The sequence below is a fragment of the Phaseolus vulgaris genome, chromosome 6 (assembly GCF_051622355.1).
Source record: "Phaseolus vulgaris cultivar YP4 chromosome 6, ASM5162235v1, whole genome shotgun sequence".
Lineage (NCBI taxonomy): Eukaryota > Viridiplantae > Streptophyta > Magnoliopsida > Fabales > Fabaceae > Phaseolus > Phaseolus vulgaris.
The window spans coordinates 37,529,313-37,805,319 of record NC_143503.1 but is presented as its reverse complement, the minus strand read 5'-3'; the positions used below and the strand labels follow the sequence as shown (position 1 = coordinate 37,805,319).

Here is a 276,007-nt window from a genome sequence, read left to right as displayed (position 1 = left end):
TTATCGTGGGTGACTTTATCGTGGGTGAGGTTATCGTGGCTGATTTTATCGTGGGTGCGGTTATCGTGGGTGACGTTAACGTGGGTGACTTTATCGTGGGTGATTCTATCGTGGGTGAGGTAATCGTGGGTGACTTTATCGTGGGTGACTGTATCGTGGGTGAGGTTATCGTGGGTGAGGTTATCGTGGGTGTATTGTGGGTGATCTTATCGTGGGTGAGGTTATCGTGGGTGACATTATCGTGGCTGAGGTTATCGTGGCTGAGGTTATCGTGGGTGATTTTATCGTGGGTGAGGTTATCGTGGGTGATTTTATCGTGGGTGATTTTATCGTGGGTGAGGTAATCGTGGGTGACTTTATCGTTGGTGACTGTATCGTGGGTGAGGTTATCGTGGGTGAGGTTATCGTGGTTGAGGTTATCGTGGGTGATTTTATCGTGGGTGAGGTTATCGTGGGTGATTTTATCGTGGGTGATTTTATCGTGGGTGAGGTTATCGTGGGTGAGGTTATCGTTGGTGATTTTTGTATGGGTGACTTTATAGTGCGTGAGGTTATCGTGGGTGACTTTATCGTGGGTGAGCTTATCGTGGGTGATTTTATCGTGGGTGAGGTTATCGTGGGTGAGGTTATCGTGGGTGATTTTATCGTGGGTGAGGTTATCGTGGGTGACTTTATCGTGGGTGAGGTTATCGTAGGTGATTTTATCGTGGGTGAGGTAATCGCGGGTGACTTTATCGTGGGTGACTTTATCGTGGGTGAGGTTATCGTGGGTGAGGTTATCGTGGGTGATTTTTGTGTGGGTAACTTTATCGTGGGTGAGGTTATCGTGGGTGACTTTATCGTGGGTGAGGTTATCGTGGGTGATTTTATCGTGGGTGAGTTTATCGTGGGTGACGTTATCGTGGGTGAGGTTATCGTGGGTGATTTTATCGTGGGTGAGGTTATCGTGGGTGACTTTATCGTGGGTGACTTTATCGTGGGTGAGGTTATCGTGGGTGATTTTAGTGTGGGTGATTTTATTGTGGGTGAGGTTATCGTGGGTTACTTTATCGTGGGTGAGGTTATCGTGGGTGATTTTATCGTGGCTGCGGTTATCGTGGGTGACTTTATCGTGGGTGAGCTTATCGTGGGTGATTTTATCGTGGGTGAGGTAATCGTGGGTGACTTTATCGTGGGTTACTTTATCGTGGGTGAGCTTATCGTGGGTGATTTTATCGTGGGTGAGGTAATCGTGGGTGACTTTATCGTGGGTGACTGTATCGTGGGTGAGGTTATCGTGGGTGAGGTTATCGTGGGTGTATTGTGGGTGATCGTATCGTGGGTGAGGTTATCGTGGGTGACTTTATCGTGGCTGAGGTTATCGTGGGTGATTTTATCGTGGGTGAGGTAATCGTCGGTGACTTTATCGTGGGTGACTGTATCGTGGGTGAGGTTATCGTGGGTGAGGTTTTCGTGGGTGAGGTTATCGTGGTTGATTTTATCGTGGGTGAGGTTATCGTGGGTGATTTTATCGTGGGTTATTTTATCGTGGGTGAGGTAATCGTGGATGACTTTATCGTGGGTGAGGTTATCGTGGGTGAAGTTATCGTGGCTGAGGTTATCGTGGGTGATTTTATTGTGGGTGAGGTTATAGTGGGTGAGGTTATAGTGGGTGATTTTATCGTGGGTGAGGTTATCGTGGGTGATTTTATCGTGGGTGAGTTGATCGTTGGTGAGGTTATCGTGGGTGATTTTAACGTGGGTGAGGTAATCGTGGGTGATTTTATCGTGGGTGAGGTTATCGTGGGTGATTTTATCGTGGGTGAGGTAATCGTGGGTGACTTTCTCGTGGGTGAGGTTATCGTGGGTGAGGTTATCGTGGGTGAGGTTATCGTGGGTGATGTTATCGTGGGTGAGTTTATCGTTGGTGAGGTTATCGTGGGTGAGGTTATCGTGGGTGTGGTTATCGTTGCTGAGTTTATCGTGGGTGTATTGTGGGTGATTTTATCGTGGGTGAGGTTATCGTGGGTGACTTTATCGTGGGTGACTTTATCGTGGGTGAGGTTATCGTGGGTGATTTTAGTGTGGGTGATTTTATCGTGGGTGAGGTTATCCTGGGTGACCTTCTCGTGGGTGACTTTATCGTGGGTGAGGTTATCGTGGGTGAGGTTATCGTGGGTGAGGTTATCGTGGGTGAGTTTATCGTGGGTGAGGTTTTCTTGGATGATTTTATCGTGGGTGAGGTAATCGTGGGTGAGGTTATCGTAGGTGATTTTATCGTGGGTGAGGTAATCGTGGGTTACTTTATCGTGGGTGAGGTTATCGTGGGTGAGGTTATTATGGGTGAGGTTAACGTGGGTGATTTTATCGTGTGTGAGGTTATCGTGGTTGATTTTATCGGGGGTGATTTTATCCAGGCTGAGGTAATCGTGGATGACTTTATCGTGGGTGAGGTTATCGTTGGTGAGGTTGTCGTGGATGAGGTTATCGTTGTTGATTTTATCGTGGGTGAGGTTATCGTGGGTGACTTTATCGTGGGTGAGGTTATCGTGGGTGACTTTATCGTGGGTGAGGTTATCGTGGGTGAGGTTATCGTGGGTGAGGTTATCGTGGTTGATTTTGTTGTGGGTGACGTTATCGTGGGTGGTTTTATCGTGGGTGTGTTTATCGTTGGTGAGGTTATCCTGGGTGAGGTTATCGTCGGTGAGGTTATCGTCGGTGAGGTTATCGTGGGTGAGGTTATCGTCGGTGAGGTTATCGTCGGTGAGGTTATCGTGGGTGAGGTAATCGCGGGTGAGGTTCTCGTTGGTGAGGTTATCGTCGGTGATTTTATCGTGGGTGATTTTATCGTGGGTGAGGTAATCGTGGGTGATTTTATCGTGGGTGAGGTTATCGTGGGTGAGGTTATCGTCGGTGAGGTTATCGTGGGTGAGGTTATCGTGGGTGACTTTATCGTGGGTGAGGTTATCGTGGGTGAGGTTATCGTGGGTGACTTTATCGTGGGTGAGGTTATCGTGTGTGGTTTTATCGTGGGTGAGATTATCGTAGGTGAGGTTATCGTGGGTGATTTTATCGTGGGTGATTTTATCGTGGGTGAGGTAATCGTGGGTGAGGTTATCGTGGGTGAGGTTATCGTCGGTGAGGTTATCGTCGGTGAGGTTATCGTGGGTGAGGTTATCGTCGGTGAGGTTATCGTCGGTGAGGTTATCGTGGGTGAGGTAATCGCGGGTGAGGTTCTCGTTGGTGAGGTTATCGTGGGTGATTTTATCGTGGGTGATTTTATTGTGGGTGAGGTAATCGTGGGTGACTTTATCGTGGGTGACTTTATCATGGGTGAGGTTATCGTGGGTGATTTTATCGTGGGTGAGGTTATCGTGGCTGACTTTATCGTGGGTGAGGTTATCGTGGGTGAGGTTATCGTGGGTGACTTTATCGTGGGTGAGGTTATCGTGTGTGGTTTTATCGTGGGTGAGATTATCGTAGGTGAGGTTATCGTGGGTGATTTTATCGTGGGTGATTTTATCGTGGGTGAGGTAATCGTGGGTGACTTTATCGTGGGTGAGTTTATCGTGGGTGAGGTTATCGTCGGTGAGGTTATCGTCGGTGATTTTATCGTGGGTGATTTTATCGTGGGTGAGGTTATCGTCGGTGAGGTTATCGTCGGTGATTTTATCGTGGGTGATTTTATCGTGGATAAGGATATCGTGGGTGATTTTATCGTGGGTGAGGTAATCGTGGGTGACTTTATCGTGGGTGAGGTTATCGTGGGTGAGGTTATCGTGGGTGATTTTATCGTGGGTGAGGTTATCTTGGGTGATTTTATCGTGGGTGGGGTAATCGTGGGTGACTTTATCGTGGGTGACTTTATCATTGGTGAGGTTATCGTGGGTGAGGTTATCGTGGTGGATTTTATCGTGGGTATTTTACCAAAATACCCAAGGACTAAGGCATAGTAAGTCCCAGACCGAGAGTGAACAAAACCGGTTTTCCGAAAGGAAAACGTCCTGGCTTTTCTTCCCCGTATCTTCTTTTTGTGATTCGTTTGTGGACGTGCCTCCTTGCCTGGGTGCAAACAACATACGAAAGTGCTTATTCGAATTTTTTTCAGCGCAATACGGACCCAGAATAAAATTTTAGAAATTAGGCCGAAATTTCAAAAGTTTCGGTAGAGGAAAGCCTTGGTTTGCACAAAATTTCTGATAAATTCTCCCGGAATAGTTTTTTCCTGAAATTCCACCCAAGAATCTCCACTGAATTTGGGACAAAACGCAATAAATTTCAGGTCAGACGGATTAGTATTCACCCACGAAAAAAATCAAACAGTTTCACACACAAACGAACCTTCCTTTCAGCCCTGGTTGTGACGAATAAAAAATTTATTGTCAATCTTGTTGGACGAATCTGGGGCTGAAACCTCAGCCAAAACTCAATAGACACAGTGGCGAATGTCTGGTAAAAATTTCATACCAAAATACCCAAGGAGTAAGGCATAGTAAGTCCCAGACCGAGAGTGAACAAAATCGGTTTTCCGAAAAGAAAACGTCCTGGCTTTTTTTCCCCGTATCTTCTTTTTGTGATTCGTTTGTGGACGTGCCTCCTTGCCTGGGTGCAAACAACATACGAAAGTGCTTGTGTAAATTTTTTTCAGCGCAATACGGACCCAAAATAAAATTCTAGAAATTAGGCCGAAATTTCAAAAGTTTCGGTAGAGGATAGCCTTGGTTTGCACAAAATTTCTGAAAAATTCTCCCGCAATAGTTTTTTCCTGAAATTCCACCCAAGAATCTCCACTGAATTTCGGGCAAAACGCGATAAATTTCAGGTCAGACGGATTAGTATTCACCCACGAAAAAAAATCAAATAGTTTCACACACAAACGAACCTTCCTTTCAGCCCTGGCAGTGACGAATAAAAAATTTATTCTCAATCATGTGGGACGTATCTGTGGCTCAAACCTCAACCAATACTCAATAGACACAGTGACGAATGTCTGGTAAAAATATCAGTCCAAAATACCGAAGGAGTAAGGCGTAATAAGTCCCAGACCGAGAGTGAACAAAACCGGTTTTCCGAAAGGAAAACGTCCTGGCTTTTTTTCCCCGTATCTTCTTTTTGTAATTCGTTTATGGACGTGCCTCCTTGCCTGGGTGCAAACAACATACGAAAGTGCTTCTGTGAATATTTTTCACTGCAATACGGACCCATAATAAAATTGCAGAAATTAGGCCGAAATTTCACAAGTTCCGGTAGATGATAGGCTTGGTTTGCACAAAATTTCTGAAAAATTCTCCTGGAATAGTTTTTTCCTGAAATTCCACCCAAGAATCGCCACTGAATTTTGGACAAAACGCGACAAATTTCAGGTCAAACGGATGAGTATTCACCCACGAAAAAAATCAAACAGTTTCACACATAAACGAACCTTCCTTTCAATCCCTGGCAGTGACGAATAAAAAATTTATTCCCAATCATGTGGGATGAATCTGGAGCTCAAACCTCAGCCAAAACTCAATAGACACAGTGACTAATGTCTGGTTAAAATTTCATACCAAAATACCCAAGGAGTAAGGCATAGTAAGTCCCAGACCGAGAGTGAACAAAATCGGTTTTCCGAAAAGAAAACGTCCTGGCTTTTCTTCCCTGTATCTTCTTTTTGTGATTCGTTTATCGACCTGCCTCCTTGCCTGGGTGCAAACAACATACGAAAGTGCTTCTGTGAATTTTTTTCAGCGCAATACGGACCCAGAATGAAATTGCAGAAATTAGGCCGGAATTTCACTAGTTTCAGTAGAGGATAGCCTTGGTTTGCACAAAATTTCTGAAAAATTCTCCCAGAATAGTTTTTTCCTGAAATTCCACCCAAGAATCTCCACTGAATTTGGGACAGAACGCGACAAATTTCAGGTCAAACGGATGAGTATTCACCCACGAAAAAAATTAAACAGTTTCACACACAAACGAACCTTCCTTTCAGCCCTGCCAGTGACGAATAAAAAATTTATTGCCAATCTTGTGGGACGAATCTGGGGCTAAACCTCAGCCAAAACTCAATAGACACAGTGACGAATGTCTGGTAAAAATTTCAGACCAAAATACCCCAGGAGTAAAGCATAGTAAGTCCCAGACCGAGAGTGAACAAAACCGGTTCTCCGAAAAGAAAACGTCCTGGCTTTTCTTTCCCGTATCTTCTTTTTGTGATTCGTTTGTGGACGTGCCTCCTTGCCTGGGTGCAAACAACATACGAAAGTACTTGTGTGAATATTTTTCAGCGCAATACGGACTTTGAATTAAATTGCATAAATTATGCCGAAATTTCACAAGTTTCGGTAGAGGATAGCCTTGGTTTGCCCAAAATTTCTGAAAAATTCTCCCGGAATAGTTTTTTCCTGAAATTCCACCCAAGACTCTCCACTTAATTAGGGACAGAACGCGACAAATTTCAGGTCAAACGGATGAGTATTCACCCACGAAAAAAATCAAACAGTTTGACACACAAACGAACCTTCCTTTCAACCCTGGCAGTGACGAATAAAAAATTTATTGCCAATCATGTGGGACGTATCTAGGGTTTAAACCTCAGCCAAAACTCAATAGACACAGTGATGAATGTCTGGTAAAAATTTCATACCAAAATACCCCAGGAGTAAGGCATAGTAAGTCCCAGACCGAGTGTGAACAAAATCGGTTTTCCAAAACGAAAACGTCCTTGGTTTCCTTCCCAGTATCTTCTTTTTGAGATTCGTTTCTGGACGTGCCTCCTTGCCTGGGTGCAAACAACATACGAAAGTGCTTCTGTGAATTTTTTTCAGCGCAATACGGACCCATAATAAAATTGCAGAAATTAGGCCGAAATTTCACAAGTTTCGGTAGAGGATAGCCTTGGTTTGCTAAAAATTTCTGAAAAATTCTCCCGGAATAGTTTTTTCCTGAGATTCCACCCAAGAATCTCCACTGAATTTGGGAAAAAACGCAACAAAATTTCAGGTCAAACGGATGAGTATTCACCCACGAAAAAAATCAAACAGTTTCACACATAAACGAACCTTCCTTTCAATCCCTGGCAGTGACGAATAAAAAATTTATTCCCAATCTTGTGGGATGAATCTGGAGCTCAAACCTCAGCCAAAACTCAATAGACACAGTGACTAATGTCTGGTTAAAATTTCATACCAAAATACCCACGGAGTAAGGCATAGTAAGTCCCAGACCGAGAGTGAACAAAATCGGTTTTCCGAAAAGAAAACGTCCTGGCTTTTCTTCCCTGTATCTTCTTTTTGTGATTCGTTTATCGACCTGCCTCCTTGCCTGGGTGCAAACAACATACGAAAGTGCTTCTGTGAATTTTTTTCAGCGCAATACGGACCCAGAATGAAATTGCAGAAATTAGGCCGGAATTTCACTAGTTTCAGTAAAGGATAGCCTTGGTTTGCACTAAATTTCTGAAAAATTCTCCCGAAATAGTTTTTTCCTGAAATTTCACCCAAGAATCTCCACTGAATTTGGGACAGAACGCGACAAATTTCAGGTCAAACGGATGAGTATTCACCCACGAAAAAAATTAAACAGTTTCACACACAAACGAACCTTCCTTTCAGCCCTGCCAGTGACGAATAAAAAATTTATTGCCAATCTTGTGGGACGAATCTGGGGCTAAACCTCAGCCAAAACTCAATAGACACAGTGACGAATGTCTGGTAAAAATTTCATACCAAAATACCCCAGGATTAAAGCATAGTAAGTCCCAGACCGAGAGTGAACAAAACCGGTTCTCCGAAAAGAAAACGTCCTGGCTTTTCTTTCCCGTATCTTCTTTTTGTGATTCGTTTGTGGACGTGCCTCCTTGCCTGGGTGCAAACAACATACGAAAGTACTTGTGTGAATATTTTTCAGCGCAATACGGACTTTGAATTAAATTGCATAAATTATGCCGAAATTTCACAAGTTTCGGTAGAGGATAGCCTTGGTTTGCCCAAAATTTCTGAAAAATTCTCCCGGAATAGTTTTTTCCTGAAATTCCACCCAAGAATCTCCACTTAATTAGGGACAGAACGCGACAAATTTCAGGTCAAACGGATGAGTATTCACCCACGAAAAAAATCAAACAGTTTGACACACAAACGAACCTTCCTTTCAACCCTGGCAGTGACGAATAAAAAATTTATTGCCAATCATGTGGGACGAATCTGGGGCTAAACCTCAGCCAAAACTCAATAGACACAGTGACGAATGTCTGGTAAAAATTTCAGACCAAAATACCCAAGGAGTAAGGCATAGTAAGTCCCAGACCGAGAGTGAACAAAACCGGTTTTCCGAAAACAAAACGTCCTGGCTCTTCTTCCCCGTATCTTCCTTTTGTGATTCGTTTGTGGACGTGCCTCCTTGCGTGGGTGCAAACAACATACGAAAGTGCTTGTGTGAATTTTTTCAGCGCAATACGGACCCAGAATAAAATTGTAGAAATTAGGCCGAAATTTCACAAGTTTCGGTAGATGATAGCCTTGGTTTGCACAAAATTTCTGAAAAAATCTCCCAGAATAGTTTTTTCCTAAAATTCCACCCAAGAATCTCCACAGAATTTGGGACAGAACGCGACAAATTTCAGGTCAAACGGATGAGTATTCACCCACGAAAAAAATCAAACAGTTTCACACACAAACGAACCTTCCTTTCAGCCCTGGCAGTGACGAATAAAAAATTTATTGCCAATCTTGTGGGACGAATCTGGGGCTCAAACCTCAGCCAAAACTCAATAGACACAGTGACGAATGTCTTGTAAAAATATCAGACAAAAATACCCAAGGAGTAAGGCATAGTACGTCCCAGACCGAGAGTGAACAAAACCGGTTTTCCGAAAAGAAAACGTCCTAGCTTTTCTTCCCCGTATCTTCTTTTTGTGATTCGTTTGTGGACGTGCCTCCTTGCCTGGGTGCAAACAACATACGAAAGTGCTTGTGAGAATTTTTTTCAACTCAATACAGACCCAGAATAAAATTCTAGAAATTAGGCAGAAATTTCAAAAGTTCGGTAGATGATAGGCTTGGTTTGCACAAAATTTCTGAAAAATTCTCCTGGAATAGTTTTTTCCTGAAATTCCACCCAAGAATCGCCACTGAATTTGGGACAAAACGCGACAAATTTCAGGTCAAACGGATGAGTATTCACCCACGAAAAAAATCAAACAGTTTCACACACAAACGAACCTTCCTTTCAATCCCTGGCAGTGACGAATAAAAAATTTATTCCCAATCTTGTGGGATGAATCTGGAGCTCAAACCTCAGCCAAAACTCAATAGACACAGTGACTAATGTCTGGTTAAAATTTCATACCAAAATACCCAAGGAGTAAGGCATAGTAAGTCCCAGACCGAGAGTGAACAAAATCGGTTTTCCGAAAAGAAAACGTCCTGGCTTTTCTTCCCTGTATCTTCTTTTTGTGATTCGTTTATCGACCTGCCTCCTTGCCTGGGTGCAAACAACATACGAAAGTGCTTCTGTGAATTTTTTTCAGCGCAATACGGACCCAGAATGAAATTGCAGAAATTAGGCCGGAATTTCACTAGTTTCAGTAGAGGATAGCCTTGGTTTGCACAAAATTTCTGAAAAATTCTCCCAGAATAGTTTTTTCCTGAAATTCCACCCAAGAATCTCCACTGAATTTGGGACAGAACGCGACAAATTTCAGGTCAAACGGATGAGTATTCACCCACGAAAAAAATTAAACAGTTTCACACACAAACGAACCTTCCTTTCAGCCCTGCCAGTGACGAATAAAAAATTTATTGCCAATCTTGTGGGACGAATCTGGGGCTAAACCTCAGCCAAAACTCAATAGACACAGTGACGAATGTCTGGTAAAAATTTCAGACCAAAATACCCCAGGAGTAAAGCATAGTAAGTCCCAGACCGAGAGTGAACAAAACCGGTTCTCCGAAAAGAAAACGTCCTGGCTTTTCTTTCCCGTATCTTCTTTTTGTGATTCGTTTGTGGACGTGCCTCCTTGCCTGGGTGCAAACAACATACGAAAGTACTTGTGTGAATATTTTTCAGCGCAATACGGACTTTGAATTAAATTGCATAAATTATGCCGAAATTTCACAAGTTTCGGTATGGTTTGCCCAAAATTTCTGAAAAATTCTCCCGGAATAGTTTTTTCCTGAAATTCCACCCAAGACTCTCCACTTAATTAGGGACAGAACGCGACAAATTTCAGGTCAAACGGATGAGTATTCACCCACGAAAAAAATCAAACAGTTTGACACACAAACGAACCTTCCTTTCAACCCTGGCAGTGACGAATAAAAAATTTATTGCCAATCATGTGGGACGTATCTAGGGTTTAAACCTCAGCCAAAACTCAATAGACACAGTGATGAATGTCTGGTAAAAATTTCATACCAAAATACCCCAGGAGTAAGGCATAGTAAGTCCCAGACCGAGTGTGAACAAAATCGGTTTTCCAAAACGAAAACGTCCTTGCTTTCCTTCCCAGTATCTTCTTTTTGAGATTCGTTTCTGGACGTGCCTCCTTGCCTGGGTGCAAACAACATACGAAAGTGCTTCTGTGAATTTTTTTCAGCGCAATACGGACCCATAATAAAATTGCAGAAATTAGGCCGAAATTTCACAAGTTTCGGTAGAGGATAGCCTTGGTTTGCTAAAAATTTCTGAAAAATTCTCCCGGAATAGTTTTTTCCTGAGATTCCACCCAAGAATCTCCACTGAATTTGGGAAAAAACGCAACAAAATTTCAGGTCAAACGGATGAGTATTCACCCACGAAAAAAATCAAACAGTTTCACACATAAACGAACCTTCCTTTCAATCCCTGGCAGTGACGAATAAAAAATTTATTCCCAATCTTGTGGGATGAATCTGGAGCTCAAACCTCAGCCAAAACTCAATAGACACAGTGACTAATGTCTGGTTAAAATTTCATACCAAAATACCCACGGAGTAAGGCATAGTAAGTCCCAGACCGAGAGTGAACAAAATCGGTTTTCCGAAAAGAAAACGTCCTGGCTTTTCTTCCCTGTATCTTCTTTTTGTGATTCGTTTATCGACCTGCCTCCTTGCCTGGGTGCAAACAACATACGAAAGTGCTTCTGTGAATTTTTTTCAGCGCAATACGGACCCAGAATGAAATTGCAGAAATTAGGCCGGAATTTCACTAGTTTCAGTAAAGGATAGCCTTGGTTTGCACTAAATTTCTGAAAAATTCTCCCGAAATAGTTTTTTCCTGAAATTTCACCCAAGAATCTCCACTGAATTTGGGACAGAACGCGACAAATTTCAGGTCAAACGGATGAGTATTCACCCACGAAAAAAATTAAACAGTTTCACACACAAACGAACCTTCCTTTCAGCCCTGCCAGTGACGAATAAAAAATTTATTGCCAATCTTGTGGGACGAATCTGGGGCTAAACCTCAGCCAAAACTCAATAGACACAGTGACGAATGTCTGGTAAAAATTTCATACCAAAATACCCCAGGATTAAAGCATAGTAAGTCCCAGACCGAGAGTGAACAAAACCGGTTCTCCGAAAAGAAAACGTCCTGGCTTTTCTTTCCCGTATCTTCTTTTTGTGATTCGTTTGTGGACGTGCCTCCTTGCCTGGGTGCAAACAACATACGAAAGTACTTGTGTGAATATTTTTCAGCGCAATACGGACTTTGAATTAAATTGCATAAATTATGCCGAAATTTCACAAGTTTCGGTAGAGGATAGCCTTGGTTTGCCCAAAATTTCTGAAAAATTCTCCCGGAATAGTTTTTTCCTGAAATTCCACCCAAGAATCTCCACTTAATTAGGGACAGAACGCGACAAATTTCAGGTCAAACGGATGAGTATTCACCCACGAAAAAAATCAAACAGTTTGACACACAAACGAACCTTCCTTTCAACCCTGGCAGTGACGAATAAAAAATTTATTGCCAATCATGTGGGACGAATCTGGGGCTAAACCTCAGCCAAAACTCAATAGACACAGTGACGAATGTCTGGTAAAAATTTCAGACCAAAATACCCAAGGAGTAAGGCATAGTAAGTCCCAGACCGAGAGTGAACAAAACCGGTTTTCCGAAAACAAAACGTCCTGGCTCTTCTTCCCCGTATCTTCCTTTTGTGATTCGTTTGTGGACGTGCCTCCTTGCGTGGGTGCAAACAACATACGAAAGTGCTTGTGTGAATTTTTTCAGCGCAATACGGACCCAGAATAAAATTGTAGAAATTAGGCCGAAATTTCACAAGTTTCGGTAGATGATAGCCTTGGTTTGCACAAAATTTCTGAAAAAATCTCCCAGAATAGTTTTTTCCTAAAATTCCACCCAAGAATCTCCACAGAATTTGGGACAGAACGCGACAAATTTCAGGTCAAACGGATGAGTATTCACCCACGAAAAAAATCAAACAGTTTCACACACAAACGAACCTTCCTTTCAGCCCTGGCAGTGACGAATAAAAAATTTATTGCCAATCTTGTGGGACGAATCTGGGGCTCAAACCTCAGCCAAAACTCAATAGACACAGTGACGAATGTCTTGTAAAAATATCAGACAAAAATACCCAAGGAGTAAGGCATAGTACGTCCCAGACCGAGAGTGAACAAAACCGGTTTTCCGAAAAGAAAACGTCCTTGCTTTCCTTCCCAGTATCTTCTTTTTGAGATTCGTTTCTGGACGTGCCTCCTTGCCTGGGTGCAAACAACATACGAAAGTGCTTCTGTGAATTTTTTTCAGCGCAATACGGACCTATAATAAAATTGCAGAAATTAGGCCGAAATTTCACAAGTTTCGGTAGAGGATAGCCTTGGTTTGCTAAAAATTTCTGAAAAATTCTCCCGGAATAGTTTTTTCCTGAGATTCCACCCAAGAATCTCCACTGAATTTGGGAAAAAACGCAACAAAATTTCAGGTCAAACGGATGAGTATTCACCCACGAAAAAAATCAAACAGTTTCACACATAAACGAACCTTCCTTTCAATCCCTGGCAGTGACGAATAAAAAATTTATTCCCAATCTTGTGGGATGAATCTGGAGCTCAAACCTCAGCCAAAACTCAATAGACACAGTGACTAATGTCTGGTTAAAATTTCATACCAAAATACCCACGGAGTAAGGCATAGTAAGTCCCAGACCGAGAGTGAACAAAACCGGTTTTCCGAAAAGAAAACGTCCTAGCTTTTCTTCCCCGTATCTTCTTTTTGTGATTCGTTTGTGGACGTGCCTCCTTGCCTGGGTGCAAACAACATACGAAAGTGCTTGTGAGAATTTTTTTCAACTCAATACAGACCCAGAATAAAATTCTAGAAATTAGGCCGAAATTTCAAAAGTTTCGGTAGAGGATAGCCTTGGTTTGCACAAAATTTCTGAAAAATTCTCCCGAAATAGTTTTTTCCTGAAATTCCACCCAAGAATCTCCACTGAATTTGGGACAAAACGCGACAAATTTCAGGTCAAACGGATGAGTATTCACCCACGAAAAAAATCAAACAGTTTCACACACAAACGAACCTTCCTTTCAGCCCTGGCAGTGACGAATAAAAAATTTATTGCCAATCATGTGGGACGTATCTGGGACTCAAACCTCAGCCAAAACTCAATAGACACAGTGAAGAATGTCTGGTAAAAATATCAGTCCAAAATACCCAAGGAGTAAGGCGTAATAAGTCTCAGACCGAGAGTGAACAAAACAGGTTTTCCGAAAAGAAAACGTCCTAGCTTTTCTTCCCCGTATCTTCTTTTTGTGATTCGTTTGTGGACGTGCCTCTTTGCCTGGGTGTAAACAACATACGAAAGTGCTTCTGTGAATTTTTTCAGCGCAATACGGACCTAGAATAAAATTGTAGAAATTAGGCCGAAATTTCACAAGTTTCGGTAGATGATAGCCTTGGTTTGCACAAAATTTCTGAAAAAATCAACCAGAATAGTTTTTTCCTGAAATTCCACCCAAGAATCTCCACAGAATTTGGGACAGAACGCGACAAATTTCAGGTCAAACGGATGAGTATTTACCCACGAAAAAAATCAAACAGTTTCACACACAAACGAATCTTCCTTTCAGCCCTGGCAGTGACGAATAAAAAATTTATTGTCAATCTTGTGGGACGAATCTGGGGCTAAACCTCAGCCAAAACTCAATAGACACAGTGACGAATGTCTGGTAAAAATTTCAGACCAAAATACCCAAGGAGTAAGGCATAGTAAGTCCCAGACCGAGAGTGAACAAAACCGGTTTTCCGATATGAAAACGTCCTGGCTTTTCATCCCCGTATCTTCTTTTTGTGATTCGTTTGTGGACGTGCCTCCTTGCCTGGGTGCAAACAACATACGAAGGTGCTTGTGAGAATTTTTTTTCAGCTCAATACAGACCCAGAATAAAATTCTAGAAATTAGGCCGAAATTTCACAAGTTTCGGTAGAGGATAGCCTTGGTTTGCTAAAAATTTCTGAAAAATTCTCCCGGAATAGTTTTTTCCTGAAATTCCTCCCAAGAATCTCCACTGAATTTGGGATAAAACGCGACAAATTTCAGGTCATACGGATGAGTATTCACCCACGAAAAAAATCAAACAGTTTCACACACAAACGAACCTTCCTTTCAGCCCTGGCAGTGACGAATAAAAAATTTATTGCCAATCTTGTGGGACGAATCTGGGGCTGAAACCTCAGCCAAAACTCAATAGACACAGTGGCGAATGTCTGGTAAAAATTTCATACCAAAATACCCAAGGACTAAGGCATAGTAAGTCCCAGACCGAGAGTGAACAAAACCAGTTTTCCGAAAAGAAAACGTACTGGCTTTTCTTCCCCGTATCTTCTTTTTGTGATTCGTTTGTGGATGTGCCTCCTTGCCTGGGTGCAAACAACATACGAAAGTGCTTGTGAGAATTTTTTTCAGCTCAATACAGACCCAGAATAAAATTCTAGAAATTAGGCCGAAATTTCACAAGTTTCTGTAGAGGATAGCCTTGGTTTGCTAAAAATTTCTGAAAAATTCTCCCTGAATAGTTTTTTCCTGAAATTCCACCCAAGAATCTCCACAGAATTTGGGACAGAACGCGACAAATTTAGGGTCAAACGGATGAGTATTCACCCACGAAAAAAATCAAACAGTTTCACACACAAACGAACCTTCCTTTCAGCCCTGGCAGTGACGAATAAAAAACTTATTGCCAATCTTGTGGGACGAATCTGGGGCTAAACTTCAGCCAAAACTCAATAGACACAGCGACGAATGTCTGGTAAAAATTTCAGACCAAAATACCCCAGGAGTAAGGCATAGTAAGTCCCAGACCGAGAGTGAACAAAACCGGTTTTCCAAAAACAAAACGTCCTGGCTCTTCTTCCCCGTATCTTCCTTTTGTGATTCGTTTGTGGACGTGCCTCCTTGCCTGGGTGCAAACAACATACGAAAGTGCTTGTGTGAATTTTTTTCAGCGCAATACGGACCCAGAATAAAATTCTAGAAATTAGGCCGAAATTTCACAAGATTCGGTAGATGATAGCCTTGGTTTGCACAAAATTTCTGAAAAAATCAACCAGAATAGTTTTTTCCTGAAATTCCACCCAAGAATCTCCACAGAATTTGGGACAGAACGCGACAAATTTCAGGTCAAACGGATGAGTATTTACCCACGAAAAAAATCAAACAGTTTCACACACAAACGAATCTTCCTTTCAGCCCTGGCAGTGACGAATAAAAAATTTATTGCCAATCTTGTGGGACGAATCTGGGGCTGAAACCTCAGCCAAAACTCAATAGACACAACGACGAATGTCTGGTAAAAATGTCATACCAAAATACCCAAGGACTAGGGCATAGTAAGTCCCAGACCGAGAGTGAACAAAACCAGTTTTCCGAAAAGAAAACGTCCTGGCTTTTCTTCCCCGTATCTTCTTTTTGTGATTCGTTTGTGGACGTGCCTCCTTGCCTGGGTGCAAACAACATACGAAAGTGCTTGTGAGAATTTTTTTTCAGCTCAATACAGACCCATAATAAAATTCTAGAAATTAGGCCGAAATTTCACAAGTTTCGGTAGAGGATAGCTTTGGTTTGCTAAAAATTTCTGAAAAATTCTCCCGGAATAGTTTTTTCCTGAAATTCCTCCAAAGAATCTCCACTGAATTTGGGACAAAACGCGACAAATTTCAGGTCAAACGGATGAGTATTCACCCACGAAAAAAATCAAACAGTTTCACACACAAACGAACATTCCTTTCAGCCCTGGCAGTGACGAATAAAAAATTTATTGCCAATCTTGTGGGACGAATCTGGGGCTCAAACCTCAGCCAAAACTTAATAGACACAGTGACGAATGTCTGGTAAAAATTTCCGACCAAAATACCCAAGGAGTAAGGCATAGTAAGTCCCAGACCGAGAGTGAACAAAACCGGTTTTCCAAAAAGAAAACGTCCTAGCTTTTCTTCCCCGTATCTTCTTTTTGTGATTCGTTTATGGTCGTGCCTCCTTGCCTGGGTGCAAACAACATACGAAAGTGCTTGTGTGAATTTTTTTCAGCGCAATACGGACCCAGAATAAAATTCTAGAAATTAGCCCGAAATTTCACAAGTTTCGGTAGAGAATAGCCTTGGTTTGCACAAAATTTCTGAAAAATTCTCCCGGAATTGTTTTTTCTTTAAATTCCACCCAAGAATCTCCACTGAATTTCGGACATAACGCGATAAATTTCAGGTCAAACGGATTAGTATTCACCCACGAAAAAAATCAAACAGTTTCACACACAAACGAACCTTCCTTTCAGCCCTGGCAGTGACGAATAAAAAATTTATTGCTAATCTTTTGGGACGAATCTGGGGCTCAAACCTTAGCCAAAACTCAATAGACACAGTAACGAATGTTTGGTAAAAATTTCGTACCAAAATACCCAAGGAGTAAGGCATAGTAATTCCCAGACCGAGAGTGAACAAAACCGGTTTTCCGAAAAGAAAACGTCCTGGCTTTTCTTCCCCGTATCTTCTTTTTGTGATTCGTTTGTGGATGTGCCTCCTTGCCTGGGTGCAAACAACATACGAAAGTGCTTGTGTGAATTTTTTTCAGCGCAATACAGACCCAGAATAAAATTCTAGAAATTAGGCCAAAATTTCAAAAGTTTCGGTAGAGGATAGCTTTGGTTTGCACAAAATTTCTGAAAAGTTCTCCCGGAATAGTTTTTTCCTGAAATTCCACCCAAGAATCTCCACTGAGTTTGGGACAAAACGCGATAAATTTCAGGTCAAACGGGTGAGTATTCACCCACGAAAAAAATCAAACAGTTTGACAAACAAACGAACCTTCCTTTCAGCCCTGGCAGTGACGAATAAAAAATTTATTGCCAATCATGTGGGACGAATCTGGGGCTCAAACCTCAGCCAAAACTCAATAGACACAGTGACGAATGTCTGGTAAAAATTTCATACCAAAATACCCCAGGAGTAAGGCATAGTATGTCCCAGACCGAGAGTGAACAAAACCGGTTTTCCGAAAAGAAAACGTCCTGGCTTTTCTTCCCCGTATCTTCTATTTGTGATTCGTTTGTGGACGTGCCTCCTTGCCTGGGTGCAAACAACATACGAAAGTGCTTGTGTGAATTTTTTTCAGCGCAATACGGACTTTGAATTAAATTGCATAAATTATGCCGAAATTTCACAAGTTTCGGTAGAGGATAGCCTTGGTTTGCCCAAAATTTCTGAAAAATTCTCCCGGAATAGTTTTTTCCTGAAATTCCACCCAAGACTCTCCACTGAATTTGGGACAAAACGCGACAAATTTCAGGTCAAACGGATGAGTATTCACCCACGAAAAAAATCAAACAGTTTCACACACAAACGAACCTTCCTTTCAATCCCTGGCAGTGACGAATAAAAAATTTGCCAATCTTGTGGGACGAATCTGGGGCTCAAACCTCAGCCAAAACTCAATAGACACAGTGACGAATGTCTGGCAAAAATTTCAGTCCAAAATACCCAAGGAGTAAGGCGTAGTAAGTCCCAGACCGAGAGTGAACAAAACCGGTTTTCCGAAAAGAAAACGTCATGGCTTTTCTTCTCCTTATCTTCCTTTTGTGATTCGTTTGTGGACGTGCCTCCTTGCCTGGGTGCAAACAACATACGAAAGTGTTTCTGTGAATTTTTTTAAGCGCAATACGGACCCAGAAATTTCACAAGGTTTGGTAGAGGATAGTTTTGGTGTCACAAAATTTTAAAAAAATTATCCTGAAATAGTTTTTTCTGAAATTTCACGTAAGGATCTCCACTAAATTGAGGACAAAACGCGACAAATTATAGGTCAAGCGGATGAGTATTCACCCACGAAAAAAATCAAACAGTTTCACACACAAACAAACCTTCCTTTCAATCCCTGGCAGTGACGAATAAAAAATTTATTGCCAATCTTGTGGGACGAATCTGGGGCTCAAACCTCAGCCAAAACTCAATAGACACAGTGACGAATGTCTGGCAAAAATTTCAGTCCAACATACGAAAGTGCTTGTGAGAATTTTTTTCAGCTCAATACAGACCCAGAATAAAATTCTAGAAATTAGGCCGAAATTTTCGGTAGAGGATAGCCTTGGTTTGCACAAAATTTCTGAAAAATTCTCCCAAAATAGTTTTTTCCTGAAATTCCACCCAAGAATCTCCACTGAATTTGGGACAAAACGCGACAAATTTCAGGTCAAACGGATGAGTATTCACCCACAAAAAAAATCAAACAGTTTCACACACCAAAGAACCTTCCTTTCAGCCTTGCAGTGAAGAATAAAAAATTTATTACCAATCTTGTGAGACAAATTTGGGTGTCAAATCTCAGTCAAAAATCGGTAGACACAGTGATGAATGTCTGGAAAAAAATTTAGATAGAAATACCCAAGGAGTAAGACGTAGTAAGTCCCAGACCGAGAGTGAGAAAAACTTGTTTTTCGAAAACAAAACATTATGGTTTTTCTTTCCCATATCTTCTTTTTGTGATTTTGTTATGGACGTGCCTCCTTACCTGGGTGCAAACAACCTAAGAAAGTAGTTATGTGAATTTTTTTAGCGCAATACAGACCCATAATAGAATTTCAGAAAGTATGGCGAAATTTCACAAGTTTTTGTAGAGGATAACCTTGGTTTGAACAAAATTTATGAAATTTTTTCTTGAAATTCCACTTTAGAATCTCCACTGAATTTGGGACAAATCGCGACAAATTTCAGGTCAAGCGCATGAGTATTCACCCTCTAAAAATATCAAACAGTTTACAAACAAACGAACATTCCTTTCAGCTCTAACACTGATGAATAAAAAATTTATTGTCAATCTTGTGGGACGAATCTAGGGCTGAAATCTAGGGCTGAAATCTAATCCAAAACACTGTAGACACAGTGACAAACATGTAGTAAAATTTTCTGACCAAAATACCCAAGGAGTAAGGCTTAGTAAGTAGAAGATAACCTTAGTTTGCACAAAATTTATGAAAAATTCTCCCGAAATAGTTTTTTCTTGAAATTCCACGTAAGAATCTCCATTGAATTTTGGACTAAATGCGACAAATTTCAAACGGATGAATATTTTCCCACGAAAAAAATCAAACAATTTTACATACAAACGAACCTTCAATAATGGGTACATTATACCTTCTTCAAATCTGGATGAAACTAAATCAGTTCCAATGATTCTTGAAACACCTGAAAACCCTAAAAACCCTAAAACACGAACCCCAAAAATATCAATCTTAAAAATTGAAAATAAAATTAACAGAATAAAACAACATGAAAAAAATATTTTTTCATTAAAATATAATCCAAACATGTAATTATTTCCAAAAGAATTGTGGAATCTATGTAATTATCACAAACCCCATACTTCAAAAAAGTTATACATTTCCGTTTAAATTTTCTACTAACTAACTACTTAAAAAAAACGAGAACTAAATTGTATTTAAATTCAAAAGTTATACTATACACTTCATCCGAGAAATAATGGATCTTCCAAAACACTAAAATTGTGAGAGCAAAATCAGTCGAGATTTAAATGTGCTATAGAAAAAAAATGAAATTTTCATATCTCTATACTAAATCACATATAAATATGCATGTTACTACAATCAAATCAACTCATTTTGAATAAGTCATTACTAGAATAGTCTCTTTATCCTAATCACATTAATGGTTATGCCAAATGACATATTCAAGAGAACAACTAAACTTTCGATGATGCATATTGAAACCTACAATTAAAATTGTGTCAATATTTCACATGTAACTAACTGATTTGCAACCTATTTGAAAATGAATAAAGGTGACCGAAAGGATACTGCAACTAATACAATCATCAATCACCTGGAAGTTGTAGATGCATAAATAAATTCAAACAATATAAAATAAAGCATAGTCACCTTAAATTTTGGTTTATTTATCAAATAAAAGAAACCGAATACCAAAAGGAAGGACATCATAAGGACTTGTTATCATATGGAAACATCCTGTTTTGTCCCTTGTAACTAATAAGTAATAATCCATGTAATAAAGTGTCAGGGTGTCAATCCCATTAAAATTAAGTAATAATCCATGTAAAACAATTCATAGTCATGTCAAATTGGCCATGGGATGCTATATACAAACTATGAAAAATTCTCTACTTATTTATAAATTGACAATCAAGATGTCTAGGTACAAGTAAAACATGGTATGACATTCAAGCTGTCATAATATCAATATATTTTCCAGTGGCACCAACCGAAATTTCTAGGCACATAAACAATCAGTAATCTATCACAACAATAGTTAGGAACCTATCATTATTTTGATGATAGACCTTCAACCATTGGTTCTTACTGAAATCAATGCATAGTACAAAAAAAAAACTTCCATAGACATAAACTTCTGAGCTAAAAAACAGGGATTAAATTTCATTTGATTTCAATATAAAAAAGACTGCAACTTCCATCTCCACGGAAAAAGTCAGAATCCAATGTTTGAATTGAAAAGTTGAAGAAGGGTATTAATTGGTTGGACGAATTACATTCCAGCAGTCAATACCAGATGAATCAATTTCATTCAACGGAGACAATTCTGTAAATGAATTAATTTGAAAGTCATCTGAATTTCCCAGCCAATTTGTGTCCCTTGTCCATTACAACAATCTTATCACCAGAACATATTGCCTGCACATAAATTGAGATGCATCAATAAGTTAATCCTTATATAAGTATACCTTTTATAGAAATACAAAATATACAATACGTATCTTCTGAAAAATATCACAGAAAATATCATGTTCATCTGAATTTAATCGGAATACTTGAAAAAAATACCAATGTAATTATGATAATAAATAATAGTTTGTAGAGAGTCACAATAACCTCAATGATATGGTTACAGAGCAATCGAATTTTTCTCTGCATAAGGGGACCTAGAATGGCGTTGAGCAACTTGTAAATCTACTGCACTCAGGACATCATCAAGCATAACAACAGCTGAGTCATCATACAATGCCCTGCTAATTGAACAGTATTAGAATTTAGAACAGCCCTTTTATAAAAAGAATGAAGACATAAAACTCCCAAATATACTTATAATAAAAAGAGAATTGGAAGATAGCACCTTGCCAAAGCAAGACCTGCTCTCTGTCCACCCGATAAGTTGACTCCTTTCTCTACAATATAAGCAATGTCAACTCAAATTATACAATGAGACATCAACATCTACAAGAACTAACCTGTTGTATAGGTTTATCATGAGCCTTTGGATTCACAAACTCGTTAACCCCACACTTCTTAACTGACAACAAAAATAAAATCACAAGCCACTATCAATAAACCAAAAGGAATGTAATTATCTTGTGCCGAATCTTTAAACATCTGTTCGATGATGGGGACATTATACCTTCTTCAAATCTGGATGAAACTAAATCAGTTCCAATAATTCTTGAAGCACCTGAAATCCTTACCCCTTCTGCAGCCTAAAATAGTGATTGAAAATCAAGACTGGGAATTAATGTTACTATATCACATTATCAACGGCTGAAAGAAGCACTATTAAACGCAAAACAAAAAACATACCGCAAGGCCAAACAGCTCCAAGATTTGTCAAGTGGAGCACCTGGGTTGATCTTTGCAACAAAAGAATGTGGAGGTTCCCAAGAAATGGTATATGGGTTTTCCATTCTTAGAGAACCTTGGTTGCCCATCATTGATCATCACACCCCTATCGGTGTTCATCCTAAGGAGCTCACACATGTTGCTCTCTTCTGACTTACAATGTGCGCATTCCCCACACCCTCCTGTGAAATAAATTTGAAATTTTTGAACGCTCTGCACGTAGACACTTCAAAACATAAACAATATCTATATTTGTTTTACCTAGCATAGCATATTCACTGAAGGGGTATAATGGTTAAATTAATTGTAGTATGGGTTGGCTAAAAAGTGAAGGAAGTGCAAGAAGAATCAGTCCACTTTGTGTAATAAAAGAGACATTGTGAGGCTTCTGCTTCATACACCCCATAATTCATACATGCATCTTGTACTAAAATACCAAAATACTATTAACTTATATAAGTGCGTGTTTTTTAATGTTCTGCCATTGTCATTTCAAAAATTTCAAAAACACCTTAACAAAATGTCAATTTGAGAACATATTGTCGGAGAAAGATAATTAATTCCACCAAATCTGTTTATTAAATCCCAAATTATTTCAATAATATGCTAACAAATTTCAAAGATAAACTTCCTAACAAATCTGTTAATCAAATTTTAATATTAAATGTTCTAATAAATCTTCTAATCAAATTCCAAAATTTTAGGATATAGAATGTGTTTTTTAAAATAAGAAATAACCTTCTACTAGAAGGCTCTAGAATTAGTGATCAGAAAAGACGTTGTTATAGCTATCAAAAGAAAACCTAACTCTAATTATACTCATACAAACCACAAACTCTAAATTCTAAATTTAATTTTAATGTTTCAAATTTAATTTTATTGTTTCCAGTCCCTTAAATCAACAAAGAAATTTTTAACCATTACACTCAAATTTAATTTTAATGTTTCAAATTTAATTTTATTATTTCAAGTCCCTTAAATCAACAAAGAAGTTTTTAACCATTACACTAGTTAACTTCTTTTTTTGTTGTCATATTATAATTATTATTATATTTATTAATATAATTATTAATATTAATATAATTAATAATATCAAAATTATTAATATTATTCACATATTTAATATCATTCATATTATTAATTTTATTATTATTATTGAAATTAATAATATTATTCATAATTATTATAATATTATTCATAATAATAATAATAATAATAATAATAATAATATTAGTATTAATAAATATTACTAACATTATTAATAATATTTATATTATATTAAATGATAAATAAAAAAATTATCATACATATATTTATAATATTTAAATAACATTTTTTGTAATTTATATTATTTATGTATTTTGAATTTTTATTATTATATATTAAATAATAAATACATATAAATTTATAATAAAAAATAAAAGATAAATAAACATGCGTTACAAATTATAGATATTTAAAATAATTATATATGTGTGTATGTGTATATATGTGTGTTTTGAGGTTTGTAGGTTGAAAGAAGCACGTGGGGTGGTTTCTGTTTTGTTTTTCCGTTTCATCTTGCTTTTTTTTTCATTTTTGTCTATTTTGGGTGCAGGATGCAGTGAAGAAAAAACAGAAAATTAGGTCCAGTGGTTTCCTGTGTGTGTGGCGGGTACTTTTTTGGAATGTTGTGGTGTGAGAGAAACAGCGGTGTGAACAGAAAACCTAGTGAAGGTGGACTAAAGGGGTGCAAAAAATTATAGTAGGGGGTGTTAGCAGAAAAATAGTGAAGATAACGGGTGTGATGTGGGCTTAGGGTTGCATAAAAAACAGTAGGTTTAAGCAGAAAAAACAGTGAAGGTGGGCTGAGAGATAAAAAAGAAATAAGAAAAAGGGGTGAAAACAAAGGAAATCTGGTAGTGTGGAAAGCAAAACATTTTTTAATTAAAAAAACAAGAATAAAAAAAAACTTTTTTGTACTTTTTTCATATCTTTTTAGGAATAGGCAAAATTTTATTATTTTATGTTTCCTTCTCTTAGTCCATGTATAGTACCTTGAACATTAATTATTAATTTGACATGTACAAAAAGCAAAACCAAAGCCTTTATTTTATAAACATCTTACATATTCAATTTATAATGAGAAAATAAGAAATATGATGTTGTAATTCAAAAAGAGGAAATTATTGTATTAGTGTAATTCAAAATTAAGTAGAAAGACTGAATATTAGTAATGAATGGACCTTTTGCTTTAATCAAGTGTGAAACAAGAATAAAAGAAAAGTTGGAGATCAAGCCAGCAGTGAACTGCAAAGATTGTGAAACCCTGCAAGCACTAAACAAGGTCACCATTAATCTAGCCTAAATCTAGACCAACCAAACCAAATGTGGGGTTGGGCATGAAACACGACAATTAGAATTAAGTGCTTAAATAGAAAGAGTTTCAACATCAAAAGTCAATAGGGATGATACCCAACTGTGCACACTTTGGTCAGACCCATCCACTGGTTACCTACCAGAGAGGATTTCAAGCAAGAACATATCAAAGGCAAATACATCTGTCTTCTCATCTAATAACTCCATGCATATAGTACTTGGTGCCAAATGCCTACAAAACATAATAACAAATTCCCATTTAAAAACCAACTATATACATAGATATAATTGAATAAATGGTTCATTTGTGTCCACTGAGATGGAACCCACTTTTGTAAACTTATTTTTTTAATAAAAAAATATTTATATTATTAGAGGGCAAGCCTTGGTGCAGCGGTAAAGTTGTGCCATGACTGGTTGGTCATGGGTTTCAATTCAGAAACATCCTCTTTGCATATGCAAGGCTAAGGCTGCATACTAACCGTCTTTCATACCCTCAAAAGCACTTATAATTTTGAAATCAAACATACCTGCCTAGCTCATATTCCAATATCCTAGTCAATGTTTTATTTACCATTTACCATCACAGGCTAGGTTGACTTCAATTAACTAGGTAACAAGCAAATGTCGGCCTAACTGAAGATAAGAAACCTACTTAAACACTATAAAAGATTCAATTGATAACGTAATAGTCTATTGTCAATCCAACACCCCAGAAGAGGCTCTGCATATTCTCCTAGTTCATCCAAAGTTATTGTAGTTTCTGAAAATCATTTAAAATATATCTAGAAAGACAAAAAGAAGAACAGAACTAGCATCCAAAACTTATTTTAAGAGTAGTTAGGCTCTCTTAGGGAAATAGTAATGTTGCTTAAAATTCCTCGAGCCTACTCTACCATATATCACAAAGTATACCATAAACGATTTTGTGTTTTTTTTCATAATGTTCGAAAGGGGTTGGATGGTAAAACTGAAATGGAGAAATAAAAAGTCAAAAATTTTGATTCCAATCAAACAAGTTTACCTCTGACGGTGGGGTTTGACTCGCCAGTGGATGCGGAAGCTATTCTCTGCCACTTCAATATGCATAGTAAGCTTCCCAATCTTAGCACATCAGGTTTGAAAGGGTCCAAATAAAACGATGAGAACTGTACAAGAAAGGAGATATAACAAATGAATAAGAGGGCAAAATTAAGAATATAACCTAGTTTTCTCGAGTTTTCGTGAGTGAAGATAAAACTTTCTGGGCAGGTTTCATGAGGTTGAAGGTAGGGGAAGGATGATCAGCGGCGGTATGAACCTAAAATCTAACCCCACGGCTGGAGGCAGAGTCGACGGTTGAAGCATCAAACTCGTCGCACTCAAGGATGGTGGAAGTGGCAACATGTTGGTGGCGCGAGGGACTGGACGGGGAGGAAGGAGGGTTGGGAGAGGGAATCGAAGTTCGGTGACAGGGGAGCTATTGGATATCTTGAGAGGGGGAAGGTTGGCGGGATTGATGAATGGGATGAGAAAGGAAGAGAGGTGTGAGCGTGGTTGCATAGGTTGACGATTACACAGTGAGGGTTTGTGTGAGGGTTTCGAAAGAGAAGAGATGAGAGGGTTTCACAAGCTTCAAAAACTTGTCAAATACAATATTTAGGGGGGAAATTCACGTTATGGAGGGAGGGTTTATGTGAGGGTTTAGAAAGAGAAGAAATGAGAGGGTTTTACAAGCTTAAAAGATTTGTCAAATACAATATTTAGGGGGAAATTCTTTTTGCAGGAAAAAGACTAACATTATGGAGGGAATGAGGAAAATTATTTTTGGGAAAAAGATAAATGTTATGAACGGAACGAAAATGTGGAAGAGTGGTCTACTTTCATAAAATGACATATTTTAAAAGGAAGATGTGGTGCTTGTTAACCGAGATAATGGTGACTGAAAAAATCCACATAAGTATTTTTATATGTTTTTTTCACCCAGTTAAGGAGGAACTCCAAAAAAAACACAAAAAAGATATAGCGAAGAAAAGACAGGATGTTTTGTTTTTTGGAAAAACAAGTTTTTCAGTTAAGTTTGCTCTCGGTGTGGAATATATTACGCCTTATTCCTTAGGTGTTTTGATTTGAAATTTTTACCAGACATTCCTTATTGTTTTTATTGATTTGAGACTGAGATTTGAGCCTCAAATTTGTTCTCAATTTCCTTATGGTTTTTAGGATTATTAAGGTTTGTAGGGTTTTTTAGGGTTTATAGGGTTTTTACTATTTTTAGTGTTTTTAGGGTTCTTAAGGTTTTAGGGTTCTTTAGGGTTTTTAGGTTTACTGGACTTCATAGGGTTTATTACGGTTCCAGGGGTTTTAGGGTTTAAATGGTTTTTTGGATTTTTATGGTTTATAGGATTATCAAGGTTTTTAAGGTGAGTTTACCGTGGGTGAGTTTATCGTGAGTGATTTTAAGGTGAGTGAGTTTATCGTGAGTGAGTTTATTATTGGTGGCTTTATCGTGGGTAACTTTATCGTGAGTGAGTTTATTGTGGGTGACTTTATCGTGAGTGAGTTTATCGTAAGTGATTTTATTGTGCCCTTAACCCCAAACCCAAAAACCCCAAATTGTAAACCTAAAACCTAAAATCTTAAAACCCTAAACCCCAAATCCTAAAACTTTAACACCCTAAACCCTGAAACCCAAATATCCTAAAACCCTAAAGGATTGCTTCTTAACTTACCAATGCTATACATTCTAAATCTCTGATATATAACAAGAGTGGGTAAATTTAGATGATGCTTAAGTGTTAGCAAGACTATTCTAGTAATGTTAGAATCGAAGTGCAAAAATAAGTCCACCTCATATATATCTTCAATGCTTTTCAAGGGAGCAACCCATTCTCCAATAAGCTTCTTGTCCCACGCACGTGGTCACATGAACTGCAAGAAAAAAATGATGAATTATAGCACTAGCAAATTACAAGACATACCAATTTCTAAAAGCTTCAATGTAGTTTTCACACTTCTGTTTCTGCCTTGTTTTCTTTTCCATGTGTTTTAGGCTTTGCATGACAAAGTAATTAGGCTTTGTATATGACCTTTCTATTCATTTTTTCAAAATAAATAGTTTATACAGCGTCATAATCACACACAAAATATGATACCAAAACCTTGTTTTCCAATGTAGGGCACCCAATCTAACTCACATGAAATCCAAGGTTTCAAATTGCAATTTACACTACAACCATAATTGTAGCCACAATATTGTGGTTTTGGAGGTTTCCACAACGGCATCAGAATCATAATTGTGATTGCATCAACTACATTTGTCAACAATTTTCCACAATTCAATATCAATATCAATACAATTGTGACCACAGTTTAGAAGATCGATCTTAATCTATTCATAATAGAGAAGTATGCAGAGAGTCAAGTTTCTTAAAGAACTATTCTTATTAGATTCATCACTGACTGCAATATGTTTTACATTACATTTGGATTGATAGTTTGCACTTTTAGTTTCTCCACAAAGTACTAATAAGATTTAATTTTAGATAAATGGTCTACTATTAAAAAATTGATCTTGATCTACCGATAGTGCAGAGACTTTTTTATCCTCTGGGAAAGAAAATAAAAGTGTTAAATAACATACACAAATTTAAATCACTAAGTAACCGTGTGCACCTGATAATCAGTTAATGCACTATATGACGTAATCACCCCACAAGATATGTAGCTTTTTGGACAATTTGCCCTTTGATCGTTGTATAAAGAAAGTAAGAAATCCTTCATACAGATTCACTCATTATGGAAGACGACATGACAGTTGCAAAGGTAATTAACCAAAAGATTGGACGGACGTCTTCTTTAACACCGAAAACATTTGTGGGACGTCTCCATGGTAAGGATCTAGAAATTTTGGACTCTTCAATTAAGCCAAGGTTCTGACAAAAGCAACATTAATATCAACTTTCAAATAGGTCAAGTCTTCCAAAAATAACAATTAAAGTATACACATCACATGCATAGGAGCCAACCATTAGTATTGCTAAAGCTGATTTCTCCATATTTAGTGTATAAAGATGCAATGTCTTAATTCCATGAGATAAAATCTTTTTGCACATTTCAGTTCCCAAGTGAACTCCATAAGACTTGACAGCTTCTTCATTGTCCTTGATAGGCTCTAAAGCAGACATAATGTCAGCTGGTATCTAGATTATGTCATTGAAAATAAAACAATGTATTAGAGTCCATGGGACTTGAGTAATATAACAAATTGGTAAAATGTGACAGACAAGTATTACATAACAACGACATATTATGTGGAAACATTTTATCTTAACATTGATCCCTAATACTAGTTAATTATGTTCACTCGTCCAACACAACATTCTAGAATTTAACTATCTATCGCAAGTAATACTTTACCTCGCAATGTATGTTGAGGTTTAATTTTTATTAATATTCTGAAGCACAACTGATATTTTCTTCCAGTATGCATATATAAAGAGGGATCAATATGTATCGTTCAAGTGCCTTTTTTATACTTTCTTTAGACCCCCATCCTGCAAGGTCCTTGAGATTATTGAAGGTCTATACAAAAGGTCTATACAAAAAATAAATTCTTACCTTTGTTTTACAAAACCCAGTCATGCGGAGAAAACCCTTGTAATTATTAATGGGCATAATTCCAGGTACAATAGGACAAGTTATTCCAATTTGGCAACAGTCATTCACAAATTTCAGGGATGTATCCGTATCATAAAATAACTGGGTGACAATTACATCTGCTCCAGCATCAACCTATAAAAAACATGAACTCAGAATAGGAGGCCCGAGAAAGAGGCAGAAAAATTAACAAAAAAATTCCTTGCAAAAGAATCCTTCACGACTGCCAACCCTTCACTTGCTACTTTTCATTTTCATTTAGAAGAAAGCTAAGTTTATCCAAAAATGCAGCATTTCTCTTTAGTATCTTTTTTTTTTTGCCCTTCTTGTTTAATAAAAGTCACAGATTAAAAGAATTCCCTATACTATGTTCCAGAACAGATAAAAAAACTTTTAACACATAAACGGATGAATTCTAATTCAATGACGAGACCTTGCTCTTCAGGTATTCAAGATCCTTTTGATAACATTCAGCTGTAGCCAACCCATCACTTCCTATAACATCCGGATGTGCCTCTGAAGAGAAAGACTGTAGATTGTAAGAGAAAATGATGGTGGAAAAAAGGAGCAGAAAAGCACTTAACAGAATGAGATAATGAAGTTGAAAATCATGAGATGTGCGAAACCTGGATAACCAGCTATTGTAATGCCAAAGCAGTCACCATATTTAGCTGATATGTTTCACCTACAAAAAATTGGCATCCACAAAACCAGCACTCAAACAAACTGAACTAACAGGATCAACAGCTAGTATCAAATTTTATGAAACTAAGCCCAAAGTTTTATCATCACTAAAAATGCAGTATAATGTTCCAAAACTCATTAACGTTTGATTTTAAAAAAAAAGTTTCATTCCTTATATTTTCAGGCAGTGCAGAGTATCCAGGTGCTTTGCCAATAACAAATTTCCATCAAGGAACACGACTGCCCCACCTTTAGTGGGGTCTGCTCTCCCAAACACGTTTTTTCCATCCACAAGACTTAAATGCAAATCTAGCTCAAAAGGAGCAAGCCACCAACAACTCGTTGGTCCAGCATATCTCAGATCTCAGATAGTACAAAAAATGAGACACTGACAAGTTATGAGAGAGGAGTCGGTCTGTGCACAATTGAAATCTTTTCTTAAAAAAGGGTTTCTACGAAAATAGCTATAAACCATCAAAGTCCTTCCAAATGGAGTCTAGAATTGGTAAAATAGAGCCTGAGTGAGGGTGATATGGTTCTGTAACCATCCTAGCTGAGATTAGCAAAAATAGAATGAATTATATAAATATGAGGAAAATTGGAGGTGAAAGGAATTGGTACCAGGTCGCGTGCGCAGGCAAAGCCGCCTTCAACCTGCACAAATTTGTCCTGGCCATGTGGGGGGTCACCTTGAAGAGCAAGCACATTCTGGAGGCCGTAGGACTTGATGTGGAGAGCATGGTCTATCTTCTCAACAGGCATGTTGGTGCAGGTTAGGTGCATCATGGTATCCACACAGACAATGTTCTGCATCTTGTTGGCAATTTCCAAAGTTAGATCAGTGGTGGTTCCACCAGCACCCCAGGTGATATCACAAAACGAGGGATTGTGCACCACCATGCGGTCCATCCTCTCAAACAAATTGTCCACCCATCCTCAGTCTTGGGCGGGAAGAACTCAAACGAGAACACCACCCTGTTTGGATCAGCTGCGGGTTCATGTATTTTATCTATGATCTTCATTTTCTACAGTTTTTATCCCTAAGACCAGGCCAACCAAAACACTATTAGGTAGATACAACAATGTTGTAGCGTAAAACAAACAATCGGAGATTGGTATTCATACAATAACATTATACATCATTTCACATTTTATAATTATAGCATTAAGAAAGAAAAGTTGAAAGGAACGAGAGCAATAGTAGTTCGTACCTTGTGGTGTGAGGTGAGGTAGGGAGAGATAGAGCAAGTGCACAATGTAAGCAATGTGAGGAGTGGAAGTACGGTTATATATAGACTATTTGAATAAACTACTTTAGAAGCACTTAGAACTATACGAAAAGAAAATAGCAGAAAATAATAAAAAATAAATAAATAAACTTTCTCTAAAGTTGAAATTAACTTACTTACAAGTTAAAATTCGTGTTTAAGAAAAGTTAAAATCAGTTTCTACACAAATTAAAATCAGCTTGTAAGTTAATTGAAGAAACTTTACGAGTAAAAGATGATTTTTAAGTTATGCACAAACTTAATTCATTTTATCTTCTTGTTGGTCTAGTGTTTCAAGAAAAAATTATTCAAACATGCAAAAGAGCAACAATAACTACCAAGCCATATTATAACAAATTATCATAAAAATTGACAGTAATAATTCTAAATACATTTCTTGAAATGCTCCAATCATAGTCTCAGCCAAGAAACCAAATTAAAGGAAACCCAGCTCCAGAGGAAAGCCAGACCAGTTAAAATCCAATCATGCTTTTCTAATGTAGGCTCCATAATTAAGCACATCTATTCATTTGGAAAATTATCTCCTTCATATGCACATGAGAGTGCCAGCATCCATCCTTGCAAACCATGATGAGCATCCCTTTTCACCATTACTTCTAGCCTGCCAACAGCCCCCTTTGAAACTCCACAATTCAGCAAAATGTTAGCAAGAGCTCTAAATGTGAAATCGTCTGGTTGAATGCCAGATTTTATCATTTCGTTGAAAGTCTCTGTAGCGTCCCTTAGCCTCCTATCCATAGAATACAAACCAAGCACATTATTATAACTCAATACATCAGTCAAAAGAGCTAGTCTTCTCATCTGTGTTGCAATTTGAATGGCTTCATCCAATCTTCCAATTTTCTTATACATACATAGCATCATTGCATATGAAAACTCATTTGCAACTTCATTCTTCTTCAAGCTCTCAAATATCTCTTTTGCTTGTTCAACCATAAGTCGTTCAGTATAAAGATCAATCATACAATTAGAGGAAAATATAGAAGGACCCTCACCTGACGATTGAAGCAATTTATATGTTTCTTCTGCTTCTTTCAGGTAGCCTACTTTAGTATACAACTTAATTAAAGAGTTATATATAGTTAAATTCCCTTGCAATCCTGCCTTTTGCATTTCATTAACATAATTGATGGCTTCTTTAACACTTCCTGTATCAGCAAAAGCATTGATAAAAACACCATAAATAATGACATCAGGCTGAACGGCATATCCAAGCATCTCCTCGTATAATTCTTCAGCCATTTTCAATTGACCTAACTTCACAAAGCTTTTTATCACAACACAATATGGAACACAGTCACTCACAAGTCCTGCATCTTGCATTCTTTCAAGATAAGATTTTGCATCGTGCGGCTTGTCAGCACTGGCCAAAATATGTATGAGAGAACTGTAGCTGCATTTGTCAGCAACAACACCAAATTTCTTCATACAATCAAACAATTGACATGCTTTATCATAGCATTTTCCTATCCCATAAGCTTTAATCATCACATTAAACTCGAGGACAGTGAGCTTTTTCTTTTCTTTGCAGCACAAAAATACTTTCTCTGCTTCTAAAGTGTACCCTCTCTCTCCATAAGCATCAATATTGGCAGAATAACAGCCAGAACTAATATACCCAGCTATGTGAAACCTCGTGAACCACAACCATGACTGCTCAAGCATACCTGATTCTACATACATTCTAGTCAAAGCAGATTGGGTAAATTCATCAATTGCAAGATTCCTTGCATCCATCTCCCGTACAAGTTCTTCCGCTTCTTGGACCATTTTCCTTGTCGAGTATGCATACAAGAGGATACGGTAACTCAAAATATCTGGCTCAAGGCAGGCCTGTTTCATCCTTGCAAGATATTTAGCTGCAATGTTGACATTATTATTCTTAATATGAGCCGAAATGAGGATGTTATACGTCCAAGTGTCAGGTAGGCAACGAAACTCTCCCATTTTCTGGAACAACAAACAAGCTTGTTGTAGCCTTCCACAGTTTCCATACAAGTGAATCATTAAATTGAGTGTCACTGTATTTAAGGCTATGCCTTGTCTGATCATCCTAGCAAAAGTTTCACATACTGCGCGAAATTGACCACCCTTCCCATATGTGTTAATCAAGGTATTATACGTATTGGAGCTTAAACAAACATTGGCATGTGATCCTTTATCATCCACACTAAAATTATGATTAACCCCTAATCTAAAAGATGCACCTCTAATCCATCTTCTGAAAAACTCTTCAGCTTTTCGGAACTCTCCCGCCCTCTTGTACAACAGAACAATAATGCCCATGGTGACCTCATCAGGCTCCATTCCTTGACTCTGCATCCTCTGAAGCCAAGCAAGAGCTTCTTCTTTGAGTCCACCTTTGCTATAGACATCAATCAAGGTCCCATAAGTGGAATTCACAGGTGCAACTCCTTTTGCATTCATTTCGCCCCACAAACTCTCCACAAGCCCCCACTTGCACGCTCTGCCAAGGGTCCAGAGCATTATGTTGTAGTGAATGACGTTCAAGTCATAGCAACCTTTTTTCTTTAACCACTCAAAAATTTGCAGAGACCTCTGCCAAGAGACCTGGGCCTTCAGAATTGCACTGATTTGCCTGCTGGAGAGAGTCTCCTCCCACTGTTTGAGAGCGTTATCCAAATCCTGAATGGTGTTGAGAGCGTGGAGAAGGGAAGGAATGCGTCCACCGTGAGAGACCCGTCTGGTCGAACACGTGGAGTGCAGCTTCTTATTGAACCTCTTCTTTGAGGGGCTGGAATCAGCATTTTTACCCAAACTCAGTTTCTTGCAAAGATATTTATGGGGAGAGTGAATAGTTTTAGTGAGAATGAAAGCAGAGGTATCGGGTGGAGAAGGAAGTGTGTTGCTGAAACCCAAAACATTGGTATCTAAGAATCCAAACTTGGCCAGCATTGGTGTCAAACCGACCTGAGGAGTTGGCTCTGCAACTTCGAATTCGATTATGGTTTTGTTTTCAAGCAGTCCTCCAGATTGGGATTCTGCGAGATTGAAGTCTACTTACCCGAAAAACACGCAGCGGCAGCGGAGCGGAACAACACGCAGCGTTCCTGAACCAATGCGATTCTTGCTCGGCTTTCTTTCGGATTAACTTAAGAAGGCTGCGGTGAGAATGAGGATCACTTCGGAACTGGGCGAAGCGGTAGCGAAGCTCAGGTGGTGATGCAAGTGCGCGGTGAGCGTTGATGGATGGAGAGGAAACCAGAAAGCACGCAGAGTAAAACAAACCAAATTGAAATTAAATACATAATATATTAATAAATAATTCTTTTTTAATAGATAATTCTTTTAATTAATTACGTTAATAATTTTAATTTATATATATTAACACATACTTTATACATTATTTTATATTTTAAAATATTAATTATGCTTTCATAATTAAAATAAATATATGTAATAATAATAAAATCCAAAAACTTAAAAGAAAAACAAAATTTGGCATTACTACAGTGAAGGAAAAATTTTGTGTTTTTTTCCATATCTTAATTTAGAACAATTTAAAACGCTTCAATTCTAGAAAATCCTATTTGAAAGAAATAATGTTTCTAAAAAATATCCTGAGCTTTGCAGAAAAAATCATTTTATTCTTATATTTTTTTTTTTTATTTGGTCTACACATTTTATCTTATATACAAAATTTCTTGCAATGTCTTCTTCGGAAAGCATTACAAATCATCATCTTCTTATGGGTAGGAGATGTGGCAAAGTGGATCTTCTTATGGGTAGGAGATGTGGCAAAGTGGGATGAGTCGGCCCGCGGCTCGTGGGTGGGTTGCTTATTTCAATCCGCTGATTCGCTTAGACCTGTCACACATAATTCGTAGCCCGCGTGGGATAAGTGTGGGAAGGGACGGGTTGACCCGCATAACTTTAAAATGTATATTTTTTTTACACCCCATATTTTCTTCATGTAGTCTCTTTTTTTTTTTTACACCCCATATTTTCTTCATGCAGCAAATAACAATTTTGAACATTTTCCTAAATTATAACTCCACGTTGTAAAGTAAATAGGAACAGTGCACCATTGCCTGACATAAGTAGGAAAAAAATTGACTTTCTTTTAAGGCAATTCCAAATTTAATGCTTGTAAAGAAAGGTGTTGGAAGAACTTTACCCCTAATCCTAAATGACATATAAGTTGTGATCTAATGACTAATAAATACTAAGCATATAAAACAACTAAATCTAAAAATTTTATAATTTAAAAAATTAATCAATCGCAAAGCAACTTCATTGTTATACATTGTAATTTCTAAGGCTGCTGTATATATAAGCATGATGACTACACTTGAGTGTTTTGCGAATTTCTCATTTTATCTTTTTCTTTAAAAAGGATGTAGCATGCGGAAAAATTCTGTCAACTTCCTCCAGCTTAGGTAAGTCTTGGTGTTTTTCCATGTATTTTGAGTTCAGGGACATTTGTCGTATATGCTCCTCAAAATCATTCGTTTCACTATCGCTTTGTTCTGGAAACTTATCAAACTCGTCCAAATAAAGAGGTTTTTCCACTCTGGTGAAATTCTCTACATCCGAATCTGTCTCAAATATATCTGAATCCTGATAACTTAACAGAATCAGAATCCAATTTAGAGTCCATAATTTGTCTCATCTTCTGTGCACCCAATGTTAACATTCATCAACTCATCTTGTTTATCTCAATTCTCTGACTGAAAATTTAAAATTTTTCTCTGTCAATCTTCTGGACTGCGTCAGAAGCATCTATATTACTCTCGGCTGCACTTTTAAACTGCGCTTGAAGAATTTCGAGCTCTTTTTCAACATATATATCCCGCCCTCCTCAATTTAACCTTGAGATTTGTTAGAGATTATAGATATCTGACTACTCATTCGGTCTGTTTTCAACAATGAACTTACGAGCTATGCTCCACCCAGCTCGTGGCTGTTGTTTTCTTCACTCCCTGTTTTCTCATTTTATCCCTAACTTCGTCAACATCTTTCCACCTACCAGACAAAGCATATATGTTGGAAAGCAACACGTAATTTCCAGAATTATGTGGTTCAACCTTGAACAATTTCTCTGCAGCAAGTTCCCCGAGTTCAACTCGTTTATGAATGCTGGTAGCATTTAAAAGAGAACCATAAATGCCAGCATGGGGCTCCATTGGCATGCTTTGAATCAACTTTATAGCATCTTCTAATTTACCTACTCGACCTAGCATATCAATCATACATGCGTAGTGGTCTACATCAGGAACTTTTATTGATTCAAAAATTTCCCAACCCTCCTCCAATAATCCTGCATGACTGCATGCAGTCAATACCCCAATATATGTTATGCGGTCTGGTTCAATACCACCTTCTCTCATTTTTGACATTAGCCTGAAGCTTTCCGTTCCATGCCCATGGGCTGCTAGCCCGGAAATCAACGTGTTATAGGAAACTAAATCTCTGGTTGCCATTTTTTGAAATATTATTCTAGCATCTTCCAGACTTCCACATCTTAAGTACATGAAAATCAAAGCATTGTATCCAGAGATACTGAGCTTGATATGATTTTCACTGAGGATGCTGACAGCCCAATTGCCTAAGCCCAGTCTTCCAAGGTGTCCACAGGCAGAAAAAACAGTCACCATAGTCACCTCATCTGGTTTTGAATCTTTACTCGACATCATTTCCTTGAACAGCTTGATTGCCTTTAGTGACTCGCCATTTTGAGCATAACCAGCAATCATTGAATTCCAGGAGACAGTATCCCTTTCTGGCATCGTATTAAAAAGGTCTCTTGCCAAAGATAAATTACCTACTCTTGCATAAGCAGAAATCATGGCATTCCATGTGACAGAAGTCTTATACAGACCCAATTGGTCAAAAATCTTCTGAGCTAGCTCAAGGTTACCGCACTTTGCATGCATATCAAGAAGAGCTGTCTTGACAAAGTAATTTGAACGAAAGCTCATTTTGTCTAGCTTTTTGACAATTGACTCAGCAAGTGAAGGATCACCAAGAGATGAGCAAGACGATAGGACAGTTACCCAAGTTGTTTCATCTGGTTCATTGCCAGAGCTAAGCATGTCATTGAACAAACTTAAAGTCTCTTGTGCTGCTCCACTTTGAGCATATCCTGATAACATTGCATTCCAAGATACCACACTTCTTTCGGGCATCTCATCAAAATATATCCTTGCAGCCTTTAAATTTCTCATCTTTGCATGTCCAGTGACCATGGTGGTCCAAGTAATAACATTCCTTTTTGACTCGCCCATCGTGCAAAAAAGTCTACTGGCTTCATATTCATTACCACACTTCCAGTATCCAGAGATTATGACGTTCCAATCTGCAGTAGTTCTATAGAGCATTTCATCGAACAGTTTCCTGGCAACCTCAATATGCCCATACTTAGCATAAGTAACCATAATTGCATTTCGAACAAGATGATCGCGACAGTGTCCAAGTTTCAGCAAATGAGCATGAAGTAGCGCGCTGGCCTTTCCAGCAGATTTTATCAAGATAGGATAAAACGATGCATCAGGCTTAATGTCACAGTACTGTATATGTTTAAAGAAAGAAACTAATTCTGTGGAAGCACAGATTTGGGAGTAATATTTGAGCATGCAGGTGAAGACATGTGCATTGGGATATGTTGCGACATGAAAAATGTGCCAGGTGTAGTTTGAGGGTGCAAGGAGGCGCGTGCATTGGGTAAGGAGAAGCGCCACCCAGTGATTGCGGTGGTGCTGTGAGTGGAGGACGAGTTGTGCATGGAGCTGTCTAAGTTGATGAAGATTGGCTATTTTGCCTGCTATGCTTTTCTTCTTCAATGTTGACATGCCAGGGGTTAAACACTACCCACTATGCAATTGCAGAGTTAAACAAGAGTGTGACGTTATGTTTGAGAGAGGTCACGGTTCTTTTTCCAAAGTAATATATGTTAAAATAAAATAAATAAAATACATGTGTAAAATATAGGAAGTATCTGTGAATTAGTTTTAATAGTTTTCGAGAAAACAAAATATAAAAATAGAATCAAAATTAATTTTAATAACAAATGGAGTTAGAATATGAATGCGATCTTAAAGAAAAGAATATATATTATATTAACGTATTGTTGTAATTAAGTATAATTTTTAACAAAAGTATATAACACGTGCTGATTATTAATAGAAAAGAAAAGGTCGTAGCAATGGACGGTGAGTGTCAGTGTCAGAAACTCTCTCGCCACGTCTCGCTCTAACTAACTAATTTCATAAGCCATTACTCTCTCTCTGTTGACTTATCATTGGATTGGTTTGTTTGTTCATTCTCTCTGAGAAACTCTCTGAGAAGAAAGAAGGAATTGGGAAAATGAGTTGGAAGACGGTTGATGAGTTCCTGGAGCAGTGCAAGAAGTCCAGCGACGCTGCCTACGCCTCACTGCGGTCGCTGCTGGAGCGCCTAGAGAATCCCGAAACCCGTTCTCAGACTCGGATCTTTCTTTCCCACCTTCAGAACCGTTTTCCCACCAAGGACTCCTGCGATCAATGCTTTCAAACCTACCATTTTCGCATCGAAGATGTTTCCCTGGGTCAATACGAAGGTATTTACTTTTATTATTGGTGTTGTTGTTGTTGTTATAGATTACTGAACTAATATTTTCCATTGCATTGCAGGCCACCAGGGCAGAAACAAATTGACTATGATGGTCATTCCTAGCATTTTTCTCCCCGAAGACTGGTCCTTCACTTTTTTTGAAGGGATTAATAGACATCCAGACTCCATTTTTAAGGAGAGAACTGTTGCCGAGTTAGGTTGCGGAAATGGGTGGATTTCCATTGCCATTGCCGAGAAATGGTTGCCTTCCAAGGTTTCCTTCATCTCTCTGACATTTCCCCCCCTCTTTCTGCCTCTATCCCACAACACTTACCACTATTTCTGCAGGTCTATGGCCTTGATATCAATCCTAGAGCTGTCAAGGTTTCCTGGATAAACTTATACTTGAATGCTTTAGATGAAAATGGTCAGCCCGTCTACGACGCGGAGAAGAAAACTTTGCTTGACAGGGTAGAGTTCCACGAATCTGATCTTTTATCCTACTGCAGGGAAAAAGACATTCAACTTGAAAGAATTGTTGGATGCATACCTCAGGTTATTCCCCAACCATTACCTGCACACGCACACTGTATGCATTATCCAACTTTCATTCACTTGCAACCACCCATCTCTGAATCTTAAGCCGTTGGATGAAAGCTCATGGATGTTTTCATAAAACCAAATGGTCTCAAACTCTAGAGGCGTTTAATTTACTTTGTTGGATTTTCATAAACTTTTGGCAAAGGGTGTTAAAGATAAGCTTACAAGACTAATATTTTTAATATAGATTATGGATTGCACTTCGGCTGCTTATTTTTTTTCGTATTATTGTCGGTGTTCTTAATTCTTAGCCAGGTAAGGCTGCTGCTTTTTACCTTTACTTTCTATGTAGCAAAGTAATAATCATGGTGTTTGATTTGTAACCTTTATTTCACGGCTTATCTATTTTACTGATTTTCTAGAAGCAGATAAAGATGGTTGATAGTTGTATCGAAAGATAAGGTTGTTGATGCTACTGGTAGCTTTTTCCAGAACTTTTTAAGCTAAATTATTTGCAATGTTTCGCTCATAACAATTGTGACGGTTGGATTCGTGCTCCTTGTTTCGTGGAATATCATATGAACCTTGATTATGGACCTGCTGTGAATGATACAGACCTTGGCAACTAGTTCTTTTAGCAGTCATGAAGTCTTAATGAATTTAGTTTATCTGGGGGGTGTCTGGGCATCATCATTTGATTAATACAATTTTTTGTATTGGTTGACTCCCTGCAGATTCTTAATCCAAATCCAGATGCAATGTCAAAGGTGATAACAGAAAATGCAAGCGAGGAATTCCTTCATTCATTGAGTAATTATTGTGCACTTCAGGTAAATAAGATCCTTTTTTTATTGGTCACGTGCTATTTACTTGGAATGTCATTCATGTCCTGCATATATCATCATGAGAAAAGCCAAATCTATATAGAGGGTAAACGGAACAGAATTCTTTTTTGTTGACATTGTTTTCTTTAACTATATGCCCACATCAATGTGATAGTTACCTCAGCAACTTTTACGCATATGTTCTAGTGATAGCTGACGTATTACACTATTACCTCATTCTCATTTAACGATTCCTGTATGCCAAGCTACAAAAATCTCATTTTTCTTTAGACATCTTTTACTCACAAAAGTTGTCCCTCCCGACGATAGTGATCTTTTGGCAATTTAGAAATGTTTCGATTTGATGTATTATCTGCCTATTTATAACAAGAATGCATCATTCTCACCTTTATTTCGCTTGCGTCTAGGGATTTGTGGAGGACCAATTTGGCTTAGGATTAATTGCTAGGGCAGTTGAGGAGGGGATATCAGTAATCAAACCAAATGGAATTATGATCTTTAATATGGGGGGGCGCCCAGGTCAAGGTGTTTGCAAGCGATTGTTTGAGCGTCGGGGTTATCGCATTACAAAGCTTTGGCAAACTAAAATCATTCAGGTTAGTAACTACTCCCTCTACCCCATAATAATTGCACTTTCAAGGTTTTTCATACGAACAATAATAAATATTTGAGAAATTAGTGGACACAAATTAGAAATAAAAATATTAATGTTTCATTGAAAACCAAAAACATCAATAAATTAGAAAAAATTTCAGTAAGCTAAAATTACTGAGCCAAACTTTTTAGAAAGCTAAAACTAGTCATTTTGAGCGGGATGGAGAATATACTTTACTAGATGTCATTTGTCCAATGGAAGTATAATCTTATTGAGATGTATTGGTAAAGGCTGGTGACACAGATATTGCAGCCTTAGTTGAGATTGAGAAGAACAGCCCACACCGTTTTGAGTTTTTCATGGGACTTTCTGGGGATCAGCCGATTTGCGCACGGACCGCGTGGGCTTATGGAAAGTCTGGCGGCAGCATTTCCCATGCTTTGTCAGTGTACAGTTGTCAACTTCGTCACCCTAACCAGGTGCGGTACTTCAGGAAAGCTTGTTAATTCACTACTAGAATATTTATTGCCCTGGAGGAAATTTGAAACACAATGCCATTTGTATACTGACAGGTTAAGGTTATTTTTGATTTTCTAAAACATGGATTTCAAGAGATCAGCAGCTCCCTAGATTTGTCTTTTGAGGACGATTCTGTTGCTGATGAGAAGATTCCTTTCCTCGCTTATCTTGCAAGAACACTAAAAAGTAATTCTTATTTTCCGTATGAGCCACCTGCCGGAAGCAAACATTTCCGCAATCTCATTGCTGGATTTTTGAAGACTTATCACCATATTCCACTCACTGCCGATGTAAGAATAGAGTGCTATATTAATCATATAGGCTTTCTGCTGCATGCATATGCATAGATACATTTAGTGTAAGATGATGTCTCATTAGATTATAACTTTATACTAACCTCTATTGTAATTTGTGAATACCTCTTGTCTGTAATGAAAAGTAAAAAAAAAAATGCAGTGCTCTACCTAAGCTGTTCAGTTGTGTTGATCACATGTTACATGTGAACCACTATACTTGAGTTTGTAATTGGGAACTGCATGTCCTATAGTATATTTGGTCCGTATAAAGTATTACAGTATTTGTTTATTAAAAATAAGTGTATTACAATATTGACTTCATCTTTTGCAATCTTGTGCAAGAATGTTGTCATTTTTCCTTCAAGGGCTGCAGCAATCGAGAATGCCCTTCGCTTGTTCTCACCTCGCCTTGCAGTTGTCGATGAACATCTGACTCGTCATTTACCTAGGCTATGGTTAACGTCTTCTGCACTTGAGGTATGGAATAGACATGCCTTCGTATTTTTTGAAGTTGATTAACATTTTGTTGTGTCTGTATTATTATCCCAATGTGTTGAAGAAATACAATATGTGAACAGTTGTCGTCCTTGCTGTGAAAAAATTTCTAAAGCAAGAATCATTTCTAGAAAAAAGTTCCTTTGTCGAGGAACACGTGTTTGAAAGAAATGCAACCCCGTGCATATTTGACTTTTACGTAAAACTTTGTCCTGATTAGAATAACTTCTTAAAAGGTGCCCCTAGCGGACGGGGGCATTTTTAGCTTGTTTGAGTGGGAAAATCTTTGCATTGGCAATATATGTATCCACGTACGGACCCAAATTGCGCCATTGTCCCATTTAGACCCAATTAACAGAAGGATAGCTTAGACAGATGTATTGTAAGCTATAATTCTGACGTCTGTAGCCGCCTATACATATTTTTCTTCTATCAGAATAAATGAACCTGCTGCCATTTAAGCAATTTTAGGTGATGACCTAATATTTTCTTAATTATTGAGGGCTCATTGCATCTCATTATTCACCTTTTTTTAAAGTAGAAGGATTTGTTGTTTTCAGCTTTATTACTTGATGTTACTTGCCTGTCTTCCAGACTCATGCCCTTCCTTTTCTTTGTTGTAACTTTAAGACTGCAATGTGATCTCTTGAAAGACATGAAATCTAGTTGTAAACCCTTTTACTATTAGTAGTGTGAGGTTCTAAAACCTTAGGATTCCTTACAATGAAAATATGTCAAATGATTTTTATTATTAAATTTTGTTTAATTATTGCTTTTTTTCATAACAAAATTTTTATCTTTCTAGTAGAGCACAGGAACTATGGACTCTTCAGACGATACCATTACGGTAATTGAAGCCCCCCGGCAATCGGACTTAATGATAGAACTAATAAAGAAGTTGAAGCCTAAAGTGGTGGTGACTGGGATTGCTCATTTTGAGGCTGTTACTAGTTCAGCTTTTGTGCACCTTTTAGATACAACACGAGACATTGGATCTCGTCTTTTCTTGGACATATCAGATCACTTTGAGCTATCCAGCCTTCCTGGATCAAATGGTGTCCTGAAGTATCTTTCAGGAACTCCTCTGCCCTCTCATGCAGCAATTATATGTGGACTGGTAAAGAATAAGGTAATATTCCCTACTCCCTGTTACCTTGGCTCACTTAGTCATTGTGGTAGACTTGTGTTTTGGCTTGATATCAACAATTTCTTATTGATAGCACCGACATACATGCATGTTTAACAGGTTTATCCTGATTTAGAAGTAGCTTTCGTCATTTCGGAAGAAGAATCCCTCTTTAACGCCCTGTCCAAAACCGTTGAATTACTGGAGGGCAATACTGCATTAATTAGTCAGTACTATTATGGCTGTATTTTTCACGAGCTTCTTGCTTTTCAGCTTGCTGGCCGGCATGCACCTGCCAAGGTATGTCTCTTCTTTTTACTTGCCTCTAAGCTTAAAAGTTGAGGTTGCTTTGTCTCTTCCCACATTCATACTGAAAATTGTGTTTGAGTCTATCATGAACATCACGGTCTGAATTTAACTAATAGAGGACCAAACTGAGTGTTATTATGCTAATGTCTGCTTCAATAGGAAAAAAGGACAGCCCAGATTCCGTACCAAACTGATTTCATTCTCCAATAAATTAGAGATTTCTGGGTTACTTAAGCCCGAAAGTTATCTGCAGCATACATGATCTGTGTTGATGCTTTGCTAATGACTTTCTTAAAATTAATTATTGGGTCAGAGCAATGTGTAAGATTGACTTCTGAAGGCAGAATATGCCTCTTTAAACTTTCTAGTTCTCTGTGTTTTTTATAACTATTATTTGCAAGTTCGTTGTTGCTTACAAGGAGAGTATACGTTGAAAATCAATGCTAATATATCTCTTCTACATATTTATCACGTGGTCAGTTCATAAATTAGTCAATTCCCATATTAAGTTTTCTTATCACTTCAACACTAACTCCTGTCCTTTTCAGAGAAACTTTGAGAATGCCAAATCAATTGATGTGATAGGATATGCTAGATCAGCCTCATTGGTCCTAAACAATGCTGAGTTATCTATTGATGGGGTAGAGAATGGGTCCCTGATCCACATGGACGTCGATCAAATCTTCTTGCCTGTTCCATCTCCTGTCAAGGCAGCTATTTTTGAAAGTTTTGCTAGACAAAACATGTCTGAGTCTGAAATTGATGTCACTTCAAGCATAAAAAGATTTGTCAAGAGAAACTATGGTTTTCCAACAGATAACAGCACCGAGTTTATATACGCTGACAGTTCAAAAGCTCTTTTCAACAAGCTGGTCCTCTGCTGCATCAAAGAAGGTGGCACCCTCTGTTTTCCGGCTGGATCAAATGGGAACTATGTTTCTTCTGCGAGATTTTTGAAAGCTGAAATAGTGACTGTACCTACAGATGTCAAAGTAGGTTTTAAGTTCACGGAAAAGACACTCACCGGAGTCCTTGGGACTGTGAAAAACCCATGGGTGTATATTTCCGGTCCTACAGTCAATCCAACTGGCTTAATTTATAGCAACAATGAGATGGTAGAAATTCTAAGCACCTGTGCTAGATTTGGTGCAAGAGTTATAATTGATACTGCATCCTCTGGTTTGGAATTTGACTGTGAAGGCTGGGGTGGCTGGGATATAGAGGGGTGTTTGTCTAAGCTGGATTCTTCAATAAAGCCATCGTTTTGTGTGTCTCTTCTTGGTGGACTGTCTCTAAAGATGCTCAATGGTGTTCTCAGATTTGGCTTTCTTATTCTAAATCAGCCTGTTTTGGTTGACACATTTTACAGTTATCCAGGATTAAGCAAACCTCATACTACTGTTAGATATGCTACAAAGAAATTGCTGGAGCTTAGAGAGCAAAAACCATCAAACCTATCAGATGCTATTGTTGAACACACCCATATATTGAGAACTAGATCCAAGAGCTTGAAACAGGTAATATATGACTGCTAACATTTTTTTGCTGGAATTTTATTTTAGTTGATCTGTTTATTTATAGGTTGTAACCTTTTTCTTTTTTTAAAGAATGAATATTTTTTGGCGATTATTACACTAGGTTCTTGAGAAAAATGGGTGGGATGTGCTTGAATCGTGTGCGGGTGTGTCTGTTGTGGCCAAGCCCTCTGCCTATCTGAACAAGACTATTAAGCTGAAAACTTCAGCAAAAGGCGAAGGAAGCCACGGAAGTGCCACTGAGGAAGTAAAGCTCGACGACTGTAATATTAGGACTGCCATTCTCAAAGCCACTGGATTATGCATCAATAGCGGGTCATGGACTGGAATTGCTGGATACTGTCGGTTCAATATTGCGCTTGAAGAAAATGATTTCAAAAAAGCTTTGGATTGCATTCTAAAATTTAGAGAAGTCGTACTGGGTTAGAACTTCAGTCATTGTTACACCTTCTGAATGCTCGCCCTCGGTGCATGTCATTCTTTTCATCTTTCAGTTTCACATTTTTTTGGGTAAGTTTTTATTCCTCATATTTTGCACGGTTAAACAAACACAATTGATCTTTCCAAATCCGTGCGCAGTGATGTTTTGCGATGTAAACTTTCTCAGTTCAATTTATGATGATGGGATTATTTTCTCCACACCACCCCGTTTTTAACAACCATCCATGTTACAATTACCAGTTGAACAACCAAAATTCCAATTAAATTAAACTCACCAAGAAATCATCTTTGAATTTAACTGAAGTATAAAATGCAGATGAAAATAAAATGCAGTATGACCTATAATCATATCAGCCAAATAAATACTGTTGAAGACACATCCGATATTTGTATTATAGTGACCACATCAAGGTACACTACCCATCATTCATTTATAATGTATACATGTAAGTGAATGTTATGCATTTTTTTCACTAAAACAAATTTTAAATAATATCCAATAACTTTTTGAACAATGTAAGCCTTGATTCTTCAGAGGAAACATGATATTCATTCAAAAAGGATCCATGTTAGTTAAATTCTATTGTTAAAGTTAAGATCAATTTGGGAATCTTTGATTAAAGTGAAGTCTACTCGTACGTACGTATACTTGTAGTTACATTTAACCATGGTGTGACTGTGATCAAATGGAGTATGTCATGCACTTTCTCACCAGTTTTAATGAAGTCAAAATTTTTTTAAGAAGTCAAATTCTTTCAATCGATCATTCTTTCTCTATTACCGAGGCATTTTATCTAATTATTCAAAAAGAGAACCAGAAGAAGATTCGTACTTTAGGTAAAATCAAATTCTTCTCATGCATTTGTATTTGAGAATAATGTTGATTTCAAAAACAAGATAAAATCGTGTAATCGGTATGGAATCATCTGTCATACCAAACATCACTGCTACAAGTTGATCCGTTATTCACCTAACCACAAAAAGAATAATTTTTCTTAGCTTCTCACTTCAAATTGCCAAATTTGTCCTCTTGTTAAGTTTAGAAGAATTTCATTCATTTTACTCAACAAGATGTCTAAATCATTTGATATTTGAAATCTTATAGTAAGCTTATTTAAGATCGTAAACATTTTTTCCGTGCAAAAGAGTTTGTTATTATTAATTTTCTAGCAACACAAGACACTTTACATCATTTTTTTTTGTGAAGAGACCTCAACAAAACTCAATGGTTAAGAGAAAACACTAACATCTATTGAATGTGTCTTAAGTTTTATTTTTTCAATTCATTTTGCCAATATAATTATGGGAGAATGTGTTTCCATTGCTACCTTTTTAATCAGTAGGATCCCTCGTTGATACTACAAGTGAAATCACTTACCAAGTTCTATATGGATCCAAACCTAGTTATCAATTATTAAAATTGATTGGATGTTTGGCTTATGCAACAATTCTCTCTTCTAAAATAAATTTATTCTTCATGTCATTCCAAACATTGTTATTAGTTATCTAAAATGTTATACATGATACAAATTGCACATAGGGATGAATTGATGAATTTGAAGCCTTTATTACAAAATCGTCCACAATATTTTAAAAACTCTTATTTTCCTTATTATTTGTGCTCGCGTTACGCCCCTATCATATTTAGAATTTTGATTCTTTTGGACAAACTTAACCCATAATACAAAACTTTTATCAATAAATCTCCATTACTTATGAGCCTCAATTCTATCATTGGGATTCTAAATAGAAAGATGTCATGGCTGGAGAGATCAAAATTTTGAAAGAGAATGACACTTAGTCTTTTTTGTACTGGAAGGCAAATTCATATGGGCGCAAATGAATTTTTAGATTGAAAGTTAATAGTTACAAAGCTTAGTTGGTAGTTAAATGTTACACACAATATATTGAGATTGATTTCTTATACATTTTCTTACTAGTGGTTAAACTTACTTTTGTAAGAGTTCTCTTATTCGTTGTTGCTACAAATGATTGAACCTACAACAATTAAAGAAAGTATATATAAATATCTCCAATATTACAAAATAAAAATTAATTTTCAAGTTAAATACATAATATATGGACATAAACAAACTTCCAAACAATGGTTCGCCTCAACATTGCTACAAAATAGTTTTACATTGTCTTAAAATGATTACTCATTGTTTATTTAAGTTTATGATTCTTCATTGACCATTTTATTGGTATACAAGGATTAAAGTTTTAATGTTTCGATTGACATAATTGTGTTCTTCATGATAACAAATTTGTTATATCTCTTATCTTTCTCATCATGTGCGAATAAAAATAATGTGTTGTTTTATTTATAAAATTGTTAAAAAATAATTATCTACTATGGACAAAACTACTTTCAAACATTTTTATTAATAAATTAGAATTATCAACATTTATTCTTCAAGATATTTAAATAAAATAAAATATAATTAATTATTCTATATTTTTAATGTGATATCGTTCTTCACAAAGAAAAAAAAGTTAGCAACAAATATCTTATCAGAAGAGAAATTAATTATCAACTAAATGAACGAGTTAGAAAATAAATTATTAAATAACAAAAATTACAGTATCATTTATCTAACTTTAGAAGAAGAAAACTTCTGCAGTAATAAAATAACACGTGAATTCCTTATTTTATTTATAGTTACACTTAATTAAATTATATAATAAATTTAATTATATATTTTATACTCATTTCTTTTATTTTTATATTAAAATATTTTTTTTCAAAAATATAAGTATTTAGATCTCATAAGATAATTTACAATTTAGTAACGATATTATTATTTTTATATATTTTTATATATGTTCTTGTGTTATCCAGAACACTTTTTCTTTAAATTTATCCGAAAGAGGTGACCGCGACAAGGGCACAGTCTCGGGTTTTAATTTGACCGACCCGACCCGACCCATATAGGCATGTAGCGAAGCGGCGTGTGGAGTGTTTAGCCGTGATAAAGCCTAACAGAAAGCATCTGTCTACTCCACTGTATCAGTTTTCGTGGTCGGGATGGAGCAAAACGAACCCGTAACCCTAACCCTGACCGCTGAAGCAGAGCTCAAGAAAGACCATGCTATATCGGATCCCGACGAGAAGATGGAGGAAAACCAATCCCTAACCGCAGAAGATGAGCGCGACAACGACAAAGCCGTGTCTGATTCCGATGACTCTGATTCAGAGGACGAAGCTCAGCAGAATCTCCTACTTCAATCTCTCCACACCGAGCTTGCTGCTAACCCCTCTAATTACGATGCTCATTTGCAAGTAATTTCTTTCTTTCTTCTTCAATTCAACTCAACCCAACTCTATTATATTATTTTTCCCTTTTCTCGAAGTTTATCCCAAACGATCGTTTTTCTTGTTCAGTATATAACGCTTCTGAGGAGAACCGGTGATGTTGATAAACTGACAAGAGCCAGGGAAGCTATGAGTGAACTCTTTCCATTGAGCCCTGCACTGTGGCAACAATGGATCAAAGATGAGCTTTCTCTCATCCCTGCTTCTCGGTCCTTTTCTCTTCCCTCGACTCCATTTATATTGTTTTTCTTTCCTCCCTCCTATTAGGATTTATTGACCCACTTTTTGTTACACTCTCCCTTTACCATGCAGGCCCGAGGCTTTCTCTAGAATTCTGAAGCTTTACGAACGAGGAGTGTTTGATTATCTGGTTGGTTATTATATTTCAGTATGCTGGCCGCTTTAGACAATTAATCTTTGCTAGAGCAATTCATTTGTTTGCCTTTTCCTAGTTAAGAGGAGTTATGTTTAAAACTGTCGCTCCTTTTAGGATACTTAAGGATATAGATATTGTCGGAGAACTGAAAAACATTTTTTTAAACATTTATAATTAAATTGTATTACTTTAAAGGTTTTGCTTAACTGTTGCGTTATCCTCTATTTCAGTCTATCTCTCTTTGGTGTGACTACATTAATTTTGTCCAAGAGTTTGATCCAATGGTACGCCAATGTACGCCTACTGGTATTTCCAAGGCGAGGGATCTGTTTGAGACTGCCCTTACTGCAGCTGGTTTGCATGTTGCTGAAGGCAGTAAAATATGGGAAGCATACAGGCAATATGAGCAGTCTATACTTTTATCCACCAATGATACTGATGCACAGGTCCAAACATTTTGAACTTTACCATATATCTATGTTGATGGTGCTAGACAACATGCCAGTATTAGTTCAGCTCTATGTATTTTTTTATGTTTATGCAATGTTTTACTTTGAGCCCCAAGCATTGCATTTGATAAGTATTTTCATACGCAATTATCTGTCAGAAGAAAGTTTTTTTTTTTTTTTCATTGTTTAGAAACCAGAGGTTTTACTTTGATGATAATATCGAGGATATAGCAACATAGGTGCAGCTAAAATTAATTTTGTGACACAGTTAGAGCCTTGACTGCACAAAGATGGCCTGAGCTAAATGTGAAAATTCAGTAGTTGATAGCATATTTTAATTTTGGGTTGTTTAAGGGATTTAAAGGACAAAGGAAATTCTTCTGTCAAAGAAAAAATTGATTTGAGATTAGCTTGTCATTTACAAAATATTTTGGTTCAGTCTTGGCAGATACATATTTGAGTACAGAACAATAAAGAGTGTAGTTGTGGGGAAAAAGTGGTATTGCTGAGGTAGTGCCTTAAATGCAAATAATGCCCTAAACTAAATGTGAAGATTCAATTGAGAGTGTAATTTAATTTTGGTCTGTTAAAGACTTGAAGAGAGTTATAGAACAAAGAAAATTCGGCAGCCAAAGAGAAACCTGATTTGGAGATTAAGTTTTAACATTTAAAAAAAGAATTTGGTTATATTGAAGCTTTTAGTGGCCTCATAGGTTGTTGTTTCAGTAATGCATTAAGTTTTCTTCTACCTTTACAGGCCAAAGAAAAACAAGTTCAACGCATTCGTAGTTTATTTCACCGCCAGTTGTCTGTTCCCCTTGCTGACATGAGTTCAACACTTACTGCCTATAAGGCTTGGGAGGCGGAACAGAGAAATCTTCAAGATGTTGAATCTGTTGACTTGGTTGATATTTATCCTCATGTTCCATCTTCATACCAGAAGGCCTTGGAGATGTACAATGCTCGTATTCATCTTGAAGAGTACATTTTGAGCCCGAATATTTCTGATTCAGAAAGAATACAACACTACATGGTATGTTTCCAAGTCAAAATATGACTAATTACTTGTAAAGTTGTAAGATATAGAATCCTAGAATTGTATTTATTGTTCTTTAGTATGTGTAACCCCTTTTAATAAGAGATTTGTATTGCAGAACTATTTGAAATTTGAGCAATCTTTTGGAATGCCAGCCAGAATTCAAGTTCTATTTGAACGAGCTATTACTGACTTTCCTATATCACCTGATTTCTGGATTGATTATACTCGCTATTTGGACAACACTTTGAAGGTTTTAAAATTTCCCTTGTTCCTACTATTTTTGTCACATTTTATGGTAAATAATATCCCTAATGTCTTCAACCAAAGCGAATTGTGTCATGTGATATATGAGACATCCCCACCTAGTGGGATATGAATTCTGTTGTTCTATTATCTTTTTCACTTGACACCATGTCCAATTTCTAATTTGGAGTTTTATCCGGTTTGATTATTTTCTAGGTTGGTAATATTGTCACCAATGTTTATTCTAGGGCAACTAAGAACTGCCCTTGGGTTGGAGAACTTTGGATTCGGTATATGCTTTCCTTGGAGCGTGGTCATACTTCTGAGAAAGACTTGTCTGAAGTATGTTCTGGATACAAGTCACTATTATAGCACAATTTCCCCATTCTTTATGCAAATTAAATATTTGAAATGGAATTCATGTTTCTTTGATCATCAATAGAATGGTTAATTAATGAGTAAATAATGTTGTTTCTGGTTTATTAATGACTAAGGCAAGTTCTTGGTAAAAATGTGCTCTTGTTTTTCTAATACTTCCTCATTGATTTGAATGTTATTCTATCCCAAGAGTAAAAAGTGTTGACACACATGATAATGATCACCAAACTGACATATATGACCTTCGTTTTTTGTACTGATATATATATACACACACACACACACATATATATATATATATACATTCCTGATATTATTTATTTCTTCAGAATTTCTTATCCTATTGAATTTGTACTCTTCTCAATAAGTTCTTTGATTATAGAAAAAGTATGGTTGAGTTTTTTATATTTGCTTGAGTCATTTAGGAAATTTTGCCAATGATTTCAGATCTTTGAGAAGTCCCTGCATTGTACCTTATCAACTGTTGATGAGGTATTTCCAATATTCAATCTAGATTTATCCTTTTCTAATTCCATCTCTCACTTCCCTTAAATTTAAAGTATTGCATATTTACAAACTTTTCTTTTTTATATTTTTATTTCAGTATCTTGATTTGTTTCTTACCCGGGTAGATGGCTTAAGGCGAAGAATGGCATCCAGCAGTCAAGAGGATTTGGAATATAAAATAATTAGAGAGACCTTTCAGGTTGGTTATATTTATTTCCTGTAAAGCTATGCTGGAGTTGTGTTTGGTAGACCGGGAAATTATGTTTGCCTTGTTTGTTTTACTTTCTAAAATAAAACATTTACAGGAAACAAATGGTTTTTGGCCAAGTTTCTCATGAAAATATTCCCGTGAGGCCAAGTTTCTAAAATATAATTTTCCTAACTTGAAACTAAATTTTTTAATGACAAAATGCAATTTTGCTCTTTATAACAATAAATGAAAGATTTTCATAAAAGTAATGTATTTCCTTTCTTTCCTTTCTAGGAAACTTATATTAATATTTCCAGGATTATTTTTTACTAACCAAACAAGATTTAGTCATAGTTCCAGGATTCATGATTCTCGGATATGAATTTTTTTATACCAAAAGCCCCTTAGTCTTTTCTCCTGCATAAAATTAAGTGTATAGTGTGTTGCTAGACTGGTTTGCACCAACTAGTCAAATCATCACTGTTGTATTCTATGCTAACTCTACTATTTTAGCGTGCATCGGAATATCTGTCACCACACTTGAAGAACACAGAGGGTTTACTACACTTATATGTGTATTGGGCTCGTTTAGAAACAAAACTTGGGAAAGATGTAATTGCAGCTCGGGGAGTTTGGGAGAATTGCCTCAAGATATGGTTTGATAGTTTTTATTTAGTTCATTTTAAATCAAATACTTTGTTTTGTTCTCTTTCATTAAATTAATTCTAAACTACTTTTGTCTTTCTTTTAATATTATCTTCTGATAAGTGGTTCAATATTGGAGACATGGACTGGTTATATAGCAATGGAAGTGGAATTGGGTAACATAAATGAAGCAAGGTCCATATACAAGAGATGCTACAGTAAAAGACTTTCTGGGACTGGTTCAGAGGTATTGATGAAATTATCATTTCATTGTGCTCAAGTTTCCAAGTTAGTCATAGTATTTCCATTCGATTTTCTAGATAGTTAGAGAGTATTTGGTCTCTCCCTAAATAAGACCCAATCCATCCCCATATAGTCCTTCACCTTCACTCACTACCACTCTTGGGTATATAACATTCTGGGGAATATGATTCTTGGGAATGCAAATTTATAATGTAAAACTATGCTCTTTAGCATGTATTTTCTTTTTCTTATTATTTTATTGACAGCATGATGCTATTTTCTTTATTACCTAAGTTATTAATAGTGGAGGCACAATTGAATGTCTATTGCCACTCTTAGCCTAGATTGAATCTATTTTGACAATCTTTCAAGGGAATATGTACACGATATTTTCCCCTTGAAGAAGGTTGATTTGCAATTAAACCCATGGTCACAAGCCGCAGCCATATTGTACCTAGGCTCGTGCTCAAATAACGGTAGATAGTTTGAGGGAAAATGCAGTAGTATATTCAATTAAAATAGGAAGAAAACTATTGATGAAATGATCATTTCCTTGTGCTCAAGTTTCCAAGTCAGTCATAGTATTTCCAATCGATTTTCTAGATAGTTACAGAGCCATGGTCACAAGCCGCAGCCATATTGTACCAAGGCTCATGCTCAAATAACGGTAGATAGTTTGAGGGAAAATGCAGTAGTATATTCAATTAAAATAGGAAGAAAACTATTGATGAAACGATCATTTCATTGTGCTCAAGTTTCCAAGTTAGTCATAGTATTTCCATTCGATTTTCTAGATAGTTAGAGAGCCCATGGTCACAAGCAGCAGCCATATTGAACCAAGGCTCATGCTCAAATAACAGTAGATAGTTTGAGGGAAAATGCAGTAGTTTATTCAATTAAAATAGGAAGAAAACTATTGAAGAAATGATCATTTCATTGTGCTCAAGTTTCCAAGTTAGTCATAGTATTTCCATTCGATTTTCTAGATAGTTAGAGAGCTCATGGTCACTAGCAGCAGCCATATTGTACCAAGGCTCGTGCTCAAATAACGGTAGATAGTTTGAGGGAAAATGCAGTAGTATATTCAATTAAAATAGGAAGAAAACTATTGATGAAACGATCATTTCATTGTGCTCAAGTTTCCAAGTTAGTCATAGTATTTCCGTTCGATTTTCTAGATAGTTAGAGAGCCCATGGTCACAAGCCACAGCCATATTCTTCCAAGGCTCATGCTCAAATAACAGTAGATAGTTTGAGGGAAAATGCAGTAGTTTATTCAATTAAAATAGGAAGAAAACTATTGATGAAATGATCATTTCATTGTGCTCAAGTTTCCAAGTTAGACATAGTATTTCCATTCGATTTTCTAGATAGTTAGAGAGCCCATGGTCACAAGCCGCAGCCATATTATACCAAGGCTTGTGCTGAAATTACGGTAGATAGTTTGAGGGAAAATGCAGTAGTATATTCATCTAGAATACGAAGAAAACTATTGATGAAATGATCATTTCATTGTGCTCAAGTTTCCAAGTTAGTCATAGTACTTCCATTCGATTTTCTATTGTTTCCTTGAGATAATGATAAATGTAAGGGTGCTTAATGTGTAATGCAGCATGTATGGGTTATTTTACTTGTCATGCAATACTTTTTGAATTAGATGATACTTTCTGTTCCTAAATAACAGAATAATTCAGGATATATGCCATTCATGGTTACGCTTTGAGAGGGAATTTGGCAAGTTGGAAGATTTTGATCATGCATTACACAAGGTATGCTTCTCTTTAAATTCATTTTCATTATTTCTTACAACTCTCCGTTATATTTATTCTTGTAAAATATCTATTGGATATAAAAGTAAATGTAAACTCGACCTAACAGCTTAAGCTTTTAGAAAAAAATTGTGTGCAACCATTGTATTGCACGTGAGTATGTGTAGGGCCTGACGAGACCAGTCTTGTTTACTAAAGTCAGGCTAAAGCTTTTTGAAAAACCTATTTTAATAAAAAGGCCAAGCTTAGGCCATTAAAAAAGTCTATTAAGCCTGTCAATTTATGTTGTGGACTTCTGTCTCTTATGGATGTGTTTTCTAGTTATTCTATAGATGAGCATTGACTTGTTAAAAATAGTTTGGTTACCTCATTTGATGGAAAATGGCTGTTTATATTTCTATTTCTAATTAATAGTTTGGTTATGAGTTAGAATAGGTATTAAATATATGTAGTAAGTAGTTATATTGAAAAACTATTATATGAGCTATTAACTTATTACCATTAATTTCTTCTACCTTTTGGTGTTCCTAGTGTAATTTTCTTCTATAAATAACAAAGATCAGCTGAGAGATAATCAATTTCTTGTGCTCTTTTTGTCATATTTAAGTCTTAAGTCATTTAACACTCAACCTTAGTGTCTAGCTTTTGGGTATGCTTGTCTGAAGGTTTGATTCAGTTATCTGAAGTATGAGGAATGCCCTATATGAAGCATTCGGCTGACTTAATCCTGGTCAATTGGATTTCCTTGTTGCGCACCTTTAAAAGGGACTAATGGGTACCTACCCTCTCAGCTAAAGGAGTGTGGGTAGGGTAGATGGAGATAGCTTTGCACCTTTTAGGTAAGAGAGTACTGTAGGATTTGAACTTGTAATCTCCAGGTCACAAGGCAACAAATTTACCATTGTGCCCTCTTCTTGGGCACCTTAGTTTTATTAAAATTGAAATGTTCACATGGGGAGGGTAGATGGAGATAGCTTTGCTCCCTTTAGGTAAGAGAGTACCGTAGGATTTGAACTTGTAATCTCCAAGTCAAAGGCAACAAATTTACCATTGTGCCCTTTTCTTGGGCACCTTAGTTTTATTAAAATTGAAATGTTCATATTACAGATTCTAGTATCATTATGTGTCATTTAACTGTTAATGACATGATCAATCTTACTCCATAAACTGCCTTTCATTAGGTTACCCCTCGGCTGGAAGAGCTTAAGTTATTTAGGATACAGCAGGAATCCAAGTCTGGAGAGGAAAGTGAAAAGCATCTTAAGAGAAATGCTCGTGAAAAGAGAAAGCTGGGGTCAGATATAACTGAAGAACAGTCTCCATCAAAGCGACTTAGAGAAATTGGAAATCCGAAGAAAGCACCCGAGGAGAACAATTATCAACAGCATAACACTTCTCAGGTGACAAAAGTGGAAGGGGTCAATTGGAAGAATAATAAAACTGACGATAACCCAAGCGAGCAACAGTCTAACCACGAAAAGAACAGGGCATACTCTGACCAGTGCACCGCGTTTATATCAAATCTTCATCCTACGGTAGATAGTACTCTTAGTCTCTTTATCGCTGTGCATATTACTGTGACTGATATGTTGTGTTATTGCAGGCAAATTATGAGCATATTCGTAATTTCTTCAGTGATGTTGGTGGAATTATTGCCATTCGCATCCTACATGACAAATTCACAGGAAAATCAAGGGTATCAAATAACTTTTTCTTTATCTTTTTAATTTATTTTATCTACTCTTATTAGAATTGAATTGGCTGTATTAGCACCCAACATGCATGTGTTGTATTATATATTTTCCTTTCTATTTGTGTAATTGAGTTACAGTGGGATCTTAACGTGTCTGTCTGGGAGCTTAGTTAGCATGACTCTATAAATAGATGAGTCAGCACTTAGAGCTAGGATTGTTAAATAGCATCAATTGTCCCATGAAAGGAAGTCAAGTAGGTTAAGTCATTGTGATGCTTGAAATGCTACACTCATAAGTATAAAGAGTTGTGTCTTGATTATTAACTATAACTTTTGACCTAGAAATAAGCCTTTGATCCAACAAGGATTCAATCCTTTTTCTTGTGCATTGGGTACTCTCTCTTCTGAGGTTTGATTCTCTTAGTTTTTTTTTATGGTTAGCTTGGTTGTGTAGAAAGAGGGAGGGAGGGTGTGGAAGAAAGAGAGTGGACGAGGACGAAGATATTAGTTCGGAGGAGTGGAAAGGAGAAGAAATTCTCTTTTTTTCCACCAGGCTAGGGCCCATAGAAGATTTCCACACGACAAAGGACCTATTAAGTTTGCTGAAGATGCAACATATTGGATTATGGTGTAAAGAAGAGATATTTTGTTTGAAAATAAAGCCCCATAAGATTATGGCATATTTTTTTCAGTTTTATTTTATTTCTTTTACCTTTTTTCAATAGTCATTTTCTTTCTTCTATTTCTTTCCAACAAACCACCTCTATTTCTGTCAGTTTCCACTTTCTCTCCCTCAACTTCTTACCTCCCTTCCAAACAGAACATTAGAAAGTAAACTACCTGGTGACGACCATAAAACTTGCAGTCGATTTCAATATCGCGAAGTTTCCCTAGTTGGGTTTATGGGCTGGATTCTTGCCTTTTTCTTTATTTTATGGATTTTTCCTTACGTTTTTATTAGTCTTTTTGGAATAAAAATACTTAGTTCAGGGGGAGCAAAAAAACAGTAGGAAGTTCTCATTCCATGGGTATTGTGAGTCCCAAACTTACGGAGTTACCACCATACCTGATTAAGTTTATTTTTAGCACTTATATGGTCCTCATCCTCATTTCGTCAATTTTTTTTTATGTGGGACTTTTTTCATTTATTGGAATTCCTGACAAGTAATACAAACATAATTACTGGTTAAGCTGAAACAGTTATATTGTACACTATTTTTTCTTACCAACTCACCAAAAATTCATGTAAACTAGTGAGAAGGTCTTATTGCATCATAGCAAATGAGTGCTATATGCCTATTTGCTGACCTTAGCATGAGTTACAAATTTTTATCTTGATATTGGTGAAGGGATTAGCATATGTGGACTTTTCGGATGATGAACACCTTGCTGCTGCAGTAGCCAAGAACAAGCAAAAGTTAATTGGAAAGAAGTTAAGTATTGCGCGGTCTGAACCAAAGCGAGGTGGAAGGGAATCTTCTAATCCCAAAACATTGACAGAACATGGTATGTGTAGTGAATTTTGAATGTTTTTACTGACACAAGTACATGCATGAATATGCTGTGCACCTGCAATACTCCCTGGCTAGTGATCTCGATGTATACTTTATAAATGGAAAGTTGCTGTTTATGTAATACATAATAATTCCATGTGGAGCACGGAAACTCTTCTGTTTGTAGCATTACAGTGTTGGACTCAGTTCCAACATTGACACCTACCTAACACATGTCAGACACTTCTCATAATATCTTTTACCTTTCTCTTCAAACCATTATCAGAGAAAAAAAGTAATTGGTTTAAATATACCTTTCTTAAAAGATATAACTTAATTTTCTTATTTATGGATTTTTTTGGTAAAGAAACCAAGTTATTTTGTTGTACAGAAATTGTTTTTAATATATTCTTGTGAGTCTCATTATCATAAAAAAGTGAATATAAAATAATATTTAAATATACATTAATTAGATATTTGATGTTATGTTACTCGTATTCTATTTTCACAAGACTGTGTGTGTGTGTTGTCCTCGTATTGTATACATTAATCGTGTTAGTGTCCTCGTCTATGTTTGGTGTTCTTGTTAAATTTCATGCTGCATATTCCAATTAACCAAGTTGGGGTATAACTTGAATTCAAAGATGAAATATCGGGAAACTGTTGAGTCAATAAACATTTTGGCCTGTAATTTAGTGTTAGGGAAGTTGCAACAACCCTGCAGGCACCGGAATGTTTTATTTTGAATTCCTAGTTGTTTAACTTCATTGGCACCCTTTACTGGTACTTGTTTCACGGGCTTCCTTTTTTCTTTTCTTTTCTGGCTTTTTTAATGTCAATATCATTTAACATTGTTTCTCACTTTCTCTATCAATTGAACTTTTTCTCAGCACACACCTCTAATCATTCTGGTAGAAAAGGTTCCGTTTCCAATGAAACTGATGATGCTTACAAAGGAGATGTAAAGGATGCAAAGTTCTCTTCTAGAAAACCAGGAAATGATAACATCCAGCTTAGAGGGAAGAATACTTTTGCCGTGCCTAGAAATGTCAGACCACTTGGTTTTACTGTAAATAAACCAATATCAGAAGAGGGGGATGAAAAGCCAAAATCCAATGAAGAATTCAGAAAGATGTTCATTAGGTAAGGATTTTGTGCCTCTAATATGTTACTCCGAAGATGGCGGTTATCTTTCAAAAATAGGCAAAAGTGGACATGATGCAAGTTATTTGGCTCCAGAGTATGGTTGTGTTGTGATTTGCATGATTAATTACATCAGTCTAGTAGATTAACCTTCAGGTAGTCTTTTACTTTTTACAATTGACACAATCTGTTTTGGTTGCGACTCTGTATAGTGTACGTACATAAAATTTTCGCAGTAATCGACCCGCCAAACAGATTATCTTTGGCTGCCGCTTTTGTACCCCAAGATTTTTCCTCCAATCCATTTATTTGAAATTCATTCTTTCTTTTTTATAACAATCCAGCATGGAAAATTATTTAATCTATTGTAATTACAAATTGTGTAAATGGTTGCATTTAGATTCTACAAATCAGTAAATTAACTCGGGTTGTAAAATCTGTGACGAAAACTTCCATTTAGGTTGTGAAGTGTTTCAGATTCTTCCTCTAGAATTGGAATTTATACTTAGTAATTATAAAATTCATAATCTATTTTAGGATTCATTGTACAAATTGAAAATGAAAATTTTAATTTTGGATTGTGTAATTTAGAATAACATTGCTCCAAGCAATAAATAAACAATTTTAAGTTCATCAAGATCTGCGTCAATGTAACTTCTGATTACAACCTACACTAATCAACGTGAACTATGAAATTCAATGTAAATGATTGTATCCTCTTTTACTTGAAACAGTTCAAACAAGTTGTTGGTGGATGATTCAATTTTCAGATTATACATATTTTTTAGCATCAAATGGCAACAGAACAATTAAAACCTAAAACTTTATATAATAAATTGCTCCAATCCTCAAATATTTTTACAATAGTAATGAAGTAAATTTAAAGAATAACGTTTTTACCTAAATTCCCCGCATGTTTTATCCAACACAAAATTAGTGTCTAATTTTACCAAACAACAATAAAAGACGTAAAGAGAATGAAGAGCACAACATTAATCCGTGATCTTAGTTATTATGGTTAAGATTAGAATACCACGATTCAAATATCCCATTTTAGGATGTAATAAACACAATTTTTTTAAATATTTTAGGTTGATGGTGTTAGTTTCACTGGGAGACTTATACATGTCTGTAGGAAACTTAATTTAGATTATTATATTTTTTTCGAACGTAAATTAATTGTCCAATTTTTCTATTTTAAAAAAAATATAATTTCTTTTTCATGTAATGAAATAAAAATAAAATAATAATAAATAAGTATTCAACAAATACAGACATCGTACTTCTAAATAAGACGACCTAGTCAAAATCACTTGCAAGTTAAAATAACTGAAATAAATACATATTTTAACACCAATAATACAATGATAACACAAAACAATTATGAAAAATTAAATAAAAAAATATTATCTATGATAGCAATAAAAGAGATTATTCTAATTATCATACATATTTATTCTTTTTAAATTATTTATCTCAAACATAAGTGTTACTCTCGTAAACTCTTTTGTTTAAACAAACCATTATCTGTTTTTTGTTTTAATTGAAGAACAACTAAATAAAAAATAACAGTATTATCTTAACATTCCATGAATGTTTGGCAAGAAAAAGTAAATATGTCTAAAAATAATTAAATTATAACCACTATAAATACAATATTATAATTAGAGAACACAAATTTAACTACGCATATATATTTTTACTAATAAAATAATAAGTGATACAAAAAAAATTCTTTTGATTTGTGAAACCTACTTCAAACCACACACTTATGAGTTCATGGTGGCCTCATGACTAGGTTTGGTTGTGCATAAGAAAACAAGGTCAACAGTATGATGGTTTGATGAGAATATGATTGAATCTCTATGTTGTGAAAGAAAATCCTAAATAATCTTAAACAAAAGAAATATTTTTTTTCTTATATTTTTAGATGCAAAGTTTTACTAATATATAATTTTTACAAGTTATATTAATATATAATGATAAATATTTTTTGATTTCGTGTTGTGTTCTTGAATTCTAAAAAGATAAAGCAAACTCAAGTTTCTTAACTTTAAACTACTGATTTAAGTTAGACTCCCATAAACAATAAATGATAAATTATTAAAAGAGATAAAAAAAGTGAGAAAAAATAAATTAAAATCTCATTCATAAATACAAATGGGGAGATCCAGGGTGGAAAACCAATTTATTAGGTGGGATGAATGATAAATATCTCGCCCAGGACAATATATTTATAACTATGAATAATAATCATCATAATAAAAACAATGAGAAATTGATATAAATAAAATATATGAATAAGATTAACATAATTTCTATTAAATGTTACAATTATTTTAATTGAAGTGATCAATATAAATTAAATAAGTTAGTTGATTGAATTAAGAAATATGTTAAAACAGAAAATTTAGTGTCGTATCAGAATTAATAATTTGTGTATGTAAAATAAAAAATTGTTTAGCATGGAATACTAATAAGGGGAAGAGTAGTAGTAATAGTATCGTGCGGTGCGGTGCAGTGTATAGAATTGGAAATTGGAAATTGGAAAGAGGGTTGGTGTCGGCTTCAACCAAACACGACCTTATCGGCGATTCAATTTCGATCTGTGCGTGGTTTGCAGTTCATAAACCCTACCCACTTCCTTCTGCAATTCGGGTGGAGTGGATCCATCCACACTCACCATTTTCATTCTTTCTCCTCTCAATTTTTCTTCTCATCGAATAGTTAGGGCACAGAATACTACAACCTGGTCGACATGGCTTCCGCTGCGCCAGGTTTCCCTCTATTCTGTTACTGATTTCATTGCTACCAATTCCTAAATTAGATAACCGCTTACTATTCTTATTCATATTTGCTCACTATTGCTATGCCCTTGTAATAATTAACAATTAATTCACATTCAATGCAAATGCTGCTTCTCATAATTTCTCATTCATTAATCCCTCATTTACAACTCTGTTTTTCAACATGCTTGCTTTGCTACCAAATATAATATGTACTTGCCTTGCCACTACTATAAGCTATGAGTTGCCTCTACTATAATCCCTCCATTCACCCCTTCTCTGTTTCCTCATAAAATTTTTGCTGCACCTAATAATTTTTGCTACAGCTTCAGTAAAGTGATATCATATAATAAGTAGTAGTTTTGGCTATTTGGGTCATCCATTACCTATTCATTTATTGTCATTGTTTTTAGGTGCAACCAATGATGCTTTATACAAGGAATTGTGGCATGCCTGTGCTGGACCCCTTGTCACTCTTCCGCGTGAAGGGGAGAGAGTTTATTACTTCCCCCAAGGTCATATGGAACAGGTACATAGCTCCGGACCATTTTTTGGATACTATCTTAATTGTTTTGTTTCCATTTAGGATCTTATTCGTGCTGACATCGTTTACTTTTCAATATTTCCTCCCAAGAATTTTGTCTGCAAAATATTTATCTGTTCTTGACCTGGCTTTCTTTCTGTTGGGATCTTTCTTTGTGTATGGTATGCTGCTTGTTGAGTTTTAAACCTGCATAAGTTGTGTTTGGTCACATTTCTTTTGCATGCATCATATAAGTTTGTACTCGTTTGATTTTTTTATGTTTGTGCTTTTGATTATTTCATTGTCAGGAACCAATTTGTTTTATAAATAGCGTTTCAAATAATAAATTACAAGTAACTTTGATACATAATTCCAGACTCTTTTGTGTTGAGCTTGAGCACTATATGCTTTTTGTTGTTTTATCTTACGTGTGTTTTTTTATTTTATAGCTCGAGGCATCTATGAATCAGGGATTGGAGCAGCAAATGCCTTCCTTTAATTTGCCTTCTAAAATATTATGTAAAGTGGTCAATGTTCATCTTCGAGTGAGTCATGAATTTCTTATGCAATCTTACTAGATACTTCTGTTATGATTTCAAGTGTTTGTGTTTTACTATGATCATTACTCTATGGTTACATTCATGTTGGTCATGTAGGCTGAACCTGAAACAGATGAAGTATATGCACAAATAACTTTGCTTCCTGAAGCAGATGTAAGTGCGCTTATTCTTTGCTTGGCATGGTTGTTATATTTAAACATTTTCTGTTGTTTTCGACTATCTCTCAATACATTTTCCATTCATATTGTTTCACGCCCATTTAGTGTTCTTTTTAATCTCATTGTTTATTTTTTATTTTCTGTCTTTTTGGTTTAGCAAAGTGAGGTTACAAGCCCTGACGATCCTCTACCAGAACCTCCAAGATGTACAGTTCATTCATTTTGCAAGACACTCACAGCTTCTGACACTAGCACTCATGGAGGTTTCTCTGTTCTTCGAAGACATGCAGATGATTGTCTGCCACCGCTGGTTAGTAATTTTTGTCTTTCTAAAAGTCATTGGACACACTTGATTGTTGTGATCCTTTACTATATAATTTCCATGTTTTGTTCAGGATATGACGCAGCAGCCACCATGGCAAGAATTGGTTGCAACTGATTTGCATGGCAATGAATGGCATTTTAGACATATTTTTCGAGGTAAGTAGCTTGCAGCTCACACCCCCAATCTCTGGACTGTTTTATCATGAAAACCCATTAAAGGGTGTGGGCATTGTGTATTACTGTAGATTTAATATGGTGAGTAAGCACACTGCTTTTGGAATACATAACAAAATTTTAAAAATAAAACAAATTGAAGACTTTTGTGTGTTTTTCCAGGCATGCTCATTAGAAAATGTTTGTAGAAAGTTTTATTTAGAAAGGGATTGGTTTCCTTTATGTATGGTATCAATCTTTTCTGTAATGTATATTTATGATATCACTTTTTCCTATTGCTAGCTGACCTATAGCTTCATCTTTCTCTTACTGACGGAATAGAGCTTCTCTAAGGTTTTACTTTTTGGGGTGTATAGTTTACTTTAATGTTAACTTTTCGCATGGTCTGTTATGTTTAAGGTGAATGAATCTTACTCGTCAGTAGCTTTTCTAGGAAAGGTTATGCTTCGTAAAACTGGATGACATTCATAACCTTGTGGGTTTTCATGGGAACACCCTGCTATTATGTTATCCACCTGTATAATATGGGGCGATGAGATTAGCTTTGATGTTCGTAATGTCAGTAAGTTCCTGACTGTGCAGAGTAATCTGCAGGGCAACCCAGGCGCCACTTACTGACCACTGGGTGGAGTGTCTTTGTCAGTTCCAAAAAGTTAGTGGCTGGTGATGCATTTATATTCTTAAGGCAAGTTGTTTAGTTGAAGTATTGTACCTTCCTCTGAGGGCAAGATTTTTCATTGTTTTCCCCCCCTTTTTTTAATGATTGTGGTTTTTACTTTTCTTGTATGCAATTCTAGGGGTGAAAATGGAGAGCTGCGAGTTGGAGTTAGGAGGCTCATGAGACAGCAAAGCAACATGCCATCTTCTGTTATATCTAGTCATAGTATGCATCTGGGTGTTCTGGCCACTGCATCTCATGCCATTGCCACAGGAACCTTGTTTTCTGTATTTTACAAGCCCAGGTATTGTATTTAATGCTATGAAGTTATTAGTTATCTCATAAATGGTATAAGTAATGGTTTTCTTGTCCAATTTGCTATGTCCTGCTAACGTTAATGATACCTTGAACTAACATATAATTGTGTTTTCTTGTATTTGTACATTTGTTTGCCTGCCTTCATGCAGTTAGTGGACTATTTTCTTTATTGGTGAAATAATTTGACCAGGATAATATTTAAGTTTAATTTGTTGCTTTAATATTTATTTTATAGAACTAGCCGGTCTGAGTTTATTGTGAGTGTCAACAAGTATCTTGAAGCTCAAAGTCATAAACTTTCTGTTGGGATGAGATTCAAAATGAGATTTGAAGGTGATGAAGTTCCTGAAAGAAGGTGAACTACCTGGTTGCTTTGAAAATTTATATTTTGATTTTAGTGCCTTGCGCAATCTGCTTAACTCACCCCTCCCCCTGAATACAGGTTCAGTGGTACGATTGTGGGTGTTGGAGATAATAAATCGTCAGTCTGGACTAATTCTGAGTGGAGATCATTAAAGGTTAGTATGGCTTTAGTTACTTCAAATTCTTTATTTTTTATCTTTTGTAGGTTGCATTTGGTGGAATTCAATATTTTTAAAAGCTTTCCGAGTATGTTTTAATTTTGGTAAGTCAAAAAACAGATATTATTCTTCCTTCTCTTTGAATTGATCAAGAAAGGTAAGTAATGATAATGCTTTGTGTATGGAACAATCTAGTAATAATTATATTTCCTTGATGGTTGGACACTTGCCCATGGCGAAATAATTTTTTAAAAAAAAAAAGGAATTTAGATGCCAGAAAATTGCTCAGATTTTGTTTGTATGATGAGTGAAGACAACATGCTGACATCTCAATAAATTACCAGGATGTGAAATTTACCTAGCAGCTTTGGGTTCATTAGTCTGATGATCCATAATGTATTTCAGGTTCAATGGGATGAACCATCTTCTATTTTACGTCCTGATAGAGTTTCTCCATGGGAGTTGGAGCCACTTGTGTCTACCCCTCCCACAAACTCCCAGCCATCCCAAAGAAACAAGAGATCACGGCCTCATGTTCTTCCTTCAACAATGCCTGATTCTTCTATGCAAGGTGGCTTGACCACACATAATTTCTCCATAAAGTTGTTTTATACATGCTGCTTTGACTCAAATTTTCTTATTCCGTGTGGATCAGGTGTACGGAAATCACCAGTTGATTCTGCACCATTCTCTTATCGTGACCATCAACACGGGCGAGACATCTATCCACCAGCCAAATTCAATTCTACTGCAACTGGCTTCCTTGGTTTTGGTGGGAATTGTTCTGCTTCCAACAAATCAATATTTTGGTCTAGTAGGACGGAAAACTCTACAGAATCTTTTTCACCTGTAGCACTTAAAGAATCTGGAGAGAAGAGACAAGGGGCTGCAAATGGCTGTAGGCTCTTTGGGATTCAGTTACTTGATAATTGCAATGGGGAAGAAAGTCTACCAATGGTCAATTTGTCAGGAAGGGTGGGTGATGATGGCCCCCTTCCATCTTTGGATGCTGAGTCTGACCAGCATTCTGAACCATCAAATATTAATCGATATGATATTCCTTCGGTAAGTTGTGATGCTGAAAAATCATGCTTGCGGTCTCCCCAGGAGTCTCAAAGTAGGCAAATAAGAAGCTGCACAAAGGTAGTATTATTTATTTGTGTTGGTGTTGGCATAATTTTCTGATTTTCAAATTCAGTTTGCAATCCTGTAATATTCTTGGCAGTTGGCATAATTTTCTTTTGTTCAAATTTAGTTGATTCAAGTTTTGTATTATTCCAGGTTCACATGCAAGGTATGGCGGTTGGAAGGGCTGTGGATTTAACTCGGTTTGATGGATATGAGGATCTGCTAAGGAAATTGGAAGAAATGTTTGACATCAAGGATGAACTCTGTGGATCCACAAAAAAATGGCAGGTTGTGTACACTGATAATGAAGACGACATGATGATGGTTGGGGATGATCCATGGCTGTAAGATTATTTGAGACTAGCATATATTTACTTGGACACTTTATTTGTGGCATGACATTTTACAATTTTTTGTGTATATTAAATTATGTCTTGCTTTTTGACCGCAGTGAGTTTTGTAGCATTGTGAGGAAAATTTTCATCTATACTGCTGAGGAGGTGAAGAAGCTTTCACCGAAAATAGGACTTCCAATCAATGAGGAAGTTAAACCCAGCAAAATGGACTCTGAAGCAGTAGTCAATCCTGATGACCAGTCATCTATTGTGGGGTCCGGTTGTTAACATCTTAGGTCTTCAAATATTTCAGTTGTTATACAAACGATATTTGAATGAAAGTAGGAAGTAGAACGTGAAAGAAGAACCTGACAAGCACTTCATCACGGCCTATAGGAGAAACGAGATGAACCTGGCAAGCACTTCCTCATTGCCTATGAGGAGGATATGATTAGTGTATTCTGCATCGCTACAGGAACAGCATGACAGCACCAAAGCAGAGGGCTGATGTGTTATAATGCTGTTTGCTCTACCTTGAGAGATAAGGCTAGGGGTGTTGTGGCTTTTCTATTTCCTTCATAGCTCCGTTTTCAGAGTCTCGAGGCCATTGCTTGTTCAGTTTTGTATTGAGATGCGAGCTTGAAGAAATGTCTTTTGGTTAAGTATCTTACTATGCATGCATTTGTTTATTTTGGTTCTTTTGTAATTCACTTGATGTGATGCATCTCATCTCTGTATATATAGCTTTCTATAATATACATACTATTTGATGTATGTATATCGAGCCATTTTTTTTAACTTGCAGAGCTGTATACAATCTGATCTAAACTTTTTTTATACTAATAATTTCCCCTGCTACAGTTTCATTTTCTTTATGGACAAGAAAGTTTCATCTGAATATTATGACAGCAGATTAGGTTATGTGACTGGTGACTTCTTGCAACGACTCGGTATTCTGCCGAAAAATCTGTTACTTGTGGCATTGTACCCTTCTGATGCCTGCTACTTTCTGTTCCAATTTTTTATTAATATTCCATATATTACTATCAGGCAATGTTTTCTTAATATTATTTAGAAACTGGAATTCCACTGTATTTATTTCGGGATTAGACCCTAGATCTCCCATTCTTTGCTGCTGGGGTTTGTCCTTAACTCTAACTTGAATTTTACTCTTTTCTTTTATTAACTGTTTTTATAGAGTCTTTTCTAAAGAAATTAAGATTTTTATTTAATTTTAATAAATCATTATATATTTAAAGAAAAGGAGGAGAGATTAATTGATTACAAGAGTAACTCTAACCGTTAGTTTTCATTCTTATAATTTATTTTTTCTATAGTTTAACAGGTAAGATAAGTTACTCTTTTCGTAAAAAATGTGATACTTGAAAAGGAACAAATAGAATAACCATTCCAATAATTTGAATCAGATCTCATGTCTGGCGTAAGCTCAATTTTGCAGTCCAAATAAGAGTTTGACACGGCCTCCGATGAGAAATTGGATTAGATAAGGGAAATCATGATAAATAAAAGAGTGGACAATGTAACGTAAATATAGTGTAGAATAGTTGTGGATAGATAACGGTAAAATATTTGAAAAGTAATGAAAACGTCTTTGAGGGCGCTCCTATTCCTAACGGTGCATCAGTTTTCAAAGTTGTCCTATATATGAAAATGCCAAGGCAAATCCCTACCCCATTTGAAGCTTGATGAAAAACGTGATCAAAGCTGTGAAGAAACTCAGGTTGTGGTCCAAAAAGAAAAGGAAGAAGAAGAGGCATGAGAATGAACCACACTACTGTTGCTGCTCTTGTTCCTCATCCAACACCCAGCCATCAGCTCCACCCTTACCTTCTTCGTGGCTTCATGTTGAAGAACACAACTTTGGCACATTCTTGCCGGAGACGGAAGTGGCTCAACCACAATATTCCAGCCCTGTCAGCTGCACCCCATACTCATCATCATATCATCAATATATGGTATCGGTTTCAGAACCTGTTTATGGCCTTCCAGTCCCAGTAATTCCTACAAGACGAGAAAGAGAAAGATCAAGCGGTCAATTTGGACGTGTTTTTAGCTTTGGTTCTTATGTGTTTCGCTGCTTGTTTCCATGTTTTCAAATCAGAGAAGTAGTTTGATTTCCATCAATTACCCCTTTTGCTCCTCTTGTTCTTTTTTTTTATGTACCTTCCTAAAAACATCTTAGCATCTTTTAAGTGCTTGGAGATAAATATAGAACTGTAATAGTGTCAAAGGTTGTTAAAGTTGCATCAAATTGTTTCATCCTTCAGCTCATATCCATAGTTTACAGGATTTTTCACTTCTTGTTGGATTATTAATCTTTCAAAAAACTCTGCTTGTAATCTTTGTCTGTTTTCTTTGTGTTCCCTTGCGTTGTGTATGACAATCAATAAAATGAATATATATAAAGCGTAGTTTTGTACGCATTTTGTAAAAATTACTTGGACACTAAATGGTTTTGGAGGGATTTTAATATGCGTCAAGGTAGTTTTTGGGTGCATCAAATATCGTCGATATATTATTAACAGAAAAAAAAAATTTGGGAAGAAATTTAAAAAAAAAATACAAAACTTTCATCAGAAAAAGAATTCCTCCAAATGATATCCACAATGATGGAATCAAATTCTTGTATTGATCACTTCTTTTTGTGATGATCTCGTCTGTAACTGTCCTTCTGGGATCCATCCATCTGTATCAACTTTGTCATTTTGATCTCTTCTTTTTATACACATCCGATCTTCTGTGTCTGGAGCTTTTCCTAGAATAATCATGTACTGTTTCCATGGCCACTCTACCAAACAAATCTTTGTCGGATTCAGAAGCATCACCACCCTGATGTCTTGAGCTTTCGCTAATACGGTGCCTTCTCACATCTCTACCATGCTGTTTTTCATTGTCCCTAGTATCACAATCCACATCAGAATCCTCTTCATGGCTTCCGCTATTGTCATCCCTGTTCTTGTTAAACGACCCATTCCTAGTGTACTCATGGCGTCTTTCCCTATTTTCCTCCTTTTCTAACCATTCTCTGTCAGAATCAGTATCAGGGGTTCTGCCTAGGGATTTTCTTTTATGAGTGTTTTTAAAGCTAGCATTCCGATCCTCATTGGGAGTTCTTTGCTTTCTTTCATCTTCATGTTTTCTTCTACCAGAATGACCACAACTTATCTTATCCATCTCCCTAGATCTTGACCTTGTACAGTGATACCTTCAAAACATTATGATAGAGATTAAGTATAAACTCACATGGAAAAATATACAGAAATATTAACATAATTAAACGAAATATGATCAAATAAATCAAGACGTTGAACAACTTTAAACTCCATCCAATTATTAGTACTATTGTTGTTTCCCTCAACGCAGCAAGGGAGAAAGCAAAATTCTACAATGGAGTCTTCAAAAACTTTTCTTCTATTTGATAGGAAGTCTTAGATTAGAAATCTTCCACAAGTTACATAGCTTAAGCGTCGAGTGTTCATCATACAAGACATGGAGAAATTAGGTGATGTAAACCATAGGATTCATGCAGGAAGAATGAAATGGAAGAGCGGCTCAAGTGTTTATCTACGTTAAAATGTACCCACTTAAAATCAAAGGAATATTTTAACCTCCAACTATAAGAAATGTAATGTTGTGTGGAACTAAATGCTAAACCATGAAAAGCTAACAAAAAATTAAACTCAATGTAGAAGAGATGAGAATGTTACATTGGATTAACTAGACAAGATAATATTTGAAATGGACAGATTAAAGAAGTTGGGATAGCGCCTACTGTACAGAAGATGGTAGAATCTTATCATTGATGGTTTGGGGAAAAACCCAACAAGGAGAATAAATCAAATTATGGAGGATAGCTAGAAGCAGAGCCAGAAAAACCATAGGCGAAACAAATAAGGATTTAGAAGCTAATGGTTTGTCTATAAGCAGGATTCACAACAGAATATTATGGCACGATTAATCCATCTAGTCAACCCTGCCTAGTGAGAAAGGGCTTGATTATTTTTATTTTTTTTTATTTTGAAACTATAAAGAAATTCAGAATTGTCAGTATCTAGTGAAAACAGAAGCAATCTCACCACCGATGTTCTCCCCACATTCTCTCCAGAAGATTCTGACCCTGATCTTTTTGGATGAATTATAAATACAATATTAAACAGATGTGGCATCATGCATACTCTAAAAGCCTTCAACAGTTACAATACCAATCGCAAACAATCATCCCCCATCATATCATGCTAAAAAATTTACCACAAATTTGCTACCATCTACATTGGCTACAATGTGTCCAGCAACGAATTTAACCAATCATGTCATGTAATGAAGTGAAAGCACACCTGTCAGAATCTGTTTTTGACAAACTCAAATTTCCTTGCTCCCTTGAAGTCTCGTAATAATCAGAATAACCAAATAAAGCAATAATCTTTTCAACCCAAAATTTTGGGGGAGGTTTGTCAGAATCAGCCCATTCATAGTCTCCACCAGGATTACGAAAACAGTGAATAAAATTGCATGCTGTTCCGTGAGAACAAGTCTGGTAAGATGCACGAAAGGAACACCACTGTGAGCATGCTTCATCGATATAAAACATTTTCTAACATCTTTTTTTGGAGTTAAAAGCTTCAGTTGTAACCAACCAAGAGTTTATATTTCATATGATTTGCACAAACGAAACCCAGTAGGACTTGGTTGAATCCAAAAAAGAAAAAACATAAGATAGTAGTCATCTGGTATACCTTGAAACCTGATTTCATATACTCGCCACATATGGCTACCTTCCATCTTGTCAAGTTAACAAATTGACAAGTTACCTGCCATAAAGCATAGCCTGATGAGATAAACATACGAATCCTAAATCTATGAACAAAGGATCCATCTTTTGGAAAAATTCGTCTGAAAATCCAATGAATCAAACATTTAAGCTTTTGATACAGAACTTCATTCTAACCAAAATATGCTCCATCTTGAACCAGTTTTGTATCAAACATTTTCAGATTTTTCACCAATATAACGCGAGTTACATGACATAAATTGGAGAAAACGATCAAATGGATCAGTTATTGAAAAATACTCAAAGGCAAGTGAATTACTAGAAGCTTTCTTGATATTCATATAAACAAAATGATTTTCATTTGAAAAAAACAATATAGAAATGTGATACCTGTTTTCCAGCAAAGTAGCGACCGTTCACCAAGTTATAAGCAAGCAGAGCAGAATCCAATGCTTTGTACTGTACATAGACATTTCCTCGCAAGTGAAATGAACCATTTTTACACACCTGACAAGGATATACAGACAGACAACAAGATTAGTACCATGAGATGAAAGAAATTGTACAAGTAGATGGTGCTGGGAAATCAAAGAGAGAATGATTCGATCTTCAAAATGTTTTAACAAGTGCTTCCATCTTGGTTTTCAAAATATTGTTTATCTATTGCTTCACAAAAAGGAAAAACTATATTCCTTTTTGCGCTTACTCTTAAATCAGTTAACAATTCCATGCGGCTGATCCTGAAATTGCTGCAATGGGATGGTGGATAGCAGAATGGTCTCAATAGTAAAGATTTAGATACAGGCAAAATAATTAATAATATATACTATGCATGCTAAAATATACCAAATTATTTGAAACTAAAGCATATTGATAGTGAGAAATAAATAATAGCAGAGTACAAAGGGAAAGGCAAGAGAAAAAGAAGATAATAAGCCAGGGTGAACATAAAATTGTTATCAAACTGAAGCCTTACAAATCCGATAAAGGAAAAAAAGGAGAAATGCAGGTGGAACTGGTTAGCAGGTTAAGCAGCTAAATCTTTTTGGTTTATATCGGTGCAAGTGACGTGTGTCAGGGTCAGATTTCTCAAATGTGTTCTGTTGGTACCCAAACCCAACCAAAAATTGAAGAATAGAAGAGTCCAGAAGCGGTTCTAAAAAAGATAGTAGACCTGGAAGATAACTTGAGCTTCAGGAATAACTAAAAAAGATAGTAGACCTGGAAGATAACTTGAGCTTTAGGAATAATGACAGTGATTGTCGCATATTCTGTGGTATGACGACAGTGTTAATCCTCAGGGCTGGGATTCTGCATGGATAGTCAAAAGATTCTTATGCTGTAATGTCATGGCTTGACTGTTGAATCTATTAGAACCATTGTTAAAACCTGGAAGATAACTTGAGCTTCAGGAACGGGCATGGCAGTGATTGTCACATATTCTGCAGTATGACAACAGTGTTAAACCTCAGGACTGTGATACCGCATGGATAGTCACAAGATTCTTATGCTCTGATGTCATGCCTTGACTGTTGAATCTATTAGAACCACTGGACTATTTTGCTTAAGATCTTGGTGGTGAATTTAGGGTGTAGAAGTTGTACAGTTCCTGTGTTATAGAAATTTTGTATTGGTTACTGATGACCTAATGCTACCCTCCTCCTATGATAAGACTTTAATAGTTAGATGGTATATTTTAACAACTTATAAATTTTATGTTTAGAAACTTCCCTTGTACGATGACAATGACCACAAAACTGAAAGCATGATTTGGTAGGTCACCTTACATCTCAGGACAAACTCTCGTCTCTTCTGGTTCTCTATATTCCCTTTAAATCATCTCTTGGTTTTAGTCCAATCCATCAAAGCCATCCAAACCTTGAATCACCTCCACCGAGTCACTTCAAACTCATATTAAACAACCTCATATGCCACATCAAACCTGCCCTCCTTGCTAACCTACAGAAGCTATGCATGCAACAGTGCAACCTCATCCATGTATTCTCCAATCAGTAAAGCATAAAATACAGCACTGACCATGTGCACACAATCTGCCCAACCCACAACCCCAGATAACCCGATAAACTGTATAGACAGAAACATGCAAAATATTTGTGTCCTTAGGTTATTTTGGTTTGGGTTTTTTAGGCCCAAAACTGACTGGTGGTTAACCCTGATAGTCAGAGTAGGAACAAGAATGGGCAAAGAATACAGAACAGGGCCACACTGACAGAGGTCAGGCATAGCTGGAAACTGTAGCTAGAGAAAGATGGGTGTTGGTGAGAATAAATATGCTCAAGTTAGTGGGAAAATTCAGCTTTCATTTAAAGTTGAAATCTCCAATTCAATGGAAGAGAGGTGAATACCATCGCCCCTGAAAAGCCACAGGTGACACTTAGAGGGCTCAATTAAGGTTCTGGCACCCCATAACAGATGCCCTAGGACCACCCATAAAATGCCCCAATTTCACCAGCTATCACAACCACAATTTAAAACTGTGATGCTATTTAAGTTTCATAGTGCCCAAGAGCATGTCTACAACACCATCCCACTATATCATGCTATTGACAACTATGTTTTCAATAACCCCAGAATTCTTTTTCAAAATGTTGGATATAAACACATGCACAGGTGGTGAGGGGTCAAGAACAATGACTGAACATGACAAATATATAAAAAAAATGGTTTCATTTTATTTTTGTCCTCTCTATGTAACTAGATATAAACCATACTTGATTAGCGTTTGTGATATTTCAGAGAACCCATGAAACTTCATTCGAAGATATTGAAAATTGCATCAATATGTTAGTATGAATTAAATGCCAGAACTTAAACGAGAAATATATTTTCAAAATTTGAGAAGTTAAACTTATACACACACATGGCAATAAAAAAGAACCTTGAAGTTCACAATTTCCCCAAACTTCAAGAATTCTGTGTGGACATCCTCGTAAAATTCTTCAAAGCAACGTTCAACCTCTTCATCTGTATACTGGAAAAGGGGTTAAACAGGTCAAAGAACATATTATGCATTAAAATATGATATTAGATAAGGTCCTTTATATAAGAAACAAAGAGGTGTCATTTTCTGGTCCTAATTATAGACCTATTCTAAAATATATTAAACGATAACTTTCTTTTATACCCTTAATTTATTGTGAAGTCTATTGATGAGATGTTAATTCATTTCTCACAAAGGTGGATGCATTCATTGGCCAATTAACTATATAAGTCACAGTAGTTGGTGGGAAAAACTATCCTTTGAATTACGAGTAGTGTCAACATATACAACTAACACTTACAATATTTACTTCTACGGGTATTTCTTAAATAATATTTTAGTTTGTAGCAATGTTAAGAAAATTAACTAACTTTACTATTTTCCCCAAATTCAAATTAGTTATTTGTTTCACATATAAAGATAGAGGTAGTAGTAATAATACATATAAAGCATTAATCCAACCAAATACACTCATCATTTAATACCTTTTTGTATGTTACAAGCATAAATATAACAAACCTGACCATTGAATCATGCGAAATTGCCTCTAAGATAAATGGAACATTCATAAGCATGCAATATTATTGTATAAATTCACTTACATTTTCAAAATATATTTCTGTTAACATGAAGTTGCGTAATGAAGGCCCAACTAAATCTATTTGAAGAAAACTTCTAATCTGATGTTTGCATTGATGAAATTCAATGTACAGAGTTATTAACAGTGTAAATATGACTAGACTTATTCTTGGAGCTAATACACGTTTGGATGAACTTATTTTGAGGCAAAAAGAAGTTCAACTCAAGGGTCCGTAAGAGTATTTTTAGGAAAAAAAGGATCACATATTTACTAAACAATCATAATTTACCAAACATATTGTGGAACACATACACATAGTGTACAAGTGTGTATAGAGAGAGTAATAGAAGATGGAGTGAGTACTAAAAGTGCTAGTTTTTTCGGAGCCTAAAATAGTCTTTATACGTTGTCAAAAGTTTTTGATAAAAGTAAAACCCTTGTAAATGGTTTCTATGAATTATAAAAAGAATGCAAAGAGAAATAGTTGTCAATTTCAGCTTTCTCTAAAGAGCAAAAGGGATGAAAAATATACTACAAATATTGGGTTATGGTGTATGGGATGATGTATAATATTGGAAATCAACAAGAAGAAATAACATACAAAAACCCAAGGAAAGTGCAACCTCGGCTTTATACAGAATGTTAGCAGGTAGGACATAAAAGAGAGAAGCCAAAAGAAAATGCTGTACACAATAAAAGTTGCATTGACACAAACTACCTACGAGATCCTAACACTACTCCAATCCAATGCAAACATTGGAAATATGAATAAAATATTTGCTTCATTCTCAGAGGACAGTCTGAGGTATTATTCCAAAACAAATAGAGTACTAGTTTCATTAGAAGTTACAAAGTGATTGTTCATCTAAGTTGGAGTTAGTGAAGCCATTCCAGATGGCTTACAGAAGTACTCCCCTACAACGGTTTACCTAAGCAACCCAAAATGGAGAGTCCAGTGCTCCATGATACAGTAAAGGTCTTGAATTTTGTGGTTCATAATGATATATAAGGTCTCGGTATCAAAATAAAATGATGAATATATGTTAACCCTGAAAATGTAGCATCTGATATGAAGTACAATGTCAGATGCACTTTTCTAATTAAAAGTCTAGAATGACTCCAATTAATTATACAAGAACCAAAAAGCATGAAAATATAATGCAAAGCATGATTTCCAATAAAGACGTCAGAGCTTCATTGACATAAGTAGAACAAACACAACACAAAAACGTTTATGGGTGAGATTCTCTCTATCCCTCCTCCTGCAGGAAAAAGACAAAATGGAAAAGTCACAGTAACAATGTATTTTAACAATCACTAACTTTAACAATCACTAACTGAGTCAATATTTTTAAGCTTTTGCTGCCGCAATCTCAAACACTTTGAAGGTCATGACAATTAGTCTGCAACATAGGTCCATAAGCCAAGACTTGGATAACCCCTGACAACTACGTACGGTTAAGGAGCATGAACATGTAAATTATTAGAGTATGAGATATTGGAAGTTTTTAACAAAGATCTGGAAGAAAAAATGTTTTAAATAATCAGTCTAATTATTTAATACATTTTAAAATGTTATGCTGCCATAATATTAATTCAAACATTATCAGAAACAAAAATATTTCCCTCCTACCAGAAAAACAAATTGTCAAAGTAGTATGATGCGAGCGAATGTTGGAATTGCAAATAAAATCAAGGAAAAAGGGGCAAGGACAATAAAAGTCAAACGAATTAAGCGAGTGGAGGGATTAATAGGGATAGCCTTTTCCCAGGCTCAGCAAGTAGGATACAACAGCCAATATCTTTAACATTGAGCAACCAAGGCCAAAATCATTAGCCTCCAGCAAAATGAATCTTGCAATGAATCTGTGATTATTATTATGTCAAAGAATTGAATAGACTGGTTTAAAAAGGAGAAATATCAGATGAAGAAGTGCATGGATTTTGGAATGATGAAAAATGAATGTAAGGATATAAAATGATGCAAAAATTAATGTATGTAAGATGTAAGGGGAAGGATGAAGATATAGGATAGACTAGAATAGTTTGAATTAGATTTATGATGAGGATGATTACTAAATAAAATAGCAGAAGGGAGTGAGATATAGTTGATGATTAACAAGAAATAAGAGCATTGGTTGATGTAAGTAAGTGAAGAAGAATGAAGAGGATACGATGAAGTGAATGAACAGACCTCGAGGCCCTCGTCTTGGTCCCGATCGCAAGCAAGGCCAGGTCCGTTGTACATGTTTTTGATAAGAATAGTGGATGATTTATCAGGGTAAAAATGGACTCTGCTACACCGCATACCAAAACGACATGCTCCAGTTTTTAGATGAAAAGGGCAATGAGCTTTATCCTGGAAAGGGCAGAAGCAGTGAGAGAGAGAGAGAGAGAGAGAGAGAATTACTGAAATGAAAGGCACCTGTTCAGTTCCGAAATTGGGTATTTGCTGAGCAACATCCTGAAGGGTCTGAGTGCGCGATTCCGATTCCGATTCCGATACGGATGATTCCGGAGGTAAGGGATTGGATGTAGGTCTATTGTGGTCATGGTGCGTGTCCGTAACCCTCACTCTGAGTTGTTTCTTCTTGAAGATGATCTCGTTTCCTTGCCAAATAATCTCTGGAGGGCCATCTTCGTATTCAAATTCATGGTCCTGGTCGATGCTCTGCTCTTGCTCATGCTCTCGCTCTTGCTCTTGCTGCTGCTCCTCCTCCTGCTGCTGTCGAGTGATTATGATATCCATGAAAGCCTTCTCCCTCTCCTGGAAGAGGATGGTGTCCCTCTGCATTCTGTCTGCCTCCTCCTGCTCCAGCAGCTGAATCCGCCTCTGCTCTTCCGGATCGTTGAGGCGGTCCTCTTCCTCCCGCCGCTCCCTCTCCGCCGCCTCCTTCCTTGTCTGCTTCCGCTTCATTTTCTTCATTGCCTTCCTCTTCTCCTTTCGACCCATACTCTTCCCCTCTTCCATTCCTATCTTCTTCGCCAACCCTTCTCTTCTCTTCTCTTCTCTTCACCTCTCTACTCTTTCATGTGTAATTTCTAATTTTTTTTTTGGATCCTTCTTCTGACCTTCTTTTCCTCACGGCCCATTAGCCCAACCACACATTGCGTTTTGTGACGGTCGGATACTTCTTCTAACACAATTTTAAAATAAAAAATATATTAATTTTATAAACAAACATTTAAATTTATTATATAAATTTTTATTATCATTATACATATAAAAAAACATTTTTTTACTAAAACAATTAAAATATATATATATATATAAATAAATTTTTATTATTAATTTATATAATTTATAATTATATAATATAACATACCTCTTAGGTATCTTTTGTTTACATAGGTTTCTACATCTTCAAGCATCTATCTGTTATGCATGTGTATCTTTTTTGTCCTTAGAAACGATTCACATTTTGTTAACAATAACTTTATTATTTATAATATCTATCAACATCTATATTTTAATAATTACTATAGTTATTTTTCAATATCATTATGTCATTCTTAATGTTTAAGACTGTTCATTTTAATTTATAATATATGTGTATTAATATTGTCTTCTTGTTGAACCTAGCACTAACTCTTTTAAAAATCATTTTGATTGGAAATATAAAAAAAAGGAAAGTAGAAGTGAGAAGATAGAATTAAAAATGAAAAAAAAAAATTAAAATTAAAATTAATGCTTTTTTAAATACCAGTTTTTTTATTGCAGAAAAATTATCATGGAAAACCAATTGTTAAAATATATTGCTTAAAATAGTTAATTATTGGAAAATGTATGAATTTTATATTTAGTTTCTGATAATGCTTTTAATAGGTTTCGTGTTTCAAATATTTATAAATTTTATATTTGATGTCTGAAAAACGATTTTTTATAGTTTATCTCTACTGGTAATAGAAGATTCAAATATAATATTTTTTAAAATATGTAAAATAAATGTTATGGATTTTGTTTAGAATTTTTCACTAAAATATTTTTTTCCAATAGCAATTATATCAATTATTTACATTGGGATCCAGTTTTCGGAGAGCCGAGTTAGTATTTTTAAATTTTGCTTTTAAATATAAAGGAATGGAGAAAAAAGTGGAGAAAATATAAAAATTAATGAATTTAAATGAAATATTTTGAGGAAAAAAATTGGAATAAAAGTGTTTAAATTGAAAAGAAAAATTGAATAGGTAATTATATTTAGAAGGTGTGTATGATATAGTTATTAGAAAAGTGAAAAATTAGATAAATAAATACTTGTAAGTAGATATATTTTATAGAAATTTAAATTAGAAAAAAATTGTAAATAAGAAAAACATTATATATAAAAAAAAAGGTAATGGAAAGTGTGATATATAAAAAAAGGAAATTAATAAAAAATGAAGTATATATAGTTTATAACAATTTGTTTGAAAAGTTTAGACAGTAAAAATATTACTCAATACACTAAAATTCTCTTCTCTACCACAATTTCAGAATAAAACAAAAATTAAAGATCATTCAAAATCATCAAGAATTAAGACATATTCTATTATCGTATTTCAAGACACATAATAAATCATTATTCCAACAACTCTGTAATTCATATCTAACTTCAGATCATTAATTATATTACATTTTTGTAATATTTTATTATCATGTATAAATAAATCATCTTCATATGCACATCCACCTCCCATCAATTAAATTGCAATCTTTTTTACTCACTTCTACTAGAAAACAAGTCTTAAATAAAATCTATTTAAACCTTCTAGGATATTATTGTTATTATTTTTAATTAAACACCAAATCATAATAACTTAGTTCCCCAGTCACAATTACCTTTCTTAATATTATTATTAAAATAATTAAATTCATACACTTTATTCCAAAAATTTCCTCTCAACATTCATTTCAATTCATTATTTTATTTAGTTTTTCAACTTTTTCCAAAAATGATCTTGCTTAAAATGAAGTTGAAAGGTAAAAAAAGTTGGCATGGATTTATAAAGAAAAAGGAGTGATGAATGATGAATGAGGTGGGTTTAAAAAGAAATTTTGAATTTAATTGAAATTTGAAATTAGGGTAGGTGTGTAATAGTGAGTGAGGTGGCAGAAAAGGGTGAGTGAGAAAGAGAAAGAGAGAAAGAGAGAAAGAGAAAGAGATAGAGAAGATGATCGCATCCATGAGAGAGTGATTGGGTGATTGCGTGATTGCGTCGAGAAAGAAAGGGGATCGATTGGAAGTTGAAACGGTGGAAGGGTGATGATCGATGCATCTGTGCATCAATACATTCATTCCACTCATCCAAACCCATCCAACTGAGCGAGTGAAAGTGGTCGCGGCGGCGCGTTGTTCAGGATCGGTGAATCAGAAGGAAGAGGAAAACAATGGGACGGAATCAGAGGGATAGAGAGGAGGGAGAGAAGCACGTTGGGCTCCTCAGATTGGCTCAAATTCTCACATACCTTGTGGTGTTTGCAGGCGGAGTGGTCATGGGTCTCACCACCAGCTCTCACATCCACAACACCAATTTCATCTCCCTCCCCCTCCACAATTATCTCCCAATTTCAAACTGCTCCACCACCGCACCTTCACCGCTACCACCACCACCTCCTCCTCCTCCTCCTCCGCCTCTCGACATGGCCGACTTCCTTCATCCTCCCAACCTCACTCACACGCTCTCCGACGATGAGCTCTTCTGGAGGGCTTCCTTGATGCCGAACAAAGAAGGGTACCCTTTCCGCAGAATCCCCAAGGTTGCCTTCATGTTCCTCACCAGGGGTCCCCTTCCCATGTTGCCCCTCTGGGAGCGATTCTTCAACGGCCACGCTCCTCTCTTCAACATCTACGTCCACGCCCCTCCCCGTTTCCATCTCAACGTCTCCCTCTCTTCCCCTTTCTACGCCCGCCAAATCCCCAGCCAGGTAAAATCACATCTCATCGCATCACAAATCACTCTTGTTTCTCCTTTTTCTTTCCTTCCATCTCCGCATTCATGTTCTTTGATTGTTATCAGGATGTTTCGTGGGGAACTGTTACTCTGGCAGATGCTGAGAGACGGCTTCTGGCGAATGCTCTGCTGGACTTTTCAAACGAGCGCTTTGTTCTTCTCTCCGAGAGCTGCATCCCAATCTACAACTTCCCCACCGTCTACCGTTATCTCACTGACTCCGCCCACAGCTTTGTTGAATCCTACGACGATCCCACCCGCTATGGCCGCGGTCGCTACAGTCGCAGTATGCTTCCTCATATTCAACTCAGACACTGGCGTAAAGGGTCTCAGTGGTTTGAACTCAATCGTTCTCTGGCTGTGTATATAATCTCTGACACCAAATATTATACCCTCTTCAGAAAATACTGTAAGCCTGCATGCTACCCAGATGAGCATTACATTCCAACCTTCTTGAACATGTTTCATGGTCCTCTTAATTCCAATCGAACAGTCACATGGGTTGACTGGTCAATGCTGGGTCCTCATCCTGCATCCTTTGGGAGAGCCAATATAACTGCCCATTTTATTCAGGCTATAAGGAACAATGGCTCCCTCTGTCGATATAATTCCGAGATGACGTCCATTTGTTACCTCTTTGCCCGCAAGTTTGATCCCTCTGCACTCGAGCCCTTGCTTAACCTGTCTTCTCAAGTTATGAACTTTTGATCTGTTTCTTTTAGTTTACACACAAGAGATGAGATGTTTAACTTATTTTCTCCATCTCTAGATTTTGGTAGAATTTAACAATGTTATTACAAAATCATTTTGCTTTGTAATAGCTGTACAGGTGTTGTTAGATAATTTTGTGTTCTCTGCCAGAGAATACCAAATTGTTGCAGAAAATGCATTTCGTTCCTTCGAAGAAGGAATCCATCAATACAGAATTTTTTTTCTACCGATTCTCAATTCCTTGTGCTCCCCTTTCATTGGCAGAAGAGACAAACTTTTTCCAGATCTTCAACTTTCCATCTGCCCTCAAACAAACTGGAATAAACCACCAATTTCTTCTCTGTAAGACCTTCTATCTTGAAAGTAATGGACGTAGGTAAGTGCTTCCTAAAGTATACAAATTGTTACGTAGTTTTTAAGTATTGAAAAATCCTTCCTCAAAAGAAGTATTGAGAATCTTTTAATTTAGTTCCTCGATGTTAATAACATATATCAACATGAAAAGTAAATTAATGAATACTCTCTGTATATTACTTGTACATTTTCATAACCTTAAAGATTTTTCAGGAGAGACTAAAACGATGGTTTGTTAAGTAGGTTGGACAATAATGAGAATAACTCATTTATTTTGTATTTATGTGGCTCCTAAACCTTTTTGGATTTGTGGTCAATCATATGAAAGACATTTTGTGAAGCAAGGACTAGAGATGATAAGAGAAAAAGGTTTCGGAATTTTGATCAGCAAAACCTTCATTTTTTGGTCATTTAGGTATAGTTTTCGATTCATTTTTAGTTCGTGAATTTATACATAAATGACTATTTTATGTTTAATTTTATCGACTTTGTAATGCTGCAGAGACATTTATAAGAAATATGATATTTTTAACCTCCTTAATGTATTTTACCTTCTTTTCCAATAATGGCGTCGTTAATAAACTTTTTATGATTGACACTTTCGGGATACCAACTTTATATATTTTTTCATAAAAAAATCTGCGTATTGAGCAAAATTTATATGAATTCTTAGCTGCTTGAAAGCAAGAATATAATATACCCAGTTGTTCACCCAGTCACTCTCCTAGCTGCTTGAAAAGCTGAGTTGAATAGAATACACAATTTTGAGGGGCCTTTTCCAATTCTGCTTGGAAAGTGACTTCCGCAAGCACACATTTTCTAAGTTCTAACTATCGCTTTCAGAATGTACAAAACATAAACCATATACTTTGGAAGCATCAATACTCAAGATAATTTTGAGGGGCCTTTCCCATTATTGACTGGAAGGGAAGAGAGACAATATCAGCAAGGGCGCCACTCACGATATACATTTAATAACCAGTGATCAAGATCAACATAACCCGGAGAAGAAAGGTGTGCTACCCAGGACATGGTTTCATATTGGATAGTTGAGCCTTCTTAATTTGCATGCTCAATGTCCAAGTAAAATCAATATACACAATTGATTAAAAAATGCAATACCAATTTCGTACATGCTCAAAAGTACAAAAAAAACGAATTACATAATGCTTAAGCTGTCATGGAAATATACGAAACAAATATGGTTTTTATAATATCTCTCCCATAGTCTGAAACTCCATGAATGTAATTATTTCATCTTTTGGGCTTTGTGTGTCTTGAGTTGAAAACTCTCCCATTTTATTTATAGATCAAACAAATCTCAGGAAATAGAGACCAGGGCAAATGACAACACTTTCAGTTTCTCGAGTGCAGCAGAAAATTGACAATTAGCATATTGGATACCATAGGCAGAAGCAAGTGTTTGAACAGTTGAACTTGGATTGTGCCTAGGCCTTCTAAACAGAGACAAGAATTATAAAAAATAAAATGACAATGAGAACATTGACGGTTAGAAAAACAAATCCAGCGGCAAAGCAATATTCATTCTAAGTAGAACAATTTCAACTTTCTGAAAAATATGTCGCTTCAGACACACATCCTGCGTATATCCTTGTGCTGAAGGGTCAAGATATGTGCTACATGCATTTAATGATACATTTGCATACGATCTGTATCAGAGCTATATATAAAATGGATTTCATATGAACCTTTTATCTACAATAATGGACTCAATTAAACTTTGTTTAGACCTATAGAAAAACAAAGTCTAATGAGCCAATAACAAATGGCGATATCAGCAGCATTTTTATGAGCTGGCGTAGAAAATTGCTATTGTTTGTTTCTAAGAAGGAGTCTCTTAGTGAAGCAATGAAAGAGCAACCAAAAGAGACCACGGTCTTCTAAAACTTCACCTTGTTAGAATTGATTTCTAATTCTGATTAAATATCGATAAGATGCTGATCACTTTAAAACTTTTGCATTTAATATCTTAACAAGATGTTTATCATAAGGAAATTCAAATTCTCCTAAAAGAAAGCACACTACCTCCCTCAAATTCTTTTTCCAAATAGAGCTTAAGCTTAGAGGTAATCCAGTACATAGTCTAAATATAATTCTTGAGGCAAAAAACTTACATTTCTTTCTGGCTAAATGGGAAAGAATATCAATGGCAGTAAGAAAAAGATAGATATCAAGGCATGATATTGAAGGTTGATTTATAAGAATAAATTATAAATGACATGTCATACAGGGAAGGATTACATGTCAGATAAATAAGTCAATGTAGATTCTTGTATCATCATCTATAAACTCATAAATATCTAGTGATTCCGAACAGCAGAACTCGGTGTCACAGAGGATCATGATATGGCAATGATAGAACAACTCTTCGCTGGATTAAGAAGAGAACCAGTAGTACTAAGAATTGACTTGAAGTGCAAACTTAAACGGCTACCTGTTCAGGAACTTCTGATTGTTGTTGATGTGATTCCTCAAAGTGAGAACCTACTCCTGACAACGGGTGATATGGTCCAGGTCCAGTCACGTGAGATGATTGTCCTGGGGCTGTAGGATAAGGCGGTGACATTTTAGGTGATGCTCCATACGAAGGAATAGATGACCCGGACAGTGGAGGAGCTGGTCCGGCTGGTGGATGGTGTTGTCCTGCCATGGGAGGGGTGAATCCTGACGATGGATATCGTGGTTCTGACATTTGTTGGGGCCCACGTGGTGTTCCATAAGGCTGATATCCTGCCATTTGAGGTGAAGGTCCAGATGGTGTATAATGATGGGCAGTCATTTGCGGGGATGCCCTGTTCATTTGAGAAGGAAATTCAGACGTAGTAGGGTAAGGCTGTCTTGACATATGAGGTGAAGGTCCAGCTGCTGTAGTGTGAGGCCCAGTCATTGGAGGAGAAAATCCCCACGAAGGTTGATGCATTGGCGGGCGTTGGTGTCCCAACACTTGATGTGGAGCCACATAAGGTGAATTATGTGGTGCACCGGCCATTTGAGAAGGTGGCGATTGAAACCCAGAAGGTGGATAATGTGCTCCAGTCATTTGAGGAGAAGGAGGTGTTGGACTATGTGCCGCCTTTTGTGCTGGAAACCCAGAAGGTGGGTTATGTGTAGCTCCTGACATTTGAAAAGGTGGTGGCGGGTGCAGCTGAGCTGCCATATGTGTGGTGGGAGGAGGGCCAGAATGTGGGTTATGTGGCGCCACTGCCATTTGCGAGGGGGACCTGACTGGTGGTGGACGGTAAGCAGGTCTTGGAGGGGGTGGACGAGGAGTGTATGCAAATCTGTTGATATCTAGCAGTCTTTCAATCTCATCACCTCTCCCAGCTTCCTTAAAAACCTCAGTAACAGATTCCCGCAAGGCAGGAGTGACCCCAACACCATACCTCATAACCTCATCCAGCAGCTCTACGCTTTTGTCCAATAAGCCATGGGCACAAAGTCCCTTGATTACAACCTCATAGCAAGTGGGGTCTGGTTTGGGATCCTTCTCTCCCAATTTACTCAAAATTTGAGCACAGTCAATAGCCTTACCATTCTTAATCAATTTATCAAACACCGTGTTACCAAAACCAGCAACTACCCTAAGACCAGCATCCGCCATTCTGTTGAACACCCTGAGAGCATCATCGATCCTCTCCATTCTCAAGTAGGCTTCAATCAAAGTTCGGTGAGTAGGCACATCGGGGCTCAAAGACTTAGAGCACAGTTCTTCAAACAGAGTCTCGGCTTGGGAAAGCATCTCATTCTCACAAAACCTAGCAATGATATTATTGTAGCCAGCAACGTCCATGGCAAAGGGCTTAGAATTAGCCTTGGTACCAACCTTCTTAAAAGTTGCAAGGGCCTCCTCAAAGTTTCCAAGATTAAAGCACTCATTAACCATAATATTGAAGGTATCAGAGTTAACAGCTTGGAAATTGGGAGGGGTGTGATTGTCGAGCATATTATCAAACAGGGCCCAAGCCTCAGTTTTCCTGGCATGCTTGAGCAAACACTCCAACAAAACGTTGCAAGTGGCAGGGGTCATTCTAAACTGGCGCTCCAACAAGGACTTGTAGGACTCCATGGCCTCCTTATCCCTTCCCTTTTTGAAGAACCATTCCATGAAAGTGGAATTCACAATCCCGTCATACACCAGGCACCGCTCCTTAAGCTCGTCGAAGAGCTCATTGGCCTTCTCCAAATTCTCCAGTTCGAGAAAGCCGGAAATGAGGTTGTTGTAGACGAGGGAATCGGCGCCATGGCCCTTGGTGAGCATCTCGCGCAAGAGGTCCACGGCTTCGGAAATCCGACCGGCTTGGATCAGACCTTTGGTGAGATGGCGATAGGTGACGGGGGAGGGACTGAAAGGAGCGTTGGCGATGATGTGGCGATAGATTTCAAGGGCCACGTCGACGCGACCCTCGTCGCAGTGGGTGTTGATTACGTTGTTGTAAGAGACGATGTTTGGGACGATGTTGAATTGGTTGAAGAAGAAGTGGAAGAGGGCAATAGCCTCCTCGTATCGCTTTGACCGGTACATGGCGGCGATGATGGCGTTGCAGGTGAACACGGTTGGCCGTGTCACGGAGAACACCGCGTGCCGGGCAATGGCGGACGCCGCCTCGAGGTCGCCCGCGCGGATGAGGGACTGAACGCGATTGTGGAGACTCAACCGGGGGCCCACCAACGCCGAAGTGGAGTCTGGGAGGCGAGGAGCGTTGGGGTCACGCGGAGGGCCCTGCTGCGGAGGAGGACGAATAGCATTTAGGGGAGGCTCGATGCGCAGACGCCGCTTCCGTCGCCGGCGCTCGGCCGCAGCTTCTTCGGCGGAGGAGAAGGCGTAGGAACGGGTTTGGGTGAGAGAGAAGATGGGACGGGAGGCGGCGATGGAGGACAAACGGCGGAGGAGCAGGCGGTGAAGCAACATCTTGATGTCGTAATGGAATGCCAAGTGAATGTGTTTCTTTCACTCTTCCCACACCAACGCTGTGTTAAACCCTAAGAAACCCTTTCACATTTGGGAACACTTCCTTCCTCTCTTTTTTTTTTCTTTTCTATTTTAATTTTAACTTTACCACATTTATAATTTAATTTATATTAGGGTTTATTATAATACTATTCAATAATATTTCATTTTAATTATTGTTATAGATAATTATTCTACAATATTTCCTCTGGTCCTTTCAGTAACTATAATAAAAACTACGTAAAAACAACTCATTTAATATTTTAATTACGTTGTGTAAATCACATATCAATTTAATCATTTGTAAGCATATGAAACATTATATTTAAAAACTAATAAATAACTTCTTTACATTTTTCATTCATGTAATTTTTTTCTCAAATCGTATCAGAACTAATAAAAACATTGGGTTAGTATGATATAATAGTGTTATTTTGTAATTTATCTTTCACTATTTGGATTATTTGGATTAATTTGTATAGCATTCTGTGTAGCTTTCGTTATCATTTGCTTTTTAAAAAATTTAGTTGTCTTTGTAATATTTTAAAATAACTTATTTGTAACTTATATTAATTTCTATTATGATATTTTTTATATTTTAATATACAGCATAATAAAATAAAAAATATAAGTAATAAGAGATCAATATTAAAACAATAAAGAAAAATATAGAGACTATATGCTATAAATAAAAGACGAAAAATATCATTGAACATAGAAAAACATACATTTAGGAAAAAACACTCACAACTTCCTGCTTCCCTGGAAAAAGACAGTGCAAAATGTAACTTTTACATTCTGAATCACCTCTTTACATTGACCTTCCTTGAAAAAAATAAAATAAACTATGCAATATGAACACCTCTATACCACACCCTATACACAAAGGAAATGAATGGCTTAGGTAGAATAATGGTAAAGGGAGCAAAGCTCCTGCAAACTCTTACCAGACCCAACACCTCAGACTAGAAACAAAAATCGGAAGCCATGTGGCATGTCAATTTCAAACATGACTATGAACAAAATACCCTAATGGGTTGTCAGGTTTGCCTGCTGTTCATATGGATCAATCCAACATTTGTCTTTCTTTGTTGCATCTTTCCATCTTTTACCGAAAACCTGCATTTCAATGTATGACTGCATCCTAACCTGCATGTATCATATTGCTTTGTCAAATAAGGGCAGCAAATGGATCTAAAGCTCCATAAAATCTGCATTATCCAATTATGTTACTTACTTTAGCTCTAGCATTACCTCCAGAGGAGTCTGTTGGTGCCTGCAATCAAAGGACAAAAACCCTTATTAATCATTAGACTATCAGTAAAAAATCTAAACACAAATAGATATACCTGGATTTACTATGATTTAATATGTTGTCAACTGGAACTAGAAGTAGTCAAGCATACAAATCTTAATAACAAGGAAGTTTATAGAGAATCGGCTTAAATTCAGACAACTGTGCGACTGTTATCATCAAGTTACACTATGTGTAGACATGAAATCACTTGCCTCATTGCCATTTGGGCCCCCAAGAGTAGGCAGACCCAGATGAACTATGTACTCAGAATCAACAACACCAACATTTTTCATTCGATCACCCTGAAATATGGCTGAGAGATGAGTAAAAACCACACTGGAAGTACTTGGCTTGATATGAATATGCTGTTGTGGAGCAAGCAAGTTACCTGTGCACAATAGCCAAGTTGCCTATCCAGGCCCCAGGCATGGATTAAGTCATTCTGCAGATAGAAAGATGATTGCATGAATATGAATACATGACCGTAAAAGAAGAAACCATGCTCAATTAAAAAATTATATACTCACTCACTACTGAACAAAATAATAGCAGTAACTTTCCAACTATATAGAAAGTTAGATATTTCTAACTGTACTAGCATGTTATATAATGTTCTCAGACAGACTTGAAAAGTAATTAAAAAAATCTGTGCTAACATGTCATATAATGCTTCCAAGCATAAAAAGTTCATCATGGTCTTCACAATAAGATTCAGTAACAAATTTTCTTAGTTTTAATATCCATACCTGGATTAAATGCCATACACATTGCCAAGACTTTTTAGAAAATACCGGTGCCATCATTTCCACCCAACTGCAAAACAAATCCTTTCCATACTTAATTCTGAATCCAATTTAATAGCAAGAATGAGCAGTGAGTTAACTGAATAGAAAACAGTACAAAACACACAGTGTGCAACTGTTTACCCAATGCAAGGAGGAGCAATGCTGTCGTCATCACACCTTCCACTGCCTTTTAATTTATAATACCTTCTGTATAGACACAACAACAAAAATAATATTAGCAATTTTTTTTAGAAACAATAATTCCCAGTAAAAAATCCCCTGTAGCATATATGTACGTGCAACCTCAAAAACAGCAAATAAATCGCCTATAAATAATAGGGGTAAATTTTGTCCATGTTTTCCACACTACCACACTTTACAGAGATGTAATGTGTGTATGAGGCATACATATAGTGTGAAATGTAACCTGCAGAATGACTAGGATCTGTGCAATAATCCAGTTCATTTATGCAGTATCATGTTGGTTACTCTAAGAAATTGGGATTTGGATGTAACAATTCCCACAAAACCTGTTCTTAAGGTGATAATTGATCATGCCTTGTAAGGACTACATTATTTATATCAACTAATATGGAATCTCAACTTGCTAAGAGCCTACGTCCTGGTGGTTCCCACACTATGACACTCCACTAGGCTTTTTTGGAGTCTCTTCAAAGGTAACATTTAAGACAGTTTTTCAACAGTTATGTTGTAATAATTGTAGGCATACTCAATTAAGGCTGTGTTTGAGTAAACAACTTCATTAAGTTCTATAAATTTCTATCATTCACAAGCTCAACTATGAAATTTACTGAAATATCTTAAGAAAGCCCACTTCTTAAGAAAATAAGCCTTACAAATTTTACTTTGACAGGTTTGTTATGTATTTAATTAAAATAAGCTAAAAAAAGGTTACAGGGAGGTCATAAGCCCAAAGTAGTGCTTTGAAAAGTCTCCTATATAAGAAAAACTTTGTCCATATACATTGGTAACATAAATAGCAAGGGAAATATTTTGTTAGGGCACATTTTTCCAGAGTAGTACACTTTGTGGAGATGCTGTGTGTCTGAGTATGCACATATTTTTTAAATGTAACCCCCATAAGGACAGGGAACTACAAAATATTTAAGATTGTTAAACAGAGCCATGTTGGCTGTAATTTTGTGATAAAGGTGTGAATTTACCAGTGGAACACTGCTTATTGCAAAAGGTTAGGGAAATAAGGTCAACCTGTGCACTTTTGATCCCGCTTTATGGACTGTCAGTGGATGATGTACTTCAGATTTGGTAGGATCCAGAGCTGGCTGTGATATCTCAAGACCCTCTTCTTTAACAATAGATAAATACCTACCAAATAATCAACAAATCCTATAAGAGGCATGAAATAATCCCCATAGATGAAAAAAAAATTACTACTTCTCATCTAGCATAGTCAACTAAGACCCCTAAATTTAGTATCATCCTACTCTCTCGAAGAAATTTTATAAAATAGAAGCAAAAAAAACTTACCTTTTCGGATCAAAATTATCAACAAGAAGGTCCTCATCCCAAAGAAATATGTAGTTGTATTCGGCAATTATGTCTGGATGCAAAAACCGTTTTGCAAACCACCTATGCCATGATATAGCACTATTTCACTCAATCTTTATCCATGAATTTAATCTTCAGAAAAGATCATTAAAACTAGTGAAAACAAATTTACTTGGGCCTTTTATACCATTTTGTTTGATTGATAGCAGATACATGTATGACATGGTTACTCCAAGCCAAACTCTTCCATCCATCCACAGAACCATCATAGTGAAAAAGCATCACAACAAAATCACTTGACAAGAACTGCCATCAGCCATGAGTCAGCAGATATAACGAGTTTTAGATGAAACAAAAATTGAAGCAATAATAACCTTTTCAACAATTTTGCTGACAATTTCTTTCTGCTTAAGTCCTACTGCCATAGCCAACAAGTTCAATGGGCGCTTTATAATTCTCTACGGAAAAAAGAAAAGAAAAAGTGATGCATAGAAAGAAAATCAATAAGGCATATACCATCAACCTATAAGATAGCAGGATTTTAACAAATGTACAGTGATAGATAAGATCAGAAATTGATAGAACAACAGATATTTATTATAGAAACCACTCTGATCAGTATCAGTGGGCAGCTAAACCAGAGATCCTGGGGGGTGACCATCTCCCTCTGTAACTCCCAGGTAGTTTCTTCTCTCCCTTCGAAGTCCAACTTCCTCCTCGCAACTCTTAGCTGACTCTAACCAGCACCCCTTATCCCTCTAGTTACTATATACAAGTAGTTATTCTATTGTTAACAGAACTGAGTCCCAATCTCCTAGTAATCCTCTTATTTACCTAAGCTGGTCCCTTTCAATCAGTGGGTCTTTACTAAACTTTATTTATACAAAGAGAGTCAAATGCTTAATGAAGCAGATCACAAGAGAGGGAATCAAAGGAATCAAGAGAGAAACTTGACTTGTGTGCCTAGAAGAAAGGGAATAGAGAGAAAAGAGAGGCAGGAAATAAGTAGTGGACAGTGACAAAGAGTTGAGAGGCTTTTGAATACCCTGTTTTATCTTTTTTGTTTCAGTCTTTATTTTTCATTGTAATTCTATTCACTGGTGCTCATACATATAGATATCTGTTTTCAAAAGAATATACAGTAGAATCACCACATCTAAGCGAGTTCTGTCCCAGCTTCTAAAGTTTAATATCTGGTAAAGTACTATTTTCCTTTGACTTTTAATCTTATGCATGAGCATTTCTTGAGAGCAATAAAAAACAATTCCAATTTCTGGAGCAAATTATTGTTATCCTCTCTCTGATATGCATGCTGATCAAGTCATCGTATCTTTCAGCAAGTCATCATTGTGCACACTCCAATAATCCAAAACAGAACGTGCATTTAAAAATAAATGGAGTAAAATTACACCACTAAAAGTAACATTCTAAAATATAATTCCGACTTGTCCATACACCAATTCTTAATACGTACAACAGAAGTCAACAGAGTTAAAACATTAATTGAGCACATCAATTACTTGTTCAAGATCAAACTCCAATGAACCAACTTTAGTAGAAACAAAAATATTTTGGGGAAGGAAGGACTGAACTTACAGTGGATTAGCAACATTTTTATCTTCTGAAGCTTAAGATTAACACTACAAGAGTCTTAAGTGAATTTCTGTAATATAAATGAAGGACTAGAATTAAGCACACATTACACATACATGATCTCTACCAGAGTCCCATAAAGGCCGCATTTCCAAGTTAGATGTTCTAGCAATAATTCCTTCAGGCAATGCGTCACTTCCAAAAGGCCAGCATTGTCTCTAGGAAAATGGAAAAATGAAGAGAATTAGAGATAGTTCCAAAGAGGTAAGCTTAAAAGCTATATAAAAAACAATTTCTCCCCCCAAAATAACAAACCTTGCAAGCATTTGATTTTGAATCTGGTATTGTACGAATTAGTCCCCATCGTGCTAATCTCTGCATATAAAATACCCAGAATATGTTCAAGTAAGCAAACTCATTTTCACTTGCAGAAAATAAAAACAAGACTAACTAAAATTCAACTAGAAGTACAAACTGTGGGAGCCTAAAAGTTGAGTGCTACCAACAATCTTCGACACTCCAAGTTTGTGAATCTTAATTTTGTTAAATCAATTGCGAGCAGCAAATACTAGCAAGAAGATACATCTTGCCAATGCTCAAATGAACAAATATCATGTAGCATTATATTTTTCCCACCACTTTACCAAAAGTAACACTTTCGAAGCATTGTTCATAGAGAGAGTCAACTAAGGTGGCATGTATAAGTATACCTTTTCAAATTCCCAGATATATATCTACGGCAATATCAGTTTGATAATACTTTTTTCTCATAAAGAAGAAAAAATGGGAGTAGCAACAATACAACAAAATTCACAGTAAAAATCATAATTTGCCAGGTATTGTAACTTAGATTAAAACTTGAGGGGATAGAAATACAATAATACATACCTGTTTGTATTCATTAGCAAAAAAGGCATTTCCAACGAAATAAGCACCAGAAATCAAAGAAACAACGATGAGGACACTCCAGAGGAACAACCTATTCTTGGGTTCAGGCAAGACAAGTCCCTGGCAAAGACAACGGTTAGAATAGCAACAAGTGGGTAAATGAAAGCAGTTCAATAAACTATTGACGAGTTCTTAGAAAGGTTATAATCAGATAATACATCCTGCGTACAGCCAATAGAGCAGAGAAATCAATAATGAAAATAGAGTGGGTGAAAATGTGAAACGAATCGCAGAAAAAGAAAGTAGAGAAAGGCAGAGGGACAGAAAGTGACAGAATAAAGGAATGGAAAAAAACTTGCAGGGAATCACAGATTTTGAGCAGAGAGGAACCTGAAAAGGTGGTTATAAGTTGACGGATGAAGAAAGTAGGAAGCAGGTTTAATGGGCGGTGAGGCAAAAATTAGTGAAGAAAGTGAGTTGTAAGAGGTTGGAAGAAGCTTACAGTTACAGAATCGAAAGACTTCATTGTTGAAGGTTGTGCAGAGAGTTGTGAGAGGTGGCGAAAAAGGGGTATAAGTGTTACGTACGATAAGCTTTGTAGGTGAAGAAATGAAGAATGGTTGAAAGAAGAAAAAGGAAGAAAGGAGAAGAAAGAAGAATGGGAAAGGAAGGAATAGGAGAAGAGAAAGTTGGTTGGAGAAAGAAAGGGAGAAAAGGAGAAGACCGAATAAAAGAGATCGCTATTGCTGCAAACATATACACAAACAAAGAATCAGTGTCATGTAAGAAACCAACGTTGTACTTCGCTCAGGATGCCAAACATACAACTCAAACAAATTTATTGTTCGATATAAAATGTTATTTTTTTATTTTTGTGATTTAAAACGTATGAAAATATTATTGAAATTAAATTAAAATTATTTATGTAAGCATAATGTTTATTTTGGGAGGGAAAAGGTAATAAATAAGCATTGAATGAAGCATTAAATATAAAATAAGGCTGTGGTGTGCTGGAAACTTTTTAATTTAATTTAATTTTAAAGAAAGGGGACCGAATACCAATATTCAAAATTAGTGTAATTTGGTTTGATATTAGGAGACTCAGACAATATTCGTTTTAAACATATCGAATACAAATACTCGTAAAACACGTATCGAATATAGATACTCGTAAGTCCTAGAATATGTATTAATAAAGTATTTAAAAAATATTTATTAAATTTTTAATAATTTTAATATGATTCTAATATAATATTTAAAAATGAAAAATATATTATTTTTTAAAATTATAATTTTTTATTATGATTAAAAAATAAAAAACAAATCATTATAAATCATATAAAAAAAACATCTTTATACTAAAATAAATATCAGTAATATTGTGTGTTAGTGTTTGTGGTAGATAATCAAGTGATTGGATAATTAAAAATCATTTAACAAAGCTTTATTATACTTATTTAATTAATGGTTTATTATTACAACAAATCAATGGCTTATAAAAACATTAAAAACTAACTGCTTTAAACGTCATAATTAATATGCGCACATGTACAACAAACAGCATACATTAATATGTAACTATAAATTCATTAAATCTCATGTATAAAAGACAAATCATTTTTCTATCTATTTATCTTTACCGTCGTATTTATATTTATTTATATTCTCTTCTCTTGGCACCATTCCAGCAATAATAATAGATATTAGTAACTTATTAATTTATAGAAAAGAGTTATCGTGATAAACTATTAAATTTAAAATAACAATTTTAGGTAAGTAATGTATCTAAAGATTCGTTTTGGGTACAAGTTAAATTACTTTTATATATTTAGAAATGAAAATACGTGTGAATTAAATTATGAATTGTGAAAGTAAGCAGCATGATGATACATAATTAGTTAAAAGGGTTAACTAAAATAAAAGAACTGAGTTAATTGGATGAGTGAATGAATTGTAAGTGAAGTTGTGTTTTGCCAATTCTCTTCATTTCAAATAATATAAGTTCTCTTTAAGATGGCCTAAATACACGGTGTTTCTACTGAATTTTCTAAAAATAATATTTCAATTAACAAATTTGTTCTTTTGCAGTATGCTCGTTTAATGTTTATAGTTGAAGAAAAATTACTTTTTAATTTACTTCAAATAAAAATAATTTTATGTAAACTAATCGCATTAAATTATGTGAATCTTGGTGACTTGTTGTTTAATATTAATGTCCTATCCAGTTACTAGTTATTGATGGTCGAGGAGTCGTCAAGATAAACAATTAAACGGTCTTTTGACTATTAGAACAATGGGACAATTGATCAATTAGATTAGTTTGAGAGTAATAAGCAACTAAATAAGATTAATGTTAGAGATCTTACATCGACTAGAGATAAAAACATTTTATTATATATAAGTGGATGCAAACTTCATCTTATAAGTTGGTTTTACGAGGTTGAATTATGCTTAAAGTTCACTTCTTAATATGGTATCAAAGTCATTTTGAAGCTATCATAGCGGGTGTTTGTTAGACTTATCAGGTTATCCGCTATCGGATTGTTATTGGACTACTCATAATATGTTCGTGAGGGGGGTGTTGGAGATAATGAATATTTTTTTTTCTTCGGTTTGAGTTTTCTTATTCTTCATGTTTTTTGCTCATCTTCCATTGGTAATTTTGAGATCGAAGAGTGTGATGTTATTCACATTAAGATTAAGATTCACTTGATGGTAGATGCAAAATAATAATGATTTTATCAAAGAACAAAGTTGCTCCAAAAAAAGTGATTGAAAATGAATTAGAAATTAAAGTTATTTTATTTGACATGTGAAATTTAGTGGGGAAACGGAGGGTGAAAATATATTATTTCCTTATTTATGTTGTTGTCTTAAAATAAGGAATTGAAGAAAGAGTGAGAGAATGAGTTTGTATATAAAAATTATCCATTAATATTAATTTTTAAAAAATAAAAATAATTTTATTTTTTAAATAATTTATATGAAATGAAAAAATATTATATTATACTAATAAAACGAAATATATTAAATAGTAATAGAAACTACATAAAAAAAATAGTTATTCAAATTCATCATATTTTTTTTATATAGGCATAGATTTACGCGAGAGTTTTATGGGCTTTTACCTATTTTTTTGTTGAAAAAATTTCCTTTGCAGTGCATTTTTTTTCCAGCAAAATAAATTTGAAATGTTGAAAATTTGAAAGGCTTAGCACTTATTGTACATAGGATGGATTTTTTTTATTATTATTTTGGAAAGATTAAATCTTACAGAAATTGTAGTAAAATTTAGAAAAAAATGTTTTAGAAATAGAAAAAGGAAATAATTTGAAATATAAAAATTGCGGAGTGTAGGTGTACCCTAACCTCCCTATGTGTGGCGTGGCCGGTGGCTCTATATCTGAAACTGTTTGGAGCTTTTCTTCATTTCTCGTTTCTTTCTCTATCGATCCAACCACCCAATTCGCGATTCAACCGCTTCGCTCTTCTCAATCGCTCTTTCCCTTCTCTGTATGCTTCTCTTTCTCACTCTCTTTTCCTTTAACCTAACCTTCTTCGCATTTTCATTCTCTCTTCTCTTCAAAAACCATACAATTGCATTCCTTTCATCATGCAATTCTTCTCATTTTTTTCTTTTCTTTCACGCAATAAACATTTGACTGATTCGTTAACTTGTATTGTAATGTTGACTGTATTTTTATCTTTCTGCTCATGCCAGCTGATTATTATTTTCACTCTGTTTCCTCCCTAAAATATTTGCCATAGGTTATCTGAGTATTGTCACTGGAAAAATATATGATGTCTGAAGATGCTGGATCTATGTTGGTAGTTTATGATGATGTCTCCGACCAACGCTCTCTGTCTTTGGATGATGCAAGCAGCGCCGAGGAGTCACCTGATGAAACCAGGCTCTCCTTGGAATCAACACATGATGCTATTCCGTACATTGGTCAGAGGTTTGCCACTCATGATGCTGCTTACGAGTTCTATAGTGAATTTGCCAAAAGGAGTGGCTTTTCGATTAGACGTCACCGCACAGAAGGAAAAGATGGTGTTGGAAAAGGGCTCACCAGGCGCTACTTTGTTTGTCACCGTGCTGGCAACACTCCTGCCAAAACATCAACTGAAAGTAAACCTCAGAGAAATAGAAAGTCTTCTCGCTGTGGGTGTCAGGCGTACATGCGGATTAGCAAAACAACGGAATTTGGAGCTCCCGAATGGCGTGTCACTGGTTTTGCTAACCACCATAATCATGAACTTCTGGAACCAAACCAAGTTCGGTTTCTCCCTGCATACAGAACTATCTCGGATGCTGACAAAAATCGAATACTGATGTTTGCCAAAACAGGAATTTCTGTTCATCAAATGATGAGGCTTATGGAGCTTGAGAAGTGTGTGGAACCTGGATATTTGCCTTTTACTGAAAAAGACGTAAGGAATTTACTCCAGTCATTTAGGAAATTAGATCCAGAAGAAGAAAGCTTGGATTTATTGAGAATGTGCAGAAATATTAAGGAGAAAGACCCTAATTTTAAATTTGAGTACACACTTGATGCAAACAACCGTTTGGAGAATATTGCTTGGTCATATGCTTCATCAATCCAGTGGTTTGAAATATTTGGTGACGCTGTGGTGTTTGATACAACACACCGCCTAACTGCTTTTGACATGCCGCTAGGGATATGGGTTGGAATAAATAATTATGGAATGCCTTGCTTTTTTGGCTGCACACTTTTACGGGATGAAACCGTGAGGTCGTTTTCCTGGGCACTGAAGGTACTGTGATGAAGTTATCAATGTTAATATTATTTGGTTTTTTATTCAAATTGTGTCGTGGGCTCTTAATTTTTTTTACACACTGCTCTAATTAGTGAAAATAAGCGAAATGGAAGGGCAACAAATTTTATATCGAAGCCATAAACAGCATGGCAGTTTCTAGGACATAGTAATGTTTATGTGGTAATGAGTGAATGCCAATTAAATTACCTTCTCTCCAAAACCTTTCTTGTTGAGTAGCCTGCGCTTTGGTAGATGTTGTAAGCCACCTTATCATAGTTCCGTTTTCTTTTCAATTATTTTGCAATGGACAAGAATGTTGTTGAAAATTTCTTTCTTTCGCTTTTTAATTGTGGAATCTAAATTTATGAGAAGTTATGCATCTCCTTAATTTACATTGCTGTTCCTTTTGTTTTTCTTTTTTGTATAAATCACCTTCTTGGAAGGCTTTCTTAGGGTTCATGAATGGGAAGGCTCCACAGACTATATTAACCGACCAAAATATATGTCTCAAAGAAGCACTATGCACAGAAATGCCTACAACAAAACATGCTTTCTGCATATGGATGATAGTAGCAAAGTTTCCATCCTGGTTTAATGCTGTTCTGGGGGAACGGTACAATGAGTGGAAGGCTGAATTCTACAGGCTTTATAATCTTGAGTCAGTTGAGGATTTTGAACTAGGTTGGAGGGAAATGGTTTGTTCTTTTGGGCTGCATTCCAATCGGCACATGGTCAATTTATATAGTTCACGCTCTCTTTGGGCGTTGCCATTTCTGAGAAGCCATTTTTTTGCTGGAATGACTTCAACTGGTCAGTCAAAGTCAATCAATGCTTTCATTCAACGATTTCTAAGTGCACAAACTCGCCTTGCACACTTTGTTGAACAGGTATTGTTCTTAATGTCTCAACTGGTTTGGATATTGTTATATTGGTTTTTAAAGCGTATTTGCAGATTTGGTTTTATCCAATGTTGTAGTGAAATATCATTATCTGCGTTTTAACTTGTTTTTTTTTTTTTTTGCACAATCAGGTAGCTGTTGCTGTGGATTTTAAAGATCAAACTGGAGAACAACAAACCATGCAGCAGAATCTCCAAAATGTTTGCCTCAAAACAGGGGCCCCTATGGAATCACACGCAGCCACTATCCTCACTCCTTTTGCCTTTTCAAAGCTTCAAGAACAACTTGTGCTGGCTGCACATTATGCATCGTTTTCAATTGAAGATGGTTTTCTTGTGAGGCACCACACCAAAGCCGAGGGAGGTCGGAAAGTTTATTGGGGCCCTCAAGAGGGAATTATAAGTTGTAGCTGCCATCAGTTTGAGTTCACTGGTATTCTTTGCCGGCATTCCCTTAGAGTTCTTTCAACAGGAAATTGCTTTCAGATCCCAGATAGATATCTTCCTATTCGATGGCGTCGTATAAGCATGCCCTCTACTAAGCTTCTTCAAAGTCCACCAAACGAGCATGCTGAAAGAGTCAAGTTATTACAAAACATGGTTTCATCTCTGATGACAGAATCTGCTAAATCTAAGGAACGGTTAGATATTGCAACAGAACAAGTTTCCATCCTTCTGTCTCGCATAAGAGAGCAACCAATTTCTTTACAAGGTGGCCGAGATATTTCTTCCATTAATAGGAATCTTTGACTCCTGGATACAATAAATGGGTGAGATTACACCAAACTGTTTATGAGAAAGCGTAGTTATAGGATTTCTCATGCTATGTTGGAACCTTTTGAAGGGGGTAGAAGGTGTCAATTAACTTCAACTTCTGCAGTGAAGTTTCTGTATGGCAATAATTCTATTTTGTACAAATGTATAGTAAATTTGTACATACGCTTTTTGTATTTGCAAAATATCTCTGCCATATTTGAAAAAATAGAAGAGAAGTTGTTTGTAATAGAGATTACGAAGATTGTTGTAAGAGAATGCGGCTAAGTGTGATTACTCTTTTTTGTAGCAAGGCAAAAAATTTAAGAAAAAAGAGGGATGATACCCGAATATATGGAAAACGCACACACTTGATTCATTTCAAAGATTAAATGGGGATTCGATTAGTGACATGATTGATGTATAGTTGACTAATTCTTTGTTCAAAATAGAAATAATAAACATTCAAAGAGAAATACACATAGTTCTCTTAGAAGTTATGTAATTAGCATCTTCTAATTTAAATTACACATACGTGGTCATAATAAGAACGTATTCCCACCTTCAATATATACACACACACGCACACAAGGTATGCAGTTTTTAATAAAGATAGCACTTGAAGTGAAACTATGTTGATTAATCACAAACAAATTTTCGTTTAATATCAAAAATCAAATGGTGTAGAAACTTTCATCATTTATGCCACGACAGACAGCTTTAATAACGAAGTTGTGGCTATACAACAGTACTCCTTTGGTGACAAAGTTATTTGAAATGCAAAGGAAAAGCCATTGAAAGTTGAGAACCTATTCGTTTCCTACACAAAGCTTTACATTTGAAATTGTCTATCTACATTAACACTTCTATCATCAATGTTTCAGCCTGATCTAACTGTAATCCAATTCCCTGAAGAGCCCAAAGCACTGTCTTCCGCTTTACATACTGGTGTTCCGTTGGAGTAATCACTGTGAGATGCAAATCTGTCTGTGAATGAGAAATCATCCCCCACTGAACTTTCTAATTCACCTATGTCACAAGAGTCTTTGAAATTGTGAACCTCCAAGACGCTTGCGGGTGAGAAAGCAGGCTGCTGTTGAGAAGGTGTTGAGGTAACAAAGGGATGAGAAAGTAACTGCTCAGCCGTAGGTCTCTTACTGGGGTCTCTCTGCAAGCACATGCTCAAGAAATCCAAACCCTCCTTGGAGAAATGAGGTGGAAACTGAGGTATACCATCACCATGAGCAATCCTGAGCACAGCACCAATGTGATTTGAAACCTCATGAGCCCAAGGAGGCGTGCCAGTAGCCATCTCAATAACTGTGCATCCCAAGGACCATATATCTGCAGACAAATCCACAGACTCGTTCCTCAGCACTTCAGGAGCCATCCAAAGAGGGGTCCCACCACTGGACTTTACCAAGTCCTTAACCCTTCTGGCACATCCAAAATCAGCCAACTTGACATTCCCAGGTGGACCCAAAAGCACGTTCTTGCACTTGAGATCGCAGTGTGCAATTCCATGAAGGTGAAGATAGTTTAGCCCGTGAAGAATTTCCCTGGTATACACCCGAACCACCTCTTCATCCAATGACCCACCGAACTTGAGAGCCACGTCTGCCAAACTACCTCCTGCCATATACTCCATGAAAACGTTCAGTTTGCCCTGCTCCTCCTCTGCCCCTAAATACTGGACAATGTGTTCAGAATTCAATGTGTTCAGAATCTTGACCTCTTCATCCAAAGCCTCACGTCCAGCCCTGGAATTTGATGATTTTACTACAAAAAGGGAACCCGTGGATTTGTTCATCGCCAAATGAACAGTGCCGAAAGATCCACATCCAATCAGTTTTCCCTTCACCCATTTACAGGGTTTAGGCCAAACCCATTGGCGGATGGCACACATACTGGCTTTTCTCCTAGTTACTGCCGCCACCCACCAAGATTATTTGTTCAAATTCAATCCAAAATACAATGGGCATGCACCTGCACATTCCATGGACAGACAAAAGTTAAAGCTTGCAATGCGTTGCTATATGTTGTTGTTCATCCCCAACATTTCTTGTTCTTTCTTACAAGTGATTTCGAAGTGGTTGTTGATAAGGTAGAGCGGTTTCCGAGAAATCGGAAAACCGCTCTAGGGAGGGAACCCCCTTCCTTTGATAGCAGAGTAAGAGTGCTTAAACAGATTAAGGCTTTGGGAGAAGTTGAAATTGAAGTTGTTGAAATAATTTCAAGGAAGGAGGCCCTCACAACCAAACCAAACCAACAGACTCTGACTTATATAAAACCCACCCTTTTCGCCAGTTACCCGTTAACGGTTGGCTCTCCTTAATTTTTGCAAACTCTCTCTTCTTACTTTCTAAACAATAATAAATAAATAATATTATAAAGATAACAATGCATTGTGTTCAATTCTATTTTACAAAGGACACCATAACACATACATTAATTGCTTACAAATGTAGCAAGGTTGAACTATTCCAATGGAGATCTTCATATTTAGCATTTTTTTTCAAATTAAGAAAATAATTAACTTTGACTTTCTCCCTTCATTTAGAACCACACAATGCTGGAGATTCCCACGTGTAAATTTGGTGTTGGATTCTCAAGAAAGAAACCCAAAATAAGAAATTAGATGAAAAGCTTAGGTTTATAAGTATGAGATTCGGACACGCCAGCCTCTTAAATTGTGTGTTTGTGTCGGACACTGACATTCGTAGGACACATATTGATGAAGTGTTCGATTCAAAAAAATATTTGTTGGGTTTCTAACCATTTTAATACAATTTCAAACAATTTTAAAAATGATAAATACATTAATATTTTAAAACTCAAATTTATTGTATAATTTTTTATTATGATTATAAAAAATAAATAATAAATATTTTTGAACCAATCATGAAAAATATATTTCTACTAAAAAAACAACTAAAATATAATTGTGCACATAAACCTTTATTGTTAATTTATATATATATATATATATATATATATATATATATATATATATATATATATCGTGACTCGTATCCTACGTTTTATAAATTATATGTATCTTTGTATCCGTATCGTGTGAACCGTGTATATAATTTATAACACTTACATTGAGTTTATCTTGTTTTTACCAAACTTAAAATTATTTGGTTAAAAACTTACATTTAAATACTATGGGTAAGTTTATTTTAATTAAATAATAAATATATCAATCACATTATTATTATCCAAAAATTCAAGTCTGACCATTGATTTCAAGGTAAGGGTGTCTTAATTTATTTTAAAGATTTTTTTTGGTTTCGATTGAGTTTTCAAACAATAAAAAAATAAGATCTTTTAAAGAAAAGTATCAATTTAAATATCAAACAAGATAATAGTTATCTAATGTCATCCATTTTCACTCTTTTAGCATTAAGCATGTGTCGTATTCAAATTCTCGATGATTAAAAAAAATCTCGATTATTAAAAAATATTAGCAAAATATAAAGAATAGAAAAATTTGATATTATTTTTTGTTTAGAATTAATTAGTGAGGGACAAATTGCATCATGATAGGTTTTCTAAATGAGTGTGCTATTTTTTTTAATTAAAATAAGTTTTACAGTAAAATAAATCCAAGCATCAAAATAATGTTTTTACTCTTTCTTATGTGTACAATTATAGTTCAATTCAATTTCAAATGCATGAGAGAAACTTCAAATATTATATTTCATCTTAATTAGGGAATTACATCTAACTCTCTAATAATGTTTATTTTCAAATATTGCAAAACTTAACAGAAGATAATTAAAAAGACAATACATAAACATGAAGGTCTTGAATTCTATAATCTCTTGCGAAACTTTATTATAAGAAATAATGCATACAAATATTAAGATCTTAAACTCTACAATGTCTTGTATTTTTAATCTGTTAATAAAAGTTTAAGTGAAATTAATTAAGAATGAAGAAATTATTTATACTACATTCATAACAAACCTTATAACTCAAAGTTTAAGAGGGTGGTTTTGCTTGGATGGGGTATGAGAGCAGTTTCACAATTTAATTAATTAAATGACACTGTTCTCATAAAACCTTTCAAAAAATTCATTTGAAACACACAAAATTACATATTTATCTCATATTATCATATTTATATTACAATTTGTAATATTCAATAATATATATCTATAATATATATCTTGCATGATTGTATATATTTTCTTATCAAGTCATTCGTAAATGATGATTATAAATAAAATTACTTACTCAATGAATAATTATTTATGAAACAATAAATAATAAATGATAATCATACAGTCAATCAAATGATCGTTGAGGATCTATATATACTACTATACAAAAAAATATGTAGAAAAAACTCTATTTTATACTTTTAACTCTCATACTTATCTTAGGGTTTTTTGCATGTGAATTTTCTTTATCTCCTTCTATTGGTCAATATTACAACGTTTGGTATATAAAAGTCATCTCTTTTCCGCTTTAAAACTCTCTTAATCCATTTTTGGTAGGAACAATATCTTTATATGAATAATATAGCAATCACCAATAATTAAAAATTTAATAAATATGATATGATAAAAGATAAAATCCAAGATTTCATTAAACTTAGAAAAATTGCATTAAATCGAAATTTAAAGAAATATAACATTTAAAAAGTTGTCTGAGAATATTATATACATACATTTCAACAAGTTTTTTTTTTTATAAAATTGTGGCCAAAAATAAGTATCACCAACAAAAAAGTGTTGCTCACTCAATCTAATATATGTGTAGTCGGTTGATATTAAAAAACAAAAATATATATCTTATTTAGCCATTAAATATGTTATATTTTTTTAAAACATGGTAGAATTGTCCATTGTTATGAGAAGGGCATTCATGTACAATGTAGAAAAAATAATAAGGTCAAACTTGAAAGATAAAAGGTAGAAAATGGAATGAAAAAATGTTAAATTATAAGTTTTGATAAATTTAAAGGTTTTTTTTTAATTACTTTTAGAAAAAGTTTAATTATTTTAAAATTTTAAAAATAATAATTAAATACTATTCTCGTTTAGATAAAGGTTGAAAGTTTGAAGATGGTATCCGAGATTACCTCCTTATAACTACAACTTCTGAATATTTGGATGAGAAAAACTTATAAACTTATCCAATAATTAAATCACTTATCAGTATAAAAATTACGTGTAATTATTTTGAATAATACTTATCTTGTGTTTTAAAGATCATCCTTTTATTTTATTTATAGAATATTTAGGTGATCTCTTCCCATTTATCTTTTATTGTAAAAATAATATTATCCTAACATATTTAAATAACAATAATTATATTTTTTATCTTCATAGATAAATTTTTATCCTGAAGAGAATGGTAAAAAGATACGTTTTTGTAACATTTATTTGATGAAGAGAATGGTGTGTAGTTTTAACAAAGGGTATATAATTGGAAAAGAAGATAAGAAAGGGTGAAACGAAATCGAAGTTTGGACTGAAACCCTAACTCCACTCCACTGTGCCCAACTTCGTCGCCGCCGCCGCTGCTGAATCAGGTTCCAAGGTTTTCCGATGCTTTCTCTCTTCTCTCTTCTCTTCATTCCTTTTTCCGATACAATTCTTTTACCCATTCCGTCATTTACCTTTCTGTGCTTCCGTGATCTGCTGCATCTCCAATTTCTCTGTCCCTTCCTTTATACTTTCTCTAATTTCGATCGCTTCAACAAATTGCATTTCTATCCGCCATCTTCGTCTCTTGCTTTTTTGCTTCTTCTTTAATACTTCCCTGCACCTTTGTATATAATCTATTCGATTTCCTTATTTACCTATGAAACATTTTTTCTTACATCAATTCTGTAATTCGAATTTTTGCATGCCTTCAATTTAACTTCCTTCTCTTCATCACTCCTCCTTAGATCACACGCCATATAATGATTTTATCACTTTCTGGTTGCTTTATACATCGACATCTGGAGATGTGTGTGTATATATAGATAACTCTTGCATCCAATAAAACGAATTGTAATTTATAAAGATGAAACACGATGACTCTAATTTTATTTGTTAGGGAAATAGATTGAAAACTATCAATAGAATATCTTGTTATATGTGTTTAAAGAAGTACGCACAGTCATATGTCATTTTAAATTTAATGTGCAAAGCCTATATTAATGTCATTATTACATACATGTTCACATTTACTATTGAATAGCTCAGGTACAAGTTTTTGTTTGAAAAAGGGCATAGCAATAATGGTGTAAGGTTAGTTGACTTGAATTAATATGTTTTCTGCTTGTTTCAGTCTTGTACAATGGGAAGGAAAAAGGCAGAGGATGCTGGGCCATCTGCGAAGACCAAGGCAAGTAAAGATGCTCCCAAGAAGGAAAAAATTTCTGTCTCTGCCATGCTGGCCAGCATGGATGAAAAGCCTGATAAACCCAAAAAAGTCTCTTCTACCTCTAGTAAGCCAAAGCCAAAATCTGCTCCAAAAGCTTCTGCATACACTGATGGTATTGATCTTCCTCCGTCTGATGATGAAGATGATGATCTCCTAGAACAGGAGGAGCAAAATTCCAAACGGGGAAGTCAGCAGCAAAAGCCTGATTTGAAGCCTCTTGATGTGCCTATTGCTGAGAAAGAGTTGAAAAAGCGTGAAAAGAAGGATATTTTAGCAGCCCATGCTGCTGAGCAGGCAAAGAAGGAGGCTCTTAGGGACGATCGTGATGCATTCACTGTGGTGATTGGAAGCCGAGCTTCGGTGCTTGATGGAGATGATGATGCTGATGCTAATGTGAAAGATATAACAATAGAAAATTTCTCTGTGTCTGCTCGTGGTAAAGAACTTCTGAAGAATGCATCAGTGAAGATATCTCATGGGAAGAGGTATGGTTTGGTTGGACCCAATGGAAAGGGCAAGTCCACACTGCTGAAACTTCTTGCCTGGAGGAAGATACCAGTACCCAAGAATATTGATGTCCTTCTGGTTGAGCAGGAGGTAGTTGGTGATGACAAGACAGCCCTTGAAGCTGTTGTTTCAGCTAATGAAGAACTAGTTAAAATTCGACAAGAGGTTGCCTCTCTTCAGAATGCAGTTTCTGCTGAAGAAAGTGTAGACAAAGACGATGATGATGAAGATGATACGGGAGAAAAGCTAGCAGAGCTATATGAAAAACTGCAGTTGATGGGATCTGATGCTGCCGAAGCTCAGGCATCAAAGATATTAGCTGGTTTGGGTTTTACGAAGAATATGCAAGGCCGTCCTACAAAATCCTTTAGTGGAGGCTGGAGGATGAGAATTTCTTTAGCTCGAGCCCTTTTTGTTCAACCAACTCTATTATTGCTTGATGAACCCACAAATCATCTCGACCTGAGGGCTGTTCTCTGGTTGGAAGAGTATTTGTGCCGTTGGAAGAAAACTTTGGTAGTTGTCTCACATGATAGAGATTTTCTCAATACAGTATGTACTGAGATTGTTCATCTCCATGATTTGAAACTTCACTTCTATCGTGGAAATTTTGATGATTTTGAGAGTGGATATGAACAGCGTCGTAAAGAGATGAATAAGAAGTATGAGATTTATGACAAGCAGTTGAAAGCAGCTAAAAGGAGTGGAAACCGCGCCCAGCAAGAAAAGGTTAAGGATCGAGCTAAGTTTGCAGCAGCTAAGGAAGCATCTAAAACCAAAGGCAAGGGCAAGGTTGATGAGGATGATGCCCCATCAGAGGTTCCTCAGAAGTGGAGGGATTACAGTGTGGAATTCCACTTCCCTGAACCCACTGAGCTTACACCCCCACTTCTGCAGCTCATCGAAGTCAGCTTTAGCTACCCAAACAGAGAGGATTTCAGGCTATCAGATGTTGATGTTGGCATTGATATGGGGACTCGTGTTGCCATTGTTGGGCCTAATGGAGCTGGAAAATCCACGTTGTTGAATCTTCTAGCTGGTGATTTAGTTGCTTCTGAGGGTGAAGTCCGAAGAAGTCAGAAGTTGAGGATAGGAAGATATTCCCAACACTTTGTGGACCTTCTAACAATGGATGAAACAGCTGTGCAGTATCTTCTGCGTCTCCATCCAGATCAGGAGGGACTCAGCAAGCAGGAGGCTGTTCGTGCAAAACTTGGTAAGTTTGGGCTACCGAGTCATAACCATCTTACTCCTATTGCCAAACTATCAGGAGGGCAGAAATCTCGGGTTGTCTTCACATCTATTTCCATGTCAAAGCCACACATTTTATTGTTAGATGAACCCACCAATCATCTGGACATGCAAAGTATTGATGCATTGGCAGATGCACTGGATGAATTCACTGGTGGAGTTGTTCTCGTCAGTCATGATTCAAGATTGATATCACGTGTGTGTGATGATGAAGAAAGGAGTCAAATTTGGGTTGTCGAGGATGGTACTGTCAGAACTTTCCCTGGAACATTTGAGGATTACAAGGATGACTTGCTGAGAGAGATTAAAGCTGAAGTTGATGATTGAACTGCTTTTTCTTAAAACAATTTATTTTTATGACAATTTCCCCACATATATATCTATATTCTTGCCTTCCTATATTTTTCTGATAAAGATGACGCTCCTCCTGCCGATACCGGATTTTGTCTCCCCTTTCCTGTATTTAGCAACTGAGTGTAATTTTAGGTTGCGATAAATGCTACTAATGCTGTTGGTGAGGTTTTGGGTTACCAAAGTTCATGATATAGCAACGTGTAATTCAATCTGTTATGACTAAATAAACATATTCATGATTCAATATTTTAAAGCCCAATATGTATCAACCCAGCGGACATTAATACAACCCACAATTTCCAGACATGAAGTTTGCTATACAAAAACAAAATTAATATCTTCCAGTCGCAGCAGATCTTATATGATCCACAAGGAAACGTGCAAAAAATATAAACTATGTCTCCGTGATTTTCAACTTAATCAAACGTAGCCACTTATGTGCTGAAAATGACAAAACTTCGAGGAATGAGACCAATTTTGCTGTAGGTTGGACTCTCATACCCAACAAACCATTTTATTCATCTCCCATTAGCAAATGATTGGACCCTTCAAATAACGAAGAAAAAAAATGTATAATGTTGAGGTTCATACTAGGAAAGGGAATGAAAAGATTCGTGCGTAAGTGTAAGGACAATAAGATTTAGGAGTTTTGATTACGGGGATAGGCTGAAATTGAATATGACTATTGGCAGTTTAATTATCGACATCTTTCGTCGACTCTGAAAATTTTCTCCTAGTTTAATTATCATCTAAAGCTTTTGTTCTCATTGTTAACCTCTTTTCATCATAACTCTATAGTTAACTAAACCATTCTTCATTACACTCTAGTTTAATTAGATGACATTCTTCCATTTCTGCCATATAATAAATAGACCAACGAAGGTCTTGTACGAGTAATCAGGCAAAGCAAAGTAATCTGGCCACAAACAAATTAGTTTACAAAGATGTTTTACTCGATCTAAAGATCACACATGAAGTCGAAATCCAACCAGATCAAACATTAAGTCGTAAATGACTTCACGCAAGAGTATTCAAACATTTCAAGTACAAAATTAAAAACAAGTAAAACGTTGTCGAGATGGTACAGAAGCGTAAAAAGAGTACTCACAATAAATTCCAGGGCAAAAACATTATAACTAGAATTAGCAAACATAACAAATTAAAAAAAGAAAAGAAAAAAAAAACGCCTTATTGATGCTAAATCCTTTACAATCAGTTTTCCCTTTTCCACAAAATTGATATCGATCCAACATATTCAGTTTCCAGCCTGCCTCTATGGTCCAATATGTTGCGTTGGGGATCGCATAGGCCAACCTAGGAGAGGAGGTGATCCTGGAGGGGTTGCACTGCGGCTGGGAGAAAAGAGGCTTAGTTCAACAAATGTTCCGGTTGATGTAACACCCTTTTCTAATGTCCGAAATGAAATCGATCCTCGCTTTGTCGATGCATCAGAATATCTACCAGGACTAGACCGAATATTTTCTTCAACATTTCCTTCCAGATGACTCTGGCTAGCCATGAAAGACACACTATCATTATGATCATCATTTCGCCTCCTAGCTTCCAAGTCTTGTAGATTTCCCAACGATAAGCTATCTGCAACTGGACGATAAACAAGTGTGTACATGCACAAGCCAGCGCAACATACCAGTGCAAGAAAAGCCAAGAAAACAAAGGCTTCAAACATAAAATGCTCAGGTCCAGATAAAACAGATAAACCAAGAAAAAGAACCCTTATTGGAAGGAGACATGAAACTGAGAATAGCAATGTGTAAACCCTCTTCTGCAGACCCTTGTTAATAACTAATTCCAAAATCCGACTACCAAGCCAAAAAAGGTAGGAAATCAGGACAATGGCATAAAGGCCGAGGAGAATAGTGCTGAGTAAAGGGTAAGTACAGAAGGCAGTATCATTCTCCCCGGCCATTGAAGAGGTCCCTGCACTTGAAAAATAATGAGGCAACTTTTTTCCAGAACCATTATTCTTGTCTAACCGAGGTCCAACCAAAATAACAAAAAGCTGAAGAACAAACATTGGAAGGCAATAAAGAAGAACGTATCCCAATGTTTTCACATTCCATTTTCTGCTCATAATTCCAGTCTCCAAATCCTGTAAAGGTGCCCGAAGGAGAAATACAAGTGTGAGGAATAGGCACGGTTCTGCAAACCCCAAATTTGATACAATATAACACTTGCAGACAGTGTCCGGCCATTTTAAGTGAAAGGTACTCCTTAACAAAGTAAGTCGGATAACTTCACCAATACCCCACCAAATTGAAAACAGGATGATTGTGATTCTAAGGATCCAAGGACCACTAAAATAAGTGAGCTGAAGAAGACGTTGACTGTGAATACGAGAGCGGAAGTAAAATGAGTAAGCAATGCACATCAACCCAAGAAGAATTAAGATGGCTACTAAACAAATCGTCACCAGACCGAATGCCTCGGTAGCAAATCTCGACAGGGGCATTACCCGATGTACAGATTCCACGCATGCTCTCTGACAGCATGGATACAGGAAGTCCTCTGGTGGTTGTACCTTCTTTCCAGAACTAAAGTATTAATCAATGAGTTCCCAGTATTAATAAAAGAATAAGATGATTGAACTGGATCCAGATATGCATAATCACTCAAGATAGATAGCTCCACAACATCCCAGATCAATCTAGTAGCACCCCTCCATACGCTCACTGCAGATACAAGATCACGGGTAATACATCAACCTCTGAACATATAGCTTTAAGGCTGATTATCCAATTCAAACACCTAAAATAGAGAACAACATAATAATAATAAGAAGAAACAATGAAAGTTGAATATTGGAATGTAAAACTGAGACAACTTTGCTTAAAATGACCACAGTTCAGAACTAAAGATATTCGAACCAAACTCATGGGAAAAATCATTTGAATCTTCAGGGAATTTAATACACGTCAACAAATTGTCCGGGTGCCAAAACACAGGCCACGGAAAAAGAGAATTGAAAGGAAAAATAATTTATAAAGGTTAACAATAACATCTACATCTACATGAGGGTGCACACAACATTCCTAAATTGATAACAAGGTTTATAAAAACCGCAGAGTGAGAGTTTGGCAGGCAATGACCTCAATTGTGGCCACATTTATGAGGTATTTAAAGCAGTATAAATAGACACAAGGAAAGCGGAAGCAGAAATGCAATAAAAAACGCAGAAAAATAATTACAGAAGAAATATTAAAACATTAAATAATGAGATAAAATGATTTGTAACGAGCAGAACAGAGAAAAAAAAAATAGAAATTTGGAAGAGAGGAGGAGCAGTGTGGAGAGAGTTGAAAGGAAGCAGAAAGGGGTGATTAGAGGGCGTTTAGAGGGAAAGAGATAGCAACAACAAATGAAGAGTTGTGAGTATAGTGAAGAAAAAGAAGAGAGTTGGTGTGCAGAGAGCAGATATTTAGAATTGAGAAGGCACATTAACTAGAAAAGCGGAGGGTTGAGGCAGGGAAAGAAGGAAGAAAAAGTGAAGTAAAGTTAGGGTTGTTGGGTATTTGAAGAATTTCCAGAGGAAGAAGATGAAATCGAAATTGAAACAGAAAAGATGCCATGGGAGAGGGAATGCCAGAGGAAGAAAACAAAGGAAAAAGGAAGAGGAAGAGGCAGAAAGAACTTACAGCGGAAGGGACGGTTGATCCGGCGAAGAGGAGGAGGAAGCGGAGAGGGGAAGAAGGGGATCAGCAAACCCTAATTGGAACGGATGAGAAGGTGAATTGGAATTGGGAGAGAGAGAGAGAGAGAGAGAGAAGAGTGGGACTTTGTTGCTCACAGCCTGTCTCCAGCTGTGACCTCCGAACCTTCCGCTTCGTGGATAAAACCTCTTGCTTCGCCTTTCGCCCTAACCTACGTGTCATTACCCCTAAATTTATCATTAAAAACTTTATTATTCTTAATAAAAAATAAAAAGAATTAAAAATAGTTATATATATTTAGGGTGAGTGAAAATAGTTTGGTAAGAAAATGAAATATAATTGAAAGGTGAGAGGAGTGGGTAAGGGAGTGTGCATGGGAGGGAAATTGAGACACAGAGTTAGAGATGTTGGATTGATTGGAGATCCTCACCGTCCAATCTTCATCTAACGGCTCATTTCCTTTCAATTTCATGTATGCTATGTTTTCTGTTTTCCATCTGCATGTAAACGCAATTGCATTGCCATCTCTTTCTGTTCAATTCCGTTTTTTCTCTTTCCCTTCTTCTTCTTCATTCGCATTTCCTTTCATTTCATTGCCATTGCATTGCATCGCTTGAAAAATTTGAAATTGTTGGGTGGGTGTTATGGGTTGTATATGCTCCAAAGCACATTCATCAGACCAATTCGTTTCTCAAAACCATTCCCAAGATTTGAAGGTCACTTCATCCTCCAACACCAACCATTTCGGAGACACCACTTCCCTCATATCCAATGCAAATCACCATTCAAATTCAAATTCAAATTCAAGCGAAGAAAAAGCCTCCACCCCAATTTTGTCGGATCAGCTTCAACATAAAGGGGAGCAGAATGGCAATGGGAATGGGGTGCGATCAACCAAACATACACAACAACAACAACAACCTAAGATGTGTAGGTTGTATAGTATAACCAGGGGGGAAAGAGGAGTTCAGGTTCTTGCTGGGTGGCCCTCTTGGCTCTCTGCTGTTGCTGGTGAAGCCATTAGTGGCTGGATACCTCGTAGGGCTGATTCCTTTGAGAAGTTGGATAAGGCAATTCCTATTATTTTCTCTTTCCATTCTTATTTAGTGTCATCAACCGTAACAAACTTTCCTGTCTTTTTCCAGATTGGCCAAGGAACTTACAGCAGTGTTTATAAAGCTCGTGATCTCGAAACCAATAAAATTGCTGCATTGAAGAAGGTTCGATTTACTAATATGGATCCAGAAAGTGTTCGTTTTATGTCAAGGGAAATTATTGTGCTGCGAAGGCTTGATCATCCCAATGTCATGAAGCTTGAGGGCATGATTGCCTCACGGGTCTCTGGTAGCTTGTACCTTATCTTTGAATATATGGACCATGATCTTGCAGGACTTGCAGCAATACCTGACAACAAGTTTACCGAAGCACAGGTACCTATACCCAAACCTACCTTCTAATTATGCATAGCAGAGTCTTGGAGATGACAACCTTTCTCTCATTTACAACTGTAAATTTGTCTTGGAAGCATTTAAACTTCACTTGATGTCATTTTTATGTAAACTTGCATAGTGAGCCATATTATTTTCACAACGAATCTTTGAAGCCAGATACGGAATGGATTGCTAATATCTGTTTAAAACAAAAATCACTTTTATTATTATTATTATTGAATTTTGACGAGTCAAAAACACTACTGGAGTCCTAGTGGCATTTTTCGTATGAAGGGTTTCGACTGGGATAACAATGACACTTTTAAGTTTTTTGAATTGCGTATCTCACCATCTCGCAACAATCCCTAGTGACTCTATAGCTGTAAAGATCTGACTAATTGCCTTGGATGTTGCAATTAGTTTGTATATCTTGGACCCAATTAACTTATAAGTTGAAATAGACAAGAAGTTTGTTTAAAGCAAAGAAGAATATTAACCAGTTAAGCACTGGTTATGGAATCAAAAGTAGAAAACATTAATTATAAAGTGCAACATCTAATGTTACCAATACACACCCCCACCTTGGGTTCCAATAAAATCTTTGATTTATTGATTCCTTGGCCAGCATCCTTTGAGCACTTGGTAGCCGGTGTTCAGGACCCCGAAGCAAAACCCAAAACCAATAATAATCTTTTACCAAAAGGCCATGTATTCTTTGCATCCAACTGTACTCTCCCAACTTAAAAGTTTCGTGTCAGACATCTTCTCTTATTTTCTTTCCTCATTAATTGATCCCTGCTTCTTGTTTCCGCAATGGGTGAATATTTTTTTTCATATTACAGATCAAGTGTTACATGCAACAGCTTCTTCGTGGTCTTGAGCATTGTCACAGTCGTGGTGTCGTACATCGTGACCTAAAAGGCTCAAATCTTCTCGTTGACAGTAATGGCAAACTGAAGATTGGTGATTTTGGGCTAGCAACTTTGCTTCAGCCATCTCAGGGGCAGCCTTTAACAAGTCGGGTAGTAACCTTGTGGTACAGGCCACCTGAACTTCTTCTTGGAGCTACAGATTATGGAGTTACTGTGGATTTGTGGAGTGCTGGATGTATTCTTGCAGAGTTGTTTGTTGGGAAGCCTATACTGTCTGGACGAACAGAGGTAGTATTCCTCTCTTGTCTTGGTTATGTGCAATTTTTTTGTTAAACATACTGAAGCCTTTACATGTGATACCTTGATCATCAAAGGTTGATGATATAAATCTTAAACTAATAGGTTCTCTTCTGTTACCTTTGCATATTTGCAATCATTTTATTGATGAGAAATGGAATTTACAAGTTAGGACATAAGATTTCTGACGGTCTCATTTTGAAATAATTGTTTTGTCACAACTTTCCATGCTTTAATTGGGAACTACGATCTGGTAATATATCATTCTAGGTGGAGCAACTGCATAAAATCTTCAAACTTTGTGGATCTCCCTCTGAAGAATACTGGAAGAAGTCAAAGCTACCACATTCAACAATTTTTAAACCTCAACAACCTTACAAACGCATTGTTTCTCAAACATTCAAGGATTTTCCTTCATCTACCCTGAGCCTCATGGAGGTCCTTCTAGCTGTTGAATCGAATGATAGAGGAACTGCATCTTCAGCACTTCGACATGAGGTAAATATTAGTTCTTTTGTGGGTGCAGTTCACACTACAATCTGTCTTTGAACAGAATGCACGTGTTACACATCCTAGAATTTTTTGGGCTTGGACCTCAAAATATCTCTTTCCCAACTCTTTTTTCTTAGCCACTGACATTTTCCGTGTTTAGTTCTTCACAACAATGCCACTTCCTTGTGATCCATCATCTTTGCCAAAGTACCCACCGAGTAAGGAGTTTGATGCGAAACTTCGCGAAGAGGAAGCTAGAAGGTATTCTTTCTTTGAGTTTGGAGGATAATTTTGTTTTTAAATTAGTTATCCGATAGAGGCAAATTGACAATTAGCGAAGGTGTCACCTTCTAAACCTACTTTTCTTGATTCAATTCTTGTGATTTTGTCATATCTGATATTTTTCCATTACCTGAAATAATAGCACATTTTTTGCACACCTTTCTAGTGTTTGCTTTAATGATAATTTGTTTTTTCTATGGATGTCTCAAGCAATAATAGAAAGGTTTTGTATTTCTTTTTTTTTTTCCTTTTCTTTTTGTTCTCTCAGGATATTTGTTTCCAGAACCTCTGACCAGTGCAGAAGTATCTCTGTTTTTTGGTTGTTTCCCTCTTCTTTTTGAGACATGGCTTTGGCTTGATTTGTTTCAAATTGTGATCCTTATTATTTGTCCATGTGTTTCTCCTGTCACCCATTTGTCTATTATTAAGCAGACGAAGAGCACCAAATAAAGGACATGAACCTGAATCAGTTGGGAGTAATTTTAGAGAGTCTAAAGATGTGGCAATACCTGATGCGAATGCTGATTTTCAGGCAAGCATGGGGTACCTTAAATCATAAACATAATGTTAATGGACCTTCTTTTCATTTGAGTTATTTGGGTTTGCCTAATACACTTTTTTCCGTGTGGATTTTGCCCCCAGAGACAAGGACGCTGTATTTCTAAGCGCGTCACTGAGAAGTACAATTACGAAAAGGATGACGGTTATGGCTTCTCTCGTGAACCTGTAAAGTCAAGAACACTCAATGTATTTCCTCATTCTGGCCAGTCAATGCATCCAAGTGTTTATGGGTCCTCAAACAATATGAATTTGAACGAGGAAAATGTTCGCACCTTCCATGATCATGGCTCTATATCAGGAAAGTCTGAGTTGAGAAAACATACTTCCTATTGGCAAGGTAGCCCTGCAAAATTGTCAAGATTTTCTAATTCAATTGCGGTTCGAGGTGATTCACTGCTTGATATGAGTGGTGACTTTAGTGTGAATTCGCAGTTGCCAGAAGATCAATTTGGCATGAGATATAAGCATGAAGCTGATGGTGAGTCCAACCAATTGTTGGATAGACTCAAATCTTCAGAGATGGACTTTCTCCCCATGGGGAAGGATCGTGCCAAGGTAAATATGTGAAATTGGTCAATTATTTTGAATCGAGCATTACACGTCCCTTTCAGAGAATATGGGGAAAGGATTAGTTTGTCAGGTATGAAGACTGGTTTGCTTACTTGTCTTGATATAAAGATTTCCTTGCAACGAGGCTAATATTAAGGCCCCAGGGACACTGAGAGATATCTTCTCCCTGTATAATTAATAGAATACTAGAACCTGTATGAAACTTTCAGGAGAAGGTAATTAGTCTTTTATGCTCAATGAATATGAAACTGTCAAATAATTACTTGTTTTTGCTTATGATCACAGGGCTTTGCTAACAAAAATGCCCGCATGCATCATTCTGGACCGTTGCTGGCTCGAGGGGATAATCTTGAAGAAATGCTGAAGGCACACGAAAGGCAAATCCAAAATGCTGTCCGGAAAGCTCGTTTGGGTAAGGATGAAACAAAGAACTGATTGCGAGAATGACCACACTGAATCACTATTTCACCATGTGAGAAATCAAAAGTGACTTTCAAGAGGGTTCTGATGCAGTTATCATGGGATGACAACACTCGAACGCAGGATTGTGGCTATCATAATACCAAGATAAAATATTTGTTTTGGAAGTTCATCAATTCTTGATGCGGATAAATGACTAGTGCTCAGAGGACTTCAATTCACTTTAGATATTTATAATTACCATAGAAGGCCTTGTACAGTGTTCTAACCAACAAACTTAATGTTTCAGGAAGGTGGATAGTTTATAGAGCTAATAAAATCCATGCCGATAGGGTGTACTATAATTGTATAAAACACACCAAGTTGTTTCATTGCCAGATCGCGAAGTCATCTCCATGGCATTGTACATTTGAAACTGATTTTGTCCAATTACATTCTATTAATTTGATGCATAGGTTAATGGGTTATTCAAGTTACATGTTCAGAGCTAGAAGAAGGCATTGGCATAAGAAATTCGGAAGGCTGAAGAAAGTCTTGCCTCTCCAAACAGAAGATTTACCATTAATATTCATGTGTACCTTAATTTCTAGGATTATTTACTAGATCAATTAGCCTTTGCAATCAATTCTAAACTTATGGTGGTGTGTACATTTAAGAGGCAAATCAATTAAAACATGCAATCTCAAGAGTTCGAGCGTGTTTTCAAAGGTGACATGGGGGTTCTTCAATGTTCCTTGTAGATTGAATGGCTAATTATTGTATTACGAAGCATTTCAAATTCTTTTGAAGGAATTTCTAACAGCGAACACTACATGATTATTAACTAGATAGTAGTTATATATATATATAGGCCACTTCCTTTGGTTTGATCAAAATTCATTTATAACAAGAAGAAAAGAGGAAATCATGTTTCACTGTATATGCTGGTAAGAGTTTTCCTTCCATTTGACATCGAACTTCAATTGATCAAGAAGCTGGGTTCTGGACTGGCTTGTTTGTTTGTTATGATTGATTTGATGTCCATAAAGCAGACAAGAGTGAGTGAGAGAGAAAAGAGAGTGAAGATTAAGATGTTGAGTGAAAAATAGGTATAAAAAGAAGTTCCACCAAATTTGAAGATGCAACAACTGCAGTTTGCTTGATTCACAATTCTGACAGATGTGATGTCTGTATCAAATATGGATCCATCCAGTGGCAGTGCATGGTGTTCCCTTGGCTTCCAAGCATCAAACGTCAGTTATTCCTCCCAGGCCCTAGCCAGCTAACTTCAAACCAAATATAAGCCATGCATCCCTCATACCTGCAATCCCTGCTCGATTCACTGTTTTTCATCACCCACTCACTCTCTACACACAAATCAAGCCAAGATGAGGCCCAAACCCCATCAAGCATTCAACTCCAAGCTCCTCATTCTAGTGCTCCTGGTTGCCTTTTTCCTCCTCTTCGTCCTAAGATCAAACTTGTATACCTTCAAAAACATTCAAGAGGACACCCCAAATGTCACTTCACAACCATCGGATTCAGTAAAGACCCCAGATTGTTCCCCGAGTTGCAACAAGATACCAGTTTCTCTCTCCCAAGCACTCATCCACTACTCCACCTCAACCATCACCCCACAACAAACCCTGAAAGAGATATCGGTGTCTGCAAGAGTGTTGGAGAAGAAATCCCCGTGCAACTTCCTGGTGTTTGGGTTGGGGCACGACAGCCTCATGTGGAGTGCACTGAATTATGGTGGGAGGACGGTGTTCCTGGAAGAAGACGAGGCATGGATGGAGCAAATAAGGAGGCGGTTTCCGACGGTGGAGTCGTACCACGTGAGGTACGACAGCAAGGTGAATGAGGCTGAGAACCTGATGGAGGTTGGGAGAGGAGAGGAGTGCACAGCAGTGGGAGACCCCAGATACTCCGTTTGCCAGCTTGCTTTGAAGGGTTTGCCGAGTGTTGTGTACGAGACAGAATGGGATGTGATCATGGTGGATGCACCCACAGGGTACTACGAGGATGCACCTGGGAGGATGAGTGCCATCTACACCGCTGGAATGATGGCAAGGAACAGGGAGAGTGGAGAGACTGATGTGTTTGTGCATGATGTCAACAGAGTGGTGGAAGACAATTTCTCCATGGCCTTCCTCTGCAAATCCTTCATCAAGAAACAGGAAGGAAGGTTGAGACACTTCACCATTCCCAGCTTCAGGGACAACCCTCACCTCTTGGACGGACCCTTCTGTCCTAAACTCTGAACTCTCTAAACCCTTTCATGCTGATCCTTTCTCATGTACTCTTCTTCCTCAAAATCCTACCTTTGATCCTTTCTCATGTACCCTTCTTCCTCAAATTCCTACCCTTCATGCCTCAACTATTGAATAATTTACTACATTCTACATACATTACAATTCAAAATGCAATCAATAATTTTGTATCCTTCAAATTACCTAAATTCCTCATTGCCGATAAAAAAAAAGGGTTTTTTGGTATTTTAAAAATATTAAAAAGAGAGAATTTAATTAAAAGGGGAGCGAGGAAGGAGAATAAGAGTTTTGTTTTGGTGTTGAGAGAGAGCAGAGAGCAGAGATCAGAGAGCGGAAAGTTGTGATAATGAGTAACGAATAGTAAGTGTTTGTGATTGAGAGCAAGAGTTTTTGAAGAGGAAAATGTTACTGATTTGGGGTTTCGTTTCTTTGATTTCAGCGATTACCTGTTCAAGCTTCTTCTCATCGGCGACTCTTCCGTCGGAAAATCATGCTTGCTTCTCAGATTCGCTGTGAGTCTCTCATCACTTCACTGGATTCCTCCTTTGGCCTTCACTTTCTCTCATCTCTTCGCTTCCTTTCCTTTCAGGATGACTCCTATGTGGACAGCTACATAAGCACCATTGGAGTTGATTTCGTAATCATCACTCTTCTTCTTTTCTTCTATAATTCTTCCTCTTTCTCTTTCTAAACCTTTTCTTCTCTCTCCAGAAAATCAGAACCGTCGATCTACAAGGAAAAACCGTCAAGCTCCAGATTGTGAGTTTTCTTTTCTTACACTATTTTTAGGTTTTCAAGATAACTATTTCTATCTATTATCTATTTTGATGGTCTTCTATTGCACCCACTCCAATGTTACAATTTTGCCCTAATTTCCGTATTCGCCTGTTACCCTTGTGGGGTATTGAGAATCACCTAATACCACCATCTCTCACCTCTTTCCTTCTTATCTTCATCATTCCGCAAAAACATTTCTGGCACAATTCATCATCACCATTGGTTGTAACCTTATTCAATCATGCTTCGATTATTTTATTCTGTTTGTGTGCATGTTCCAGATGTCCTCAGCTGTGAATCTCATTATCACTGTTGCTTGTCACCAGAAAATGAAGCCATTCGAGGCATTATCTTGTAACAATTTCTACTCATTGTTTCCTGTAGTGGGATACAGCTGGACAGGAGCGATTCAGGACTATAACAAGCAGTTATTACAGAGGAGCGCATGGAATAATTGTATGTCAACTTTATCCTATCATCATTTAGGGTGCAAACCATATACTTGCCGTGAAACTGATTAAATTTCTTGAGCAAACTTCTGGAATTCTTACTAGTTTTGGGATTGCAACAGATTGTCTATGATGTCACTGACATGGAAAGCTTTAACAATGTGAAGCAGTGGTTAAATGAGATTGATAGATATGCAAATGACAGTGTGTGCAAGCTTCTTGTGGGGAATAAATGTGATCTAGTTGATAACAAGGTTGTAGACTCACAAACCGCCAAGGTAAATTACTGAATTATCACTTTTTTTTTTGGTTTCATCCGGTAATTCTGTTCTTTCCTGGTTAGGAGTTCAGTGTTATTTCAAAATTAATCATTGGGCATCTGGTGTTATTTCACCTGTATAATCTTACAATGATCCTACTTCTTCTAGGAGTATGGAGGGTCTCTTGTGTTTTCTGTGTCTTAATAAAGGAAAGTATTAATTTCGAAAACATTATTCTAAATATAACATGTGAACATTCAAGATTTTAAAAGTCTTACACTTTTATCCCCTGAGCTATTGAAACTGTTACACATGTAATCCCTAAGCTATCGAAACTGTTACACATCTTGAGCGATCAAAACTGTTGTGTACTATAAAATAACGGAGTACGTGCATCTTGCGGTAACTACAATCGAAAATCAACAGTTTCATTCTGGATAATGGTCTTTTGGGGTTGGAAGACAAAAGCAATAGGAACAATTCTAAACGTAATATCTTTTAATATTCATCTGAAGTGTTGGAGAGGAAGGGAACTTGAATCTTTTCATTTTCCTTCTATATACTCTTTACATTCCTTGCTTTATCTTCAATTACACAGGAAATGCACTATCTTGGTAGACTTGCCTATTACTTTGTCTAACAAGTATTGTATGAGTATGAATCACAGGCCTTTGCGGATGAGCTTGGTATCCCTTTCCTTGAGACAAGTGCAAAAGACTCTATCAATGTGGAGCAGGCATTCTTAACTATGGCAGCAGAGATTAAGAAGAAGTATCTAATATCTCTAGCCCCTCTCTCTTATTTAGAATCATTAAACTACAAATATAATCGATGTCTTGAATTTTCTGCTTCCATGTTTGAGTTTTTCAGCATGTTTAAAATTGAAACATTAGCAGTTTTGTGCCATCTTCTTTTATTTTTTATAGGACTGTTATTGTCCACAATTGTAGATTGCTGATGAATTGTCTTTCAAATAATAATGAAACACTCCGAGGAATAATGGCTTTTGATAAAAAGAAAAATAAATAGAATGTACATCTGGAGCTAACTTTCTATAATTTGTCAAATTGTATTCTTTAACAAGATAAGATTGTTTTATGCAGCGTGGTATTATTATGATAATGCAATTTTATTACTTGATGCCTGTGATAGTATGAGTTCCAACACAAGACAAGTAAGTACCTTTGAGATGTTTTGAACTTATGTGCAGGATGGGAAGCCATACAACTGTTGGTAAGTCGGGAGAAGCCGTTCAAATGAAGGGAGAACCAATCCCACAGAAGAGCAACTGCTGTGGTTAGGTTCTGCGTTCTGTTATAACTGTTGTATGAAAATAGGGAGACTCTTTCTTAACTGTGTTATGACATGGATGTTTCAGTACTGACTGTTAAAATATGACTTTTATCTATTTAAATCCCTGGATTATATTGTTCTAAATCTCCTGGCTTCCCATGTTTAGGAGGCAATTGACCACACATTTTTCGCTTACATATTGCATAAACCATAAGGCAATGAAATTCTAAATGGTACAGCTATGATTCTAAATCTAGCAAGAAAATTAAACCAAAATCATACTCTGCCGCTCTAACAAAAGTTGCCATCCAAAAAAGTAAAATAAATATAATTAAAATATTACTATTTTGAGTTGTTAAATGAATGGATTTTATTAAAAATAAGTATGAACTCTGTGTGTGTGATATATTTATGTAATAAATAAAACGATATCAACGTTATGACTAATATATTGATTTATAGATACATTTTTTATGGTTGTTTAGAATAACCATTTTCTACCTAAGAAATTTGATCTCGACGTTTTACGAAATCCTGGTTCACGTCAAGTTTGGTGGCTCATATTAGACAAGTTTAGAACTCATTTCAGGGTTGGTTCACGCTGACAAATGAAAGCTACCATTCACCGTTTCAATTATTACGGAAACAAATCATTTTACACTCCCAACGTTAATTCTCCAAATTGACATGACTTTCTTACAAACACCGGAACTGATCTTTCCTGGTTTAGAACAAATCTTGTTCCTCACGGTTTTACCCATTTTAATGTAACGAGTACCATTATTATTGGAATAATATTTATATTAATTTTAAAAAATTTCAAGTTGCAGTTCCACGCCTTTTTGCGGAGATATGAAGGAAACTTCACCGAAACAAAACTCCAAATAATTATTATATTCTAATTTCGTGTTCACAGCTGCCATTTGAATCCTATTTACCCTTTTTCTCTTCCCTCAATTCATATTATATAACAAGATTAGTATACCAAAGCGGTGAAAAGGAGACAAAAAACCATTTATTAATCTAAGTATAGACAAAAGTCGTTTACAAGCTGCAAGTTGAGAAGGAAGATGAGCTTGCATTAACAAAATTCCAAATTAGGAAGAGGGAAACATGCCTTCATCATAATCAAACTAACACGCAAACCAAGATAGAAACTACAGATTCGTTTGGGTCAATATATTTTTTTCTGAAAATAAAAAAATAATTGTAAAAATATGTTCTTTGCTTGAATTTAAAAAAATAATGTAAAACACTCGCTTTTTGATCCTTTCCCTTTTGATTAAGGCGTTCCCAAAGAGAGAGAAAAATGTTATGAAGTTATGGTTTGGTGACTGAACTAGGCTGCAGTGGCGGCACACAGTGGTTGTTGTTAGTTATTTTGTGAACAGGATATAAAAAATAGTATTTTGAGTGGAATTAATTTGACAGAAATTGAGAAGTTTTGAGGATAAATAAGAGGAGAAATATGATAGTATGATGAAGAAGAAGTGGGATAAGAAGCAGTAATGAATGAGTCAGGAGGAAGTACAGCAAAGGGAGTTTGAAGCGGAGGGTTGGGATTCAGCAACTGCGATGGTCTTGCCTTCTTTAACAGCACCAGATGCAGAGTGATTGTTGGAAGAGAGTGATTTCTTACTGATGATGCGGTAGATCTCGGAGAGAATGGTCTGAAAAGCCTTCTCCACATTGGTAGCTTCAAGAGCAGAGGTCTCGATGAAAGAGAGGCCCTCCTTCTCAGCATAACCCTGCGCATCCTCAGTCGCAACACCTCTCAGATGCTTCAGATCTGTCTTGTTACCGATCAGCATGATCACGATGTTCGCATCCGCGTGATCCCTCAGCTCCTTCAGCCACCGGCTAACGTTTTCGAATGTCGTCGGTTTGGTGACGTCGTAGACCAGAAGAGCTCCCAGAGCACCGCGGTAGTAGGCGCTCGTAATGGCTCTGTATCGTTCCTGCCCCGCCGTGTCCCATATCTGAGCTTTCACGCTTCTTCCCTCCACCTGCGGTTACAAATTCAGTTTCATTTCATTTCATTTGGTTGTTAATTAATGCAAAAATAGGAGATCTGGAAGCAGACCTCGAGAGTGCGAGTGGCGAATTCGACGCCAATGGTGGACTTTGACTCGAGACAGAACTCGTTGCGGGTGAATCGGGAGAGAAGATTCGATTTTCCAACTCCTGAATCCCCGATCAGCACCACCTTGAACAGATAATCGTACTCTTCCTCTGCTCCACGACCCATTTTCTGAGCTTTTCTTTTCTTTTCTCTTCTCTTCTCTCTTTTCTATCGGTTCGTTTCCTTGCTTTTCTTATATTTTAATACTACAATGTGTCTCTCATCAAACTCAACTACGTTTACACTTTAATGCCACAATTTTTCTTTTTACAATAATTTCTTAAAACCTATGTAGCAAAAACACAACACTAATTCGAATATTGATATAATACTATGAAGAAATGTATACTTTTTTAGAAATATGTTTTGCATAGTTGATTAAAAGGATTTATTTTTAATCATACTAAAAATTTATAAAATAAGTTTGAGTTTTTTTAAAAATTAATGTATTTCTTCAATTTAGAATTTGTGTTAGAATCGTACTAAAAATTTAGACAATTTACATGTATCCTACAAGTGTTGTTGTCCGGTTGTATCTAACACGCACACACCATTTAAGAGGAGGTTCTGAATCTCATAACCAAAAACTCTATTCACATGTTTACTAATTTAATTTGTGTTGTTTCTCTCTCCACCCCCAACAAATGACTTCCTACACCCATCATTCTTGAAAAAGATTATTTTACTCCTTTTAAAAATGATTTCTGAATTATTTATTTTAAAATATTTCTGAAACATATATTCTTTAACATATTTTATGAATTCTAAATTTATCATTTTTGAAATTAAAAAATTAATTCTGAAAATAATATTCTGAAATTTCTTTTTGCCTCTATTATGGAAATATCTTTTCTTAAGAACCTTTATTCTTGGAATCACTCAAAATTATTAAGGATATTTCAAAGAATGTAGAGGTAAAATGTAGAAGAAATACCCTTTAATTTGATTTGGTGCTTTGCGTTTGGGCTGCCTTTATCATAACCCACTGGATTGGGCTGTCCTGGGTTAAATTTGAGTCGGATCGGGTCAGATCCGGATGGAATCCAAGTCATTTAGGGTTTGGCTTCGCTTACAAAAAACCTAATTCTTCCTCCTACGCTGCTTTCTTCTTCTTCTTCTTCTTCATCGCACAGTGGGAGGAGCAGGAGCAGGGAACTTGTTTGCTTAAGATAAGAAATGGCTCTGGTCAGTTTCCTTTCTACTTTCTACTTTTCCATTTCCCCAAATAACTAACCCAGTATTTTGCCAATTTAGCATAAAGCTGAATTTTATGCACTGGTTCCTGTGTAGATCTTGCACGCAACCAGAAGAAACAAAAATGTTTACAAGAGTCTCATCGCGGCAGAGTACAGTGGCGTCGAACTGGAATTGGCCCCTAATTTCGAGATGTTTGTCACCACAAAAACTCCTGAGTTCCTCAAGATGAATCCTATTGGAAAGGTTCCTGTGTTGGAAACGCCCGATGGTCCAATCTTTGAAAGCAATGCTATTGCTCGTTACGGTATGTCTGCGTCCAATTCCATCAATCATTTCACCTTTCACTTTTCCAATTAAATTCAATTTTCCCTCTTTTCTTTCCTGCAGTTGCTCGACTCAATGGTGACAACGCCTTGTACCTCTCCACTCCCATTGATAATGTAACTCCTCACACTTCCCTTCACTCTTCTTTTCTGTTTCCTATTTTATACATACTTCCCTTTCGCTTTGCAGGCCCGCATCGACCAGTGGATTGATTTTTCATCTTTGGAGATCGATGCCAATATTCTCAAAGTCTACATACCAAGACTTGGATATACTCCATACTTTCCACCAGTAAGCTCCATCTTTTACAACATTTATTAATTTCCATAATATATTGCTTTCAAGCTCCCGTTTTCCTCATAATTTACCCACTCATCTGACATTTGTGCCTGCGTCAAGGTCGAGGAGGCTGCAAACTCTGCGTTGAAGAGAGCATTAGGGGCCTTGAACACTCACCTTGCCTCCAACACTTACCTGGTTGGCCATTCCGTCACCCTTGCTGACATCATAATGATATGCAACCTGTATTTGGGTTTCACCCAGATCTTAGTTAAGAGCTTCACTTCGGAGTTCCCTCATGTTGAGAGATACTTTTGGACCTTGGTCAACCAGCCCAATTTCCGAAAGATATTAGGTCAGGTTAAGCAAACGGACGCTGTTCCACCTGTTGCTTCTTTCAAGAAGCCTTCCCAGCCGAAGGAATCGAAGCCCGAGCCTAAGGATGAGCCGAAGAAAGTGGCTAAGCCAGAGCCAGAAAAGCCCAAAGTAGAGGCAGAGGAGGAGGCACCCAAGCCCAAGCCCAAAAACCCTCTTGATCTTCTTCCTCCAAGCAAGATGATATTGGATGAGTGGAAAAGACTCTACTCTAACACCAAGACCAACTTCCGCGAGGTTGCAATCAAAGGTATTACGACGGCACTGCTTGTGGTTTCTGTGTTTTAATTTTGTCACTGCTAGGAGATAACAAGTCTTTTGTTTTCGAAAGTTCATTGCTTTCCTCGTCGTGGTTTATTACTATTATTTAGCAAACAGTGTCATAATCAGTTTATATGAGATGGCAGATATCTTATCACTTCAAATCCTCCTTGTGAACCTGCAGGATTTTGGGACATGTATGATCCAGAGGGTTATTCTCTGTGGTTCTGTGATTACAAATACAATGACGAGAACACTGTTTCCTTTGTGACATTAAACAAGGTTGGTGGTTTTCTTCAGCGGATGGATCTGGCTCGCAAGTATGCTTTTGGAAAGATGCTTGTGATTGGATCACAGGCACCATTTAAGGTGAAGGGGTTGTGGCTTTTCCGCGGCCAAGAGATTCCGAAATTTGTGATGGATGAGTGCTATGATATGGAGCTGTACGAGTGGACCAAGGTTGACATCTCTGACGAAGCTCAGAAAGAGCGCGTGAGTCAGATGATTGAGGATTATGAGCCATTTGAGGGAGAGTCTCTTCTGGATGCCAAGTGCTTCAAGTGAAAATTATTCCCTAGTCTAAGACTGATTTTGTCGCGTCTTTTGGTAAGAGTTGGTTTCAATCTTATTTATGTTATAGTGAGTTTTTAGCTGTTTTTTGTGATTTTGCCAGCGTTGAAACTTATAAATGCTTGATTTTGGTATACATTCATTTTGGGTACTGTAGCAAGACCAGTATACAAATTTATTTATCCGTCAAGACTTGAATGCGTGCGTATGAAATTCATTATCTAACGATACGCCGTGTTGGAGGGATTATATATGGGAAAACGATAGTTTGGTGTAATCCTATCCTATATAAAGTTTAAAATTCTGAAACTATACAACTAGTTTTCACAGAATTCAATGTTTGTCAGTGTAGTCTTCAAGTTTATATGTTTGAAGGATTTTTTGTATATGAAACACTGTATGTAGTAAGATTATATCGTTTTAGAAACTATTTTAGAAGATGAAACTCAGTCTATTCTAATAAATTTGTACAAATCTTGGTTGGAATTTTCTTTTTTAGTTTTATATTGTACAACTGAATTATCGTTAGTTTACAAAAATTACTATTTAAAGATATTTTTAGATAATTTTATTTATAAAGTAATATTTTTAAAATAAAGAGATGTTTTTATAGGAATTTAACAGAAACGGAATGTTAGCGTAATTAAGAAGAAAAATTGGAGGATGTTGGTGTAATGTATAGTATTGAAAATTATATAATAATAAATTAAATTTATTAAATACAGATTTATAAATTGTAATTAATAACTGTTTTTTGATTTTGATTCTCTGCCGTCGTAAACAATTTAACTGTAGGAGCGTCTGAGCAATTAAGGCTTTCACTCGATATTCTTATTTTATTTGAAGAGTCTTACCATTTCGTCTGAGCACATAATATTTTTAAATTAAATTTAAATATTATATTAATTTCAATTTAAAAGTTAATTGTTTTATAAGTAATTATTGGTGTAAAAAACTAATTGTACCAAAAAAATTTAAAAAAGTTACAGTAGACTTCTCGTGTATGTAAGGGAATAATTGCGAGTTTTTGACATGTAATATTAAATCAAACGCAAATCGAACTTCTTTTAGAAAATGAAAAATTTAACATTTTTTCAAAGGGCATATTTTAAATTTAATAGATTGAGTTATTCAAGTAATTATACACAATAATTGTTTGGCTTAAAGGCTATTTAAATTTTTATAGTATTATATATTAAAATTATATATCTGTTGGCAATTTTTATAAGGTGGCAATCAATTAAAATTATCTTTAGAATTAAAATAGTATAATTAATTATTTAAAATTAACAGAATTACTATTCATGATACGTGAGCGAATGATAGTATACTTTTTTACATTTAAATTGAAAAAAAAAAGGAAGTGTACAGTGAGATTTTTTTGATAGAGTTATGTAAGTATTTTTATAATTAAAATTAAATTTGATCCTCATGAGTCATGCAATAAAATTGAAGTTTTAGGGTTAATATCGATTATATGTAAAAGGAAAGGAAAGAAGATTAGAAAAGGGTTCGATTGTTGAGAGAAGACATTTGAAAATCTGGGGAAACCAAATCAGCTGAAATCGCATCCAATCTCATCGCATCGCTCAGAGATGAATTCGATTAGAAGGAGCAGATCGCTAAGTTTCTTCCTTCTTGCTTTCTCTCTGCACTTCCTTCTTGGTTCGTTCCCTCCTCAACCTAACCTAATTCTTTCCCTTTTCATTTTCATTCATCAATTTCTTCATCTCTGTTTTCGATGCCAAACGACCGCACAATTCTATGATATTTCCCGCTTAGATTGAAATTTTGCATTATCTGAATGTGTCTGACCGTTTCTCGTCAATTGCGTTTCCAACTTTAATTTCATTTCACCATAAAATGTCTTATTCTCTTCCTTTTTGGCTGTTTTCTAGGTTTTTCCGACGATTCACCTGCTTCTAAGGATTCCAAGAAGACAGAACATCATGCAGCCAGAAGCACTAGTACTATAATTGCCATTGTATTAATTGGGCTTGTGCTCTTTTCCTTGTTCTCCTTTATACTTTTTAAGCTTTGGAGGAAGAAGAAAAGGGAAGAACAATACGCTCGTCTTTTGAAATTGTTTGAAGAGGATGATGAGTTAGAGCTTGAGCTTGGCCTAAGGGACTGACCTTTGCAGTTCGACATATTCAAGCTTGGTATTTCATCATATTTTATCCTCTTCTTCTCTTTTTTTTCACTCGCCCAAACTGTATTTCTATAAAGTCAAATCCTAATGCTCCATTCTTTTAGTTTTTTTTCCTTTTCATGATCGTAAGAGGAGAGTTTTGAGAGAGTTAATTAACACCTTAGATTTGTTATGTGGCGGACACGTATTAGGGAATCAGAATGAGCCTGGGATTTCTCCTTTAATGTTTAATGACCCTTGTAAATTATTGAAATCTGTCAGCCCTTACTATTACACCTTCTAACCTTTTCTCTTGCTGAGTATATTTAATTGCTCCTGCTGCTAGTGTCCGTATACCTTTAAGTGTAGAGTTTAAACTCTTGGTGGAATCCCTTGTGTCCCTATAGTCTTATACTCCAATCAAAATTGGAGTTTTGACTATGGTAATCGAACCTTCATTATGTGAGATACCTTGGCAAACTCTAATTTCATACTTTGATTGGATTGGATAACAGCATTAAAAGCATGTGACATTGCACTCAAGTTTCTTCCTTTTTGTTATGAAAAAAACTTAGGTGCAATACGATAGATGCTTTTTGTGTTTTGCATACTCTTATCAAAATTAAGGTTTTACCAACCTCTAATATGTGAGTTACTTACTGAGTCTGAGGTGAAACTTTAAATTTGATTTTAAGAACTATATCAAAAGCAATTAAGGTACTTAAGTTGTGTTCTTTTGTTGTATGGTCTTGAACATCTTTCTAATATAAAATATTAAATGGTAAAATAAATATATTTAATGTTCTTCTATTCTTGGTAATTCAAAGGATTATTAGAAAAATGGTTCGTTGACCCATAAAATATAAACATCCCAAAGTGGAAAAAAAAATATTTGAAAGTGTAATGTTTAATATATCCCTACTACAATTTCCTATTAAACATTTTAGAGTCCTTAATCTCTTCCGAACATCTCTCTACATTAAGTGCCATTATTATGTGCGCATGTATTTGGCTTGTATGCATTTGTACCTTGTTGCCTTTCTTCTAATTTCCTTCTGTGCGTGACCTTTTGAGTATTTTTTTTGTCTACCTCACCTAATCTCGTTTACTCAAACACAGCCTTGAATTATGCGCTCATTCTCAAGATTCAACGAGTTGAACTGTTGATCCACTCAGATAATAGACACCCAGGCACTTGGAAAACCATCCCTTAAAAGTTAATTGTTAGGGAGAGGGAGAAACCAGGCCACTTTTGTATTCCATTGAATATGTCATATTACTTAATCTGAGACTTAGGGATCTTATAATACCCAAGTCCCTATCATAGACATAAGCAACACACAGCACAAGGCCATATCACAACGGTAAAGTTGTTTCTTTGTGACTGGTTGGCCGTTGGTCTGAGTCTAGAAACAAACTCTTAGCACATGTAAGGGTTTGATTGCGTATCATGACCTTCACCCATACCTAGCAATGCAATAAGCTTTTGGCACTGCGGTATGTTAGTTTTTACTGTCACATACCCAGTCCACCTTGACAGCCATCTTTTGCTCAAAAACTACCATGAACATCTGAAACCATCATTACAGAACCAACTTGTGAAATGCCATTATCAGAGCTCTGTTGTGCATGGTTGTCAAACCATGTATTGGGAGCAGTGCTAAACAGACCTGCTGTTTCTAGGTCTTATGGACAGAAATGCTACTGTGTATTTCTATGCCAACATATAAGGGCCAATCTTAACATCAACACTTAAGTCACACAATCAGTGTAATTAAGGAGTTAACAGGCGTGTGCACATTAGTAACGACATTGGCTGGAAATTGACATTTTGGCAAACATTAAGGTTTGTAAACATAAGGATTGATTTGGTAAAAACAAAACAAGGGATCAAATTGAATAAAGAACACAAGGGGCCAAAAGGGTTTTTTCCCTTTTTTTTAATGTAATAAATCGAAGTTAGATATAATTGGTTGTTTAGAAGTAATCCCGTTACGATGTATTCATTTATTTGTTGGATTATTACTATTAGGGTTTTAGGGGAGTCTTAGCTCAATCGCAAGGTTTTGATTTGTGACTTCTTAGGTTCAAATCTTGAAAATAACCTATCTATCTACTTGCAGTGGTAATCTTTTGTACATATATCCTCCCCACCCCCTAGTAGGTGGAATTCGTGCATTGCCACCTGAAAGTTTTAGGGTTTTTATTATGAAGGGGGTGATCTTTTTTTAAGCTCACGTATATGGTAATTATGTCATAATACTTTCAAAACTTCTGATTGCAGGCTTATGCGAGTTTATTTTTTTGAATTGAGTTATGCTAACAAGTGCAAGGACACTTGTTAAAAATAAAAAGTAGCAAAAAATATATGGTGAAATGCACGAACAATTAATATAATACAGTACTTTAATTTTTGATCCTTAACAAGTGTCCTTATAACTCGTTAGCATTTGCCTTGCCTTCAAAAAAAATTGCTTCTTGCCGAAGACGGATATGATGGTGGTGGACGTGTGGATCAGGACTTTCTTGGAGTGAAGAACATAGTTGATTGTTTATAATGCTATTCACTGATTTCTTTTAATAGATATTTATTTATCTACATAGTAGATGAAGAGAATGCAAATTTGCACAGTGATTGGAGGGGTGTCGTCTAGAGTATGATACACCCGAAATTTGTTGATATGTATGATATTGTAGACTTTACATGTTGTAGGTAATATTTTGTTGTTCATCAATGGATGAGGAGGATTTGTATTACATCATAACGTTGTTTTTTTCTTCTCTCTTTTTATCTGCTCAACAGTTCATAGTTTACTTTTGAAAAGTATTTATTACAAAATTGAGAGCTTAACACACACACTTATGTTTCTCTGTGTATGTGAGTTGGTGAGAAAGAGAGTATAACAATTGAAAGGAAGTTTTAACATGAGAGGTGAGAGGATATAATATTAATTACTATATGTTCAAAACTATGATCCAGATTCAAAAATATATGCTCTCATTTTGTCGTTTGTTCTCTCGTCTTTAAATTTTCGTTTTCTTAATTTTCACGTTTTCTATTTTAGTTTCATGGGGTTCCTTTATTCGTGTTTGAAGCATTTTAAATTATTCTAACATTAAAAAATTCCATAACGATTGAAAAAAAAAAGTCTACTCTATTTTCTTATCTCTTTAAGTTATATAATGTGTGGTCAATCCAATCTCTCATTACAACGATTAACAATTAGATTAATGAAATACCAGGACTGTTTTTATTTTAGTTTTTAATCTAGACTCTAGATTTAGATCTAATTATTGAATTATTGAACTTTTCTCTCACCCGGTTTTAAGTGTGGAAAAAAGACTAGGCCAACGAATTTTTAGTTTTAATGAGTTTACTATTTAATTTGTATAAAATATATTTATTTTACTTTTACTGTCTTTTTAAAGAGAAAAACGGGTGCACATTAGACCATAGTTTGAATTAAAAATGATTATATGATAACTTCAAATTCAAATGACCTTGTAATTTAATCCTAAATTATCTAAATGTATGGTTGTACGATATAATGTCTTATATTTTTTTAGAAACACTCACATGTTCCTTGTGTAGTGCATGTGTGGCTTTCGAAAATTTAAATAATTCCTTGTACCCCAAGTAGTTTATGACAAAGGACATGATAGTAATGGTGATTACACAACCTTGAAAAAATGTAAAGCTAGATCTAACATAGTTGGGTTGAGTTAAGGGTTTTTGGGTGTGGTATATTCATAATTTTTTGTATTATTATTATTATACACTTCTTGTAATTCCAAAAGTTGAGAAGAAATCCCTCGAAAATGATAAATAAAGCCATTTTTTTTTCTTCAAAGAAAAAAACATCGTGCTCAATGTAGAGTATGTCTTCACCTAGCGTGCTTTTTCTAGACTCTTCTTTCTCTGCAAAATGAGCTGCTGCAGCAATAATCCATGAACCAGACGCTACAAGTATTAAAAATATCACATTACAAACAGTTATGAAAATTGCAGCCTTTCCATCGCATTCTAATTGTGACTAATTAACTGCTCCTGCAAATTAGTTAATTAAAAAGGACGAATGACTTTCCATCCTCCAAAATGATATGTTTTATACAGTTCTAATAATGTTTCACTTGACAATTTTGCTTAATAAAATCAAATCTTAACAACAGAAGCTTCACTTAGCATTAACTGAGAATAATAATTGTACGGTCGAACCACTTCGATACCATGACCTCATAGTTCACCTTCCAGTTCATAAAACTATACAAAAAGAGGTTAACAAACTCAATAATAATTGAATCGACCATCCTTGAACAGTAATGACAAATATTCATGTCACAATAATGAAAGACACTCCATTTGTTTATTTAGTTTCAGTCAATACCACGCATATATAGAGATATGCTTGCAACAACACTCTTGTATGCATGTATGTAATTTAATAATTTGACAAATGCAAAATAACTAAAAAATTAAAAGGTATTGAACTAAGATGTAGCAGCTGCAAATTAGTTAATACTATAACTAAGCAAAACGACATTCAAAAAGTTGTAGCGGTTAATACGCCAAAGAATAGACGTCAAATTAAATCTGGCGTAAACCATCCATCATCCCAGTCCCAGCAAGCTTCTTCTTGAGGAGATTCAGCACAAGGGTGTTTCTGGTGAGTTATCAGTGAAAAGACCATCACAAAGTCTAAGAAATCAGATGCTATAACTTAGCTTTAGAAAAATGTATGATCCACGGTTAAATTTCCAGGTGGGTCATCTTCCTGTCTTGGCTCGTTTCATTCCAGTACTGTTGAAAGGTGACATGCTTGGACTCATGCTTGGGCTCATGCTTGGACTTTCCTCTCTCAAAGTACCATTAAGCATAGCCAACTCCCTCAACTGTTGCTTCTTATAGTGATCAAGGGATTCATCCTGGCGGGTTAACAAAGATTAGCAAGATACAAGAAAAAGGAGGCACAATTAGTGCAATAACAAATAATATAACTATACCACAGGCTTCAAAAGATTTTCTAGTATTGCCACTGCATGATCCAGGCGAGCATTAATTATATCCTCTGGAAACTCTGCCTCCACCAACACATGCAATGGCTCTTTAAGGTGCTCATATCCGGGCTTATCTTTAAGCTTTTCTTCCTACAAATAAAATATAGTGAAATTGAAACACATCATACAAAACGAAACTTGTGACGATCATACTTATTACAGTATGAGTAATGAGAAATCCAAAAAATATTTTTTCAAAATTGCAGAAGTTCGGGAAAGAAAGTTAATTACAAAGTGCCATGAGGAAGCTAGCTACACTAGAGTTGGATAAGAGCCAGTTGAATCTATTTGGGAAATGTTGTGAAAATTAATCTTTTATGTTCACCGCATCAGTTTATGCCTATCACTGGGGAAAATAGAAAGTTTACTTACACATACCAACTTTACCTTAATAGAATCCTTCACTGAGCCACAGCCTCTGATGTAAACCCTACATTCAGTCATGGCTTCCACTCTTTTCAATGAGTTCCCTCGAGGTCCCAGAATTCGACCAACAAAATTATACTGCTGAGATTTGAGTCTAAAAGCTATTACATTTGAAAAATAAAACCTGATAAACTGGAGTGAGATAACAAGGTTTTGACTTACATTTGGATATTTGTCTACAGGGACATCAAGCCTGATGACTCTCTTCACTACAGGAGTAGATGGAATTCCTTGTGTCCCAGGCCAACCCATTGGTGGTGCTTGAAAGGATGCCATCCTTTGGAGATTTCCTTTCTCCTGCATGAAGAATTTGGTATTTAGATCTCTCTTTTATAACCACAAGCTGTTATAACAACCCAAACTCCTTGCCACCAAGAGTTTCCTCACAGTTCAAAAGAAATTTTCACATAAATTGCCCAGGTATGAGCATTTTCATTTTTTAAAATATAAATGCTAAAAGCATCTATGATTTTAAAATTCCAGGGAGCCAAAATCTGGCAATAAACAGCAACGAAGAATTCACCAGAGATGATGGGAAAGCATGAGGACTGGTCCAAAACATGCTAAGGTGTATAATAACATCTGCCTCTAAGACAGGTTAAAACTAGAGTATTAATGAAATAGATAACAGTTAAAATGTAAGGCTGAGAGGCAAAAACTAAGATTAATGATTCTAAAAAGGCCAGCACGGTGAGTCTAATTATTTGTATGTAATGCCCCCAAAATGCCATCAATCAAAACTGGACAATTTCGGAGATAAAATATTTCCAAAAATCAAGTAAAAATTAGTGCATTCCAAATGCAAAAAAGATAATCTTTCTAATACCTGCCTCTGTGCATAACAATCCTTGAAAATGCAATGACACAATTAGGAAATACAAGGTTAACTGGTCCCAAAAATTCGTCATAAGACACATTAGACACAAAACTAGTTCGATATACAGACAATACACACTATGCAAATCATCATGGATGAAAAAAAAACAGATAGTGGTGTGAGTGACCTCAATTGGCAAAGCAGGCCATCCCTCCAACTCCATTGGTCTAGTATTTGGATGTTGACCCAAGGGCCTGAAAGGACTATCTGGCTCGAGCCTTTCATGATCGATAAAACCTTGATTAAAGCCCGACATGCGTCTGATTTCTGTCAGACAAAACAACACAATAGGAATGAAGGAGTATGAGTAAACATATACATCAATCTAACAAACGGTAGGTATGCATTTACATATAGAATTCAAAAGAGATGAAAAAAGAAAAGGTCTTGAATGATAAATTGAAAATAGCGCCTACCTTGAGTCAAGAGCTTGGTACATTGGGGGAGAATTTGTACAAAAGGCCCAAGTTTTTGCCTCTCCGCGAGTAGTTCAGCGAAATATCTGAAAAAATGATTAGATTAGGAGAAAGGAATATTTGTATGCAATGCAATGAAGAATTGGGGAAGAAAGAAGTGAAGAATGGAAAAGGAAGTACCTTTCGCGATCTGAAGGAATAGAGGATGAATTGGAGCGAACAGGAGACTGCGGAGGAGGGAAATGGAAATAGCATCCATTCCCATTGCCATGGATCCTCTCTCCCATCACTCCTTCTCTGCAACAAAACAAAACAAAACAAAACAAAACCTAGTTATTCTTCTCTTCTCTGCAAACATTCATACACACACAGAGATTAACACACCAAACAGAAACTCACCGAATGAACGAAAAGCAGAGTGAGTGAGTGAGCGAGTGAGTGACCGAGTGAGTGACCGAGTGAGTGTCTCGCAAACCCCACAGCCACACACCAAATCCCTATACCAAACCACCAAAGCCAGAGAGAGAGAGAGAGTCACACACAGAAATAAGAGACGGAACGGAACGGAATAAAACAAATAAAAAACAAAACACCGTTTATATTTTATTTATATACAATTTTTAAACTATTTCTTTAAACTAACCTATAATACTAAAACTAATAAACTTTTCGATCTTATTTTTACATATACGTGTATACGTATCTTGTATTCTAATTACTACATTTAATAAATACATGATTTTTATTATATATAATCATTGATAACAGTGTATATCTAATACTTAAAATAATTACTTTTCAGTTATGTGCTCTTGTGCGTGTAGGTTCATATATAAAAAAAAGGTCAAACATTTAATAAATGTAGATTTTAATTATTAAAATTATATTCAATAAATGTAATATTTAATACTCTGTAAAGGAAGTTGTTTTTATAGAATACTGTGTTAATAGCATTGAGTATTACGATAATAATTAAATACTCATTTATTAAACATTTGACTTTTATTTTAACAAAAAATTTCAATGTTGTCCTCACAACATCACAAAACAGGGTAATTTTATTTGCATGTTTTAAAAATGTTTCATGAATGAATTATGCTTTGAAAAATGTTCATTGATAATAAATATTCTTAATTGAAAATTTAAGTATATTATTGTTGTAATAAATTTTAGTATTTTAAGAAGTCAGTTGTAGAAAATTAAATAATTATAATTATTAAATATTAATTTAATTATTTAATTTCAATTATATTTTAAGATTGCATTAATGGTAAATTAGTAATTGGAAATAGTAAAATTAAAAATAATAATTAAATCCAGATCAATATTTGTTATTTTTACTTTTTACATTTACAAGTAATTAAAATTAATATATTTGAATTTTATTATTTAACAATAAATATTCATTGATGGCAGTAACTTTAATCCGTGTTATGGTGCAAGTCTAATTATTTGTTAGACTCTATCTTTCTTTATTTTATTTGTTATTAGCATGGATAATATTGTTTTGTACAAAAAAATACCTTGAATAATATTATTTTTTTGTAAGATATTTAAGAAACATATGTTTTATTTTATGAAAATTTTAACTAGTGAAATTTAAAGGCTACCATAAATATAAATTTGTAACCTTAAAGAGGTTTCTCGGTGAAAACGTGTATTTGAACAATAGTTGAAAAATCAACTAAAAATAAATACATATAATTATTAAAATAATTTACAATTAAAGTCATTTAAACCGTATATACAAATAATAAAGTTTATTCTTTTTATAATTCTTCTTATCAAAATAAAATTATGGAGAATGAAATTTGATTGAAAGCATCAGTCTTATTAAAAAATAAAACACACTGTGTGATAAAAGCTCCACTAATTAAAGACTTTCACATTTTTAGATGTATATAAATTAAAAAAAAAAATCTCAGTTCATAACACCAAACACTAAAGACACTTAAAAACAACATATAAATATGCTATTTTTTTCTCTTTTTTTCATCAATTTCATATTTTATTTATTGAGTAAAGAAATGACAATGTTTATCTCATCTACTCAACTCAGATTTGTATAATCTCTCGTCAATCAAATCAATACAATTACATATTTTTAATGTTATACAAACTATCATCACTTAATACATCAATTAAAAATTTAAGCTAAAATTACTATTCCAACTAATAATTGATTTCAAATAACTATTTAATCAAATTAAGTGAATAACATCAAATTACACAATTTAAGCTTTCAGTACATGGAATATAGTTAATTTTTCAAGCTGCAAGATAAGTTTCTTATCTAAGGTAAAAAAAAAAAAAAAAAACTTATTGAATATGCAAAGTTTTAGTTTACCTTTGTTCTCGCCAACTAACTTGAATCGGGTATCGAAGGTGGATTATGAGTCAACTTTTCTTTTCCGTTGCTCTTTTGAGATGCTTGAAATTCAGAGTAAGGTGAACTCTACTTGTTGACAAAAGTAATATCATATAACTACGAGTATAGTGTATGGAATGACACTTACATTTGATCAGTGTCTTTAAGCTCTTTTATAGTACTCGTATATCATCCCTTTAGGAGTTAACAACCATAAAGATAAAGGGAGTTAACAACATAAATATATATTTGTTAATATATCTCTTTTATTTCAAAGGTGTAGGCAAAGTATTATATTTCACTGTTTATTTTAATTTAGAATAAATACATATGTTTAACTGATTCAATTATACTTTTAGTTGTTTATATTCATTACTGCATTTTTAATATACTTTGTCAATTGTTTTGGTCGACTCCTTAACACATCATTGAACCGACTTCTTAACACATCATTGGGCTTATTATCGTTTTGGGTTTAGTTAAGTATTTACCTTCTTAAACTAATCGGGTCAGAATAGCATGCTTAAGTGCTCGGGTCAGGCTCGAGCACGTCTAACCCATACAACATTAGACTTTAATCTCTTAAAGACTAAAAAAATTAGGTATTGAAATGAAAAAAATAATAATAAAACAATAACACCAAAAATTAATTAACAACTCAAAATCTCAAAACCTAATCTCTCAATAAATCAAAGTTCAAAATCATATAAAACTCACATCTTTCAACAAAGAGCAAAACTTCATAGAGATAATAAACTCCACATTTGTACTAGACTCAACGACATCTCAAGAACATAAAAATAGCTTGAAGTTGATGTTAACAAAAAGAGAGAAAAAGAACGTGGAGTAATAATAACAATGACATGAGAATCAAGACACAAATTCATAGTTAAAAGTTTTAAAAGATAAGGAGTTTTCTTATTGTTTTCTAAAAATATATAATTTTTATGTTAATTTAAACTATTTAATTCTAACTTACTTCTAAAGCTGAAATCAAAATTTGTGACGAATTCGAGTAGTGAGTCAGTGAGAATATAAATACAACCCACAAACTTAAGGCCTTGAGGCTTTAAGTTGGAGTTGACATTGAATCTCTTATATATGAGTTGATTCATGATTCAAAATTATAAAGTTCACAAGTTTCAGGTTAGTTATCGACTCTCCCATTTATATTTTATGAAATAATCAAACAATTGACATTATATATGAAAAGTGTTATATAGTTAGATGACTCGTGGGTGAAAGAATTATGAGGAGCTTAATAAAAGTATAAATATCTCAAAATTCTTTGAATATTTATACTAACTACCCTACCCATCTACCATACAACACAACAATTATTATTATGCATATATTAATCAAATTACATACATAACACATCACACATAAAAACATTAATCATACCATCTTTCAATAATAACACGTTTACTCTAAAAATATTAAGTCGAGATGTTTCAAAGTATATTAGAGATCCACATTGATTAAAAATAAAATTATCCGGATAGGTATTTGTATTATTTTTACATGGTCATTGAATTTATCTTAATAATTATAAAAAAAAATAATATACCTTTAACCTTGTCTTAGTAAATATTATAATTATAATTACAAATAATTTATCATGCAGTAAAAGCTTATGAAAGGAGTATAAAAAAATTATGTTTTAATTTAATATTAAAATTATATTATTAAAAAATATAGGGAATTATTGTTTTAAACTTCGAAGGGGCACCAGAAGTCAGAAGTAGAAAACGCAAAACGCAAAACGCAACCGTTTATGCTTTTAAAAATTAATTTCACACGCACGCAACGCACGCACGGGACGCAACTCAAAAACTCAATTTTCCTTCCAAACGCACGCAACGCAAACCCTTCTTCTATTTCTCTTTGTTTTTTCTGAGTGCATGGCAATTTGGGGGTTTTCTTTGGAATTAGGGCATTCGCTTTCGTTGGATTGATCCTCAGAATCAGAAACAGTGAAGATGTAATCCCACCGAGGTTGTCGTTCGCGTAGTTGTTGATTGGTTGATTGATTGATTGACAGATAAGTGGTAACTGTAACTGTAAGAGTGTGTAGTGAGGATAGGGTTTTTGGCATGAAGGGTTCGTTGGATCGGACAAAGGTGGTGCTGCGTCACTTGCCGCCCTCTCTTTCGGAGGCCGCCCTTTTGGCCCAAATCGATTCCGCCTTCGCTGACCGCTACAACTGGCTCTCTTTCCGTCCTGCCAAAGTCAGGTGACGTTAATTTCTAACCCTCCATTCGCTCTCTGCTTCATTTTCTCTTCATATATACTTCATTGCGTGCTGCTTTTCATTACAGTAGTCAATTCACCGTGCCTAGGCTTGGCTAGGCTAGGGTACGTATGGTTTTGCCTTTGCCTGCCATATTCTATATAATTGTTACAATACCATAGATTATGTTTTAACTTTGCCTTTTCCACTGGGAATATCATGATTGTGATTATAACTGAACATCTGTAATGCGAATTAGGCGTCGATGTTTACAATTTAAATACTCTGTTTTTATAATATGTTAAGGACATTCCTTTTGACTTCTTTATGTTATATTTTTTTAAATGGATTTTTCAGCCAGAAGCATATATCATATTCTAGAGCCTACATTGACTTCAAGAGGCCAGATGACGTTATACTGTTTGCGGAGTTCTTTAATGGACACGTCTTTGTGAATGAAAAGGGTAATGAATGAAATCATGTGAAGTGTTTATTAGGCATGCTTAAGATTTTGCTGAAGCTGTTATCTTTGTCGTTCTTGCAATCAGTATTCGAATTTGGGCAATGCCTTGGTTGCGTTTATTGTAGCCCTGTTGTTCAATATTCAATACATCAGGGAATCGATTTGTTTCCTTGTGGTTTTTTGGCAAGCAAGCAATCTATGTTTTGACTCTTTGGAATATCAAGACTGTATTTCAGAAATATAATTTTATGCTTTTTACATATCGTGTGCAAGAAACATTGAAAATTGGATAATAGCTACTGAATCTGGTTTCTGTTTCTTTTTTGTTGCTTCTTAGGATCTCAGTTCAAAGTCATTGTTGAATATGCTCCTTCCCAACGTGTTCCAAGACAGTGGTCTAAAAAGGATGGTCGCGATGGGACCATATATAAAGGTACCACTTGGATAATGCTTTAAGTAAATTATAGTGGATATGTTTATCTCAATTGAAACTACATGAATGCATCTGGAATATCTCAATATGAATATGTATATCAATAAATTACAGTCTTTTCATTTTGATAAATATAAGCTTTCTATTATGAACATCTAGATTCTGAGTATCTGGAGTTTCTTGAACTACTTGCCAAGCCTGTTGAGAATCTTCCCAGCGCTGAGATACAATTGGAGAAGAGAGAAGCAGAACGATCTGGTTAGTCAACTAATGCAGAAGATACACAGTAAATTTTAATTTTGAAACTTTTGAGACTTAAAACCACGCATACACAAAATGGGCACAAAATACTACTTCCCCCTTTTTGTTTCTTACTGGGTTTACATGCTTTAACAGGTGCTGCAAAAGATACTCCTATAATTACACCACTGATGGACTTTGTGCGCCAGAAAAGGGCTGCCAAGGGACCTCGGGTATTTATTTTGTTTACGATCAACTTTTGAAATCTCAAAGCTTATTTGATTGGTCCTTGTCATTATGTTTGCCTTTTTGGGAACATGCATTTGTCAACTCATGCATCTGTGAAGTTGTGAGCTCCCTTGTAAATATCCTTATCCTGTTTTATCTATTAGCACTTTGCTGGTATCTTGCTTATCTAATGTGCATCATGTGTGTCAGAGGTCGTTATCAAATGGAAAAGTGAGTAGAAGAGGCACTTCATCAAATGGGAGTCCTAGTTCTGGCACATCAAGACGAGGTTCCGGAAAGAAGAGGGTTTCTGCTACTATGGTATTGTGCATTTTTTGAAGAGGAAAGTTAAATATGGTTAATTATTAGCATTGTTATTAAAATGGAGCCAGTTTGGTATCTAGTTAGGAATAACCTCAAAACCACGTTATAAATAAAGGGGTCTTGAACTAGTAACACCTGTCCTGTCTTTTGTAATACCCGAAAACAGCATATATTTCATACTTATTTGACTCTTACTCGTGTGTTTTAACATTCATAACTCTTGCTTTCATTATGGTCAGTATGTTGCCAGGCACCCAGGAAAAAATTCTACTATGAAAGACAGATCAATTTATACTTTGGTTCCTAGCCAAGGTGATCAGCATATTTCAAATAAATCTTCAAACGTGGCCTCTTCAGATGGAAAACAAACCCTAGATGAGAATGGTAAGGTTGATGTTTTTGTTCAAAACTTCATGTGTTATTTTCTTTATTCCTTGGGTTTTATTTTATGAATTGGAGGCAACATTTAAATTTATATTTTTGGTTTACTTTATTTTCTTTACTCTTTTGTCCATTTTATCAGGATTTTCTGGAAATAGTGATTCTGGGAAGAAAAAAATACTGCTTCTTAAAGGGAAAGAAAGAGAAATAATTGCTGTAAGTTTATGATTTATATCTTCACAATTAAACTTTTTTTGCAATTTATGTATGTTGTAATGATGTGGTAAAGATTTGTATGGAATCTCTTTGTTTAGTTTACTATTTACATGGTTGTGAGAAGTTGCTGTATTTCTGATGGTTGGCATGTATCAATGCATGGCCCTGACTTAAGCTGATTGTATAGTTTTTAATTGTCCTTATTAGATTGATCATGTATTTATCACTTTCTTACCTCACTCCTCCTATGCCCCTTTTTCTCGAACATTTTGTTTTTTTATACTGGTGTTTTCAATGTAGTTGACTTGGTGTTGATGCCATCTTGTCCACCAATGATTTTGTGAAATTTTCGCTTTATATGAACTTGAGTTGCAATTTTTGTTCTTAATCAAAATGCAATTTTTCTGGTGAGAGAGTAATACTTCATTCATCCTATTGGTGAGTGGTGGGACCAGCAGAGAGATCAAGATCTAATATGCTATTGGCTATCAATATGACATTACAATCCTCAGAATCAATGTGATGTCCAGTGTGCTTTAGAAAACCTCTAGGAAGGAAGTGAAGGTATAATGATGCAATTGATTTAATTCGAATAATGATACTACTTGCTAATGATTTAATGCTGCCTTATTGTTGCATGATAAATCAATAGTTTGCTATAATTTGGGTGTGGATTGTATTTCAGTTTATTGCCAGTATCATTGGTGGATTTGTCTGGTGGATCTTGTTTATAACTACTGTTCTGCTAAGATTAATTTCTTTTTGTTTGTTTTTATTCTGCAGGTATCTGATTTAGATAGCATGTCACAGCATCACAATGTAATCTCTTCAGCCAAAGAAATTGTTGGTGCAACAGTTTTGAAGCAGAATCAGAGGCAGGAAGGTAGCGGAAGGATTATCAGAAGTATACTCTCAAAAAAGGAGTTGCGTCAAAGCCAATCTTCCAGGGCACTCTCTGAGCAGCAAATCCAAACATCTAATCTAGAAAAAGATAAACAATCCCCACGGCCCATACAAGTGCAACTAATTCTGAAGGGCATGAATGGTACACCAGATAATAAGATTGGTGTGCTTGATTCACATGTCTTTAGCGAGAGGCAGGAGAGACATATTAGACATAAAGATAGACCAGATCGTGGTGTTTGGACAAGTTGTTCCAATGGAGCTGATGAGTCTTTCCCATCTGCTGCTTTCTCGCAAGTAGATCCTTTGGAAGGTACATGTTTTATTCTATAACTATGATTTTTGTCTTTGGCCATTGCTAATTATCCTTTATGTTGTAAAAGGGGGGAAATTGAAAAACACTTCAACTAGATATACACTCAGTTGACATAGTGATGCACTGATGGATAATGAACAGTGCTTTTTGTTGAACTGAAATGCGGTCAGGCCTGTTCAAGATATCAGGACCTGGATATCATAATAACAACAGAAAATATGGAAATGCAGAAACACAAAGGGTGAAGTCTCTTGGCAATTCTGGAGGCCTTATCTCTCCCAATTTTCCAACTAATTCCAGCTTTCCACTTCCCTTGATACCTCTTTACACCCACATCGCTACTCTAGCCTCCCAGTACCCATGCCTTTCATCTCAGCAGTTAGTTACTCCCCCACCCCCACCCAGAGACTCCTGTTCCTCTGATTTTTAACCTGTGCGATGCCACTCTTTTCCTTCTTTCATGGACTCTAGTTATTTGAGGGGTCTATGATGCACAGAATATAACTTGTCACCAAATTGCTTAGATCTTCACAAGTTGAATTTTTCACTTGTATATGATACAGGGAGTCATGCAGATTTGAAACATGACATGCCAAATACAAGAAGTGGGGAGGTAAAATCTCTTGGAGGTGTCCGTACCAGTCATTCATCAGAAAATGGTTGGTTTCTGGCTTTAGAAAACAAAATCTTAAGACATTTTTATGCTTTCATTCAGGGTGGTTTTTACTTAAATATTTACTTATTGTTCCTATTAAGGCTTCAATAAGCATTTTGGTCGCCGTGGACCAACGCATGGGGTAAAGGATGTTGATGGCTATTCAGTTTCAAGTGAAGGGAAGCATCCTAGAAGATCTGGTACCACTGCTTATGGTTCCAACGAGGTACCTAAATTTGATTTCTCCACGAGTATACAAATCTTACTCTTTTCTGGTTCAATAGTTAATTAAGATCTCTTTTCTGAATTGCAGAAACAAGTTTGGGTTCAAAAAGCAAGTTCTGGTACCTAGAGTATTTTTTATTGGTGAGACAAATTCCCTTTATCAAGGCTGTTGTTTCATATAGCATATGCTTGTTAATTAGCCAGTCTTCGGAGTCACCTAGTTTGTATTCTGTGTTTTTTGAAATTTCTCTTGGTCTGGCTTCATAGAATACTATTTATGAATTCGTATTATTGTAGAGCTAGTTATTATTGTTTTTGTGATGTTTACTATCACAAACAATTTTCTCTTCAATATGTAGTTGTTTACACTGAGGGTGAGCCTTGGCACAAAGATTAAGTTGTGTCTTGGTCCCCAATTGGTCATGGGTTGAATTAAAAAACACATGGGTTGTGAATTAAAAAACAGCCTCTTTATAATATGGACGAGGTAAGGCTATGTACAATTATCCTTCCCCGTACCTTCACATATCCAAGAGTCTTCAGGAACAGGGATATGATAATTTTCGTTATCCACATTAATGTCTTTTTTGTATTTTCTTTTTGCTCTGCAAATAGTGGTTTTATGTTCTTCTAATATAAATATAGGTGGTATATTTCTTGCTTGACTTTCTTTAATAGTGGTTTCGTTTGATGTAGCTTCATAAGATTTGGTATATTATTTTTTTTTCTAGTGGGCCCTTTGCTTTTGGACCTCCCTTAGTGTAATGATTGGAATATGTTGTTTATTAACCCAACATGTATTCGTTTTGTTCAAGTGCTGATGTTAGTTGAAGATTTTTTTTGTATTTGTGTCAAGGTTGATGATTTTCCCTTGCAGTGGTAAGCTTGCTGACATACACAGATTTGGAGCATCCATTTGCTAGCTGCTGGACTGTCTCTTTTTGGTTGACAGATTCGTACAAGTAAATGAGTGTGTGGTTAAAAAAATTCTTTTACAATACAAGAGAGGAAAGTACCATAATGCATTTGATTTGGCTAAAAATATTCAGACATAACTTCATTGAAGATGGCTCCTAGTAAAAGCGAGACGAAAACAATTGCCTGGTGTCCCAGTTACGAGTTGCTTGTTTGAAGAATTATGGATAGATTTGCCAACCTTGGCAAGTTGATCTAGATGAGTATAGTCTGGGTTTATACACAGTTAATCTGAGTGGATTTAGTGTAAATATAAATCCAGGGTGTTGTGTATCTGTTTCCTTAGTTCCTATAAATACAAACCCCTATTCGAGGTAATGTGTACCTGTCCTTAGTTCCTATATCAATTAGAAGTCCGCACAAATACAATTGGGCGCTTGAAATGATCCTGGAAAGTTTTTGGACCATCTTTGCTCACTACTTCGAAGCAACACTCCATGGATGACGTTTCAGCTTCTTGTTTTCTGTCTTTGTTGACAATGAAGTTTCTTGTTGAGCTCAGACACCTAAATACCATTGATGGTGTGTTACTAAGGATAAATAAGGGGCTTGAGGGAGTTATTAGTGTGTGGATATTGATTTACATCTAAAATATCATTGTACAGTATGGTGTTGATTTCTAAGCATAACTTAGCTGTGACATTGCTGGTTCTTGATTATATTGTCAATTATGTGAATTGTTGCCTTCAGCGCAAGTGTTAAATTATAATCCTAGCTACGCTGTTAATGTTTGCGGCCAACCCAGCTGTTGTACTCCTTTCAGCTGTTTCGCTGATAATTTGGACCATGTTCTATCTCAGATTTTAGTCAAACCATTCTCGTGTTTTTGAGATAGCAAAATTGGGAGATGATTATTAATCCTTTTGAATTTAAACAGGGTTAGCCTTTTTCACCTAAATCCTTCTAATCAGAGATTTATTGTATTTAAGTGCCTATCAATTGCAATTTTCTTACTTGATTCAAATAAGGAGGCCAGAATTTGAATTTGAAATTAACTTGCTCGAAAAATGATTCGTTTTTTATTTTTATAATCATAAAAAAATTTATACAATAAATTTGAGTTTTTTAAAAAATAATGTGTTTTTTTTAAAATTGTGTTAGCACCATACTAGAATTGTTAGAAATACAATAAATAATTTTTGAATTTGACATTTTACCGATACGATAAGTGTTTCACAAGTGTCGGTGTTCGTTACATATGTCTGACATGGAAACATCAGAGGTGTGTCTGAGCCACTAATAATTAAATTTATGGTTATTGTGAGTGATAGTGTGGAGAGTTGGTGGAGGTTTGGGCAGTGAAAGGTAGACATGGTCCATCCCTATTCCCATCCTATACTAGTAGTAGTCTGAGGGACTTTGTAACTTTGAAAGCAATGTAGTTAGTATTTAGTAAAGGGTGAAGGGTCCTTCGTTTAGGTATTCATGCGCGCACATGCATGTAGACCACGGATTCTTTTCCTCTTCATCACATTCATACTTTTCACATCTTTCTCATATAACAACACAACTCTCTGTTTCTGCTGAATTGTCCAATGAGTCACCTAATTAAAGACTAATTTTTAGACTTTGACCAAAACTTGAGTACTTCTTTGTTGATTTGTGGTTGTTTGAGTGGGACCACACCAGTTTTGAATGTTACACTTTTGATCTTAGTGGAAGAGAAGGTATGTGAATATGATCAAGTGAATCACTTTTTTAAACTCCTTTTCAAGATTTAGCCAAATGCACATGAAGCATGCCGCCGGCAAATGGAAACACAGTGCCTAAAGTGTGCCATATTCCCACACCACAAAATCATTACTTTCTTCTTTGCATTTTTCTTCATCCTCAAGCACTTACACGGACATTAATACGACATACAGACAAACACACAAACATGAAGATACATATAATTTTCTAAAATGTAGGATATACGAACACAAATCTATATATTATATAATTATGAATTATATAAATTGATAATAAAGATTTATGTGTACAAGTATGTTTCAGTTTTTTAACAGAAAAATATTTTTTATGACTGGTTCAAAAAAATTTGTTTTTTATTTTTATAATCATAATAAAAATTTAAATAATAAATTTGAGTGTTTAGAAATTCAATAAATCTTTTTTGAATTTGACATTTTACTAATACGAATCATATAAATATTGTACGAGTATCAATGTCTAATACGTGTGTTTGAGCTGATAGCCTACCTACCTGTAAGCTCTTTCATTCTCTCTACTAGTATAATCTCTTTTTTTCATTTTTCATTCTTTCATTTTTGGATATATTACTATAAAAATATAAAAATAATAAAGTTAGGTAAAAATATATTATTGGATACATTATTAATTATATAATATTATATTTATGATTGAGGAGAGTGAGAGCATGGATGCATGCACCTCTCATCTCATCAATTAATGAACAATCGTATTAAATATCTGAAACAAGACTCATTTTTATAACACACTCTATTCCAATTACATATGCAACATACACGTGGCGCTACTTTCACAACTGTGACAGTGATCGCATCACATGAGTGTGTAAACAGATCTTGTGCAGGATAAATCCTAACCACTCATCGTATTCTCCTTTTATCAAACTACACTGTTGTACGGTCCACATTTCAAATACAATGTACCAACATAACATCAGATAATTGCACTTCTTTTATATATAAAATGCCTAAGGTGAAGAAAATGTTCTGTTTGAAACATAGACATGCAATTATATAAAAATTAAATAAATAACATTAAAAACTATTTAGTGAGCCTAGTAATATTTTTTTTTAATTTAGAATTAAAAAATGTAGTCTTTCAACCACATAAAAGCTTCATAGTGATTGTGTGTGTAGAAAAAAGTGAAAGACAAGTTTGTTTTATGTAAGATATTTTGATTTGGGAGAATAAGTGTGTGATTATTATTATGTCATATCCATAGATAGATTAATTAAGAATCAAGAAACATTTATTCATGCATATTATATGCATTACAACTCACTCATGCATGCTTACAAACACTTTTTTTTCTTCATTAATTCAAGTTTTTGAATACCTCTAACATGGACAAATGTTTTCTCTTAGGACTTATATAAGTTTTTAAATGAAAATCAAAACAAAATCACAATATTAGAAAATAGGGTAGGTTTTAGAAAGATGTTCACCCTATTTATATTGAGTGGACATCATAATTTCCACAAAATCTCCAAATAAAAGAAAAGGAAAATGAAAAAAAATATATATAAAGATGTTCCATTAAGTTGATGAGGTGTTAATTGATTATCCAAAAGTAGCACAAAAAAAAGAATTTCTTTGTCAAAAAGTAATATTTTTGTTCCCGATCAAAAGTCTTACTTTTTTGTTTTTCCTTATATGATTTGATAATTTATTAGTATTTGGTATGGTTGTAAAACATTTGACCAAACATTATTTTGATAATTTTTTATAAGTGTCTTCATTTTTGCATTGGTTTCTTAACCCAAAAATCTAGAAAGTTATGATGAAGTTGTGAAAGGAGTGTTGAACGAATCATTCCTACCATCAAAATATCCCTTTCTGATTGAAAATTTGAGAAGTATGAAGAGAGAAAAAACATGTCAAGAAGTGTTGATTTAAGCAAAGAAATTGTGTAGTTTGTTCTTAAAGTGAGAGTGTGATATGTGAAAAATATGATAAAAGAAGAAGCACTTGATTTGGTTTGGTTTGGTTTGAGAAAGCATGTTTGTTATTCTTTATTCATATCACCTTTTCATTTCCTTTCCCTTTCTTCACTCTATTGGTTCAAATAAAACAATTCAAAAACTTTATTTAAGAAACTCATTTATATTTAAATAATAGAGTATTATGAAGCCAAACTATATACACATATCTATATATTATATAATCACGGATTATATAATTTAATAATACAAATTTATTTGTATAAATATGTTTTATCATGACTAATTCAAAAGTATTTATTTTTTATTTTTACAATCATAATAAAATTTTATACAATTAATTTAATTTTTTAAAAAATTATTGTATTTTTTTTTTAAATCATATTAGAATCGTGTTATAAATATTAAAAATTCAATATATTTTTTAAATTTAACACTTCATCACCAATATGTGTCATATCATACGAGTGTAGATATTTAATATATATGTCCAACACGAATATACCATTTAATATATATGTCCAACACAAATATATCATTAATTAATGATATGACATTAATGATTTGGAAAAACCCAAATCACTAAATATATATAAAAAAAAGAAATGAAGCTTATCCATAGTGAAGTGGTACATCCAAAACAAGTTATCCAATTTAATAATTGTTCTTAAAAAAATGAAATTGTAAAAAAAGAGAGTATTATGGTTAGTTGCATGTTGATGAAATTGGAAAGTGGGTAGAGGGAAGGTTGAAGAAGATGGAATAATTGGTATTATTGTATAAGATGTAAAGGAAAAGGTGGAAAGGAATAAATAAGAGAAAGAGAGAGAAAAATGGAAGTGAAGAAGAAGAAGATATGAGAAGAATGAGTGAGATGCAATTCCACTGCTCTCATTCTCACCACAAACACACACTTCCACTTCAACAAGGTCACTCTCACCTCTCCAAACCCATTATCTTCTTTCTCCCTTTTTCCACTTTTTCACCTTTTCCCCTTTTCCCCTTTCTCCTCTCTCCTCTTTCCGATTAGATCTGATCCATTTCTCAAACACTCCCACCTTCAACCAACCCCACTTTCTCATCACCGCTTTCCATGGCCTCCGCTAGCCTCGGAAGTGGTGGCGTCGGCAGTTCCAGGTCTGTTAACGCCGCCTTCAGGGGTTCTTCCAGTTCCGTCGATTGGCTTGGCCGAGAGATGCTCGAGATGAGATTGAGAGACCACGACGACGATAGAGTCAGTACACTGCTCTCTCTGTTCCATTCTCTTCCTTAATTTTGTAATTCACCTCATACGCAACCACTTCCAAATGTAAATTTTTTATAACACCCTCTCCCCAAAATTTTATTTTTCTTCTACCCTTTTGATTATTGTTTCTGTTTCAGTCGATTTCAATTGCCCTTGTTTTTTTTTTTTTTTTGCAGGATAGTGAGCCTGACATCATTGACGGTGTGGGTGCTGAGACTGGGCACGTGATAAGAACTAGTATTGGTGGCAGAAATGGTCAATCTAAGCAGGTTAAAGAAATAATGATTCTGGGTCATTTGGTGTTAGAGAATTCTTGTGGTTATGGAATCATAGTTGAACTGTTGACAACTGCCAACTTCGTTCTCACACAACTTGTTTTGTTTGAGTTGACAGAATGTGAGTTATATTGCAGAACATGTGGTGGGAACAGGCTCTTTTGGTGTTGTTTTTCAGGTGAGACAGAACAGAACAACTTAGTTTTCTTTTCATATCTTTTGTAAACCCCGTGAAGATACCTTTTTTCATTTCATTCATGCTTTTATCAGGCCAAATGCAGAGAAACAGGAGAGATTGTGGCCATCAAGAAGGTTCTCCAGGACAAGCGCTACAAGAATAGGGAGTTACAGATTATGCAAATGCTGGATCACCCAAATATTGTTGCCCTACGGCATTGTTTCTTCTCAACAACTGACAAAGAAGAAGTGTACTTGAATCTTGTCCTTGAATATGTTCCTGAAACTGTGAATCGTATCGCGAGGAGCTATAGCAGGATTAACCAGCGAATGCCATTGATATATGTAAAGCTTTATACCTACCAGGTATGTGTTTGCTTGCTTCCTGTTAGATCTGGAAATTCATATAATAATAGCATGAGGCAATCCTCAGAGTGTTATTTCAATTTATAAATATCGTACATGTGTTACAGTGTTAATAATAGCATATGACTGAATAGCCTATGAAGTTCTAACTCGTCCCTTGTAACCCTGCTTTGATTGGTTTTCTTAAATTTTCATGTTAAGTTCCCCAGCTTTGGCTTTGTCTGATATGAAGATTTTGAGTTCCAGTTTGACATGTATTTCTTTTTCAAAGGAATTGTAAAAAAGGGGAAAAAAATAGTGGATATTGCTTTTTGTGTATGAGAAATAGACTTGCAGAGCGAAAGTGAGGGATTGTGTCATTTGCGCATTCTAAATCCCTATCCTTTTCTTGTCCATTGATATCTTTGTTTCTTCTTTTCTCTGGTTTTGGCTGCAGATTTGCAGGGCCCTTGCTTATATACATAACTGCATTGGTATATGTCACCGTGACATCAAACCTCAGAACCTACTTGTAAGATAATTCTGAGTTATTGATTTGTTTGTTGTGTGGAACTTATTTGGTATAGTCTTTCTCTCATACTGCTCTCATTTATTATGATATTATTTATTCATATGGTAATTGTGATGTTGAAATTTTTTCACACTCTTAATATAAATCTACACTGGAAGGGAAGTAGGCAACACTAGAGAACTGCAATTAATTATTTTGTGATCTAGAGCAACCAAGCCTTTTCCCTTTAGGTATGGTTGGCTACATGAACCAAATGATGTCATAATGTTCTATCATAAATCTTACATAAACAAAAGATTGAACTCTAAATCCTTTTTAATGATTTCAGCAATAGCTTTTCTCAATCTCCCTTTACCTAACAAATTAATGATTGGGTTGGCTTTCATCTAATCTACTCTCCTACACATGTTTACGCATGCCTCTTTTCATTTAGTATGTTATGTTCTCGAGAAAATAATTAATTGGAGTGGTTATCCATTCTACAGTGCTTACTCTGTTCAATTTTGAATTTTATTCTTCTTGAAATGTATGCCTGAGTGCTTGCGCCCACATCCTTTGATGTCTCTGCATGTGCAAATAACGGTGATTTTCTGTTATCGTTAACTGTAGTCTGCTTTAATCAGTTTATGGATGATGTCTGAAACTTTTCCTTGAATTTGTATTGAAGTTGATGGTTTTATGAATGCTGGTTGTACTTTATAATATCACTTTAACTGTCTGTGTGGAGGCCCAATATTGGCTTCATATTACTGATAACATGTCCTAACTACATGGTCAAAGAAATTCAGTACCATGTTATGGTCCAAGCACAAGCTGCACAGCAACAATGGCTTTATTTTACCAACACTTTGTGTTAAATCTTTATGCGTGCTGGTAGTCTTGTTTCATTGTTTTGCGGTTAAAATTATGGAGTTCAGATTATTTGGATTGTCAAACTTATTTTTTTGTAAAAATAAAAATTAATATCTCAAAATTTTGGAATAAATTCTTATATAATGTGGAAGATATGTGAATGTTTTCTAACCTTTTGGACAATGGCTTAGCAGCCTAACCGAAAGATGATAGAGTATGTAGCAGATATACTTGTATGCCATGTGTTACTATTTGTTTGACTCAAATGTATGCTGCTCATGTCAGGTGAACCCGCATACTCATCAGCTGAAACTATGTGATTTTGGTAGTGCAAAAGTGTTGGTAAGATATTGATTTAAGTGCACTGTTGGTTGATGGAAGCTACTATTTTTTGTTCTTGAGTTTCATCCACATTCTTCTAATACATCAGGTAAAAGGAGAACCAAATGTTTCTTACATCTGTTCAAGATACTACCGTGCTCCGGAACTTATATTTGGGGCCACCGAATATACAACTGCCATAGACATATGGTCAACTGGCTGTGTAATGGCTGAATTACTTCTTGGACAGGTAATGCAGTGTTTGAAAAAATGTCACTATATTTTTCTCATTTCATCATTTATCCGATTTCATTGTGTTTTCCCTGAAGTTCTATTTGGTTTGCAGCCCTTGTTTCCTGGGGAGAGTGGAGTTGATCAGCTAGTTGAAATCATCAAGGTAAGGATTTACCTATGGTTTTTAATTAATCTGGATTTTGCTATCCTATATTGTGAATATATTTTTAGATGTTATATGCACAATAAATTCAGTTTGGTCCACCAGAAACGGTATATGTCCTGGGGATTTCTACATTTCCTCTGCATCCTGGCTCAAGGAAATGAATGTATTTTTTGTAGAGTAACGATTCCAGTCTTAAATATACAAATGTTCTGCTATGCTTGATCTTCTTGTCTTGGTTTGAGGGAGATATAGCAAAGAAAAAGTAAATTTTACATTACTTGTGCATTAGTAATTTAAAGTTCTCAAGTTCTTTCACTGTTCTAGTATAAAGTTTCACTATTCTTCCAGTAGAGTCATGAACAATTACATTTCATTATTTTTATTTCAGGTTTTGGGAACTCCAACTAGGGAGGAGATAAAGTGCATGAACCCTAATTATACTGAATTTAAGTTTCCACAGATAAAACCTCATCCATGGCACAAGGTTCATTCTCTCTTCTTTCTTGCATTCTGTGTCTTACTATGAATGTAGTAATTCAGGATTTAGGTTAAATTTCTTTGTGCAATAGTCTTCTTTGTGCAAGAATTTCTTTATTGGGGGGGAATATCTGGTGAAATAGTCTTCTTTGTGCAAGAATTTCAATGTGATATTATTTTAGAAATAAGATATATTTTTATTGAAATAATGTGTGGCAGAAGTTTCTGTGTTTTTCTCTCAAAAGCAGTGGAAACTAGTACACTTATTTGCCTACATCTTTATCCTCACCACATTTTTCTCTTGTTTTGATTCTTTTTTTCCACTTCCTAGTTGTAGTTTAATTGTGCACGCTGCAGGTTGATATAAATTTTTATAGTTGTAAGTAATTTTGGGAGTAGCAAGAGTTGAAAGTAGATCAAGGAGTCAGCTTTTTTCTGGTTTTGGTTTGTCTGCCGCACTGGATAAGCATGGGACTGGAGCAGTACTACTAGATTAATCATTGGTGTAGGTAGATAATTGTTGATAGGATAGGCATTAATATGTGGGTTGAATCAATCTTGTATATTATCCCTTTAATGCGTGTGTGCACGCGTGAACCTATTCAATTTGAGCATAAGCAACAAAGTATTAGTGAAACATGTGTGAACGTGTAACCATTACATTATTTGAAAAGATTATTGGTTGAATGAGAGATTTACTGTGATATTATCGTGATTTGACAGGTCTTTCAGAAACGTTTACCCCCAGAAGCAGTGGACCTTGTCTGTAGGTTCTTTCAGTACTCTCCCAATTTGAGATGCACTGCGGTAAGTTGAATGTCTCCATTTTTCATTCGGGAAATGATGCTTTGACAATCCTGAAAGTTATATACAATTTTGGATGTGATGAGTTTAGATATAAATATATATAATAATAATTTACTTTTGGCGTCTTGGGAGACATGACTTTGGCTTATGATATTATGGCACTGCAGTTGGAGGCTTGCATTCATCCATTTTTTGATGAATTGAGGGACCCAAACACCCGTCTTCCTAATGGTCGACCACTTCCTCCACTGTTTAATTTTAAATCTCAGGGTGAGTTTAATTAGCTCAGCTCCCTCATATCTCACCGTAACCACCTACTAATGATGTTTCTTTGAATGAGCTTTTTCTTAATTTTGTGTTTGTTGATTTATGCAGAACTTTCTGGCATACCCCCTGATGTGATCAATCTTCTTATTCCAGAGCATGCACGTAAACAGAACTTATTTATGGCTTTGCACACTTAGCTATTTTACTCCCTTAAGTTCTCGTCAATTACTAGCAGGCTGTAAATTATCCGGTGCATCCGACAAAAACTCCACACAAAGAGTTCCTAGAATTATATTTTATTATATAATATAATATAATATATAACCTGATTTTTTTTTCCTTTTTGGAATTTATTGTCAAGAGGAGTTGTTTTCTGTTCTTGTTGAGGAGACGTTTTCATGTATATTAATGTCATACATGTGCCCCTGCTTATTCTAGGCCCTCTCTTCAGCTTATTCTAGGCCCTCTCTTCAAACTTATTACAGGTTAGATTGATTAATAAGATAGGATAAAACAGTTCCACAAGTAGTGGAAGATGATGAATCCCTCATCTGTTTCAAGAGGAATTCACAAATCTAATGCAGAGTATACAAAAGAAAATGAGAGCAGAGAATGCCTAGAAATGCTTGTTACAGAAGAGATAATGAGAACAAAGTTTAACCAACATCAAACTTGAATACATAACATATTCTGTAACAAGAATAGGTTTGTAAACATATTGACAAACTTGAATGTTGTTGATCAAAGGAAAACTTGAAGTTGTGCAGGAATTTTAGATTCCAAATTCACATTCAGAAACATGTGTTGGTTAATACCATATAGGATTAAAAATGTTTTTCATTATTTTTGTTTTTGGTTTAAATTTAAATATTAGATGTTATTATTGTGGATTATTGAAATGAAACTTGATAAAAACGTTAATTTTTATTTTTGTCGTGATAATAATATTTAACATAAAAATATTTACAATATATATTAAAATTAATAATAAAGCACTTACACCTTGAGAAAGAAGGAGTAGGTTACATTGTAATAAACATGTATACCAATTTATTCCTTAAAATTGATAATGTTGGTATTATTCTTGTTCCTTCAGTTAATAAAATGACAATACTAAAATTTATAAGTTAGCGGTGGGTATAACGAGATATCAATTTAATGAATTATTATTAAGATAAATTTATATATATTTATTATAATTACTAGCGAAAATGTAGACGTCATTCGTATTTTTATTTTTATAATTATTATATATATATATATATATATTTGTATTTATTAAAATTAACTTTAAATTTATAATAATAATTTAATAAATTAAATGTTGATTGAAGATTTAACTTGAGAATAAAAAGTTCAAAGAAAAGCATTCCTCCTTGAGGAAATGGATATGAAAATTAGATTTAAAACTGTTTTACGTTAAAAACATAAATGTTTTAATATAAAGTTAAAATTAAAACAAATTATATATATAAAAACAGTTCTTTAGGGAATCTCTTTATACTCTTTATTATATATATATATATATATATATATATATATATATATAAATATAGGTAAGATTATATTTTAATATCATCAAAATTAATTGTAATATATTTTTTAAAGAATTTAAACTTTTTTTTATATAAAATAATTAAAAATGATTTTATTTCTTGAACTTTCATACTTACAAGTTACATATGCATAATAATTATAACTGATATCAATTTTTTAATATTATAATATAGTTGATTCTAGAAGTATGCTTGACATCTTAGAAAAAAAGGAAAAAAAGTTACCATTTCATTTCCACCACAAATAACTCCATAGAATCCATTTCAACTATAAATAACTTCATAATTGAAGTTTAGATTAAGAATAAAAATAAATTTTAGATTATACTCTGATAATCTAAAGTTTAGATTAAAAATAAAATAAATTTCAAAATTATATTATAAGAAAAAAACATTTAACCCTACAATTTATTTAATACATTTGGAAACTATAAGCTATAAGTTAGTGGTTCCCATATTTAAAGTATTTTTGATTTGTATTAATTAGTGTTTAGATAAAAAATAAAATTGAAACTGAAAATTATGTTAGAAAAAAATATAGCAGTGGAGTGTAGTATTAGGGTGTAGGGTAACGAAATGGGGCGAGAATGATGAAGATGGTTCTAGAATAAATACACGTGGCAGCACAGAGAACGTAACATAACCCTCATCCTCTTCCAAAACCCTTCTTCTTATTCTCTCCGTCATCTCTTCTTCTCTGAGTCTGCAACAACTCTCTTACCCTTTCTCACTCTCTCTATCTCTCAATTTCCAGAATTAGGGTTCCGCCATACTAATTAAACATGGCTTCCTCGAGCGCTCAAATACACGGTCTCGGAACCCCCTCTTTCGCCGGTTCCCGAACCCTATTCTTAGGTCAGAGGCTAAACACCAAGGCCTTCATCAAGGTCAAGAGCAAGCCCAGGAGAGTCCTTCCTCTCCGTGTCGTCAATGAGAAAGTCGTTGGTATCGACTTGGGAACCACCAACTCCGCCGTCGCCGCCATGGAAGGCGGCAAGCCCACCATTATCACCAACGCCGAGGGACAGAGAACAACCCCCTCCGTCGTCGCTTACACCAAAAACGGCGACAGACTCGTCGGCCAAATCGCCAAGCGTCAGGCCGTCGTCAACCCCGAGAACACCTTCTTCTCCGTCAAGAGGTTCATAGGCAGGAAGATGTCCGAGGTAGACGAGGAGTCCAAGCAGGTCTCTTACAGAGTCATCAGAGACGACAACGGCAACGTCAAACTCGATTGCCCCGCCATTGGTAAACAGTTTGCTGCTGAAGAAATTTCTGCTCAGGTCTCCTTTTCTTTTCTTTCTGTTTTCTTACATTCACAATGTTACTTGCTGGGTTGCTATGTTATTGATAGCCACTTGTGTGCTGTGTAGGTGTTGAGGAAGCTTGTGGATGATGCTTCCAAGTTCTTGAACGATAAAGTGACCAAGGCTGTTGTTACTGTGCCTGCTTATTTCAATGACTCGCAAAGGACTGCCACCAAGGATGCCGGTAGGATTGCTGGTCTAGAGGTTCTTAGGATTATCAACGAACCAACTGCTGCATCCTTGGCCTATGGCTTTGAAAGGAAAAACAATGAAACTATCTTGGTCTTTGACCTTGGAGGTGGTACTTTTGATGTCTCGGTGCTTGAGGTTGGCGATGGAGTGTTTGAGGTGCTGTCTACTTCTGGGGATACTCACCTGGGTGGTGATGATTTTGATAAGGTTGCCCTTTTTCCTAAACCTGATAAATTGTAGAAACTTCTGTTAATTGTGGTTCGCTGACTGTTTTCTGTTGTACCCTTCTTTGGCTGTAGAGAATTGTTGACTGGCTGGCTTCCAACTTCAAGAGAGATGAAGGCATAGACCTCTTGAAAGACAAACAAGCTCTTCAGCGTCTCACTGAGACAGCCGAGAAAGCCAAGATGGAGCTCTCATCGTTGACTCAAACTAACCTTAGGTATTTACACCTTTCTCGGTTGTTCCAACTACTGCATCCTTCCCTGTATTTTTTTTTTCCATTGCATTGTGACTTGTTAATTAAGCAAACCACTGAGATTTTGTGCCAATGTTTTCAGTTTACCATTCATTACTGCTACAGCGGATGGTCCCAAACATATCGAGACAACCCTCACACGGGCTAAATTCGAGGAACTGTGTTCAGATCTTCTTGACAGGTACCAATAAATTTGAATTGCATTGAATTTGAATGGATGACAAACATAAGATTTTGCTGCTTTCACTATAGCGGAAGAAACTACTTAACCTATTTGTATATGAATTGTGTTCAGGCTCAGGACACCAGTTGAAAACTCATTGAGGGATGCAAAACTGTCCTTCAAGGATCTTGACGAGGTTATCCTTGTGGGTGGATCAACACGTATCCCCGCCGTCCAGGAGCTTGTAAAGAAGTTGACTGGCAAGGACCCAAATGTCACTGTCAATCCAGATGAAGTGGTTGCCCTTGGAGCTGCAGTTCAGGTGGGAGTTAGCTTTTATCTTTGAAGAATTGTTTAATTTGAAGGGAGACTGAGAGTGTCTTTTATGCTTTGGGTAAAACTTTTATTTTCACAATAGTATTCTATTATCATTGATTAATTTTTTTGGTAATTTGTGCTTTTAGGCTGGTGTGTTGGCTGGAGATGTCAGTGACATTGTGCTCTTGGATGTCTCTCCATTATCTTTGGGTCTGGAAACTCTAGGTGGTGTGATGACAAAAATTATCCCTAGAAACACTACACTTCCCACCTCAAAGTCCGAGGTTTTCTCCACCGCTGCTGATGGACAAACCAGTGTAGAAATCAATGTCCTTCAGGGTGAGAGAGAATTTGTCAGGGACAATAAGTCACTTGGTAGCTTCCGCCTGGATGGTATCCCTCCTGCACCTCGTGGAGTTCCCCAGATTGAGGTGAAATTCGATATTGATGCCAATGGCATTCTCTCGGTCGCTGCTATTGATAAAGGCACAGGGAAGAAGCAAGATATTACCATTACTGGTGCTAGCACCTTACCTTCAGATGAGGTATCCACTATCGTCGACACTTTTGTATATTGTTTTTTTATTGCCAGTCTCTTCTGTTGTATTGATTACATGAAAGAAACGCCAATTTTATGGTCATGGGAGGGCCTTCGAGGTAGAAATGCTTACTGTGTCTTGTGAATGTAATACAGGTGGCAAGAATGGTGAATGAAGCAGAAAAATTTTCTAAGGAAGACAAAGAGAAGAGAGACGCCATTGACACGAAGAACCAAGCGGATTCCGTTGTGTACCAGACAGAGAAGCAATTGAAAGAGCTTGGAGACAAAGTTCCAGGCCCTGTGAAAGAAAAGGTTGAAGCAAAATTAGGGGAGCTTAAAGAAGCAATATCTGGGGGTGCGACCCAATCTATTAAGGATGCCATGGCTGCCCTGAATCAGGAAGTTATGCAGCTTGGTCAGTCCCTTTACAACCAACCAGGAGCTCCTGGTGCAGGAGGCCCTACTCCCCCACCTGGTGCCGACGCTGGCCCCTCAGAATCTTCAGGCAAGGGACCCGACGGTGATGTCATCGATGCAGATTTCACCGATTCTAAATGAGCTGGTTATCAATAGAGATTATTGTTAGTATTTTTTCCCCCATTATATGTTTTTTTCTGTTCCAAATTCTTAAAATAGTTTTTGTCAATGGAGAGTGGGTGCGTATTTCCTGTAAAAATTAGACACGGATTTTGTAGGTGCTCATTGATGCGCTTGTCGTACCCTGGATTTTTGTCTTTCGTAATACTAATTCATGGTCCATCCCTATTCCCATCCTATACTAATCAGGGGACTTTGTAACTTTGAAAGCAATGTAGTAAAGGGTGAAGGGTCCTCCGTTTAGGTACTCCTCGCCCATTCTCTCTCAACCAGTCATCTTTTCTACTTCCAATTCTTAACTCTTCATCACATTTAAACTTTAACTCTCTGTTTTTCTGCTGAATTCTCTAATGAGTCACCTAATTGAAGACTAATTTTTAGACTTTGACCATAACTTTGTTGATTTGTAGTTGTTTGAGTGGGACCACACCAGTTTTTAATGTTACACTTTTGATCCTAGTGGAAGAGAAGGTACTTGAATATGATCAAGTGAATTACTTTTTTAAACTGAAAAAAAAAAAAGTTTTAACAAACAAGAAACTTGAATACATAACATATTGTGTAACAAAAATAGGTTAGTAAAACATATAACCTATTGAGAAACTTAATGTTTTTTATCAAAGGAAAACATGATGTTGTGCAGGAATTTTAGATTCCAAATTCACATACAGAAACATGTGTTGGTTTAATACCATATAAGATTAAATATGTTTTTCATTACTTTTGTTTCTGGTTTAAATTGTTAGATGTTATTATTATGGATGATTGAAATGAAACTTGATAATAACGTTAATTTTTATTTTTGTCGTGATAATAATTTTAACTTTATTTTTTATATAAAATAATATTTTACATAAAAAATATATTAAAATTAATATTATTCGTTCCTTCAGTTAATAAAATGACAATCCTAAAATATATTAGTTAGCAGGGTATAACGAGTTATCAATTTAATGAATAATTATTAAGAGAAAAGTTACATTAATTATAATTATAAGATTATATTTTAATATAAACAAAATTAATTGTAATATATTTCTTAAATATTTTAAACTTTTTTTATACAAAATAATTAAAACTGATTTTAATTCTTGAATTTTCATGCTTATATATGCATAACAATTATAACTGATATCAATTTTTTAATATTATAATATACATGATTCTAGAAGTATGTTTGGAACATTAGAAAAAAAAGGAAAAAAGTTATCATTTTACTTCGACTAAAAAAAAAAACTCGATAGAACCTATTTCAACTATAAATAACTTGATAATTTTAAGTTTAAATTGAGAATAAAAATAAATTTTAAATTATACTCTAAAGTTTAAGTTTAATTTAGGAATAAAATAAATTTCAAATTATATTATAAAAATGAAAAGAATATTAACCCTACAATTTAATACTTTTCTCGATACTGTAAGTTATGGACACTTATTTAGGATCCTCGTATATTAACACATGTGAAAACACACTTTACACTATAATTAATTAATATTTTATTTTTTAATTTAAATATGTTATTATATTATTATTTACAATATTAAAGGTATATTTTTTTTATTATTTATGGTGTCAACAAAACTTTTCTCTAATGGTGTTACATAAAATATAAAATTGAAAGTGAAAATTATGTTTGAAAAAAATTAGCACCATGTACTCCTTATTTAGAGGCAGAAAGAAGAAAATGAACTCCTTATTTACATTTATTAGCGAATGAGGGCGTGGATTGAGAAGGTGATGAATGCCCAGGTAGATGCACAACTTATTAAATACCCTTCACAAATTATTGAAAATCAATTTTATTCACCATGAACATTTTCCATTACTTGCATGTACTTGCATGTAAAGTTGAGTACAATATTTTAAATTTCAAAAAGTTATAATTACATTTTTTAACTTCTCACGTGCCCAAAATACATAAGACACAGTCAGTTATGTCATAAAAAATAGTTGGTTATAAAAAATAGTTGATAATCGATTAAATATACAACACAATCCACCTCCCCCTTTTACATCAAACACTGCATTGGCGTTGGGGAATGCCTTCAGACTTCAAATGTTCATTGCATGTTTTCTAAGGAAGGAGGTTCAACGCAGGGCCACACATAGCTATTGTCATCTACGCCATTCTCCTCTTGATATCTGCTACTGCTTCTTCTTCTTCTTCTGTTTGGGAGGAGAGTTTGAGGTAGGAATGCTTACTGCTGTCTCCATTCAGGTGGCGAGAATGGTGAATGAAACAGAGAAGTTTTCAAAGAAAGACAAAGAGAAGAGAGACACACAATTGACACTAAGAACCAAGCAGATTCTGTGGTGTACCAGACAAAGAAACAATTGAAAGAACTTGGAGACAAGGTTCCTGGCCCTGTGAAAAAGAAGGTTGAGGCAAAACTAGGAGAGCTTAAAGACGCAATATCTGGGGCTCAACCCAAGCTATTAAGGATGCCATGACTGTCCTCAATCAGGAAGTTATGCAGAGTCCCTTTACAACCACCCAGGAACTCCTGGCGCAGGAGGCCCTAGTCTCCTACCTGGTGCCGACGCTGACTCCTCAGAATCTTCAGACTAGGGATGCAGATTTCACCGACTGACCGACTCGAGCTAGTTATAATAAAGATTATTGTTAGTTATCAATAGAAATTATATTTATAACCAACTATCGAAATGTCTCTCAACAACTTCTCTTCATTCTAGCAATGATATATGTTAAAATGAACGGACAACAACTTCTCTTCATTCTAGTAATGATATATATTAGAATGAACGAATATAGAAGCTGATGATAGACATCTGGATGGTCCAGTTAGTTATAAATATAATCTATCGATAGGAATAATCTCTATTGATAACTAGTTTATTTAGAGCTGGTGAAATCTGTATTGATGACATCACTGTCTAGTCCCTTTCCTGAAGATTTTGAGGGGCCAGAGTCGGCACCCGCCTCCTACGCCAGGAGCTCCTGATGCTTGTAAAGGGATTGACCAAGCTGTATAACTTTCTGATTGAGGACACCCATAACATCCTTAATAGCTTGGGTCGAACCTAAGATATTGCGTCTTTTAAGCTCTCCTAGTTTTGCTTCAACTTTCTCTTTCAAAGGGCCCGGAACCTTGTCTCCAAGCTCTTTCAATTGTTTCTCTGTATGGTACATCACAGAATCTGCTTGGTTCTTAGTATCAATTGCGTTCCTATTCTCTTTGTCTTACTTTAAAAATTTCTCTACTTCATTCACCATTCTCACATGTATAAGCACTGTATAAGCATTGCTACTAAAATGCCCTTCCCATGACCATAAAATTGACGTTTTTCAATACAACATAGGCAACTGGCAATAAAAAAATAATATACAAAAGTGTCTGGGACCCATCCATGATTACAACAACAGCTAGTCCAGCTAAAATTTCTGAATCCAAGTGTTGCTCACTAAGAAACATTTCACTGGCATTCTGGAATGTGACGTCCCAAAAACTCCAAGTTGATCAAATGAATCAAAACAAAACTGATAATAAAAGACACTCTCAGTCCCCCTCCCCTGCCCCTTCAAATTAAGGGATTCTTCAAAGATAAAAGCTAAATCACACCTGAACTGCAGCTCCAAGGACAACCACTTCATCACACCACTTAGAGTCTCCAACCAAGATATCATCCTAAATGCGCAAATTATGAAAATAATAACCCTTGTGAGGGTATGTTTGGAACCATGGTAAACGGAAAACATTGACACAAAATCTCAGTGATTTGCTTAATAGCACGAAGTCACAATGCAATGAAAAAAAATACAGGGAAAAAATGTAGTAATTGGAACAACCAAGAAAGGTACAACAGAAAACAAGTTCAATTGTCATTTGAGTATGAGAAAGAACTATCATCATGTTATATAATATAATAAATATAATTCTATAACCTGCTAGTACTTCACAGAAGTTCATTCTCATGGGGATCATAAAGAAGGGCAGCCTATGGCCAACCTATCACCACCCAGGTGTGGCCATAGGCCAAGGATGGTGCGCAGAAAGTTATATTCGTACACTACTGATTCCTCTGATTTAAGCTTCTGCATATATATTTACTGCATTTCTTTCATGTACTGCAGTGCCATTATATCATTAGCGAAAGTGATGTATCCCAATATGCCAAAAGTAAATTATGAAAAATGGAGATATTCAACTTAATGCAGTGCATCTCAAATTGGGAGAGTACTGAAAGAACCTACAGACAAGGTCTACTGCTTCTGGGGGTAAACGTTTCTGAAAGACCTATCAAATTAGGATAATATCACACTAAATCTCTCATTCAACCACTGTTCCATCACTCTCTGAAACATCCTTGATTGTTTCGTCTTCTTCCTCGAGCACTCTCGCGTTTCTCTCTACATCTTATAGAACCTTCATCCTACTTGATCAAAGGTATGAACTTTAACTATCGATCACCCTTATCTATCGATTCTAACGCTTGATAACCACCTGGGGATGTGTAACCCCCTGCATTTTAAGCTTTCTCTGTTCCCTTTTATGGGGTCCTTTCGAGCGTGGGTTTCCCTGACTTAGGTTTCAAGAAACTCAGGATCCTCGAGGAACTGATTCCCTTTGTATTCTTGCACACAGGGATGGTTCTGAATAAAGAGAAACGGGTCAAGCTGGCTGGCATCCTGACTCTGCGTCGATGGTTGTCTGGGGGTGCGGGCACCTCTTGCCCTCATGCCCTCGCTTCTACTATTGTCGCGCCCTCTCCTACTGCCTCCTTCGTCGCGGTTCCTCTCGTCGCGGCCCAAGCATCTCCCGCTCCACTTCCTTGCGGAAAGGTAGTGGAGATCGAGTCTGATGAGGATTCCGCCGAAGGGCCGATTTCTAAAAGGCTTAGGCCTACAACGGTGACGGTCTCTCATTCCTCTACTGTCGGTCGCCTGACATTGTTCCGAGGCCAGACACCAAGCGCTCCCTCATCCTCTGATCTCTTCGCACTTGCGGACGGTGGGATAAGCGTTCCTGTAACTCCATCTACTCCTGAACTTCCTGATGTCCTACAACATGCCCTCAAAGGCTTCTATCTAGAGATGATAGTGGACTCAGGTGAGAGACTGCTGCGAGGGAAATGTTGGGCCTCAACTTTGGGGCTCTTCTTGCCCAATCCAACGCCCTCATAACTAAGCCTGAGGCGAGGGTGGCGCTGGTAGAGGCCAAAGCTAAAGAAGAAACGGCCCTGCTGGCTCGTTTGTTTGCTACCTGCGAGGCCGCACTGAAACAGGAGTTGAATAGCCTCTGCCAATCTGAAAAGGACCTCTTAAAACGACTTCATGACAAGTGCCAAGAGGCTATCGAGCTGGAGGCAAAAATCTTGCTCCTGCGAATCCAGGTCATCGAGTTGGAAGAGGCGGCTAAGGCCTCCAAGGCCAAGATGCACGACTAAAAGAAAGGTCCATCAATCGAGAAGTGCACATGGGTAATGTTGAGGCCGAGCTCCTTCAACAAGCCAAGAGATTTGAAGAAACCGAGGTTGAAATGACTGGGATGTTGTTGATGCTTACGACGCGGGGTTCGAGGACACGTGGGGTCCCCTAACTAGAGTGCATCCTCTGTCGGGGTGCCACCTGGATGCCTCCTCATGCACTTGATCTCTGGTGTCACCCGCCTTGAGAGCGCCCTATTTGTCCACGTGTCATGTATGCAGCTCGCGCCCTGGAACACGACCCTTATAGGTCATATTTTTCTAGTGACTCTATACTTGTGTTACGCTTAAATGTGTCATCCACTCCACACGCATGGACTCTCGTGACCTAGGTTTCTCCCTTACTGATAATTGGTGCGTGGTCTGGGATCCACCTCTCATGGCCCAGCTCTGCTATTTGTAAACTGCTACTTAATGAAGTAATGAACAAATGAACAAATAATTTTTCTTTTTTTCAGATTCAACAACGCTCCGCATTTGATAACCACGCTACTCATTTATTAACGCTCAATAAAGTAAAATGACTAATAACAATTGAAAAAAATAATCTAAATAATAAATTTTACAAATTTCTCCACTTTTTAAATAACATAACATGGTATACTAAACAATAATAAATAAAATAAATTTTTAAAATTAAAAACGACTTATTTTTAACTTTTAAAATTATAAAAAAACAAAATAATTAAAAAAATAAAATATTAATAAGAATAAAATAAAAATCATTTTGTAAAATATCTCACCATGTTTCAATTAAGAGAAAAAAAAGATGAAATCCAGAAAAAGCAAATTTAGAAGTAACCGCATTTTAAAAATTTGTTAAAAATAAAATATTAATAATAATAAAAAAATTTATAAAATATCCCACTGTTTTAATTAAGAGAAAAAAAAAGAAACACGAAACCAAAAAATCAATTTTGCAAGATGATCACCTTTTAAAAATTTGCTAAATTTTAAAAACTTCTGAACCTGTTTGTGATCAATAAAAAAGACAGAATATACTAATATATAAAGATAAAATGAGAAAAACATATATATACCAAAAACAGTTAAAAATAAATTCCCTTTCATAAATGTAGATATAAATTAACTAAAATACGCTTTAAATTAATTAAAATTTAATTTTTATATATATAATAATAAATTTGTAATCTTATAATTTAAATAATTAAAAATAATTAAAAATATCTTTAAAACTAAAAGCATGTAACATAACGAAGCACCTGCTGATCCTCTCCCAAAACCCTCCTTCTTATTCTTCTTCATCCCTTCTTCTCTGAGCTTCCAACCACGCTCTTAGCCTCTCACCTTCTCTCTCTCTTTCTCTCTCTCTTTTTCTCTCTCTATCTCTCAATTACCATAATTAGGGTTCCGCCGTACTAATTAAACATGGCTTCCTCAACCGCTCAAATACACGGTCTCGGAACCCCCTCCTTCGCCGGTTCCCGAACCCTATTCTTAGGTCAGAGGCTAAACACCAAAGCCTTCATCAAGGTCAAGAGCAAGCCCAGGAGGGTCCTTCCTCTCCGTGTCGTCAATGAGAAAGTCGTTGGTATCGACTTGGGAACCACCAACTCCGCCGTCGCCGCCATGGAAGGCGGCAAGCCCACCATCATCACCAACGCCGAGGGCCAGAGAACCACCCCCTCCGTCGTCGCCTACACCAAAAACGGCGACAGACTCGTCGGCCAAATCGCCAAGCGTCAGGCCGTCGTCAACCCCGAGAACACCTTCTTCTCCGTCAAGAGGTTCATTGGCAGGAAGATGTCTGAGGTAGACGAGGAATCCAAGCAGGTCTCTTACAAAGTCATCAGAGACGACAACGGCAACGTCAAACTCGATTGCCCCGCCATTGGTAAACAGTTCGCTGCTGAAGAAATTTCTGCCCAGGTCATTTTTCTTTTCTTTCTATTTTCTTACATTCACAATGTTACTTGCTGGGTTGCTGTGTTATTGATAGCCACTTGTGTGTGCTGTGTAGGTGTTGAGGAAGCTTGTGGACGATGCTTCCAAGTTTTTGAACGATAAAGTGACCAAGGCTGTTGTTACTGTTCCTGCTTATTTCAATGACTCGCAGAGGACTGCTACCAAGGATGCTGGTAGGATTGCTGGTTTTGAGGTTCTTAGGATTATCAACGAACCAACTGCTGCATCCTTGGCCTATGGCTTTGAAAGGAAAAACAATGAAACTATCTTGGTCTTTGACCTTGGAGGTGGCACCTTTGATGTCTCCGTGCTTGAGGTTGGCGATGGAGTGTTTGAGGTGCTGTCTACTTCTGGGGATACTCACCTGGGTGGTGATGATTTTGATAAGGTTGCGATTTTTTCTGATTCTGATAAATTGTAGAAACTTCTGTTAATTGTGGTTCGCTGACTGTTTTCTTTTGTACCTTTCTTTGGCTGTAGAGAATTGTTGACTGGTTGGCTTCCAACTTCAAGAGAGATGAAGGCATAGACCTCTTGAAAGACAAACAAGCTCTTCAGCGTCTCACTGAGACAGCCGAGAAAGCCAAGATGGAGCTCTCATCATTGACTCAAACTAACCTTAGGTATTTTCCTTTCTCGGTTGTTCCAATTACTACATTTTTTCCCTGTATTTTTTTTCATTGCATTGTGACTTGTGCTATTAAGCAAACCACTGAGATTTTGTGCCAATGTTTTCAGTTTACCGTTCATTACTGCTACAGCGGATGGTCCCAAACATATCGAGACAACCCTCACAAGGGCTAAATTCGAGGAACTGTGTTCAGATCTTCTTGACAGGTAACAGTAAATTTGAATTGCATTGAATTTGAATGGATGGCAAACATAAGATTTTGCTGCTTTCACCAAAGCGGAAGAAACTACTTAACCATGTTTGTACTTGTATGAATTGTGTTCAGGCTCAGGACACCAGTTGAAAACTCATTGAGGGATGCAAAACTCTCCTTCAAGGATCTTGATGAGGTTATCCTTGTGGGTGGATCAACACGGATCCCAGCCGTCCAGGAGCTTGTAAAGAAGTTGACTGGCAAGGACCCAAATGTCACTGTCAATCCAGACGAAGTGGTTGCCCTTGGAGCTGCAGTTCAGGTGGGATTTAGCTTTTATCTTTGAAGAATTGCTTAACTTGAAGGGGCAGGGGAGGGACTGAGAGTGTTTTTTATAAATTCGAGAGTCTTCAGTAAAACTTTTATTTTCAGATCAGTACTCTATTATCATTGATTAATCTTTTTGGTAATTTGTGCTTTTAGGCTGGTGTCTTGGCCGGAGACGTCAGTGACATTGTGCTCTTGGATGTCTCTCCATTATCTTTGGGTCTGGAAACTCTAGGTGGTGTGATGACAAAAATTATCCCTAGAAACACTACTCTTCCCACCTCAAAGTCCGAGGTTTTCTCCACCGCTGCTGATGGACAAACCAGTGTAGAAATCAATGTCCTTCAGGGTGAGAGAGAATTTGTCAGGGACAATAAATCACTTGGTAGCTTCCGCCTGGATGGTATCCCTCCTGCACCTCGTGGAGTTCCCCAGATTGAGGTCAAATTCGATATTGATGCCAATGGCATTCTCTCGGTCGCTGCTATTGATAAGGGCACAGGAAAGAAGCAAGATATTACCATTACTGGTGCTAGCACCTTACCTTCAGATGAGGTATCTACTATGGTCGAAACTTTTGTATATTGCTTTTTTATTGCTAGTTGCTTCTGTTGTATTGATTACATGAAAGAAACGCCAATTTTTTGGTCATGGGAGGGTCGTGTTTGAGGTAGGAATGTTTATGCTGTCTCGTGAATGTAATACAGGTGGCTAGAATGGTGAATGAAGCTGAGAAATTTTCAAAGGAAGATAAAGAGAAGAGGGATGCCATTGACACAAAGAACCAGGCAGATTCTGTTGTGTACCAGACAGAGAAACAATTGAAAGAGCTTGGAGACAAGGTTCCGGGCCCTGTGAAAGAGAAGGTTGAAGCAAAACTAGGGGAGCTTAAAGATGCGATATCTGGGGATGCGATCCAAGCTATTAAGGATGCCATGGCTGCCCTCAATCAGGAAGTTATGCAGCTTGGTCAGTCCCTATATAACCAACCAGGAGCTGCTGCCGCAGGAGGCCCTACTCCACCACCTGGTGCCGATGCTGGCCCCTCAGAATCTTCAGGCAAGGGACCCGAGGGTGATGTCATCGATGCAGATTTCACTGACTCTAAATGAGCTAGTTATCAATAGAGATTATTGTTAGTATTTTTCTTTTTCCATTATATGTTTTTTTCTGTTCCGAATTCTTAACATTTTTTGTCAATGGAGAGTGGGTGCGTATTTTCTATATATAATTAGACACGGATTTAGTTGGTGCTCATTGATTCGCGCTTTGTACCCTGGAATTTTGTCTTTCGTAGTACTGGTATTTATTGGTTTCTTCTCATCTTTGTTGGAAGTATTTTGCTTCGTATACAGTTGGAATGAACGGATATAGAAAGTATAGTAATTTACGTAAAATACGTTATAATTTACGGCTTATTCTTTAAATATTGTAATTTATTAGCAGGCGATATATTAGTGTTTAAAGTTGTGGTCAAACATTAAAAATTTTCAGTTTGTGTACTTTTTAATTTATTTGATTTGATTATATAGAAGATGTCGAAGTCACCACCACCACCTACTAGAATTTAAAATGGTGCATTCAGGCCATCATCTTTGAAGTCCCAAATGTTGTCAGCTTTTCCAATGCCCTCTTTTAATTTACTATTTCTCTTTTTGCTCTTCCCCTCAGCTGTATCCATATCTAATCAAATCCTGAATGCATGGCTAAATTTGAGGTTCTCTCAGGCTTATCTGCACACTTGGAACAAGTTATAAACTATCAACAAAAAATTAACGATTAAATTAGTTGAAACGCATAAAGATACAATAGTGGTTGGTTAGTGTGGAAGGAAATAAAAAAAAAAGGTTATAATTTTTAAACTCAAACATGATATTTTATCAGCACATATATTAAAATGTTCATCCTACATTATACATACTTTATCTTGAAAAGTTTGAAGTCAGTTAAAAAAAGAGAGTATGTTTTAAAAAGGTAGTGTTTGTGGAATTTGAAAAGAAAAAAAAGGAGGAGAATTTAGCAGAGAGTGGCTTTGATTGATAGGTGTGTCCTTCTACAAAAGTTGTCCCCGAAAGAATTGTATATACAGAGATGAGATGAGATGGGGAAGAAGGAGGTGGGGTTTAGTCCCATACAGTTTTCCTTCTAGGACTTCTGGAGAGGCTATGAAGGGGAAGATGGGCATTCCCATAGGCTGCAGAGTCATCAGGGTAGCCGCCGTAGCCTCCTCCTCTGTGGGGTTGTTGTCTGGTGTTTGAGTAGTGGTAGTTAATGGAGGTACCCCTTCCTCCAAGCCTTCCCATTTGAGGATCTTGGGGTGGTCTAGAAGTAGAGAAAGAGGGATAGTTGTGAAAAGGAAGATGGGGATGATGCTGCTGATAATGATGACCTTGCTGATCCAATCCACCCATGTTCGTCAGATTCGGAGAGCTTCGCACTCTCTGCATCGCACTACAATGGGAATTGGAATTGGGAAAGCGAGGGGAGTACATGTCCCCTGCATCGGGTGAGGTTGATACAGGGGAAGAACAGGCAGAGCCCCTGGTAGCCCTAGGGCTTGTTCGGAGGATCCCATTGATGGCGTCGATGTAACGCTGCTCCAAGAGATAGGGTTCGGAGGCAGGCAGAGGCGGCCGGAAAGGGGGAAAGAGGAACGCACGGAGCAATCCGGTGTGGTGGCGGTCGTGCTCCTGGATCATGTGCTTCACGTCTTCCTCCGTCCTAACCGACACCAACGCGTCCAGATCTTCGGGGACGAGCTGGTACTTGAGCACCACCTCCCCCTCCACCATGCTCCCCACCTTCTTCATCAGCTCTGAAATCAATTCATGCAATGCAATGCAATTCAATTCAATTGAAATTAAGGTGAATTCAGTAGTTGAAATGGAAGAATTGAATTGAAATTAGGGTGAATTGAATTGAATGGTTGAAACGGAAGGGAGGGGGTACCGGAGAAGGTGATGTCGCGGTGCACTGAAACGACCCGAGTCTCGCCGCCGACGTACCTGAGGAGGCCGTCGGAGGGCCGTGGAAGGACCTTGCCGGCGTAGCTGCAGAGGAATTTGACTTTGTTTTTGGGCGAGTCCTCTCCCATGGATTATTATTATTATTATTATTATTATTATATGAAAAGTGAAAAGTGAATGAAAGATTTATTATATAATCCAAATATCTCTCTTTCAAATTGAATCTCAACAACACAATTTTCCACTATTCCCGCTCCTTATTTTACCTATTTCTTTCTATTATAATTATTTATCTTAACTCAATTTCCTATAATTCACTATTTTTTCTATTTCATTCCAATTTCCTATAATTCACTAATTTATTCTATTCCTATCATCTTAATAAATTGTAATTAAATATTAACTAAAAATTTAATCAAAATTACTTCTATTCTAACGACTTCGGTTTTATTGCCTTTATTAGTAATATAATTTTCATTAAAAATCATTCCCAATTCATCTATTACTTTTGCTAAAGTCTGTAACAAGATTTCTTCAGAAGAAAATAATTATTACAAGAATAGAAGTTGTTGATTTACGTAATAAACATCCTCGTAAATATCTGATCTGTCACCCACTCAAAGTTGTTGGACCAAAGCCACATGTTTTGAAAAAAACCTTTTTTAGTTTATATTAATGTTTCACATGATTACTGTTACTCAATTATTAGAAATGATGTAAAATAATTGGCAGTGAAAAGAAAGAAATGAAGGAAGAAGAAAAAGTTGATTAATCTTATGGAAGTTTGAGATCACAATTCACAATCTAGTTTTGCAATATGAAAGATGATGATAAATGAGAAAGGTGTGATGTCTGAGAAGTGAAGAGTGAAGACTAGAATGGGAATCGAAGAAGCCTCTTACATGCTTTCAGGATCTTCATCTTCATCCTCACTCCCCTCTCCTCCTTCGATTCTTCAATGCCCGATTCCATTGCTGTCTCATCGATCCTGCAGTACCTCTCTGAAACCGATGAAGATCTTCCCATTGAGAATGCCCTTTTCATTGTAACTTCAAACCCCTCTGATGCAGAACAACACCTGCTTGAAACTGAAGCACTCCTACCCAGTATCACTCCGAATATCTCTCCTTTCGCATCACCTGCTTCAGAGCTGCAATCATCCATGGATCTTGCCTTCTGGGTGCCAATCCTTCCATACCCATTCCTCATGTTTTTGCTCATTAACTGTGGGTAGCAGAGAGACACAGAGACAAGACAGAGACAGACAGAGAGACTATGATGTCATGTGTAGATGACTAAATAAAATGAATGTGCAGAGGTAGCACTAAACTAAGTAGTACATGTGTATGTAATGTTACACTCACTGTAAAATCCATTACCATCTTTTACTTTCTTCCTATGTTTCTTCACTACTCTCACTGTTTCACTATCTTTTTTTTACCATCTTTCAACTTTTTACACTTTTTACTTTCCTCATGCTAAATACATTTACTTTTCATTCGATATCTTGTACAAAAATAGTGAAAAGATGTTTGATTACAAAATAAGATTAGTCTTAGAAATAGTTGAATATGCAGATAATAATTTGCAAATTATAGTTTGCAAGGAAAAGTAGAATGAATGTTTGAGAGAGAATGGGTGAATGCTATTATTGCTCTCACTCTTTCTCTTTCTCATTCAATAGTCAATACTTTTAAATTAATTATTAATTACTTCAAATGTAAGTCCACCTCTGTTCCAGTTTCCATTTGTCTCTCTCTCCCTCTCTCTCTCTCTCTCTCTCTCTCTCTCAACCCACCATTTCAAGAATCCAACTTTTACTTTAGGGTTTTGAAATCCCAGCTACAAACCACCCACTGCTGAGCCTGATCGCTGATTGGGTATTGGGCGGCGCCTCCATTTTCAGGGCCATAGAGAAAGTGTGGAAGCTCATCTTGCACCGTAATTATGTACGCTTTAAGCACTAAATTTGGTTTAATTACAAGTTTTGACTAAGAATGCGTTTGTTTGAAGTACATGCTGAGCTCTGGGGTGTGTGGGGCATCCAATTCCTGAATTGCAGCCTAGCTTTTCATTTGTGGGGCACTGTGCAGAGACTTCACCAGGCTATCATGAATCATTGCGCCAAAAAATATATATTACTGTCGCTTTTTAATTTCCTTTTTCAGCCCAGCTTAAAGGAGTAAATGCTTTACTAGTTTTGCACCATTCTCTCCTCGAAATTTCTCCTTTGTCGGTTTTGAGATCAATCTTAAGTTTCTCTTTTCTAGTTAGTTGCCCCAGTAATCATTTATAGTTTGGTTTCTATGCATGGTCTGTGTGTTTTAGAAGGTGACTCCATGTATTATATGTGTTAACAAAGCTCCTAATTTCTGACACAAAATGATAACTGCTTAAGAGTGCTGAATTGTGGGATTTGGTTCCTTTTCAGTGAAGAGAAATGATATGCTAAGATATGGCACTTAAAGTTCCCGCTCCTGTAGCTGCTGAGATTGCAATTGGGTCCATCGGTCGTGGTTATGATATATCCACTGATATAAGGCTTAAATATTGTAAAGGAGATTCTGTAAATTCACGCTTGATTGAGATAGATGAAAATTATGTAAGAGAGGTTGTACTACCTGGTGGAGTTTCCATACCAAATGTTTCCAAATCAATTAAATGTGATAAAGGGGAACGCACTCGGTTCAGGTCCGATGTTCTGTCTTTTCAACAGGTAAACTTTCCTGTTTTACTTCTGGAGGTGAATTGAATTCTGAAATCATGCATTGTTTAATGAAATTTTTGGCTGTTACTTAGAAATAAACTACGAGCATTGTTGTGCATCTTTTTACCCATTTCCTTTCACGTCAGTGTTTTGCTCATGATCCCCCTTTGGAATGCACTTTTTAGTAGATGATAGATGGAATGTATATGAAGGTCTTACTCTAGCTTCATATTTCAAAAGTGAACAGGTGTTTGGTCATCATCACTGTCAAAACTTTACTGTTATGTGTTTGAAACCATGATGCATGATGAAATTTGTTCAGTATGATGTGTCCTGGTTGATTGGCTTTGATAACACCCTCTGTTTAAAGCCAACGGGGGATTGGCTCAACAGGTAGTATCTGTCAGTTTGATTGCTGTTGGTTTTCTTTCCTTGGTAGGCCATATGTAAATAATCTTATAAGCTATTGCAAAAGCATCTGACATGCCCTAACCGCTTAGTGTGTTATATGTATCACTAAGTAGGCAAATCATCTTCAAGTTATAAATCTGTTGGTAGGTTTCTAAAGGCTTTTGATCTTTGAATATTTATGCTTCTGCGTGCTTTTGAAGGGACAGAACAAAATATTTCTTTTGTTTATAATTTGCTATTGCAGTGGTAATGACTTTCTTTTTGTCAGCATTTTAAGTTTTAAGAAACATGCATTATCTCCTGTTCAGTGGCTGTTTACTTCATTTAAATGCTTTCAGATGTCAGAGCAATTCAATCAGGACTTATCTTTGACTGGGAAAATACCATCAGGGCTTTTCAATACAATGTTTGAATTTTCTGGTAGTTGGCAGAGAGATGCAGCCCTTACAAAGTCCCTCGCTTTTGATGGGGTGTTAATTACACTATATACTGTTGCATTGGAGAAGTCTCAAATGGTCCTCTGCGACCATGTTAAAAAAGCTGTGCCATCATCGTGGGACCCACCTGCTTTAGCAAGGTGAATTGAGTTTTGTTAATGTAATCTTGATCAGACGGTTTCTAATTCCTTGTCAAATGAAATATCATCACCCTCTAAGTTCTAGTTTTGACATCTTGGTCAGCTCTTGGAACTATGGAGGCCTTCAGATCTCTAGCTTCTTAATGATTGAGGTTCTGTGGGCCTTAAGCAGATTCATTATAGCAGAAAGATAGAAATGACCTTTGATGATAATGAACAAATAATAATTCCTTAATGAGGAATATGTGGAGGTTCTCCGATATATTTCTGTTGTTTTATTAATAACCCCAGTATTATATATTTTTCCATTTCTATTTTCACCTTTGTATGATAGGTAGATGTAATTCTGGGAATGGCGGCATAAATGAGGTGAATTGTAAAAACACATTCACGTCATTACACAGTCGCTATCTGAATATTCTTTTAAAAAGATTCAATTTCATTAAGCTGACAAGATTACATAGTTTTAATTGAACTTTTCTTTGCTGATCAATCTCCTTTTTATGGAAAAATTTGACTTGGGCTTATAAATAACAGCAATAACAACAACAATAGGAGGTTCATTGTTGATGTATGCCTTTTATAAGCCAAATTTATGTGATAAAAGCTTATTTTGGCATATTTGTTCTCTTGTTTTGGTTGTTTATTTGCATTTAAATGTTCTAGTGGTGCTAAGTTCTAAACTTCTTATCAAATTAGGACTAATTTGGATATAATATATTTCTTCATTTAATGCAAATTTTTCAATTTTTGTTTGTATGGCTTAATCATGTTGACAAGCAACATAAATTGACTGTCTTAAAAATTATTTAATTCTAATAGAATAACTCGTTTTTCTTTTTACTGTATTTTTTGTTTGAGACTCTGGCCAACTGTTACTATTCACAATTCTCAGGTTTATTGATACCTTTGGCACCCATATAATTGTTGGTATGAAAATGGGGGGAAAAGATGTTATATATTTGAAGCAGCAACACTCATCAACTCTTCAACCTGCTGATGTTCAGAAAAAATTGAAAGAGATGGCAGATAGGAGGTTTCTAGATGCCAATGGCCATTATGTTGCTTCTGATCATGTTTTCCCTAATAACAAGGTTTGTGAGCAAATTTTTTATCTTGGGACCAATCACTATTTATCCTGCTATTTTATGAAACATCTCAATACTTTTGTCTAGTAGACTTTATGCCTAATTCAAAGGACTAGATATTTGTGGATAGATAGTGGCTCGATTGGGGTAACACGATAGACTAACAAACTTTACTGGGATAGGTTATATCATCTTAGAAAATGAATTTTAAACCTATCTCAATTGTAAGGTGAGTTTTGCACTGACATTTAAGCTATAATTTAGTCATGTCTCTAATTGATATGAAATCTCTAATTTAGAATGATTATGATATTTGATCGAGTCTTGTACTGTGTTTTGCTTTGATATTCATGCATTTAATGTTGGTTCCAGGGCTCCCTTCCCATGTATAGTTTGATTAAACATTGTAATAGCAAATGGAAATGATATTTGCGTGAACTATGTGGTATGCTACAATTTGGGCCATAAAAAATAAAGTTACAGCGAATCATAGATGTTACTAAATGACCTGTTTGGAGTGTGGGACAAGTGTGTATAAATTTGTGCAAGTGTCATTACTCATTATTTTTTGAGTGCATGGTTCATAAATTGTAATTATTTTCTTGAATAATATAATATCATCTTTGTAATGTATAGGAACCATATGTAATGAGAAAAGGGAGATAGGGATGGGAGTGTTCACATGTGAATTTAGAGATAAAAGGGGCTATGGGAGGTTAGTTAGAGCAGTGACTGACTAATTGAGAGAAGAAGTTAGGGAAGAGTCTAGAGGTCTATACTTTGAGTTGGAGGGTTATGAATCTGCAATCCGTACTATTTTAATATCTTCAATCGCTCATCTCTGATCCTGTCTTCCATTGATACAGACCCATATATATTTTCTGTCAATAAGCATTTTGTTATCTTCCTATATTGGATTGAAACTTGACAGTATGTAATCAATATTGCTTCTCTACAGTTTGGAATCAGGGAGCAGAGGCTAACATTTGCCAATATTAGTCCATCGAGTTCTTATTCACATGAGGTGTGCTTAAAATATTTAACTTTTACAATATTTTTAGTATTTGTATTTACCATAGCAATTGTACTTATTTTTTTTTTACCACAGGATATTGTAAGCATTTGCAAGAGGAGGGGTGGGAGTGATGACAGAAACCTATCCCACAATGAGTGGTTGCAAACTGTTCAGTGTGAGCCTGATGTGATCTCAATGTCATTCATTCCAATTACATCTCTATTGAATGGAGTGCCAGGGAGTGGATTCTTGAGCCATGCCATAAACCTTTATTTACGATGTAAGCAATTTTTTTTTTCTTTACATATGTTCTATCTAAATAATACTTCCTTTTGGTATTTGATTGTAACAGTTGTCCATTATGTTGTGGACTGAGCGATTCTGTTGGGTGCAAAATTTTATAGTTTATGGTTTACTATTAATAAACTTGTGAAGTCCACCCCTGCCCCACTTTTTGAAGCACTGAAGCAATTATTGAAAGTTTAGATAGCTTGCAAGTCTTTTATTCATAGGAGAAGTATTCTTACTGCAACTGAGCTATTGTAGACAGTTGTCTTGTAGAATGACCACCAGCCTGGTCTCTCTACCTTTTAACTGTTCTTGTTGCATGACCAAAAATACTTGTGATCTTTGTCTGGATGGTTATAGACTTCCCATTACATTCTGTTAGACTTTCCTTTATATTCATTGAGTTTTGATCATCTTCTGGCTGAATGCATAATAAGTTTTGAATTAACAAATCCCCAGGAATATTATAAATTGTATTGATCACCGGAGACTGACATTGTATAAAAGTGAAAGTATTTTTCATATTTTTTCATAGTTGGAGTGGTATTTGCTCTATACATTAAAACTGGGAAAAACATCATTTGTCTTGTGGGATAGTCATATGGCTTCTTACACCACTCTGATCTTCTTGACTATCTCCCAAAACACAGGTCAGAAGGAGACCCTTATCAACTTTACTTTTTCCTAACCAGGATTAAAGAATTCAATTGCTGACACTGTTATTCGTTTATTTCAAAGAAAGTAAAGACAGTATTTTGATGCTTTACAGAAAAAAATATTCAATCTGTTAAAAACTGAATCATCTTCATTCCTTTGGATCAGCTGACACTTCAAATTTCCAGCCTTATGTTTGTTTTCAGAAGCAAAATGATTTTCTAGGATGTAATTTTTACCCTGGAGGCTCATGATTTTTTTAATTGATCATTTTATTCTCTTGGCTGTGAAGGAAAAATGTCATTTGAATAGAATAGAAGCGTTCGATTCCTTTGCTTGTTGAAGTTCTTTTTCATTCTATTTGTTAATTCAGTTGGCTTTGAATTAACCTACTGTCATGAATTCTTTAAAAGATTCGCCTTACCAAACATAATAATATTCAGTTGGAGAAATCTGTGTGCTGACATTAGGAGAGTGCATAGCTGCTCCCACAAGGACTTAATAGCGTTTAGGCATTGCTTTGCAATACCGAGTAATGAAACATATGAAAACATACCCTTATTAGTAGAATAGTGATTAGATCTTAGTGATTCATATATGCATCATTACACTGCCCAGGGCTTAGATTTTTCTCTTAAAATTAAATTCCCATGGATCACTTTTTTTTCATTGTTTGTCTTCAATTTTGGTTTATTCCAGATTGATTACCTTTACTGGTTTAAAATGCTTCATTATGTATTGAATCTTGCAGATAAACCACCGGTTCAAGAGCTCCACCAATTCTTGGAATTCCAGCTGCCAAGGCAGTGGGCACCTGTATTCAGTGATCTTCCACTTGGTCCACAACGGAAGCAACGAAGTTCTGCTTCTTTACAGTTTAGCTTCATGGGTCCAAAGCTTTATGTTAATACCACACAGGTGAAACTTTGTTCTTTGGTCCTAGATATTTAGGTATTGATTGGTTTTGCCTCTCTGGGTCATAACATAACTAATCACATTCAAGTCTTTTGGTTTGTGTGACGGAATTTCGGGGAGAACAACTCCGAGGACGTCCACAACTAGAAGCAGGGAAACCAGAATTAAGAATGGTAACTATCGCTGACAGAAAGAAAGAGAAAACAGAGATAAAATTTTCGAGAAAGAAGTATGTGATTTGTGTAAACATTTTTCCATTGATATTTGAAGGTTGTGGCCATCTTGCCACTGCCTGAATTTTAGAGGGGTCAGTGGACAACATGATCTTGGATATAATTTCTGGTCCTGAATAATTTGGAAAATTGTCTTGAGATGCACCACATGATCCTAAAGTGTAGGGCTGTAAACAAGAATGTCGTAGAAAAGGTTGATGACAAACCTTTAATGCTTGGAATAAAACAGGAACATTGGTTAACCCAATGGCATAGCCAAATATTAGAAATGCCGGGGCATGAGTCTTAAAGTTGTCTTGTATTCTTCTCCAGATTCCATTCTCAGTGGATGGTATCCAGTCTCAAATCCAGTTTACAATACATAATTCACCCCCCTAATTCATGCATCAAATCATCAGTAAGAGGAATTAGAAACCCGAGTTGAAATTTGAGGCACCCTGTCAACTATTGAATTTTTTTATATTCTGATTGAATTTTACAGTATCATGCAATTTTACAAAGTTAGCAGCGTGGGTAATGTATGTTAGTTAGTGTTAAACATTCTGACATGCATCTGGATATTATGCTCAAACAGTGTTGGGGGGTCAAGATACTTGAGTTAAGGCTTGAATTGAAGTTGAGAGTGGGTCCCCATATGCCTCACCAAAACGTAAGGTAACATCAAGAATATACTGGGGCCATCTAGGATAAATTTCAAATCTGGACCTCATATAATTGAGGTGCCATTTTAGTGCAATCTCATCCAAAAGCTAATAGCGCTTTTGATTCAGGGATTTGTTTGTTATCTAGAGAAAAATTGCTCGCATTTGTTTAGCCAGTCCTTAACAGTTTGTGATTTAGTTGGACCAATCAAGAAGGAGAAATATGTGGGAGTAAATATTGTATGAAGAAGCTTTTAGGATTTATTTTTGTTACCATGTAGTGGAACGTAGTCTTACAAACAATAGATGCATATTTTTTGTTCATGTGGTGTAAACTATAATGCTTCGTATATTTTGTTGTCAACATTCATCGATTCAGCATTTTTTAAACTGACATTCTAAACTTTGTGGACGTTGATTCTCTATTTCGTTTGTTTTTTGGGAGGAACATGTAGTGCACTTTCTAGTTTGTGTTCATGGACACAAGTTAAGAACACAGAAGGTTTTTGTTTAAAAAAGCAGTTAAGTAATTAGAAACATTTAATAGGATATATACTAATTTATAACCTCTGTGCTAAAGCCAGGAATAATGTCATGTTATCACAGGTTGATGTAGGTAAGAGGCCAGTAACTGGTCTCCGTCTGTATCTTGAAGGTAAGAAAAGCAATCGGTTGGCAATCCATTTGCAACACCTTTCATCACTTCCAAAAATCTTCCAGCTTGAAGATGACCCAAATGATAACTTTCAGCGGAAGTCTTATGATAGGAGATTCTATGAGAAGGTTCAATGGAAGAATTTCTCTCATGTGTGCACAGCTCCTGTGGAATCCGAGGAGGATCTTTCAATAGTAACTGGAGCACAACTACAAGTTGAGAATTATGGCATAAAAAACATACTCTTCCTAAGAATTAGATTCTCAACTGTGTTGGGAGCTAAGGCAGTGAAGCATCCGGAGTGGGAGGGATCCCCCAAGTTGGGAGCCAAGTCAGGACTGATATCCACTTTAATCAGCCAACACTTCACAGCCACATTTCAGAAGCCGCCGCCGCGTCCAGCAGATGTTAATATCAATTCTGCCGTCTATCCGGGCGGCCCTCCGGTTCCGGTCCAAGCTCCGAAGCTTCTGAAATTTGTTGACACAACTGAGATGAGCAGAGGACCACAAGAGTCTCCTGGCTATTGGGTTGTCTCTGGAGCAAAGCTTGTTGTTGATAAGGGCAGAATTTCTCTCCGTGTTAAGTATTCTTTGCTGACCTTGATATTACCAGATGAAGACATGTTGGATGACTTGTAGCTCATTCTTTCTTTTTTAGGCCTTTCCTTCACCAAACTCTCTTCTGCAAGTCTTCATTTTGTTCTGCAAGTCTTCATTTTGCTATGCTAATCATGGAGGTCTTCTTGCAAAGTTAAAGAGGGGTAGGTGCAAGTTGCTGAAGACTGCAGTGGCTTTCCCCTACCACTGGAGTTCCACTTGTAATGTAAACTTTCACAGTTTAAAACCATGACTTGTTCAAAATTACAATCACAAATCAATTCCACTCTAAACAGTAATATATGTATATCAATTTAATACGCTCAGAAATTATGTTTAAACATTCATTCTCATTACTGATTTGAGTTATGACTTGTTTTAATTTTAAAGTGAATACTTATGAGATGAAGTTATTGATATTTGAGTTTTTTTTACTGGTATATTATTAACTGATGTATCAAATCATGTAGAATTTCTCACTGGCAAAATATAGAGCTACAAAATACTTTCATCCTTTCTTCAGAATTGGAAAAGTGCGAAATAGAAAATTAATCTAAACTTTTAATAAAATCAAGAACATTTATTATAATCCATAATACTTTAACACCAGAAAAAAACATATATAAAGAAAGAAAGAGTAAATCTTTGCAATGTTTTATGATTTGTATATATTAGGAGTGATTTTATTGATCAACCTTATCATCTTTTTTAAACTAGAAATTGATGAGAGATTATTACATTTTGATTAACATTTAATGAATTATTTGTATTAAAAACATGTCTTGATAAAAGATGTACTATTACTTGAAAACAAGATCACTAATTTTGTGACTTGTTAATTATATATATATAAAATTATAAATATAATCAATTTTTATGTAATTTATTATAGTAAAATAAATAATTAAATATAAATATAAAATGATTATATTTTTATTAATTTAAATAATTTAAATTTAGGTATTTTATAAAACAACTTACTTTAATATTTTATTCTAACTATAAATATTTTATTTATTAAAATTTTATAATAAAAATTATTTTTTAAGATTATTATTCTAAAATAAAAAATTTATTTATTAAGATTTTATCATTTTATTTCAATTTTGCTTTTAAAATTACATCAAATTATTTTTAATTTGTCTTTTTCATTTTATTCATACATGTGTGCATGTTAGTTTATATATGAGCAAAGTGAGCCAATAGATTTTTATAGACAATCAAATAGTTATTTCTTATTCAAAGTATCCAATTTTTTATGGTAAGATTAAGTTATTTTCTTAAAAGATGTGCTACGAGAAGGCGAAATTAAGCTAATTTATTGCAGAACCATTTTGACAAAAGCTCTTTTAAAAGTTAAATTCGAAGCTTTTTGAGAATCAAGTTAGAAATATAGGCTATTATGTTTTGTTTTTTAATTTCAATTAATGTTGTTATACTCTTTATATAGAGCCTTTTAATGAAATATCAATAATTTCTAATTCTATATTTCTCATATTTTATCCTGTTTTTATAAATAATTATTAACATCACTGAACACCTTGGTTATACATAAAAGAAAGGTTTCTCACATGGCTATAAATTAATAAAATTAATGATTATATTAAAAATAAACCTTTGATTTATCAAATAATCTACAAATAATGTAATTATTCATGATTCACTAATATAGCAATTACCGAACACAAATATGAGTTGTTTGATGAGTTTGTGTTGTGTTCTTTCAGCTTTTAAGAATACTTCTCTTAAATGACGTGACGGTGTCGGATACGATGACGTGACGGTGTCGGATACTTATATCGAACACCGACATTCTATAACACTTGTAGAACACATATTCGTGAAGTGTCCAATTCAAAAAATATTTATTGAATTTCTTACAATTTTAATACGGTTCTAACACAATTTTAAAAAGAAAAAATACATTAATTAGAAACAAATTGTTTTGAACCAGTCATGAAAAACATCTTTCTGCTCCAAAAAATAATCTATAACATATTTGTGCACATAATATTTATTGTCAATTTATATCATTCATAATTGTATAATATATAGATTCGTATCTCCGTGTTTTACATTTTATATATTGTAGGTATTTTCGTATCTATGTCGTATCAGTATCCGTGCGACATAAAATAAACACTCTCTCATTATACTTCTCCAATCACTAATCTTCTCAAATCTTATTGTCTAACTAAACTATTATCATTGCTACTTTTTGCTCTTAGCTTTCATCCTTCCAAACACTAATCTGTCACGGCATGCATATAATTATGAAAATCAGAAACCAAAACCAAAACTACAATCACTTAAAACTAACACTAAATACTGATAATAATGCAACTACAAACTAAAAAGAAACATTGATGATATGATGCAACTTTAGTTGCTGAAGTTGAAGTACATTAAACTTGGAAAAAACTGGCTTCACATTTTGGCATATAAATACAATATTTTTATGTATAAAATTGACACAGGTGGGTGGTCTCTGAGTATCTGTATACAGAGAGAGGAGAAGTTGATTGATAACATATTGAAGGTTAGGAAAAAAATGCACTAATTAAACAGAAAATGGTGTTCATGAGAAGGCCAATAAGCCCCTTCCCTCTGACAAGGGAGAGGAGCAGGTTGAGCTATGTAGGTAGGATATTGGTGCCCTGGCATCAGCACTGACAAATCAGAAGCAAAACATGCTGGAACCTGTCACAAATAATCAATCACCCTTTATCATTCAACCAACATAACTTCCAAAATATAATCACCAACTTTTTATAGTCTAACATCTCATCTCAAGTAACAACAATCATTTGTCTAAATTAGCCAACTTATCACACACGTATTTTCTTCACGAAAAATATAAGTAACCCTAAAACTGATTTTTTTCACAGTAATTAAGACAAGTATTTCATCAAAGCATCCATGAAATATTAGTTGCAAAACAAAGGCAGAATCACATTATTCTCTTTACTTTAAAACAAATTCTCAAAATTTGATTATGCAGATCAGATAATTATCTCTGAGATTATTATGAAAACATGCAATATATTAATTTTGGCATGCATAAAACGTTGCTGATAGGAAGAAAAGCATGAAGAGACTTACTGAATCTGCATTTCCTTGTTTTCCAGTTGGTACTGGTGGTGAGTGCTCCTGATAACGTGGCATCATAGATTCTGGCGTGGAGAATTGTGAGGTAGGTTTGAACAAATGTTCAAAAATGGCCATTATGAGAAACATTGAAATCAAAATGGCTGTGGCAACAAAACCAAAAGAAATAGCACTCATAGATGTCCCTAAGCTTTTCCATGGACCTTCCTCATCAACTCCTCCTCTCTGTGATGGACCAGGGTTTGAAGATGGATATATGTTCCATGGCTTTGATCTTTCACCGTTCAAATCACTCATGCTACCACCACCTCTATCACACTATCTCCACTTTTCTTTTCTCCCTCTAAAGACACCAAAAATCACTACCTGCAAATAACCTTTATACTCATGGAAGTCTTGTTGTTAGTCCAAAGATCTTTGTCAACACCAACTCTATCTGAAACAAATCAAAATAGAAAGCATCAGTAATCTATTATAAACAGGGAAATTCATGCTCCAAATGGTTTTTATTTTTTAAATTGCTTAAACATTTCTTGAGAAGCTTTTTACAACAATTTCTTTTTTTTCCCCTTATCTTTTATATGCAACACTCTATTCCACAACTAAGATCACCAAAGGGAAGATACAAACATCAGCAAGCATAGGAAAAGGAAAAGCCATGGTGCTATCAAAACAACAATATCATGATTTTTCCTTCAATCAGCATGGAACCAACCTTTGCAACAGTCTACAGATATGAGATGACTGAAAACAAGAATGAAAAGCAGTCAATTTTAAAGGCATTTGTGGGAAGTCTTAAAAGGCACGATAAGATGAATAGTTGAAGTAAAGAAATTGGTGGCCTAATGTAATTATATTAAATGCTAGAAGCACATGTATGCATGGCCTGATAGAATCTTGTAATAATGATATTGAAAAGAAATTTAGCTTGAAGATATGCAGTTCATGTGAATTGACAGAAATAGTTGGAATTAAACTGAAGAGAATAAACTTACCTTTCAATTGATTCAGCTTGAAGTGTGTTGAAGTGCCATAGTTTGAGGCAAGAGCAGAGTTCTTTATGCTATTTTGCTTGACACAAAGATGATGGTGAGAAGGTTAGCTTTATACCGAATACAAAATGTAAAGACAAAGGTGTATGATAATCCTATTGCTACACTTTTCCATTTATATATGTTCCCATGTCGATGATCCTGATGCCTAACTTATTGAATACTATACCTTGTCAGAAGAAGCAAACTTTAAGAATTTAAAAGAATGGGCCTTGTTGTCCCAAGACCCTGAGACCTTTAAAACTAAAAGTAATCGTATTTAAGCCTGGATTTCATCTGGGTTGTTCTTGTTAAATCCAACCCTTTTAGTCACATTAATAGTAATAGTGACTGTTGGTGGGACAAGTGCAAGCAATTATTTCAAACTACGCGAATTTTACGTCTAACTCAATCTCATAAAATCGGCTTATAAAATGAGGTTTGCACCTATATTTATATACTAGGTAATGTCTTAATCTCTAGTTGATGTAGGATCTTTAACATTACTGTTACAAATCACAACATTCCTTTAATACAATGCATTTCAAAACAACAATTTTTCTGATAAACACACATGTAATTAAGATTAAGACTAATACACCGAATGAAATGAGATAGGACCCTATTCCTAACTCTGATGTGAGGATTAAAGCCTAAAGTCTCTCCATGATGATGGCATAAATGTATGGAATTTCCTCACTTCCACCATAACCATTCAAATGTAATCATGAGAAAGATTGCAGTGTGAATCTTGCATAATCTCTCATAAAATCTCCACTGATTAAAAGATATTAAAAGAAGAGAAAAAGGCTGCTGCAATATCGTGCAAATACCAACTCATACATTAATTACATTACATGAGAAACCCAAAAAATGAAATGAACACACCACAAGTAAAATAGTAGCAATGATTGTTACCATATAATTTAAATAAATATGAAAAGGGGAGCGGGAGAATGAAAGTTTGACATCCAACAGCTAAGCAGTAGAAGAGCATTCATGATTCAAGTGAAGAAAGAAATCATTTTATAGTGAAAAAGAAATAAAGCTAGTAAAGCAGTGATGTAGGCCACTTTTATTCCTCTCATGTATGCCCAAAAATAACCTGGTTAAGGGAAAACCATGGCTTTTTGTCAGAATCACTACATCTCAAGAACCCAAACTATGTTTCACCATCGGTCATGTTTTATGTTAAATCAAGTGCACAAGAACCCCATTTCTGTTAATCATTGTTCATCCCCAAAACTCAAAGTAATTACTGAAATGAATGAAGCAATAATGAACAGAAAAATGATTAAAAGAAAAAGCATTCATTGAGTAAAAACATGTTTTGTCAACGAGACAATCACACTGTCTGAGGAATATGAAAGCCTATCTGTAATATCTTGGCAACTAGAAATCCCACGTTTATTAAAGATTAGAACATTTCATAGTATATAAATGAATGCAAACCTCATCTCATAAACCAATTTTATGAGGTTAAGTGAAACTATAAAGTCCACCTTTTAATATGGTATCGTTTGAACTAGGTTTAAAGTTTACCTCTGAATAACAACCCAAAGAAATTGAGGAGAATAGGGGGAAAGTAGATGCAAAACATCACTTTCGCTTTACTGTGTGACAATCAATTAGTTTTAGACGACATTGTCCATAATTATTGCTCAGTTGACACGGATGAAGGGGTAAATTGTGGGCTCCTTATTCCTCAACTTCTCTCAGTACTTGCATTTGAAGTAATCCAAAGAATAAGTGTACAAATTGTGAGTTATTTGAGAAAGAATCAAATTGCAGACACTGTTTGAAAGCAAAAGAGGTGAAGAAAAGAAAAGTGTTGGCCATTTTGCATGTAAGACATGTTTTTCAGAAAAGAAGATGGCCCGTGACAAGAAAGCGCACTAAACAAACAGATTGAAACACAAATATGTCTCCATCTTAAGCAACCTTCACTTTTACAACAAAAATTATGTACCTGTATGGATAAAGAGGAGCTAGATAGTATCAGAAACTAATTGTACAATTACTTATGTGTCGGTAGCCTTCTTACTCGTTCCTTTAAGTTTTCTTCTTTTGTTATCTGTACTTGGTTGGGATGGACCTCAAACACTTAAATAAGTACTTTGTATAAAAATTGTATATTGTAAAGCTTATAACTATCGTTATTGTTATTTATTACGTGTTTTGAGGTGTTTTTTTAGTCCATCGATCTCTAGACTCGAGATTAGCTCGTCCGGTACATACTGATACAATTTACATTGGTGATTGGTTAACGTGGAGGGCAGGCTGTGTTGCACACTGCAGTGCCAATATTTTATGATGAGTGTCACGTTCATGGCCTTTTTCTTCACCTGCTTCTTCCATCATCATCACACCATACTTCATGCAACTCTCACATTTTTCTAATACTTACTCATACCACTTTTTCTTTACTTTTTTAACTCTCATATACAATTCAATAGTAGATAAAATACTAAATAAATAAAATCAATGCACTTTTAATTCTTGTTTTTGGATATCACCATAATTATTCCACTGTAATTAACCCTAAAGAATTTGTTTTCCCGTGGAATTAGATTTGTGGTTTGAAACTGTAATTCTATAATATTGTAAGTGGTTTGAAAAAATAATGTGTTTGAAAGAGGAAATTTAGAGTGATTTTAGAACTAGTCTGAATTATAGACTCAATTGAAAAATGTAATTTTTTTTAGTATAGATTAAAAAATATTAATAGAAACTCAATTTAAAATATTTAAATTTATTAGAAACTAAAAACTTAATTAAGTTTTTAATCTATATCTTAAAAACTCTTTCAGCTGTTTACCTCTTTTAATATAAAATATTATAACTTATATTATTAATAAACGAATAATACAATTTGTACGTCGTATACGTATTACAGTATAGCATAATATTAATTAATATTTACGAATATTTTGATTAATTTAATATTCAATATAAAAATGTTTAATAGTTTAAAGATAAAATTGATAATTTAGAGTTGTTGGGGGTGAATCAGGTGGTAATGAAACGAAGCGTTTTGAAGTTGAGAAGATAGCGGAAGGGAAGGGATTGGATTGAGTCGGCACGGCACGGCGTGGCGGCGTTCTTCCTCCGGCGACTGAAGCTCAGGGAAGCCTTCCCACTGCACAATCACCGGCCTTTCCTTTCTCCCACTTCCGATCTCCACACCCATTTTCCCTTCCTTGTAATTGCTTTCCTCAATTCTCTGATTTCTTCCGCTTTTAATTCTTTTACTCCATAATTTCATTTCATTTAACTCAAATTTACTCTCTTTTTCATTCAATTCATCTCCTCCTTGCCAAACTCTTTTTTGGTGTTTAGTATTACAACTTTTTAAGACCCTTTGATGCATAAATTATTGTACTTTGTAGTGTGGTGATTTATTTTACTTTTGTTTGAATTTGTTTCAGGGTGGTGTTTGGTTTGAAGATAGAAGATGAAGCGCAAGCGTGGGCATAAGAAAGGGAAGGGAAAAGGTAGCACTAACCATGGAATAAGTGGTAACGATAACCTAAGTAATGGTGGGGGTCATAACATGGAAGAAACCTCTGGTTTGGATGAGTTTGGTTATGATAAAGATAACTCTGGAATGGAAGTTGACACACCTTCTTCCACTGGGACGGATCAGCAGCATTACAATCTTGCTAACATAAATCCTGATGGTTCCATTGATAAGGCTATTGGGAAATCCGTTGGACGTGTTAAGGTGAAGCTTAGAACACCTAAAATGTTGGACTCCCAACCCACCTCATCTGATGCTCCCACACAGAGTGATACTGATAAGAGTAGCCATCAGCATGGCCTTGAAAAACAAGGTCTGAGTGCTGAGAGAATGGAGGATAGTGCAAACTCGTTGCCTGATATGAAACTAGGTACTCTGTCAAAGAGAGCTGGTAGCATTAAAATCAAGTCTTCAAAGGTTTTGGGATCAAATGCTGAGCACACAAGCAAACCGTTGTCAGCTTCCACTGAGATCATCCACCCAAAAGAAAGAAAGGCCACTCAACATAGTGCTCTATATAATAAGCAGGAATTGGATGCTTCCTTAGTGGTTTGTTGGAGTTTTGATATAGTTGCTCTTCTTGGTTTTGTTTGCTGTTTCCAAGCATTACATTATCAGTTATAATAATGCATTCGGTTTGTTCTACACAGATTATAAGGAAGGTAATGAAAATGGATGCAGCCGAGCCCTTCAATGTTCCTGTCAATCCCGAAGCTCTGGGAATTCCTGTAAGTAATTTTTTTCCATAGCTTATTAATTGGATGAAACTTATTTTTTTATGTTTGGTTCCCACCCTGGAGATGTTCGATATTTCTCTTCCTCAATTTTTGCCACTGAATCTAAAGTTTGCTTCTTTTTCAGTATTTTGTTTTGTTAAATTTCCTTTTTTCAATGAAGCAGTCTTCTACGCCCTGCATTCTTCCAGAAGTTTTTGTTTAGTAAAGTTTCTCTTCGCATACTAATGTCATGAAGGAAAAAGCACGAGTGATAAATGAGAGAAATTAAAGTAGTACATTCTAGTAGATACTGGGTGGATATTTGTCATTGTTTAACATGCACGAGCTATCTTTTTCTCTCTTGTTAGACATAGAGGTTATATCTTAGAAGGATCTACGATATCTGTTTAGCCATAGAGAATAACGTGATTGATTATAAAACTTGGAACCATTTTTTTTTAAATGTTTACTTGTGTCTAATGTCATACTACTATCTGGAACCAGGATTATTTCGATATCATAGACACGCCAATGGATTTTGGAACTATATGCAGCAATCTTGAAAAAAATGTAAAGTATATGAATTCAGAGGATGTATACAAGGATGTTCAATACATTTGGGACAATTGTTACAAGTATAACAATAAAGGTGACTATATCTTGGATCTTATGAGGCGAGTAAAGAAGAACTTTATGAAGTATTGGACTGCGGCTGGGCTATACAGTGAACTATCAAAAGGGACCAAGGGTGAGACATCCATGTCTATGTACATACATACACACACACAAATATATATATATATATATTTTAAAAATACTATCTTTCCCTTTTACTCTGCAAGGATGGAAGATATAAAGCATTTAGCAATGTAGCTCTTGTCTCTGCGTTCTCAGGATCTGTTTTGCATGAAGTATGTCTGGAAATATGTGTCTGTTCATTCTTTTTAATATTTTTGTCATGCAATGGTTTTTAGAGGAATCTTCTGCTTGAGTAGGGTTAGTTTATGTGTAGTTTTTTCTCACTGGCTCTGTCTTTGTCTGTGTTCCTCTACTTTTACATTTTGTTTTTCTGTGGACAGGTGAGGGTGACAATAAATTATAGATATTATCATTTTTAAACTGAGAAATTTTAGTTAAGCAATTTACCTTTCTGAGATGTCACTCTTAAAAGTCTAGCTCCAAAACTTACAAAGTTTTAGAATGATAATTAGTTCTATTTTATCTTGACTTTATTTTGTAATATCTAGCTAGACCCTTTCTATTGTTTAACATAGGATGAATAAAATCCATTCCATCCAATACTTCCTTTTTTCTACCCCTGACTTTGAGGGGTATGGGAAGTTGTTTCCTAATCTACTAACCATCCCATATACAATGGAGTGGAAACTCTCCCCCATTCGATTGTAAAATATCAAAACAAAATTATGATACCTTTATTCAAATACATCCCATCTCTTCCCAGACCCATCATTAGGTATTAGATATCAGAACATATTGGTAACAATCTGGGAAGCTCCCTCCTAAGCAACCAATTCTCTTATCGGAACATATCTTAACCCTATCCCATGAATGAAGACATTACTTTGCATGCATTATCTTCGAAAACTGATGGTTTTAATTTCATGTAAAATGCTTTACTTTGGCTTTCTGATAGCAACATGTCATATGTTTTCATTATGTAGAAAGGACTTCAACAGAAGATATCACACTGTCTGGTGATGGAAAAGTTGGGAAGAGTAGTCAATTGAAGCAGAAGACAAAAAAGCGTCATGGGTGTGTATTCCCAAAATGCAAAATAAGCCTATGTATTATATGATAGTTTAATTCCTTATTTGATAATTGTTCTTACTTAGCATGGAAATATCTGAGTTACCATGGAATTGATAATGTTCGTTGTATTAAATGAACAATAAAAGCTTACAAGTAGATTTTTATTGTAGACTGATACTTTTCTCCCTGAAATTTTATACTCTATAATAGTGTATTCTTCTTTAAAGGTGCGTTATAAATCTCAAGATAGAGAGTTGTATTTTCTTTCAGATAAGTTCTGTAAAATGCATCTTTTGGTTCATTTGTAAGTGTAACTGATTCTAAAAATATTTCAATAATGAGGAGTTCCGGACATCCTTTGATTGATATAATTCATTAAAATAATTTCCATGCTTACTCTTTATCTTATTTGCAGAAGACACCATAAACATGATTGTTTATGTGCTATTTGTGTTCTAAAGCGACGAAGGAAGGAACGCGAGGAAAATGCTCGAATGGCTAGAGGCAGCTTTGGATCTGGTGGTGATAGCCATGCTAAAGAATTTAAGCACGAGGTATTTTAATGGCTTATTGACTACACTTTATCTTTTGGATGTCTAGCAATTTTTGGAGGCAGTTGTATATATCATGCCTCACTGTGGTAAAATTCTTAACTGAAATGATAAGACCACAACATATTTACTTATTCTGTTTAATAGTCAGACTGGCCTGGTATGCCTGCCTTGGTGCAAAATATAAAGCCAGATATCATAAATCACTGTTTTTTAAGTGGCATGAAAATGATATTCTCGAGCTTGATTTCCCTTATTACTTTAGGTAACATCTGAATCCCAGACATAAAACAAGGGTCATAGTACAAGTATTTAAGAAATCTAAGTATGTACTTTATGAAATCTATGGACAATAACAGAAATAATAATTCTGTACTGCCTTGTTTTTTAGGAATCAATACAAGTAGATAGTCCTGGTGGCGAGGATTCATCATCTAATATGGATGACTCTATGGGCACTGATGGAGATGTTGATGAAGACAAAGGAGAGGTAACAAAGATGGAGATTAGTGAGAAGCAGTGTAGCCCTGCTGAGAGAAAGCTTGGGAGTATTGATGTTGATAATGATGATGACAATGATGACCATGACCTAGAAGAAGGGGATGAGGAGGAGGAGGAGAATGAAGAGGAAGAAGATGAGGAAGATACTGAAATGAACAGTCAGAAGAGAGAGATGGATGAGACTATAAAACATGGTGGAACCTTGGCAGTGAAATCAAATGTTGGTGATGCAATTGTTCTTCATGATGAATATAGAACAAAGCAACAAGAAGGACAAGCCACAGCAGTCCAGCAAGAGAAGAAATACAAGGTATTTCAGTGACTGTCTGGTCTAGTACATTACAGTATTTGCTTAACCAGTCATGCAAGAAAACATATGCTAGAATCCAGTTGCATTAACTTGTCATTATTTGCAGTTGATAAGTGTACTTAATAGTTCAATCTGTTTGTAGGGGTCACAAGGTAAACAGCAGAAAAGTGAGCTCCTTCAGAGTTTATATAGTGAAAACCCCAAGCTTTCAAGTTTGTGTGGAATTCTTTTCCCCCAAAATAGCCAGTGTGTTTGGAATGGACCACACTCACTAATACAGAGGAGAAATTCTGCTCGTACTAGTTCAATTCACGCTGCTATTAGGACTTTCATGGAGTAACTTCTTATCTTGATCGGTTCATTAATAGTTTAGTTGATATCCCTTCATTACATGTTGTATTATAGTCACAATTTCTTTATAGCAACAGCAGATTTTGTAATTTTGCTCTGTTCTTTGTTTACCTTCTATTTTTACCTTCTATTTCGTTTCACTTCTTTGTACCAGGGAGGCAATTTCCTTCTCACTCAGTCTTTTCCTGCAGGGTACTGCTTCTATTTCAAGCTTATAGATCTGGAGTTAGGTTTAAGGCTTATCAGGAAAGAATTTCATGGATAAATTTATAAATTTAATATTAGAATTACAACTTTTCTTAATTATGATTTTATCTCATTATTTTTCTAGTTGGTGCTGCAAAATTTACATGAAAGCAAGTGATTGAAACCCGTTTTACTTATAGAAGTAAACTGCCGATTGGCGATTTTATGTATTATTTATTTAAAACAACACTTTTGAGTCTAATTGAATTTCACTAAGGAAATCTGCATTTACACGTACATTCTATTTAAGCTATATTTTTAGGGCCCAAAATATGGAACAAGATAAATTGAAGAGATTTAGCATCATATTAAAGAGATTTTATAAAATCAACTTGTAAGGAAAATCAACTTAATTTTATCCATAAATCTTACATAAAATATCGTGTACCTTTGTTTAAACAAAGATAACCTAAATGAAGGAGGGTCAGTTGAGAAAGATTTTCTCTATGCTTTTTCTTGAGTGATGAAAAGAAATAGAAGGGGCAAAATTAATCCATTGGATTGAGTCTTGTATAAGGTTTGTGTTTGAGTGAACTGAAAATGTCTGCTAAGTTGTAGGAAGATCATATTTCACCTCTCCCAGGTAAAGACCACATGCAGGGGCCATGGGGCTTGCGGAAGTAACACTCTTGGCATTCAAAATTCTTTCAACTGCAAAGTGCCCATCATGTGAGATCATTTATATTTTTAAGTCGAAACAAAATCAAGTGTACGTAAATAGATATGAATGTAAGAGTACCGTCAGGAATTGTCAAGTTTCCAGTGCCAACAGCCTTGAGAACACCCACAAGTAATCTAACCTGAAATCAATTAGCATGTGTTCCGAACAGGTTGGATTGAATCATAACGCAAAACAAGGAACTTCTTACTGGACTCAATTCAAAGTTAGATTACCCAACCTGATGATAAAGAAAGGAACGTGCTCGTGCTGTTACCACCAGGCAACGATGTCGTCTTCTTTTGCCAAATCCTACATCTTCACTTGAAGTCGTTACTTTATCAATGCATGGACTTGAACTAGGAGGAATGTCAGTTTCAGAGTTGCTAGGGTAGCTACGAGGATCACTACTCACTTTATCATGTCCTTCTCTGTCCATTACAGATGGAAAATGTAGACTTTCAATTACCTCGCTGACATTGAGTTCATCCAAAGTTCTAATTGGTGATTTTGCCTGTAAGCGGGCAATTCTACGTCATATTTTGTTGATAAATACAAAGAAACTTTAGAAACATCAAAACAAGACATGCTAAAAATTCAATCATGACTACTATTTGGTTACTGTATGCTTGTCAAATATATTACAGCGCACTGTGAAGTCCTATCATTCCTCAGAATCAGATGAATGTAGAAGAGTTGGATTGCAAACAAGGTTCCACTTTAGGTTAGACATATTATTAATTAGAATTTTATGAATAATGTTCACACAGATTAGAGAAAAAAATACAACCTGACAACCAGCTGCCCTGAAGGAACTAAAATCATGGCTTCCAACAAGAACCCTGCACGCTTCCTGCATGGATATCATCATTAACTTGCATAGATGGAAGATTGATAATCTGATAAATATACGGAACGATTAACTAACTTGCATAGCTGGAAGATTAAGCTCCTCAGATACGTGCCATGCTCGATCTTTCTCGAAGGTTGACAACGGCTCTGGCCCAGACAGCAAACGATAGAAGTATCTGAATGGTAGTTCCACATAATTAGCAATTACTTCAACAAAACAACATGCACGGAAAAGTAGCTAATGTCAGACATCCTAGATGAACCTTATTGCAATATTCTTCATGACACTATTACACAAAATTAAGGACAATTTCATAAGATCAAGCATCAAATATATTTCATCGACCAAGTCCTTCTCCATTCATAATCCAACAAATAAAAGCTAAGAATGAAAATCTTGCATCAAATAGAACTGTAGAAAGCCGGTGATGCTATATAATTGCAACAGTTGATAATCAATGCAAGAAATCTAGATTCTCAAGAACTCACGTCCGCTCTAGTGCTTTATATCTGGCATGAAAATCAGATGGAACACATCGTACATCGATAACCGTCAAGTCACTGTCATGCTTCTAAAATAAATCAAATTGCCAAGAAACATGTTAGAAGCTTTTGGACATCAGCTAATAAGCAAGATTTGAGAAACAGTTTAGGTTTTCAAAACTGCAACTCCAACTTGGAGAACAAACAAAACACGAAGTTGGTAATAAAATTGGGTCCACAAATTTGTATAATTCATCAATCTTCCTGCAATAGTTTATAAAGCAAACATTCGATAATAATATTAAACATTAAGAATCTGCACAGAAGTCACAAAAAGAAAATCTATTGGGTATGCAAGAGCATTAGAAAATTCCACACTGAATAGAAAAAGAAAAGTGGAAAAAAAAAAAAAAACTCAGGCATTAGCTGTGTGCCTGTGGTGCAAGTTTTCTCCTCAACACAATACATCATGCAGAAGTCAAGAAGAAGATTGAATTTAAATCATAAGATGATGAAAAGTAAATTACAATTTCATCTGCTTTATCCAAGAGAATTACTAAAAAATTACAAGCACGCAGCTATCTTCACAGTTCCTTTCTTCTTCCACGTCATGTAAGAAGATCAAACATTTTCTCAAGACAGAAGAAACAATGTATTTATTTAAAGGGTACAATGTGTTTCAAGTCCCTAATGATTTGGTTATAATTGATTTTAGTCCCTCATTTTAAAATTTGTAATTTTGGTATTATTTTTAAAATCTCGTTGTCCCAATAATTTATTTTGATTTGACCACAAGAAAAAAATACCTGTAAGAAATGGTTCACAGCCCTTCCAACCACAGCAGGTTCATGAGGTGGTAACTACATTTTTACAATGACAAGATGAGCAAATATATATATTGATTAGTATAAAGTTAAGTTGTGAGGTTTATGCAGGAAACGAACCACTTCACCAGGCTTCCTTTTGCTGGTCCGTTGAATATCCACATGACAAACATTTGACAAGGCATGAACTCCAGCATCCTGCACTTCCATACCACAGTTAATCGATACACGATATGCATTACATTGCATTTGTAAATTTTTTGTGAATAGTGAATGATGCTCACAGTTCGACTTGAACAAGAGACAGAGACGGGGTGGCCAACAAATTTAGCAAAAGCTTCCTACAAAACAACAACAGATTTGATGAATGGATGGAAATGGCGATGTGATGTTGTGATTTTGTTACCTCGAGAGCACCGACGACGGTGCGGCAAGTGAGCTGCTTCTGAGAACCGGAGAAGCGAGTGCCGATGTACTCGATTGCAAGGAAATAGCGTTGAATGCCATTTCTAGGGTTTTGAGTCATCTCTTTTTCTTCTTCTTCTTCGTCGTCCTCGTGGGCAATGTGAGTGGAATGCTCGATTTTTGATAACTTGGAAGGCCTATTGTTATCACTGCACTCCAAATCCACAGAATGCTTCAAACTATGTGTCATTGAAATTTCTGTTTGTGAATTCTGTGCAGATTCTTTCTGTTTCTCAGCTAAGCTCAAGAACCCTTTCTGTTTCTCCTTTCGTATACCAGAAGATCTCGGCAGAGTGACCGCTGCTTAATTAAGTTAATAATTAATTAAGTTTTAAGTTATGTGTAATCTATGTCGAACACGTCGATCACTCGTAGAACACGTATCTTATAAAAAAAATATTTATTAGATATGATAATTCTACCATGATTTTAATATAATTTAAAAAATATATATTAATTTTTTAAAAATTTAAATTTATTATGTAAAATTTTATTATGATTATAAAAAATATAATAATTTATTCTTCACATAAATTTTTATTATCAATTTATATAACTCATGATTATATAATATATAGATTCATGTTCCGTATCTTATATTTTAAAAATAATATGTATCTCCGTGTGAGTCATTAGACACATAACTTGTAATTCTTGGATTATTTTAATTCAGTTCCTTCTAAAAGAATGTTTAGTTGAGTAATTAAAAATTTTATACTTTTTAGAGTATTTTTTGTTTGATTAAATTTTTGAACAAATCAAGTGCAAGCTTTAGGATAATAAAACTTAATTGCAGTTTTTAGGAGTTTAAGGTGTGCTTTTCTAATTAAAAATGAAACTTTACCTCAAGAAAAGGTATAGTATTATGTGACCAAAATGCTAACTTTGATTTGAAGATAATATTATCACTACAAGTACCTAAATTTGGTCTGTTAAATTTTGTTTTATTTAAATAAAAAATCAACTTGGGTATCCTTGTTTTATTGCTAAGGAGTGTCCCCAAAAAAAATAGTTATTAACATATTTGATAACATTATTTCCATAAAAGCATTTAACTTTTAATTTATTAACTAACACTAAGTTGGTGAGCACAGTGAGACAAAAAAAAATAGCAATCACAGTCCAAGGCCAATGAATGCCACGGAAACATTGGAGACATCGAACCATACCAGTATGAAATACCTCCTCGTTTTAAAGATCATTTGAGAATGGCAAAACCAAGTAATATAAAATGTGGTCGTAGTCATCTTGTCTGAATATCTCACAAATCATCGTTATATAATACTAAGAAAGGAACAGTGTCTAAAAAACCAAACTGCATGTCTGCAACTCTAAAATGCCTATTTGCTATCTGAAGCCTTGTTTTCCAGAGGGATTGAGAGAAAGATTCTTTGTAAGTGTCACCAGACTCTCTTGCTTGGTACCTCTCGATGGCATCTCTATTTTCTTCTCTCTTGCTTTGAAAGTATTCTGCACAAAGTAAAAAGGCAGAAAAACACATAAGATAAGAGCACAAAAAAGAAAAATGTTTTTCTTTTACAGCATGCAAGGAGCAAATCACATATCTTCTATGCTCCAATTGCAGAAATAACTAAGAATCATTGTAGACAATGGAAGTGGAACTTACTTGATAATTAGCATTACCATATACTCCCTGTGCTGGCCTTGCATCCATAGCTTTCTTTTGAGAACGAAATAACTTTTCTCGGTTCTCATAGAAGTCAAAATCATCCAAGAGAGATGTCTTGGCCGAATAATTTTTAAAAATATTCAGCATCTCCAGACCCTGCTTCAGTCCAATCTGCAAAACCGGATAATTACAAATTTAATTATAGACCACTTCTAACAAAACATGGAGTCAATAACTGTAGCAACATTTATATGACCAACGTAAGATATATGGACAATTGGACTGAAAGATAAAAAGGGGCGAAGATGAAGTGAGCAACTTCACATCTTTACTCTTCACGAGTTAAGAATTACCTCTTGTGTGTCCCTAGTGAAAGTTACAGGCTTGTTCTCATTGCTTGGAAGAATGATATGCACAAACTGGTTGTTGGGAACATCTTTTATTATGTGCCACTTAATTGAGAAGAAACCATTGTACTTGTCAAGTTTCCAAAAGCTCATATCTTTTTTAAAGTCCACCGGCCCAACCATCTCAGCCACTCCAACAAACTGTCTGCTAGCATTAACCTGATTTGACAACAAAATACATCTAGGATCAATGAATATTAATGATTATGAACATGAATTCCAAATTCAAAAAAATTATAGTGAATGACAACTATCGTTAAACCATATGTATTCCTGATAAAATTTGAAAAAGAATAAATGTTTTTGGAGTTTTGATCAGCCAATTTTAGAAATATTTATTTTACAGTTATTAGACATAAATAGAAATATAAAAGGAAATCTCGAACTGGCGTTCATGTTCTTCAATTGAGCTTTTGAAGATAATTTAACATCGAGAACCAATATAAAATCAAATAGAAGAATAGATACTCTAACAATATGTCAATATCTAAAATTTGAAGAAAAAAAATCCTGTTTTTGTGTCACACTGCTGAAGAAGAAAAGGAAGAAAGAAGGAGACCACTTAAGATTTGAACTCACTGAGAAGAAGAGGAATACTGGACACTTTGTGCCTGTCTGTCGCAATTTAGCTTCTGCATCAAGGAATGCTATGTTCAACTTCTTATTTCCATTTGGGGTACTTGTCCAAACATTATACTTAACACCCTTGTGAACGTCGTCCTCATTAAAAGATTTAATCACATAAAATTTAGCAGTTTCGTATTCAGTTTGGAAATCTGACAGGTTATATTGGTCTGCAGATATTGTGGTTGCAGACTCATCATTAACAATTGATGGTTGTAGAAGAAAAAAGTTGTAATGACCCCGAGGTCCCCGAGTGATTTCCTTTGACATTTCAGATTCTCCACTCCTAAATTTGTCATTCAAAGAAAGTCGATCATTTACACTAGATACTCTCCCATTTGGTCTGTAGTTAGTAGAGGTATTTGGTATGTAGTTAGTAGAGGTATTCGGGATGTAGTTAGTAGAGGTATTTGGGATGTAGTCAGTAGAAGTATTTGGCCTGTAGTTTGTGGGGGAAAACACATGACATCTTGAGGTGGCTGATGATGAAAATTTTCCTACGTGCTGATATGTAGTTGGAGCGGTAGCTGCTGTAAAATTAGAATGCAAATGAGGAACCTGCAAAATAAGCATTCACACGATCAAGCAGTTATAGTGAAAATATAAAACAACAGATATAAGAGATGGCAAACAAGGCTGAGGAGAAAATTTTCGGCAACAAAGTATCCCAAAACACTGAAACAGGTGCTAATGAAGAAAATAATAACTTTCTAAGTATTCATCATCAAAGCAACAACAAATAAATAAACTAGAAGCAGCGATACCTAATGATATCATAAGCAATCCGAAACATCATAATCTTCAAACTAATTACCTTGTTTTTAATTTTGATATCTTTTTCTGTATTTGCCACGGTCTTAGATATTGTGCTGGTTAAACTCTCATTTCTATGTGTAGACTTTAAGTTATTCGGCTTCATTGAACCAGGAGATTTTGGATGAGTTTTTCCAGAAACATAACCCTTGACAGTTTTGCTTTGCACAGCAATAGATGTTGGGACTGATGCATAACAAGGCCGAGCTTCTGACTCATTCACACCTGGTTGTTGGAAATACTCAGTCTATGAGATATAAGATTGATGATCAACACAATGCCCATTCAAGACCCACAATAGCCCTGATAACTAAAGGTTCTATATAATATAAAAAAGGTTTTATTACACAGCACAATGTTCATAAGTTTAAAGCATTCCAAGTTAGCTCATAAAATATCTGCTATAAAAAATATTCAAATGAAGAAATGTTTATTTTAATGTCTATATTATAAATCATTACAGCATTAAACCACTGCTTAACCATCAGTATCATATCACCTTTTTGTAGCCACTGCTTCCTCCATCTAACTTCCATAGATTAGTATATTTAAGTTTGAACCAAATAAGCAAAAATCTCAATTTTAATGTAATGATCATACAATAAATATCCAGGTGCTTTTGGATAGGTTAAGAATCAAATGTTAAAAAGATCAGTTAAGACTTGATTTAATCCTCGAGGAAGTAAAACATTATGTTCAGACGTGATCATGATCGCAGTTAGCATTCGGGATTATTTTGCCTAGTTAATTATAAATATAGAGCAATTTCTAAGACAATGCATCAATATCATTATCAGCAGCATTGTACATGCACAAGAAACTATTTTATCATCTTTCCTCATGAATAATAACTATTAGGTGTAGGATAAACACAAGACTTCAGCTCACTCTTGATCTGCCTCACCTGCAACACCAGCATCATCTCCAGAGGAAGCAATAAATGATTTTAAATCCGAGGAGATAAAATCTTTTCTAGAAACCTGCAGAAACATATTTAGAAAATATAAGTGAATATGATGACATCATAAGAAAGAATATAGTGAATATGATGACATCATGAAACAGATAAAGGTAAGAACAGAAATACAAGAACTGCTTATTACTATTGGTCCCAGTTAGCATTTGTGATCAGTTGAAAAAGTATATCTATTATTAAGTCCAGAGAGTGATTTACAATATGTTCACCATGATGCAACAGGCTGACAGCCAGACAAGTAAATGCCAGAATTTCTCCATAACTGATGAGAACCACATTTTATCATATTCAAGGAGCACTATAAAGTAACTATTCCTGGGTCTGAAACAACTTGCTAAAACCAAAGGTGGGTGAGTGTCTACTAGAAAGGCAAAAGCTCAAAGTTCTACCAAGATCAAGTAGTTATCTGACACTTGTTGTCTTCTATAAATAGAAGAGTCATAGTTAGAGTGTGGAAGCAAGAAAAATTATCGTAGCAAAGAGAAAGACACGTGTAACCCTAGAAAATATAAAGATTAGCAGGTGCAACAAAAGGAAACACTTAATGTTTAAAATATAGGACATGGAAATACTTTGATATGTAAATAATCAACATGAAAAAATTGAGAATTAAGATTTTTATAATGCACTCTGTAAAAGCAAATTTAATAAGCTTTACAGTTTTCATATTCTCACAAACCTTACGATAGAATTCCAAGAAACATATATCTTAAATAGCAAAAATAACCAATTAAACATTATGGAAACCAATCACAAAAAAAATAATCATGAGTCTTGCTGTATTTATAATATAAGTTCTTTTATTTTAATTTATTATACTTTTTTATGACACTGGTGTCAATAAGTACTTAGTGTTTACTCTTATGCAGAAGACTAGCAATCACTCCAAACAATGTGTTTTGCAGTCCCAGCTACACTTACATTTCAATAGAAAAGATTGCAGTTCTTGTTTGTTGAAGAGAATTAAAAAAAAAATAGAAAGAAAAGAGCTGAGTGAGTGAGACAGACAAGACTTAGAAAGTAAGCATACCACATATTCATGGTTTTGCTGCTGACTACGATCTGTAGTTCCTTTAGGGACGGATTGAACTGTATCACATGGTTAAGTATATCATATATAGAACACAAACATCTGAAACATGTCCAATATAAGAGCAACCAAATAAAATCAACCAATCTGCTTTATCTCCAGATGGGAAAGAAAGCAAGATCGATGTGAATGAATAAGAATTATTATTAATTTAATTTGTACAGATATGCCATTTTTTAATTAATGATTCTTACCATTTGACTAAGGTTTTGACTGAGTTACCAGTAGTAACTTACTACTGTCTCTCTCAATTGTATAACTTACTATCAAAAACAGACTATTATGAGTTTTGTATGATTCTTGATAAAAAAAAAACTAAAAATTAGGTATTTCTTATAGAAAACCGAGTTTTGGTAACAGATACTTTTTGTCCTATTATGAATTTCCATGACCCTGTGGAGACTAATACTAAGTGCAGTAAGGGAAAAAATAACAGGAGTGGCTGCACAATTGTCTCTGACTACCCTGTAAAACAAATAAAGCAGATAATGTGGCATAATGAAAATATTACAGCATGTTGAATGAGTGCAATGCAGATGAACAAAACGTTATCCGAAAGCGCAACCCAAATGATTATTTGTAGGAATAATGAGAAAAAGAGTGTAAATTTGAAACAAGAGAAGGATACGTTTCCGAAAATCCTGGGCACGGTCCATGATGAAGAATATGGAAGGTGAATTTGAAGGAGAAAGAGAGGTTGGAGAGAAGAGATGGTGAATTGAATGTGTAATTAGGTTAACACAGAGAGAGAAGAATGAATGAACCCTAGAAATAGGAGATTGAGGGATAACCGCTGCATGATCCACCAATTTCAATTCCAATAAGCCCATTCATTCCAATAACTCATTCAAATTCTCTTCAAAATTTAAAACATAGTTATGAATATTCTATTATTTCTAAATAACATGCAAATCTAAGATTCTAAAAAAAGTTATTAAAAAATCAAATATGTAAATCTATTATTATATTTAATAGGGAAACACATGCACTATTGTGTCTCTATATTTAATAATTGTTTTTACATATTTATAAATTACTTTACATTTAAAATTGATAACTTTTTTTACAAAACGATAGTATATTAGTTTTTTTTAAATTGTTTTTAATTAAATAGAAGAATAATTAATTTTTTAGTAAATATTTACAAAAAATAATAAATAACTGAAATATCAAAAAAAAAATCATTCCACCTCTCTTTTAAATCAAAACATATCAAAATATTTTTTTAAAAAATATTGATATAAAAGATAAAATAGAAAAAAAGAGATATTATTAGAATATATAAGAGATATTAATAATTATTGTTATATAAAATATACTATTTATATCAAAGTACTTACTTAGAGAATTGTTAAAATCTTTTAAAAACTAAAATATCCCTAAATATTTTATTTCCTATTTTTTAAATCTAAATATAATTTTTTAAATATCTTAATTACTACTTCAAAAAATATTTTAAATTGCATCAGTTATTTTTTATAATATAATGATTAACCCATTATGTATTTTAAATTGTTTCATTAATTAAATATTTTTTGTTTAGACGAAACAAATTACTGAGTTTTAATTTTGTTACATTTTAACTACCACCAAGTATTGTTTAATACTAAAATGTTTTATTGTATTTTGTTATGATTAAAGTAATTAATCAAATAAGAAAAATAATATTTCATAGATTTCAATTGTTTTAAATAAAATATTTTTAAAAATTAACAAAACATTTAACTTTTGAATAAATTGTGAAATTTTTAATTCAAATACATTATTAAACTTGTTTTGACTTATTTTTTTTTTGTAGTTGTTAAATTAAACTCTATTTGGTTTTGAAAATTGTTAGCCAAATGGAAAAATAAACTTAAAATACGTAGTTTTTATTTGTGTTAAAGATAATTGATGGTTAGAAAGTGATTTATTTTAAAGGGACTATTATATAAATAAAATTTAATATATTTTTTTTGTAATTCATTTTCTTTTGTCAAATGGCCCAATAAGAAGTAATTCCATTTTGTTTCTAACAGATAGGAAAAACTGTTTTTTTTTGTATTTTTTAAAACAAGTTTACCTAAACTTAATAAAAATGGAAACAAAAAGTTATTTTATTAAAAGACATTTTTTCTTAAAAAAAAGTTTAAATAAATGGTGAAAAAACAAAGTTGAGATTCAATAAAATTAGGAATAGAGAAAAAGTTAGTTCATGGCAATAGCTAACCAAATATGAATCAAAATAAACTTTTTTTGTTAACTAATACTAAATAAAAATCTTGGATCACCTCAACTAGTAAAAAAATGAGAAAAATAGATAAATTTTTTATTTCATAAAACTAATTTAAAATGATAAACTTAGTTAAGGAATCTAAATCATATTAATAATTTAACTTGATTTTCTTTTTTATATTCTTAATGCATTTTTAAGTAAATTGTCTATTATACGTATTTTTTTTTCAGTTCAATATACATTGAAGTGTTATTATATTTTTTCCGTCTATTATTAAAAATATTTGTTTCATTGTATTAATTATGATAAGGACATAATTGAAAAAACTATGTCTATAAAATTATTATTTTTTGAAAAATAATTAAAAATATAACAATTTTTTTATTAAAAAGAACTAAGGAAGCAACACTTTAGAAATGTGTTTGGTAAATTAAATTCAAAATTTTATTTTCTACACTTACAATTTTTACCATTTATTCCGTGCATAAAAAGATAAAATTTATGATAATTAATGAGGTTCTGATAGACCTCTTAAATGATATGTCTGTGTCAGATACATGTATGTATGACACACTGACAACTCATAACAATTTTTTATTAAAAAGAACTAAACACTTATTTAGAAATGTGTTTGGTAAATTAAATTCAAAATTTTATTTTTCTACACTTATAATTTTTACCATTTATTTTATATAAAAAGATAAAATTTATGAGACTCAGACTCATATGTGTCTGTGGCAGACACATGTATGAAACACTGACACAAGTATTGAAGAAGTATCTAATTCAAAAAAATATTAGTTAAATTTTTAACAATTTTAACACAGTTCTAACACACTTTTAAAAATGAAAAATACATTAATTTTTAAAATCTCAAATTTATTATAATTATAAAGTTAAAAAAACAAATAATTTTCACATTAACAAATATATCTTTGCTAAAAAAAGATGTTAACTTTGTGAATATATGTGAATTGAATAATTGAGAATGAATGTGGAGAAAAGCAGAAACAGAACAAAACTGAAAATGTGAAGAAAAGTTTATTGGAAATAGAAAGGGTGAAAAGATGGGATCCACGTCAACATGAAACAAAACAAGTGAAAAAAAGACATTGTTGTAAAAGGTCACAGAAAGAGAGAGAGAGAGAGAGGTTTTGTGTTTGAGCTTTTGAACAACACAACACAACACATTTTGTTTCTCTGTAGATCCCACCGAACCCAACAGAACAGAACAGAACAGAACCGAACCCAAAGCAGAAGTGGTCAGCATCAGAGCCCCACAAAGGGTATAGGAACTGTAGTGAAGTGGAGAAGACTAAGAATGCGAAAGAGCAATGAGGAACCTTCCAATCTCACTCTCAGGAAGCCACCGTTGAAGCGCAGCAAGACTATTGCCAATCCCAGGCACACACCCTCTGCCTCTGCAACTTCTAATACCCCCCATTTTTCTGTCTCTGTCTCTGACTCTGACCACCAATGGAACTACCCTTCTTTCCTTGGCACCACCACCAAGAAAAAAAAACCATCTTCCAAACCTTCCAACACCCACAACCTCAACCTTCCCAAACCCTCACTTGTTCCACCACCGCCTCCACCTACTCCCCTTCCTCCTCCTTCCACTCCCTCTTCCTCACCCTCTTTCCAACTCACCAGACCTCAATATCACAAGCTCTCTCCGATCTTGTATCTGGTTAGTTAGTTAATTATTAGTTTTTTTGTTTACTTTTGCAATTAGATTCTCTGAGCTGAACTAGTTATGCCATGTTTTACTAAAGGGTATCAATAGTTGTGAGGGTCATAGTTCTTGGGGTTTTATATCTAAAATAATCAGCTACCGTAGTTACTTACTATTTTTCCATTATCCCAGTTAAGTAAGATCCCTTTTTGGAACCCTCGGTGTTCTTACATGTGAACTATTGATGCTTCTCGAGATTCTTGGCATTGTATGATAACAACTACTTTACTATACATTTTCCCACACAGCTGTTTTTGAGTAAATTATTATGTTTCTCCCTTGTACTGAGCTTGCTTGGCAGAAAGTTATAGACCTTTAAGTTCTCTTTTGCTTTCTTTTATACGAGATCAGATAATTTCTTTGAATACTTCATTCTGGTAATCTGAATGAACCTTTCCTTTCCTGTGGCAGCTCCTTATTATTTCTGTTGTTTTTGTACCTCATTCCGCTTATCTACAATACAGGCTCAAAACATTGGAGGTAAGCTTGTAATTCAAGAAATTTAGTATCGGTGTTTAGCTTCTTGTTTTTTTTTGGATAGATTCTCTATCAATTTCTCTGGTTGCAGGATGAGAAACTTCATCTGTGCTGCGAAATAGAATTTTGTCCCGGCAATAGAAAGACGTATATGGAAAAAGACGATGGTTCATTTTCTTATATCCTGAACACTGACAGTAGAACAGTTGCTTTGTATATTGTGGTGGTCATCCTCATTTTGCCTTTTTTGTTGTACAAATATCTTGATTGTCTTCCCCAAATAATAAATTGCTTGAGGAGAACAAAGGATAGCAAGGAGGATGTACCATTGAAGAAGAGAGTTGCTTATATGGTAGATGTATTTTTCTCCATATATCCGTATGCAAAGCTACTTGCCCTTCTCTTTGCAACTCTGTTTCTTATAGGCTTTGGTGGTCTAGCTTTGTATGCTGTGACTGGTGGTAGCTTTGCTGAAGCACTTTGGCATTCTTGGACTTATGTAGCTGACTCAGGAAATCATGCTGAAACAGAAGGAACCGGGCAGAGGATTGTCTCTGTCTCAATAAGTTCAGGTGGTATGCTGATATTTGCTATGATGCTTGGACTTGTTTCAGATGCTATATCAGAAAAGGTAGATTCTCTCAGAAAAGGGAAGAGTGAAGTGATTGAAAAGAACCACATACTCATTCTTGGGTGGAGTGACAAATTGGTAATCTCCTTGTCAGTTCCCCATGAACTGCTTTTAGTTTTTGATATTTGACTTGGAATATTATGTTGACTATCATGTTGAGGAATTTGTTTTGTCCGATAGTTCATCTGTATTAGTTCTGTACATTTGATTGCATCAGTTATTTTTGTTTCATAAGAAAGAAATAGATGTTGATGACTGATGCTTGATTGCAGGGTTCACTTTTGAAGCAGCTAGCAATAGCAAATAAGAGTGTTGGTGGAGGTGTTATTGTGGTGCTTGCAGAAAAAGAAAAGGAGGAAATGGAAATGGATATAGCAAAGCTGGAATTTGATTTCATGGGGACATCCGTGATTTGCAGAAGTGGCAGTCCTCTTATACTGGCTGACCTAAAGAAGGTGTGATGGGTTATCTTTGAATCTTTGTTCCACTTTCACGGGGAAAGGATACCTTTTTATATAATCTATTTGAATCATATAATGTGGGGAATGGGTTTTGAGCTGTTTGCTTATGCCTTCCTTCTTCCTAAAAGTTTCTATGTTCTCAAATGTAATTATTAATTATCCACAGGTTTCAGTTTCTAAGGCACGTGCAATTATTGTATTAGCTTCAGATGAAAATGCTGATCAGGTTATTTGCATAACCCATTACTCCTTTGTTATGTTGTCTAACTCTTACTAAGGAACTTCTTCACAATCAATTTTTTTTTTTTCTCAAATCTCCATCTCTAGAGTGATGCACGTGCTTTGAGAGTTGTTCTTAGCCTAACAGGTGTAAGGGAAGGCTTAGGGGGTCATGTTGTTGTGGAGATGAGTGACCTTGACAATGAACCTCTAGTGAAACTTGTTGGTGGAGAACTCATTGAAACAGTTGTTGCACATGATGTAATTGGGCGTTTGATGATTCAGTGTGCTCTGCAGCCTGGCCTTGCACAGGTTAGTGGGCTAACTCTGTCATTCTTGTGAACTAGCTTTCTTCCACCCACCCTCAAGTGGTGTTGCTCCCCTTTTGTTCATGTATGTAGTGTTTAAAATGGCTAGAATGTGCTTACTTAAGTTACATACAAATGCCTAATGAATCCTGACTCTTACTCGATGAATTCCTGCACGAACTATTTTTCACTTGTAATATAAAGCCTGTTACCTAGGTACAGAAACTGACTACCATTTTTCCTGTCCTTAATAGTGTATCAAACTTTATGGAATTTATCATTTTTCTCTACATTTGGTTTCCATGTACGGTGTGACTCAGCATCTGTTCACTTGCTTCCTTCTCTTGGCTAGATATGGGAGGATATTTTGGGATTTGAGAATGCTGAGTTTTACATCAAAAGGTGGCCTGAACTGGATGGTCTCTCTTTCAAAGATGTATTAATTTCATTTCCTGATGCAATACCTTGTGGAGTTAAGGTTGCTGCTGATGGGGGAAAGATTATCATCAATCCAGATGATAGTTATGTTCTGAGAGATGGGGATGAAGTCCTTGTCATAGCTGAGGATGATGACACTTATGCTCCAGGTCCTCTTCCAGAGGTAATCTTTCCATTCTAACTTCTCTTCTGAACCAGGTCCATATATGATTGCCTTATTGGAAAATATGTTGATTTGGTGCTTAGAATCTTGTATATGTTGCACACTGTCTTGGATTTTGTTAAATTAATCATAGTATTAGTAGTTGACTTGTGATACATTACCTGGTGTTTTTAATGTTATATACTTTATACAGGTATGTAAGGGACTTTGCCCAAGGATACGCGATCCACCTAAATATCCAGAGAAGATATTATTTTGTGGCTGGCGCCGTGATATTGATGATATGATCATGGTAATTCTCTTAGTTGGATACGCTATAGTGTGGCCTTACATATCCTTACTTTTTTTATGCACCATCCTTTTGATATTTTGAAAGGATTAGTTCTCTTATTTAAGAGCTTTCTATAGTCTTTAACATGGACAACAATAGCTGATATTCTTTTTGCTAAGATCATCAGGGGCCACACCCTTTGGCTGTGGTACTATTCTGTGGCAATGTCTTGGCCACAAGGGCCTGCAGTGGGTTTCAAACTGCTGCCAGCTGGTGTCTTAATATATAGCCATATTTCCCTACTAATTTTTTGTCTCATCTCAATTGTGTAAACAGGTTTATTGAGTCAATTTCCAGAATCTAGGGACCTGTTTGATTTTTTCTAAAGAAAAAAAATTGTTTCATTGAACTATTATAAAAATATCCTAAAGCCTATTTTATGAGAACTAAATTCTGAAATCTTAAGGATGCTCTGACTGTAATGGAGGTTTGAGGTGAGTAGAAGTCCACAAATACAAGTTAAAGAAGCTACAAAATATGATATTTAATTATGCATAAACTACATTGTATATTACTTGTGTAGACCTGACTGATTCCTTGATTTATGCTCTTCATCCCTGTGTGGAATGCTGCAGTGATGCTAAATAATCACTGCTTTTATATAATAGATCCACCATCTAAAAATATGCGACTTGACTCAATCAGTCTAGCTTCATAATCCTCTAATATTACCTTAATCATTGTTGTTTAATAGGTTTTAGAGGCACTCTTGGCTCCCGGTTCAGAGCTTTGGATGTTCAACGAGGTCCCTGAAAAGGAAAGAGAGAAGAAGCTTGTTGATGGTGGACTTGATGTTTCTGAGCTAGAAAACATAAAACTTGTCCATAGGGAGGGCAATGCTGTGATTAGGCGGCACCTGGAGGGTCTTCCACTGGAGACTTTTGATTCTGTAAGTTTTGAATCTTCATATTTATAGCATTTCAGGTTTTAAATGTATCAGCCTGGCTTTAGGCCTATATCACAAATAACCAGAAGGTAAATCCGGACATAAGTACATTACAAGATTATACAAAATGATTCAATAAGAATTTTGGATAACTGATTGAATCTTTTCCCATCTCATCTGTAATCTAGCAATACCCTGCTTCGAATAGAAAATTTAATTTGATTAGAAGGATTTCCATCTGTAATCATGCTGTCAAAACATAATTATGAGCAACAACAAAAGCTTATCTCACTAGTTGGAGTTGGCTCATTTAAAGATTAAATCGCCAAATATGGCAAGCTTGTATATCTACATTTTCTATTTTTGGTCGTGGGATCTTTCTTAAAACTTAGTTTTAGATCGTGTTTCGCGTTCTAATACCTTGCTCAATTTTCATCATTTAGTGTAATAAAATACCTCTAGATCAAAGGCAGTCAAGCAAGGTAAATTAAAATTTTCTTCAACTGTATACTAACTAAGAGAACAGATTCTTATTCTTGCAGATGAGTCAGTGGAGGACTCGGTTGCTCACTCTGACTCAAGATCTCTAGCTACCCTTCTACTCATTCGTGATATACAGGTATCCAGTATGGTTGCATCATTCCAAATTAAGGATCTTGTGTTCACATAACTGACTAAATGTCTCACTGTTTTATAAACTGAGTTTCCAACAATCCTCTTTTTGTAGTCAAGGCGCCTACCATACAAAGACACGAAGTCAGCTTCTCTGAGGTTATCTGGGTTCTCTCACAACTCTTGGATCCGTGAAATGCAGCAAGCTTCTGATAAATCAATTATAATCAGTGAAATTTTGGATTCTAGGACTAGAAATCTAGTGTCTGTGTCCAGAATCAGTGATTATGTGTTATCTAATGAGCTGGTTAGCATGGCACTAGCAATGGTGGCTGAAGACAAGCAAATCAACCGAGTTCTTGAGGAATTATTTGCAGAGGAGGTATCCCTTATTTGAACTCATTCTTACCGTCTCTTGCAATATAGATTTCAGTTGATTTTTAATTTTTGTCATGTTTAATTTTCTAATTTCTAAACTTCTAGTTTAACATTCTATTAAATAGATTTTTGTCTGTGGTTCTGGATTACAAGATCAAAATTAGTTATATGTTGGACTTTTTGTTAACTTGTGCAGGGGAATGAGATGTGTATTAAACCAGCAGAGTTCTATTTATTTGACCAGGAAGAACTATGTTTTTGCGATATAATAATTAGGGGTCGAACAAGAAAGGAGATTGTCATTGGCTATCGCTTGGCTAACCAAGATCGAGCTATTATCAACCCTTCAGAAAAGTCAAAGCCAAGAAAATGGTCCCTCGGTGATGTTTTTGTTGTTGTTGCCAAAGGAGATTGAGTGTTCCTTTATACCGTGATGAAGATGATGATGATTATTATTCATTTCAAACTAGCTGGGAATTTGGAGGCTCCTAAAAGTTGAAGGAGCTGAGATTTTGCCCTCCAAAGATTCTTGTAGATTTTGGTTAATCTCTTTATTTGATGTGGAATTATATTTATAGCATCACTGCAACTTGTAAAATAATTTTTCATATAGGTAACTGGGAAGGAGTTCAAATGTAGGGTAACTCTAACATATATGTAGAACTTATGAACTCATTGTTCAATGATAAAGAAAGATTTTTCTGTAACAGAAAGTGATAGATATATAAAATTAGAGAATGTGAACTGTCCAAATCAACTCACCCAAAATAATGGATTGAATTGGTTAAAAAGCTCATCTAATTTCTTAATTAACTTCTATAAATCTCACTTGTTTAATGCTCATACAGAAATAAATACATAACCTTTTATCATGTGAAATTGGAAGAGCATTTATTTCTACTAATAGTTGTAGTATGTTGTTATCAGAATGTAGATGAAATAAAGGAACAGCAGAATGGTTACACTGCATAGACCACTGTATTTACATTGAATTCCACTATGAAACTTTCAACCTACAACAACTCCAGAGAAGCCTGTCTTTCATAACTCACCATATCAACTGTTGACAAATTGAAGAACACAGGACAAGAAAGTGGACCACACTACATCTTACCCAATTTCCCACCCATATTCACCGGGCAATTTCTCCTGTACCATGTCATTTAAGACATTCACCCAACACAAAATTTAAAACTCAACAATGTCCTTAGCTTCATGAAGAATCTATGAAATGTCTAATGTAAAGACAAGACAACATAAAGAAAACGTTGAGTTCATCCTAAGATCCATGGAGTCATGACACTGACTTCATGAAACATCCAATTTAACTTAACAGAAGTACAGGAAAAAGATGCCTTGACACCACTGTTTTGATTTGACATCCTTATAACAATAATAAAGAATAATATATTGTATTCATTCTCCCAAGGGACGAATAAAATATTTTGTAGTCATCCCATTTGCAGCTATCAAAGATGATTTCAGAAGATCAGCACACAGATTAATAGTAGGGAAATGTTTTAGTTGAAATACAAAAAAGCTGTATGCCTTAATCAGAATACAGAGAGCATCATAGAAGACAAGAACTACAGTGTTGGAAGAAGGCAATAATTTTTTTTACCAATATTTTATCATAAACATTAAACAAAGGCACATGAAGCTACAAGCACTGCCAGTTGAAGTGATGTGGCCTTGTAAACATTTGTGCAAAAGTCAACCATGTTAGCACACATGTATGACAATAACGAGTGTGTTATTGTTGAGTACACTACACTTCACCCCTTCACCCTTCCACAGAATCTAATTAAAATCAGTTTCATGAAAAAACCAGGTCTGCAATAAATAACTCAACTGCTCACAATAAGATAATGAAGATAGTTGAGTGTGAAGCCTCAAGACATAGAAATGCTGGGATGACCCTTTCCTTGCTTTCACATATCAACTTCACACAGGTTGATTGATGATGTAATTGTATATTGATATGTTTTTGTATCTTGATATGTTAATTTGACATGTGTTGTAATGTCGGTTGGATCACAAGATGGTTGAGTGATAAGAAGTTTGTGTTGGAATTAGTTATATAAGAATTAGAACACGTGAATTGTTTTATTTTATTTATTCTTTCTTTACTGATAAAAAAAAATATATCAACTTCTCACTTCATCTCATTTTCATGTTTCCACTCATAATGACCAGTCCTAAACCTTTTTCTACTATGTTAGGACTTCCATTTACTATTTTTTTATTTTTATTTTAGTTTCTAAATATTCCATTTTGATCCTCTCATTTTCTATTTCAATGTCTAGTGACAGACATAAAAAGAAGAAAGATCTTTTATAAAAATATTTTAATGTTTTTTACCATTGAATGTTTCATTTTTTTCTTTGCAACTTAAATACTACATCAGGAGCCATCAAAGACTCTGCATAACACCTACTGTGTGTCATCTCATCCTCCACTGATAATGTTATTAATCTTTATCCATTAGAGTAACATAAATAATACAAATTCAGAGATTCTTTTTTTATGTAGATTTTCTTGATCTTGAGACTTTCACCCTCTCAAAGACAAATTTAATGTTTTCCCTTTATTAAAAGCTATTATTTCACCAGAAGTTGCAATGAGACCCAATGGGATGCTATGTTATCAGTTTTATATGCCTAGTCTAAATGTAAGAGTAGTGATGAAAGCTAATGAACACCTTTCCTTCCCTTGTTTATTTATAAATTTAAAACTACAAACAAATTCTCTGATACCTCACTTTTAACATACTTTTCTTATCAAACATAGCTTTTAGACATCAAACCAGAGAAAGACAAAAGTAAAAATATAACAGTTGAAAGATATAATGCACCAAGAAGAAAGAAATAAAATAAATGAATTGCATTAACTATTTTTTCTGTTTGATGAAATTGTACAAATACCTTATGGTTTTTTTTAACATTTACATTAACTTCTCTAAAAGGGGATGTTTTGTAACATTTACATTAACTTATCTAAAGGGAGAACACAATGTAATGCTTTTGAACACAAATATATAGATAGTTATTTTAGTATGGCCACTCTTTCACTGTTAGGTATCGTATTTTGTGTTACAAAGGGGTCTTGATTCCTAGATGGAACGTGTAAGAGAACAACTGTAAATGTCCTTTTTAACATTAAAGTGTATTCAGTATGCAGTAGTTGAAATGATAAATGTTGTTGATGTGTATCTTTGTCTGGCTTTGGTCATGTATTTATAGGACCAAATGAGTTTTTATATTGATGGACTCAGATTAGTACGAATAATCAAATTCACTCTTGTATTAGACAAACATTTCTTACATCAGAATTATGTTACTCATATGCCTTAAACAGTTTTCGAGATGTGCTTGAATAACCTTCTCGGATAGATCTTCACCATCAATTTGAAGATTTTGTGGTTCAAATATCTAATACTTATACTTATGTAATTTTATAAAACTTTAGAGGATATTAGAGTAATTCTAAAAATATGATGAATGTTAATGATGTATTTGTTTTGGGTTAGTTGTTAATGATAAGATTGAGTAGAAATCAAGATAAACATGTAGGGTATAATACTGCAGAAGACAAAAATGTTGTGTATATATAGAAGATATTGTTATACATAATGAAGACACGAAATCCAGAGGAGATAATTACTTGTCTATTATACACAAAGGAGAATGCCAAAAAAGAAGAAAATAATAGATTTATTACTACTAAAATATTGTGATGACATTGGGACAGGAAAAAAGGGCCTTCACACAATTCTCTTCTCTTCATATTGAAATCTTCAACATATCCATCATAAAATTCTCCATCATCATCAACTTGGATTCTTCAGCAAACAAGTTTATCTTTAATGTATCTTCTCCTGTCAAACACAAATTATCTAATTCATCACTTCTTAAGCAAAGAATGAAAAGAAAAAAGGAACAGAAAAAGAAAGGTTGGATTTGCATACCATAGAAGAATGATGGCTGGTGCTTGAGAGGGCAAGAGGAAATTGGAAGCACAGGGAGATTCTGGCAGTTGCATATTTCTATCATATATCCATCTGGGTCATGGAAGAAGAGCTGATCAACTTGAATTCCACCTTCTTCCACAACTGCTGTCACATACACAATGTCCATTGCATCAAGTTTCTGCATTATAAGTCTCATGTCTGAGCATTGAAACGATATATGATTTTCTTTGGGGTTTATCTCTCTCTTTTTCACAGGAATCTTAGCTGACTCTAGTAGGTGAATGCCAATGCCATAGTTGAATAACCTGAACACGATGTAATTGTCATGATTACAACCAGATCCAGAAAAAAAACACTTCATAAAATAATACAAAATCGTTTAAACAGTGTTCATTCAATATACCAAAACTAGTGCATATTTGGAAGAATTTTCTATAAGAACAAAAGTTTAGACATTGTAATGGGAGGAAAGAGAAGGAACATATCAAATTAGATAGGTAGTGTATCCACTATTTTTTTTCAAATGTTTTAACTATCAAATTATTGAAATTATTGAAGTGAGTAGTGATAATGAGTAAAGAAAGTGACAGATTAGTGCAAAAATTGCATGTACATAAGTGTCGGTGCAAAGGTTTCACACTATGATTGTAGTTTTGGTATCATTAAAGGAATACTAACATTGACTAGATATGAAATTGGAATTTGTGATGTGGCACTGTTAACAGATCCAAACTGGGAGATGTGGGAAAGTAGAAAAGAAGCAGAAAAAGAAAAGATAAGGAAGTTACCAAGCCCCTTCAAATTTGAAAGAAGAAGGCCTCTTGATGAGCACAAATCCAAGAACATCCTCATAGAATTTGACAGATTCACTCACACTCTTGCATACAAAAGAGACATGGTTTAGTGAAAGCAAAGGCATAGGCATAGCAGAAGCAGAAGACAGTGATCCTCTTTCTATTATTCCCATGTCTCTCAAACACTCACTTGAACAAGGAAAGTGTTGTGTAAATGTGTTGTGTTGTGTTGATGAAAGGTTGCAAGTGTGGTTATATAAAGGTGAGAGGAGTATAGTTGTGTGCATAGTTTACAGATAAAATGACAAGGGAAATTATCTGTTCACACCTCATCAGTGATAATATCAACAACCACTTATATTTTTCTCTTTCTCATTGTCCCACCATGCCTCTAATTGTTCTACAAAACGTGCAAATTCTCAAAATGAAACAGTCAAAGCTTCAGAAAAACACATTTTTAGTTTCTTCTCAGATTCAAATTTACCTACTGTCCATTTTTTCCCTGCCTCATTATTTCAGCAACACCATCAAACTGTTCACTATAACCCAGTTGCTAAATTTTCATTCAACAAACCCTTATCTCAACTTTTTAGATTTTAGATTCAAAATTTAGAAGATGAAAAGGTAGGTGGGTGCATTTATGTTGAATGAAATGAAACGTTGCATATAACATAAGGTGTTCTTGATAAGAGCAAGATGTGGGGCAAGTGTGACAGAGGGAATAACCATTTTTCTGAATAAAATAATACAATATGTTAAAATGTTTGAAAAGATAAAAGTGTGGTATGAATGCAGAAAAAGAAAACTAATAATTTGGTCTGCAGAGGTGGGTGTGATTGCCACACGTTTCACACGTGGATTCTTCTCCTCCTTATCATCTTTTTTCCTGCATTTCACTAATTTTGGCTCCGTTAATAATAACTATTCTTCTTTATTATTTAATATATTTGAAATCAAAATTAATTATTCATTGTGTTTCGATCTCGAGAGATACTATCGTTAAAGTCAATCATCACATTCAGAGGTTGGAACACTGGTGTCGTATGTAAAAACCAAAATGTGTCTAAGCTCTTCAGTTATGGGGAATCCCTTCCCTTTAGATCTTGATTGGAGAGTTTGTTCTGATACGCCAATATAATCTGACATCGCTCAGGTCAAAAGATAGTTTATATATTTTTTCCTTCTCCAACTGATCGAAACGTCTTTTAATAACAAAATCATAACGGAGCATCAATCTTCGAAGCGAACAAAACATTGAATGCAGTGATTAACTCTAATAATATTATGTTTCGAACTTGAAATTGTTAAATTCAATAATTTGTGTTCTTTTGTTTGTAAAATGAGTAAGTAAGCATTAAAAATGTTAATATGACTATACTTGCGTAGATACATGTATTTGTAGAAAAGAAAATAAAATGTTGACCTAAAATGCTTCAAATATAAAACTAAGTGATAAAAAAGAAATGACTTGTAATAACTCTAATACGTAAATTAATAAATAATTGGTTTAAGTAACGTATATATTAGAAGTTCTTGAAGTTGGTAATAATATTTGAAGATTTGGTCTTCACTCATATCCTAAAGATTACTGTTAACTCAATCATCAACAATTCATCAATAATAACAACTTGCAAATTCATCTAAAATTAAATAAACTAATCGCAATTTTCAATTTTTTTAATGTTTTCTCTATTTATAATGATGTATTAAGTAAAGAGAATATTGGTATGAAAAAACTTAATACTCATCATAATTATACAATATGCATTCTAAAAGAGCAAATTATATTTAGATTTTCAGAGACTTTTTAAAATTACCCTTACAATCCCTATTTTATTATTATTATAATGACCTCGTTTAAGAAGTTTAATGTATAATATAAGAAAAACGCGTGAAATATTTATAAAACTCAAAAAATGCACATGCAATGTAAAAAAGGAAAGATAAGTATAATTTAATATTTTAAAAAAATTGTAGACTTTAAAAAAATTGAAAATTTATCATTGTTGTAATTTTACTTTTAATAAAATAAATATATAACTGTAAAAATTTATACTGGTACTGACAAATGAAACAATACCAAATCAAGCAATTAAAAAAAATACAACTTTTGCACCCCAATGATTTCACTCAATCAACTTTTAAAATTCTAAAATTTTCCACTGTTTTAAAATCCAGATTTAAAAAATACATTCTTGAAAATTAATTTCAGATATGATTTTGTATTCCAGAAATAAAATTCTAGAATAAAATTCAAAATCTCATTCCAAAAAAATTATTTTAAAATAAAAAATACATTTTGAAAAATATTTTTTTTTCTAAAAAAGGATTCTGAAAAACTACAAAAAGTGTTTTGGTGATTTGGAGTTAATATTGATTAAATTTCTAAATTTGCTGGGTTTAGGGTTTATATAGAACTTCAAAAGTATCAAAATATGAAAGGTTAAGATGATGAATGAGAAAGGGTCACAATGTACATCAAAGTGATTTTTGTCTTATTATTCCATGCGTAATGTACCTAATGCCTTTTTTTTAAAACATCTATCAATTATTTTATATTTGTTAGTTTCTATAGATACTCCTGGTATTTTTTAATTTTTATTTTAAAACAATGTTATTTAAAAATTATTCTTTTGAATGAAAATTTTATGAAAAAATATATTTAAATAAAATTGTATGAAATAATATTAGTAAAAGTAAAATTACTTTTTTAAAATAAATTCAAAATAAGTTTAGATTAATTTGATGGTATAGTGCATGTATGGATAAATAAACCTAAGTTTGCAAAAAGAACTCAAGCCTGGCTTCTACAAAATTGAATTGATGGCAAACATGTTTTCTTTTACAAGTGATACATACACAAATGCTTAAAAATTTGTGGTAAATAATCTCCCCCAACAGTAACAGTTTTTCCCCTAATTAATCAAATATGTATTCCATTTAATACCAAAACATAAGAAATGAAATGATAATCTGCATATAGGAATCTGCAAACAACTATTTTCTATGTTGTCATATTTACTGCACACAACATAAAAAATGAACTACATCCTTTCATCCAATGGTGAAATTTTGTAATGACTTTTGATTAAGAAAGAGTAGGTATTGATATAAACTAACAGAAGGATATGAACATATAAACATCAGATGAGTATGAAAAGTGCTTGTGCAAGTAAAAGGACAAATGCAATTTTTCTTTTTCAAACATGAGTACAATATCACACCTATACTTGTCCATTGGCTTCCCTAAGCACCACTTAAAGATGAAAAGAGGTTAAAATAAAAGTAGAAAGACAAGGGTGATTAGACATTTGTCAAAGCATGGTGACAGAAGGGAAATGGGAATACAATACTGTGAGATGGAAGGTAGAATAAATAGAGTTAACTTGTTATGAAGGAGTCGTAAATAAATGTTCTCTAAAATGGAAACTTTGGTACATTCAAAATCCACCTAAGACGTGGTGAAGCCTATCTAGCCAGCTAGTTTAGGAGGAAATGCCAACAAAAAGGTACATTGCCGTAAATTCTACAAAAGGCAGAATGCAGAATGCAGAATGCAGGATCCCCCCAACATTCAAGAATTAGGCACCACGGGCCATTTTCATCCTTGGCATCGACTTCTTCATTTGACGAGCACGCTCTTTTGCTTCTTTCTTTCGAATAGCCTCTGCACTCAACTTTGCCTCAGCCTCCTCCAACATCTTTTTCCTCTCAGCCTTTCTTCTCTGCATGGCCTCTTGTTGGGCATTTCGGAGTTCTTTCTGTGCCTCCAGAGCAGCCTTTTGTCGGGCACCCTCTGTCTTTGACCGAGCCTGAAATGTGAACACCAGTCAACTTAAGAACCAACCATAAAAATTTCATCACCGATAAGCCAAGCATAGACTGGTAGCATGACTAACCCACCTGTGAACTTAATTTATATCTTCCGATCAAATCAATATAATACGGAACAAGAGCCACCAGCCGAGTCATGTCAGTCATGTTCTTGGCAGCAGGAAGCACAAACTTGAACAACAATACCTTCTTGTGTATACCAGGGTGCTGATCGGAGAAATGCAACGAAATTAAACCTTTTCCAAATTTCTCAAAAACTTTCTCACCAAAAACCTGCAGTATAACAGTATCTGATTTTTAGTTCTGGAAATAAACTTTAACAGGATATGAAACAGTGCAGATGAAACAAGACCCTTATTTTGCATACCAAACTTTCAACATCACAGCCCTGTATATGATTGAAAACATTAAATGAAGCCAAATGTAATCAAGCTACTTAACAGCAAATTGAAACACAAACACTGGTGCATGACCAGTTCACGCATATGGCATCAAAGGAATATGTAACCAAAAAACACCTATCAACCAGGAGAACCAAGGAGGATGGCAACCACATGAAGTTTTGAACATGACAAATAATGCTCCTCATAAAATCATTGAATATATAATTATTATTAGTCATATTACAGTTTTAATAATCTTGGTCTCAACAAGTGACACAATTGACCATAATATATGCCAATTTAATGAGATAACAAATTCCAACAGTATACTAGATTATTTTTAAGATTAGTTATTATCTTGTATTATCAGGCTATACATCCTTATCCTTATCTTATGATTTGCTACCCTGGTTGGGGCTGGGGATTGTGTTGTGATTAAAAAAAAAGAAAAAGTCAATGCTTTAAGATTAACTCTTGTTCTTCGATTGATGATCATCTTTCTTTTATTTCTGAAAAAGGTAACTGGGTGCAAATTTCAGCTTGTTGTCTTCGCTTTCATTATTTGGATTAGTTGGAAATCATATGAAATTCAAGAAATATATCCTTTTCCATTCTGCTCTTCATTTGGTACAATGAAATGTTAATATGGCAAGTAAAAAGTCATCTAAGTATATGAATAATGATATGATTGACCTTGTATTTTGAGAATTTTTTTAATGTTCAGACTAGAACTTCCAAAGGTATTAGAGTTAAACAAGTTGAATGGATCATGCTCGAAGTTATATGGATCAAGGTTAATGTTAATGATGCTGCTGGAAGTTGTCTTGGGTGGGGGAATCTTCATGAGAGTTCACACACACACACAAGTATATGAATAATGATATGATTGACCTTGTATTTTGAAATTTTTTTAATGTTCAGATTAGAACACCCAAAGGTATTAGAGTTAAACAAGTTGAGTGGATCATGCTTGAAGTTATATGGATCAAGGTTAATGTTAATGATGCTGCTAGAGGTTACACATACATAAATAAATACACATACAAAGTCACTCTTCTCTCTAATCTCTCCTTCAATCCGAGGTAACAATCCTTGGACTGCTCCAAATCTGGCTCTCCCGTAATATAGCTCCCAAACACAGGAGAAAACAGAAGAACAAATAAAATATCTCCAAGCTGTTTCTTCTTTTTAAAACAATTATTTGGAAAATCATTTTTAAAATTTAATAGAATTTAGGTGAGAAATAGATTACTGAATAGAATAATCTTTTTCTAGAAAACGGTTCTTAAAACCAAGAAGTGAGAGGGAAAACAAACACACCGAAAGTTTCCAACCTGCTTCAGACTTCTCCTGTAATTGATGACACCAACAGAAAAATTTCAGACAATTTTTCCATCAAGACCACCACCCTCAAAACCTCTATACACCGATCTACTAGTCCCCAAAATCTCTGGATCACCAAAGTCCAGATACGCTCCCAAACACTATTCTTAGGCACACATAGTTCTTCCATGCATCAGCAATCACCATCCTTAGCTGCATGTGGCAGTGCATCATAAACCTTCCCTTGGTAGAATATATAAAAATGTCACATCTTAGAGTATCTTAAGTTATTCCTAGGCACACTTACTTCTTCCATACATAGCCAATCACCATCCTTAGCTGCATGTGGCGGTGCATCATAAACCTTCCCCTGGGAGAATATATAAAAATATCACATCTTAGAGTATCTTAAGTTACCCACTAGGATCAGTTCTCCTATTTGAAATATCACCCAGGATTGGCTGACATGTCTATTTATCTTATAATTTGTATTCCTAACTAATTAGGGCATTGATTAGTATAAACAAGAGTTAGTGCTATAAATTTTGTATACACACCAACGCAGTAAATTTTGTATACAAAGCCTGTCTTCTCTCTATTCTCTTTCCAGTAGCTAAAACTTCATAATTTCAACAGCCTTGAAACTCGAAACTCAGACTTTCACCTTGGCCTAGAGGATAGCCAAGCAGCAAACCTAAAGATTGATCTAGCTCTTCATATAATTATTATTGCCAAACAGTCAGTGAGGAGAAATAAAAGAGTGACAACGAGAAGGGAATCCTGAGGGGAAGTATAACATAACTAGGTTATTTGTTGGATCGAAAAGGTAGTATTAGTCAATAATGTATAATGTTCTAAAGCTTTTGGACCTTGGTCTTAAGAAAGGGTGCATGCTTAAGGAAGTATCAATTGGAATGTGAGAGAAAAAATCATTGTACAGCAACTGAGTTATAAATAGCTCAAGACAAAATCAACCAACAAGATATATTTCTACCCCTTTCTCTATATTCAATTCAATCTCTCGGTGAAGTTAGAAACTAGAAAGATGATGCGACCTGTGACAACTGACCTCCATACACAGTCAAGCTTCTAATAATGGGGCACACAAGCGTGAAAAATTAATAAGGCACTTAATTTATTAAGAATTTATCACATGAAAACTTATTCATAAGTTCATCGCATTCGAATCTTTCTAAGGGCGAGTTTACATAAACAAATTAATTGAGCGTTTATTCAATAAGAATTAACAAACAAAAAATTATTCTCAAGCATAACTATGAAGCCACCTAAAAAGAGCTTATTTTGATAAGCCCCTCTACGAATCTGACTGAAATGAGATTAAAAAAAGATAATAATAAAATAGCATGAAAAGAAACATGGGTAATTGAAAGAAGAAAAGGGAACCTGATCAATGACGGCATCGGTGATAAAATCAGCAGCGACTTCCTTGGATTCGGAGATAACAGCGAGGTCATCAGCAACCCACTTCCTGGCAGTGGGAGGAGAGAGAACGCTGCCGAACCTCTGCAAATCCCTCACGTCCTTGTGCATGGCCTTGGCAGCCTTCTTCTTAGCCATGGCGAAAACCACATGATCCATGGCGTCGTCGTTCATGTAAACCTCGAACGCGATCTCGTCCCTGCAGGGCACGATCATGTTGTAGATCCTCGCGATGAGATCGTGCCTGCTTTTCAATTCCAGCGTCGCCAACAGCCCCTGGCAGTACCTTCTCCCGCTGGCGTAGAACTTGAACGTCGTCTGCCCTTCCTTCAGCAGCAAGGGCGCGTCGTCGCCACCGTCGCCGATCCCTAGAAGGCTGAAATTCTTCTCGAAGATGGAGTCCTTGGCGGCGAACTGCGCGGCCCAGGAGAGCGCGATGTTCTCGTTCTCGCGCTTCCCGGTGAAGTAATTGATGGCGAACATGACGAGGAAGGATCCGCAGAGGATCTCCACGGTGAAGGAGCGTGGAGCGTTAGGGATTGGAGGGGTTTGAGACGCGGTGACATTTTCAGGGGATTTGGGATCGGAGGGAGGCTCGGGAGCGGAGTGTTCGACGGGAACGCCCTCGAATTCGTCGTCGTCCCAGAAATCGAAGGCGGTGGTGGTGGTGGCGGGAGGAGATTTGGGGATATCAGAGGGCGGAGGTTGCGGAGTGGGATCGGCGGCGAGGGGAGTGGGGTCGGAGAGCGGCGGTGAGCGGAGAGATGCGGGATCGATTGAAGCGTCTTCGATGTCATCGTCGTCTTCTGGTTCGAAGCCTTCGAAATGGGAATCGGCGTTCGCAAAGGCAACGAAGAGCCAATGAACGCAGAGAAGTCCCAAACAGAAAGATGAGAGAGTTGGATTTGCCATTGACGACCGCAACGATGCTGTGAGCTCTGATGTGTTCTCAAACTCAGATACAACCAAACAATAACTATTTATTAATACATTTTTCATATTTTATATCATTTTAGATTAAATAAATATTATATCACATTTTCATGTTAAGATAAATAATGACTAAATTATAGATATCCTTAAGATAAAATATATAATTGTACTCAAAAGATATATTTATTTTACATATTCACCTACTTTGATAAATAAAATTGTGTATCAAAACTATAATACTCGTAAAATACTTTTTATACAGCATTTAGAACTTTAAATTCCCAAAATAATACGTAAAATATAAAAAAAAAAAACTATATATAAAATACTACCATAGGTCATCTCGATGTTAATATCACGAAAAGGGTGAAGTATTCTTTACAAACATTGTACCTCTCAATGTGTATAAAATCATGTATATTGTACATCATTATCGTATAATAAATATAGATAATCACAATATCAAATTACCTTTAATTCTTTATTTAAGATTATGGAAATTTTCAATGAAAATTATTTGTCGTATTTAAAGTTCTCCGAAAAATTATATAAAGTATTTAATTTGATTTGATTCATGATATTAAAATTTACCTAAGTTCGTTATGTTAAAGGAGTTATTACACTAATTTTATAAGATTTAATATAGAAATTTCTTTCAAAATTTCATCACATAATATCTTAATCTTATAATTTATATTATCAGCAAAGTCAAAATAATTTATTTTTTATAAATTTTTATGACCATAATAAGTCACCCTATCATTGTATATACTCCACACTACATATACTAATGTGCACACTCATTCATCATATAACATCTCATTGTATTTTATCATCACATATATTCATATGCAACTCATTCAAACACATATAATTAAAATTATATACAATGAAAATACGTTATTAACATATGTCCATTTGACCTTACCAATATAATAACCAAAACCACTACATATATGTCATTTGAGTAAATTTTATGTTGTTTGAGTGACATTAGCACTAGAGGATGGAAGAAAGATAATTGATACGATATCTTCCTCCCTCGTTTAACTGTTCACTTGTTGCATGGGTGATCAACACAATTTCGTTTATCATTAAAGTGTGACACTATCACTTGAGGGAAGTGAACTGTAGTATAAGTCATTAAATATTTATAACATTTTCAGAGTTTTGGATCTTGATCTTCATCACGTGAGTTACAATTTATCAATTGAGCGATAAGAGTTATTGAGAAGCGAGAATATTAAAGGACATGGATACCGGAGTTATAGAAAGATCATGATATTAATTGTGTCTTTTCTAATTCTTAGTTGTTTCTCTTTATAAGTGGATCACCTTTATTTTGTCTTTGTATGTTATGATTTCAGTATTGATTGATTGATTCTTTCTCTCTTTAGCTAGAGACCTAGATTGAGTGTACTGCTGGTATATATTTCGACTATTTGTTTTGATCTTAATATTCCTTTCTACTCTTTTGTTCATCTCTGTTTTGTTTTATAATAAATAATCAACACCGACTCCTCGTTATTTAAGCGTCATGTTACACACTTGACCAATTTTTAAAAACAAACAAAATTCATGTGACAACTTATTGTTTAAGATACGAGAGTTATAGGAGAAAAATAGTTGTTTCGAGAACTCTTTTGTTTAAGTCACATGTTATAACTTGGACTATGAAAACTATTGATTGAGTGATTATAACGTCTCTTAAGTGGCAATGTTCAATGCAAGTAATGAGTAATCACCGCTTGAGCGTTGTTCAAACAATGACTTAACAAACAAACAAAAAAATAAATAACAAACCAATAACAAATAAGCAAAATAATAAATAATAAAAAAACCAATAAAAAACTTTATATGATCTTATAACCATTTAAAAAAATAAAATTTGAATACTAACTTGCATATGACCTAATTCAAATTAAACGAAAAAATAGACCATTTAACTTGCATATGACTTCATTCAACATCTATTAATTCTAGTTATATTATAATTTCATATAACTTGTATCCATTCCAATACTTTTGAATCACATCATATGGAGGTAACATGTTGCAGAGCTACTCCCAAATATAAAAAATATAGATACTAAACTTATGCAGCTTTCAAAAATTTAACCTTAGGATTTATAAGTTTTCCAAATTCAAAAGAAAAAAGAAAAGAGATCAAATTTACTGTAGAAAAAATATAATTACTAAAAAAAATATTTTGATTGAAATATACCTTAATTATGTTATATAATGTGACTTAATCGAAATCCATGAACAAAAATTTGAATATCTATGAATGCATAATGTAGAGGAAATTTTTTTATCTACAAACTAAGATAGTAATTCAAACAAGCTCATTTCAAAGCACATTAGGAAAAATACTGTTCAAAATAAGTTGAATAGAAAGGATGATTGAAATATATAATTTGAAGAAGGATCCTTTTATCATTAAAGTGAAAATAATTGCTTTTAAAGAATTATATAGAAATTCTTTTAAGTTTACATATTGTTCTGTATTTTGAGCAAATAGATAAGAGTTCATATTTTTATATATTGAAATTAAATTCAGAAATAAATGTGAAGAGGATGGATTGGAAGATATATAAATTTTCAGAAAGCTCTAAAAATCCTTTGCTTAAAGAAAAAATTTAAATATTTTATTAAAAAAAATATTTGTTTTTAATATAAAATATTTGTTATGGAATGTTGTGAAGCAAGAAGAACATATCTTATAACAGAAAAGAAAATCACATCAACTTGAACTGAAAGGTGTTTGGTTGATCCATATACCATTTGTTTATGAATGACATGACCATAAGCTTAATTCTGATTTAGTTACTTCAAAGATTGGGTTAATCATTCAAAAGCATATATTCACCAACCCTATACAAACATAACACACCAGTAGAACATGAATTTAACCTACTTTCTCGTGAATTTAATCTACCTCAACTTCATAAAATTAGAGATTTACAATCACTTATATATTATGAAATGTCATAATGTTTAACTCGTGTGTGATCGTATTTTATGAGTGATCTGATAACAGCTCAATAACCTAACAAACAATAGGTTCGAAAGAATTCTAATATCATATTAAAAAGTGAATTTTAAACTAATTTGAACTCATAAAATCGACTTATGAAATGAAATTTACATCCACTTATATATTATGAAATATTGTAATATCTAGTCTAGTCGATCTAGTTCATCTGGATTCCAACAAAAGCAACAAGAATTTAAAAACCAAAACTTTATTTTTAAGGAGAGAAGAAAAAGAAAATGATATGATTTTTCTTGCATCAAAGATAGTTTGTTGGTGGTTAGTTTGGCAGTCATGTTCAAACACAACAACAGAAAACGTTGTATCTGTCTTAGGCTTAAAAAAAGGACATAAGATGATGGATGTGTTTCATGTTTCTGTTGTGAGCTAATTCCAATATCTATGAACACTGAAGTGGAAGCAAAGAAACAACAATGGACCCAACAAATCATCCTCAAATATTACTCACACCCTCTTCTCCAAATCCATCTTCCAACAATGGATTCCCATTTCACCTCCACCGTCGACACCTCTCGTCCCTTCTCCTCCGTCAAAGAAGCCGTCGCCATCTTCGGCCAACGCCTCCTCCTCGGAGAACTCTACTCTCCCAAGCCCTTCTCACCGGACACTCCACCCAAGACACCGTCTCCATCACCGTCTCCAATGAAGAAAACTCACCAAGACAATGGCAACCTCGTTGATGTGATAAAGAAGCTGGAGGCAGAGCTTGAGAAAACCAAGGTGGAGCTGAAGCTGCTCAAAGAAAGAGGCAGCGAAACAGAGGTGGCGCTGGCAACGCTCAACGCGCAGCTTCACAAAAACATGGCCAAGTTGGCTCAGGCTGAGGCGGCCGCCGCCGGGAAGGCGGCGGCTGCGACCCCGAGCAAGACGGTGAGGTTCGAGATCAGCGAAGATGGGAAGAACAGAGGAAAAACAGGGGAGTCGCAGAGCTTGGGCCACATTCTGAGTCTGGGAGAAAAGGACCATGTTTTTGGAAGCAAAAAAAAGAGGAAACAGAAACCTATCATCCCTCTTGTTGGGGATTTGTTCTTCTGGAGAAAATCATCTTCCACTACAAATCATCACAATCCTCTCTATGCTTCTCCTTTCTGATATCTATCTATGTCTTTCTTCCATTCTTCTTCTCTTTTCTGTTTCTACAAGTTCAGCTTCCTATGTATGTATCCACTTAAAATTAAGAAAATGATAATTTGAAAATTATTCAAGAGTGATGGATTATTTTGAAATTTTCTTTTTTACTCAACTGAAAGTATGGTATTGGGTTATTTCCAAAGTTTATTTCGTTTTTATTTTATTTTTTGATTGGTGTCTTGATTCATTGGTTTGTATATTTTCAATTAAAAACAAATTATCAATGGTAGGTTGGATGGTGATTCCTTCTGCTGTTTGTGAAGAGCTGTTATTGTTGTTTTTGTAGGTCTTTTAAGATGTATAAGGTTTTGACCACATATGAAATGGTGGTTCATATTTATTTATTATTTTTCGTTGATAAAAAAATAACTCGTAATATAATGGATTTAGAAATAAATATATATAATAAATTTATAATTAAATAATATGAATAAAAATATTAGAATAATAATGTTGAGAGAAGAGTTTCATCATTTGACATACTTTAATTTATTTCATAAAATAAATTCACATTTATTCGAAAGCTTGAGTCACTAGTAGTTAGAAGTTTTTCTTCAAACAACATCTTGTCGCACTTGCAATGGTTCCATAAAGTGAATTAATAGAACCTGAAGCAAATTCTGAACCCTCAAAATCAAAAGCTTATTCTACAGTGCGAAGATATGAGTTTGATACTACATACTGATTTTTTGTATAACTTATGGATTGTACTATAAGCGAATGAAAACACAATCACCATTGATAAAAAATACTATAAAATTTATCTCAACTATCAACATTCACCACAAGCCACCACAGACAACTACCATCACTTGAAAATAAAGAAAAATGCACCAAATTCTCCACCATACTGAAAATAATATTGTTGAAAGTAAAAAAAAATAAAAAATATGAAGGTGAAGGAAGAAGCTATGGAGGTGAAAGAAGAATTTACCATTATTATTGTTTTAAGTGGGCCGTAAAGTAACAGACAGAAAAGGATGGGCTTAGACAGGAGGCCCAAAAAGAAGGAAGCTGGATGAAGAGCCGTAACATATTTTAATTTTAATTTATTTAAAGAATGATATAAAATTATTTATTTGATGACAGAGAGAAACATTTGTGGAAGAAAGAGAAGAAATCAAAGAGGAAGAAGAAGAAATTGTGCTAGAAATTGTGAAGAAGAAGAAGAGATTGTGCAAGAAATTGTGAAGAAGAAGAAGAAGAGACACCACAAGGATGCAAGTTGTGGTGCTGAATACTCAATCCTGCTGCAGAGCCCCACAACTTCCTTCGTCTTCTCGTCCCTTCGTTTCCAACAAGGTTCTTCTTTTCTTCTTTCGATTGTTATTTTCGAATAACCCTCTTTTTTTCTAATGCAATTTTTTGTTTCGCAGGGAACCAGGTTCTTCGGTCGCCATGCATCTTTCAGGTTCATGCGTTCTTCTGTTCGGATTCATTTACCGCGCTCTACACGCACCCTTGGTTAATCTCTCTGAAATTCTGCACTTTTCTAGATTCTTCTAATTGAATTTGTCAGATTCAAAGCTCTGTAGTAGGAGGAATTACAATTGCTGACTTTCTAAATTTCAACGTAATACGCAAATGCTATTTAATCGTAGTAAGTTGAAAATGTAATGTATTTGGAGAAAATGAAAATACAAAATATTTTCGTGCCACCTTAGTTTGTCTGGTGCTGTAATAATACTCAACACATTAAAAGAAGAAGATGTAAAATACAATTGGATCGAATGATTTATGTTTTATTGATTTGCTCGTTTAATTGAGCTGGAAAGTAATTGCATATCATAATATCCCATGTTTTTAAGCATAAATATTAATAAATTATGATCTTATGTTCAACAACTAAAAAATTCAAATAATTGAATATAAAAGCAAATTGAATAAAGGATATCTATCTTTTGGGAGAGCATTTGTTAAAATGTCTGTACTTTAATCTTTAGTTTTGCTGTAAAGTAATTTGACTTCATCTTCTCTTTGTGCTTCTCTTAAAAAAGAAACTTGGTTCCTGAAATGCTTAGTCTTACCATGCCATTGAAAACAGGATTTTTTGAAATGGAAATGGTCGCTTGATTATGTAGGAATATGTGTAGGTTTCTTTTGTTCCATATGTAAATTAGCAAGTATATGCCTTAATCAAATAGCTTGATTCACAACTGCATTGGCTGCCACATATTCTGCCTCCGCTGTACTTTGAGCCACAATGTCTTGTTTCTTTGAACACCATGTGAATATACATGTACCAAAGCCAAAACAATAACCCAGTGTGCTTTTCATGTCATGAACAGAGTCAACCCAGTCACTATCAGAATATCCTTGAAATTGAAAATTTTGAGAGTTAGTGAACTCAATGCCATAATTTATAGTTCCCTTAACATATCCCACAATTCTGGAAACATGATATCATGTCTTGTTGCAGTAAGATACATTAGGCAACCAATTATATTTTTGTAATGATATTCATCTACCTTTCAGCTCCATTATCTCTGCTCAATTTTTCATGTTGGTTCATTGGTGTATCAATGCTTTTGCAATTCTCCATGTAAAACTTCTTCAATTTCTTTTGCATATTTTTTTGACATATCAAGACTCCGTATTTTTCTTGTTTTATCTTCATTCCCAGAAAAAATGACATTAAACCAAGATCTGTCATCTCAGACATTTGGAGCATTTTACCTTTGAACTCCATCATTAGTTTTTCATTAGAGCCTGGCACAAAGAGGTCATCAACATAAATAGAAACTATAATTAATTCACCTGTCATTTTCACATATAATGTAGCTTCACCTGGACTTTTATGAACAGTTTTTACATCTGGAAAGGGCCTCCTGTGAAGTTGCACTTTATTTGCTATACTCTTCATCTGATAAACATAGCTTTTAATTGTTTCTGTCTCCTTCATGCTCTACATCTTGAATTCTTTAGCCAAGTTAAGCACTTGCATGCCTTTGCTTCTTTCACAGAGGAGGATTCTTTCTTGAGATAATCTCAAATCTCTTTGAAATTCATAATTCTTCTAAAAATAAATTTTGACATAGAAGAAACAAGACAATTTTTTTCCTTTTCCTTTTTTGTCTTCCTCTCCTTATGACATTTCATTTGAGCCACGGTTGGATTTTCGGGAAACTCAAGAACATCTTAATTTTTTTCTACTGCCTCGCAAAGATCCAATGCTTCAATATGTCTGATCATCCTTGTAGCTCATAACTCATATCCCTCCATTGGTATTTCTCTCAGCTCACACATCCGTGAGAGAAAGAGGATCTTGATACCAATTTGTTGCTGAAATAACACTCAATAAATTAAAAGATGTATAATATAATTGGAGAAAATGATTTATACTTTATTGATTTGCTCATTTAATAGAGCAGGAAAGTAACTGCATATCATAATATCCCACATTTTTTTACATAAATATTGGTAAATTATGATCAGATCTTCAATAACTAAAACATCTACACAATTAAATATAAAAACAAATTGAATAAAAAACATCTATGTTGCAGTTATTCTAGGCACAGTCTCAACAGCTTCCTTTAATTTCAAATTCAGCTTCAGACTTTTTGTTTATATGACAATTGGGAAACCGAATCTCATGTTAATTTTATGCTTGAGCAGTAAAATGTGTTGCTACTCCGAATCCAGCAGTGGAGCTTCCATTAACGGCTGAAAATGTAGAAAGTGTATTGGATGAAATTCGACCGTATCTCATTGCAGATGGTGGAAATGTGGCTTTACATGAAATTGATGGCAATGTTGTGCGGTTGAAACTACAGGGAGCATGTGGTTCTTGTCCGAGTTCTGTTACAACAATGAAAATGGGCATTGAGCGTCGATTAATGGAGAAGATCCCTGAAATAGTGGCAGTTGAACCAATAGCTGATGAAGAAACTGGTCTTGAGCTTAATGAAGAAAACATAGAAAAGGTTAGTTCTGTGTTCTATGAAGATTATATATATACTTCACTGGTTCTCCTGGATTATTCATATTTCAAATGATTTCTTTGTTGTTTGTTGAGAAAACTTGAAGAATATTTTATTTTCTCAAATGGCTACACACAAGTACAGGTGTGCTCATACAGCAAGGGACTTGCGAGGGAAACAGTACATCGTAGAGGATATGAATATGCAAATAGTGATTGAGTGGGACCTATTTGAACAAAAAAAATCACCCAAGGGGGATAAAATTGTATAGTTTTTTTTTTTATGTTTCTTGGGATTTCTTCGAAACAATACAGCTGGTATACAAATCTAACAAAAAATAAATGAATAATAAATGTTGGTAACTAATATAAATTACACTGTAAACACGTTAGAGATGGAAATCATCTGTGGAATTCAAACCATATGGGAAAAAGTTACATTTCTCGTGAAGAATGCTTTAGCTATTTGTTGATAAGTTTAGTAAAAATTTACACACATCAAGACCTTCCAAGCAAAAGGTGGTTTAGCTAGAAACCAAACCCCCCTCCTGTGACTCCCGTCAATTTGATACAAAATCAATTGTACATGGAATGGAAGTCTTTACCTTAGATGTTGCTCAATTCTGTACACTGTTTATTTGATGGAAAGAGATTTCTGTTTAACTACTAGCTGTTAAAAGGAGGTTTAGGCCTCAATATCAAGCTCTGAATTTCAGTATAAGAAAGATGCTTTATCCCGCTAGGTTGTTAAACCGTTACATGTTGTTTTTCGTATCTTATATGCATAGGATTGTGGTTATTGAGACTGGTCTAAGATCATAGTAAGCTTATGTTTCTTTTCGTTGGTTGTATTGAAAGTGCTGTATATCTGTCAATACCTGACATTCTTATTTACTGATTGTAAGAAATGGGACAAAAGAACTTTATTCTATCTTTTTAAGTCATTGTATGAAAAATAATGTCATTATATATGAAGCAAGACTGTTAAATGAATCATGTAATTTCTGTAACATTAGGATGAAGTGAAATGTTCGAAGAATTTAATGTTTTTATTTACTGGTTCAGGTTCTTGAGGAAATAAGGCCCTACTTGGTAGGGGCTGCTGATGGAACTCTTGAATTGGTGGCCATTGATGAGCCAATAGTAAAGGTCAGAATCACAGGCCCCGCTGCTAGTGTCATGACCGTGCGTGTAGCTGTTACACAGAAATTGCGAGAAAAAATACCTGTCATAGCAGCTGTTCAGCTTTTATGATAGTTTAGTTCCAAAGAAGAATAGAACTACCATGGCATTCTTGTAATTTTTCATGTACAACACTAACACAAATAAAGTGTTACATGTGATGTATAGTATATGTTGTCAAATGTTTTTTTACTATGAAAATCGATATTCACACGCTTTTACAGTGGATGAAGGTTCTGCTATTGTAATCAAACTATAGTTTAATTTATTTGTTATGTTTCTAACTAATGTTTTAAATCGTGATATTTTTGTACTTCCATTAACCAGGTTTTCAATCAAACAATTTTATTTTTTTTAATAAAAACTTTCATATTAAACATTCAAACAAACAATATTTTACTCTTTCAAATATATATTTTCTTTTAAACAATAAAGTGGCTGAATATATATATTTTTCTAATATTGTCCACAGTGTAGTTTCTTTGATAAGAGAGAAAGAGGTGAAATGAAAATAAATGAAAAAACAGAGTTGTTAGATTGAACAGAGATGAGAAGGTAAATAAGTAGAAATAAATGAGAAATAGTATTTAATTTATCATTTTTTTTTTCAAATTATTTCTCTTTTCACTTTCCATCAACCATCTTTTTTTTTTCATCCATCCTCCTAGTTAAGTAAAATGAAGTGTTAAGTGGTCCTGATTCAAAATGTGCATTCAGCTGATTAGACAGTTCATAACTCTCAATTTCATTGTGTCTTAAACTTCAAATCCACGTTTCAATTGTGAAAAATGAATCAATGTTGTTCAAATTCACGTTTCAATTGTCACTTGGTTCTATACATTTTAATTTTTCCAAAATACCCTTCATTTCGTAAATGAAAATCTAAAATTTAAAATTGAAAAAAATACTTTTTTTAAAAAAAAGCAAATGCAAAATAGATTATTGAACAAAAATCAAAATTTCATTCCAGTAAATAATTTTGGAATGAAAAAAATACGTTCCAAAAGAAAATCTGAAAACATATTCAGAAAAAATAACTTCCGAATACATTATTTTTATTTAAAATTAAGGATATTTTTGTGGATACAAATACTTTTGCCCTCATTTCTCAATGTGTCGGTTCTTAATTTACAATAACAAAAAATGTGTGTCTTCTATGATTCTTCAAACTTGTCCCAAGGTTGGATGGAAGTTGGGGATTTTACCTTTATTGAAAGCATTGTGTTGCTTTTTAGCCATGGGAGTATAACATCACTACCTCTTAAGCTTCACTTTTGGCTCCATTACCAACCTATCAATCACAGATGCAATTAAGGCTCATTCTCCCTGCAACATATCTTCAAATCGGCACCCAACATACTCAAGAAAAATATTCATATTGTCTTTAATAATTTTTTTTTTTTATTTTCCAAATATTTAAATTCGTAAGTCAAATCACAAAATTTCAAATACAAAGTCCACAACTAATGTTACTTATGGATTTCATCATCCGGAAATTTATCTGGACAACATAAATGACCTTCCAGATATAAGATTCGTAAGCAAATATAAATGAATTTCAGGTCTCGATCTTTAACACCATTTATTGCACATAATTCTCAATATGAAAATCCAGAATTCTTAACTTCATTATGAATATAACCATCCAGAAACTTAAATAAAATATGAAAATTACCTTATGGAGAATATACATTCACTTTCATATTTTTGTATCCGTAAACAAAAATGAAGCCAATATTGAGTTTTAAATTGTGTTAGGCGCATATCTTAAATGATATGGTGAGGGGAGAAATTGCCTGCAATTAAGGTTAATGATAAAGGTTCGCTCAACAAATGGGCCTTCAAGAACTTTTAAGTCATTGATGTTCCACCCATCTTGATGGTTAAATCTCCATCTTGCTTTTTTAGTAATTCTACATCAAGAAAATTTTGTATTGAAGATTTTCCCTTTAAAAAGAACCAATGGTCAATTTATAATAACAAAAAAGATTTTCCCCTATTATATTTAATCAACCCTCCAACCAACAAACTAATCCATTGATATTCTAATTATCTTCATGAACTCCGTATATCCTAACACATTACTTCTATTTTAATGCAATGTTGATCAGGCTACCACTGAGAAATGAAGAATGCACATGCATAATAATCGAGTTACACCTTACTCCTTCAGATTACTCGATTCTAAAATAAATTTTAGTTAATCCCCCATTTTTCATAAGCAAAATTGTGAATTTTCTTCATTCAGAACAATCATTTGATATAATGCTGTCATTGAACTTTGTTAACACGATGTAAAACTTTACGCAAAGAAGAGTAAGAAGCCCCCTTTGGCAACGTGAATGTTAAATACAAAAATACAAGCATGATTACTAGAGCAATTACTGCAACGCAATTTTAAAGAAAATTACGCAGAGCTTAAGCAATAAAATAAATTTAGTAGTGGCCTCATTTCTTATGTTGGCTGTTTCTCCCTGCACCCCCAAATGACTTCCTACACCGATCATTTTCAGAAAAGACTATTTTAACCCTTTTAAAAATGTCTTCCGGATTTCTCTTTTCAGAACCTATTTTCTAAAAAAAATTATGAATTCCAGATTTACCATTTCAAAAATTAAAAAAATATGTTCTGAACAAAATATTCTGAAATAATTTTTTGACTCCCAGATTTCCTATTCCAAAACACAAACACATTTTACCCCTTATTCTGGTATTGCATAGAATGTACAGGTGCAGGAAGAAAAATGTAGGGATGCAGAAAGAAAGAAAAATGTAAGGATATAAGAAGAAAAAATATAGGGGTGCAAGAAGAAAAATGTCCGGGTGCAGGAAGAAATACCCTCTCATGTTTCATAAGACGGAAATAATTGGGCTCATTTCTTTTGCGAGAAGTCTCACTACACCGTCGAAACTGCAAACTGAGTAATTGACATTTTCTTAAGTACACAAACTGTAAACAGCATTACTCGATGTTTTTTTTAACTATAATACAACCAAACAGAATGCCATATTCAATCCCCCTAAAATTTTGGAATAATTGGTTTCTCATGCCTAACATGTTACATCAAAATTGCAGTTCTATTCCAACCGCGAGAGGTTTTTGTGGATATGAATTCCAGGAGTGATATTTCGGCTAAAAATTTTAGAAAGACAAATAGATGTGTGGAAAACAAAAACAGTCCAAAAAAAAAAGCAATAAACTCACTACTCGGGTGCCCTTCATTTTGCCTTGTAGTGCTTTCTATTTAAGAAATGAGGAACAAAATTGGTCGCCACCATCCTAGATTTTATCCGCCAATCACACGCCTGTATTTCCGTATTTATATTAATGACAATAAAGTTTGATCAGTTTATCAGCACCAGCTGTAAATAACCATGGCTGTCTAGGGTGAAATTTACAGTCCAGTATCCCTGCAATGCAGACAACTTCCAAGTAAGATGAAGAAGTATTTAGCATGTATGTAATTATTGAATGCATTGTCAGATAAGAATATGTACAATGGGCAACCATCAACCACACACTCAGGGTTGGTTTATCAAATAATGGCAACCATGTCAACAAATTACATCTACAAAGACCATATGACGTAAAGGTGAAAACTAAGGCCAATCAATTGGTTGGTTGGATGAATCATTCAGAGAATGTTTATTTTTATTTTTTGCTGCCTAGCTAATGAATCAATCATCTAGAACCAAAGCAGCAAGTAGTATCACGATAATCCCATTTATATGTAGACAAGACCATGCCATTATAAAAAATCCTATATTTTGGATATTTTGATCCTCCTACCAAGTACTATCCTAATCTGATTTTATAGTTTTCAAATGCTTGCCTTGTTTTTTTCCCTTCCTATACAAGGCTACAACATCTTGGCTCCTTTGATCGTACTATCCTAAACTGATTTGATAGTTAAAACACTTGACCCGTATTTTTAAAGTTGGTCTGAACTTTTAAAAAATAATTTGGACCTAAAATTTATTAACATAAAAATATCATAAATAGCCAAAGTCTCACCTCTCCCATTTGAACTGGTATGACCACGGAGAATTTCCAAAGGAACAATAAGGGGATTTTGATTCAGATCAGAATAAACCATTCCATGAAAAACATATGCAGTGCAGTCATCTGAACATGAAGCAAATAAGGGATACGAGCGGTGAAAGATGACATTGTTGATGTCTTTTGGGTGACACCTGAAACAATAAAATTATTAAAACTGATCTGTGTATAGACATTAAAACAGAAAATGAGGTTTCTTACCAAATTATTTACAAATAACTAAAAGCTCATTAACCAATACAAAAATAACCCATAGTTCTGTTTATGTTCTCTACACCCTGTTAGTTTAGTTTTTCAAATAATGAGATTTTGAACCTATATACATGAATTGGCCTTGCTAACACAAAGTGAACTCATCATGTTGTAATAAATTTAAAAGTTCAAACAATAACTTTAACAATTTAACAGGAAATTATATTTTAAACTCAAATAATGAGGGTGCAGGAGCTATTACCATAATATAACATCAACATAAGTTGACATTCACTTCCTTAGCTAATTTTCTAATCTGTTATCACACAAATTGGTAACCAAAGTATAGTTTAAAATACAAATAGAACTTCCCACAGGTCAATCAACTTCTTACTGTTTCTACCTAAGGTAAATTATTTCCTCCATTCAGAAAGCTCTATAGTTCGTACTATATAAAAAGTTGTGCATTAGCAAGCAGAGAGCTACTCTGGCAAAAAAAAAATGTAACGAGTTTGCATTGCCTTCAATTAGCAGATAAAAAAAAATACTTACTTAAGAATTTTATATGGTTTCGATGAAAGGTCCATGTCAAACCAACACATCTTGCCCTCTTTGCTACCCACAATTAAATTATCACCTGCATGAAATGCATACAGATAAACAATTATGATATGTAATTTTCTGCATTTTATGAGTAGAAGAGGAAGTGATTACAATATAATTTTATAACAATAATCATACCTCCCGGATGAACTGCAATAGATGAGGCTTCACGAAGCCCAGTATCAAGCTTTTTTATGACCTTAGTCTTTAATAAATCATACACACGGACACTCTTTTTTGTACAAACAAAAAAGATGGAACGGGATGGATGGAAAGTTGACCTAACAGCAAGTCCACGTAACTTGAAAGGAAGTTTTTGTGTAAGCTTCTTGGATAACTGGTGTATCAAAACTGCTCTGGACTCACGTAAGGAAATTGTCAAGGAAAAAACCAACCAACCCTTAGTTTAGTATATTTATATCCCTATAAATTTCATTTCATTCACTCAAGGAAATAAATCAGCTAAAAAGTTGGTAATCAATAGTTGAGTACAGTTTGTTTCCAGTAAGTTCCACAGATAAAGAACACACATACTAAACACAGCCATTAATGATACATGGCATGCAACAGGTGGGATAACATGACAAATAGCACCTCAAGTCTAAAAGGTTATATGTGTGCTAATTGAAGTCAAAAGCCAGCCATGCCTTGTGCTGTGTTGAACAAAATAAGATTACCATCAAGATATATTGCACTAATATGTGTAATGCAAGCACGTGCACATTTATGTGCATACCCCCAAAAATAAAAAAGTCAACAGTATAACAAAAATATAAATAAAGAAAAAATCATAAGCAATCATCACCAGAGACATGTGGCCATTGTTGTAAAGCAAAAAACCAATGAAAAATGAGGTATGCATAAATAGCTCATAGGAAACACTTAAAAAGGATATCTGTTGGCATCACTGTTGAAAAGTAGTCGCCTTTCCGGTGCCATTCTACAGCAGTAACAGTCTGCAAAAACAAATCTACAAATGTTTAATCGAACTACTACAGAAAGTCAATCAACAAGCAAACCAAAATGGAAATGGAGACAGACTTGAAAATACCTTGAAGTGCCTTAACCTTAAACCCATATGTTTGTCATCTTTAAGCCAGCTTACACTAGGTGCTTTATCACCTGCAAACTCGGGCATGATTAGAAAATAAAAATAAATAAAAACCACCAGTATGGGACATAAAACATTATAAGCATTGATATAAATAACAAATCAACATTGACCCAAGTGAGGTTTAAATTTTAAGCTGATCTCCCCTTTCAATTAAAAGTTCAGTCGGGGTTCAAAGGCCAACTTGAGAGTTTGGATCTCTTGGAGCCTTCTATTGAATGTTTAGATTAAAACCAAATAAGTGACAACAGCACTGACCAGAGTCATCTGATGCTGTTGATGAGTCAATCCAGAGAAGCTCCTTAATCCGGTTCTGCAATTCTTCATCCCCCAAACAGGTGTTCAGTAGAAGTACATCTTGTCCCCTAAATAAAATATTTACCATTGATTTATTTTCACAATCAAGGCGTATATAAAAATTAAGAATTTTCTAGAACAAAAAGTATATGAATCTTAATAGCCAATGAAATCAGACTTACACAGAAACAGCTAGAATATGCATATCAGGCAGAGGATTCCAGGAAACACAGCTAACAGCTTCACCAACGTCCCACTGCCTAAGACATCTGCCAGTTTCAACCTCCCAGACACGGACAGTTCCATCACTTGAACCTGAGCAGAAAGCAGAAAAATGAGAGACCCATCTTCATCCCTCCTTAATTGAGACAGCAATATATATCATCAACATTCATACCTGAAGCCATCCATTGCCCTGAAGCTTCGACGGAAATTGATGTAACAGCATCTTCATGGCCTTTATACTCAATATAGCATGTTGTAGGATAAGGCTTGAGCTCCTTTCGACTCGGAAGCTTCGGCTTTAAAGCTTCAGGATCAATATTAAGCTAAAACACAAAGAAAAGAAACAGTGAACGAATTATACCAATTATACTATACACAGACTCGCAGCAAAAAATAAAATCAGTAAATTAATTCTTTGACAGATATTTCACTCACGCGTTTCTTCCGAACTCGAGGGCACAAGTACAGGTCCAAACAACGTTCAAAGGATTCCTTCATAGCATTCTCATATGCAGGGATGCTCCTCATGGATGTAAACCTGACCAAAGTTACATTTATTAGCTCAATACTTTAGAAAGGAGGGAGAACGTTTGCCCTGAGACAAAGTACCTTTTTGGAATAAACTTGGGACGGTCTTCCTCAAACATCAATTGATAAGAATTTATCTCTTCTTGGGTTGGAATGTACTCTAAAGGCGGATTGTAAGACTCATCATGGCCTACAAAAGGAAGAGAAGTTATATTATCAACCATGAAGATACACCAAAATCAGAAGCAAAACAAATATTATATATTCATAGATTTTGGAACTCAAAAATGAAAGTCAAGGTTAATACCCGGTAATTTCTGCTTTGGGGCAGGAATGTAAGCCAAGTGATTTGATTTTTCTGTTGAACCAGAATCATCTCCCCACAAGAGATATGGACCATCTTCCTCTTTTGGTTTGTCAAAAGTAATTGTTCCCTTACGAATTGCTCTAACATACTCTACAACCTGTACAATCATGGAAGTTTAAGAGTGATAAGAAAATGCATTTCATTGTCTAGACAGAATTTTTTCACACTAGCTAACAAAGGAATTATTACCTTTTTAGCTTCCCATTTTGAAGGAATAAACCTTCTTTTTGGTTCAGGAGCATTAGACAATGGATGCTTGGAATCTTCCCATTTATACCAGTCAACATAATCCTGGATATTACATTGGAGAGATGAAATTAGGAACAAAACTGTGCACATTAAAGGATTAAAATAAGACGGAAACTTAACACTTACCGGATACGGATCAAAGTCAGAATGTGGTGCCTGATTCTTGAGCAGTCTACGGACAAGTTTGATTTCATCTTTTGTCAGCTCAACTACCTCATCATTGTACTCATCATAGATCTTCCGCCTTAAATGTTTAAGAATGTAGACAAATCAAATATGCCTTCTAAAAGGAAAGTAATATTAATAAACTAGAAAAGTTCAACACCAAGTGCCCAATATAGAAAAAATTAAAAAAATTAAACACAGAAAAAGTTTCTGGTTCTTAAACTATATGTCCTGATCATGAGAATTGCTGTTTGATTGAACTCTTTACAGAAATGATGACAAGACTTTTCCATGGGTAAGATTGGCTAAAAAACCAAATGCCACCTTTATGATCTGTGCAAAATCAACAGCACGGTGAGGCCGCTCAATTGTCAATCCAAAGTGATAGTTTTACCTTGAGATGCTTTGCTATGAATCTACCCCTGCCTCTCAGGTCATTGAACTAACCCCCAAGTGATCAACTGTTCTAACAGGAGCCCTGCCTCTATCAGTTATATCAACTGGGCTGTCAACTAGTTAGTTAACACTTAAGGAATTTAAATGTGTATTTGGGAATTTCATCCTAAATATGGATTTGACTTTATCTTTTGAACTTGCTAGATCTTTAGATTTCCAGTAGCTTCAATTAGATTTAGTTTGTGTTTTATCTTATCAGATTCATAAGAATCTGTTAGTCTGTACATAACATGTCATTGTGAGCCTTGATCAATGCTTTGGCATTAGAATTATTAGAAAGTGATTTGTATGATGAGGTTTGCAGACATTTATATACTATGTCATATCTCTAATTGACGTGGTATATTCAATAGACTCCCTCATGTCGACTGAACATCAGTGGAACTCGATATCTATAGGTGGCACAACATGCTCAATAAAACTTGCTAGGATAGGCTAGGATATTAACATCTTATGAAAGTGGATAAAATGTGATTTGCACTCGTTTATATATTAGAATTTGGTCATATATAATTGATGTAGAATCTCCAGCAAGAATAATAACAGTAGTAATAATAATAACTCCAAATAAACATCAAAGATTTGTGTTAGAGGATATCTCCATTCCAAAGAAGCACTCTAGGTTATTATTCAGGACCACTTCCTCATAGATGTTTAAACTACCTTATGCAGGATTCTAGCTATCTTTTCACTTTTAGTCTTTGTTAGACATATTTAGTGTGCATTTGGTTGAACCCATTTTGAAGAAATGATTGGCTATTTTCCCCAGCTTCATATGAGAGTTCTTCACTATTTATTATATTCAAAATTATCCAGTTTACCTTCTTTTATGTATAGTAAACTGTTCTGCTCAGGAGAATCGGGATTAAAAACTAAGAGTGCTTGTTCAAATTTTAGCCTTTAACATACTACAAAGGATACCAAATGTAACAACTCAAAGAAAATATGATATATACTGAGTAACATACTCTCTGCGTGTACTGAGTAAATGGATGGAATGTTGAGTGTAGGTGTTTACAAGCATTATGAGAAGAAAAGAATACAATAATGGAAATTGAAATGAAGGAAATAAGTAGCGCAGACATATGAAACTAACCAGTTCTTAGAATCGTCAACATTTGCAAGAAATGAATCTAACTTGTCTTGCTTTTCCTTTTTCTTAATCTTCTTGCCCTTTATGTCGTATCCAATATGAGGTTCATCCGCGTACCACTTCAAAGGTACATCTCCGATAGTGTTTCGAGGAGCCACCTACGAAAGAGAAGAGACAGGAACGATGTAAGCATAACTCACCTTCATAGAATGAAGCAAAATCGCCTGTTTTAGAAGACAGTGAAGGTGATCACCTCATCCTCGGAGGAGTCACTCTCAGCTCCTTGCTGATGGAGGTCAGAGCCCTCACTTCCACTGCCTTCACCATTGACAATGTCCTGCAAAGATTTCTTCTACTCATATTACCTACGGTAACAACAACAATACAGCCTTCTAGCAAAGCATGCTAGGTTATTAAGAACAAAAGGTAGTTTACCTCGTCAAGAGAAGATTCAGTTTCTGCAGCTTCTAAAGACTCAGTTTCTGCAGCTTCTAAATCGCTGGAGCTACCATTCTCAGGGGAAGCGTCCTCCAATTCTGATTCAGATAGAGAATCGAGCGAGACAGAAGATTCGTCGTCATCTGCAGAAGAGTCCTACAACCAGAACACGCAAGAACGCGTATCGCATTAGTACATAGTCACAGTTACACAAAGTTGTTGTATGAATTCAGAATCTGTTATGGATAGTACCTCGTAGTCAGAGTCGGAATCAGATACTGATGGCGAAGGAACCTTCTCGAATGGAATTGGAGCTTCTTCGGGAAGGTCATTTTTCGGCATGGTTTTCTTCTTCCCCTTCATTTTGAAAGGTAGAGAGGAGTTAGGGTTTTGGGTGGAGGAGGGAAAGGGTTTTACGGTTGTTTACTCTACCAGCCGCAATTTAATTTCTCACACTTTCCGCTTCTTTGTTAGGCCCAATCTTCAAAAACTCTTTGCGTCAAAAAAAAAAAAACTGTGCCTAATAAGGAGTATATAAATTAATTAAATTATAAATCCTTTTTCTTATAAGCAAATCAATTTATAAATCTGGACTTTAAATTGTAAAAATAAATTCATATAAATATTAAATTACACAATTTTTTGGCATTTAATTTTAATTATTTATTATAATGTTTAATGTTAATACCTTAATCACCTTAATGTTTTATGAAATTATATGAATTTTCCATTTTCCTACACTTTTTCACGCAATTATCAGATCGATATCTTTAATAATAATATATAAAGAGATTCTACATATTTTATATTCTTATTTATCCTTAATTATATTTTTTAATTTTTTTAAAAACTACATTATAAATAATATATAATGAAAAAAATCATTTTAGTGTGTATATTACATGTTCATATTTTACATATTAAAATTATAACGTCTATAAAATATATAAAAGGATATACATGTAATATTCCCATTTTACTCTTAATTAAATTTAAATCTAAAAAAGTAAGAAAAAATCTAAATAAATGTGGGTTTAATGTTTTAAAATAATTAGCAAAACAAGATACAATGAGTGTGAATGTTTTTACCTTTTTCAAGTGAGAATAAAACAATAAATAAAATAAATGGCATGTCATTCTAAAACCAAGCAAAAAATATATCATTAAGAAAATTAGTGTTACATAAAAATGTATATTTTTAAGAAATTTTAGGGTTGCCATCGTAATGTATTTATTTATTGTTTTTAATCTCGTTTGAAAAAGGTAAGACATTCCCTGTAAATATATCTTATTTTTTCTACAATGATATTTAAGATAACTATTTATTTTATACAATTAACTTTCAATAAAAATGATATATAAATTATGCTATATTTAAAATTCATTACAAAATAAATGTAATTTAATATATGCTTTATAATTTGTATAAATGGCTTAAGTTACAAAACAAAGCTATTTTTAAATATTAGTATCATTTTAAAAATCACTAAATATTTTGAGATGATTAAGAGAATCTTTTGATAAATTATAAAAACGTATGAAATTTATAAAGAAAATTGCCAGTGATTTTTTACCAAATTCTTTTGCCATTGAGGATTATTGTATAATATTTAATTGTGTGACTTTACATTTAAAAAATTAAGTTTAATTTGTTTAGATGTCAATATTAAAGCACAAATAGCAAAACTGGTAAAAAATTATTGGTTAAGACAAATTTCTTGGGTCACTAGATAGTTTGGGCAGCAATTAAGGTCACAAATAAAAGGATTAAGATTACAACACTGAAGCAAAGTCCCACAGCAGTTAAACTTAAGTCCCACAGAGCCACTATTCTAGTCATTACCAATGTCATGAAGAGAACAAAAAATAGATAGAAGATGCAGGTTTGCTACAAAATTTTCAATCTATAAAAGGTTTCCGCTATAAATGAATAACAAGCTAAAACTCATTTTCAGTTATCTAGTCCTCCATTTCGGTATACTTGTCTTTTGCAGCTTTCACCATGGATTCAATGTTCTTCTGCTTTTGCAGAATCTGAAAAACGAAACATCCACTAATGACTCCATGAATTGGTAATAAATGGCTACAGCCCAAGTTCAGATAGGAGCTGACGCCATCTCGGAGTTTCTTCATCGAAAATATAGGTCAAGGGTGATATAAGAACTCCACTGCCTCCAATCTGTTGCAATGTAGCCAACAGAAAATCATGAGAATCATAGATGAACAAGAAATTAGCAAGCATTGTAGTTTGTTCAAATACAATGCCACATGATAAGCAGAAGCTTTAAAAAATGTACAAGAATTTTCTGGTGAAACTTGCAGTTGGTGGCTAGCCAATGATAACTGGAATCAATCATTCAAGCCACCACCACGCATTCTACCTTCATCTCATAATTTTCTCGTATGTTTTACCCCACAAGCTAACAAATATCTTCACACCAGTTTGAAAAATGATAATAATTTCATTAGTTCTAAAACTCACCGCTCTCAGTTGTTGTATAGACTTGTACAATGCCTTCTTAGGCACGCATATGACTATGGCATAATAGTCTGCAGTTACCTTCCCATCACGCTTGCAGAAAACAGGACTTACAGTGGGTCCCTGCAGACAGACAATCAAGTGCGTATCTTACAATTGGGAAAGAGTTGTAACAAAAGACGTCATAATAACAAAGCCCTCGGTTTATGCTAACGCAGAAGAAAGATAAGCAAATACTTCATTCATATCACACCTGCAAACCAGCTAATGATGGCTGACTCAGTATTCTCTCAGCCACTTCCTCTGCACTGTTTCCCCTCATGTTTGCAGTAACCTGTCAAGACAAGCATTAGAAAATGGAATGAAAATAAAGGCAGACGATGGTGGAGATAGGGGGGATTGAGAATCATAAACTATGCACCGTGAACTGCCCAATCGCCCTCAAATGTGCTTCCAATCGCTCGAGCATCTCGTGTGTTGCTTCAAGTACTCCTTTACGTTGGATCATTGATTTCCTGCTTGCAATAAGAACAGCCTGAAGAGCGTTCAATTGTCAGAGTAAGACAGCCTAACAATGGAGAATACAGAAGCAGATTTCCCATGCCTAGCTTTTTTTACTGTAAAACCAACAAATTGTAATAATCAAGGTCGGAAAAGTTAACAATTGCTAACCTGGCTTTCCAAAACAACTCCACCTTTGATTTCCTTCAAGTTGTTTTCTCTCAGTGTGGTCCCACTACTTACAAGATCCAAGATAGCATCAGCTATCCCCATCTAAATAGAGAAAACATTACATAGATTATAAATAACACATCCCTCGTATATGGCAGCAGCATTTCTAAATTGAACATGCAGTAATTGATACTATATTTCAGATGCAAAGACCTAAGAACAAAAGCAGAGGAATAAATTGGGTAAGGATTTTGTCTGGAAAGCGGATATAATTTCTACAAAAGATTTTGTCATTTGCACCATGAAATGGTTAAAATTCTGATTGAAAATAACAGTATTGGATGTTGCCACAGAAACAACATCCCAGTACAGTACAATGCCAACAGACCTTTGGCCTAGTAGTTAACCACAGATCACATCCCACACCACACCTTATAAGATAAAACAGAATGCGCACACACAGAGGGAAGAAATTGGTAATTTGATCAAGTTTCACAATTCAACAAAGCACTGCAGAATTTTTAAAACCTTCCTCATTTTCTTGTGACAGAATATGCAGAAAAATCATTGACATCACTCATCTCCTCATTTTATACTTTACATGGTAATGTTGTCATTTAAACTAGACACTTTGATGAATGCCGGTCCCCATATACCTTAAGCATAGAAGGGAAACAACAAAAGCATATAGAAATAATAATATTTTTTCGTAGAAAAACATAATTTTAGGAAAAATTCAAGAAATGTATAATTTTAATTCATTAAAAGCAAATCAGTGGCATCTCTATGCATATATTGCAGAAGTTAGCCAGCTACAATGTTTAAGCAGTTTAACAGTCTTTCATCCTTTATATGAAATTTAAACATCGTAATTTTCAGCTCCGAGACTAGTACATTAAGCAAAAGAACAAAGATATATTATCTTATCTATAAACAACTATAGCAAGTAAGATTATCCCCAACCCCAACATGCTGGGAGTAGCAAAAAGATAATATTGTCATAACACCACAGAAAAGGTCACATGCTTGATAATGAGAAACTTTAAATGAACGAATTCTAGTAAACAAACAATATCTCTCACCGCAGGAGCTGCCTCCAGTGCCCCATCAGCAGTTGAAAATGTCACATGCTTGAGTCCACTCTCATTCATAAATTTTGGCCCCAGCTGAACAGTAAATCCAAAATTTAGATCATTTGTTCTCTTTTTAAAATCTAACCGTATAAACTCTAACAGAGATGATACTCGGAAACAAAAAAGTTTAACTTGAAACACTAACGTAGGTGAATCCAGTAGCAACTCTTAGAGGCTTATCTTCTGTCCAATGAGGCATTTTTGCAAGCTCCTCCAGTGAATTTACATTTTCAAATATTCCATATTGGGGAATCTGAAAAAACAGAAGATGCTCCAGATAATTTATTGTACATAACAATGACAAAACCAGAATCAAGAAGTTTTACAACATCATAGTTTAAACTAACCGCAAGGGATAAACGACAGTCACCGTACTCCAGAGCCTCATGGACAATAATAAGATCTTCATTACACTGACAAAAGAAAATTATAGGATAAACACAAATGCAGTGGGGCATTAATCTGCAATTACAGCTAAACTTAGGAAAAGCAGTTTCTTTCAAGCTGGAAAGCCGAGATATATATACACTAGTTAAATAGGCCACATACAATCATTAAAAAAATGGTACTCCCTCTGTCCTTTTACTCAAATTAAAATTCATCTGTTTCTTTTTGTAAAACCCAATGACAAACAATTAAGAGGAGTATCAGTGACAAAAATTATTTCGAAAAAAAAAAATATAAATTTATGATAGATTCATTGTCATCAACTACATTGACCACTTTCTTTAAATCTTATTTCTGGCCTTATCATCCAGATTTTGTATGTTCGTAATTTCAAGCAGGAAACCAGATTAAAAAACGTGATCGACAGTAATCAGCAAAAATGTGAATACAAATGCCCACCTGGCCATGTTCACTGACGATATCCAGTCCCACAATTCCAAGGTCAAGATCTCCGGATAACAATTTTCTCACAATGTCTTTAGGTCTCTGAAACCAAACTTCCAGGTTTGACAGCTGCAGAGTAGAAAATGGATATATGGTCAATTACCACCAAACTAAATTGAAGGGTAACATTAGGTTATGAAGCTGAAAACTACAGAACTTTTCACATCAAAGGAACAAAAAAAAAGGAGAACACACAACACACCTGAGGAATTTCAGCAACATACTGTCTAGGATTGACCTGCTTCACTGACAATTGACAATTCTTCACAGAGACAGTAGTGAGAGTTAGTACAAGAAGATAAAAATGCCCTAAACACGATAAGTACGAGAGGCTAATCGAATCGATTATGCGATGAGAAAGTAAGAACGAGATTGACCTTGAGAAGTTCGAGTGTGTCGGAGGACATACGACCTTTGCTGGGCAAACCGAGACGGATCTCTTTCCGGTCGGCCTGAGGCGGCGGCACGGAAAGCGAGGCGTGGCAGCAGCAGCTCCGGGAGCTGAGCGGAAACGAAGCGTGCAGAGGAAGATTCATGGTTGTGAAGATAATGGCGATTGGCAGAGCGAAATGAACACACGCGCCGCCGCTGGCAACACACACTGAGAGAATGTGCGGATATTGTTCTCCACGTACTCTTCTTGGGCCTTCACTTCAAATCACACTGACAAAACTTTCTCACACTCTTCATTACTAAATTTTTTCTTTTACTCCACTCGCTTTATATAAAACTGTTAATTGCTATAACTCGCTTTTGTTTTTATTCGTTGTTTTTTTTTTTTTTTTTCTGTAAACAGGTATTAAAATTAATATTGCTAAGGTGAGCTTTAGACCCACGTGTGACATCATGGTCCAACCTATTAGGTTTAGATTTTTTTTTTTTTTTTTTATGTTCATACATATGTATTACAATATTTGTAGCACACGTATCGATCTTGCATAATGCGTATTGATCTTGCATCATACGTATCAGTTTCGTATGACACACATTATAAAGTATTAAATTTAAAAAATATTTGTTAAATTTTTGACAATTTTAGTATGAATCTAACACAGTTGTATAAATTTTTATTATGATTATAAAAATAATTTTTTTTTTTTTTGTAAACAAGTATTAAAATTAATATTTGTAAGGTGAAGTTACACACGTGTCACATGATACGCCCAACTTATTAGGTTTAGATATTTCTCTTAAATGATATCTCCATATCGGACATATGTTAGTATGATACTCGTAAAATATGTATCAGTTTAGTATGACATATATCGATAATGTATCAAAGTCAAAAATTATTTGTTAGATTTATGACAATTCTAGCACAGATCTAACATAGTTGTATAAATTTTCATTATAATTATAAAAATAAAGAACAAATTTTTTAAGCCAGTCATGAAAAATATTTTTTTACTAAAAAAACTTAAAGATACTTGTGCACGTAAATTTTGATTGTTAATTTATATAATTCATAATTATATAATATATAGTTATCGTATCCTACATTTTACAAATTATAGGTATTTTTGTGTTTGCCGTATCAGTATTTGTACTACTTAGGATCTAACAAACTTTTGTTAAGATAGACTTAAAATGACTAATATCATATTAAGAAATGAACTTTAAGCTTAACTCAATTTCATCATAATATTAACTTATAAGATGAAGTTTGCATTCATTTATAAATAATAAAATATTTTAATCTTTAGTTAATCTAAAATAATTTTTTTGAAAAATACTACTAATAATAAATTATTGTCAATAGCATATTATTAGAAAATAAATCATGGAAAAAATACTTGAGATAATTATATTACTATATATCAGCTATTTTATAAACATACGTTGTCGATCTTTATTATCTTAAATATTTATATTAATTTTAATTTTAAATACACAAAATAAAATGTATATATGTAAGTATTATTAAACAATATTAATATATGTTGATGTTTCATTCTAATTGTAACATCTTTTTTAACATACATTTTTTCTCCTATTTTTTTTCTTCTTAATTCATCTTTTACATTAGTCTATTATCCTTCAATATCATAGTTTTTCATATAATATATTATCATCACAATTAATAAATAACATAATAAAAAAACAGAGTTTAAAAAATTTCCCTACATGTATACATATTAATCCATATTTCATCTAAATGTTCTAATTTTTAAAATTCAATATAAATATAAATCCAGTCCAGATCTAATAAGATTCTAAATTTAAATCTATATTTTTTATAAAATTAATTTAGAATTTTATAAATTCAAATACAAATATTTGGATTAAATTTTGAAAAAACTAACAATATTTAATTAACAATTATTATACATAAATAAGGTATAATCATTTCCATACTTAAAATATTTAGATAGTCTAAAATTTAGATTGAAAAAAAAATTATGAAAAAAAACATATTTAATCTAATATAAAAATAACACCGGATTTTTATTTTATTTTTTATTAAACGTTAATAGATTGGTGTGGAAGTCCAGCTGTGCACCAATGCTACTGTGTAACAACTATACCATAAATGTAATTTATTTTTATATAAATATTTGAAATTGTTAAAATTAAAAAAATTATTAATTTTGTAATTTATCTACCATAATTTTGTATAGTCTGCAAATTTAACTATTTATTATTTTTTAATTTCTCAACTCGATCACTAACCATTTTTAGATTTAAACTCTTTTTTAGCATTTTAGTTTCCAATCTTGATAATTTATTATTATACTAACATATCTGAAATTAAGTAGTTGCTCCCATTTGAATTAAAATCCGAAAATTTAAGACTCAAATATTATAATAAGGGATTACGTATAAAATTCAATTACAACAAATATATTAGGTACAAAATTATTTAATAACATAATTAAAGTGTGAAAATAGTAAGTTACATTTCGTGTGGTGGAGGGTTCACAACAGATGTTAGGATGTAGATAGAGGAAATAAATAGCCACGTGTCAGTCAATTTAGGTATATGGACCATCTTAAAAAACAAGATCTACAAAATGAAAATTGATTTGTACATGATAAAAAAAAAAAAGTGAAGGTAATATTATCTATACCATGGACACACACAAATAAAGAGATACATGTAATTTTTTAAAATATAAGATACGATAATACAGACATAAATAAAGAGATACGTGTAATTTTTAAAACATAGGATAAAGAAATACAAATTTATATATTATATAATTGTTAATTATATAAATTGATAATAAAAAATTATGTGTACAAGTATATTTTAATATTTTTTCAAGAAAGAGGTTTCTAATAATTAATTCAAAATGATTTATTTCTTATTTTTAGAAAATTAATGTATATTTCATTTTTAAAATTGTGTTAAAATCGTGTTAGAGTAGTCAAAAATCAAATCAATACTTTTTGAATTTGACACTTCATCGACACGTGTCGTACGAGTGTCAAACACACCATTTAAGTAGAGATGACAAAGCGGGGCGGACCGTACGAGTCGACCCGCGACCCTTTGGTAAAAAACGCAAAGCGGGTTGACCTTTACAACCCGCTAACCCGCAAGAAAAAAAAAATGGATGAAAGTTCTTCTAAGGCGACATCCAATGTTATTGAAATGGAAGAATGTCAATGATGTTTATGTTTAATGTTTTTGAATTAATGTTTTGGAAGTGGAAAAATAATGATATTTGATATTTATTTTAATGTTTTGATGTTGGACTATGTTTGAAAAGGAAGAAAAATGAATTTAGGTTTGATAGGAACAAATATATAGGTTTAATTTGATAAATTTTTAAGAACAAAATATAAAAAAAAAAAAAAAAACGGACTGACCCGCAAATCCGCATGTCAGCTCTTATGCGTGACGGGTCGAGAATTCTAGCCCGCAATAACTCTGCGAGGCAGACCAATCCGGTTCACATTTTTGCGGACCAAGCAGGCTGACCCACTTTGCCACCCCTACATTTAAGAGGAGTGTACGAGTCTCACGTGATATTACATAATTATGAATAAAAAAAACTATAAAAATGAAATTAAAGATAGGGGAAAAATTCGGGTGCACCAAGAACTTGTTACCTTGTCATTATAGCCTTTAAGTTTACTCATTTAAGTCAAAAGTGAAGTTGATTTTGTGATGAACATAAGAACCGATGCCAAAAAATCAGCATGGATCTGATCGACAATGTTGGATCCTAAAATAAGCAATGGCGGCAAAACTTTTTCAACACCCTATAATTCTTTTTTCTTGGAATTAATCAGCAAAAACTATGTAAAAAAATATTAATTTTCAACATAGTTCTCATCGTTTTTCAATTTAATCAGAAAAATAAAAAAAAAGTGCATGATTTTTGATGCGGAAATGAATGGTACTGAGTTGGTTGTTGCAGAGAAGACATCGCAACCATAATAATAATAATATATAAAAAAAAAGAGAAAGAAAAAGGAGGCGAAGAAGAAAAGAGAGTAATTGGTAAAGATGAAGAGCGAATGAAGAAGAAAGAGCGTGTGTTAGTCTCACTCACTCTCACACTGTAAAAAACTGTGTTCTACTTTTTATTTATCTTTGTTCCGATTTCTCTCCCACTTTGTGAATGTGTAATGCTTATGCAATTGCGATTGCAAGCATTTTTCCGATCCAGAGGGAGAGAACCTTTGTGACAGCTGTATCCACCAACGAAAACCCTATTGAGGGTTAGATTCTTCGATTTTCCCTTTCTCCGTAACAAGATCTCACTCGTTCTAGGGTTTTCCATCGCTTCTTCTTCTTCTTCTTCTTCCGCCATGGCCACTTCTTCGGCTTCCAGCTGGCGCGAGGGCATGTCCTCCGACAACATTAAGGGTTTATGCCTCGCTCTCTCCTCCAGCTTCTTCATCGGCGCCAGCTTCATTGTCAAAAAGAAGGGTTTGAAGAAGGCTGGTGCCAGTGGAATCAGGGCCGGTATCCTTCGTTCCTCACCGTCGATTGCATTTCGTTTCGTTTTACTTTTTCTACTGTTCTTGCTTGTTGCTGCCTTTCGTTTTAACTGCTGCTTGTTTCTCCTGCTTCACTGATCTCTGCGTTTTTGCTTTTTTTTCACTTGTTTGGTTTAGTGTACGGAATGGTTTAGGTTAAATTTTCTGGGGATCTGGCGGTTTTTCTTTGTTTCTCTTGGCTACCTGACTTCAATTGTCTGAAATGAAATCTCTTCAAGTTTAAACTCGATTCGTTGTGTTGCATTGTGTTGCGTTGCCAGGTTTTTTTTTTTTATATGATTTCGTCTCGTTTGACAACAAATAGATGTAGAATAAGCACACCGGGTGATATTTTTAAATTTTTCAGACGGGCTTGCAGGGAAAGGGGACATTTTTGTGTGCTCATTTCTTGGAGTTTTTTTTTTTTGGTTGTTTAAACAATTCTTTTCTTGTGCTGCTGGGGATGAAGTGAGTGGCGTGAGATCTAGATTGTTTTAGCGGTGTGTTCACTTTCACTCTGAAAATGGAGTTTGTGTGACCTGAGTTCCTGCTTTAAATGTTAGAAATACGGTGGAATAATCGTCTACTAGTTAAACATTTTCATGTTGTTGTTGCCTTGCTACTTATCTGTAGGGAAATATTTTATTCTTCTTCTGTAGTAGATACATTTTTTTAATATTTAAATGAAATGGAGGCGTGTCAACTCTATTGCTTCAGCCTTAGATTTGTTTGTTTACTAGCGTGCTTATGTTTTTCTTTTGAATTATTTAATCTACAATTAGTTGCTGTATAGGTTTCTGTGTCTCTGGCATCTGCTCTTTCTGTTAGGATGGTTATAGTACAAGTCAGTGCACTCATGTTATCGTGCTGTTACTAGTTTCTATTTGTTTGCTTCATTGACTCCTTGATGGATCATGTGCAATGGTGACTGACTATTCAAGTTTATCTGACAGGAAGTGGAGGTTATTCTTACTTGTATGAGCCACTTTGGTGGGTAGGAATGATAACAAGTGAGTAATACACTATTTTTCTGGTTTTGATAGCACTAAAGAATTGAATGTATAGCTGATTTTTCCTTTCCTAAGTGTATCCCCCGAGTTCCCACTTTTTTTTTTATATTTTTGTTGAGCTCACAGTTACTTTAAAAATGCAGAAAGTAATGTTGTTACTTTACTTTTATAAATTTAGATTGAGTTTTGTTCAGAATCTTAACAAATCCAAAGAACATTGATATGTGTTTTTGCCTTCCATTTTCTGGAACTTATAACCCAAATTTATGCACAAAATAAATAAAGATTGCTAAAGCTTGTACCTTCCATCTAGTCAGTCTAACTTGATCTTTTCTTTCCTTTTTCTTTTGCTTCACACATTTTCCAAGGGAATATTTCATCATGGACAACAGGCCATTTAAAGATGTTAACAAAATTTCATGCACAATTTATTGATGCAAGCTGCCTATTATATTTAAGTAGTTTCAATTTTTTCTAAAATATCTGCAATGTCAACAGTGATTGTAGGAGAGATTGCCAATTTTGCCGCTTATGCATTTGCTCCAGCTATATTGGTCACTCCGCTTGGTGCTCTCAGCATTATTATCAGGCACGGTACAAATTAGCTTCAAATTCTTGCTTGACTATTGGTAAATTCTAACTTGTGATATTTTCTTGCAGTGCTGCTCTTGCTCATATTATTTTACGGGAGAGGCTACATATTTTTGGAATTCTTGGTTGTGTTTTGTGTGTTGTGGGATCTACGACTATTGTTTTGCATGCACCTCAAGAACGGGAAATTGAATCTGTGGCAGAAGTGTGGGCTCTTGCTATGGAGCCAGGTAACCATGTTCCTACGTGACATATCAGTCCCTGTACTCAATAAATGTTATATTGAATGACTAACCAAGAATGTGATCATTCTTCTGCAGCTTTTCTCTTGTATGCAGCTTCAGTTATAACAGCTACTTTTATCCTTATCTTCCACTTCATTCCTCTCTATGGGCAGACACACATAATGGTTTATATTGGTGTTTGTTCCCTTGTAGGCTCTCTAACGGTATGTCTCATTATCTCATTGTTAATGACGTTCTAATAGTTTTTCTCCTTGTTATCCCCCCCTGTATTTGTATTGTAAGGTTTTCCTTCAACAGGTTATGAGTGTGAAAGCTCTTGGAATTGCCATAAAGTTAACACTTAATGGGATGAATCAGCTAATTTTCCCTCAGACTTGGGCATTCACTCTAGTTGTAACATTTTGTGTTCTTACCCAAATGAATTATTTAAACAAGGTACAATTGTTTTTCTTGTTAGTTCCCTGATGTATTTTTTATTTGGTGTACTATTATGCACTTTTAGCCAACACTCAACTTTTGTAGTGTACTTCTTTTCGTCAACCAGCATCATATACATAATGGTTTAATTGAATTTAAATTATCATTAAGTGAAATCTGTGAAAGTATCATGTATTTAATGTTTTTTTAAATGGCTTTTGATTTTTAAACATTTTATGCATGTAAACTTTTCTTCCTTGTGTTGAGAAGAGTATAAAATCGTCCAAGTGTTGGTTATTTATCTTCTCATCCGACTTATGCATGATATGATTCTTGAACCATGATTTGTTGTGTAAATCTTTTTAACTTTCAACATGTTACCATTGCACATGCCCTTGTGATCTCTAAGTAAACAACTGTAATTGATTGAAAATTTTATCCCATTGTTTAAACATAAGGAACATAGTTCGTCACATCCACTGTTTAGTGAATAAATAGTATCAAATATGTAAAGTAGGGGAATATGTAAAATGGTTGCATTTAAATGATAAGAAAGTCCCCAAGTTTGATAGGAAAATTGACAGCTAAATCGGGAGGAAGATCAACAAGGTAAAAAAGAGAAGTGTGTTTATCAGTTGGCCAAGAATTCATTGTCTTTTAATATTTTTGGGAAAACCCTGAAGCTAAGCTCCCGAGTTTCATCTTTGTAGCATGCAGACTGTTGGAAATTGAAAATCATCCTTCATTTTGAAGTGGATCCACATCTGGAGTTAGAATATTTATGCACATAGAAACTTTGGCTTTTTACGAGTGAGAATATAACGTGTATCTGTCATTCTTTTAGAAGAAATATGATAAGAATGAGTGGTTGGTCACAAAGTAACTTTATTAACATAACAAGGAATTTTAATTAGTACAAAAAGCAAGGAAAACATTAATCTGGAAAGTAGAAATAGTGAATACATTAACAATTACTCATTGAATATATTTTGCTATGGTAGTTCCACTATAAATTCCTCTAAGCTCATGTTTTGCATTATTGATTATGGAAGAGGAACAGTTCTCATGATTTTTCTTGAATCAGTATATTAGTGAATTGAAATTGACATGTTAATCAATATTCAAATGGCTTGCAGGTGGGTAATAAGATAGGAAGAAGGTCTGACAACGCAAGTGTGTTGAATTTTATAATTTAAGACTGGGAGAAGTGTCAATAACACACTATTTATTATTGGCTGAATTTATTAGAAATAACAAATGCAAATAAAGGAAGGTTAAGGCATGGTTGTCAAACTCGAGATAACACTTAGACTCGTGATTTTATTATTATAGGTAGAGAAAATGAATTAACTTGCTATCAAACTCTTTTCTAGATAAATTCAGGACAGTTTGTTAAACTCATGTAAACTCACATAACTCAAGTTAAGAAGTGAGAGTCAACGAGTTTAAAAATTAATGTAATTTTTGACCCCCACCCTAGCCCCGATTGATCCCATAGCTATAGTGTTTTACCAAAGCTCAAATGATTTGGTGAAATTACATCCTTTTCAAAATGTTCACATTAGTAACTTATGTGTGTGCAAATTTATTTATGATTTGGTCATTTAAATGGTTCGATCTCATTTAGCACTAATGTTCTATCAGACTTTATTTTTTGTAAATGCTACTTTTTTTTATTATAAAGTTGAAATGTTGATTTTTTTCCTAAGACTATTATGTTATGGGAATATGTCATTAATAGGTTTTTAATATTATTTTTATATTAGGTAAACCTTTTACGAGTTTACGAGTTGAGTCTACAGAAGCTCCAAGAGTTTACGTAGACTCCGAGTTTGACAACTTTGGGTTTAGGTATCTGAATGGTTTATAATAAGAACAAGTTCATTTTTTTGCATGGCTTGCGGTATTAGGATAAAATTATATGTTTTCATGGTCCTGGATGTATTTTGTTGTGGTTGGTTCTGCTACTTACTAATATTATGCAATTATTTTTATGTATCTTCATCTCATTTTTTGGGGTTTGATGAATAGTTCTTTCTGCTTTATCATTCATTTGATATATATATATTTTTTTTCATTTCTGCAATCAGGCACTGGATACTTTTAATACGGCTGTGGTATCTCCTATATATTATGTCATGTTCACAACATTTACCATTGTGGCCAGTGTTATTATGTTCAAGGTAAGTTTTGTTGCTTAACAGGTATAGTTGGACAGCACTTCATTGCTTTGCTTTAAGATTTTATAAATTGTGTTTATAATAATCAGGATTGGTTTATATTGTATAATGTGTTTTAAAGCTTTCTTCATCATTTGAGTTTTAAGTATCTTTCTTTCTACACCACATTATTGTTTGTTTAAAATTCCATTTGTTTTCATTGTGACTGTAAAGTAGCGCGCACCATTATGAAATATATTAATGATACAGGCAGAGAAGCTCAGACTTCAGAATTCTTTTTTGCTTTTGCCTTGTTCTTCAAATTCTTTTTTATTGGCTCTTTGAAAGTTGGAGGCATTTCAGCCTTCTGATTGTTGAGATTTATGCTAGAGTTTTGTCAATTGTCATTAGACTACTTGCTAGTATGTTAAGGTTTAGGAATGTACGAAGGAAACTTGTAGAAGCCTCAATAAGGAGGATAATAGATCAAATGGTAGGAAAGCCCAATCTCCTTTCCAAATGCAGAGTGACCAAGAAAAACTGTGGTGGAAACCTTTACGAAGGATTTAGGAGTCAATAATATAGATATGATTTATGATATAGAGTATTATGACACTGGTTGGATGGAGTGTGTAACCAATCCGTTAGTGTGGAAAGAATTAAGCTCTTTTTTTTCTAATTGCTGACACTCCGCAGATACTTGTTTTAAGTGTATCTGAATGTATCTGTGTCTAAAACGTCCTTGACATTGATTGCTGGCCTGATGAATGTGTTGGTGCATCACAAATGCTTAATATAATTTTAATTTGGTGTTGTCACATGATCTTCGACGATATTTGTATACTGGTTGTTAACTATGTCAACATAGTTTTATTTGCCTATACCCTACCTCTGATAAACTGCTTGCAAATGAAGTGCGAGGTAGATGCTTTTATGAACACACGTGAGTGTAGATTCAATAGGTTGTGAAACAACTTTTGTTGCTTCCCTTAATAAGCATGCGGCAATGCAAATATTTAATTTCATCACTTTAATTGTCATGCAACTGATGTTCAAGACACCAGTTCAATTGTTTCTTGCACATCAATGTCTGTCCAGTCTGCCATATTTTGAAAGCTAACCTTTGTGAATTGAATTTGATGTCAGGACTGGGATAGGCAAAGCCCAACACAAGTTATCACAGAAATATGTGGGTTTGTGACCATTCTTTCAGGAACTTTTCTTCTGCACAAAACCAAGGATATGGCTGATGGTATGATCTATCACTGCTGCTCAGAAGTACTTCTTCATATAGGGCCTTGGAAGTCTTCAGACGTGTTTTATTAATAATAATTTTATGTGCAGGTTTACAGACATCTATATCTATTAGACTTCCTAAGCATTCAGAAGAGGATGGGTTTGATGGTGGTGAAGGCATTCCTCTTAGACGGCAAGAGTCGATGAGATCAACATGATAATATTTGTTGTATAACAACATGTTGCTTTTCTGAATGAGCTTGAGGCACTTGGGAGGGATTTTGCCAAGGTCGTCTGTATTTTACTGATTATTTCCCTCCCTCCCAGTCATATTTTTTTCCTGATACAGTTGGAGTCGAAGAATGAGAGTTTCCTATCAATCTTCTTTTGGCCTCCTGATGATTATGCTTTATGATCTTGCCTTGCATACTCCTCTACTCTCCTCCATACCCACCCAAGACAAACCCCAGTGTAATTTTCTGCACATTGATTATATATAGTGTACCTCACTTGAATGAAAATATTCATCATCAAATTTTGAACTGGACAGCATTGCAATGTTATTATCACTGTCTGCTGCTGCCATTTGAACTCCAGCTGAATATGGAAATCAGGATATGTAGATTGCCTGCCTCATTGTTTTACATTTCAGTTCATATATATATACATTCAGCACTATGCATGGTAAAATGGTACTCAAATGATAATATAAACAGTACTTCTGTTATTCTTTTTTAACTATAGTATTTTTCTTTACAGATGTACAGTGTATTTTGAACTAGTTACTGCAAGAAATAGGAGTTTCTTGTGAATTTTCAAGAAACTACAAGATATTTCAGAGTAATGTCTGTCAACAAAGATTAAAAAAGAAACCCTGGAATCGTAACACACTTTATTTGTTACAAAAGAACAAAATGAGAATATAGAAAAGTTAGTAAAACGAATGATTGTACAAAAATATATTTAAAGTAGTTTAAATCTTTTATAAATAACTGTTTTATAAAACAAGTAGATTTTAAGTCTAATTAATTTTATAAAATTGGTTTAAATATGAAGTTTGTATTTAATTTATATACTATGAAATGTTAACAATTTTTTTTTTTTTATGTTGAGAGTATCAACTTGAATTTATGTAAAAAATGAATTTTAAGCTTAATTCAATTAAAATTAAATATATAGACTTTTTTTTTGTCGTTTTACTAAAATAAAATCAATACATTTTTGTTAAGCTTGAGTTTGAAAAAAAAAATCACATGCAATTCACAATACCTCTTATTTATATATATATATATATATATATATATATATATAAACAACTTATATGTTAAATTACTGATGGTTTTGAAATTTTAAAGAGTTTTACTCTCACAATTTTTTAAAGGACCGTGATTATCTTTTGTGACGTTTTATTAGTTTATATTAACTATTTATATTTCAAAGTTAGTTTTTAATTTTTTATTAAGTTGAAATATTGGTTTTTTATTTATTTTTAAATTAAAGTTTAACGGAAAGAAGTCTGGTAGATGATAGTGAAATCTTTAAGTGAGGAAAATAAATTAGAGTAATTTAATTCTTTTTTGTGTATATAGTACTATCTTTATTAATTATTGCAGATAAATTCAAGAACAAAATAAAAACTAATTTAATTAAAATTAATGATGTCGTTGAGAGGCACGTGCCCACAACTTAATTCTATAATTACAAGTTTATTAAAAGAATTCTAATATAACTATCATCTTAGCTTATGTGAATTAGCAACTTCTATTTTTTACATTAAAAACTATAATAACATTTTTTATCTTTATTTTATATTTGAGCCTTTTAATCATTCTTTATTATTTTCTACCTTTATTTTAAAATTAAATTAACGTGTTTTTAAAAATTGATCTATAATAGAAATATTGTATTCTAACTTAAATAGTCATTATAAATATATATATATATATATATATATATATATATATATATAAAGTAAGAAATGTTCGTTTCAAATTTTTTCCATAATATTCATTATAATTTCAAAATCTATGTTTGTTAAGCAGTTATAAGAAAATATTTCTGAATATCTTTTACTTTTAGGAGAAATATTGTAAAAAAATTTAATTTTTTTGATAAAAACTAATTTAAAATGTTCCTAAATATAGTATTCCGAGTATAATATTTTAAAAAATGTGATATTGAATTATAAGATGGTAAGTTGAAACAAATGCCAATTATAAAATAAAGTTATTGTAAAATCTAATATAATAAAAATAGAAAAAAAATTCAACGGAAGAACAGAAAAAAAAAAAAAAACTTAGCGTGATGAAGTAAAAGGGCTGTGAAGAGTGTTTGCGATTGCTTTGTTTGGTTTGTTTGCAGAAACAGAGAATGGAAGTGAGCGGCAAAGTGAAGATGGCTGCTTCTCTTTGGTTTGAAGGCTTAGGAGAAGCTTGTTGTCTTCATCGCGTTGTTCTTCTCTGTATGAGGTCCAACAACCTTTTGATGCGTACTGGCCAGTGTTTCCTCTTAAATGGTTTCATTTTCTTAGGAAGGTATTTTTTTTTCCCATCAATCACATGCAATTTTCTTTTCTCCACACACCCTTTTATCCATTTTAACAAAAAATCAACACCTAATACCATAACTCTGTACTCAGAAGTCAAATTTTGGAATCCAATGGATGTCAGACAACCTTTGTTACATGTCTTTTCTTGTGTTGTGAGTGTGATCAATTTACTATATTGGGTTGTTGGGGGCACAGGTAGATAACCAGGAGGGTTGTTGTTGCATGGTTCTTCATAAGGAATGGAGAAATAGGAGAGTTTTGAGGGTTGGACTCAACAATTTACTTCAATTTTAAGTTTTTAGTCTCCTTTGTTATGGAAAATGGTTGTCAAACATTTATATACTGGTGTTGTGTGAGTACCATTTTGCTCCTCTTGATTGAGTCTTCAGCAGTTTTCACAAAAATATATTATTCAGTGTGAAAAATTAAAAATATCTGTTTTTCATTCACTTCTCAACCGTAGAGTTCATGGTGCTTTCAGGCTTTGAGGATTACATAGTTAGAGTTTATCATTCCACTCTGTCTGTTCATATGTTGTTTATGATATTTTCAAATAGGCATTAATTGGGCACACCGAATTTTGGGAACTGAAATATTTGATTGACAATCCTTTTGATATCAGCCTTTCAACAAAATCAATCTTTTTCTCCAATTCCCTGGAATATACGTCTCAATTTGAGTTGTTGGTAAGCTAGCTGTTTGTGCTCGGCTGAGTGGGTTTTGGAGGGGCTAAGGTCTGCAAAAGGAGATCTGTTTGTCTCTTAAAACTGCTTTGCTCTTTGAAATAATTGAACTAGCTTCAATTTATTTTAACACATTGAATAAGAATTTGCTGCAAAGAATTGGATTATGTATACTTTTGATATAATGAGTGGAATAAATCTGATTGACATTTATGGATTGATACCTGCATCTTTTTGTCATCTATGGATTGTCCTGCACAAGTTACGAATCTAAATTCTACTTGTATAATAATTTGAAAATCTTTACATTTTTGTGCAGTATATTCGCCCTAAAGTCGGTTGTGATCCCTGCATTGTGGTGGATATTACCTGGTCAATGCTCACAGTTTGTTTCTCATGAACTGTGTGACTTAGGTGGCACTTTGAAATTTTATTCTTTCTTACGTCTTGCACTCATTCAGCTCTGTTATGTAAGTATGAAATATACTCTTTTTAAAGTGCACATTTTACCATACAAAGTACTTTGTTGTGTTTCTTTCCAAGTTGATTTTGTTTTCCATTATAACACGCATGAATTTTCAGTTTTCAGTATTTATATTATTTGAAAGATCTACTGATTATCCTGAACTAATGCAACTTTGACAAGCCTTGCCTTGAATGTTTACATAATTGCCAAACTAACATTTGCAGAATCTATTGATGAGAAAAGCGTGGAAGGTCTAATGGAAATATGAAATTTCAAAAGTCAATGTTTGAAATGCTAGTTGCATAATTCATGATAGGATTTTTTCATTTGCTTTTGATGCAATGCATTTTAGATATTTTTATGTATCTAGTTTGCACAAGAAAAAACTGTGCAATTGAATTGTTTTTCCATTTAATCTGTTGAGATTGTCCTTCTTTTTGTTCCCTGCAGGTTCTCTGGTTTTACCCATTATACGTGTTCAGCATAGTTCTTAGCACAATTTGGTAATGTTTTCTTTGTAATCATCTGTCTTGCGTCTTTATTTTCATGTTCTATATGTTGGGTTGCCCTTTGTTGTTTGTGTTCGTGGTCAAGTTTTTTCATATTTGTATATGTGATGGAATTTTCATCAACCAGGTAAAATAAACAAAGTGCTTTTAGAGGGAGTAGATATTCTCCAAAGACGAAAACAACACCAAAAAGTAGAAATATTATAGCCTTTCAATCCCATCCTATATCCATATATACAATCCTCCCAAATAAATATTATAAATTGCTTATCCAAAATCAGTGCTGGGATGGAATTCTTGTCGGAAATTATAGTTTATGAAGTTCTTATATGGAAGAGTGATCATGTAGAAGGGATGAGGTTGTTTTAGAGTTTTCTACCCGAAGCTTCAATTGGAGGTTTCTTCATTACTAGGTGCTTTCATCTAGAGGTTTGTGGTAAGATGTAAATCACTTGCATGGCTATCCATAGAATTGATGCCATTGACTTGATTGAGGCTTATGTGGTGGCTATTAAATCCACTCTCCAATCAATAGACATTGTTGCAAAATTGTGGCTTGAAATTGAAGGAACTAATAGTTTGGTTGAATGATCATTTGGACAAATTAAGTTCCTTGACGAGTAGCATCAGGAACCTAAGATGCACATATTTCTGAGATGGCATTTCCGTGTGCCCGACATGGCCCGGCATGTGAATCAAACATTACTCATTTCGTGTGGTTTGTCATCCTTCTTCATGTTTACTCCTTTGCAAGTCATTGTCTATCAAACTAGAGTGGAAATCCATTAGGTTGGATGTCTAGAGGAAAAATTTGCAAGGCTAGGAGGTTTCCCCACAGTTGGAAGCTCTTGCTCTTGTTTTTATATTTGTTTTTTCCTGTTTCTTGCTGTGCTGAATATACCAGTCTCCCTAAGATAGATGGGATTTATTCCTATCTGAATTGCTAATAGAATGTTTTTAGGTACAATGACATTGCCAAGTATGGGTATGCTGCAATGGGAAGATCTAAGCTTACTGTAGAGAAAGGCTCAAGCCAAAACAACTCACCAACTGTACAAAATGTAAAAGGACCCTCTGGTCTGGGAGGGTAAAGTTCTAATTAATAGTTACTTCATAGAGCAATGTTTTTTCTTATTTTCTATTTGATATCTGTTCTTTTCGGGGTAAATGGTGTAAAGGTCAGCTACTGTGTTTACTTAATTCAGGGTCATGATTGGAATAGGACAGCAGGTGTACTCGATACTCCTTTTGAGTGTTTTTTTTCTTGAGGTATTAAAATCATTACAATTTCAGTTTCCTTGAGTATAGGATAATATATATATATATATATATATATATATATATATATATATATATATATATATATATACATGCCTTGATATGCAGTAAAATCGATTGTCCTTGGTGTTATCCTTATATATGCTATTTTTGATGTTAAATGCAGGTCTATGCAACAGGTTTTGTACCATACATAGGCAAGCTGATTAATTTTTTACTCCTTTCCTGGATGTATGCATATTACTGCTTCGAGTATGTGGTCCATAATTTCATCTATTACTTGATGTCTTTATTAATTGACCTCTTTCAATCACGGCTCATTAAATATGTTTTTTTAATAGGTACAAATGGAACTTCAATGAAGTGGCTCTCGACAGAAGGCTGGACTACTTTGAGTCTTACTGGCCATTTTTTGCTGGTTTTGGTTAGTATACTTGAAGTCAACTGGCAGTAATTGTGAGAATTTAACAAATCATCTTAGCTAGAGAATTTCATATGTTAGATCATGAGGATTTCCTTTGATTGATTTTATGGGATAAAAAACAGCTTATAATACTAAGCTTAGGAGGAAGAACAGTTCCTTTTTTGTGTTTTCTAGTAAAAGATAAATCATAATCAGTTTCTGTAACACGTGTAAGTGACAAAGTTATTGGTTGTTGGTGGAAGGATGATGACTAAGGGAGTATGGATGAGGTTTGGAGAATTTCAACAATGTGGTGTGGGAAGTTAGTAAGCACAATCCATATAATTCATATTGAAATTGTCTCCTTAGCTGTTGAAGTTTAAAATTCATTCTTAATTCTATCATCTTGAAGAATGATGAACTACATTGGAACAATTTTTTTGTATTATATATGGTCCAGTACTTTATCTTATGATTCGTATGATGTTTGAGTTAATATGTAATTTATGTCCCTGCAGGGAGCCCATGTGTTTTGGCCATATTCTTTTTCTCTCCCCTAGTTAGTTATGGGATTATGGCTATACTTTTCCCACTGGTATGGTAATTATGTTGTTTATTTCCCTTCTAGTTCGTTCTTTATCCTGCACTTTTTTATGCATTTTGCATTTCCTTTTGATATTCAAAACTAAAATATCATGTTAACTATATCATGAATAAACTATATAGTGAACTAGAAACATACATTGTATATTTCAGTTTGTTCTAACTGCAACTGGGTCAGAGTCTGAGCAAGAAATATCCTTCGAAAAACACAAGTGGAGAGCTGCTGGAGTGGAAAGACTTCCAATATTTTATGTTGCAGACAAAGTGTCGTAAGTTCTTCAATGCTTATCCCTTTGTTCTAGACATTGCATTACTAAACTTAGCTACTAGGCAAGTAGACCCAAAAGGTGAACATTGCCTAATGATTTTATATGATAATTAAGGGCACTACTTGCTCTGGTAAGTGCTAGTTGTTTCAATGATGATGAAAATTGCATTTTTCTGTGTTAATTTGACCAATTTGAGGTTGCCAAATTCTTGTTAGTAACCATACATTTCCTTCCCCTCTTCTTTGTTGCTGCCTCTAAATACATGGATTTTTCAGTTGAAAATATATGTTAAAAGTATATATTATTTTTTGATAGAAATCTTCAGTGTGCTATAGATGGAAAATGGTGCTAGTCGAATTGTTTGGAACTCTATTAAAATTGTGGTTATTATTTATCTAAGGAATTGTCTAAGGTTATCAAGGTTATCAGACTCGAGAGTCTACTTAGACTCGTGGGAGTCCAGTAAACTCGACTCGTAAACCCGACTCGTAGACTCGTAAGAGTCTACTTTACATAAAAAATTTAACAAAAAAATAATTCATGATACAATTTCCATAATATTGAAATAAATAAGTTCATACACCAACAAAAACTAAAGCAATACAAATGTTATCGAGGTTAAAAGTCTCATTCATCTAATGCCTCCATTAAATGTTTTAAAAAAATCCAATCTGCCCCAAGCCAAATTGAAAAACCCAGCCCAATTTAAAAAGTCCAAACCTAATTTAAACAACCCTAACCCTAAACCCAAACCCAATCTGTCCCAACCCTAAAAATCCACCGCAGCAACAACATGTACATGCGCGGCGAGTTGCGAAGAGCAGCAGGAGGTGCGACGACGATGTGCGGCGAGGTACGACGACGATTCGCGGCGAGGTGCGACGAGCGGCACAGTGCGCTGCAACGAGGAGGCTTGACGGCAGTGAGGAAGATGGCACCGTGAGCGTGAAAGAAACCCTAATCACAATGGAACACACTGTTTTGGGCCATTTTTTCGCAACTCGGTGACTCGGCCTTAAACTCGCGAGTTTGACCGAGTTTGACCGAGTCAACTCCGAGTTTACTAAAAAACGAGTTTACTTCCGAGTCGACTCGTCAACCCTCCGCTGACCCTTAAACTCGTAAGGGTTTACGAGTTAACCCTAGAGTTTGATAACCTTGAAGGTTATATTGTTATGGTTCTAAATGGTTCTGTGTTATTCTAGCGGATGATCAAGTTTCATAACCAGTTGATCTCATTTGTCATATAAAAGCACTAAACTTGGGGAGTAAAAATTTGTGTACGTCTGTTATCTCTTTCTGTGGTGAAGTTAGGACTTAAGACACTGTTAAGGGTATTGGGATTGTGATGACTAATGTTTTCTGATGCTCAACTTATTTCTGGTACTTTATCCTTTATCCAGAGTGTCTTTTTTTTTATTAGTATGAGGGACATTATGAAATCAATGAATCACTATTTGATCAACCAAAACTTCTGGTAACGAGTTAATGCCTGGTGAACCTGCATAATGTATTGTCATTTAAGCCAAGCTGATTGGTATAATGGTATATGCGCAGGTTGTGGATGTTATCTCTTTTACCCCTGGAAAAAGGGGACCAGGTGCAAGACAGAAAAGAACAATAAGGTTGTCATGGTCAGTTATTCTGGCATTGGTGAGGACAAGTGAGAACACAAACTGGTTTTGTCATCAAAGCCTGTATTCATTTTATACTTTACTGTGCAAATAGTTATTCAGCATATGAGCAACTCCTCACCACCTTCCACTTTCACTTCTGCTAAAAGTTGATCAATTTGTTTGGTTTGCTATATCTGTGTGCTGTTTATTGCTGCAGGACAAATATTATGTAACTGATGCGATAGGTTGCACACGTGACTTGAGAATTCAGACGCAGAGAGTTAAGTCACTAACCACTGGCAGATAAAAATCAGCAAAGTGGACCACATTACACAGAAAATTACTGTATATTGTAGGATTCTACTCCTTCCTAAACATTTCATACAAATCATGCTGTATTTAAAGTGACATGGTCATTCAAATTTGAAGTGTGCATATATCTTTGAAGCACTGATGGGATGCTACTCTTTCAAATTCTCCTTCATCTAATGCCAGGGTTTCAGTTCTTTTTCTTCAAGCAGTATATATACACATACATATAACATACATATATATACACATACATATATACACACACACACACACATATATATATATATATATATATATATATATATATTTAGCTTCTCCATTGTTTTTAACATACATACATATTTTTTTTTATCAGAATAACCCTCTACATTCTCCTGTTTTTAAATCAACATTTATCATTTTTATGTTTTTAATTGATGACGTTTATCTTCTTCTGTTTTTAGTAAATGGCCAAATTAATATTAAAATTTTGAATATAAAACTTAAAGACTTATTCACGAACAAAAAAATTGATTGATTTAATTTATAGAAAATTTGTTCTCCTGTTTGAAATTGAGATTTTGTATTCAATTTTTAGCATATGTGAAAACTCAATATGGTTAGTGTTTTACTCAATAAATTAAAAACATATTCGTTATAGAAAAACAAATTGTATCCTACTTTAATTTTTCTAAATTTTTTCATTTCTTTCATTAAGTTTTGTGAATATTACACTTTTAAATAAAATAAAATAAGTGTATGTCACTTGATTAAAATATAAAAAAATCAATTTTATTTATTAAAAATAATTTGTTTATTTTAAGATTGGAAGAGTGCTTGACTTCACAGAAAATAAATTTTTCAAGTAAATAATAATTAAAATGTTGCATAGGATAGTGCATGTAGAGTTTTTTTTTTTAAATAACTTAAAATAAAACATAATTTTTAATAATTATTATGTATACTTAGAAAATAAAAAATTAAATATGTTAATTTTTTAATATTTTCTTTTATTGATTGAGAGAATTTGTTAAAAGTTAGGGACAACACAATTCAACGTCAAAAAACAGCGTAGTTGAAATAATTAATTATTTACTTTCTTTTGTTTTTAAAATATTTAAAAATAAAAACAGACTTATTACTTGTACTTACGTTTATGGATTATATTTTATAATTAATATATTATATCTAATGCATTTTTTACAATAAATTTATTTAGCCCTCACTCTCTCAGAGAAATAAGTGTTAAGGACAAACTCTGTAATAACCTTTCCACATTTATTAAATTATTAACAAGAATTTGTATTTCAATAAATTTCATTAAATAAAAAATTGTTACTGACATATTTGATTTTTATATTAATTTTTTTTTATATAATTTGTATTATTTTATTCGACATGTTATGCTGTGGGAAAGTGTTCAGCAGAAAAAACATAAAAGCAGTGGAAGAGTGCTAGAAGAGAATCATTGTCCCATGAGTTTCACGACCACGCGCGCCACTGTTGAGAAATCACACTTGCTTTGCTCCAAACCAAACCCGCACTTGGGAGCCATATGATTGGAGCACGTGAAGCGCGTGGCACTTTATTTTCATTGCATTATTATTATTATGATTCGGTGAGGTGGTCCCTACCAGATACTTAATACAACTTGATGGATGGATGGACGGATCTGCACTGTACACGTGTCACTACAGTCCATCCTGGCCGTCCATTTCTTCAATCAATCCTTTCTCTCTCTCTCTCTCTCATCATTCCTCATGTCCTTTCCTTAAACACATAAAGTGAAAAACCCCAAAACACATCTTCCAATATCCAAATAATTAAAGGCTAAATATTTGTTTAATCCTAAGGTCAAAACTTGTGCTTTTTCATTATCAATAATAGTCCTACTAAAACCCTTCTATTTAGCACTACCCCACTATAATATATTATACCCAATTTCATAGCTTTTGAAAGCTGGATTCATGCCAAGGTGAGAAAGATAACAACCCACCAACTTTTTTAATCTTATTTTGATAAAAAAAGGTAAATTTTACTGTAAAGTGAGTGAAAGTTTAGTTTTGTCTGCTAAGAAAGTAGAAAGATAGGGGTATCCTATGGTGTGTTTCCCTCCTGAATCACAATCATAATATGCCATATCCACATGTTAGGAAATGACTAAAACATCTTATGATTCATCTATGTATCACTTTTCTTTTAGTTTATTGATGCATATATATATATATATATATACCAGCATTCATTTTATTTGGGGTGTCCTAAAACAACATAGATGGAGGTAGCATCATAGCTGAATCATAGATGAATGGGAGATCTGGTTTCATTATAGACCACCATAGCATACATCTTTATAACTTACCCATTTCCAAGTTTTGAATGTTATACAATTCCAAAACTAACATTATTGAGTGTCCACAACTTCCTTTTAAAGTTAGAGTAATCAATGATCTCTCTCTCTCCCTGGAAAATAGGTTGTGAGATTGAAAATAGTATGAAAATTGGAATGGAAGTATAGAAATAAGAAAGTGGGATCCAAAGAATGAGTGTTGTGTGCATAGGAAATAAGGGTGAATGGTTAAAAGTGTGAGGTGATGAAAATGGAAAAATAAGAAAGAGAGAATGATTGAGCAATGAACAGAGGCTAGTAATCTGAAATTGACTGTTAAAGTCAACACCAAAGTCATTTTCCTTGCCGTCCTGCTTTGTTCATTATGTATGCATCCCTCATTTCTCTTTCTCTTTCTCTTCCTTTTGTCCTTTCCCCATCTCTATTATTCATTCAATCTTCAACTTTCCCATTTTCCCACTCCTTTCACACACTCTTACCACCACCTTTTTCATCATCTTTGCATAACCAGTTGTTTAAATATCATACCATCATCAATGTCAAACCAACCTCTCACTTCCTAAACCTATGCACAATAAACCAATATCACAGCTCTTCTATCAGTATCTTTTTTTCATTTTCTGACATCACATACCATAAAACAGATGATTTTGATTTTAAAATTCTTAGAAAAAAATTGATAGTGTGAGAAGAAGAGTGGAGGAAATTAATGCCTTCCATCTTCTGACATCCCCCTGAAGTTTTTCTTCAAAGGCACACATAAGTATGTAACTGAGATTTGTACACTGAAGCTACCAAGAATTACTATTTATATATTTTGGGCTCACACTCCTTTTTTTCCTGACAATCCTACTTTGCTTAGTGTCTCCTGCCATTCTAATTATTTTACAATTTTACTGAAAAATAATTTATCTTACAATGCCAAACACACTTTATTTATGCACTCTCCTGCTGTAAGAGGAACACAAAGTCTTCAAATGAATTCATTTAATAACTTCACCCAGACAAGTATATGTCATTTTATAAGTAGAAAATATTTGAATTATAAAAGGAAACAAGAAAGAAAACATATATGAGGAGCATGGAAGGAAGGCAAGCAAATCTTTCCCTTTAAATTCCTTTGTTTTAATTTGATTTCATGGTGTCATACATAGAAAGAAAAGAGAAGAAGCAAATAAAGTACACAAAAACAGCAAGACAAATTTCCTCCTATACAAACTCTCTCTGTGTCTGAGTCCCTTTGGACCAAAACCAAACATACCAAGATCTCCAAAACAAAACAAAGAAGTGCAAAAAAATGTAAATAATAAATAAAAAAGCATAATCAGAGAACATAATCTAATTATCTACTCAACTGTGATGAGCATGAGCTAGCATGCATCCATGGATTTTTCAAAAGCATTACTTATCACAAATTCATTCAACTCAACTTCCAATCTGCAAGAAAAGAAAAGGGAAACAGAAATCCAATAATCAAACTGTAGCTCCTCCTCCTCAAATTACAACTTAAAAATACAATATATATAGAAATTTTGACATATTTACAGCCACAGAATCTACAGATGAAAACGAAACCAACTAACCAATTTGAGAGTTCACTGGGAGCTATTAGGATCATCTTCTCCACTCTCACTAGGTTGAGGTTGATGTTGATGTTGATGTTGATTTTGATGGTCCAAGGGATGATGATGGTGATGATGGTGATGATGATTGTCAGAATTAATATTGAAACCAGGTCTGGTGTAAGCATTGAGCGCAGCCAACATGCCGAAGTTGGAATCGGACATGGCGAGACCCAGATGTTGAGAAGGTTGCTGCGGCATTAACATTGACCCCAGTTGCAGAGAACCCCCACGTGCGCCTTGGAATTCAAGGGCACTCGGAAGATTGAACCTTGGCATGAAACCACTCTGAGGAAAAGGCCACATCGGAGTCTCCGAACTCGCAGTGGATCCACCACCACCAGAAGAAGCAGAAGCTGAAGCGGCAGCTACAGCTGCTGCAGAAGCAGAAGAAGCCGCGGTTACCGGAAGCATCCAAATTGTGCTGCCGGGAGGCCCGCTTGCGGGAGCGGGTGCCACGGCCCACATCGCTGTCGCGGGTAGCAAATTCGTGGGCCTGAGAAGCCCAGGACCAGCTTCGGTTTGCTGCTGAGCCTGCTGCTTCGGTAGCTGTAGGTTCGGAGTTTTCGGCGAAGAACCGTCGCCGCTCTCGTTCTGTGATTGCGTGTTAATGTTATCGTCTTTGAACAGATCTTCGCGGTAGCGTTTCCTGAGATAGCCGTCGCCGGAGTCGCCGCCACCGCTGGGAAGCGCTTCCGCGATTTGATCTGCGGAAAGAAGCTGGTGCTGCTGGTGCTGCTGGTGCTGCTGGTGAGCGTGAGCGTGGAAGCCAAGCAAAGCGGTGTGTTGAAAGGCCTCCTCGTAAGGGTGGTGAGCGAGTGCGAGCGCGCCGTGGAAGGTGTGCGGGGCGGACTTCGACGGCGGCGCCGACAGCGTGGAGCCGCTGCTGCGGAACGAGACGTTGAGCGTGGAGAAATTAGCGGGGATGGTGCCGGTTCCGGTGGCGGCGATGATGGCGGGCTCGGCCTGCTGGAGGAGCCACTCGATGGTCTCGCCGTCGGACTTGTGGCCCAATTCTCTGGTCAATTGGAAAACCCTGGCGGCGCAGGTGGCGGGCATTCGAATTCTGCGGCCGCGGCCGTCGACTTTGGTATGCCTGTCCTTGGTAGATCGCTTGGGAGGGTTGGCGGCGGCGGCGGCGGTGGAGAGCTGTTGGGTCTTGTTGGCGGAATCATCAGATATGGTGGCGATGGCTAGGGAAGCGTCGATGATGTGGGAAGAGGCGGAGGCGGAGGAGGAAGAGGAGGAAGAATTGGTGGAAGAAGAAGAGGTGGAGGAAGAGAGGAAGGTGGATGAAGGGTTTGTCCTGGCATCAAAAGGGAGCTGAAGATGGGAAGAAGAGGATTGTTGGTGGTGATGGTTGGGATGGGCACCACCACCACCAGCACCACCAGCAGCAGCACCACCTCGTACTGTGTTTGTTTTTGTGTTGGTGCTGTTGTTGGTGTTGGTGGTGGTGTTCTGCTTGTTGTTTTGCAAATCTGATAGTTCCATTTGGTGGGGAAGGGTCTTACCTTGTTGTGTTTATTTTTTTATTTTGTATGTTTTTTGTTTGATGGTAATGGAATGGAATGGAATGGGATGAGATGATGAATCATGTTTTGTTTTCCTCTTCCAACTCCATTCTCTCTTCTTCTTCCCTTTTTAGATAGACACAGAAAGATCAACTTTTTCAGAGAGAGAAAGAAAGAGAAAGAGTTTTTAAATCTGAAGAGTGTTTGGACCAACTAAGACTCTCAGTTTGTGGGGTTTTCATTGACTCTTGTCTTCCTCTCTGTGTTCTGTGCTCTGTGCTGTGTTCTCAGAGAGAGAGAGAAGAAACAAAGGCCACTCGTGGGGTCTCGTAAAACAAATGGGGTTTCTTCACTCCTTCAAACCTTTCATTCACCACAAAATCACATTCACTGTTCATAACTCTTTTGCAACACAACAAACAATAGAAAAAAGAGTAAATACGAGTTCAGGGTGGGTGAGATGGTTAATGTGCTATAGTCTGTATGTACAATATCATACAATATACACAACAGAATACGGTAGAATACAGGAGAGAATAGAGAAGAGAATAGGACAGAGAATACTCCATCCAGCACAGGCAGAGGTGAGCATGAGAAAAAGCATCTGTTATGTGACTGGGCACTCCACTTTTTTGATGAGTGGATGATTGAGAAAGACAGAAATGGCCCCTCCTTCATCAACGTCACAAAATGCTACAACTTCTCAAACAACCTTTATATTCTTTTAATCCCATCTAAAATAAACTTCATCTTCCACTCATGTCATATTCACTAACTAAAACTGGAACCTTTATCACTAAAATGTCTTAGCCTACTACATACATCACTCAACAATCTCAAACCATACAACAACCATTTCACCTTCAAATCCACCAATAATTCAAATCAAATCATGCACCTTATTTTCATATCTCTTCATACAAGTCGGATTCCTCCTACATTGACTTCTTTAGTCTCCTTCTTTTAGTCTTCACAGTCTCCAGACACGATGGTCTCTGATTGATTATTCTTTTCATCGAGATGAGTGAAGGAAACCTGCAAAGACACTTGGACGATCAAGTTAGTCCAAGTACAATGTGCAGGTGAGTCGAGATAGAAAAAATTATCTTTGACGCCCGTGTCTCTTTTGATATTTATACCTTTTGAATGGGCTTCAGCTTTCATGGGCCTGCTTGTGGGTTCAAAAGAGAGACCCATCATACCTTAATCATTATTTACAATTAAACCGACTTAACTATGCTTAACTGTGGATTTACGAACTGTGTTTGAATTAAGAGAGTCCTTTGGTTCGAGCATATCAACTTTCTCGATTGTTCGATTGTTCAATATTTAACAGGTTTAAAAAATCAATAATACTTATGTGAAAACCATTAACATGGTCACAAACTCTATATAAAACTTTAAAAGAAAGAAAGATAACTAATAATGGAACATTAGCATAAATGTAGGGTGCAATTAGTTTGAACCTTTATAAATAGGGTAAATCAAAATTCATAGATTTCACATGCCACGTGTTAGGACCGTTATGCAATCATTTCAAATGTTTCAACTTTCCATATACTTATACATTGTATAATTCTGGTATTATGTATACCTAATTTCCATGTTTACGTCTAAACCCTTCTATGTAAATATTCCATTAACTCCTACATCTGGAGAAAAAAAAAGTGTAAAAAAGAAGGGAAAACAAAACCTTCCACCAACACTTTTTGACTAATTCTTCTTTCAAAACTTTCCATAATGTTTTCCAGCTGGAGAAATAAAATAAGTTGTACCCTTTTGATTCTCACAATTGGATGAAAAGTTTTCTGTATTGATATAAACTAAGAGAAAATTGTGCAAGTCTTTGAGTTGTATTTTAATGAAATGTACAATTTTGTCCTGTCACAATTTTGGTAACCAAACTTAGAAAAAAGTACTTGATGCTGTCTCTGTCACTTTTACTTTTTTATATTTCCAGCCACTATATTATTCTGCATCAAAATTTAGAAAATTGTTCAAAAACCAATCACTGCATTAACAAAACAAAAAGAAAATTACAATCCAATCTGGACCCTCTTAGTTTATTATAGTATTTCAGTTTGTACAGATAATAATCACATAATTAAATCTACTAACCACACCTTTAATCTCTATTAAATTCAACAAATCTGCCATTATCATGATTGAGATCACAACTAATACATAAACAATGAACAAATCTGTAATTCACTGTTGAAGGGTATGGTGGTAAATCAGTGTTGATTTTACTGTAGTGCCTGCTGCATGAGGACACTCACAGTAAAAATTACTGTTCATACATCACACCACCTTTGACAGAGACTTCTCCATTTCAGCTCTATTATTATTGTTCAATTTTGTTGCACATGATAGAACTGATAGAAATTGGAAGAAGTTGAAAAAAGAGTGGTGAAATGTGAATGTATATTACGTGAGGTTTAAAAATGATGGTGTCAGAGAAATCTGAGGCATTTGAATGAGGATCATTAAATTAGTGTTATTTAAATCTGTGCCCTCTGCTAAAAATAAGTTTACCATGTCCTATCAGTGCTATTTCAGTGCCAATCTTTATTTCTTTCTGTTCCTACTTCCTTTCCTTTTTTAAATCTCATCTTACCACTAACCAAGCTTTTCTTTGCCAAATATAGCCATGCAAGAATATCTAATCAAACCAACTTTTACACATCCAGTTTCAACTTTTCTACACAATTCCTATATCTACCTAAATTTCACTTTTTAATATGGTATGAGTCTATCCTACTAGTAATTTTTTGTTGGACTTATCAGGTCACTCGCTATCAGATCGTTATCGGATCATTCATAATATATAGTGTAATGCACGAGTTGGTAGTCTCAGCGTGTGAGAAAGATGTGTTGAAGATCTCACACTAACTAGAGATTAAGACATTTCATAATATATAAGTAGATGTAAATCTCATCTTATGAGTCGATTTTATGAGATTAAGTTGAACTTAAAGTCTACTTCTTAATAGTTTCTGCAAAATACTTCTTCAAATAACTCATACATTTTATGGCACTCCAACTCCCAAACTTCATGAAACAAAGCTTATGAACTAAGTTTTGAATGTTGGGAAAATATTCTCTTGCATTTTTTTCTCTATGTCATTCTTTTTAGTTTAGATTCGATTTATTTGTTTAGAAAGTAAAAGAATTTCAAAGTTATAGGGAGGCAAAGTTAGATAGTAAGTGAAGAAAATGTGCATGGATCCAAGGAAACAAAGGGTCAAATAAAATAAAATAAAAGCTGCAAAAATTGAGAAACTTTTCAGTTCTCATAGTTTGAGTCTTCTCCCTGTACATGGTATAGAGGGGATAAATGTATGTTCTGTGCAACGTCAGCTTTGCACACCTTTCTCTGTTGTTTTTGCCATTTCTTTATTAGTTACTATGATGTTCTTGCTGTGTTCTTGGTTAATGCATCTATATTTCATATTTTTCTATGTCTTTCAAATTTATCCATTCATACTGAAAAGGGATTTTGGTGAGGCCCATTTCAGATTTTGCTGCTTACACTTTTGCATAGGACCTACTCATACTTCAA

At 35.0% G+C, this 276,007-nt stretch overlaps 41 protein-coding genes and 2 pseudogenes across 70 annotated transcripts; 23 read left to right on the top strand and 20 right to left on the bottom strand.

The window, feature by feature from the left end:
- Positions 1-24,324: 24,324 nt before the first annotated feature.
- Positions 24,325-31,201, bottom strand: LOC137832946 (methylenetetrahydrofolate reductase (NADH) 2-like; annotated as a pseudogene). Its single transcript, XR_016521572.1, has 9 exons — positions 30,353-31,201; positions 29,678-29,734; positions 29,485-29,567; positions 29,013-29,186; positions 28,421-28,594; positions 28,068-28,327; positions 27,243-27,323; positions 25,438-25,561; positions 24,325-24,645 (listed from the first exon to the last, which is right to left on the bottom strand). The product of XR_016521572.1 is annotated as a methylenetetrahydrofolate reductase (NADH) 2-like (transcript).
- A 133-nt stretch (positions 31,202-31,334) lies between these two features.
- Positions 31,335-34,273, bottom strand: LOC137832945 (pentatricopeptide repeat-containing protein At3g23020). Its single transcript, XM_068641352.1, has one exon. The coding sequence runs from the start codon at positions 33,938-33,940 to the stop codon at positions 31,526-31,528; it is 2,415 nt and encodes an 804-aa protein (XP_068497453.1). The 5' UTR covers positions 33,941-34,273; the 3' UTR covers positions 31,335-31,525.
- A 946-nt stretch (positions 34,274-35,219) lies between these two features.
- Positions 35,220-35,896, bottom strand: LOC150027404 (putative CRM domain-containing protein At3g25440, chloroplastic; annotated as a pseudogene).
- Positions 35,271-37,914, bottom strand: LOC137832943 (Pentatricopeptide repeat (PPR) superfamily protein). The gene has a single exon (XM_068641351.2). It carries the CDS (start codon positions 37,834-37,836, stop codon positions 35,920-35,922), a length of 1,917 nt encoding a protein of 638 aa, XP_068497452.1. The 5' UTR covers positions 37,837-37,914; the 3' UTR covers positions 35,271-35,919.
- A 260-nt stretch (positions 37,915-38,174) lies between these two features.
- Positions 38,175-45,474, top strand: MMT (methionine S-methyltransferase). 2 transcript variants are annotated; one of them, XM_068641350.1, is made up of 12 exons: positions 38,175-38,582; positions 38,656-38,849; positions 38,924-39,130; positions 39,850-39,945; positions 40,368-40,556; positions 40,846-41,034; positions 41,128-41,364; positions 41,713-41,847; positions 42,674-42,994; positions 43,112-43,291; positions 43,849-44,817; positions 44,939-45,474. In XM_068641350.1, exons 1-12 carry the CDS (start codon positions 38,351-38,353, stop codon positions 45,260-45,262), a joined length of 3,273 nt encoding a protein of 1,090 aa, XP_068497451.1. In that variant the 5' UTR covers positions 38,175-38,350; the 3' UTR covers positions 45,263-45,474. The 2 variants fall into 2 exon arrangements, with proteins under 2 accessions (XP_068497451.1, XP_090160092.1); XM_090303966.1 differs by lacking the exons at positions 38,175-38,582; positions 38,656-38,849; positions 38,924-39,130; ... (2 more) ...; positions 40,846-41,034; positions 41,128-41,364 and having other exon boundaries at positions 42,671-42,994.
- A 2,635-nt stretch (positions 45,475-48,109) lies between these two features.
- On the top strand, positions 48,110-59,099 carry EMB140 (EMBRYO DEFECTIVE 140). 2 transcript variants are annotated; one of them, XM_068641347.1, is made up of 16 exons: positions 48,110-48,559; positions 48,662-48,801; positions 48,905-48,962; positions 49,199-49,414; positions 50,175-50,450; positions 50,572-50,706; positions 50,916-51,041; positions 51,525-51,569; positions 51,682-51,783; positions 52,288-52,430; positions 52,543-52,666; positions 54,357-54,431; positions 55,613-55,966; positions 56,035-56,127; positions 57,474-57,630; positions 58,508-59,099. In XM_068641347.1, the coding sequence occupies exons 1-16, from the start codon at positions 48,305-48,307 to the stop codon at positions 58,762-58,764; spliced, it is 2,556 nt and encodes an 851-aa protein (XP_068497448.1). In that variant the 5' UTR covers positions 48,110-48,304; the 3' UTR covers positions 58,765-59,099. The 2 variants fall into 2 exon arrangements, 1 of the variants encoding a protein (XP_068497448.1); XR_016521762.1 differs by having other exon boundaries at positions 48,113-48,559; positions 54,347-54,431.
- Positions 59,100-61,146: 2,047 nt separating this feature from the next.
- On the top strand, positions 61,147-67,105 carry ARF1 (auxin response factor 1). 2 transcript variants are annotated; one of them, XM_068641349.2, is made up of 14 exons: positions 61,147-61,537; positions 61,960-62,075; positions 62,519-62,614; positions 62,726-62,782; positions 62,945-63,097; positions 63,183-63,267; positions 63,880-63,970; positions 64,083-64,247; positions 64,497-64,616; positions 64,704-64,779; positions 65,188-65,353; positions 65,438-65,925; positions 66,064-66,254; positions 66,362-67,105. In XM_068641349.2, exons 1-14 carry the CDS (start codon positions 61,519-61,521, stop codon positions 66,531-66,533), a joined length of 1,995 nt encoding a protein of 664 aa, XP_068497450.1. In that variant the 5' UTR covers positions 61,147-61,518; the 3' UTR covers positions 66,534-67,105. The 2 variants fall into 2 exon arrangements, with proteins under 2 accessions (XP_068497450.1, XP_068497449.1); XM_068641348.2 differs by having other exon boundaries at positions 61,154-61,537; positions 65,188-65,925.
- A 765-nt stretch (positions 67,106-67,870) lies between these two features.
- LOC150027403 (homeobox protein) lies at positions 67,871-68,701 on the top strand. The gene has a single exon (XM_090303965.1). The coding sequence runs from the start codon at positions 67,952-67,954 to the stop codon at positions 68,378-68,380; it is 429 nt and encodes a 142-aa protein (XP_090160091.1). The 5' UTR covers positions 67,871-67,951; the 3' UTR covers positions 68,381-68,701.
- Positions 68,702-68,759: 58 nt separating this feature from the next.
- LOC137832938 (Zinc finger C-x8-C-x5-C-x3-H type family protein) lies at positions 68,760-77,643 on the bottom strand. Its single transcript, XM_068641345.2, is given in 9 exon segments — positions 68,760-68,955; positions 68,957-68,990; positions 68,992-69,471; positions 70,601-70,797; positions 71,000-71,074; positions 71,425-71,541; positions 73,934-74,026; positions 76,810-76,974; positions 77,041-77,643. Coding segments are annotated over 9 exon segments (1,764 nt in total). The 5' UTR covers positions 77,587-77,643; the 3' UTR covers positions 68,760-68,898.
- Positions 77,644-79,633: 1,990 nt separating this feature from the next.
- LOC137832939 (Core-2/I-branching beta-1,6-N-acetylglucosaminyltransferase family protein) lies at positions 79,634-81,483 on the top strand. Its single transcript, XM_068641346.2, has 2 exons — positions 79,634-80,520; positions 80,613-81,483. The coding sequence occupies exons 1-2, from the start codon at positions 79,984-79,986 to the stop codon at positions 81,252-81,254; spliced, it is 1,179 nt and encodes a 392-aa protein (XP_068497447.1). The 5' UTR covers positions 79,634-79,983; the 3' UTR covers positions 81,255-81,483.
- A 2,327-nt stretch (positions 81,484-83,810) lies between these two features.
- Positions 83,811-86,663, bottom strand: GRP23 (glutamine-rich protein 23). Its single transcript, XM_068641342.2, has one exon. The coding sequence runs from the start codon at positions 86,539-86,541 to the stop codon at positions 84,055-84,057; it is 2,487 nt and encodes an 828-aa protein (XP_068497443.1). The 5' UTR covers positions 86,542-86,663; the 3' UTR covers positions 83,811-84,054.
- Positions 86,664-87,263: 600 nt separating this feature from the next.
- On the bottom strand, positions 87,264-93,494 carry LOC137832936 (uncharacterized). Of its 2 annotated transcripts, none has more exons than XM_068641341.2 (14): positions 93,176-93,494; positions 92,674-92,793; positions 92,101-92,160; positions 91,902-92,003; positions 90,567-90,650; positions 90,380-90,498; positions 90,172-90,273; positions 89,893-90,009; positions 88,804-88,869; positions 88,624-88,690; positions 88,266-88,319; positions 88,090-88,179; positions 87,818-87,856; positions 87,264-87,729 (listed from the first exon to the last, which is right to left on the bottom strand). In XM_068641341.2, exons 1-14 carry the CDS (start codon positions 93,197-93,199, stop codon positions 87,610-87,612), a joined length of 1,164 nt encoding a protein of 387 aa, XP_068497442.1. In that variant the 5' UTR covers positions 93,200-93,494; the 3' UTR covers positions 87,264-87,609. The 2 variants fall into 2 exon arrangements, with proteins under 2 accessions (XP_068497442.1, XP_090160090.1); XM_090303964.1 differs by having other exon boundaries at positions 93,064-93,457.
- A 2,522-nt stretch (positions 93,495-96,016) lies between these two features.
- Positions 96,017-99,403, top strand: FRS11 (FAR1-related sequence 11). Its single transcript, XM_068641339.2, has 4 exons — positions 96,017-96,186; positions 96,442-97,452; positions 97,899-98,342; positions 98,486-99,403. Exons 2-4 carry the CDS (start codon positions 96,472-96,474, stop codon positions 99,101-99,103), a joined length of 2,043 nt encoding a protein of 680 aa, XP_068497440.2. The 5' UTR covers positions 96,017-96,186; positions 96,442-96,471; the 3' UTR covers positions 99,104-99,403.
- Positions 99,404-99,725: 322 nt separating this feature from the next.
- LOC137832935 (mitogen-activated protein kinase kinase kinase NPK1) lies at positions 99,726-101,410 on the bottom strand. Its single transcript, XM_068641340.2, has one exon. It carries the CDS (start codon positions 101,010-101,012, stop codon positions 99,987-99,989), a length of 1,026 nt encoding a protein of 341 aa, XP_068497441.1. The 5' UTR covers positions 101,013-101,410; the 3' UTR covers positions 99,726-99,986.
- A 3,112-nt stretch (positions 101,411-104,522) lies between these two features.
- On the top strand, positions 104,523-107,854 carry ABCF4 (general control non-repressible 4). 2 transcript variants are annotated; one of them, XM_068641322.2, is made up of 2 exons: positions 104,523-104,654; positions 105,401-107,854. In XM_068641322.2, exon 2 carries the CDS (start codon positions 105,410-105,412, stop codon positions 107,579-107,581), a length of 2,172 nt encoding a protein of 723 aa, XP_068497423.1. In that variant the 5' UTR covers positions 104,523-104,654; positions 105,401-105,409; the 3' UTR covers positions 107,582-107,854. The 2 variants fall into 2 exon arrangements, with proteins under 2 accessions (XP_068497423.1, XP_068497422.1); XM_068641321.1 differs by having other exon boundaries at positions 104,523-104,662.
- A 782-nt stretch (positions 107,855-108,636) lies between these two features.
- On the bottom strand, positions 108,637-111,489 carry LOC137832929 (uncharacterized). 2 transcript variants are annotated; one of them, XM_068641333.2, is made up of 2 exons: positions 111,262-111,489; positions 108,637-110,374 (listed from the first exon to the last, which is right to left on the bottom strand). In XM_068641333.2, the coding sequence occupies exon 2, from the start codon at positions 110,076-110,078 to the stop codon at positions 108,882-108,884; it is 1,197 nt and encodes a 398-aa protein (XP_068497434.1). In that variant the 5' UTR covers positions 110,079-110,374; positions 111,262-111,489; the 3' UTR covers positions 108,637-108,881. The 2 variants fall into 2 exon arrangements, with proteins under 2 accessions (XP_068497434.1, XP_068497435.1); XM_068641334.2 differs by having other exon boundaries at positions 108,637-110,298.
- A 294-nt stretch (positions 111,490-111,783) lies between these two features.
- On the top strand, positions 111,784-116,417 carry LOC137832927 (Protein kinase superfamily protein). Its single transcript, XM_068641329.2, is given in 9 exon segments — positions 111,784-112,346; positions 112,422-112,706; positions 113,549-113,866; positions 114,146-114,373; positions 114,528-114,628; positions 115,082-115,181; positions 115,292-115,765; positions 116,066-116,208; positions 116,210-116,417. Coding segments are annotated over 9 exon segments (2,136 nt in total). The 5' UTR covers positions 111,784-111,920; the 3' UTR covers positions 116,271-116,417.
- Positions 116,418-117,567: 1,150 nt separating this feature from the next.
- GXM3 (glucuronoxylan 4-O-methyltransferase-like protein (DUF579)) lies at positions 117,568-118,634 on the top strand. The gene has a single exon (XM_068641336.2). The coding sequence runs from the start codon at positions 117,568-117,570 to the stop codon at positions 118,441-118,443; it is 876 nt and encodes a 291-aa protein (XP_068497437.1). The 3' UTR covers positions 118,444-118,634.
- A 15-nt stretch (positions 118,635-118,649) lies between these two features.
- LOC137832932 (ras-related protein RABD1) lies at positions 118,650-121,375 on the top strand. Its single transcript, XM_068641338.1, has 8 exons — positions 118,650-118,812; positions 118,892-118,964; positions 119,042-119,089; positions 119,164-119,211; positions 119,614-119,685; positions 119,801-119,956; positions 120,606-120,709; positions 121,149-121,375. Exons 1-8 carry the CDS (start codon positions 118,799-118,801, stop codon positions 121,237-121,239), a joined length of 606 nt encoding a protein of 201 aa, XP_068497439.1. The 5' UTR covers positions 118,650-118,798; the 3' UTR covers positions 121,240-121,375.
- Positions 121,376-122,626: 1,251 nt separating this feature from the next.
- Positions 122,627-123,479, bottom strand: RAB11C (RAB GTPase 11C). Its single transcript, XM_068641337.2, has 2 exons — positions 123,315-123,479; positions 122,627-123,237 (listed from the first exon to the last, which is right to left on the bottom strand). The coding sequence occupies exons 1-2, from the start codon at positions 123,477-123,479 to the stop codon at positions 122,749-122,751; spliced, it is 654 nt and encodes a 217-aa protein (XP_068497438.1). The 3' UTR covers positions 122,627-122,748.
- Positions 123,480-124,216: 737 nt separating this feature from the next.
- LOC137832928 (putative elongation factor 1-gamma 1) lies at positions 124,217-126,549 on the top strand. Its single transcript, XM_068641332.2, has 6 exons — positions 124,217-124,538; positions 124,644-124,854; positions 124,938-124,990; positions 125,064-125,165; positions 125,274-125,778; positions 125,974-126,549. The coding sequence occupies exons 1-6, from the start codon at positions 124,530-124,532 to the stop codon at positions 126,351-126,353; spliced, it is 1,260 nt and encodes a 419-aa protein (XP_068497433.1). The 5' UTR covers positions 124,217-124,529; the 3' UTR covers positions 126,354-126,549.
- A 1,285-nt stretch (positions 126,550-127,834) lies between these two features.
- LOC137832925 (uncharacterized) lies at positions 127,835-131,247 on the top strand. Its single transcript, XM_068641327.2, has 3 exons — positions 127,835-128,024; positions 128,258-128,521; positions 130,775-131,247. Exons 1-2 carry the CDS (start codon positions 127,955-127,957, stop codon positions 128,491-128,493), a joined length of 306 nt encoding a protein of 101 aa, XP_068497428.1. The 5' UTR covers positions 127,835-127,954; the 3' UTR covers positions 128,494-128,521; positions 130,775-131,247.
- Positions 131,248-132,824: 1,577 nt separating this feature from the next.
- On the bottom strand, positions 132,825-135,854 carry LOC137832924 (RNA-binding KH domain-containing protein). Of its 4 annotated transcripts, none has more exons than XM_068641323.1 (8): positions 135,664-135,854; positions 135,445-135,561; positions 135,265-135,350; positions 134,976-135,115; positions 134,134-134,268; positions 133,924-134,052; positions 133,492-133,635; positions 132,825-133,413 (listed from the first exon to the last, which is right to left on the bottom strand). In XM_068641323.1, the coding sequence occupies exons 2-8, from the start codon at positions 135,549-135,551 to the stop codon at positions 133,255-133,257; spliced, it is 900 nt and encodes a 299-aa protein (XP_068497424.1). In that variant the 5' UTR covers positions 135,552-135,561; positions 135,664-135,854; the 3' UTR covers positions 132,825-133,254. The 4 variants fall into 4 exon arrangements, with proteins under 4 accessions (XP_068497424.1, XP_068497426.1, XP_068497427.1 ...); XM_068641325.1 differs by having other exon boundaries at positions 133,933-134,052; XM_068641326.1 differs by having other exon boundaries at positions 133,933-134,049; positions 135,664-135,850.
- A 3,405-nt stretch (positions 135,855-139,259) lies between these two features.
- LOC137832922 (regulator of nonsense transcripts UPF3) lies at positions 139,260-145,964 on the top strand. Of its 2 annotated transcripts, none has more exons than XM_068641319.2 (13): positions 139,260-139,868; positions 140,223-140,329; positions 140,666-140,761; positions 140,921-141,019; positions 141,158-141,234; positions 141,440-141,550; positions 141,793-141,937; positions 142,077-142,150; positions 142,934-143,366; positions 143,933-144,028; positions 144,126-144,250; positions 144,338-144,390; positions 145,127-145,964. In XM_068641319.2, the coding sequence occupies exons 1-12, from the start codon at positions 139,729-139,731 to the stop codon at positions 144,374-144,376; spliced, it is 1,542 nt and encodes a 513-aa protein (XP_068497420.1). In that variant the 5' UTR covers positions 139,260-139,728; the 3' UTR covers positions 144,377-144,390; positions 145,127-145,964. The 2 variants fall into 2 exon arrangements, with proteins under 2 accessions (XP_068497420.1, XP_068497421.1); XM_068641320.2 differs by having other exon boundaries at positions 139,410-139,868; positions 145,106-145,964.
- Positions 145,965-149,477: 3,513 nt separating this feature from the next.
- SK41 (shaggy-like protein kinase 41) lies at positions 149,478-155,010 on the top strand. Of its 2 annotated transcripts, XM_068641316.1 has the most exons (12): positions 149,478-150,108; positions 150,297-150,389; positions 150,514-150,573; positions 150,666-150,938; positions 151,375-151,449; positions 152,587-152,643; positions 152,732-152,872; positions 152,969-153,019; positions 153,411-153,506; positions 154,223-154,306; positions 154,474-154,576; positions 154,682-155,010. In XM_068641316.1, the coding sequence occupies exons 1-12, from the start codon at positions 149,968-149,970 to the stop codon at positions 154,768-154,770; spliced, it is 1,263 nt and encodes a 420-aa protein (XP_068497417.1). In that variant the 5' UTR covers positions 149,478-149,967; the 3' UTR covers positions 154,771-155,010. The 2 variants fall into 2 exon arrangements, with proteins under 2 accessions (XP_068497417.1, XP_068497416.1); XM_068641315.2 differs by having other exon boundaries at positions 149,602-150,108; positions 152,732-153,019.
- Positions 155,011-156,653: 1,643 nt separating this feature from the next.
- On the top strand, positions 156,654-159,994 carry LOC137832916 (stromal 70 kDa heat shock-related protein, chloroplastic). The gene is made up of 7 exons (XM_068641309.1): positions 156,654-157,412; positions 157,503-157,835; positions 157,928-158,070; positions 158,189-158,287; positions 158,402-158,591; positions 158,734-159,132; positions 159,282-159,994. Exons 1-7 carry the CDS (start codon positions 156,912-156,914, stop codon positions 159,684-159,686), a joined length of 2,070 nt encoding a protein of 689 aa, XP_068497410.1. The 5' UTR covers positions 156,654-156,911; the 3' UTR covers positions 159,687-159,994.
- Positions 159,995-166,357: 6,363 nt separating this feature from the next.
- LOC137832917 (stromal 70 kDa heat shock-related protein, chloroplastic) lies at positions 166,358-169,505 on the top strand. Its single transcript, XM_068641310.1, has 7 exons — positions 166,358-167,061; positions 167,153-167,485; positions 167,578-167,720; positions 167,836-167,934; positions 168,054-168,243; positions 168,405-168,803; positions 168,956-169,505. Exons 1-7 carry the CDS (start codon positions 166,561-166,563, stop codon positions 169,358-169,360), a joined length of 2,070 nt encoding a protein of 689 aa, XP_068497411.1. The 5' UTR covers positions 166,358-166,560; the 3' UTR covers positions 169,361-169,505.
- A 578-nt stretch (positions 169,506-170,083) lies between these two features.
- LOC137832921 (Octicosapeptide/Phox/Bem1p family protein) lies at positions 170,084-171,855 on the bottom strand. The gene is made up of 2 exons (XM_068641317.2): positions 171,198-171,855; positions 170,084-171,063 (listed from the first exon to the last, which is right to left on the bottom strand). Exons 1-2 carry the CDS (start codon positions 171,340-171,342, stop codon positions 170,372-170,374), a joined length of 837 nt encoding a protein of 278 aa, XP_068497418.1. The 5' UTR covers positions 171,343-171,855; the 3' UTR covers positions 170,084-170,371.
- Positions 171,856-172,013: 158 nt separating this feature from the next.
- Positions 172,014-181,353, top strand: LOC137832918 (MACPF domain-containing protein At4g24290). Of its 6 annotated transcripts, none has more exons than XM_068641313.2 (8): positions 172,014-172,532; positions 173,646-173,930; positions 174,671-174,909; positions 175,805-176,003; positions 176,956-177,021; positions 177,106-177,292; positions 178,706-178,872; positions 180,350-181,353. In XM_068641313.2, the coding sequence occupies exons 2-8, from the start codon at positions 173,670-173,672 to the stop codon at positions 181,037-181,039; spliced, it is 1,809 nt and encodes a 602-aa protein (XP_068497414.1). In that variant the 5' UTR covers positions 172,014-172,532; positions 173,646-173,669; the 3' UTR covers positions 181,040-181,353. The 6 variants fall into 6 exon arrangements, with proteins under 6 accessions (XP_068497414.1, XP_090159264.1, XP_068497412.1 ...); XM_068641311.2 differs by having other exon boundaries at positions 172,524-173,163; XM_068641312.2 differs by lacking the exon at positions 172,014-172,532 and adding an exon at positions 173,228-173,545.
- Positions 181,354-183,348: 1,995 nt separating this feature from the next.
- Positions 183,349-186,326, bottom strand: LOC137832915 (uncharacterized). Of its 5 annotated transcripts, XM_090303136.1 has the most exons (5): positions 186,055-186,326; positions 185,101-185,176; positions 184,821-184,849; positions 184,100-184,541; positions 183,349-183,697 (listed from the first exon to the last, which is right to left on the bottom strand). In XM_090303136.1, the coding sequence occupies exons 4-5, from the start codon at positions 184,400-184,402 to the stop codon at positions 183,554-183,556; spliced, it is 447 nt and encodes a 148-aa protein (XP_090159262.1). In that variant the 5' UTR covers positions 184,403-184,541; positions 184,821-184,849; positions 185,101-185,176; positions 186,055-186,326; the 3' UTR covers positions 183,349-183,553. The 5 variants fall into 5 exon arrangements, with proteins under 5 accessions (XP_090159262.1, XP_090159261.1, XP_090159260.1 ...); XM_090303135.1 differs by lacking the exon at positions 184,821-184,849 and having other exon boundaries at positions 186,055-186,325; XM_090303134.1 differs by lacking the exon at positions 186,055-186,326 and having other exon boundaries at positions 185,101-186,011.
- A 1,793-nt stretch (positions 186,327-188,119) lies between these two features.
- On the top strand, positions 188,120-192,995 carry LOC137832913 (DNA-binding bromodomain-containing protein). The gene is made up of 8 exons (XM_068641305.2): positions 188,120-188,338; positions 188,565-189,205; positions 189,307-189,384; positions 189,877-190,120; positions 191,055-191,145; positions 191,558-191,696; positions 192,085-192,504; positions 192,647-192,995. Exons 2-8 carry the CDS (start codon positions 188,591-188,593, stop codon positions 192,842-192,844), a joined length of 1,785 nt encoding a protein of 594 aa, XP_068497406.1. The 5' UTR covers positions 188,120-188,338; positions 188,565-188,590; the 3' UTR covers positions 192,845-192,995.
- A 393-nt stretch (positions 192,996-193,388) lies between these two features.
- Positions 193,389-196,743, bottom strand: LOC137832914 (Pseudouridine synthase family protein). 2 transcript variants are annotated; one of them, XM_068641307.1, is made up of 10 exons: positions 196,325-196,743; positions 196,203-196,259; positions 196,039-196,116; positions 195,901-195,954; positions 195,101-195,183; positions 194,688-194,787; positions 194,550-194,612; positions 194,001-194,273; positions 193,841-193,901; positions 193,389-193,752 (listed from the first exon to the last, which is right to left on the bottom strand). In XM_068641307.1, exons 1-10 carry the CDS (start codon positions 196,571-196,573, stop codon positions 193,649-193,651), a joined length of 1,122 nt encoding a protein of 373 aa, XP_068497408.1. In that variant the 5' UTR covers positions 196,574-196,743; the 3' UTR covers positions 193,389-193,648. The 2 variants fall into 2 exon arrangements, with proteins under 2 accessions (XP_068497408.1, XP_068497409.1); XM_068641308.2 differs by having other exon boundaries at positions 195,101-195,180; positions 196,325-196,683.
- An 841-nt stretch (positions 196,744-197,584) lies between these two features.
- Positions 197,585-202,843, bottom strand: LOC137832899 (uncharacterized). Its single transcript, XM_068641292.1, has 8 exons — positions 202,552-202,843; positions 201,864-201,922; positions 200,762-200,837; positions 199,859-200,082; positions 199,000-199,602; positions 198,367-198,579; positions 198,011-198,184; positions 197,585-197,853 (listed from the first exon to the last, which is right to left on the bottom strand). The coding sequence occupies exons 1-8, from the start codon at positions 202,751-202,753 to the stop codon at positions 197,731-197,733; spliced, it is 1,674 nt and encodes a 557-aa protein (XP_068497393.1). The 5' UTR covers positions 202,754-202,843; the 3' UTR covers positions 197,585-197,730.
- A 2,364-nt stretch (positions 202,844-205,207) lies between these two features.
- LOC137832912 (ion channel protein) lies at positions 205,208-211,484 on the top strand. Of its 4 annotated transcripts, none has more exons than XM_068641304.2 (12): positions 205,208-205,828; positions 206,285-206,353; positions 206,442-207,059; positions 207,254-207,436; positions 207,609-207,668; positions 207,770-207,973; positions 208,322-208,570; positions 208,764-208,862; positions 209,596-209,790; positions 210,314-210,406; positions 210,515-210,781; positions 210,974-211,484. In XM_068641304.2, exons 1-12 carry the CDS (start codon positions 205,460-205,462, stop codon positions 211,190-211,192), a joined length of 2,625 nt encoding a protein of 874 aa, XP_068497405.1. In that variant the 5' UTR covers positions 205,208-205,459; the 3' UTR covers positions 211,193-211,484. The 4 variants fall into 4 exon arrangements, 1 of the variants encoding a protein (XP_068497405.1); XR_011084634.2 differs by having other exon boundaries at positions 205,220-205,828; positions 210,330-210,406; XR_016521369.1 differs by having other exon boundaries at positions 205,220-205,828; positions 208,290-208,570; positions 210,330-210,406.
- A 2,869-nt stretch (positions 211,485-214,353) lies between these two features.
- On the bottom strand, positions 214,354-215,867 carry LOC137832911 (glyoxylase I 4). The gene is made up of 3 exons (XM_068641303.1): positions 215,536-215,867; positions 214,745-215,052; positions 214,354-214,654 (listed from the first exon to the last, which is right to left on the bottom strand). The coding sequence occupies exons 1-3, from the start codon at positions 215,826-215,828 to the stop codon at positions 214,560-214,562; spliced, it is 696 nt and encodes a 231-aa protein (XP_068497404.1). The 5' UTR covers positions 215,829-215,867; the 3' UTR covers positions 214,354-214,559.
- A 3,029-nt stretch (positions 215,868-218,896) lies between these two features.
- LOC137832909 (uncharacterized protein At5g49945) lies at positions 218,897-223,507 on the bottom strand. The gene is made up of 3 exons (XM_068641302.1): positions 222,486-223,507; positions 219,445-219,648; positions 218,897-219,353 (listed from the first exon to the last, which is right to left on the bottom strand). Exons 1-3 carry the CDS (start codon positions 223,431-223,433, stop codon positions 219,123-219,125), a joined length of 1,383 nt encoding a protein of 460 aa, XP_068497403.1. The 5' UTR covers positions 223,434-223,507; the 3' UTR covers positions 218,897-219,122.
- Positions 223,508-226,880: 3,373 nt separating this feature from the next.
- LOC137833603 (WEB family protein) lies at positions 226,881-227,714 on the top strand. The gene has a single exon (XM_068641942.2). It carries the CDS (start codon positions 226,891-226,893, stop codon positions 227,599-227,601), a length of 711 nt encoding a protein of 236 aa, XP_068498043.1. The 5' UTR covers positions 226,881-226,890; the 3' UTR covers positions 227,602-227,714.
- An 898-nt stretch (positions 227,715-228,612) lies between these two features.
- LOC137832898 (nifU-like protein 2, chloroplastic) lies at positions 228,613-233,028 on the top strand. Its single transcript, XM_068641291.1, has 4 exons — positions 228,613-228,942; positions 229,017-229,104; positions 231,259-231,566; positions 232,628-233,028. Exons 1-4 carry the CDS (start codon positions 228,859-228,861, stop codon positions 232,814-232,816), a joined length of 669 nt encoding a protein of 222 aa, XP_068497392.1. The 5' UTR covers positions 228,613-228,858; the 3' UTR covers positions 232,817-233,028.
- Positions 233,029-235,686: 2,658 nt separating this feature from the next.
- Positions 235,687-243,013, bottom strand: LOC137832897 (Transducin/WD40 repeat-like superfamily protein). 2 transcript variants are annotated; one of them, XM_068641290.2, is made up of 18 exons: positions 242,781-243,013; positions 242,526-242,684; positions 242,344-242,427; positions 242,094-242,248; positions 240,503-240,620; positions 240,317-240,418; positions 240,068-240,224; positions 239,842-239,950; positions 239,668-239,770; positions 239,405-239,555; positions 239,190-239,322; positions 238,969-239,075; positions 238,651-238,721; positions 238,495-238,555; positions 237,738-237,965; positions 237,549-237,633; positions 236,760-236,938; positions 235,687-236,155 (listed from the first exon to the last, which is right to left on the bottom strand). In XM_068641290.2, exons 1-18 carry the CDS (start codon positions 242,889-242,891, stop codon positions 236,070-236,072), a joined length of 2,199 nt encoding a protein of 732 aa, XP_068497391.1. In that variant the 5' UTR covers positions 242,892-243,013; the 3' UTR covers positions 235,687-236,069. The 2 variants fall into 2 exon arrangements, with proteins under 2 accessions (XP_068497391.1, XP_090159257.1); XM_090303131.1 differs by having other exon boundaries at positions 242,344-242,442; positions 242,781-242,962.
- Positions 243,014-244,274: 1,261 nt separating this feature from the next.
- Positions 244,275-248,471, bottom strand: LOC137832896 (ATP phosphoribosyltransferase 2, chloroplastic). The gene is made up of 11 exons (XM_068641289.2): positions 248,081-248,471; positions 247,906-247,965; positions 247,659-247,772; positions 247,160-247,225; positions 246,958-247,065; positions 246,762-246,845; positions 245,680-245,781; positions 245,429-245,542; positions 245,261-245,341; positions 245,011-245,130; positions 244,275-244,707 (listed from the first exon to the last, which is right to left on the bottom strand). Exons 1-11 carry the CDS (start codon positions 248,237-248,239, stop codon positions 244,612-244,614), a joined length of 1,104 nt encoding a protein of 367 aa, XP_068497390.1. The 5' UTR covers positions 248,240-248,471; the 3' UTR covers positions 244,275-244,611.
- Positions 248,472-251,808: 3,337 nt separating this feature from the next.
- On the top strand, positions 251,809-258,915 carry LOC137832908 (putative magnesium transporter NIPA4). Its single transcript, XM_068641301.1, has 9 exons — positions 251,809-252,621; positions 253,589-253,645; positions 254,144-254,234; positions 254,306-254,466; positions 254,557-254,684; positions 254,779-254,916; positions 256,989-257,081; positions 258,204-258,309; positions 258,402-258,915. Exons 1-9 carry the CDS (start codon positions 252,465-252,467, stop codon positions 258,509-258,511), a joined length of 1,041 nt encoding a protein of 346 aa, XP_068497402.1. The 5' UTR covers positions 251,809-252,464; the 3' UTR covers positions 258,512-258,915.
- A 1,647-nt stretch (positions 258,916-260,562) lies between these two features.
- LOC137832895 (etoposide-induced protein) lies at positions 260,563-267,178 on the top strand. Of its 4 annotated transcripts, none has more exons than XM_068641286.2 (11): positions 260,563-260,827; positions 261,844-261,994; positions 262,441-262,493; positions 263,461-263,586; positions 263,705-263,768; positions 263,944-264,029; positions 264,119-264,201; positions 264,699-264,775; positions 264,937-265,052; positions 266,610-266,715; positions 266,886-267,178. In XM_068641286.2, the coding sequence occupies exons 1-10, from the start codon at positions 260,664-260,666 to the stop codon at positions 266,674-266,676; spliced, it is 987 nt and encodes a 328-aa protein (XP_068497387.1). In that variant the 5' UTR covers positions 260,563-260,663; the 3' UTR covers positions 266,677-266,715; positions 266,886-267,178. The 4 variants fall into 4 exon arrangements, 3 of the variants coding, with proteins under 3 accessions (XP_068497387.1, XP_068497388.1, XP_090159389.1); XM_068641287.2 differs by having other exon boundaries at positions 260,593-260,827; positions 266,610-266,705; XR_016521434.1 differs by lacking the exon at positions 266,886-267,178 and having other exon boundaries at positions 260,591-260,827; positions 264,937-265,464; positions 266,217-266,715.
- A 3,219-nt stretch (positions 267,179-270,397) lies between these two features.
- On the bottom strand, positions 270,398-273,138 carry TCP8 (TCP family transcription factor). The gene is made up of 2 exons (XM_068641285.2): positions 270,893-273,138; positions 270,398-270,746 (listed from the first exon to the last, which is right to left on the bottom strand). Exon 1 carries the CDS (start codon positions 272,423-272,425, stop codon positions 270,905-270,907), a length of 1,521 nt encoding a protein of 506 aa, XP_068497386.2. The 5' UTR covers positions 272,426-273,138; the 3' UTR covers positions 270,398-270,746; positions 270,893-270,904.
- Positions 273,139-276,007: the final 2,869 nt, after the last annotated feature.

What these genes read in the sequence shown, in the direction of transcription:
- LOC137832945 (XM_068641352.1), bottom strand. Translation starts at nt 33,940, where the DNA reads ATGCTGGCCAAGTTTGGATTCTTAGATACCAATGTTTTGGGTTTCAGC.
- LOC137832943 (XM_068641351.2), bottom strand. Translation starts at nt 37,836, where the DNA reads ATGTCAACATTGAAGAAGAAAAGCATAGCAGGCAAAATAGCCAATCTT.
- MMT (XM_068641350.1), top strand. Translation starts at nt 38,351, where the DNA reads ATGAGTTGGAAGACGGTTGATGAGTTCCTGGAGCAGTGCAAGAAGTCC. An exon ending in ATATTCCACTCACTGCCGAT is followed by an intron (nt 41,365 to 41,712) that starts GTAAGAATAGAG and finishes ATCTTGTGCAAG; the next exon opens with AATGTTGTCATTTTTCCTTC. An exon ending in TAACGTCTTCTGCACTTGAG is followed by an intron (nt 41,848 to 42,673) that starts GTATGGAATAGA and finishes TCTTTCTAGTAG; the next exon opens with AGCACAGGAACTATGGACTC.
- EMB140 (XM_068641347.1), top strand. Translation starts at nt 48,305, where the DNA reads ATGGAGCAAAACGAACCCGTAACCCTAACCCTGACCGCTGAAGCAGAG. An exon ending in AAAGAATACAACACTACATG is followed by an intron (nt 50,451 to 50,571) that starts GTATGTTTCCAA and finishes TTTGTATTGCAG; the next exon opens with AACTATTTGAAATTTGAGCA. An exon ending in CCTTATCAACTGTTGATGAG is followed by an intron (nt 51,570 to 51,681) that starts GTATTTCCAATA and finishes TTTTTATTTCAG; the next exon opens with TATCTTGATTTGTTTCTTAC.
- ARF1 (XM_068641348.2), top strand. An exon ending in TGGTCAATGTTCATCTTCGA is followed by an intron (nt 62,615 to 62,725) that starts GTGAGTCATGAA and finishes TTGGTCATGTAG; the next exon opens with GCTGAACCTGAAACAGATGA. An exon ending in TTTTAGACATATTTTTCGAG is followed by an intron (nt 63,268 to 63,879) that starts GTAAGTAGCTTG and finishes AGTAATCTGCAG; the next exon opens with GGCAACCCAGGCGCCACTTA.
- LOC150027403 (XM_090303965.1), top strand. Translation starts at nt 67,952, where the DNA reads ATGAAAAACGTGATCAAAGCTGTGAAGAAACTCAGGTTGTGGTCCAAA.
- LOC137832939 (XM_068641346.2), top strand. Translation starts at nt 79,984, where the DNA reads ATGGGACGGAATCAGAGGGATAGAGAGGAGGGAGAGAAGCACGTTGGG. An exon ending in CCCGCCAAATCCCCAGCCAG is followed by an intron (nt 80,521 to 80,612) that starts GTAAAATCACAT and finishes GATTGTTATCAG; the next exon opens with GATGTTTCGTGGGGAACTGT.
- GRP23 (XM_068641342.2), bottom strand. Translation starts at nt 86,541, where the DNA reads ATGTTGCTTCACCGCCTGCTCCTCCGCCGTTTGTCCTCCATCGCCGCC.
- LOC137832936 (XM_068641341.2), bottom strand. Translation starts at nt 93,199, where the DNA reads ATGAAGTCTTTCGATTCTGTAACT. An exon ending in GCGGGATCAAAAGTGCACAG is followed by an intron (nt 88,870 to 89,892) that starts GTTGACCTTATT and finishes GTGTCTATACAG; the next exon opens with AAGGTATTATAAATTAAAAG. An exon ending in GTGTATGGCATTTAATCCAG is followed by an intron (nt 88,320 to 88,623) that starts GTATGGATATTA and finishes TTCTATCTGCAG; the next exon opens with AATGACTTAATCCATGCCTG.
- FRS11 (XM_068641339.2), top strand. Translation starts at nt 96,472, where the DNA reads ATGATGTCTGAAGATGCTGGATCTATGTTGGTAGTTTATGATGATGTC. An exon ending in CGTTTTCCTGGGCACTGAAG is followed by an intron (nt 97,453 to 97,898) that starts GTACTGTGATGA and finishes CCTTCTTGGAAG; the next exon opens with GCTTTCTTAGGGTTCATGAA. An exon ending in TTGCACACTTTGTTGAACAG is followed by an intron (nt 98,343 to 98,485) that starts GTATTGTTCTTA and finishes TTGCACAATCAG; the next exon opens with GTAGCTGTTGCTGTGGATTT.
- LOC137832935 (XM_068641340.2), bottom strand. Translation starts at nt 101,012, where the DNA reads ATGTGTGCCATCCGCCAATGGGTTTGGCCTAAACCCTGTAAATGGGTG.
- ABCF4 (XM_068641322.2), top strand. Translation starts at nt 105,410, where the DNA reads ATGGGAAGGAAAAAGGCAGAGGATGCTGGGCCATCTGCGAAGACCAAG.
- LOC137832929 (XM_068641333.2), bottom strand. Translation starts at nt 110,078, where the DNA reads ATGCCCCTGTCGAGATTTGCTACCGAGGCATTCGGTCTGGTGACGATT.
- GXM3 (XM_068641336.2), top strand. Translation starts at nt 117,568, where the DNA reads ATGAGGCCCAAACCCCATCAAGCATTCAACTCCAAGCTCCTCATTCTA.
- LOC137832932 (XM_068641338.1), top strand. An exon ending in GCTTGCTTCTCAGATTCGCT is followed by an intron (nt 118,965 to 119,041) that starts GTGAGTCTCTCA and finishes CTTTCCTTTCAG; the next exon opens with GATGACTCCTATGTGGACAG. An exon ending in GCAGCAGAGATTAAGAAGAA is followed by an intron (nt 120,710 to 121,148) that starts GTATCTAATATC and finishes ACTTATGTGCAG; the next exon opens with GATGGGAAGCCATACAACTG.
- RAB11C (XM_068641337.2), bottom strand. Translation starts at nt 123,479, where the DNA reads ATGGGTCGTGGAGCAGAGGAAGAGTACGATTATCTGTTCAAGGTGGTG. An exon ending in TCGCCACTCGCACTCTCGAG is followed by an intron (nt 123,238 to 123,314) that starts GTCTGCTTCCAG and finishes TTGTAACCGCAG; the next exon opens with GTGGAGGGAAGAAGCGTGAA.
- LOC137832928 (XM_068641332.2), top strand. An exon ending in CAATGCTATTGCTCGTTACG is followed by an intron (nt 124,855 to 124,937) that starts GTATGTCTGCGT and finishes TCTTTCCTGCAG; the next exon opens with TTGCTCGACTCAATGGTGAC. An exon ending in ATACTCCATACTTTCCACCA is followed by an intron (nt 125,166 to 125,273) that starts GTAAGCTCCATC and finishes GCCTGCGTCAAG; the next exon opens with GTCGAGGAGGCTGCAAACTC.
- LOC137832925 (XM_068641327.2), top strand. Translation starts at nt 127,955, where the DNA reads ATGAATTCGATTAGAAGGAGCAGATCGCTAAGTTTCTTCCTTCTTGCT. An exon ending in CTCTCTGCACTTCCTTCTTG is followed by an intron (nt 128,025 to 128,257) that starts GTTCGTTCCCTC and finishes GCTGTTTTCTAG; the next exon opens with GTTTTTCCGACGATTCACCT.
- LOC137832924 (XM_068641323.1), bottom strand. Translation starts at nt 135,551, where the DNA reads ATGGGAGAGAGGATCCATGGCAATGGGAATGGATGCTATTTCCATTTC. An exon ending in CTGTAGACAAATATCCAAAT is followed by an intron (nt 134,053 to 134,133) that starts GTAAGTCAAAAC and finishes CTCAAATCTCAG; the next exon opens with CAGTATAATTTTGTTGGTCG. An exon ending in AAAATCTTTTGAAGCCTGTG is followed by an intron (nt 133,414 to 133,491) that starts GTATAGTTATAT and finishes TTAACCCGCCAG; the next exon opens with GATGAATCCCTTGATCACTA.
- LOC137832922 (XM_068641319.2), top strand. Translation starts at nt 139,729, where the DNA reads ATGAAGGGTTCGTTGGATCGGACAAAGGTGGTGCTGCGTCACTTGCCG. An exon ending in CGTCTTTGTGAATGAAAAGG is followed by an intron (nt 140,330 to 140,665) that starts GTAATGAATGAA and finishes GTTGCTTCTTAG; the next exon opens with GATCTCAGTTCAAAGTCATT. An exon ending in AAGAAAGAGAAATAATTGCT is followed by an intron (nt 142,151 to 142,933) that starts GTAAGTTTATGA and finishes TTTATTCTGCAG; the next exon opens with GTATCTGATTTAGATAGCAT.
- SK41 (XM_068641315.2), top strand. Translation starts at nt 149,968, where the DNA reads ATGGCCTCCGCTAGCCTCGGAAGTGGTGGCGTCGGCAGTTCCAGGTCT. An exon ending in GAGACCACGACGACGATAGA is followed by an intron (nt 150,109 to 150,296) that starts GTCAGTACACTG and finishes TTTTTTTTGCAG; the next exon opens with GATAGTGAGCCTGACATCAT. An exon ending in AACCTCATCCATGGCACAAG is followed by an intron (nt 153,507 to 154,222) that starts GTTCATTCTCTC and finishes GTGATTTGACAG; the next exon opens with GTCTTTCAGAAACGTTTACC.
- LOC137832916 (XM_068641309.1), top strand. Translation starts at nt 156,912, where the DNA reads ATGGCTTCCTCGAGCGCTCAAATACACGGTCTCGGAACCCCCTCTTTC. An exon ending in TTGACTCAAACTAACCTTAG is followed by an intron (nt 158,071 to 158,188) that starts GTATTTACACCT and finishes CAATGTTTTCAG; the next exon opens with TTTACCATTCATTACTGCTA. An exon ending in GCACCTTACCTTCAGATGAG is followed by an intron (nt 159,133 to 159,281) that starts GTATCCACTATC and finishes AATGTAATACAG; the next exon opens with GTGGCAAGAATGGTGAATGA.
- LOC137832917 (XM_068641310.1), top strand. Translation starts at nt 166,561, where the DNA reads ATGGCTTCCTCAACCGCTCAAATACACGGTCTCGGAACCCCCTCCTTC. An exon ending in TGTTCAGATCTTCTTGACAG is followed by an intron (nt 167,935 to 168,053) that starts GTAACAGTAAAT and finishes AATTGTGTTCAG; the next exon opens with GCTCAGGACACCAGTTGAAA. An exon ending in GCACCTTACCTTCAGATGAG is followed by an intron (nt 168,804 to 168,955) that starts GTATCTACTATG and finishes AATGTAATACAG; the next exon opens with GTGGCTAGAATGGTGAATGA.
- LOC137832921 (XM_068641317.2), bottom strand. Translation starts at nt 171,342, where the DNA reads ATGGGAGAGGACTCGCCCAAAAACAAAGTCAAATTCCTCTGCAGCTAC. An exon ending in CCGCGACATCACCTTCTCCG is followed by an intron (nt 171,064 to 171,197) that starts GTACCCCCTCCC and finishes AATTGATTTCAG; the next exon opens with AGCTGATGAAGAAGGTGGGG.
- LOC137832918 (XM_090303138.1), top strand. Translation starts at nt 173,670, where the DNA reads ATGGCACTTAAAGTTCCCGCTCCTGTAGCTGCTGAGATTGCAATTGGG. An exon ending in GACCCACCTGCTTTAGCAAG is followed by an intron (nt 174,910 to 175,804) that starts GTGAATTGAGTT and finishes CACAATTCTCAG; the next exon opens with GTTTATTGATACCTTTGGCA. An exon ending in CATAAACCTTTATTTACGAT is followed by an intron (nt 177,293 to 178,705) that starts GTAAGCAATTTT and finishes TGAATCTTGCAG; the next exon opens with ATAAACCACCGGTTCAAGAG.
- LOC137832915 (XM_090303136.1), bottom strand. Translation starts at nt 184,402, where the DNA reads ATGAGTGATTTGAACGGTGAAAGATCAAAGCCATGGAACATATATCCA. An exon ending in AACAAGGAAATGCAGATTCA is followed by an intron (nt 183,698 to 184,099) that starts GTAAGTCTCTTC and finishes TATTTGTGACAG; the next exon opens with GTTCCAGCATGTTTTGCTTC.
- LOC137832913 (XM_068641305.2), top strand. Translation starts at nt 188,591, where the DNA reads ATGAAGCGCAAGCGTGGGCATAAGAAAGGGAAGGGAAAAGGTAGCACT. An exon ending in ACTATCAAAAGGGACCAAGG is followed by an intron (nt 190,121 to 191,054) that starts GTGAGACATCCA and finishes TTCATTATGTAG; the next exon opens with AAAGGACTTCAACAGAAGAT. An exon ending in AAGACAAAAAAGCGTCATGG is followed by an intron (nt 191,146 to 191,557) that starts GTGTGTATTCCC and finishes TCTTATTTGCAG; the next exon opens with AAGACACCATAAACATGATT.
- LOC137832914 (XM_068641307.1), bottom strand. Translation starts at nt 196,573, where the DNA reads ATGACACATAGTTTGAAGCATTCTGTGGATTTGGAGTGCAGTGATAAC. An exon ending in AAAGGAAGCCTGGTGAAGTG is followed by an intron (nt 195,955 to 196,038) that starts GTTCGTTTCCTG and finishes GTAAAAATGTAG; the next exon opens with TTACCACCTCATGAACCTGC. An exon ending in GTTCCTTTCTTTATCATCAG is followed by an intron (nt 193,902 to 194,000) that starts GTTGGGTAATCT and finishes AATTGATTTCAG; the next exon opens with GTTAGATTACTTGTGGGTGT.
- LOC137832899 (XM_068641292.1), bottom strand. Translation starts at nt 202,753, where the DNA reads ATGGGCTTATTGGAATTGAAATTGGTGGATCATGCAGCGGTTATCCCT. An exon ending in TGCCCAGGATTTTCGGAAAC is followed by an intron (nt 201,923 to 202,551) that starts GTATCCTTCTCT and finishes CATGTGATACAG; the next exon opens with TTCAATCCGTCCCTAAAGGA. An exon ending in TCACTAGGGACACACAAGAG is followed by an intron (nt 198,185 to 198,366) that starts GTAATTCTTAAC and finishes CCGGTTTTGCAG; the next exon opens with ATTGGACTGAAGCAGGGTCT.
- LOC137832912 (XM_068641304.2), top strand. Translation starts at nt 205,460, where the DNA reads ATGCGAAAGAGCAATGAGGAACCTTCCAATCTCACTCTCAGGAAGCCA. An exon ending in TTGGGTGGAGTGACAAATTG is followed by an intron (nt 207,060 to 207,253) that starts GTAATCTCCTTG and finishes GCTTGATTGCAG; the next exon opens with GGTTCACTTTTGAAGCAGCT. An exon ending in TGCAGCCTGGCCTTGCACAG is followed by an intron (nt 207,974 to 208,321) that starts GTTAGTGGGCTA and finishes TCTCTTGGCTAG; the next exon opens with ATATGGGAGGATATTTTGGG.
- LOC137832911 (XM_068641303.1), bottom strand. Translation starts at nt 215,828, where the DNA reads ATGCACACAACTATACTCCTCTCACCTTTATATAACCACACTTGCAAC. An exon ending in TTCAAATTTGAAGGGGCTTG is followed by an intron (nt 215,053 to 215,535) that starts GTAACTTCCTTA and finishes CATCGTGTTCAG; the next exon opens with GTTATTCAACTATGGCATTG. An exon ending in CCAGCCATCATTCTTCTATG is followed by an intron (nt 214,655 to 214,744) that starts GTATGCAAATCC and finishes TGTGTTTGACAG; the next exon opens with GAGAAGATACATTAAAGATA.
- LOC137832909 (XM_068641302.1), bottom strand. Translation starts at nt 223,433, where the DNA reads ATGGCAAATCCAACTCTCTCATCTTTCTGTTTGGGACTTCTCTGCGTT. An exon ending in CCGATGCCGTCATTGATCAG is followed by an intron (nt 219,649 to 222,485) that starts GTTCCCTTTTCT and finishes GTTATACTGCAG; the next exon opens with GTTTTTGGTGAGAAAGTTTT. An exon ending in GATATAAATTAAGTTCACAG is followed by an intron (nt 219,354 to 219,444) that starts GTGGGTTAGTCA and finishes TTCACATTTCAG; the next exon opens with GCTCGGTCAAAGACAGAGGG.
- LOC137833603 (XM_068641942.2), top strand. Translation starts at nt 226,891, where the DNA reads ATGAACACTGAAGTGGAAGCAAAGAAACAACAATGGACCCAACAAATC.
- LOC137832898 (XM_068641291.1), top strand. Translation starts at nt 228,859, where the DNA reads ATGCAAGTTGTGGTGCTGAATACTCAATCCTGCTGCAGAGCCCCACAA. An exon ending in GTCCCTTCGTTTCCAACAAG is followed by an intron (nt 228,943 to 229,016) that starts GTTCTTCTTTTC and finishes TTTGTTTCGCAG; the next exon opens with GGAACCAGGTTCTTCGGTCG. An exon ending in ATGAAGAAAACATAGAAAAG is followed by an intron (nt 231,567 to 232,627) that starts GTTAGTTCTGTG and finishes TTACTGGTTCAG; the next exon opens with GTTCTTGAGGAAATAAGGCC.
- LOC137832897 (XM_090303131.1), bottom strand. Translation starts at nt 242,891, where the DNA reads ATGAAGGGGAAGAAGAAAACCATGCCGAAAAATGACCTTCCCGAAGAA. An exon ending in CCCAAAGCAGAAATTACCGG is followed by an intron (nt 239,951 to 240,067) that starts GTATTAACCTTG and finishes TTCCTTTTGTAG; the next exon opens with GCCATGATGAGTCTTACAAT. An exon ending in CTCGAGTTCGGAAGAAACGC is followed by an intron (nt 239,556 to 239,667) that starts GTGAGTGAAATA and finishes TTTGTGTTTTAG; the next exon opens with CTTAATATTGATCCTGAAGC.
- LOC137832896 (XM_068641289.2), bottom strand. Translation starts at nt 248,239, where the DNA reads ATGAATCTTCCTCTGCACGCTTCGTTTCCGCTCAGCTCCCGGAGCTGC. An exon ending in ACACACTCGAACTTCTCAAG is followed by an intron (nt 247,966 to 248,080) that starts GTCAATCTCGTT and finishes GTCTCTGTGAAG; the next exon opens with AATTGTCAATTGTCAGTGAA. An exon ending in CATCATTAGCTGGTTTGCAG is followed by an intron (nt 245,131 to 245,260) that starts GTGTGATATGAA and finishes GTCTGTCTGCAG; the next exon opens with GGACCCACTGTAAGTCCTGT.
- LOC137832908 (XM_068641301.1), top strand. Translation starts at nt 252,465, where the DNA reads ATGGCCACTTCTTCGGCTTCCAGCTGGCGCGAGGGCATGTCCTCCGAC. An exon ending in TGCCAGTGGAATCAGGGCCG is followed by an intron (nt 252,622 to 253,588) that starts GTATCCTTCGTT and finishes TTTATCTGACAG; the next exon opens with GAAGTGGAGGTTATTCTTAC. An exon ending in GTGGGTAGGAATGATAACAA is followed by an intron (nt 253,646 to 254,143) that starts GTGAGTAATACA and finishes CAATGTCAACAG; the next exon opens with TGATTGTAGGAGAGATTGCC.
- LOC137832895 (XM_068641286.2), top strand. Translation starts at nt 260,664, where the DNA reads ATGGAAGTGAGCGGCAAAGTGAAGATGGCTGCTTCTCTTTGGTTTGAA. An exon ending in GCCATTTTTTGCTGGTTTTG is followed by an intron (nt 264,202 to 264,698) that starts GTTAGTATACTT and finishes ATGTCCCTGCAG; the next exon opens with GGAGCCCATGTGTTTTGGCC. An exon ending in TGGCTATACTTTTCCCACTG is followed by an intron (nt 264,776 to 264,936) that starts GTATGGTAATTA and finishes TGTATATTTCAG; the next exon opens with TTTGTTCTAACTGCAACTGG.
- TCP8 (XM_068641285.2), bottom strand. Translation starts at nt 272,425, where the DNA reads ATGGAACTATCAGATTTGCAAAACAACAAGCAGAACACCACCACCAAC.